The sequence below is a fragment of the Episyrphus balteatus genome, chromosome 2 (genome assembly GCF_945859705.1).
Source record: "Episyrphus balteatus chromosome 2, idEpiBalt1.1, whole genome shotgun sequence".
In the NCBI taxonomy this organism is placed as follows: Eukaryota; Metazoa; Arthropoda; class Insecta; order Diptera; family Syrphidae; genus Episyrphus; species Episyrphus balteatus.
Genome location: NC_079135.1, coordinates 50,596,689 through 50,811,201, shown reverse-complemented (window position 1 = coordinate 50,811,201; position 214,513 = coordinate 50,596,689). Strand labels below are relative to the sequence as shown.

General features: G+C 31.1%; 1 protein-coding gene, 1 long non-coding RNA gene and 1 other non-coding gene across 5 annotated transcripts; 1 reads left to right on the top strand and 2 right to left on the bottom strand.

Moving 5' to 3' along the window:
* The first annotated feature begins 27,866 nt into the window (after positions 1-27,866).
* Positions 27,867-198,116, top strand: LOC129911172 (ankyrin repeat domain-containing protein SOWAHB-like). 2 transcript variants are annotated; one of them, XM_055988881.1, is made up of 5 exons: positions 27,867-28,256; positions 28,393-29,057; positions 75,393-75,530; positions 184,100-184,111; positions 198,045-198,116. In XM_055988881.1, exons 1-5 carry the CDS (start codon positions 28,130-28,132, stop codon positions 198,099-198,101), a joined length of 999 nt encoding a protein of 332 aa, XP_055844856.1. In that variant the 5' UTR covers positions 27,867-28,129; the 3' UTR covers positions 198,102-198,116. The 2 variants fall into 2 exon arrangements, with proteins under 2 accessions (XP_055844856.1, XP_055844857.1); XM_055988882.1 differs by lacking the exons at positions 184,100-184,111; positions 198,045-198,116 and adding an exon at positions 136,062-136,455 and having other exon boundaries at positions 27,868-28,256.
* Positions 52,603-52,675, bottom strand: Trnaa-agc (transfer RNA alanine (anticodon AGC)). The gene has a single exon. It is a non-coding gene; the product is annotated as a tRNA-Ala (tRNA).
* Positions 198,117-211,589: 13,473 nt separating the features above from the next.
* LOC129911173 (uncharacterized) lies at positions 211,590-214,455 on the bottom strand. 2 transcript variants are annotated; one of them, XR_008771607.1, is made up of 4 exons: positions 214,367-214,455; positions 214,158-214,271; positions 212,941-213,078; positions 211,590-211,689 (listed from the first exon to the last, which is right to left on the bottom strand). It is a non-coding gene; the product is annotated as an uncharacterized LOC129911173 (long non-coding RNA). The 2 variants fall into 2 exon arrangements; XR_008771606.1 differs by lacking the exon at positions 211,590-211,689 and having other exon boundaries at positions 212,701-213,078.
* Between the last annotated feature and the right edge of the window lie 58 nt (positions 214,456-214,513).

Sequence of the window (214,513 nt, the reverse complement as noted above, 5' to 3'; positions counted from 1 at the left end):
ACAGTGGGTCGCTGAGTCTCTAGCTGTGTATTGGCCCACTTTCCTATTGTCACCACCGAACGACACCAGCAACAGCACAACCCTCTGCTAGAATGCTTTTAATGGATTTTTAATTGTCCTGTTGTTCTGATTGCAAGATTATGCCGAACACTCCCCCGCAGACTTCAACTCTCTCACAAAAAAAACGCGGCAAATTTGAACTTTCTGGCACCTTTCTTATCACCGCCGACATGAAATTAATTTTTTCTTTTGATAAAAAAAAAATTATTAGTTGGCCAGAAAAAAAAACACAAAAAACACAAATGTTAAATACACATTTAGGCACTTAAATTAATTGAAGCTAGACGGATTTTTTTGATGTGATGATTTTGTCCTGGGGCGAATGAATAGCTTAATAGTCGTTGTAAACTTTCACTGATGCCGAGTTCTTGTTCTGATTTAGGGAAGAAGATTCAACGAAGATGCACTAGACTCTGTGTGTGGCACAAATGCAGATCGTCAACAACTAACTGGCGTCAAAGTGAAGCTCGAAAAAGTCTGAAACCGCCGCGGTGGCCTGACTTTATGTGCGGATATCTCAGACCGAAATTGTGTACAAATTTTTTTTTTTCTTGCACAAAAAGAAACAAAAACACGATTAATATGTTATTTTGTCAGTGGCGCGGCGCCGGACGATTGTGTCCAATTGTTGGCTCTGCTTATGGGAATTTTAGTCTCGGATTAAGATATGAGTGACCATGAGATGTGTTTTCGTTTGGGAAACCAGTAGAATCAGCAGTTTGTCTGGTGGGAATGTGAAATGAGAAATCATATCGCACAACCGACAACGGAAAGAAATTCAAAGAGGATTTCAAATGTTGCTCTGAGTTAGACAAGATACTTTTTTTTGGCATCTTTTGAGTTTTGTTGTTTTTGGGGAGCACCTTTCATAATATCTACTGATGTGAAACAGGATGAATGTGGGAGGATACTCTCGTCCTCTTGTTCTTATTGTCATAGTAGTTGTGTATCGTTGGCAATCACACACAGGAATATCAACCAAACATGAAGTGGCATATCCTTAACGCGCATATCTCTTTTGTGTTTTACTCTCCAATTGTACTGGAAATAGAGTCACATCCACAAGACATTATGGATAGCAATACACTGTGATAATGGAAATGAAGAGTAAATGTATAAAGGCACTACATGTTGGTATGATAAGTTTTGTTTGCATCTTCATGATTTCATTGAGTAATTTTTGAATTAGAAATGTTTGTTTTGTTTTGTGGGATGGTTTTAAGGCACTTTTGTTTTTGTAGAAGATATGCGTTACGTTGTTTTTTTTTCTGAAGATGTTTTATGTGGATTTGAGATTTAGAGTTCCTTCTTAGTTATAGTTGCATACGTGGCTAGCTCCATTGAATACTATAAAGGAAACAATTGTTTTTCATTAATGAGGGTCTTTGGAGAGACTAAAGAAGACTGCAGAGTTTTCCCCAAATAAATTTTAATACAACCTAGGCGATGTTTTTTTTCCCCCGTAGTTTTTACTGTTCTCTGGCCTCTAAGATCCAAATACCATGAAAGCGAAGTTAGAGGTTTTCGTCATGCCATCGGCGCGTCAGTATGAAAAACGAGTTATGGCCTACACGACTGGACGGATTTTCTTAAAACTTTCCAATATTATTATTATAATACCTATTTCTTCTAGAAAGAATACCTTCATATTAAAATTTCGAGCTTTCCATTATAATTTGTCTATGCTTACATCACAAGTTTGCTATGAAGTACATAAGGAATAAAGATTATAAGGTACTAAATACTACTTTAAGACTAATAAAATAATGAATTAAGATTTTTAACACCGAAATTTAACTTTTTTTGTGCCACATGTATAACGATTGCATTTAAATTTATTTTTTTTTCTGTTATTTTTTCTAATTTTTTCTAATTTCAAATGCATTACTTTAATTGATATTTTTACAACACTAATTTGATCCGATTAATTTTTATGTGGAAATCAATATTGATGTATTTAGCAACTATTATGATAACTTCATAAAGAGAATTACAAAATCGTGTAAATTTAGCTTATAGTTTTAACCAGTCCGTGATATGGCGATCACAAAGTTTCATTTGAAAGCCTGAAGCTTCTGAAGATAACAAAGCAAGCCAAGAGTTCTTGAATTGCAATACATACGCTTTCTAATTTCTGCCTAGTAATTAAAAAGTGAATTTTCTCTTTATTTTTCTCTAACAAAACAATTTTAATCAGAAACTCAAGATTTATTTGTATTAGACAAGAAGCAAATGAAGTTGGGTTAGGATTATTTTCATGATTCTATTTGAACAAATATTGATATATTTTTCCAACAGTAGCAACATTCTTATCAGTTTTCAAAGTAATAAAACAAACGGTCACTGTGGCGTATACGTAACTTTTTTTTTATCAATTTCTTGTTAATAAAAAAAATTGTTTTCGGCATACAAATAATTTTTTGCTCTTTAGTAAATGTTACCACCGAATCATTATTTCAGCGGTACTGGCTTTTGGAATTAATTCAAAAAGCTTCCAAGAATATCGTTGTCATGAAAATGCATCTCCGTTCTTGCAAGCTAATAAAACGAACACAGGAATGGTTGAGTGTTGTATAATCATAGATGTATCAGATCGTTGTATTGCCTTAAAGTTTGGTTTAATAAATTATCAAAACTCTTTTAAAGGAATTGAAGTAAGGATAATATTGTTTATTTTAATAAAGACTTTTTGGATTTTTTTTTAAAGAAATTGTTGGAAACAATTTTTTGAATGGGAATCAACAATGAAATCCAAAATTGATATTGTTGAAAATCTAAATTCCTCATAATACATATTCGTTGAAATTGGTTTAACTTAAAGGACTAACGAGAAGAAAACGGTTCTTTGGCTGATGCCATTAAAACCGGTCTTATTTTCTAAAGCACATGGATTTTTTTTATCGAGGTTGTTAGTCATTTTTGAGAAAAACAAACCTACAAAAAAAAAACTCAATTTACTTCTAGGGAACTATCCAAAACTCTTCACTGCTAAGTTTGAAGCAAATAGAGACATACAGACAGAATTGCGAGAACTAATTTTTTAGCTATCATCATCTTAATGACGTCCTTCATTGTTATCTGGATTTCGATTTTTTACCAGTTCTAAACTTGCTCTATAGTAGGTACATACATACTTATATCCTTCTCATCAAAAGATAATTTAAAATGCAATTGCATTTTTTGTTAAAAAAAAATATTTATATAGGTATACATATATTTTACTATATGTATTCATTTTCTTCAAAAATACTAAAATTATATTTTTGACTTACCTACCTACCTGCTAATTAATATTTAAAAAAAAAAGTAATATTAATATTTTCAACCGAAATTGCACTAAATACTCAAAATTTTAACCCTTTATATGTCAAGAACGTATATTTTAAAATTAATAACATTAAAGCACTTGCCTTGAATTGTTATAAAACACGTATTTTATAAAAAAATAAATATTTTTATTTTTTAGTCATTTATTTCAACATTTAGAAATCAAAATAAAAAGTGTAAAATTCAAACAAAAAACAGTTAAATATTTACTTTAACTCACTTTCCGAATGTCCAGAAAGAAAACCTTGTACATAAGTTAAGAGAGAAAAAATATATTTTATGAATTTCTTCTTCCTGTAGGCATGGGTATATATTTTCAAGAAAACCAAAATTTCAAAATAAACTTTCAATAAAATACTTGAAAAGGAATTTCTGTGAAATTTGTTGTAGTATTTCGATAAAACGGTATTTAAAAATTAAATTCTTAAAGACAAAAGAAATTTACAAGCTTCGTATATTTTTTTTGTTGGATCTTTTTTGGTTTGTTACAGAAATGTCACATGGTAATATAAAGTGTTAGTTTTAAAAAGTTTTAAGAATGGTATGAATGATTTTTAAAACTATAATAAACTATTACGTTTATATAAAAATTGTTATTTGTTTCGATAACATTTTTCTCTTTAAACATAGCTAATTTTTATTTGATGCTGTACAAAAATTTCATTTGCTACATTTTTTTTAATTTCAATAATACATTATATTTTTAAAATTTATTTCCAATCAAATAACCAAGCACAATTATATCTCGTATTATGATTTTAAAAAATTTATAATGTATAGTCTCATTTTATTGATCCCAAAAAAGAAGCATTAAAATCGGAAGCTCCACATGAAACCTAATTAAACATAAAATCGAGATTACTATCGCCATGATTAATTTGCATTTTGACCCTCAATTTCATGCATTAACCTCCGGTTACATCAAACATAATCGCCAATTCATTGCAATAAACCACCAATAGATTAGAGGCAACACACCGCACACTGCCCCCATAATATGGGTGGGCAGCATCCACCATCCATATAAGTAGGTACATCTACGTAGCAGGAGGCAACACACGCACACACTACCTACATATATCTGTCCAACACCTACAGACACAAATAAAACAATAATTAATGGCATTAAGCCCCTTCATGATTGATATGTAATTAACCCTTAAGTGTCTCATTACAAATAAATTACCAAACCGATCTGACAATCCGTTGTTGGTTGTTGTAGTAGTTTTGTTTTCTACAACACACAAATACACACAGGATGCAACAATTCTGATGGCTAAAATAAGCATAATTTTTTTGTTTTTGGCATAGAGTAAAGTTATGTATGATTAAAAAAAAAATGTAACATACAACAAAATTAAATTAAAATCAAAGAGTGGGATCAACAAAAATCCATGTAAGACGATGTATATGACTTATTTTTTAATAGCACCCCCAGATTCACCTTCATCACCAAATTGGACAGATTCTTTGGGGTGTACACGGTCGTAAGTGACAATCTATCGGTAATTCATCAGAGATTCGGGTTTTGCTGCATCTTGAACATATGTCGCGATAATTAATAATTTCCTCTTGGGCCGGGGGCAGAGACAAATGCGCAACTTGCAATGAACACGCTCGTTGTCCTGCTCAAAACCACCCAACGCGTACATGAGGTAGCGTTTTCGATTTTATAAATTAAAATTAGATTTATTCCACGTAAATCATATTATGGGGAATGCGTGAATCGCCTCTTAGCTTTGCAAAGAATTTATACACAACATCAGCATCATTTTGCTGCTATAGGCTATAAAGGTTTGGGGTTCATCGAAACTTGTGCACATAGTCACAAATAAGGTGAATTAAGCCAGCTAAATAAGAATTTATTTGAATAAACATTATAAATTTGTGTGAAAGAAATTTAATTCAAAAATCAAATGTGGTAATTAAGGAGGAACAAACCATCATCAAATAAAGTTTTATATTTTATTCGATGTCAAACCATCGTTCATCACTAAGCTAATATCGTCGGTATGCTGCAAAAAGAGCTCAAGTTCATTTTTAAATTACTAGAACCCAAGTCTACTTGAGTCTTTTTTGCGAGAAACATTGGGCTGTTTTGGAGATGATAGAATGAATTGTATTAAATTGTAGACATAAAAGCTAATTTAAACAGACATAATATTTTGTTTGACATTTTTAGGTAGGTACATCATAAAGAGTCCTAAAATCAAAAAGTGGACTTGAGCTCTTTTTGCAGCATACCAACGATATGAACTAAGCGAAACACTCAAACAAAAGGCAACGAAATGAAACCTTTTTCAACTAGTAAAAAGACCTTTTTAGGGAGAATTCGCTTATTCTCGAAAAACACAGAAATCAAAATTGGCACCAACAACCGAAAACAATCAACCTACTAAAAACATTTCAGGAAGAAACATCGCTAATTTCCAATTGAAAACACTTCAAAAATTACAAAAATAAAAGAGCAACCAATCCAAGCTATATTCTCTAATAAGAATCGCAACAAATATATAGATCACACCATCAGTGATTTGCTAGCTTCATATATAATAAGCGAAAAAATCTTCTAACAAAAAGTTACAAAAGTTGGTTGTCGTAATAGATTAAAACCAACTCCTCTAATTTCGATTCGCATCAAATGCTATTCTAAGAACCTTCTTTTTCGCTATCTGCCTCTGAAATGAGCGGAACATCCTGAAAAGTGCAATAAATCAAAATCGTTACTAAAAATTACTTCTCAATATCCAACTAATAGAATTTCATTTCGTTTGATGTGCTTCAATTTGATAATTTATATAAATTGAGTAGTGTGAGAAGTGAGAAATGGCAAATAATGACGTCCCGTATTTAGGCGGAATCAAACAAAATTAATTTAAGTAATTTTAGCTAAATAAATGCAAATATGTTGAGCAAACCAAAATTTTTTCGAGTTGTTGAATTTTCCGCCAAAAAAAGCTGAAGTGAGCGGACAAAATTTGAAATGATTAAAAACAAAAGGTTTGGCTGACCTCCAAATTTGTAGCTTTTTAAATGCTTTTTTATGTGACAAACTTGTTTTTTATAGCCTCAACAGTTTTTTTTTTTTTGTTTTTCAAAATTCCGCTAAAATAAGACTTAAGTTAGCGGACGAAAATTAGAAAATCATAATTTTTTTAATCTCCTTAATTGTAGCTAATTAAATTTTATTTTATATAGCTCTATCCAGTAATTTTTTATCTTAATAATTTTTAGTTTAAAATGTGCACTTCCGGTTTGCTCAGGCTAGTGGATACATTTCGAAAGAATTTTTTAAAAATTGATTTTGATCTTGAACAGATACAACCCCCAATTTTGTAAATTTTTTAAAGTATTCAAGGTTTTGTTAATAAATATAAGCTCAAAAACGACCTTTAAAATGAAAATAATTTTTCAACTCACCTCATTCATTTTCTATTTCAATTTTAAATTTTCAAAGTGCTCCTAAGATTTTCCCTTTCACACAAACCAATTTCGGCTGGTGAAATTCAACTTATTCATAAATAATTTCTTTCGAAAAATGTCGTCAACAGAAATCAGTTTGTTTCAGAACGCCCAAATCGGAGGTGTCATGTTGTCTTGGCTGGGTTATGCTCTATCACTGTATATATTCTCGTAGACTCTAGCATCTCTATCTTATTGCCAGCTCTAGAAAGTTCAGCAACAGCAGCAATCATCCTGACTGCAACATTAGTTGACACAACTATTTACGCAGAAATTAATGCGCTACGGATATTAATATGCATTTTCACCATATAACTAATAATAATATCTCTCGGTGCTGGTGCCGGTGTCGCACGACGACAACGAACGACAACGCACGGTAGTGCGGCAAAGATTCACTCCCCGCTCTATAGCCCCGTGCTTGCCTGATGGGCCTGGCCCCTGGCATTCGAGTAGCATGTTAAATTAAACACTAATTCCGTTGCAATTAGCCGTGTCAGATAATTTATCATTTGGCTATAAATATCGCCACTTGCTGATGATGCTGTTGTTGTTGTTGTTGTATATACAGTAGAATAGGTATACCTAGATATTTGGCTGATGTGGAACGTCTTTTCTCCGGTTTGCCATTGAGACCTACCTCATACTTTACCTTCCACCACCACCCCCTAAAGTCGCAATTCTGTCGCTCTTGCGTTGTATTTTGTAACTAATATCACCTCCTAGATGCATTGTCCTTGTTTTCGATGCATCCGCACATACAAATTAAACTAAGTTGCAAATGGAATGAGCCTTCGATTGGGGCACATTGGGCGGTGTGTGGCATGATGATGATGATGGTGGTGGCACAGTAAGTAAATGGCTAACCGAACTAAAACCCACCGACCGAACGGACTTAGATTTACCCCCGGAATGTGGAGACTACTTAATTTAATGGGATTCATGGAGATTTGGATGAAAGACAGGTAGACCAAGGCATTGGATTCGGATACACTATATACTTTTGCTATGGCAAACCACAAACAGCTCGACTGCAAGAAGCTTCATCTTCTGGATACTCTCTATACTCTACCCAGGGACAGGCCAGGGCCTGCGCTGCTATCGTGGAACGTGGACTTATGAGACTCTTGCATTTATCATAAGACACGTTATTTGGTCCGTGAGATTTGTGCTTAATTTAATGCCTTGCTGCTGCTCATTATAGTGTGCGCAATAAATTATTTAGGCTCTGCATTTAATATGCCATGCGATAATGTGTTGTGCAGAACAGCGTAATTAGTTTAGAGGCTGGTATTAGGTTGAAATGTATATTATTTGATGCCACTTTGCTTCACCGCACCGATTGCCACTGTATCTATATAATATATATCTTTGCTCGTATGAACATCCACATTTTAACCAGCAGAATAGATAGAGGTGAATCATGTGTCAGGTGGGATTTAATTTCAGAATTAAATGAATATGAGAGATTTTCGGAGAGATTCAGTAAATTAAATATTTATGGTGCGAAAAGAGAAGGATAAGATACGTATCTGTCATAAAATAAATTTTAAATATCTTTGCTAACGTTTAGTGATGTTAGGTTTGACTTGTAATTGAATATAGGTACTTGGAGGAAATTTAGAGGAATATAAAATGAATTGACAAATTATAAATGAACATTGTAATAAGTAAGTGTTATATTTAAGCACTTTAAATAAATCCAATACCTACTAAAAAAAAAACAAAGTTTAAACATCGTTTTTCAATCCTAAATGGGGAACAATATATTTTGGAAAATTTATTTACCGTTGGAACTATTGGATCCTGGGTGAAATTTAGATAAACTGTAACTACCGCTTTGAATTAGGGTTATAAGAAACCAATTAAAAAAAATTGAAATTAAAAAAAAAGTAGGTACCCATTGCAACTGAAAAATATTTTCACTAAAAAAAAATATTTCTTGCAACTAAAAATGTTTTGCATTAAAAAAATGTTTTTGCAAACAAAAAAATTTCTGCATTGAAAAACACAAACATCCATGCAAAATGTGTGATTTAAATATTTTTTTTTAAATATTCATCGAATTTCTTACAATTTTGTGTATATTTGATCATACATTAGATAGTTCAACTTTATTATTTTACCTAATGTAGGGCAAAATAGTGGAAATTGTACGAACTCGACGAATATTAAAAACAAATGTATGCACTTGTTTTACATTGATTTTTTTTTTAGTGCAGAAAATTTTTACTTTTAATAATTATTTTTTTTTAAAGCAAAATTCTTTTAAGTTGTAGTAAACATTTTTTTTAATACAATTGTTAAGTTGCCAAAAAAAATTTTTTTTTTAATTCAAAGTTTTTTTTTTATTTGCAAAATAATTTTTTTTTTTTATTGTAATGGGAATCAAATGCAAAAAAAAAATAACACTGCTTTGAATTTACTTTCCATCAATTGTTTCAAAAAAATGTTCTGTGGTAACATTTTTTTTACATTTTGCATCGAAAATTTATAATTGTTAAGAACTTGTATGAAAAATGTAAAAAATTTTTATTTTAAATTTTAGATTACATTTTGTGTACAAAATTTCGATGGAATCAGACAAGGAGCTTGGTTTAAAGTCGGAAATAATAAAAACATTGGTGTTCTATAAAGTTGGTTTACGGAAGATAAGTGATAACTTCATGAGAAAACAGGCTGTGTGCTTTAGATACAAAATTATTTTAAAATTATTGTAAGCCAAAAAATAGTGTTGACCTGTCTTGTTGTTTGCTCTGGTCTGAAAGACAAATCGTTCAACGTTTTAAAGTTTTAACACCCTGAACACCCTGGGATTTCGAATGGTGCTCAAAAACAGCATTCTTCAACCAAATTAAACTTTTTTCCCACAGGAACCAGAATAAACTTTTCTGAAGGATTTTAGGCGCTTAACTCAAATCCGAGGTCAGAAAAATTCTATAAGCCTCCGTTTTTGGAAAATTAGCAAAACAAATTTTTTTTATAACGGTAATATTTGAAAAACAGATGCCAATAGAATATTTTTGACTTCGTTCCAGTGATTTAATTTTAGATTAAGTTGAGTAAGTCTTTGGCTTACTAACTTAAACTTAAAACATCTCGGACAGTACCTACCTAAACAAGATATCGAAAAGATTTAAATAGATTTTGGAAGAAGAAAACCAGTTCTTATAGGCACCGATACAATTTAGTTTGTAATAAATTACCTCACATAAAAGCATAACACCAAGACAAAATGAAGTTTCTTGGCGTTTTATAACGGTTATAATTTAAAAACGGAGGTCAATCAAATTTTTCTGACTGTGGATTGGAATCAAACATCCCAAGAACATTCGAAAATTATAAGGCAGGTATTTAATACCTTGCTCTATTTTTGATACTAGGGTTCCGATTTTATAGAGGAATTGGTTTTGCACAGAAAATTGGGAAGTGAACAACTTTTTATTGAAAATATAATTTTTTGTATTTTCTTGATGACTTGAATCAAGAAATAGAGAAATACAATTTTAACAAAGAAAAGTTAAAAAACGGTCTTTAAAATATCCATCACCCACCCTTGTGGACAGATACCTCTTTAAACAGAACAGACTTGCGGGACCCATTCTTTTACGATCTCTAGGTATCAACAAAATGTGATGTTCGATTGTTCTTTCAGCAGCAATAATCAGAAAATCTTAACAGAAAAGATACGCAACAATTTAAATGAATTTCAGAATTTGGTTTAACCAAACCATAGCATTACCCTTCAAGTTAATAGTTTTATGAAATACATAACTTCAAAATCGACTTTGGATTCTGTCAAGAAAAAGTGTTTAATAATTGAAAAGATTCAAGATCTATTATTACAGAGATATATTCTGTACCTTAACATAAAATACCTAATTAAACAATGCTATAGGTAGATTATTCTGTTTAAAAGTCTTTATTCTCTTAAAATGGATCTAAAATAATATAGAACCTATATGTTCTTTGGTCCATTCATAAATTAACATCGAACCAATTCGACTAAACAAACTAAATCATCTTGACTCTATTGAAATCCCCGAAACACGGCATGATTATTGTATCTCTAAAGCCCATCAAAAGGCTTAATTCAAATATATTTCCCATAAAGCATTCGTCCCCTCCTTTAAATATTATCCATACTTCCATGAATTCTATTCATTTTGGTTTTCGATAAATGTAATAATGTAAGCCCAAAGTAAAGGAAAATCAGCAAATTCAATATTATGTAGATATGTGTCGATGTCGAAATACAGCTATACCAAGAAAAGTCTGTGTATCGTCATCTCTCCTTTCAAATATTATAAAACCCATATACAAATACGTGTCCTAAGACAATATTCTGTATTATGCGAAGCACTAATGAAACATATCTCATCTATAAGGTCAAATTAAATGCAAAATTTTGGTTTCTCTTGGTTTCTCATAATATGGCCTGATGCCTGCCACCCGCCCACACAACATTTTGATATTGAGCTCTTCGAAGAAATTACACTAAATGAATTCCCAAATGCCAAAGAATCCACCCCCTAACTTATAACCCTTTTCCAAATTTATATATGCAAATCCAAAAGGGCAAATTCCAATTATCAATGAAATGTGTTACGAGAAGATGTGAAGCGAGTGCTATTCAAATATATGCTGCATGCATACATACATATATGTATCATCTAGAGCTGGAGCCATAGTATCCGAACATAATTACTTTACACATGGATCCCAAGTCACACTATTTCCAATATTCCCAACAGTTGAAGAAGGACAAAGACGATATAACGACATTCGAACAAGCTCTTCAACATCACCAGATGAATAAGAAGAAGAAGAACCCAGATGGAGACGGGATGTACTATATGTAGAATTGTATAGAGATACCTTCATAAATTGATTCACCATGACCTGGAGTTTGTGTCTTAATATGCAATACTGCCTGATGCAGGCTCCGACGACGACGAATCCTTCGGCCTGCGGTTGATGATGTTTCTGGCAGCTGAAAGCTCTATGTTGCACTTGACAAACGGCTACAAATTGTACAAATTTTAATGTCACAGCGTGTCCTGGTATTTCCTAAATTTTAAGTGTTAATCCCCCATACGAAGGTCCAAAGAATCCATTTATCATTCCTCTTGAGAGAATATATGCAATTTTATCTCAGGGTGTGAGGATATTAAAATAACGTCAACCATCAGCCAGAAAAGGAACCGGCAACCTGCAATTGCAAGTGCAACTGCACGTGCAACCAAGACAAATAATAATAATTCACAATTAAATGTATTTATTTTTGAATGGTTGAGTAAAGTTGGAGATGGTTAATGGATTTCAAAAGGACGCAAATGGGATACTTTGAGCCTTCAGGTAGAGCAAGATTATTTGAAAAGTGGTTTCACTGATTCCATTATCTCGTCAAATAATTTTGATTGGCTTCGTCTGTACTTTTCCAAGAGGATAATATTGTCAGTCTTGGGATTTTAGAGTGACCATTTGCGCTTATTTTTACAAATAGGTGGGTTACCATATAACACTCCTTTGACATTTGTAGACAATTCTCTAGAGCCAGTTTAACATATTATACAAATCCAGACTAAAAAAAAACAAGGACATGGATCAACAAAATTCAACTTGCAGATGGTCACCATAGATAACGCTCAAACTTAAAAGGCTTTCTTTGGTTATTTTAATTTAAGCTTCATTTTCGGTTTTGACATCGGCTGTCAGTTTGCGTTTCGCCACCACCAACACCACAACTATACTTATATTATAGAGAGGTGCGACGCTACGGACGCACGATCAGCAGCATCAAGTAGACAGAGAGGAAGTCTTGCAGCATACGACCATCAACATCAAACCAGCAATGGCATCCGACGGATCTGTCACTTTACGGAAAATTCAACATTTTGAATGATTACCCAAGGACTGCAAAGTGACATTTTACACAAACCAAAATGCTGGTTAGGTGTGGCTGCACAGAGTCCAAGTGCCCAAGTGGTCTGTTGTTATTGTCGTCATCGTCCAGCCGCTGACTATGGAACTCTTCTCGAAGAGCGTCGTCGTCGGTCGTGGCATATCTGATTTTGATAAATGCCATCATGAAATGACTAATGAGATTTTAAGTTAAGTCTCGAAAAGTGGCCATAATACTTATAATGCCACAGGCCAATTGTACCTGCAATCTGCTTGGTTATGCTTCCATAGGTATGGATAAGGGAAGGGGTATACAAATACGCGGGCTACGGTTAGCGTTCACGAAGAGACGTTTGATTTTGTTTCTTTTTGAAAATAAAATTTTATTTGTTTTATCACTTAGACGGCTGGTTGGGTTGAGGTCTAAGAAAAATTGGTCAAACGCACGTTTTTATTTTTTTTTTGTGCGACACAAGGAACGACCACCAGGTGAAGGCAAATCTGTTTCCAAATGGTTTCAGTTTGATGAATGATATGGGTATACCAATGAACTCAGGTAAAAATCAACTATATCCATTGGAAAACGTGATTGACCTCTTTCATCCGGAGGGTAAGATATATTAGAAATAATTCCCAAGCTTTCAAGTGACAAAACAGTTATGTAGCTTTGAAGTTAATAGCATTTTGTTCCGTTGTTACAATTTATGAATGGAATGTTAATGATAAAAAAATCTATCAAATTGATTTAGAAGAAATGTTATTTAAGTTGTATAACTATACCATATTTTAAAAGTGATTTTTGAATTTCTTTTGCAAATACATAGTACATTGAGTTATGAAAAGGAAAATATGTCAGTATTGGTGATATGCTGGATTTTTTTTAAGTCGGTTTGCCTCTTTGGTGCTTTTTTTTGGGCATTTTAGTCAAACTGAACCGATCAACTGGTAGAAAGAAGTTGAACGATTGGGCACTTGTTAGACGGAAATATTTTTTAAAGCCTTTTCATTTCACTGGAAACTATGTATGTTTGCTTAGGGCGTTCGCTATTTAAGGATTTTTCGAGAATCAAGTTCCTTAGTGGAAAAACTATTTCAAAATTATAAAAATATACATATCTGCTAATTTTGCAGATTTTTATTTTGACGCAGATGGTGCAACACGAGAGTTAAAGTTTTTTTTTTTCATTTTATTATTTTGAAATAGTTTTTCCACTTACCTACTTGATTCTTAAATAACGAATGCCATAATATACATAATTAATTTTACAAGTCACGTCAGACAACTTAAAGAGTGAACGGTAATTTCTGTAGTTTTCATAAATTTTGGTAGCAACTCCGACACATTCAGGTTATACGCTTCTAATGAGCTGTTAAAGCGTTATCTTCAGTAAAAAAACAAACTTTTCGATAGAATCATATAGTTTCCTTGTTCGCTTTAAGGATAAAAGATTTTTACAGTGGAAAAATCCAGAATGGACGAAAGAGGGCTAAAAGCTGAAGTGAACCAAATCACAAAAAGTCAGTTTGAAACTGAAACTTTACTTACCGTTACAGCTGTGACACCTCCATTTAATTACAACAAAAATTAAAAAAAGTTCAAATTTTTTTTCAAAATTTTGATTTTGTAAATTTATTTTTCAGGAACTATTTCATAAATCAGCATTACAAAAAAAAAAAAACAAAACAAAATAAAAGAGAAGGTGCTATTTGGATTTGCAAAAAGATGAAGCATCTTATTGTAGGTGTAGGTAACCGTTGATTTTAAATGTTTTTTTTTTTTCAAATTAAGTCCATCAGCCATGACTTTTTTTTCCACTTGTTAGAAATTAGAATGATGATTCCTTGAAGATCAGTGTTGTGTCGGTTTTTTACATCGAGTTTCTTCAAGGTTTTTTTACTCACTGATGTAAAAAATGATAAAAAAAATTAAATTTCTTGAAAGCCAGAACAAAAAATGAAATTATTGAATTATTATTTTTTTTTTTTTCAACTATTTGGAGAAAAAGAAAAACACTACTATTTTTGAACTATGGGTACTTAATTAATTTCATTAAATTTGGTCATCTTCGTTTGCTGTTTAACGGAAAATAAATGTAAATTAATATCCTCGACCTTTTAAATGTAAATGCGCCAAATTGAATTTTTTAGCAATTTGGGTTGATAAAAACATTGAATTTTTCAATTTAGAAAGATCACTTAGTTAGCTATTCTACAGAAAAACAAAAAAAAAATATCAAATTCAAAAATATTCAAAATTAAACGTCATTTTTATTTCGTTGTATTTTTATCAAAATTTCTTTCAAAACAGCTAAAGATTTAATATAACGTATTTTATTCTGATTACAAATTTTAAAATTTTCTCAGAAAAAAAAACAAAATTTGCTGTTTTTTCAAAACTTTGAATTGTGGTAGCGGCCCCTAGAACGTGTTTAAATTGGACCAAATTTTACCTAATTTATATTTAAGGGAAGAACAAAATGTCCCATTAAAATTTCAAAAATTGATTTTTATGAAGCACCCTACTACCTATAGGTACTCTGAAATAGAAATGTTTTAAAATTTAACTGCTTGCATTGAAAAGACTTCGTCTTATAAAAAACAGTCTTTATGTTATTAATATTTCTACCCAATAAATTAGATTTAAAGTCTTTATTGTGAGTAGTAGGTATACCTTCATTAAAAAGACTCAAGTTCGCACTCTCTAGAATCTAGAGCATCTACATTCTACAATCTACATGCATCCACCACCAATTAAATCTTTTAATCATTACTTGCGTTTTATCACGCTATCAACAATAAAATTGCTTCTTTTATACCAAAACCATTGATTCCCTCCATGTATAAGCAGAAGCTAATCCAAAATGAATATGCATGAGTTTATTGACCAAACGGATTCCCTCGATTTTCAAAATTGCTTTATTTACCAAATCGCAGCAAATAAAAGCCCAGTTTAATGGCATTTACTTCCTCGCAAAGACCATCATCCAGGCTAACAGGTTCACTATACCATGAGCAAGAAGATCTCTTCGTAGTCGTCGTCATGTCGGTCGTCGCCATCGTATATATAGGTACCTAGTCTCAGGACTTGCCATATTCTTTTTTTAAGTATCTCAAGAACAGACTAAAACCACCTCGAACTCATGCAGCAAACTTCAAGAATCGCAATAGTGCGCGCGCGATGACAACACTTTATGGGAAACACGAGTGGACCACCAAAGTGCAACATGAGCATTAAGGCTTTTATACACAATTATGCAAAAGTCACGTCTACTATAGGTATAGCAGACAGGCTGGCCGTATCTTAAGTCCTCGGCCTGAGAATGGAGCCTGAAGTACAATGTATATAGTATATTTATACATATATACGAGCGACATCGCTAGCACAGGTGAAACATTGCATCCGAATTGGAAAAAGTATACGAACGCGGTCGCTCTATACAGTACCTTTAAGAGATGTATTGGCACAGAACTTATAAGGTTGGCAGCGCAGACGACGAATTGGCGAGGTTCAACTTGCACTACTGACGCCATTAAAACCTACCAGCATCGCCACTGCATCCTGAGCAACAACAGCGCATATAACTTTGAATGAAAATCACTGGAATAAAATTTAACCAAAAACAAAACAAAAAAAATATAAAGGAACTATAAAAAATAAACGAAATTATAAAATAAGCATTTGCAAATTTCGCAAAAGGATCAGGATGAAGATAAATCCCTCGATGAAGCTCGATGAAGACCACAGATAACGCCGAGGATTTAAATCGGATCACTTCTTCATTATACCCGAGAGTGCATATCGTGTGGTGGTTTTCTCTTCGTTTTTTTTCTCAGGGCTAGACAAGGTACGGCCAGAGCCTTGATACATTAGGTATATGGCTTCCAGTAGTGTTGAAAAGTAAAACTCTCTAAAGTACAAAATGATTGAAAGCTATTTCTCTCAAAAAACTTTGTTCTGATGTTTATTCAAAATTCCGAGTCTTCTCTATCAATTCTGGGGCCCTTTTTTATACTTTCTTCCAAGTCCGCACTTGCTTTTTAGATTTACAATCTTCTTCTACGGCGATCAATTCGATCACAAAACCACTGCGCTTTCTAAACTGGGCTACTGGCTTTTGTATATAATATCGAATTGAATGCACGCAAGTGGACAATTCATGGTGGTGAAGGAAAAAGGAAAAACAGTGCACTTCTTTGGTTTTCGTGTGAATGTTCAAGGCTGCGGAAACTCATGGAAACTTTGTTTTTTCTTTATTTTTTTTTTTTTTTAATATTAACCTGTTAAATGCATTAGGTAATGCGGGTGCAGTTTGCTAGAGAGTCTATCGATGTCAACTTATAATAGAGTCTTATACACCTGTTGCATAATAGGCTTGACGTAGACCAAAAATCAAATTACGTTAATGGCCAGCAGATATTGCTAAACGCACTGATGAACGTTAAATTGAAAAGTTTTGTTTATAAATTTTGTATGAGGGTCATTTGTTTATTATGGGAACTTTTTTTCATATTTTTTTTTCATGAAATGTAGGTAAGAGCCCCCGCACACTACAAACTTTCTATCGGCCGATAGTTTATTTGGGTTGGGCTCCTAGTGTGCGCACAGGCACCCGACTAAACAGTCAGGTCGCTAGGAAATATTTTAGTTTGAAGGCAATTGTGTAGCAAAACTTTAGGTATCCTGTGCAGGTGCAGTTTGGAGCCCTTTAATATGGTGACTTTGTATATAGATACTTTTGAGAGTCAAGATGGCTAAATGACATATTGACTGTTAACAAGTAAACAATAAACATCACCGGGACACAACAAATAAAAAGTGGCATGTACGACGAAGTAGCCCCACCTATAGGATTATGTATTTTAATGTCCTGAATCCCAGGTTCGTTTAGCTGGTTTTCAAAACCAGTAAATTGCAAAATACCATGATAAAAATAAATAAAAAAATTTTCGTGTTTCTTGCACTTTTTTTTTTAAACTTAGGCCTATAATACTGGTATGTATTTAGCTGTGTAATCATATGGAAATAAAATTGGATTTTTTATGTTTTAATATTTCATTCGCGTTCGCAAAAATATTTGTTTATGGCTCAAAACTGTAATATTCAATGCATGCCTTGGGATTATTATCTTTAATACTTTAAATCATCAAAGGAAAGCAAAGTGGCAAAATCCTATACACACTAGACATTCAGCACATCATATGTAGAAATATTTCAGTCAAAACAACATTTTCAGAGACTGAGTTTTCATAATCAAATTATATATTTTGTAGATATTAAAGCTACTAATTTCATCTCCAAAGTCAACATTGAATGTTTTTTTTTATTGAACTTAGATGAGGATCAATTAAAATGTGTCATAATAATTTCGTGTGATTTGGGGAATTATCCCGCAAACAAAGAGGACAATTTAGTGATCACGCAAAGATCGAAACCACTAATCATCCCCACCTAAAATAATTGATGGAAAGCGAAACGAAAAAAAAATTCACCCCAAACGCAAAGCGGAACAAAATTCTTTTGGCGAATTCGAACTGTTTGATTTTATTTAAATGAAAGCGCGTCGTTGTTGGAAACTTCTTTTTTAACGTGATCATTCAAGTCTTTTAAAGTCTATTTTATTACAAATGTTTAATTTTGTATATTCTAGAGCTGTGTGACTTGTAAACGTCAGTGGTACCAGTTTACTTCAATTGAAGTAGATATCTGCTTCTTTTTTTTCAAAAAAAAAAAAAAATTTAAATCCAATCTTCCTACTTATTTTTTTTACCACGACCGATCTTACAACCGTAAATATGCAAATTCGTTCAGTGCTCACTTTATTTTGTCCAATACTTGTGTGACTACATAATTGCTTTGAAAAAACACGGAGAAAAACCACCTTAAATTAAGCGGATTTCTGCATGGTTTTTTTACCAAGATGATTTTCGTCTTAAATTAAACGGGAATCTACGTAATTTAAGATGAAAATCTTCTTATTTGTATGATAATAAAATGATTTTCACCTTAAATTAAGTGGATTCACGCTTGATTTAAGACTAAAGTCATTTTGGCAATACCAACATCTGCAATACCAACAATACCACTACCAATAACATGTTTTGAACTGTCCAAGAATGTTTTTAAAATCAAAATGTTAATTTGTACTTCGATTCGAAGTTTTCATTCCCTTGTCCAAAACATTTCAACATAATTATTTTAAACCTTCTTACTTCAATAACCTATACCAACCAACCAATTTTGACCCCAGATGATTCTTTTTTTTTTTTTTTTGATAGAATAAAAGATGCATCCTCCGCAATTCAGCGACCAAATTAATTGAAAAACTCACACTTCGTTTTCTAGATAAAATCATACTCCTTTCGGTATCGCCCATCGATACGAAATCTGCACACAGCACCAAGGGATGATACTAGCCACTTTGAAAATCGCTTGCATAAATTGTGGCCAAATGTTTAGGCTTAAACACCCACCGCACCATCATCATATTCCCGTCCACCACGATGCCACAACAAAAACAAAGAAATATAGTCCAAGTGTCATGTTCTAAGTGCCACTGAGAGTACAATATCACCGCCTCAACTGTGCGGCTATCTGCGCTTCGCTTAGTATAAAACCCATGTGACCGCCGCTTAAGGCACCCGCCGCTGCGCTGCACCATAATGCATCCACTCCCAGCCACAGTATCGTCAAAGGTATAAAACGCTAACCAAAAGAGCCGCTGCCTCATAAAATATTGCTACTTTATAATGCCAGCCTTTTACCCCGAATTGCTATAAACAGTTGTACCCCTCAAGTGGCCCTTAGCTGCCACCCGTATTCTCATCCCCATTTTGTTTGTACCGGTACATACATATACTCTTCGACCTAAAACGGTTTATGTCCTGCAAACAACGAAACTCGTTTATCTTTTATACGTTTTACCTTCCTAACTCTACCGAAAGAGTGCAGCAGTGTTCCAAATACTCTGCGGTGCCTCCATACGGTTCATAAAATTAGCACAAGAGGGTACAGAGAGCTCTATAGAGCGTACTGCTACTGCAAAGTGCACAGCACATTGCCTCTTCAACCTAGAGGATGACTATACTACAACTCCGCTTGTGGCACTCAACAACAATCCTTTTTATGTGCAAATGAGCTAAGGTGCACCATAAGGACTCAAGAGGAGGTGAATCCTCGTCGAGTCGACTTTTTTTCCGTCGTCGGTCGTCCGTTTCCTTTTCCGCACTCTGAATTTGTTAACAAAATAAAAAAGAGAGAGACAAAAAAAAAACGAATCGCACCGCCTTGCACAAAGTGAAAAATTAAAACATTAATTTGGTGTTTTGTCCTGGGAATACGAACCAAATTTTAAATTAACCCAAAACATGTTTAGGGGTTGCCACCGATATATCGGATAAATCTCCAAAAGAAGGACCGTATCCGCCGCCCGCCGCCAACGCCGCGTGTCTATGTACCTAAACCTATAGTTGCTGTATTGCTGGTTGCTGCGGGATATTTCACTTTATAGAAACTCTTTTTCCACCTCACCTCTTGTCCATACACAAGGTATGGCGCAATTGCCATTCATTCGGGATCAATTGAGTTACAATGCAATGCAAATGATAAGGGGGTGTGCTCAGGATCAGATTTTGCTCGATGGTGGCCTTTGAATGACTTTTGGTTAGAATTTTTAATGTAAGGATCCGTTTGTAGTTTTTTCCGTTAGTCTTGAAATAATTAGAAAACATCTCAATTTCGAGTAATTTACCTTCTTCGCGTAGAATTAAGTTGGTCTTCACTGCTAATCTGCACCAGAAAAATCACCAGCCGCATCAAGCCTTGATAAGAATAGTCTAAACATTTTGGGAAATCGGTCGCCAGTCAATATCTATAACGTGGTTTGGTAAGAGAAAGAAACATGTGAAAAGTTCCCTTAGAATGCTTTTATAAACAAGCAGATCCCGAGCTTTAAGCAGCAGCTTGAAAACTTGATTAGGTGCAGGAATAAATCTAGGAAAGATTTAATGGCGGAAAATTCCGCTTATTTTGTTTGCCCGAGTTACGCACAGCGTTTAATTTTGGTTACATAAAAAATTAAGTTGTTGAACATTGAATAGCGGAAAATTCTGCCCAAGATAAAAGTGTGTCAAATGTCTTGATAATTCGTTTCTAATAGATATGCAGCCACACATACCTTTTATACAGGAATAAATCTAAGGAAGATTTAATGGCTGAAAATTCCGCTAATTTTTTGTACCGAGTTACGCACAGCGTTCAATTTTGGTTAGATAAAAAAATGAATTTTTGGAATATTGAATAGCGGAAAATTCCGCCCAAGATAAAAGTGTGTCAAATGTCTTGAAAATTCGTTTCCAATATGCAGCCACACATACCTTTTTTTTTACTTCATGAATAATTCCACCACTGGGCTATACTGAAAATCGGGGGTATGGAATGAAAATGGAGCTTTGGCGATTTGAAAAGGATTGCACAAAATGCACAAGGACTCTCTATATATACACAAAGATACTAATTGAATATGCGGAATGGAAAAATTTAGAATTTGTATGCAGACAATTTGCATGCTTATGGCATTTAAGGGACGAGTTGCGGCTACATTGGCCAATTAAATTCGGACACGACACCAGAGAAACCAAATCTCCCACCAAAACAAACCAATTCCAGAGGGTTTCAGCGCGGCAATGCTACAACCCTTTGAATGGTTTCCCTCAAAAAGCAAACTAATGCACATAGACCAATATGCATCCTGTTGCAGTAAATTTTGGCCATTTTAGGAGCTTCCATCTATATCCATCCGCAACACTTACCCAAACGTACAGTTTGCCCCCCAACAAAATGGGTGGTGAAATAAGAAGGAGGCTGATGAGGATATCAATTACTTTATACCTAGAAAACCAGACTCAACTGCCAGCCAGTTGGTCGGTCGGTCGGGGAGTCGGATCGAGTCGTTCGTTCACGTTAACAAAACCACCAACGGTAATAAAATCGACAACAAACGCTATAATTCATTAGAGACACAAAAATTGTTCACGATTGCTTTCCAATTGGGGCACACTCCATTTATATATGCGCAACTCAATATACACCCGAGGATGAGGAGGAAGAAGTGCAGGAAAATTAATTTATTAACTTGCCAATGGTCAAAAGTATGGAGGGCTTTTTAAATTATTGCACTTTTTACTCAAAATAAAAATGTTGTGGTTTTTTACTCCCACCCATTACGGCGTGGGTCGTGGGAGCATCAAAAAACCACAAACGGGGGCAATAATGACGAAGAATAAATATTAAAAAAGCGAACTCTTGGAAATTTCAGACGGATGAGGAAAGGAAGTTTTCCAGCGAATGCGGCACTCGCTGTCCCATAATATCTAGCATGCCACTATACCACCGACCGCCTCGTAACTCCAGGCTTGTACGATATAAAAGCAAGTAGTTGTGAGCTATTTTTTAACAATTATCAACAGATGGCATTGCGCCGCACTGCTTTACCATACGAGTGGTGGTGTACTCGTCCTTTTTGTGGTATTTGCTGAACATGGTGTTGAACATAAATTCAATGGGAGCACTTTTTTCTGTTTCATATATAATATGATGTGGCAATGAAAAGCAATGCGGTAACGATCCGTGGGCGGTGGAATTTTGAATTACCAAATAAATCTGATATAAAATAAAATGAACTGGAAGAAGAGTTTAAGTTTTAGCTAAGAGATTCCTTATCAAATTATTTCCTCATTGATTTAGTAAAATTCGAGATTGTTATTTAAAATAAAATGAAAAAAAAAACATTTTAATTTAATAATTTAATTTTTAAAGAAATCCTCCGAAATCAAACCATCCACATTGGAAAAAGGGTCATTAGATTTAATTATTTAATCAGTTACGAGTACTTATTTTTTTAAAATCATACTTTCAGTTTAACGTAGGGACACCATGGTGTATGTGTAACTTTTTGTCTTTTTTTGTTTGTTGAATAGTAATAATAATTTTAACTGCATGCCTGAAAGACTTTCAAAGTACAGCGAATTGAGGAAAAGATGATTAGTATGTCACCACGGGCGGTGTCCAATGGAAGTTGGGGGAACCCACACTTAAAAATTGGAGAAAAAACGATAACGTAGTTTTTTTGAAAAAAATGATTATTTCATAGATTTGTACAACATTGGCAACAGAGTGACGCGAACACTATCAAAATACGTCTTTGATAACTAGGCCATGAGCGAATTTTGCTAAATATGTACATATTTAGCCAAAGATAAACTTTTGACACTATATAATATACAAATTGTTTTTTAGGCTTTCTGTAAAATTGATTTATTTATTAAGTATTTATGACTGAAATATAAGTCTATAATAAAAAAATGACCAAAAAATACAAAAAAAAAACACACATATGAACTGGATATTTCTGACATGTGAAAAGTGAAAACGATTTTTAAGTGTTATAATTAAAAGTATGCTCCTCTTTGGGATGACATAAGTTTGTTACCCCAATCGTTTCATCGAAAATAGTTTTACCTCTCCAAAGGAATAGTGCTTATATCTTCTTTAAACAAAATTAAATGTAAATATTTATCGTAATTACCTAACGTTTTCTTAAATAAAAAAAAAAAAAAAAACACTTTCAAAACAAAAATAATTCAATCATTACACTGGTCTACAAAATTTAATTTTTTTTTGGTGCCAAGACTATGATAAACTTTTCTATAAGTTTTTGATGTGCTGAACTCGAATCTGAAGTCAAAAATATCCTATCAGCTCCCGTTTTGGAAATATTACTGTTAGAAAATGCAAAAAAACGTTTTTTTTTTTTACCAATTTTGATGTTATGCCTTAATTTGAAGAATTTTTTTTAAATATAATTCATAACGGATTCTATAAGAACTACTTTTTTCTTTCAAGACCTGTTTAAATCTTTGCAAAATCTTTTTTACTGCCGGAGATATCTTAAAATGAAGTAAGTGTGGTTTTACATTACAATAACCCAAAAAACTGACGATATCTCGAACAATAAAAAAGATATCGAAAAGATTTAAAAAGATCTTGAAAGAAGGAATATAGTTCTTATAGAAACCGTTATAATTTATATTTAAAAAAAATGTCTTCACATAAAAGCATAACCTCAAAAGTATTTTTTTTTTTTTACATCTTCTAACGGTAATATTTCAAAAACGAAAGCTGATAGGATATTTCTGACTTCAGATTCGAATTCAGCACACCGAAAATCTATAGAAAAGTATATCATAGTTTCGGCACCAAAAACCTTGTAGATCTGTGTTATATACGTATTTTTATCATACGTAAAAAAATATATTAAAAATTATTTTTAAAATTATGTTAACACCTTTTCAAATCATTTTAACTTTAAAATGATGTACTGCATTTTTGATTTCTTATATTTTGAATTTTTGGACGTTTTTTTAAACATTGTTGGAGTCGATTTTTATAAAAATAATTTGTTCAAAATTTTTTTCTAAAAATTACCTTTTATACAAAAAATCAGATGACGTACTTCGTTTTTTTTATTAATGTCACTAAAGACGGTGTTTTATTAACTATAGTAACAGATTTTATATTGATCAAAAATGCTTTAAAAAATCAAATTAAAATTTTCCCTAAATTTTTTTTTTCATAAAAAGCTATAAGATAAGAACTACTTTTAACGTAAGAGCAAGTACGTGCGACCCAGTCGTGCATTTACTTTTTTTTTCTTTTGAAGAATTCATAAACTTTTACTAATCTCCAAAAACATCCTTTGCCTCCAAATTTATCCAAAGGAGCATTCCATGAAAAATTGTAACTTTTTATAATTGGGAAAAAGAGTAATAGATGGGATTTAATGCAATGAAAAACTTCTTTAGAGGCAGAAAACTCTTTATCAAGAGTTAACAAGTGTTTGCGAACTTAACTCCTAAATCGATATTCACCTAGCCAAACTTTTCATCAAGTTTTAAGTAAAAATAAACGCTCAAACGTTACGCAACATATATGTATCTAATTTGTGGTAACTATATTTGTTAAATTGCGACTTGTGGGCGCTTCATTACATAGAAGGGATAATATAAAATTATTTCTAAGTGTTCAAATCGATCTAAAAACTGTTACGGCACTTAAAATCTATTTCAAACACCAAAAAACATGCCAAAATTTCATATATGTACGTTACAATGGAAAGCTCCTAATTTCAATTTCACGATTTCACCTAAGTAATTGAATATAATATTAATACAGTAAAATAAGGTGAAAAAAGGGGTAAACCTAGGAATGAATGCTAATAGAATTTTTTTTGCTCAATACCTTCGTTTTGGCATTCCATAACATAACTCAAAAGTCTAGAAAAATCTCATGCCCGCAAGTCGCGATTTAAGGCTCAAACCGCGAAACTTAGATTTTCGAAATAAGCAATAAAAAACCATGGTATCATATGCACATATGATACATGATTTCGAGGTATTTTTTAATTCTGATTCCAAAAAATCTAAAATCAAGGCAATCTGACGTGGTATGAAACCAAATTTTGTATGAAGGTTTTCATATCCATTATCATTAAGAATCAAAACAACGCAATGAAAAAAACATTCATATCTATGAAAAAATGTTATTTTTTGAAAAAAGGGGAAATTTTGGGATATGTTTTAAAAAACATCCTTTTTTAACTTTTTTTTTATGCAAAGTATAGAAAAAAATATTTGTTTGCTAATTTGCTAATAACCAGTTTAAAAGATAATATAAGAAGTGGCTCACAATATTAACTGTAAATTAAATTGCATCTAACAAATATTGGATGTTTTTCGTAGCCCAATAAGATTGGGAATTGAACACAAATTCGAAAACATTGCAACATTTTTGATGAGGTTGCATTGGGCCAACAACGGGACCGAAAACCTCAATTTTTCTTAAAAACGAGATCAAGAAGAAGTCAAAACTCAAAACAAGCTGTCCCGATGTACAATTGTATGCCCATGCTTAAACCGAGCAAACAAAAAATTTTTTTTCTACTTTGCATTAAAAAAAAGTTAAATTATTTTTGTATAGCCATTGTTCAACGGTTATAACACTTTTTTAATAGTTATGTGTAAGAAGAATTATTGTAAAATATGACTGATTAAAAAAACTGATGGAATCCATGCATTTGTGACAGCAATGTGAAAAACTTAAGATTTTACAGTTAAAATAATTTATTAAATTAATAGGCTTTTTTTGCACTTTGATACCAATAACTTCCTAGTAACTCTAGATTTGATAAAAACTTTTACCATTCTGCAATCCTCTTTGGACGCGCATATTTTTTAAAAATTGGCCACCTACGTTCCTATGGATTATTTTTATACCACAGGCGTTTGAAAATTTTCATAAATTTTTTTTTCACATTTTGCATCGAAAAACAAATTTCAAAATTTTGTTAAAGAAAAGATGCAACAGTTATAAAAACTTTTAACTTCTTATGTAGTGAGCCAATTATTGTAGAAAATTATAAAAATAAGAAATTTATAAAATTCATTCATTCGTGGTTGTGGTTAAAGAAAACGTAAGATGATGAAATTTAATGTACACTGAACGAAAAAAAGCTAATATTTTCTAAACTGGTTGCGATAGAAACTTTTTCTATTCGGTTTCAGAACAGTCAAAAGTGCACCTATCAGCCATTTTAGGCTTATCCATTTTCTACCGGACACCCTGTATAAAAAGGAATTTTTAGACAATTTTTTTTGAAAATCGTTGGAGCCGTTTTTTTTTTTAAATAATATTTTGTAGATATATTTTTCAAAAAAAAAAATTAGTATGTCATTTTGAAAAAATAATTAAAAAACACACTAACCAAAATTTCGAAATATTTCACTACGCAGTTTTCAAACAAAAATTTTGAAAAGTTTTGCATCCAATTATCAAAAATTTCAATATTACGGACGGTTGTTTTAACGCTTTTGGGTAATTCAATGAAAAAGTGGACACGAATTTTGAACAAATTATGCAGTCTTTTTTACTTTTTTTATTAGCAAATTACTATTTACAAACGGCAACTCTTTATGCAAGTTGCAAGAAAAGATTCTTTGTTGTATTCCCTTATGGATAGACATAAAATTCAGGGAGTTTAATAATCTTAAAGCATTTTTATAGCATAAGCTTGCAAGAAGAATTTCACATGAAAATGACGGAAAAACAAGCAAACTGAAAATATGATAAGTCTAATAGTGACGATGACAATATCCCCCCGTGAGTGCTAAAATAAGTTAACATTTAAGCAAGCTTCGTTACACACTATTCGATTAAAAAAAAACTTGAGTGAAAATGCATCTTTTCTTTACTTTTGGAACCACAAATCGCAGGTAACATGAGTTACCAAAATAATGTAACGTGAGTTACCTAAATATTTTAAAATTTTTCCTCGAAATATTGAAAAAATGTTTGGTTTTGTCACTCATATTAAAAGCTTGTAATTTTGTATGTATGGAATCTCCATTGAAAACAAATTGAGATTCTTAATTTCACATGAAAACTTCATACTCTTAAAAATCGTGTCCGATTTTTGTAACGTGAGTTACCATCAAACTTTTATTTTTCCCAAGCAAATGTTAAAAATAAAGACAATTTTTTTAGTTAATTATGAAAGTAATAGTTATGCTCCATTAATTGATAGTAATTTCGTATCAATTTACATTAAAATTGAAAAAAAAAAAATTATTTATGTGTTGGAAATTTTTGTGAATGTAACGTGAGTTACCATGGAATTGCCCTTTTGCATAAACAAAAAACGGTTGGTTCTATGGCAGGTACTGTTAATAACGGTTCTAAAAATATATTTTTTTTTTCAAGAGATGCCCCGTTTCTTAGAATTTTGGATTGTATACTACACATATGAGCGCATTATTGGAAGATCTACCATGTGCTCTTTTCCTTTGGAAGTTGTAAAATACTACTAGTAGGAGTATTTTACTTACATGTTTAATTGAAAATAATAATCCACTAAACTGTGACTACTTTGGCAGATATAGATACTAAAAACTACTCATTCATTTTATTACTTTCCTTTTTTTCTACACTCAAAGTTAAAACACCTTTCCCACTAATTACTCACTTCTAATTTAATTAGTTAAAATTTATTTCATCATGTTTTCATTCAATTTATTTCAGAACAAAATTAAAACAATTCGAAATACATTTTCTCAACAAATCAGAAATTCAAATAAAAAGTACTCCCATCAAATTTTAGTACTTTTAGTACTCACATCCATATCAATGAATTTACTAAGTGCACATCGCTGACTTGCGCTTTGACGTTTCACCATGGCTTTTTGTTTGCAAACGGGTTCAACTGACAGCTGCTGCTGTCACACTGCATGAAAACGAAAAGTGTAAATAATAAAAAAAAAATCCACAATGGAGTCACCAAAAGAATTATCTCTCGTTGAAATCCGTAAATATATGCTTGCAAATGGTTGTAAAGTAACAAATCATGCTTTAGTTAAACACTTTAAGAAATTCCTAACAAATCCCGATACACAAAGTAAGTATAAACGTCCCAGATTTAATGTAAATTGCTTCAGCATTTTGACTCGCCTCACGAACATCGTGTGATTCATTCCCAATAGACAACTTGTTGCACTGATGTAATCGCCAATATTTGTTTAATTCCGTTTTAGGTGAAGCTCGTAAACAATTCAAAACCTACGTAAATATATTGTCCACAATTAAAAATGAAAATGACCAAAAGTATTTGATTCTACGAAAGAAATATCTCCACGAATGTCCAACCGAGGAAATGGCACTTCGCACTGAAGTTGTCCCCAGCAGCCCCGGGGCAATGTCACTCGTTTCCGAGGGTCTAGCCTCGCCATTTAGACAACCTCCACCTTACAAACCACCTCCAGAGGTGTCCTCGCCCTTGGCAGCCAAATTGCCAGTCTTGCAGCCCGAAAGTGCCGATAATTATCGCGATTGCATAAATGAGTTCGCGGCCGCTGTACGTTTGATTGACTCTGCTTCGCGTCCGCGTGAAGAGTCACCTCCTGCCGAAAAGGAGGAGACCGTCGATGATGATGTAAAGATGAAAATTGCTGAAAGTGAGAAAGTTCCGGCTGCAAAAGTTAGGCGCGAAAATTCAATCGAAAGTGAAAACAAAGAAAATGTTGTGCGTTCGTCGATTTCCTCGTCGGACACATTTTCGTCGTTGGAAAACAGTGAGAAGACATCGTCGGATGCTGAAAATCCAATAAGTGTTAAGGAAGCCACTCGTAAGTTCAATCGAATGGCTTCCGAAGAGGAGGCGAAGATTATTTCGCCACCAACCAAAAAGAAACCTGAAAAGGTAAGTTCATTTCATTGACTGAATATAAATTTTATAAAAGATGTATCATAAATGTGTAAATTGTGGGATTTGGACAAAGGATTGGAACATGTGCAAATGTCCTCGTAGAAAGTCCTTTAAAAAATTTAAGTTCCATTGACGGGTTCATTTTGTTTTCTTTATTTGTGTTATCATTGAACAGATGACTTGGTTAGTCACACTTCACACATTGAATCAGCAGCGTTGCCAGATACAAATTTGTATGTTGATGGCCAGCTTTAAATTTATTTTTCTTATTTGATTTTTCAATGAAGTGAATAAAGGTAAAAAGTCTTTAAAAAACACTGAACCAAAAAGGTACATAAAATTAATAAATTTGTACATTAAATTAATGTAAAAATTCATGGCAAATGAGCTAATGTACAAATTCATTAAATTTAAGAATCTTTTTATGAACAAATTCATAAGCGAATTAATCTTTCTTAAAATTTAAGAATAAGTTCTTAAATTTTAAGAATTCTGTTCATAAAGGAATTCGAAAATTTTTGAACATGATTCAAAATAAGTACAAGTGACCTCAACTCCAAAATGTATAAAGCGTTTCGCCCAGGTACGACATGTTTAAGAAAAGTTTCTTAGATTTTAAGAATAGTTTCTTTGATTTTAAGAAAAATTCATACAATTTAAGAATTATTTCTTAAATCTTTTTTTTTTTTGCTATAATTTAAGAATAAAGTTTAAGAAAAGTTTCTTACATTTTAAGATTATTTCTTAAATTTTATTTTAATTTTTTCATAAATTTCGTAAAAATTTAAATGAAATTTTGCTTATATTTTATGAAAAAAATCATAAAAACTATGAATTTTTCTTAAAGTTTTATGATTGCTTTCATAAAATATAATACACTTTTCATTAAAATTTATGCAGTTATTTATATAAATGCATATAATACATTACCATTCCAAGCCTTTAATTTGTTCCTAAAAAATTGTATTCTAAACAAACAAACAGCAAAAGAAAACAACACAAAATCTAAAACAAAAAAATGAAAATTGTTTTTAAAAATAAAAGAAATTATTAAGTGTTTAAACGTTATAAAAATGTTTTATTGATCACTATCACTATAAATTTCACTATAAATTGAATTTTTAATTTAATTTAACTTCTTTAATGGATGCATCATCTGGAAAGATAGAAAAAAGTTTGTATTAGTGAAATGAATATGTAGTATTTGGTTTAAAAAAATCGAAATAGCTAGAAGGTTAAATTATCTAATTCTTACCTTATTGTAATCGGCAGCATTAGACTCTGGAGCTGAAAAAAAAAAACAATACAAAATTGAATAAGTTGGGGAAAGATATACATAAATATAAAGAATTTAGGTACCTATGAGAAATGTTGATAATATTAAGTTAAAACAAAATTTAAATATTTAGAGAAATAAAATAAAATGCAACACTTACTAAATTCCATATTTTCTTTAGTTTCCAATGACAATTTCAATTGTACAGGATTTGTTGAGAATCGCCTTTAATATGGTTTTTATTTTGTGTTGATTTTTCCTCTTTTGCCGGTCCAAAGTTGAAGATTACGTACGTGCCTCCATATTTCACAAAAATATAAAATTACGATTTTCAATTTTAAAATATGTTCCTATAACAAAAAAAAAAATATATGTATTTAATTAAAAGAAAGCAATTTTTAACATTATATGTTTTTATACTTATCTGAGTATATGGGAAAGATGCAACAGGAACCAACAATATTTTACACTTTTGAAATGTACTTATACTCTTGAAAATTGTCTACGTGGTTAAAATGCTTAACACTATAAACAATATTGTCTTATATTCACAAACTTTTATAACTTGTTTCGGCAACGACCGTCCACTTTGAATATCAGATTTCAAATTAAATCCTCAAAGAAATCTTTCTAAGGCATATATTCAGAACAACAGTTATTATTTTCTAGATTGATGAAAAAGTACATAGACTTGAAGAAAATATACTTAAACAGTCAAAACGTAAGAATTTTTTCATTAATTATATGTATATTTTCATAATATTTAATGAATTAATTTTTAAATTTTGGATAAATATGAATTTCGAACATAAAAAGTATGAACAGATTCTTAAATTTTAAGAATAAGTTCTTAATACCGAATACAGGATAACGGTAAAATATTCCTTGTTTTTCGATTAATGAAAAAATACATTCATTTTAAGAAAAAATACATTCATTTTAAGAAAAAATACTTAAAAACACAAAATTTATGAACTTCTTACAAATGTAATTTTGAAAATAGAAGGGAAAAAGTCAATTTTAAAAATTATTTTAACTCAAAATACAGCTGAATGGAAAATAATAGTGAATTTCATTCATAAAAGTATGTCCAGATTCTATGATTCAGCAAAATATTCTTTCAAATTGGAGCTAGAAGTTTATGAATTTATTCATAAACTTTCGTATTCCTTCTTAAAAAAAATTCATAAAAATATTTTCCATAAGAAAATTTTTATGAAAAATGATTCTTAAATTTTATGAATCTTTCTTAAAACTAAACTTTTTTTTTAAGAATTTGTGCTTAAATTTAATGAATTTTTCTTAAAAATGTATGAATTTTGGTTTATGAACGAGATTCATAGTTTTTAAGAATAATACTTTTTTAAGTGTAAAAAATTTAGTTTACTTTTTCTGAATAGTATTTATTTTAGAAATTAAGAAGTCATTTGGAGAAATTGTAGGTACAGCTGTGTTCAAAATAATAGTAGTGCCTGCAACAAAATAACATTTTTTATATTTACGGTGCTTCTATGGTTAAAAATTTAATTTCTTTGATGTCAAAGTTTGTAACGGTCAATTACTAATAAATGTATCGTAATTTTAAAATGAAAAAGAAGGTGCCAAATAATTTTTCATTGATTTTTGGTTGTTCTTTCGAATTCGAAATGTTCAAAATAATAGTAGTTAAAGTTATTTTTTAAGAATTTAAAAGCGGTTTATAACTTAGAATATTTATTTTTGGTTTAAAAGTAAGTACTCATATAATTTGAATAATTTTTCAACAAAAAACGATTTGTTTCGGTTTTAATCTATTTAAAGTTCGAAGAGCAAAACACTGCAGTTCGGATAACGGAAACTTATACGAAAGCTGCTTGAAGAAGGGAAAACCTACTTGGAAATTCAAGTTTATATTAGGATGCTCCCCTACAATGGTAGCCAATGCAATAAAGTCAACGAAAAGACCGCCGTAGATGACAGGCGTATTGTCCAGATGAGCAAAGTTGAGCCTTCTGCATCGTTGTTTCACATCCAGAAGGCTTTAAGCCTGGATTGCAGTGCAGTGAACATTCGGAGGCGAATGTTAGACACTAATTTGTACGCTTGAAGCCCACAAAAAGTTCAGCGAAACATGTTAAAAAGCGTATCCAGTTTGTAAAAGACCACATAAACTGGCCAGCAAAGTAATGGCGTAACATATTGTTTACTGATGAGAGCATATTTGTCCCCTTTGGTGGTACTGGATCTCCACAATACGTCCGACGTCCACCCAATACGGAATATGTTCCAAAGTATACGACGGAAACAGTTAAACATAGAGGGTATTTAAGTATTTTAACATATTTCTTTGTTAACAGAACTTTTCGTGGGCTTCAAGCGTACAAATTAGTGTCTAACATTCGCCTCCGAATGTTCACTGCACTGCAATCCAGGCTTAAAGCCTTCTGGATGTGAAACAACGATGCAGAAGGCTCAACTTTGCTCATCTGGACAATACGCCTGTCATCTACGGCGGTCTTCTTTCTTTTTCTACCGCGCGTTTCGGGTCTTTCGTTGACTTTATTGCATTGGCTACCATTGTAGGGGAGCATCCTAATATAAACTTGAATTTCCAAGTAGGTTTTCCCTTCTTCAAGCAGCTTTCGTATAAGTTTCCGTTATCCGAACTGCAGTGTTTTGCTCTTCGAACTTTAAATAGATTAAAACCGAAACAAATCGTTTTTTGTTGAAAAATTATTCAAATTATATGAGTACTTACTTTTAAACCAAAAATAAATATTCTAAGTTATAAACCGCTTTTAAATTCTTAAAAAATAACTTTAACTACTATTATTTTGAACATTTCGAATTCGAAAGAACAACCAAAAATCAATGAAAAATTATTTGGCACCTTCTTTTTCATTTTAAAATTACGATACATTTATTAGTAATTGACCGTTACAAACTTTGACATCAAAGAAATTAAATTTTTAACCATAGAAGCACCGTAAATATAAAAAATGTTATTTTGTTGCAGGCACTACTATTATTTTGAACACAACTGTACCTGCTCTTAGAGTTGATACTTAAATTTTCAAAACTTTTTTATACAAATTTGGTAAATGAAAATCACAGATTCTTGAATAAATTTCAGTTCCAAAAAATGTAGGTACCTATGCAACTTGATTACTTTTATTGAGATGCAAATATAAAAATCGTTAGAGCCGTTTTTAATGAAAAACTCTTTTCTATAAATAATTTTTTGAAAACAAAATTAAAAATCTTAATTTAAAAAAATATATAATCTCCATTTTCGAAAATTAGACTGTTCAATCCACAAATTTTATATATTTGATTTATATCTATTAGAGCTAAATTTATTAATTTAAAAAAAGTACTTATAATTTTCGAAAAAAAAAATAAATGTTTCATCAAAAGATAGATCTTACAAACATTTAAATTTTTTCATAAAAATCTTTTAAGATGTTTTTGAAAAAATTAAACTTTTCCAAAATTGGTACGAGTATAATGGGCGGTACCGTTCTTTTCGCCATAAAAAAAAAATAGTTCCAAAAACTCTTCTGGAGAATCTCCAAGTGTGACAGTCACCAGCTTGGAGACTCTTCAGAAGTATAATGAAAATTAGAATGCATGAGGACGTATACATAGATACAGAAAAAAAAATCGCATAGGCGCATGGTAGTACAAACAAAGAATGGTTAGCATATCATTTTTAATATTCAATTTTTTTTTAGGTTCATAGTTTTTATTGATTTTTTTTAGAAACGTCTTGCGCTCTGTATCTTTCGAGGCCCCTAAATCCCGGGGGCCCTGTTAGCTACGCCCCTGCCAGTAATGTTATTGTAAGCGCAAAAACCCTCCAAAACAAAAACATACGGTGATAATAAGGCATATTCCACAGAATAATTTTCAAGATTATTTTACAGCTGAACTTCACCGCTTCGCTTTTTATTAATATAATATTAAAGTGGGCATGCCATTTTGTAGCAATTATATTGATCAACATCTAAAATCTATCTAAAAATTCAATGACCTATTATCTAAAATTTAACATTTCAAAAAAATGCTTTGTATTGAAAATTGAATAAGTCACTTGAGAGGAATTCAGAAATAAAATAATTAACCTTACTGCAAAACAAACATTTGAATTTTTTCATCAACATTTTAATGAGCCGTTTTTTGAGAAAAATAAACTTTTCCATTAGTGGTTTATGTGAGAAGGACATCTCCGTAAAGTTACAACTGTGACCTAAAATTTTTAACTTGTCTAATTCGTTTGTTCAACTTTTGTCCATCCAAAATTATTGTTTGTCCACCCTTCAAAAAAAAAAGTTTAGAGCAAATTTGTAATATGAAAAGGCAGAGCTTGATTCAAAACAAATCACTCTTGTTTGATATTTCGTTGAGCAAAGGTTGCCTAGCACTAACGTTCTCAAAAAAGTATCACACCAAGGGGAGTGGCTTTGATTGTAAGCCAACCTTGAATCGTTTAATTATTTTTTTTATTATTTCCGACGTTTTCTTCAAAGCGCCTAAATATTTTACAAAAAGTAGTTCAACGCAGTTTATGGTTGCCAACTCATTTATTTTAACGTAATTTAAATTTCTCAATTATTTTATTAACAAAATTGTTTATATTTATATTTGAAAATACAACAAAACGTCTTTTCATTCATCTTTGTTGGTGATTAAATTTTCTTTTGTTTAATACCTTTGTTCGTTTATCTGTTCAACGTTTACTGCGGTCTTCGGACAGTATAAACGCCTCAGAATAAATAAACAAAGCTGCGATTTCTAGATTTGTGACAGATAATTTGAGAACTGGTACTACACAATAGTGTGTAGTCACACCCACAAACATCAAGGACGAAAACAAGGACCTACAAAATTAATTTTCAGTATGCTCATTGCACACTGGTGTATGCTTAACTTTAGTTGTGAATTTTGAAAATTTGTATTTTGAATATCATAGGATGGATAAATGATGATTTTTGGTTTGTATTCGTTTCTCGAGGTGGACAAATGATGGCCGTTTAAACTTTTGAAAAAAAAAAAATTTTGGAAATTTTAGAGAAAAAAAATTTATAATTTGTATGAAAGTTGTTATAAAAAATTGTTTTTGAATATCTCGTAAATGGAGGGTGGACAAATGATGATTTTTGGTTCATGTAAAGAACTCAAGGTGGATTTGTAAATTTTAGGAGATTATAATATTTCACTGCAAAATTTGTTTTTTTTTTTAATTTCTCCAAAACGAAAAATGAAAAAACGATAATATTTCGTACATGTGTATAATGTATATAAACTCGAAGTGAACAAACGATTACAATTGGTTTTATACATCTATATCATAATTTCGCGTTTTAGACGATTTTTCATTTTTCAGACTTCCTATAAAAAAAGGACTTGGTAGTTCTGTTAACTACCTTTCTGAGATTTCTTAATTTTTCGCAAACGATTAAGCGCATTTCAACAAAATTTGTATACAGAAGCGTTTAAGTAACAGTAATAAAAAAATTTTACATAATTTTCATATTTTGTTTAAAAAATTAAATATTTTTTTTTTTTTTAATATTAGCGTAAGCGATACAGTTATTGACACCCATAAGGAATTTTTCAGTTTACACAGCTGGCAAATATAATTGGTATGGATATGTGAAACTCTTAGTACATTTTTAAATACCTTACTCAATTGTTTTTCATTATATTTGTATTAAAATCGTTTAAGAGATTCGTGATATTGTTAAATTTTGATTTTTTTAAAACTCTTCCAAAATATATAATTATTGACACTCTTGTACAGCTATTGACATCACTTATTTATACAATTATTGACATACTTGTACAACTATTGACACCACATATTTATACAATTATTGACATATCTTCAAACAGACAGTTGGAAATACAAATTACGATTTTTTTTGTTGAGGCTGATTTAAGTCATTTTCTTAAACCTTTACGTGGCACCCTTTGAAGGGTGTCGGCTCAAAAATGCCTTAAACTAGCCGTTCGCCTGTTTTGTGGCCCAAATGGATTTTCCTTTTTGTCTTCTTCAAGAAAACCCTTGACGGCATAAAGTACATCCTCTCCCAAATAACATTTCAGTTTTGATAAAGGTATTACCGAAGATACATTTCAGCTTTTGTTAAACTTTAGTTAGGTTGTTGGGCATGGAAAAGGGCAACGTTTTACAAGTTAGACCCTTTATAAGAATGAACTTATAAGGTCTAAAAGAATCTTAAACGAAGCTTAACCGAAGCTCTATCGAAGCTTTTAGATTTGAAAGATAGTTTATAAATTGACTAACCAAGCTTATCCGAAAAACAAGCTTTCTTCGGTTAAGGTTCTTTAGGAGTATTCAAACAACTTACTACAAGTTGTTAAACAAGTTCGAACTACTATAAGCAATTAAATTCTGAAGCAAGCTCAATACAAACTGTATCAAAAGTGGTACCTGCGAGATTTCAATTGTCAGAAGCTGTTGTGTTAGTTGAGTAGTTCGAGGAATATGAAAAAATTTGGCTGCAGCATTTTGGACATCTTTTGTATCAAGAGCGTTTTTCGAGGTCCGTTTTGGTGTATTTCCTAGTACATTAAGGCATTTTTCCAGCTTAGTATTCATTTAAAAGAGTGATCTAATTATTGACACTCTTTATTAGTACAACTATAGACACAGTGTCAACTTTTGTACTCCAATACAAGACAGTTATTGACACAGGGGTGTCAATTATAGAAAATGTTAAAATCTTAAGACAGTAGTTGACACCCCATTTTATTAAATATATAATAAGAGAAAAACAATAAAAATACATTAAATCGTTCTCCAGGACATTAAATTTCATATATTATAAACTTTTATGATCATACTTTTACTAAGTACAACATAATTATCGACTTACATGTTAAGACTCCTTAACGAAATAGACACTTTTTTACCAAAAAAACACACTCTCGTAACAGTGATGTTTACGTTTCAAAATTTAAAACAAAATTGAGTAGCTACCTCCCAACTAAAAACAAAGAGTGAGAGAATAAGAAAGAGCGAAGAAATTAAAAAAACGGTTTATATAAATCGTTGCGATTTTTTCCTATAAAACCTTCTTTACGAAGAGGGTGTCAATAACTATATTGAAATTTTGCAGTGTCAATAATTGTATCACTTACGCTATTTCTTTTTGAAAACGAATGATTTTTTTTTTAATTTGCTTTAAAGTGTTGGTTAATACATAATTTCTTAAAAATAGCACACTTGTTTTATATTTTGAAATATGTTAGACCCAATGTAATACATATTTGTATGTATACAAAATATTTAAACAAAAACGACTCAACTGATTTCAAACTTTTTTTTATAAAATTTCGGGTACATACCGATATCAAATTTTCTAATGTTTAGAAAACCAAAAAATGCTTTTAAAGAAAAATTATTTTTAACATAGTAAATCAAAATTTTCAAAATTTGTTGTTAAAAATAAAAATGAAATAAAAAAAAACGGATTTCTAGGGAGTCGCCCAAAGCCTTATTGTGCCAAGTTTGAAGAAAATGCATTGCCTCAGTTGTTTATGCTGTAGCTGCAAAAACATGCAGAGCCCACTTTGAATTGCAGAACCCACTTTTTCGAATTCTCTATCATCGTAATGGTATGCCTGATTTCTATGTCGAGTTGGATTTATTTACGAATTCTAAACTTGCCCTATCGCAAGTAAAAAAAATTATAGCAAATTTTTAACATTTTTTTTTACAAATTTGACCTACACTTAGGAGCAAAAAAATGGAATCAAACTTTTGCGTTTTTTTAAAACGTTAATTGGCCAGGATGTAATTGACATACATGAATGTTAATTGCACCATTAAAAAGCTTGAAACAAAGGCTTTAAATCAATGCTAGGAACTTTAAAACCCGTTCACTTTATAAGGATCCAATCAACATAAATGAAGCATGTAAGCAAAAAAAGACTGAAACTGAAACAGAGAGTATCTGGAAAATTTAACATTTTAAAAAAATTAAGTGCAATTTATTGACAGATAGCTATGATACTATCGTATGCATTTTGAAGTTTTTACCAACAATTAAAAGTAAAAAATTCAAGCTTTTAAATGAGACCATAAAACTTGAAGAAACATTATTTTATCCATTGCAATTTTTGTTTTAAATAAAAATTATCTTTTTTGATTCCGTTTTTTTGCTCTTAAGTGTATTACCTATATTAAAGAAAATGAAAGGCGAAATTGTTAAACTTGGAAGAAAATTGATTTCATTCAAAAAATGTTAGATTTGAATTTTTTGCAAGATAGAGAAGAAGTTATGTATGTAGTGTGGTCCAAAAACGAAAAAACCCTTCTATATTTAGTAGGGCTTTTTGAAACATTTTACCATTTAAGAAGAGCACAGTTTTTTCTAGATTCTAAGTTACACCTTTTCTTTTAAATTCTAGCATCGTCAATTTTGAACCGATTTGATGAGTACCTATTTTCATTCATTTAAACCCGTTCAGACTTTGGATCAGCAAGTTCTACTATGACTTACTAAATGTAATCAAATCTGACTGAAAGCACTCTTTCCATACTGTGAAGTTCTCTACGGAACTGTAGAAACTAGAGAACTTTATCGTGTGTTCAAAACATAAAATAAACCGCTAAAAACTATTCCAGAATTTTCTACTTCAAAGTAATATTTGACTCAACTATAAAAAAATCATTTTTTTTAAGCTTAAATTCAAATAATTCCAACATAAATGAATAGAATACATACCAACATACCTACATAGGTACAACTGTTGAAAAGTGCTGAATGTTTTTCTATCCTGCATACAATTAGATAAGAAACATTAAATACATTATTGCTTCTAGTCTAATTTTTGCTGCAGTGGTATTTTGGCCTAGATTTTGTAAAATCAATTAATCTTCTTCTTGAACTTTCCTTGTCATCGCATTTGTATGAGAAAGTAACAAGCCTTCTATTGTTTGAAGATAACATTGAAGATCATGGGACACATAACTTCTACTCTTATAACATGGTCTCAAATAAATTGAACTCCATTACAGATCCATCATCGCTAAACGACTAATTGTCTACTTTGTGTCAGCAAAAGCACTTGACATCATGAAAGTCTTGCAAATAGCTCTGTTTGTACCGTTTCAAGACAGCTTTACGTCAGAATGTGTACACCTCATTTACAAACCTAACATGATTGGCGCCAACTGAGATGATGCCTCAGGTATAGGATCGCCTGCTTTGTCTATATAACTGCAAATCTTTTCTCCCGTCTGCCACGCTAAGTTATGACAACCAAAGACCTTATCGTCATCTCATCTTAAATAAACTGGCAAAGAGACTGCAATTAAAAGCCCGTCAAATTCCAATTGCTGAAGGTAGACCGTTTTAATGTCAGGCACCCGCAAAATAATCTCTCAACGCTTCCCGCACTAAAAACGAAATATGCAAATTTTTCGCAAAAAAATGATTTATAGCATCGTTTAATTGAATTCTTGTCTAGCTTTTAGCTTCACTGAGTCGAAAAATCGCAACATCTCAGGCAGTTGTTGTTCCCCATGTGCACGGATTTCTTTCAATTATATCCACACACGATGCGACGACGACGATGACGGTGCTGAAGACGACAACAAGTCCAGCTACACTAGCAAACGACGATGACGCCGATGATGACGGCGCGAACGACTACGACTACTTCCATCCAATCCCAGATACTACTTAGATGGAGAAATTAAGATAACAATTCCCGAGGAACTATTTTAATTGCATTCACCAACTCGTTGCATGCCCGCGCACAAGACATCAACTTTTCCATTTTTCCAAGTGCGCATTGAAGTTTTAAACTAGGCCTCCAGCTAGAGAGCAAGAGCAAGCGTTGCCATTCAATTATACAGAATATAATTATTTCAAAATGAGCAATATAAATTTTCTTAAAATGTGATTTAATGCTTTGAAAAAATGCAAGTCACGTGTGGATGGACCGTTATACTACAAGTTGCTTCAAATTCTAAGCTTTTTGAAACTGCAAACACAAATTTATGTTTTTTTTCTTGCTCTATACCTTGGAGACTGACATCATTATCCCCCAAAGATATAAAACCTTTCAAAGAAAAGCCCAAAAAATCCATGATAAAAACTTATTCATACCCCTTCAGAAAATGTTGAGTATGGCTGCGTCTATAGCTGCGTATATAGCAAGTATTGGTTTCGTGTCAAAAATTTGTTTTGAGGTTTTAATCAAAATCAACATTACGATGATGGAGAAGCCTGAAACATGGGTCTCGTAATTCATTCCGTCCGTCTGTGCGTCCATCTGTAAACATTTCCACAGCCTAAACGGGTTGACAGATTTTCTTCAAATTTGCTACAGATAATTTTTTTGGAGTTCTGAAACTTGTTTTTTTTTTTTTTTTATATCTTGCTTAGATAAAATGTATAATTTTTTTTAAGTTTTTGCGATTTTTTCCAAAACGGCATTTTTGGTTTTTCTCAAAAAGTCAAATAACAAATAAAAAATGTTCATGAACAAAAATTTGTCCTCCATGTCGGCTCTTCTCGTATTAAAATTTCTTTAAAATTTATATGGAGACAGTTCCTAAAATCTGCAAGTTAACTAATATAAAAATGCTTTGAGCTGCAAGAGCAAGTACGTGCGACCCAGTCAAGCATATTATTTTTATTAAATCTTGGATGTCAGCCAAAAATTATAATTGATTAAAACAAAGGGACAATATTAAGTTTTGAATCCTAAAAATCGATAATTTTCGAGAAATAATTTAAATAGTTTAAAAAAATACGCAGAACCTCAAAAACAATCTACTAGAAAATAATCTGTTCTTGACAAACAAAAAATTCATTTAAATAAAAGTTTTAGGTATTGCAAATAGAAAAAATATATAGGTATTGTAAAAAAAATACACAAAAAAAAGATCACTTTTCGAATTTCTTACAAAGTTCATTACACATGAGCTATAAAATGATAAACACTGGTCTGCAAGGAAATAAAACTATATTTTTCTAAAGGATTTTTGTATGCTGACTCCGAATCCGAAGTCGGAATTGACCTAGCACGTCACGTTTTTTAGATATTCCCGTTAGAAAATCTCAAAAACCCATTTTTTTTGCTGTTTTCGAAGAAATATTTTGACATAATGGTTTTTGGTTTTTCTCAAAAAGTCAAATAACAAATAAAAAATGTTCATGAACAAAAATTTGTCCTCCATGTCGGCTCTTCTCGTATTAAAATTTCTTTAAAATTTATATGGAGACAGTTCTTAAAATCTGCAAGTTAACTAATATAAAAATGCTTTGAGCTGCAAGAGCAAGTACGTGCGACCCAGTCAAGCATATTATTTTTATTAAATCTTGGATGTCAGCCAAAAATTATAATTGATTAAAACAAAGGGACAATTTTAAGTTTTGAGTCCTAAAAATCGATCATTTTCGAGAAATAATTGGAAAACACCCGATCTATTCGAATAAATATAATAGTTTAAAAGAATACGCAGAACCTCAAAAACAATCTACTAGAAAATAATCTGTTCTTGACAAACAAAAAATTCATTTAAATAAAAGTTTTAGGTATTGCAAATAGAAAAAATATATAGGTATTGTAAAAAAAATACACAAAAAAAAGATCACTTTTCGAATTTCTTACAAAGTTCATTACACATGAGCTATAAAATGATAAACACTATTTGCAAGGAAATAAAACTATATTATTCTAAAGGATTTTTGTATGCTGACTCCGAATCCGAAGTCGGAATTGACCTAGCACGTCACGTTTTTTAGATATTCCCGTTAGAAAATTTAAAAAACCCATTTTTTTGCTGTTTTCGAAGAAATATTTTGACATAATGTAAACTTTTTCAATTAACATTGTTACGGTTTATGAAAGAATTTTTTTTTCAAATTCAGTTTCAATCTTCTCAATATCTCTTTTCTTCTCCGAGATATCTTAATTTAAGTAAGTTTAGTAGGTTTGGCATATCTTACCATAAAGAAACTAATCTCTAAAAATTAATATATCTTTCTCCTAGAACGAATATCTTAAAATCCTGACGTGATAGAATTTTTTTGACTTCGGATTCTAATGGTTTATTACAAATAAGATATTTCTAAATAGAAAAATAGTATATAAAATTACAAAACACGTAAAAATTTTGTTTAATGTATTTTACTATGGTTTTCTTTACATATTTGATTTTAAATATAATGGGCATTGATATTTTACATTCCCTATACAGGGTGATTCAGGAGTAATGTGCCAAAAAGCTAGAGCGTGTAGGTTAGGTCGAGACAAGAAAAAAATCGTATGGGAGGGGGGGTCTATTCCCCCTCGTTTAGCGGGTTATTTTGGAAAAAAAAAATATTAAAAATCAACGGTTATACATACAATGACGTGCTATACCTTTTTGTAAAGCCAAAACCCTAGTCTTTTACAAAAATTCTAAACAAAGCTATTTTATGACACAGTTTTTGAAAAATTTATTATAAAAAATTGGAAAAAAAATTTCAAACTAATTGTTTTCAAAATTGTATGTATGTAAATAAGTACTAATTTAGTTTTTAAAATTCGATGCTCTTATTTATTTTTAAACAAAAAAAGAAAACCAGAGTCAAAAAGATCTTGTCATTTTCGAGAAATTAACAAAAAAAAACCAAAACTACTTTTTTCTAAAAAACCTCTTTATTTTGTGTTTTTACGTGGCTGGACTTGTTGATAAATTAATTTATGAAACATTAACCATTCGTCAATTATAAACATTCAGACTTAAATAAGGATACAATAAAGTGGTAGTTTTTTAGAAACTACCAAAAATTTTTAAAAATAATTTTTACAAAAATTGTACCCGATAGAATTTTTCTGAAACCAGATTTAGATTCAGGAAAGTCTAATCTTTCATAATATCAAAAAATTATTTGAAGGAGAAAAAAAAGTTAAATTTTGCAGACCAGTGTAAATCAAAAAGCTTCTTTAAAGTCAAATAATCATCTAAATGTAATAATAAACACAATTTGCATTTAAATAATTTTTTCATGTCAAATACAAAAATCGAGGTTTAAATCAAAACCAATATTATGAGGAAAGAAAAGTAAAAAAAAACGCGTGCGCCATGCCCTCCCTCCGTCTGTGCGTGTTTAGGCCTTAGCTCTGCAAATCCAGCTAAGGCCTAAACGGATGAATGGTTTTTCTTGAAATTAGCTATAAAGTAGCAAAAATAAAGCAATTCCGTTTTTATTTCGGAAAAAAAAGTCGACTCTTCCCGTATAAGTTTTTTAAAAGGCCAAAATTTAATGTTTTTAATGGTTACTTATACATGCGACCCAGTCGTCTATTTTACTTAGGTTGTAAGAACATCAATTAAAAAATTGCATTTGGAACTAAAAAAATGCATGGCAAATAAAAAATAATTGCATTATAACCAATTGCATAACAAATACAAAATTTTTGCTATTTAAAAATATTGTATTGCAGCCGTAAAATATTTGCATTATTAAAAAAAAATAAAAAAAAAAATGTTTTCTGCGCTGAAAAAAAAAAAATAAATGCGAAATGTGTGAATTTTTGCACACTCGTCGAATTTTTTTCAATGTTGTTCAAATATTTGAGTTGAAATAGATTAAAAAAAAAAATAAATAAAAAGCTAATATTTTTCAAAACCGTTATATACAAATTTTTTGTTTTATTAAAATATTATGGATACTAAAACGCTTCATTAATGAGAATGTCGGAAATGATAAGTACCGTTTCATCATTTTTTTTATTTAAGAAATATGATCTTATTTGTAAAAGTAAAACAATTTTTCTAATAAAAATTGTTAAAGTCTGTCATGAGAATCGAGATAATAAGATTTGTATTTTGGTCGTTGTAGCCGTTAATTTGAGTGTTTATTTATTATTAAGCCCTTATTTTCACATTGTATATCATCCAAATGCCAGGTCTCATTGTTATTTCGAGTTCGATTTTCTTGTGCGAATCCTTAAAAAGTTCCTATTTTGTTATTATTTTATCATCAATTTGATGGGAAAATACGTCATGATAACATGACAAATAAAGCAAAAGGTCGTACGAACTTGCTCTAAGAGTTCAAGTTGCTTAAAAAAAATGTTGAAATAAAATTTAAAAAAATTAGTTCTTCATAGGAAAAAACAACGTCTTAAAAGAGTTTGAAATCCAAAACGTAATATAGGGGAAGGTGGCCTAAAATGCCCCCCCTAAGCACTGAACCAAAAAGGTACATAAAATTAATGAATTTGTACATTAAATTAATGTAAAAATTCATGGCAAATGAGCCAATGTACAAATTCATTAAATTTAAGAATCTTTTTATGAACAAATTCATAAGGGAATGAATCTTTCTTAAAAATTAAGAATAAGTTCTTAAATTTTAAGAATTCTGTTCATAAACGAATTAGAAATTTTTTGAACATGTTTAAGAAAAGTTTCTTAGATTTTAAGAAAAGTTTCTTACATTTTAAGAATATTTCTTAAACTTTATGATTTTTTTCGTAAAAATTTAAATGAAATGTTGCTTAAATTTTATGAAAAAAATCATAAAAACTATGAATTTTTCTTAAAGTTTTATGATTGTTTTCATAAAATATAATACACTTTTCATTAAAATTTATCCATTTATTTATATAAATGTATATAAAAATTAATTCCAAGCAAACAAACAGCAACAGAAAACAACCCAAAATCTAAAACAAAAAAATGAAAATTGTTTTTAAAAATAAAACAAATTATTAAGTTTTAACGTTATAAAAATGTTTTATTGCCCACTTTCACAATACATTTCACTATAAATTTAATTTTTACACTAATTTTTGTTTTTTAATGGATGCATCATCTGGAAAGATAGAAAAACGTTTGTATTAGAAAAATGACTATGTACTATTTGGTTTAAAAAATGAAATAGAAGTTAAAATTAACTTTACCTTGTTGTAATCGGCAGCATTAGGCTCTGGAGCTGAGAAAAAAAAAACAATACAAAATTGAATAAGTTGGGGAAAGATCAAAATATAAAGAATTTAGGTACCTATGTACATCATATAGAATAATTTGAGAAATGTTGATAATATTAAGTTAAACAAAAATTGTATATATTTAGAGAAATAAAACAAAATGCAACACTTACTAAATTATTTGTTTTGCGAACATGATGTGTTTGCTTTATTTTGCAATGAAAATTTCAAGTGTACAGGATTTGATGAGAATCGCCTTTAATATGGTTTTTATTTTGTGTTGATTTTTCCCCTTTAGCCGGTTCAATAAAATATCTAAATTACGATTTTCAATTTTTAAATATGTACCTATAAAAAAAAAATTTAATATATTTAATAAAAGAAAGAAATATTTAACAGTTATTATGTTTTTATACTTATCTGAGTATATGGGAAAGAGGCAACGGGAACCAATAATATTTTACACTGTTAAAATGTCTTATACTCTTCAAAATATTGTTTTTTATTCACAAACTTTTATAACTTGTTTTGGCAACGAGTGTCCACTTTGAATATCAGATTTTAAACTAAATCCTCAGAGAAATCTTTCTGAGGCATAGATTCAGAACAACAGTTATTATTTTCTAGATTGATGAAAAAATACATAGATTTTAAGAAAAAATACTTAAACACTCAAAACGTAAGAATTTTTTCATAAATTATGTGTATACTTTCATACAATTTAATGAATTAATTCATCAACTTTGGAAAAATATGAATTTCGAACTTAAAAAGTATGAACAGATTCTTAAATTTTAAGAATAAGTTCTTAATACCGAATACAGCATAACGGTAAAATATTCGTTATTTTTCGATTCATGAAAAAATACATTCATTTCAAGAAAAAATTCATTCATTTAAAGAAAAAATACTTAAAAACAACAAATTTATGAACTTTTTACAAATGTAATTTTGAAAATAGATTTTTTCAAATTTTAGAAGGGAAAAAAAATTAGTTATAAATATTTTAACTCAAAATACAACTGAATGGAAAATAATAGTGAATTTCGTTCATAAAAGTATGTCCAGATTCTAAGATTCAGCAAAGAATTCTTTCAAATTGCGGCTAGAAGTTTATGAATTTATTCATAAACCTTCGTATTTGTTCTTAAAAAAAATTCATACAAATATTTTCCATAGGAAATTTTTTATGAAAACTGATTCTTAAATTTTATGAATTGTTCTTAAAAAAACAAAATTTTTTTAAGAATTCGTGCTTAAATTTAATGAATATTTCTTAAAAATTAAAGAATTTCGGTTTATGAACGAGATTCATAGTTTTTAAGAATAATAATATTTTCAGTGAGGAAAATATCCTATATCTCGAAAAACAGTAGCATTCAAACTTAAATGCTATATACTTTTCAAAGTTTAATATATTACTCTCACATTTTTTTCATTTGCGAGTTGAAAAAGTTCCAAAAAGTATTTAATTTTTTTAATTTTCAAGACGTCTACAAATTTCACTGATCAAATTTACCCGGGTAAAATGGCACACTGTCCAAACATACGTGATTTTAAATGCAAAATTGAGTCAAACGGGCTTCTTTTTCATTTTCTTGGAACAAGTGGTGCTTAATCCCCCCAGATCTTTCATCGAGTCATTCAAAACCCAGTTCATGTTGGTTGCTCGTCTCGTTTTTGTAGTTTTTGCAACTTTGAGTGTTTTGGATGCTTTTTTCCAGGTTTTTGACAGAATCAAGGGCTTTCCTCAGTCCAGGACTTCCTCTCTGTGCATCGTTCATAAATAGCAACTATTTTCACTTTAAAAAAATGAAAATGTGAAAAAAAATTAAAATGACATGTGAAATAGGTATGCCATTTTACCCGAGCACTAAGTATGCCATTTTGCCAATTTTGAGTTTTTTCAATTTAATTTTTACACCAAAAAATTTAAAATCGTTTTAAACCAACTTATTTCAGTACATTATTAAGAAATACTTCATGCGTACACACAATAACTTCTTTTTCGAAAATACAATGTTTTTTATACTTTTCTTTTGCAAAAAAAATTTCACAAAATTTTAACGAGTGTACTTTTTGATGTGGATAGAGACTGTTTGGCCTGTCAAATTTCAAATAATGGCTTGAAGTTCCTGAAATTTCGTATATATGTTGGTTTTGCCAGATAAACTAAAGAATCGCATTCATAAAACTTTCTAATTATTTTCGATTCTACGATTTCTAGCAAGGGGGCCATTTTACCTTGGGGTGCCATTTTAGGCCACTTTCCCCTACAATTTGATTTCTTTTATTAAAAGCAAAAAAAAAATCTAAAAAGTTATTTTTTCAAAATTTTGTTTTAGATTTATATTAGCTTTGTAATATATGCATTTTATATAAATACATCACTGAGGGAAAAGCAACCATAAAACAACATAAAATCAATGAAAACCACATTGATTTAACTATTATTCGGAATGATTTTGTGTTGAAGATGAGAATTTTAAAATCAACGAGAGAAAAAGTTTAATTTTTGATGGTTTCCTATCTTTAAGTCACATAAATCAAAGTAGTTCATCTTTGAAATAAAGACGTTTCAACTTCAAATTATTTTTTCCCTCAGTGTATAGGTATCACAAGTAAGAAAACATATTTTGAGGACTAAGCTGATATATTAAAATTCACTTTCATTTGGGGTAGTTAAAATCATTGTTTTCCATAGAAATATAGAAATAAAAAAAGCCTTACGCCAAGCTGGAAAGGTTTTTTTTCACCTAGATGAAACTCCAATGTTATAAACGTATGTTGAAAACTTCAGAATTTTAAAAACTTTATTTCCAACTATAGGTACCCTAGAAAAATTCATAACTCTAAAAATTTGAACCGTTTTTGTATTTATGAAATTTTTTTAGGGTGGAAGTGGAAATATTAGTTTTCACTTCTCAGTTGACTATATAATAAATAAAATAAAATTAAAACAACTGCCATTACTGCATTCACTTTACTTCTATGAGAATGTATTTTTCATAAACTTGGTGCCAACACAGCTCGTCACTGTGTCGCAACTCTGGCGAAATTCATCTGTATGAATTTCTGTTCGGTGTCACTGTTAAAGTCATGTAGCAGCAGGCGCGGAACTAAATAAGTCCATTAATTTTATTATATGGATGATAAAACCGTCCTTGTTCTGGTGGTCCGAATCTCGTGTTAATAGTCAAAATAGTCCACTGATGGTCGCGATGTGCGAAGTGTTTTTTTTTTGTTTTTGTTTGTTTGTCGGGTGTGAGCTCAGTAACATAGCTCCATATGCATGACTCCATAGAGCCGGCACCCAGCAACACTCCTATAATAATCATCGGGGGACGAATAAAATAGACATTCACATTGGTGTATCTTTGTACTTTTTCTGTTTTACATGTTGTAGATACGTGTGTGCTGCTTCATGATGGGTCCGCTTCAGAGCGGTAACCCAAATTGAATTCAAAGCACTTTTACTCTCCAAATGGCCAAATGGCCAAGAGAGAGAGGTGGTCGGAGAAGGTCGTCGGATCTAGGATGGGTCTATACTTTACTCTAGCTGATGGCATAGCCATATTTTCCAGAGAGTTTGAGTACAAAAATTTATTTCGAGTGTGACTATTTGTGCCCTTGTTAAGTTTCGGCTAAAGATACATCAAACTCATGTTAGATCATAGTTGCAAACATGCTATTAAATGGGAGCGAACAAGGTTTGAACATTTATTTAGCACGGACGGACATGAGATTCTTGAGATGTTCTTTTTTGCTGCTGCTCCCTCTTCTTCCCTCCTCCTCCTCCTATTTCTTTTATTTTATTTTTGTCTCACTTTACATAGACAAATGTGTTTGAACACTTTGCGTCTAGTCCAAAAAGGGACGGAGTTCTTGTAGGTGAAATCCTTTTGAAAGTCCATTTGGGAGGTTAAATTCCCCTGACGACGACGCCCGCCACCGACGATGATGATGATGATGATGATGGCCAAAGTATACTAGCAAACAAATTGAACGATAAAAACAGAAAAAGAGTGAAGAGTAAAACATTGGTGGAATCTACTCGTCCATGACAACGAGATGTTGAATTGATGTTAAAATTGTTTGACACTTTGTTAAATTGCTGAGAAAACATGGAAGTCCATGTGTGTTGTTGTTCAGCACGTTGTAATCTTTCCCTTTTGCTTTATGATCAAGTCAACTACCTAAATCGGGATTACCTATACCCAGTAGCCCTGGTATAGGGTAGAGTATCATCAAAAAACAACAACAACTTCAACCAAAACAAAACAGACAATGTCTGATGTCTATGAATTTCCATATCATTTGGCAGCCTATAAAAAAAAAGGTGTCATGTTGAAATAGTTTTCATGCGTAACGAAAATCCATCAGGACAATGATATTGCTCTTTTACTTGCGATATAGGTACTATAGGGCAAGTTTAGGATTCGTAAAAAAAATCGAACTCGAGATAACAATTTTACATGACATTACGATGATGGAGAATGCCAAAAAAGTGGGTCCGGCAATTCTGTCTGTCTGTCTGTCTGTCTGTCTGTCTGTCCGTCTGTCTCTATCTGGAGCTGCAGCCTAAACGAGTGAAGTGATTTTCTTCAAACTTGGTAGTTAGCAGTTTTTGGTGATTCCCTAGAGGGGAAATTGAAATTTTTTTTTTATGACCAAAACTAACGGTACCTGCCATATAACGGAAATAGAAAAGTTAATTTTTTTCAAAAACGGCTCTAACGATTTTGATTAAAATTTTTGTGTGTAATACTACACATAAGGGCCAACTTTTTAAATAAAAAAAATATTTTTTGTACCGTTATTAACGGTACCTGTCATAGAACGGTTTTTTTCGTTTCTGAATATCTCGTACAAAATTAAACCGATTTAAATGAAAATTTTTATACAAAAGTGTGTAAGTAAAGATAATATTAAAATTTTAGAAAATTTTCAAAAAACGCATTTTTGGTTTTTTAAAAAATATTTCAAAATTTTTTTTTGAAAAATCAATTTTATGAAAACGGATCAATGAAAAATTTTGAAATTTAGTTTTTATGTGTAAATTAATAATTTCTTCAAAATGGCATACCAACTTTTTTTTTGAAAAATGTTAAAAAAATTTTATATACCTACAAAAAATTATTTTTTTAAAAAACGGCTCCTACAATTTTCAAAATTTTTTTTCTAAAAATACCTTTTTATACGAGAAATAAAATGGCATATTTGTTTTTTTTTTTAAGATATTTTAAAACGGAGTTTTATTAATTATGAAAACAGATTTAATTTTTTTTATACTACTTATGAAATTTCTTCAAAATATCGAATTTTAAATTTCTTGAATAAAAAGCTTTAACATTATAGTTACTTTAAGCATAAGAGCAAGTACGTGCGACCCCAGTCGTGCAATTTATTTTCTATTGCAACTGCAACCAGAACTGAAGCAACAACACTCTGAGCTGTCAATCATCGTCATCGAGTGTGCAAGTTGTGTCATTTCGAAAATAGAATGCATCACAGAAACAGATACAGGCACATGAATTAATATTCCAACAATAGGATTTACTTACCTACATACACTTTGATGAACACGAGTCATCAAAAGTCAAAACAAGAGTTCTGTCAGAGACAAATCAAAAAAATTGTTTTGCCGACAAAAGAATTAATTTTAATGTTAAATATAATTTTTTTTTTTTTGAAAATTCTCACGTTTTTCATGTTTTTGTTGTCGCAAGGATTATTACGAGTATAGCAAGTATAGGTACATACATTGTCCGCGTGCCACATTTTGAGTTGTTGCTTTTAGGGGATTTTAATATATTTACGTTCAACTTCAAAGGAACTGGTAAATATCTTAAATGAGTGGTTGGGGTAAATTTATGTAGTAACAGAGTGGATTAATGAAGTTATGAATACAAAATCAGTGTTTTTTTATTTTTGAACTTAAGTTTTTTTGGGAACATTTTAACATACGCCTTTTTTTAGCCACAGTTGTATGTTTTTGATGACAAATTGTCACCAAAAACAAGAAAAATACAAAAAATTTGTATGTTTTCTTGCATCTATGTAGGTCAGGTCAGTAGTAACCCATTAATGCACACATTTTGCATAGATATTTTTCAATTGAGAACATTTTCTAATTCTAATTTTTTACAATAAAATTTTAATTTCCATACAAATTTGTACTTGCTCTATAAGGTTTGTATTGGTTTTGTATCAATACTTTTTTTTTTTGTAATATCTTCTTTAGAAAGTGTACCTTCCATACAAAATTTTTCGAGTAATGGCAATTTTCTCGAAAACGGCTATATAAATATTTTGATAAAAGCCTGTACATTTAATGCTGTATGTAATTCTAACGAAACTGAGTTTTTTAGTTTTTCTGAAAAAATACGGATTGTAAAAATATGATATTTTAATTTTTTGTTAAATAAAATATCTCTTCTCCGCTCGGCTCTTCACCACATGAGTAATTAAATGAGAGCATACGCATACATACTTCTGTGTGTTTTCCCTCTTATTTAATAACCTATTCACTAAATTAAGCATTTTAGTATATTAACACATAGTATATTATTTTGCTTCATTGTTTCTAATATTAAGTATTCTAACTATTGTGGATGTTACGGGTGTGACTTTTTTTAAGAAAAAAATTCCAAAAAATTATCTTAAACCGTTTTGAGGAAAAAAATGCAAAAAACGAAAAATTATTTTCGTTCACTGACTTTTTATCTTAAATTGATTTGGTAAAAAGTTATAAGCATTCAAATATGCGTTCGCGCAAACCCCAATTTGAAAACTATGGTTAATCCAATATATTGTACCAAAATCTTGTTTTTCACTTTTACAGCCACTACTTTTGCGATTTCTCAAAATTGCAGTTAAAATAGTTTTTGACAACTTCGGATCCGTGGTCCCCCAAAAACATAAAAAACACCAATAATTGAATATTGTAATTCTTATGATTTCTGGCAAAAGTAACCAAAAGTAGATATGTACAATTAAAATCTTCGAAGAAAATAGTTCGATTTTAATATATGTGGTGCAAATCTTGCAAAGAAGAGTAGTACAAATATTAAACGTTTAATTAAAGTTCCTTTGATTAAAATTACATTTTTGCACTACGTTAAAGTTTCAATTAAATTTTCAAAAATTAAAAATTTGTTCGAGCTGTATTGGTTGAAAATAAAGCCATTTTTAAGAAAATTATGATTAAGTCTTATGAGTTGAAGCAAGCTAAAATAGAGTCATACTTAAATATTTTTTTTTTTAATTTTTTTTTACTATTATTGTTAACAAAATTAAAAAAAAAAAAACACACTTTGGAGATGCGGGGCATCGATCCCCGTACCTCTCACATGCTAAGCGAGCGCTCTACCATCTGAGCTACATCCCCGTTGAAAATTACCAGCAAATCAAAACTTAAAAATCAAAATAAATTGTCTTTACTTATTGCAAGTCTGCAAGTACTCGCAGGTAATTGGAACAACCGGTTTATATTTTGATCACGTTCACATCAAGAAATACAGTAGTTATACTCTACATAACAGGTAGATACTCTGAGAGAGTCAGGGTAAAAGAAGTGGTTATATTGTTTGGAAACATCAAATATAAATCACCGCTAATCACTTTCGATTTATGTGCATGTCAAAATGGGTCTTAAATGACAATGAAAAACTTATTGAAATATTGGCATGGATTTAATGAAAATGCATACAAATTAATTCCCTTAGGTACAACTTTTCTATTAAAAACTGAATATCAATTTTTTTTAACAAAATAAACATTCAATAATTTTTTGTGAAACATAAGTTTCATTGATAGTTTTTTTTATAGTTAATAAAGTGAGTAGAAATTGAGAGTTTCTGCATTTCCCTTCTTTTACAATTTTCGCTGCCACTGCTAAACCACTTTTTGGATTTTTTTTTTTTGTTGTCTTTTAAACTTATATCAATTCACATGCATCAACTCTTCATAACCACTGACACGTGAGTAAAATAACAATATAAACGCGAAACTGGTCTCCCAAATAATTTTGTATTTTATTTGATCTGAAAAATCAACTTTACCATTCTTTTACGAATAAAAATGGACAAATGATGGTAACTTTCAACGGGGATGTAGCTCAGATGGTAGAGCGCTCGCTTAGCATGTGAGAGGTACGGGGATCGATGTCCCGCATCTCCAGTTATTTATTTTTTTTTTTAATTTTCGACAAGTTTTTTGAAAAGTATTTCCGTTTATCCAATTTATGGTATTTAATTTGAGCCTTTTTTACAAAATAAGATCAACAAATTTAGTTCAAAAACTTTATAAAAAAAATAAAGAGGTTAATCAGACTTTCTTAAGAGATTCTCAATGATTTGAATAATGTTTCAAGAATAAGAAACTAAGCAATGATTAAAAAAAAAAAATATATTTTTCTAACAAAGGTGAATTATTGAATCATAATCATAATTCATAAGTAACTCAATGGTAGATTACTGAAATGATGCCTTGAAATGATGAAAAAAACAACCAATTTTCTTTTACTTTGTAGTAGTTTTGAACTTGGCATAAATAACTATTGAATTGATCTTCAAAAATCAAGCATTACACTTTTTGGACTCTTTGACATTAAAAGAAAAATATGTTACTCATTTTTAAAGACGAAAAGTTTTATAATATCCCAATGAATCTTCCTTAAATCGTTTCGAATGCAAGCAACAAAATATCAGCAATTCATCCTGTTGCAAAATATTTGTAAACATTAATCCGAACAATTTTATAGCTTCGTCGTCGGTCGTTCGGTCGTCGTATCGCTCAACAATTCCCTAATCGAATAAACACCATGTCAAGGAGTACCCAATGACAGCATACAGAAGCACATCATGTAAGCAATTTGTTCGACATTAGTTTCATATGAAATTTTAAATTTACACACAAAACAACAATAACAAAAAAAACAAAAACAACAAAAAAAGTTATTATTCTGATGATAACCAAAACAAATGACCTCATGGATGAAAAAACACGTTGATCGGGGGAAACAAATTTAATAACACGGACAAAAAAAGACGACGACTACGATGAGGAGATGCCAGTCGGTGAGACGTTGTTGACTTGGTGTCGGTCTTTTGTTGGCCATGCAATGGTAGTTGGAGGTTGTGGGAGAAAATGCGTTCAAAGCATCCTACCGACCGACAACGATGCAACGACGACGATCCGGACGTTATTACCTGTGCAAATCGTTAGGGCGGTTCGCAACACAACTTAAAAGATATAAAATGAGATATTTTTTTTTTATTTTGTTTGCTGTATTTTAGCTTCTATCACGATCCACACGAGCCGCACGGATCCCACAAAGCCATTGAAAAAAAAACGCATTTAAACAGTAGTGTGAACAAAAAATTTCACAAATACTGGTCCATTTGACAAAAAGGTTTTAGTCTTATAATCATACTGTCGGTGTTAAAATTTGGTTTAAAATTATATTCCTTTATTTGAACAATAAGCAATTCGATAGAAGAACTCCATCAATTCTAACTCTCGTTGTAATTGACATTTATTTTTAGAGATTTCAGTGTTATTTTCAAACTAATTCGAAACGTCAGATATAAGAATTTTACTTTATCTAACGACATTTTGTACTTAACATGACGCTAACTCGTCGCTGACTCACGTTGATTAATATGTATGAAGATAAAGTACTTATAAGACAAAAGTTCCTAGAAAACAAAGAGTTTTCCTAATTTTTGTCAATTTTGTTTAAAAATTTTATTTTAAAAATATATTTTTTTTTGTAACAAAATTTCACCTCTCTGTAGATATACTGTATATCTAGTAACATGTTCGTCCTGATAGTGCATTATCAACATTTAGTCGCATATGCTGCTGCTCCCTTTGACTGCCTTAATTGATGTAATCGCAGACGAGCCCCTTGAATATTCTCGTAGGTAGAGGGGTAAAGTAAAATCTGCAAAAAAAAACTCAAGCTTGTGGGATCTTACTTTGCCATGTGAATTTCAGGCAAGTCATGTGTGGGGTCATTAAATGGGCTATCAAAACTATTATGTTCTCATTATGGTTTTAATGGTAAACTTCCTTTTAACTTAAATAAATTTTTTTTACTTTTTGGGTTATAAATTGGTTGAAAAATTAAATAAAAATTTAAACTGTTCAGAAGCTGAATTTAATTTCGTGAAATCGTTGCAATTTAGAAAATGGGCAATTTTGATCTTTAAGTTTTTTTTATAGGTAAAGTATCTAAAAACTTAATAAATTGATCTTTTCTTAAGAGTTTAATCAAGTATGACCCGATTATACAATTCGTAGAAAATATCTAGAGTACAGATTTTTTTCATAAAAGACCCGGAAGTGATTGTTCAGACTTTAGAGAAAAAGAAAAGTCCGTCTAGTTTGCATCAGTATTTTTGAAACAACGATCCCCAAACTGAATTTTCTATAATAAAATTCAACAAAAGAAATTATTTTTTTTTTTTTTCAAAATGCTGGATTGTTATAATGCCGAAATAAAATGTCGCTCTCTTGTCCTATATGTTTTCAGAAAACCTTGAAAACCGTTTTTCTCTAATTTATCATTGTTTTGACACCAGTCCACCACAATTGTTCTATTTAAGTCGCATTGGCACCTTCCAATAGTTTTTAGGTAGATCTTTCGCTTTCTGAAGAAAGCCTGTATCTAGATGTGATCAAGCTTTTAATCGCCTTTTACGACAGGCGAAAGGTAAAAGATCTCAAGCTATGCTTGCAAATGTGGATAATAGCCCCTTCCACCTGATTGGAGGAAAACATTCCCGATTTTTTTTTTTTTAGGTAAATGATTTTATGAAAATTAAAACAAATTTTTTAGAATAACACTGGTCTGCAAGAGAATTCTCCTTTTAATAAAACTATACTTTTCTAAAGAATTCCGAATCCGAAGTCAGAATTGGAATAGCACATCACGTTTTTTTTTTAGATATTCCCGATAGAAAATCTCAAAAACCCATTTTTTTTGTTGCTGTTTTCGAAGTAGTATTTGGACATAATGTAATCTTTTTCAATTAAATTTGTTAGGTTTTATGAAAGAACTTATTTTCTTCTTCTCATCCGAGATATCTTAATTTAAGTAAGTTTAGTAGGTTTGGCATATCTTACCATAAAAAAACTGATCTCTAAAAATTCATATATCTTTCTCCCTAGAACAAAAGTATACTTTTGTAATGGATTTTAGTGTGCTGATTTTGAATCCGAACTCAAAAAATTTCGGTCAGCTCTGGTTTTTGAGATATAGTAGTTTTTTTTTTAGATTTCCTATAAAAAAACTTGATTTTATGATCCTTTAATGCGAATATCTAGAAATCCTGATGTGATAGATTTTTTTTTGACTTCGGATTCTAACTCAGCACATCAAAAACTAAAAAAGCATACTTGTGTTTCTAGGAGAAATAAATCTGCAGCTTTACAAGGCAGTTTATCGAATGGTTTATTACAAATAAGATACAGTACATTCTCGATTAACGCAACTAATTAAAACAAGGGTGGTTGCAATTACCGAGGTTGTTGCAATGACCGAGTAAATAATTTTTAGGCTCAATATGAGATGAAAAGCGAAAATATCAGAAAAGCAACACTAACAAATATATTTTATGCAACAAATTTCTGTCCAATAAAATATAATTGATATGAAACGAAACAAATGGAAGTTAATTCATTCATTCATTACGATAAGTACTTAATTACGAATGTTTAGTTCTTTATCCAAATTTAATTATTTTATTTCGAAAAAATGGGATATTTTTGTTTGGATTTTTTAGTTTGTTAGATTTCAAAAATTGACATGTCTAGCAATTTTTGAACAATCAACATTTTTTCAATAAGGGTTAAATTTTGGTCAGTTCATCGTATTTTTGTATTGAAAGTTGCACTTATCGAGTCAATTTTTGTACAAGAGTTGCAATTACTGCGTCAACAATGATAAAAATTGGGGTATTTCGAAAATCGAGGAGTTGCGTTAATCGAGAGTTGCGTTAATCGAGAACGCACTGTATTTCTAAATATAAAAGTAGTATATAAAATTACAAAACACGTAAAAATTTTGTTTAGGTAATGTATTGTATTATGGTTTATCTTTACGTATTTGACTTTTAAAATATAATGGGCATTGATATTTTACATTTCCCTTTATTAAGGTGTTTTTTTCATGTGGAATTTACTAAAAAACTGCAGAATTTCGATATTTTTGCTGTTTTTGTCAATTAGTATCTTAAAATGTGTTTGAACTTTTCTTAATAAAACGTTTGGTGTCATATGACAGATCATGTTATGAGAAATAAGTCCTCTAAATTTGAGCTTAATATGAATGATAGTTTTATTTTTGTACAAGGTCAACCGAATCTAAAAGGGTTATTTTCTACAATCTACTCATATTTATAAAAAATCATTTTAAACAAATGGTACGTGCTAGAATTTTTCTGAAACCAGATTTAGATTCAGGAAATTCAAATCTTTCATAATTTCAAAAAATTATTTGAAATTATGTATGTGTCTATTAGGGTGTGTCACTTTTGTATGGCTGAAAAAAAGTACCCTTATTTTGCAATGTAATAGTGGTCAAAAGTTTTATTAGGGTCTAAGGTTTAATAATATGTTAACAAAAATTATAATATCGTTCGTCTTTGCCGCTCAAATCGGTTGAAGTTGAAGGAAAAAAACGATTTTATATGAAAAAATGATTTTTTTCTTCGCATATTATTCCGCAGCTTCTTTACTAAGTGTTCAATTCCAACAATTATAAGCTTAAAAGTTTTTTCTTATAAAGATATATATTTAATATATTTGTTTTTGTATTCAAACGGCGCAATTAAAAGAAAACATATATTTAAAAAATTTCTAAAAATTCAAATTTCTTCGATTTCTTCCTATATTTTGAGCGAGCCAAAGATATTATTTAAAATCAAAATTGTAAGCGCAGGATTTATTTTTGATAACTAATGCAACTTTTAAAAGCTATTACATTTGAAAATTCCATACTTTAGCATTTTGACACACCCTAGTGTCTATATATCATTACAACACAAGAATATTTTAGAAACTAATTACTTTTTTTCAGGATAAAATTAATTCGTCATTAACTTGTGTGTAATACGTCACAATTGTGATGTTAAAAATTATATCTGACTTCTAATCCCATGGATTTTATTACACGCTAAAATATTATGCTTACCAGTGTAACCAAACTGTTTAAAATTTATTTGATACAAAATATAATGAACATTTGTTTATTTTTAAATTTTCATGATTTTTAATACTGTATTAATTAAATTAATTAATTTTTTTTATAATCATCTTGCTTAAAAATATTTTTTTTGTATTCTTACTTTTTAACTTAAACTGAATTTACTATCGTAAAATTGTAAATAGTACATAATTCTAGATACTCTAAAAGATTTATATCTTAATGTGTCTTTGTTAACTTTAAATTATATTGAAATAAATTGAATTAAATTGAAATTGAATTAAATACCTATATTTAATATTAATAAATTAATAAAATATAATAAAATATATAAAATATATAAAAATTCGTTTACTCAATCTTTAAATCTTTAATCATTTGGACTTTTTGTTAACAACAAAAAAAGTATACAACATTTTTAAGTAGTGTTTATAAAAAAAAAAACCTCAATAAATAAGTACCTACAACAGCGAATTACTATTAGCAAATGCCAAATTTACAAAACCCTATTTGCCCGACGCGACCCAACAAATATTACAATATTTAAGGTAAACGCCAGGAAAAAAAATATTATTAATGTAAATTAGTGTGTAATGACAACCATAATCTGTAATGTAGAGTTGATAATGAACTAAACCAAATATGATCTCCTTCTAATCGGAACTTGAACATGTTTTTTTCTTATAATCTCATTAGAAGAAGCACACTCCTCTTTAAAGTCTTAAGATAATCAAATCATTAATTTGATATAACCAACTCCCCGCTTAACCATTTTTCACCTCATCATACAGTAAAACGTATCAAATTAAAAACTTATAATTTAACCAACATGCAAGCCACAATGTTCCGTCGTTTCAGCATAAAAATCCACAAAACGCCAAACGAATAGACACGTCAATTTATACTCTGGTCCGTGAAATATGATGATAAATTGTTCTCAGAAATATCGGATTGCAAATGAAGATTTTATATATAAATTATTGCAACGGTGCCAGGTTGGAAACTCAGGACCGGGATCGGGAGACGGGAGTCGGTTCGGTATCGGTAGTCTTGGAACCGCGAGCACCTCTAATTGATGGTTTTGCTCCCGTAAGGGTTTTAAAATATAAATCTGCAATTCGCACGAAGGGTTTGATGTATTTTTATGAATGAATCTGTCAGTAATTATTGCATCTTCTTCGGTTAAACATCACGCGTCGTTTTTTTATCAGGAGTTTCATATAGTTTTTTTTTTTTAGTTTTCCTTTATTTCAGTAGTCTTGCAATATAAGGTTCGTCGGCCGATTGATTTATAAGTTTTGTTTGTCTTTGAAATTCAAGAGAATTTTGCTGACCAAAGGTATGAAGGGAGCGTGAAGAGAGGAGGGTTAGTACAAAGACACTGTAGCCATAGAAATAATAAAAAAGGATAACAATGAACATGATTCGCTGTGTAGTTTGTGGTTGATGTTATGGTTGCGGGGGTTGGCATTGTGTGTTTTAGCGTTCCTTCATTTCCTACAGGGAAAACTTTTATACTAAGTGCATGGTGCGGGTTCGTGTGTGTGAGTGTGTGTGTGTGTGTTGTACAAACCTTAACGTTCGGTTCAGATGGATACACTCGACTTCTACGAGTGCTCTAGCTTTCGTCACCCACTCATCCGGCCAAACCTCCCAATACCGATACCTAGCATTTGGGGGTAGCATAAGAAGGACCATAACACAATGGCTGTTTTGTTGGCAATATCCTCTTAATGAAAGCCATAGTCGTCGAAATGGGTGGATATATACCGATACGTAGGTATACATAGTCGGAGAAGTGCCCTGCAGCGGTTACATTTATAACAAGTCGAAAAACCATTCAATTTATATCAAAAGGTACACAATGTTTCCCGTTTAGCCGCCCGTTGATAGAGTCCACCCTCCCCGATCCGGTCGGCGGCGGCGGAGTTGCCTCCTTGGCCAGCCAACCTATTAACTTTCGTCAGAATTTGTTGTTATTTCGTTTTCGCATTGTACTGCTGCTATATTGAAAGCTGCCAGCCCTTCGGACTTCAAATATGGGTACAGAGTTGGTCTATAGGGATATACGATACCTGCCATTTTGCTTTGCCTAAATAGCTTTATTCCTAAGCGAGCGAGGGTCCTTTTGCAAAGTAACTCAGTTTATAGTTTAACTCTTGTCGTGGTATTATTTTTGTGAAGTGAATACATTGGTCACAGTTCTTTCAGCAGCATACAATAAAGCCATATGTATATTTTTTTTTATATACTATACATATTTACTTACACATTCAAAGTTACAAATTATTTTTTCTTTGAGTTACATAAAATATCCATGTCATTGTTGTTGTTCTGAGAACCTTTTGTTGTCGAACTCAAATATAATGAGATACAAATTTTTTCGGTCTTCTAATGTATAGATATTCAAATTTTTGTGTTGAAAACAAGAAAAAAAATCCTTACATTCATTCGTCTACCATTTTACACACAAACATACCTGGGCCAAAAGAACACAGCCCCAGGTGAAAAAATCTAATTAAAACTGAATTTTTGATGCATGTTTTTCGGTTTTGCACATTGATGTTTTCGAATTACGGGGGGTTCTTGTGTGGTATACTAGGTAAGTTCATGTTTGCAATTATTATTATTTTTTTTTAGAAAATAAGATTTGTAGGGAAATTGTTTTTTTTTTTCTTGATAAAAATAGGTCCTCATTTGTATAACATAAAAAAAAAATTAAACAAAATAAATCAATAACAACTAAATCTGTTTTATAATTATGTAAAGAGTTTTTACAATAGGTCCAACGTGCTCAAATTCAAAAACAATCATTCCATTTAATTTAAATAAATCATAAGACTTTTATAGGAAAAAAATTTATTTTTTGGCAAAAATATCGCGGTTTCTTTAGATCTTAGAAAAGGGTTAGGTAATGTATTAAATTAAATATTTTAAGTTATAGAAAATTTTGCATTTTTAGATACACGACGAAGTAAAAAAAAAAATAAAACACTTAAAAGCAAGCGGATTTCTGAATGATTTTTTGCCAAGATGACATTCACATAATCTAAGAATAAAAAATAAGTAGATTTTCATCTTAACCCTTTCGGACCCAACGTTACTCTCTTGTAACATTTTTTTAAAAATTCGTAAAAAATATTAAATTAAACAATTTTTTAGGTTTCCATAGCTTAATTGAAAGATAATAATGCCTAGTTACTGGATTATTACAAAAAGTTAGTCAAATATCATACCTTTAATTTTTTTTTTATCGAAAAAGGGACTGAAATTCACATTTTTTTTTTTTGCAAAAAAAAATTTTTTTTATATATGGTCATAATTTTGAAAAAAAGATATAAAAAATGTTAATGCAGAAAGTGTTTTGTTTTTTTGCTTAGAAGAAGTAGCATACATTATAGTTTCATAAAAAGTTATTTTCTCAGTTCTCCGACTTTTTTTTTGTCATAGGCAGTGCATATTACGTACATCTAACATGAGAATAACACATTAGTTTTGCTATTTATTATTTTGGAAAATAACTTTTTGCTATTCATATTTCTTAGTTCTGATATTTTTGACCCGATAAAACCGAAAAAACATTTTTTAATATTGATTTTCATAGCTTGGGTTCGAAAGGGTTAAAATTAGTAGATGTCCGTCGAATTATAAGAAAATCGACGAATATTAAAAACAAAAATATGTAATGCTCACATTTAGCATTGATCGTCGGTCTGCATAAGGAGCTACAGTGCTGTGCAAAACATATGCAACTGTTGCAACTTCCTATTTCCTATTAATTTTCTGCATGTTTCTGCTCATAAAAGAAGTATGCAATTTATGAGGGGGAACGCCCTAGGGATATACTTTGTATCTCTCAACCTTTTTATAAAAAGAAATAGTTCTTCAATGGGTTTTAAAAATAAAATAACAAAAAATCATTAAATTTTTCTGTGCAAAACATATGCAACTTTGTATGTCATGTTGGACCAACGGACAAAGTCGCACCTTTATAGGAAAATAACCGTTATTTAGTTCAAACGAAAGTCAAAAGTTATTAAAACTCAATAAGGATACAACCACAATTTGAAATCATGCATTTCACAATCATCTAAAAAAAAATTACAGGCCATACCACACCTCCTTCCATACAAAAACAGTTGAAAGAGTTGCATATGTTTTGCACAGCACTGTACATCCTAAACTGTTGAGCCGATCCACTTCAAACTTGGTATGTAGCAGTTTTTGGATTCTGTACACAGGGGTTTTTGGAATTAATTTTGTTTGTACCTAAAATAACGGTACCTGTCATATGTAGCGATTTTGGAAAAATTAATTTTCTCAAAAACGATTTTGATGAAAAAATTCAGGTACTAGTTTTGAGACAAGGTCTATCTCTCGATGAAAAAAGTTTTTTTTTTTTTTTCAAAAATCGTTATTAACGGTATCTCCCATGTAAACGTTTTTTTAATTTCTGACTATCTCAAGTTATTGGTTCAATTTTAATGAATTTTTTATGCAAAAATTTAACTTAGGTAATGTAAATCAAAAATAAAATTTTGAAAAAATAATTTTTGGATTTTTAAACTTTGCAATTTTTTTTTTGAAAAATCGTTTTTTCGAAAACGGGACATTGACTTTTTTTGGAATTTGAGTTTTCGATGTTGAATAATAAATTGCCACAAAATGGCATGCCAAATTAATTTTAAAACTTTTTTTTCAAAAAATTATTTAAAAAAAATTAGTTTTTTAAGAAACGATTTTGAAATTTTTTTTTCTAAAAATCCATCATTAAACTGCATATTTTTTTTCGAGCTCAATTTCATTTAACGAGTTGTTTTTTTTCATTTGAAGAATTTTGTGTTTTTTTTTAATTAGGTACAATGGTGAACAAAATTAAACTTCTTTTTGTTACAGAAATCAAGGTATACTTTTCTACAGGATTTTGGTGTGCTGAGCTCGAATCCGAAGTCAAAAAAATTCTATCACATCACGTTTTTGAGATAATTCCGTTAGAAAATCGAAAATGCCGCTTTTTACCAGTTTTCGAAGTCAAAAAAATGCCGCTTTTTAGCAGTTTTCGAGGTTATTTCTTAGCATTTCGTTATTTGTTACAGATAAATTCGTAACGGTTTCTAAAAGAACTTAATCTTGTCTTTCTAAATCCGTTTAAATCTTTTAAATATCTCTTTTCTTCGTTGAGAAATCAACGTGTTTGGTATACCTCATGTTTATTTGCTTTTAGGCCGTGTGTGAATTGCGTTAAATAGTTAACACCGTGTAAAATTTTTGACACTATTGAGGTGAATAAAAAATTTTCAGCTGTTAAAAATTTATTGGGCTCTGGGACCTGGTTAAATTCGAGTTAAAATTTTTTTGTAGATGGTTTTGTTTTTTTTTTATTAAAAAGGAGTTTCATGGCAGAAAAGAGGCAGAGAAAAATATTAAACAATAATCTATACAGCTGAAATTTTTTGTTCACTTCAATAGTGTCAAACATTTTACACGGTGTTAAATATTTAACGCAATTCACACACGGCCTTAATAGCAAATCTCGAAAAGTTCTTTGCCAATCGATTTTAAATTTTGACACAACGGCAACGTTTCTCGAAAACTGGTAAAAAGCGGCATTTTCAATTTTCTAACCTGATTATCTCAAAAACTTGATGTGATAGAATTGTTCTGACTTCGGATTCGAGCTCAGCACCCAAAAAACCTAAAGGTTATCTTGGTGTCTGTAACAAAAACCATGTTGACCAGTGTTATTTTATCTTCATACACGTTTACCAATTTTTTTAATAAAGGTCTTAGAAGTTAGTAATTTGTATTCTAAGAGCAAGTACGTGCGACACATTCATGCATTTTTTGTTTTTTTATGCAAATATTTTTCAGTTGCAAAAAATTTTTTTTAATGTGTCTTCTTAGGGCTTACACATTAGCAATTTATTTAAATTTGATTTCTTATAGAAGTTCAAATGTTTCTTAAGGTTTCTAATTGAAACATTAAAAGAATAAAACAATTATTCAATCGACTCTTATTTTATTTCATTTTTTTAAACTTTGATAACTTTAAAATACTAAAGAACTTTTAAAATAACTCGAAGATAAATGATGTAAAAACTTGAACTTTCCGATACACTTTGTACAACTTCGAATGGCACAAAGTGTCCTTTGCTTTGTGATTTATTGTTCCAAAAGGATCAAGAGTCTTGTGCCAAATAATTCCTCTCTGCGGCATCCTACCTGCCAAACGTAATTATATTTATGTGCATATTGCCATTTGTAGAACATAGGTACTCCAAATATGGGTCATATATCTTAACCCCCCGCTGATGCTACAATTTAATGCCATAATTAAAGAGCTAATTATGTGTATTCGTTTTAATGGTGCATTATCATCCCTTTACGAGCTTGAATCGAGATTTATAAAGGTACGACACTCAGTTCTTCGTCGTCGAATCGTATACAATACATGCTCCTTGGGATTCATCTGCAAATGTTCCCTGAGAACGTTTTTTTCTTTTTGTTTGTAAAAATCCATAAAGGAGTTAAACATGTGTGGTTATTATTTATGGGCATTTTTAGAACTAATTATCAAAGTTCCACCTCTATTACTGCGTTGGCTTGGCACACGTGAAAACTTTTCGTTGTTGTCGAGCATTCGCTAGGGTGTAGGTATGGATTTTTCTACGAGAAAATAAGTAACAGAGCGACTGCTGCTGTTACCGTTGCCAAAAGGCATTGGGAATTTTAACAGATTTTTTCTTTTTTGTTACTTATTTTTTTTTTTTTTCTTTTTATGCAGAACTGAAGTAGGTACTGAGGGACAAACAGAATTACCGCATTGTGAGAAAGTTGCTAACCTAATATGCCACGTGTGGAATATTTACGGTACTTGACTTTTTAAGCATCGTTTTTCCAAGTTGTATAGTACAGGAGATAATATCGTGCTAAACTAATTAGATGTTGTATGATGCCATAGAAAGTGTGTGCGTTCATTATTTAGCCGTTAAATATTGTGGGTAAATGTATGCCCTTAAGGGCTTATTATGGGAAGAGTAATCCATAATTTCACTATGAAGTTCAGATGAAGTAAAAAGAAATGGATGCTGGCAAAGTGGTACTTAAGTGTGTTTATTTTCTTAACAATAGCAAGTAATATTTTGAAAACATCGTACATATTGTTGAAGATGTTTTTTTTTCCGAAGGTTGATTTTTACTAGAATAATTGCAATGGTAAAATGAGGGTAGTTTATCGAAAGACCGTGCGACAAATTTTGTAGCTCTGAATTTTGGCACAGTTATTTATAGTTTTGACCCAATGAACATCCTAAGTTTTTCAAAACAGAGTGTCGAACCCAAAATTTTCAAAATTCAAAAAATTGAAAAAAAATAACCGAATTATTTGAGTCTTTGCTGTCTTTCTAAGCTTTTACAGACTAGTTTTTGGCAAAAACAATGCATAATTACATACATCAATGGAATGATTTTTGATTCCTTGTAGGGTCGCTCGTTGCTGTAGTATTTCTGCCGCTGTCCGTCAAAAAAAAAAAATCCTGTGAAGATCATCAGGATTTCTTCTTCGATCATGTGCAGTTCCTTCATGCCTGTCTTTAAGATGGTGTACCATACCGGAAAGGTGTAGGCTATAGTTGGCTTAATTTGTTCTTCTTTTTATCAGAAAGTCAAAGCGATGGAAGTCAAGGGTGTTTTTTTTTTTATGACCTTTCCTGAGTGTGGGTTGAAAAGAAATCCAAAACCACTTTAAGGTTCGTTTGGCTGCAATTCTATTTAGTTCCTTCTTGAAGTATCAATGTGACGGTTCTACAAATTCCAGCAGATCATTTGACTCGTCCTCCTACTCGTTCAAGGCACAAGAGTTCTCATTTTGATGAGTTGGTCTGCATTTCCCATTTATGCTTGTGAGTGAATCCTCAGCGTACAGCAGGGTCTCGCATTCGTTTGTAGTTTGAATGATAGGATGACGCAATATTGTAAGTTTTGATTTGATGCACTTGATTTGAAGGATTCTTTTGCACTAAAAAGTTCCTGAAAGAAAAAAAATATAATTTGGATTAGTTCCAAAGTAAAGCCTAATACCTAAATGTAATGTAGATATGGATAGGGCTTTAATTCATACGGTATTAAATGCTTTCTCGACATCCAGAATGCATGTTAAATCGTTTGTTATATAAGGTGAACCGATGTCTTGATGAGACTTTCGAACTGATGCAGTGTGAAATGTTTTTCCTGGAAACCAACTTAGATGTATGCGATGATATGATTATCGCTGCAAAACTTTTTGGGCTTTCGGAGTCTCAGCTCTTCCAGAAGCTTAGGTATTGAAGTTGTTGAGAAGATAGATCACAACAAAAACATAACTGTTAAAAAAGAGCCAAGTTCTAAAATTATGTTGTTACAAAAAGTACTGAGATATATGTAAAAGTTTACCAAGCTCCAAAGTTTGGTTTTAAATTTGTATCAATTTTATATCTCAGTATTTTTTGTAACAACATAATTTTGGAACTTGGCTCTTTTTTTAACAGTTATGTTTTTGTTGTGATTTCACTACTTTTTGCAAGATATTGCTGTAAAATTTAAAATCTATATTATTTGGTTATTGTAGCGTAGCGCCTTTCCCAAAAAGATCTCAAGCGTTCCATATTTGCTAAATCTTTTAAGACAGTTGTGTTCGAATATCTAAGGATGGGGACCACCCCCTCTAATTAGAGAATGTCTATTTTTTAAATGATTCTTTTGCATTAGATCCTTCCAAGCTATATTATATTCTATCAGAAGTGCTCTTAAATATTTGATGAAAATTCAGTGAAAATGGGCGGTTACCACGCCTAAATTCTAAAATTCTCAAATTTAAAAGTTTTCCTTTTGTATAAACCACCAGTTCTATTACTTTGCCGAGTTTCAAGATTCTACGATAATCAGAAGTGCTCTAAACTATTTGACAACTGAATTGAAAATCCTCCTTTGTTTGCACCTCAACCCCCTTAACAGTACCAAATTACAAGTTTCTACGATAACGGGAAGTTCTCCATAATTTTGATGATCTGTCAGTGAGTGAGTCAATCAGTCATTTACGGTTTTTGCGATTTTGCAGCCCTAAATCTCAGGAACTACTCATCCTAGGTAGCTGAAATTTCGTAAGGAGTTTCTTTTTGACTAGTTCAACAAATGGAGCGAGTTTGAAATATTCTGACATATTTGGTATAGAAGTTAGAGGGGGGCTCGAAAATGGCCTGAGTTGTTTGCTGTAAATAAGGGTGTAGTGCCAAAGTTGCTAGAGAACTTGGCTGGGCACTACGGTGCCCCTGGATTAGCATGTAGTTGAAGATAAATTTCTTATCTCAATGATTTTTTAAATTTTCCATTTCTACGGAAGTAGCTGTTACTGATACAGTTGTTGAGAATAAGGACTAGAAATATCATTACTGCCTGCGGGAGCCTTTTGAGCATAAATTTAGAAATTCCGTTCGGTACTGATTTCTTCGGCGTAGTGTAACTTATTATTTCGTTACACTCTTCTGGGATGCTCAGGGTAAACTTTCAACCGGATCTCTTGAAGGATTGGTAACGCTGAATGTAGTTGTATGATGGTAGGTAGCCGGGTTCTTTAGATAGACGATGCAACTTCGTATAAGAAGTCTTATACAATTATACATGGGTCTGCAGGGAGTCCGCTGTGAAATAACCTTCGAGAAGTTGGCGAGTGCTTCTACCTCACTGTCCTGTATAGTTGATGTTAAAAGTGTTCCACTCTCGTTGGTGAATATTATGAAGACGTTTTGTTAACTTTTGGCTATGATTGTACAAGTTTTGAACATACTCTGGGAAGTGTTGATATCTGTTCTTTGAAGTTTTTAGCTGTTTTTAATTCTCCAATCTGTAATTGAGACATTGAGAGTTACCAGGAATCAATAACTGCATTAATTTTGGTTTTCTTCAGGTTCCTGTTCCTTAGTGGTAGCGTGATAATTTCTTTAGATAGTCTTCTATAGTTACGGTGACCATATTTCTCGAAGCCAAACCCGGGACAGATACAAAATTCATTGGATCGTTTTGAAAACATTGATTTTTCAAAAAAAAATTCATTTTTTTTTAAATGAGTTTTCATAATTTTTCTTTATTTTTATATCAAGAACGATTTTTTGGGAGCGTTTTTGTTGAAATTATTTAAGTCATTTACGAAATCAGAAATCAAGAAAATGGTTTTATAATAATGTCTGTTAATAACTTCTAAAAAAATATTTTTTAATCAAAATCGGAAGAGCTGCTTTTTAACATTTTAATTTTATTTTAAATGATTTTGAAATTGTATGATCTTTAACACAACTTTTTACATGTCCTTGAAAGTCTTGAAACTTATCTGGGTTATTTACTCTTTCATATGTTGGTCTTTATTTGAATACATTTTTCCTGGTGTAGCAACCAGACAAACAGAAGCTGGAACTAAATAATTGACGTACATTTAAAAAAAACTATAGTCTAATCTAGAGCCAAACCGAAAATTTTCATACAAAACCAGCACAACGAAATCATAAACAAAAATTTTGCTTTTCGTTGCACAATACGCAGCTTAGGCAACGAAATTCTTACACTGAAGGAAAAACCACCATAAAACAACGTAAAATCAATGAAAACCACATTTTTAACTATTATTCGGAATGATTTTGCGTTAAGATGAACATTTTAAAATCAACGTGGAAACTAGGTTAATTTTTGAGGGTTTCGTATCTTAAAGTTACATAAATCAAAGTAGTTCATCTTTAAAACAAAGACGTTTCATCTTCAATTTATTTTTTCCCTCAGTGTATATGTGCTAGAATATATGGAAAGTTTTCAATCGTTTGTTACCTCCATTTATTTGTCCAGGCAAATTTTCTTGCAGCAAAAGTTTTTTGAATTTGGAGACTTCGAACATTTTTCGTTTTGCTTCAGAAGCGTACTAGGCTTAATGCTTTATCCGAAAAATTTTAATTTCCAACCACTGTTTTCTTGTTTTGCGTTCAAAGTATTTAAAATATTGAATACAAAAATCAGAGAATGTGCAAATACTGGACAATCACGGGACAAATTACAAAATACGGGACACTTATACGTCCCGGTTTTCTTAAATAAAAACCTGGGACAAGCTGTAGAAATACGGGACAGTCCCGGGTAAACCGGGACGGATGGTCAGGGTCACCGTATCTATAGTGTATGAAATGTTTGGCAGGCTCTGTCAATAGTTGTATGCGTTGATGGAGTTTAATATTTAGCTGCATAGCTTCATAACCCTTGTTTCTGGATACTGTATATATCTGAAAGCAAATATAGAAAATTACCAGATGTTGATAAAAAAAAAAAACAAATACTGATGGTGTTCTCATAAAGGTTAGTTTTGGTTGGGAAATGACAAAAAGAGAATGTTGGGTGCTGTAGATCACAATACAGCCTTGTCTTCTTCGTTCTTGATTGTTGTTTTCATCGATAGGTGATGTTCTCCAATTAAAATCAACGGCAATAAGTCCATTTCTTCTTCTCGCTAGAATGTTGTTAAAGACGTGTTGATCCCATTAAATGTTTGTTCTTTTGGAATGGCCTTGGAGTAGATGTAAATAATTTAATAAGTGTTTCCTCACGTTCTTGCTGAAAAGTAATGATGATAGTTTCGCTGATCATGAGATTTGCGATGATGGCTTCACTGATGCTGGCAAAGGTGTTTTTTTACAAAAATTGAAATTTTTAAAATTTTTATGCGATTTGACAGATTTCTCATTTTTATGGTGACTTAAGTGCTTTTATTTTTATATTGATAAATCTTAATTTATTTTTCTAGTTTAACTATACAATAAAGGTGTTTTTGTTGATTTGACGAAGTATTCATTGTACTTTCCTAAGTTCAATCACATTTGAAAACTCGTTTTTTTTTTAACTTTCATCAAATTTTGTGTTAATTTTTTTATAAGTTTAGATTGATAACATTGATAAACTAAAAGTACAATTTGTGTAGTTCCAGGAAAAAAAATCTTTTTTTTGACACCTCGTTTGTTAAAACTATTTGGATGCCAAAACTTCTTCCAAAATAAACATTTACTACTGAAATGATTAGGTAACATTTTCTGAAAAAAAAGCTTCTTTGTTCTTCCTTACTTATTGTATTTTTTCTACTTAATAACTTTTTATCTCATAAACAAAAGTTCGAAGTAGCCTTTTTCACTTAACACCTTGACCCATCGTATACTTGTTTATAATTAATCTTCAATAGAAACAAAAACCAGCGATGATTTATGATTTAAAACAAATTGTTAAACGAAAATCGCCGCACCCCACAGAAATTTTTTTTAAATCATGCAATTCAGATTCTGATACGAGCGTATAATGTATCTTCTCTGGTTGAAAAAAAAAAAAACACAACTCACGTTTCATACGTGCGTCGTCGGTCATCTCCGCTGCGCCGCATGAAAAAGAACCTTTTTTTTCGCCTACGTCAACGAATAAAGGTGCTACATCATCCCTGGCAGCGGTAATTGGATTTATTTTATTATTATTTTTCGTTTTAATCAAAAGACATTACACACACCGTGGAAAGTAATATAAAAACAAAACCAAAAACTCTCATTTATCAAATCATAATATAACGGAACTAGGCGCCACATACAACAAAAGATCCACAAAATAAATTGAAATTAACCCAATCGTCTGCTATGACTCGACAGAAAGTATCTCAAAAAACAATGCATAGCTAAGTACTCAAATATTGATTGATTGCCCCGTGGAATAGGTACGTTTATTATGCTTCCCGCCTAGAGAACATTTCATGGAAATCTATAAGACAACACTGTGTGTCTCTCTGGCAAAAGGCTTTTGGTACCGCTGCTGCTGCCGCGGTCTCTGAACAGAATTGTATGACTTGTACGAGATTGATGCACCTTTGTCGCATCGATATAGGTTCCTATTGCTATATGCACGCGATGATGCATTCCAATGTTGTAGTGTAGGTACTTGGGAAAACACCACGCTGCTGAGATGTATGAGCCTTTTTCCACAACCCTACCTTTCAGAATGCTGGGAAATGGTGGCTTAAATGATGCTGAGGAGTTATACAAGTTTGGTGTCAGTTCTAGGTCCCCCCAACGAACAATGTCGTTCATTTTAAGTGCACCGAACGCAAAGTGCGCAATTTGCAAAACTTCTAGAGCCTAGACCTATATCTACAATCTGATTGCACTTTTCTGTAGGTATAACTTTCCAAGGCACCACCACCACCGTGTACAAGCTTGCAACTCTATATGGAGATCGCTGGAAAATATCCGCAATACTGCATCACTCCAGTGGAGCAGAACAATTTAGCTAGCTGTGTTTCATTCATTTTGGATGGATATATCCTTGCAACCGGTATAGTTTGTGGTGGCAGCTATTCACATGGAATTGCATTTTATCGCTGCTCCATGTACCTAACTACTTTGGCATTGTCTTTGTGTATTTTACCTGTGATACCGAAAAACGTTAGGAATAGATGAGTTCCACGACGACGGACGACGAGAAACATCTCTACCACTACCCTTAGCCCAGTGACAGATTAAAACGCTATGCACACAAATGAATTTTACTTGATGCTATAGCGTGGATACGGTAGGAGCAGGGAGATAGGTATACTTTGGACGATCCTTGTCTCCAACATCAAGCACTACAAGGATATTGTTACGCAGAATGTCCCTATGGTGCAGTTGCTTGCAATTGTTTGCCAACTTGAATGTTTTTCGTTTTATTGCATTGAAACGCAGTACATGAGTTAGTACACATACATGCATGGACATAAGTATATTTTGTAAAAAGTCGATATGTACAAACTGACGAAAAATAAACTTTTTAAAATTTAACTTTGGTCAGCAGTGAAATTTGAAGAGACCAAATTTCAATAAAAATTAAAAGAAAAATAATTTACAACACAAAAAATTTTGTAGTGAACTAAATACAATTTTGAATTATTTCATAACTAAAGTTTGTAATGAAAACAATAAATCAAAAAAGCTAGAAAAAGCTATCAAACTACAATGTTTATATAATTTGCCATCAAAAAAAGATTCTGATGAACTTTGAAGCTTTCTATCTTCGCGAGTTTCGCTTGAAAAAGTGTCAACAAAAGTGCTGACCGAATTTTCGATTGGTCAATACCTCTTAAGTCTTAAGAAAATTTGTGTATCGGGCTACTCGTCGCACAATGGGGCAAATCGACCCAAAAGCTGGCAATAATTAATAAAACCAAATTGCAAATAAACTTAATATTTTAATATTTTCTAATAGAGTAATATCCATCCTTTAAAAAAATTATTTTAATTTTTTTTTAGTCCTTCCCGTTTTTTCACAACACAGTTTTGTTTAAGCTTAATTAGTAGTCAGCTGAGCCAGAAGTGAAATTGTCGATTTTTCATCGTGATCTTTGAGAACAGTTTTTCATTTTTTTTTGTTGATTCATTAAAAATTTAAGTATGCAGCCTTCAACTTCGGGTATGTAAGAGTTATTTAAACAATTTTTTTTTTGTTATATGTAAATATATATGTAAAATTGTAGTGAAGTTCCGTGATCAGTTTTTTCAAAGGGTTATTTTAGAGGTTCTGTGAAATCCATTGATTTTTAAATGTGTTCCGAGTGGGATCGAGTTGTGTTTTATGTGATTTTAAAATGTTTGTGATGTTTATTTTTCGATTCCGTCAAAAAAACGTTCTCGTTTTGCACCCTTTTTGTGATATGTGAATTTTCGTAACTTTTGAACCTTAACTTTTTTTTTTTTATTTTTTTCGTTGCTTTAGGAATCTCTTCAAATTCAATTTTTTTTACAAGAACGCAACTTGTAGAAATTATGAAAAGATGAGAGAGTGTTATGATTGAGGATCAGATGGATTTTTTAAAAAAATATCTTCTAAATATGACAAAAAGTACCGAAATTAGCCAAGTTAATGAATTCAATAGACTTTTTTCGCATTTTAAATCCGAGTTCAAAACGCGGTGGGTCAAAGCTTCTAGAATCAAACAAAGATTTAATGCAACAAACGAAAATTGGCTCAATACCTCAATTGTTTTTAAAAAGGCAGAAGAATCTGCAAAGAAACGTGCTCGTCCAAAAAAATTGCAGTCTTATCCCCCAGAAGCACCTGCGCTATTGAAACCCAAGCATTCCCGAAGCAAACATTTTTGTTGAAACTAACGTATCTGATGTCGAAAGTGATGAATAAACTTATTTTATAATTTTTTTTTAGTTTTTTTTTTTTAATTAAATTTAAAAAAGTCGATGAAAATAAAAACTTTAAATTAAAAAAAAAAAGATTTTTTTTTAAATCAGATTTTCTCTACAATAAGGGTAAAGTTGGATAAAAGCATGGATAAAAGTTATGTCAGATAAGAAATTAATATATTATTAAGTATCTTGAGCCTTAAAATAACCTTTCAATCTGAAAAATACTAACATTTTTATTAGATCCCAAATAAGTGGGCGTTTTAGTGGGCGTGGCAATTATAGCATTAGATATGGCCTAGTAAGGGTCTCAGAAGCATATATACAAAATTTCAGGTTCCTAGCGCTTACGGTTGATTTAATACCACATTTTAAGGCATTCTGCCCCACTGTGCGTCGGTGCTCCGATTCATCTTAACTTTATAGTACAGTGCATTTATGATGTTTATATATGGTTGACCCAGCAGTTCGTACCACCCCAACATTGTTTGGCTCTTTCGATAGAGAATTGGCCGAATATCATTACTCTGATTTTTCGCACTCTTGAAATTCAACTTTTGCGCACCATCTTGGTTTTAGTTTTTATTAAATATCTCGACTTCTATTCATCTTAGGTAAAAGTTGGTAATACAAAAACGTAGACAGTAACGTTTTTTTCGGTATTCTGAATATTAAAAAAGTTACAATCCAAAAAAGTAAAAAAATAGAAAAAAACAAAGAAATTTTTGAGCACTTTTAATCAAAATTAAAAAAAAAAAAACTTTTGAGAAAAAATTGTTCACCCTTCTATACAAATTTTTTCTGTATCGCTTAAAATACTAAATTTATTAAATACATTTTTGTTAGAAAATACCCTTTTTCGTCTTTGTTTTTATATTTCCTTTTACTTCAATTTTGCTTAAATTTGCTTAGTTAGTATTTTATAGCCTTGTGTCAAAAGAAAATTCAAGACGTGCTTTTTTTTTTATTTTTTATTTTTCAGTCTCTACATTATTGGTACAAAAGAGGTATTTCTGTATCTTTAATGATACAGAAGAAATCTGTACAGTAGAGTTGTAAAGAATTTTAAAGTGAACAAACTTTTCTCGATTTTTTTTTTTTTCAATAATTTAGATAAATAGTGCTTAAAACTTTAAAATTTTTCACAAAAATATTTGATGTGCAAGGTAACTGCTTATATCTTTCGTTTCTATGTTATATTTCTATTTAACTATGGCATCTACGATGGAGATTCTTTTAACAATTTATGTTGTTTTAAAGACAATTTTTTTTTTGCTCTATGTTTCGATATAATTTTTCCATGTCCGTACGGGAAAACAATTGACTTAAAAAAATATAGTTGTGAAATTATTTGTAGGGAAATTTCTTTAGTTTGCATTTAATATTTTATCATTAAATGAGACGAAAAAAATTTCCTTTAAAAGCCATTCTTTCAATAAGGTGGCAAAGGTGAAATTATTCTGTTCTTTCAGAACAGAAAACTATAATTCAAAACTCTTGGAAAGCTTTTCATCTAGTCCAATTTTTTTCAACAAAATTACTTTATCTACTATTACCTAGTATTAAAAGCCTATTTAAATTTTTTACAAACCAGTTTTATAATCTTATTAAATAAGTTTTCTTTTGAAATTACCCATATAATGATGATTAGAAATTAATAATAATTTTTTACTTTACTCCCTTAGGTGATCGAAGAAAAAATGACTCCCGAAGTCACACTATCCCATCCAAAAGGCAAAGAATGGGTAGTTTCATCAGCAAAGGCCAACTACCAGGAATTAGCAAAACTCGCATCAGAATATCCGGAACTAGTAAAATTGCAGGTATGTCCTCATAAATTTACTTAAAAAAAAAAAAACAGAAAAACAAACATGCTCGTCTCAATGTCAGAAAAAAAATAAATACATATAACAAAATGACCTATTGCACACTCGCCTTTCTGTAAGATGACACTATGTCTGCTCTAAGAAAACCTCCTTGGCGCCAATTATTTCCATATCCTTCACATATATGAGTGTTTGGGTACATGTGTGTAAAAAGGAATGTTCCAATATAAGTGTTTCCTTAAATTGATGTTCTCCATATTAGAACTCACTCTTATGTGAGTACAAAATTCAATATCCTTTATTTACAGTTCCTAGAATTGTGTGACCACTTGAGAAATAATCATTACAAGGACATTAATGGGCAACACGCAAACATTAGCATTTTAATCATGACACAGTCTGAGTATTTCTTTGGGATTATGGAATTTCCATTTCATTTTAGTTTTATTTTTAAACATTTTATTCGGTAGCAGGATATGCTCGGTAACAGATATTAGATACTGCTAGACAAGTAGTTTGATGAAACTATACCCAAAGGTTTAAAGCATCGAATTTAATAGTAAAAACAGTTTGACAGATCATAGAAAATGCTCCGAAGAGGCCCGAGTTCAATTCCAGAAAACTTTTCCTACCTACGGAAAAATGTTTTCTTCTACATCCATTTGCATCGAAATAGATTTCAATCGCTGTTTTTCTGGTTTTTCCCAAAAATAAACAAATTACTAGCGGGCGATACTAAATCAATTCACATGATACTCCCCAGAATAATGATATAAACCGTTAATCATTCGGCGAATAATAACAATATTTACCGGCAACAGCATTGTGCTCCTACACCTTGAACTAAACATGAAACATGATTCATCCAACCCTTCTAATGGGTGTCATTGAAAATTATGAACCCGAATATTTTATTCGGGAACATGTTTGTTGTCCCAACTAAGTGTTCTTAATTGTGGTTAATCGCACCCTAAACTCCAAATATCTGACTACTTCCATGCCTATGAAGACACTTCTTCGCGGCCAATTATACATCAGTCGACACCTAGAGACGTTCAAGATCCGTGAACTTAAATCTCAAAACTAGCATCACTAATGCAATAAACTGTAAAACTAATGTGACACCCGAAAAGTTATGGTATTGTTGCCACATCATGATAATTCAGTGAGGGAATGAATGTATGTATGTTCTGTTCAGCAGTGTTAACTTTTGTAGATATTCTGTTGTTGTTTTGTTTCTTTTTTTTTTTAATTTATTAATTAATTAGAAGAGGGTTTTGGAAAATCGTCGTAAATTCTCCTTATTGCCCCTTGATATGACTTTTGATCGTCGTAATCACAACTTTTCTTGGAATTTTAGATCTTGAAAATAGATATTATAGGTGTTGCTTCTGCAGAAGCTTTCATAGAAACTAATTAAGGTGCTAATTCTTTTGAATTTTCCTTATCCTCGATGGGCGATCTTGAAGGTGACGGTAGCCGTATGGAAATTATTATAGGAACTTAACAAAAAAGTGGGTATAGTTATCACGTAATATAATAATTGGAGGGTAATGGATCTTTTTTTTTTTAATTTTCTTCTCTTGGCTGTAACGCGCAATTAATTTTTGTTTAAAAATACACACGTAACAGATGTTTTTCATTTGAAATTTTAAAGAAGTGAATGGTACATATGGATTTGAAAGCCTCAATATACTAAATTTGTTATCTACATTGTTTTTAACCCTTTCGGACCCAGCGTTACTCTCATGTAACATATTTTTAAAAATTCGCAAAAAATATTCCATTAAATAATTTTTTAGGTTTCGATGGCTTAATTGAAAGATAATAATGCCTAGTTACTGGATTATTACAAAAATTTAGTCAAATGTCATACCTTAATTTTTTTTATCGAAAAAGGGACTGAAATTCACATTTTTTTTTTTATTTTTGAAAAAATTTAAAGTTTTAAGCACTATTTATCTAAATTATTGAAAAAAAAATTTTATGTGGCCATAATTTTGAAAAAAAGATATAAAAAATTTGTATCCACAAATTGTTTTGTTTTTTGGCTTAAAAGAAGAAGCATGCATTATTATTCCATGAAAAGTTATTTTCTCAGTTGTCCGACTCCTTCTAGTGTTCAAAGGCGGTCCATTTTACTTACATGTGAAATTAGAGTAGCACATTAGTTTTGCTATTTATTATTTTGGAAAATAACTTTTTGCTATTCATGTTTCTTAGTTGTGATGTTTTTGACACGATACTACTGAAAAAACATTTTTTAAGCCTGAACTACATCCAAACACAAAGTCAAAAAAGTATAAATAAGTAAACACGATGTTTTTTCTTCTTCCCCCTAGTAGCTTGTTTGTATATCTCTCTTTCATTTTAAAAAAGTATTCGATTCAAAAAGCTTGAGCAAAACCAAGCTTTCAATTTTCACAAAGTTTTAAAAACAAATGCACTCAAACAATATTTTATATCCTTTCCGTAAGGTAGCTCTTCGATCACATAGTTCCTGTCATTTTGCGACAAAAAAGCTCTTTTGACAAACAATTGAAATTTCAAATACAGTCGATTCCCTGTAAGTCGTATTTGCTTTAGGTCAAATTTTCCTCTAACTCAAATTTTTTTACCGTTTTTAATGAAACCGCCTGCAGCAAAAAGATTAAATAGATTCCTCTTAGTCGAATTTCCCTCTAACTCAAACCAATTTTCGTGTCCTGTGACAATTCGACTTAGATGGAGTTGACTGTAATTTGTTTACTTTTTCATTTTTTTTTTTATTTGAAATTTCAAAAACAAAAGAGCTTTTTTAGTTAATTTTTTCCAATAGATGTCAGGTAAATATACATGTGATTTTTATATTTTGAGCTTTGTTTACTTTTTCGTACTTTTTTGACTTTGCGTAGTTCAGGTTTTAATATAGATTTTCATAGCTTGGGTTCGAAAGGGTTAACATTAAAATAGATACTGGTGTTTGTAAATCTTAAAAACTAAAATTCTTATTTCTTGACTTACAAAAATAAGTATCTTTCGTCCATTTTTTGCATATTTTAGGGGAACTTTGATGAAGCTTTGAGGGTGTATTTGTCAAAGTATCCTCAACAAAATATAAAATTGTTCAGTAACCTTGTTGATACTGTATTCCTCTACAGTATCAACAAGGTCGTCCGTAAAATCTGTTAGTTCTGATTTTTCCCGGAGTTAAATTTTATATTAAGAGCACATTTTCGGACACCCGATTTTTCTAGGTTCTGTATATTTTACATCTTAAAAACTATTTTTTGGAAAAAATGGTGTTTCGCCGTCTCATCCTATTTCTTATAATTGAAGATTAAATCCATCTCTTTCGTAGTTTTTCTTGAATTGCTGTCCAAATTTTTACTTCGCACATCATTTTGCAACCAAATAAGTTTAAAGTTTTAACAAAACTCAGTTTATACTCGTAACTTTAATTTTACAGCAGCAGCCTGAAATTGTATATTAAGTGACACTAGTTTCTTTTTTAAAAAAAATTGCTACATTTGAGGCAAAACCAAAATTTCATTCAAATTAAATATTCAGATTTTAGGTACCTATACATTTTTAGTCTAAAAAAAATTTTTAATTTTTATTATCAGAAAAAAGGTATTTTTTCTGAACCAAAATAGTTTTATATGTATAGGTACTTCTTCAAGTATAATCCTAAATCCAGACGCACAAAAATGTATTACTTTTTTAAAATGGCTTCCATTTTTGTTTACGTTTAAAATATATGTAGTTTGATTAAAATTTGATTTTCTTGTATTAAAAAAAAGAAGACGAGTATTTAATTTCAATTCTTAACCAGATTTATAATTTAGGTGCTTCCTTTGCACCAGTTTTTAAATCAAATTTTATTATGTTTCAATACTTTTGATTACATTTAAATGTTTTGTATTTGAAACTAATACATTTTAATATTTTGTAGGTATTTAAAACTAATAAAAAAATTATTTAAAAGACTGTGTATTAAAATCGCAATATTAAAAAATAATAATTTTTTTTTTGAAAAAGGCCAAATTCCAAAGGTTGTATTTAAAAACTACTACAGAATTTTTAACCGTGAACTTTTCGAGTTTTGCTATTTAAAGCAAATGAATATGAAACATACTAAACACGTTGACTTCAATTTAAGATTTCTCGAAGAAAAAAAGAGATGTTAAAAGAATTTAAAATCATTTTTTATAGAAACCGTTACATATTTATTTAAAAAAAAAAGTAACCACTGAAGAAAGGCTCAAAATCTGTTAAAAGACGACTTTTTCGATTTTCTAATAGGGAGGTCTAAAAAACGTGATGTGATAGAATTTTTCTAACTACGTATTCAAGCTCAGGGCAGAAAAGTAAAATTTGGTCTCTGTGAAAAAAGTTTAATTTTGCTGACCAATGTTAATATATCTTCTATTTTTTTTTTCAACTATCCCACTTCAAATATGTTCATCCCATTTCTTCATAAGAAATACTACTTCTACTTCTATCGAAAACTCTTTAGAAATTAAAATAAACAAACCGATTTTAAAATAAGTGGTTTCAATTATAGATCTATTTCTTCAAACCAAAGAAATATGAGATATTTTTAAACATGAATATCCCATAAAATCCATATTGCTTTCATATACTAATGGGCGTGATCATGTCCATTTTTAAATGTGATACGTTTTCAAGCAAACCGCACATCTATTAACACATGCACTTCAAGTCTTAAGAATGTAACTACACATCTTTAAGTCACTTCATTTAAAATTTATGGTTATTTCTTACGAGGTATTTCGCATACGATATTGACGACAGTGAAAACTGTCAGACAACACTGCCACAGCCTAATTTTTTGTCTGTTTTCGCTGTCACATTTTTTTGTTTTCCAGATCACAGCATGTTCAATAAATCTTGTTGGTCGTTCTTCAGTTCCATCCGCCTACTTCATTTTAAATATTTTTTTTTTATTTTGAAAATTAATCGCTGACATTGTAGTCACATTTGCCTGAGCAAATCCCAGATAATGTGGACACGAACAGATATATTTTGTCATAACTTGTAGTAATTGCCACGAATTATTTTATTGTTTAATAAAAAGATATAAACAAAAAAAAGCTTAGAAAATATTAATAAGAAACGAATGATATATTGATAGCGAATGACGACATGATCCTCGTAACTCAGGGATTCCGCGAGTTTAAAAATTCTCAAAGAATATTGAACACATATGCTGCAGGTTGGAGTATTTGTTTTTTTGTGTGATAAATCATTTTTAATGGGACACGCATAAAACAAATTGATTTGGCAGCATTTTTATCCGTCGACCTAAATTTATAACCAAAAAATATGTTAACACTTTGTAAATGTGAGTTAGCAAAATTAAAAAAAAAAAAAAACAACTTGTTTTTTGTCAAAATAATAAATGATATACTTAGGTAAATGAGTGAGCGGTGAAATTCTATTTATATAAAGTTATCATCACATCACTTTCATATCAAGTGATCCTTAAGCCGTTTTGCAAGTTTGTTAGAACTCAGCAATTTTAAATATGACGTAAAGATTTGAATGTTTTTTTTTTTTTTTCCAAATGATCAAAATATTTTAGGTACTACTAAATGAGATCGTCGATTGTGAGAGTTGCTGCTTGCTGGCCTTTATAAGCTGTTGGAACTTTTTTCGGTTTGTCCCAATAGGAGCAACGGAAGCTTACATCTTTGACCCATAAATGATACAGCTGAAAAGAATTCAATTTCTTGCACTATTATGATTAATATTTTGTTAGATTTAGCCAAAGTTGGAAAAATCCAAAGTGGCGGATTTGCATTTGCATTGCATTTTTTATTGTAGTCAATACCTAAACTAGCTACTTGTACAAAAAATAGAACTACCTATTCTTCAACTTTTGTTGGCAATTATTTTCCTTTTACTGGATTTATTAGTAAAATATTGAAAACCGGTTGCTAAAATTTGTTCTTGATACTGAGAACTTCAAATAATTGTAATATAAACTTTAACAAATAACATAAAAGGAAACAAATCTAAATATTCTTAAAAGATTCTAGAAATAGTTGAAAATAAAATATAGCCTAATTATAAAAAGTTAAAATGCGTTTTATTGGATGATGGCGATGTTGTTATAATCCCAAATAATATTTCCCAAAGTTTAATTCAAACGAGAACTTCTTTGACGAATATATATAAATTACAATGAAAGTTTTTTAAATCGAATTTTTTAATAAAAAAAAATATTGAGCGTAGAGCCAGTGTGGCAAGAGATGGTTAACTTAATAGTATTTTGTTCACTGTCGCCCGAAACAGATTTTTCTTTAAAATGTCGGTATTGAAAAAAAGGCATTTTTTGATAAAAGTCCTTAAAGTCCAGTGCATTAATAAAATTTGACCACGCATTTTGTACCACCCCCAAAATTTTTTTTGCCTATTCTATACAGAATTGGGTGAACATAATAAAAAAGTATTAATAACCCTTGTATTTATAGCGATACAAAAAAAAAGTTGTCTAGCAGAGTTATAGAAAATTTTAAGGTGAACAATCTTTTCTCGTAAGGTTTTTTTATCAAAATTTTGATAAAAAATGCTCAAACTTAAAAATATTTTTTTTTTGTTTTTTTTAATTTTTTGGCTTGTAACTTTTTTTTATTCAGAATACTGAAAAGGTGTTCTTAACATAAAAGACGCGAAATTGAATAGTCTACAGTTTTTCTTTAACCAACTTTTATCTAGGATGAACAGAAGTCGAGATATTTAATAAAAACAAAAATCCAAGATGGCGACCAAAAGGTGAATTTAAATGTTATTAAGGGATTTATAGGAAAAAAAAAGGCTCCATGTAAAAAGTAGGTTTATATCCCCCGTTTCTCTTTAGATAGAAGAGAAATTTGGATTGGGGACAAAATCCCGAAAACCGAAATCCCGAAAACCCAAAATCCCGAAAACCCTAAATCCTGAAAACCCAAAATCCCGAAAACCCAAAATCCCGAAAACCCAGAATCCCGAAAACCCAAAATCCCGAAAACCCAGAATCCCGAAAATCCAAAATCCCGAATGGGATCCCGAAAAATTATATAAAATGAAAAATTTGCGCAAATTTTTCATTTTATATAATTTTTCGGGATTTCGGTTTCGAAAGCAATCCTAAGTGTAAAATTAAGGTGTTAACATGTAAAAAACAATAGAAGCGTATGATTCCGTCAATATCTCTATTAACATGATTTCAAGTTCTTATTGTGCTTTCAGCTTTTGTTGTGATTGAGTTAAGTTGGAAAAGTCGTTGAACTAAAATCAAAAGAATTATGAATTTTAATATTTAACTCATAATAATGTATTTTTAAATTGTTTTTTAATTGGTTTTAATTTTATGTTTCATTTAAAATTTCAGTAAAACACAATTTTGAAGGGTTTTTTATTTTTTCTCTTTTATTTTCGGGATTTTGGCCTTTCTGGATTTTGGGTTTTCGGGATTTTGGTTTTTCGGGATTCTGGGTTTTCGGGATTTTGGGTTTTCGGAGTTCTGGGTTTTCGGGATTTTGGGTTTTCTGGATTTGGGGTTTTCTGGATTTTGGTCTTTCTGTATTTTGGATTTCGGGATTCTGTCCGTCTCCCGAGAAATTTTCTTAAATGTTTACAGAAAAAAATCATTTGAACATAACGGATATAATTTAGTACCAAGATAACGGTTAGTTAAGACCAGAAAACCATTATTTTTGTACAAAAATTAACTTCCATCTCAGAATTTTGGAAATACAAATTAAAAAAAAAAACGAACTTGGTAACAAGCAAACCAAAAATGAATAGCATTTAAGTGCCTAGCCTATTACTTTAAATGAGTCAAATTTAGAAAAGAAGAAAGTTTTTGTGTATAAAAGTTTTTGAAACACTTAATACAAAAGACCTGATACATTTTTGAAGAGCATTTTATTATAAAATCAATATTATCCTTCTCAAAAAATTATGACACATACGACCATTTATTTTTTACTTGCTCTATAGGGCAAGTATTGGTTTCGTGTCGAAAAAAAAAATTGAGGCTTTAATCAAAACCAACATTACGATGATGGAGAATTCCGAAAAAGTGGGTCTCGCAATTCCGTCCGTCCGTCTGTGCGTCTCACAGTGTGGGAATTCGCGAATTTAGCGGAATAAAATTAATAACGCTTGCTTTTTAAATTTTGTTGTAGTTTTTTTTTGTGATTAGTTCATTGAATATGTGTATACAATCAAATGTAATTCACATTTTGGTGATATTTTATTTAAGTTTTTGTAAAATGAGCTTTGAAGTGACAGGTTATTTTCACCAAAAAGTACTTTTTTTTTGAAAATCATAATTTACAAAAAAAACTTTTGAGGAATGATTTTTGTTTAATTTTATGACAAATATGAATAAAATAAAGAAAAAAGTTAATTATTGTCAGAATTGACTAGGTTTTTTGCAAACCGATATGTCAATGACGTTGTTTATGAACTAAAGAAACTATTCTCTAAAAGGCTACTAAAACGTACAAGATACTATTTCAAAGGATGTTTTAAATTATGTAGCTTTATTTATGCACAATCAATGTTTTTTTTTAAATTGGTAAGTGTTCTGTCACGAAATTTTTCTGCCATACATCATCAAGGATACCAAAAATTAAAAGAACCGTTAACTTCCTGTCGAAAAAAATCAGTTTAACTGGAATAGACAATTTGTTTTTACCAATCGTGTTATTCTTGTAAAATAAAAAGCCAATTTGAATTTATTTAATTGTTTTTACTATGTTTTGTTTTTAAACAATTTCACCCTTACTAATTCCTTTTTCCACTTTTTCGCAAACTAATTTCATATGCAGTTGAAATTTCTTCAAAGCTAAATGAGTCTAAGAGGCCTTGTACTTTCTTCTCCTTAATTTTTTCACAGCACTCATTAAATGATTTTCTAGGTCTACCCACACTTGCAGAATTCGAAGGGGAAGGAATTTCGTAAAATATTTGCTGTGGTGTTACTAAATAGCCACTGAGCCAGGAAGCATTTTTGCATTCAAAGCTTTCACGGTTCCTGTTTTTTGACCATAACTGATCTAACTTAAAACAAGTTGTCCTCACAGACGCCTTTAATGATTTAACTGCTTCTTCAGAAAACGTTATGTTACCAAAAACATTTAAAACAAATGACATAACTGCCTCAAAGCGCTTAATTTTTATTTTTGAGACCCAAACATCAAATATTTCCTTCTTTGTTATTTGGAAAGACATTCTTTAAATTATATAATATCGAAATATTTTTTAATTTAAAAGGATAGTTTGCTAATTATTCAAATAACATACCACATTATAAAAAGACGAAAATTAAAACTTCACAGTACATATACACACAATAACAAAACACAGCACTTTTAGCAAGTAAAATTAATTTTAATACCAATTTTCAAAGTATCAAATATCAAATTTTGTGAAAAATACGCGTTAAAGGCACTATTGCTCGAAAAATAAACAATTGTTTTTTTTTAATTAATTTATTTGTATTATTATAATTGGAACACCCTTTATCAGATGTAATACTTTTTTTTTATTAATTGATAGTTTTCGTTTTAAATTTTTAAAATAACTTAATTCTTTTTTTTTTCTTACTGTTAACTTTGAATTTGAACACCCTGTATTTTTATTGGAACTATTTTAAAATCAAATTCACAAATTTTTTGAACACCCTGTGAAATAAAAAAAGTTTCTAATTCTATAACATTCTTCTAACAAAATACCAAAAAGTTATTCGATTTTTACGGTATGCCATCATTTTTTTTTTTTTTGATGGTCATTTAGAAAAAAAAAAAAAAATATCATAACAAAATTGGGGTGTCAAATTTTAGTGATTGTTAATAGATAATAAATCAAGCTTTGCATTCAATATTGTCTCTAAGCGGAATAACGCGGAATAACTAAAGTTTTGCTCTAACAAAGGTACAAAAATCGAAAAAAAATCACATTTTTTTAACTTCAATCACCAAAACAAAAATGTAAAACACCCTGTGAAATAAAAAATTACTTACATAATTATACCTTGATATTTAGAAAATATAAAAAAAATAAAACTTTTATTAAAACGCACACCAAACGAACGAGAAAAAATTAAGAGCGAAGTAATCTATTTCACCAAATAAACAGAAAAAAAATAGCCAACTGCAACTTCGAAGCTATTTTTTTTTTGTTTACATGATCCCCACCTATCAATGCTTTTGTTATCACTTTCTACAATCTATTAGCTTTAAAAAAAACCTGTTTTGGCATCAAACAAGACAAGTCATTTTTCGAATTAAATTCCGCTAAATTCGCGAAATCCCACACTGTGCGTCTGTGCGTCCATCTGTACACATTTCCACAGCCTAAACGGGTGAACGGAATTTCTTCAAATTTGGTACAGATGATTTTTATGGAATTCTGAAAGTTGGTTTTTTTTTGTTTTTTTTATATCTCGTTTAGATCGTATACCTCCCATACAAAAAAATACGATATTGCGAATTTCTCGAAAACGGCTCTAACGATTTTGATTAAACTTTGTATACGTAATATTTAAAGCAGTGGCAATAAAACTGTATTTTTATTTTTTCTCAAAAAAGTCAAATAACAAAAATTTTTTTTTCATTTAACAAAATTTTGCTCTAAATGTCGGCTCTTCCCCAATATCATTTTTTTTTTAATTTAGAGCCAGCTTTTAAAATCTACAAGTAGACTAACATAAAGGTGCTTTGAACTGCAAGAGCAAGTACGTGCGACCCCAGTCGTGCATTTTATTTTTTGCTGAACTTAAATTAAAAATCTCCCGGAAATAAAAAAGAAAAATTCGAAAAATGTTTTGAAATTTGACTTTGAAACTAAAACATGTGTGTATTTTTTTTAATTTGAAAATTGCCAGACTAGCCATTAAGTTTTGATAGATTTACTCTTATTTGATTTAAAAAAAAAAGTAGATATAACGCAATATTGTTAGTATTGCAAATGTGTTCCATTTTTAGTTTGAAGTCAACTTTTAAGAAAATTTACCTCCTATCTAAACTAACCTCTTCTGTGGTGTTTTGTTTTTTTTTAATCAATTAAAGAACGTAGATTTTAAATTACTAATAAATAAATAATAAATAAAAAATCAGCAAATAGGACGATACAGTTCGATATTATTTGCTTATAGTTGACTAAACTATAATCATTGACTAACTTTTTTTTTTAATTTTGAAATCGACTTAAAGAATTTCACATCTAATAGGTATATAAATATTTTTCTATTTCAAAACAAAAAACTATTCATGTACCTACTCCTAAATATTTGTAAATACGATCAAATTAAAACCAAAAAGTAAAAAAAAAACTTTGTTCTACAAGTCTATAACTATCAGCTTTTCTATTCCTAAACAGTACCGCCCTGTAAAAACTTCATTAAGGCGGGATTTATTAACAATAATCCATTTTTGTTCAACCATTTAAACCCAGTTAAATCGAAGAAAAGGACAGAAAACAGGCATCAAAATTAACCAAAGATACGAAAAATAAAAGATCTTGCATTAGTACGAGTATATCGAACGTCAACGGGCGCAATTCAACCCAGGTACTCGCGTATAACATTCAACAAAAAAAATAAAAAGGAAAAAATATAGTACCAGCCCACATTGCTGCAAAAGATTTAAACTGAATAAAAACACGGCCACATACGTGAAGCAGCAGCAGCAGCATCAACTATACAGAAAAAACCATTCATCCCCTCCTGCTATACATCTTTTATATAGCAATAGCCGTGTATCTTTTTATCTATACTGTCTGCCTGAGCCTACCTACTTACATCTCATAGGACAGGCAACACGATTTCAATCTTTGCGCGGATGGTATCAAGAAAACGCTAAGTGTCGCTGACAAATCACATTTATTGCAGCAATTCTGAGCTGTCACTTTGATGGACTTTGAAGGATTCCCAACAACTGCACATTTCAAATATACACAATTTTTAATCTCATTTTTGTTGTTTTCGTGTGATTATATGTACCTACTTGAGTTGCTCTGAGCTGTATAAACTTATGTTTCTTTGCGTAACCCAGTCTTTTTGCTTTTAGGTGACAAAAACAAAATATAATAATTTCTATAAACGAACATTTGATACACAACGTGAATCAGAATATGAATGCTTTACTTAAGTGCGCGGGCTCTCATCTGTTGTTTTGAAAAATTGGTCATTTATTGCCGGAATAAGAAAATGGAAGAAATGTGTGACACTTTGTAGATGATAGATCAATCACAAATAAATTCTGAGTGGGGTGTTGACAATCACAGAGGTTATTTTAAAATGTTCAAGTGTTTCAGTAAAATTTAGTACAAAATCGGTTATAGGTACACTTGGATAGCCTCACCCATAGTAAAATATGAAATCATTGATTTTCTTTTTGATAGATAACTAAGTAAGTGACGAGATGATATCTACTGCTGTATCTGAGATTTTGAGGAATTGTAGCCTTTGTTTTTAGTTAAATGTGTTGTTTTCGATGGCAATACATTTAGTGTTCTTTTTTTTTCGCAACACCAGGATACTTACACCATATTTATTATAGCTAAAACAAAGTTTACCTATGTGAAAAAAACAATTTTTGTTTGTTAAAGTTAACCAAGAAATGTAAGAGCTTTTGACGCCTGCTATTTTGAATTTTGTCAAAATACGATTTTTTTTAAAGTGTATATGGCTCGAAACCTTTTCCCAGGGGTTTTTGAAGCCATCATTTGATGTCTTTTTTTCGATTACTCCTTTCTTCCTTCAAAACTTAAATATGTTAGCAAATACTAGGTATATATTTTTAATGTTTACCTAGGTATATTTAATGCTGTAGCAGTAACCAGAGGCGTTTTTGATCTAGGGCTAAAAGGGCTACAGCCCGAAGAAGGCAAAGCTACTAATGGCAGCTTGTCCCAACAATTTGCCCATTTCTACTATTTTTGAAACGATTGAACTTTAAAAACATTCAAGCGGATGAACGCAAGTCGCCCTTTACGACCAATAGAACTCAAGATTAAAGCTTTTAATTCCAACATTTTCGAGGCCTTTTTTAAGATAAATGACTTCATACTTTGTACACCATGTCATAAATAGCCCCTTTACGACCTTAATTCTCATTTGCAAACGTTTAGAAGATATTAAGCCCTAACAAACAGCATCTTATTAGTAATATTTGCTAAAAATGTTTGACCTTGTGATACCACTTTTCAGAATCTCCAAATTTCTTAGTAAATATTTCTAACCATGATAGTTTTTTTTTTCGGAATTTGTTGTTCGGAAACTTCCCTTATCGAGTACCACACTAAATTTTTTTTTGTGAAGAACTTATAATAGCGATATAATTTCTTAAAACAAAATTATTTATTTTTTTTAATTTATTTTTAAAGAACTATCAATTGGAAGTCCTTTTTTAATTAAACAATAGACCAAGTTTTTAGCTTTTAAAAAGGTATCACATTTTTGCGATTTTTTAAATATTATTTTCTATTTTAAGTAATTTTTTTTAATTGCCACTTCTTGCCTAAACACACTCCTCAATAAACTGTTTTCTTGTCTGGAAGTCACTTTAAGTATCTATAAGCTTTATCATATTTTATGTTGATGAACATAAAGATGTCCAATCATGTTAAAGCAACCCTGTGACAAAAGTCATGAAATAACTTTACTCAGATAAAATTAATTGATATACATATTTAACTCTTGAAATGTATTCGTTTCGGTGAGAACGTTTTTGTACCCAAAAAAGCGTTCCCGGAACAGTTCCATAACCCGAGAACTCTCTTTTAAATGGCTGTCAAATTGACAACAGTCAATTATTTTTAGTTATTTTTTATCTTTGCACCAATTAGACACAATAATCTTCGTAAATGTTAAACAAAAATAAAAATAATATAATCATTAACATTTAAATAAAAGTTGTCCCAAGAAATACGAATGGTACCAAAATGTCTGAAAATTTCAATATTTTAATCACACAACGTACAAATGACGAAATGGTAACGGAGTTACGAATAACAGAGTTACGCGCGACAGAGTTACGGCCGTCAAAGTTACGCGAAACCGAAGTTACGAAAAACTAGAGTTAGAAATTCTAAAGTTATGTTAAGCTATGACATGTGATTTTTGGGTTGGCAACAATTGCGAGGAACGATATGGAATTATGGAAACATTAATAAGAGAATATCGATACGTAGGTGCAATTTTAGTTGGACAAATAAGAAGTTAATTTCAATTATGTCCCCCAAACTTACATAAGTATACTTATGTTTTTTTTTCTATTTCAACGTTTTTGCGATCTTCTTACAAAATCAAAACCATATATGTATATCTATTAGGGTGGGTCAAAAAAATCGAAATTTTTTTTTTGATTTGGTACTCCGAAAAATCGATTGCTAGACCCCTCTAGAAAATACACACCAAATATGAGCTCTTTATATTAATGGGAAGGTCCTCCGCTTTGCAATTTTCCATTTTTACATCAAGGTTCTACAAAAAAAAAATAATTTTTTTATTAATTGACTTTTTAGCAAATTTCTTTTCATATTCTTGTAGGAAATTGAACGCTGTACAAAAAAGACCTTATACACTTTTTTCGTTTATCTAACCGTTGAATAGATATTTGAGGTCCAAAAATCGAGAAAATCTTTAAAAATTCGTTTTTTGTTCTTAATTTTGTAACAAACTGAAAAATTATAATGATCAAACGCGCAAGACATATTCTTGTTGGAAATTGATTGTTCCACAAAAAAGGTCTTATTAACTTTTTTCATTAATCTAACCATTCTAAAGATATTCGAGGTCAAAGTTAAAAAAATATATAAAAACATTTTATATTTTTAAAAAATTTATAATTCACTGAAACTTCATTATTTTCAAATTAGCAAGATATATTCTTGTAGGGGCTTAAACGTTCTACAAAAAATTCCTTGGAATGAAATTGATTGCTTTAACCGTTTAGAAGATGTTAGTATCCAAACCAATGCTCACTGATTTCAATAGTTTTCTTATGACCCGTATGCATTGCGATTTGGATACGAATATCTTCTAAACGGTTAAAGCAATCAATTTCATTCCAAGGAATTTTTTGTAGAACGTTTAAGCCCCTACAAGAATATATCTTGCTAATTTGAAAATAATGAAGTTTCAGTGAATTATAAATTTTTTAAAAATATAAAATGTTTTTATATATTTTTTTAACTTTGACCTCGAATATCTTTAGAATGGTTAGATTAATGAAAAAAGTTAATAAGACCTTTTTTGTGGAACAATCAATTTCCAACAAGAATATGTCTTGCGCGTTTGATCATTATAATTTTTCAGTTTGTTACAAAATTAAGAACAAAAAACGAATTTTTAAAGATTTTCTCGATTTTTGGACCTCAAATATCTATTCAACGGTTAGATAAACGAAAAAAGTGTATAAGGTCTTTTTTGTACAGCGTTCAATTTCCTACAAGAATATGAAAAGAAATTTGCTAAAAAGTCAATTAATAAAAAAATTATTTTTTTTTTGTAGAACCTTGATGTAAAAATGGAAAATTGCAAAGCGGAGGACCTTCCCATTAATATAAAGAGCTCATATTTGGTGTGTATATTCTAGAGGGGTCTAGCAATCGATTTTTCGGAGTACCAAATCAAAAAAAAAATTTTCGATTTTTTTGACCCACCCTAATATCTATACCTATCCAATAAAAATTTTACAAGATTAAATAACACCCATTTTCGCTTTACTCATTTAGTTCTGACCAATGAGAAAAATGTTAATCTCTTGTTTGTATTTCCATAATTCCATATCGTTCCTCGCAATTGTTGCCAACCCAAAAATCACATGTCATATAACGAAAAATTACATATTTTCGTTGAGCCAACGAAAGTTTCGTTGGGCCAACGAAAATGTAGTGTATGAAACGATTTTCGTAATTTTACGAAATTTAATGTAAATGTAAATTAAGTTTAATAAAAAAAAAAAAAAGAGTGTGTGTACATATGTACACGCGACTGAAGTTATACTTCTCATTCAGTATATGTAAATGAATTTCATTTGATATTTTTAATTTCTATTATTAAGTAATTAATCCACACTTAGTTTTTTTTACATTTTTATCAAGTGAATAATAAATTAATTCTTTCATCCTCCTTGCGTCCATGTAGTTTTCAATTTATTCTGTGAAATTTAATCATGTTGTGCGGTTCAGAACGTACGGTATATGGTTAACGAAAGTAAATGAATTGCGCATAAAATGTGCGATATGGTAATTTTATGAGAATGGTGTGTGCTTCAGCACTAGTAGTAGCAATATGGAACTTGCATGGTTGCTACAAAGCTCAAAAGTTAGCTCAGCTCAGCTCACAGCTCAGCTCAAATTTTGAGCTAGCTCACTTTTGAGCTATGTACCATAGCTCAACTCATTTGAGCTGAGCTGAAAGTGAGCTGATGGTTGAGCTGAGCTGTTGGGTGAGCTAAGGTAAAGTGAGCTGAGCTGAGCTGTGATGGGTGAGAGGATACATTGATTTTTATTTGGAAAGTATAATGAAATATGAAGATATTTTAAACTTTTATAAAACACCATAGCTTAAGATGTTTGGTTCTAGTTATTAATGGAATTATTTTAAGACATGGATATTTTTATAAATAAGATAGATAATTTTTCGTGATCTTTTCTCTTGGTTTCTTTAAAAGTAAATATATTTCTATTTTTTTAGTAAAATAGCTTTTTCTTTTTTTATCATAAAAAAAAATTCCGGTACAATCCGGTTTTTCGACTTTTTTCAAAATTCCGAGAAAATTGCGTTTGAAAGTTGGGGTACATTTTTTTTTCGAAAAATCCCCGAATCTTTGAACGCTCCTATAAGCTAAACCGCTTGAGAGAAATTTTTGGGAGTGATGCCAAATGATAGCTTGTGTCATGGGCCTACGCTTTGCACATTGTCAGATTTTTAAAAAATCGCCTTCCATGTTAAACCGCCACATCATGCCTATTTTTTCAGAATCGTGCCAATTTTTTTTTTACTTTTAAGTTCTCCCTGTTGGAGAACGCGTGGACCTACAGGGATGAGAGTTGTACCCAAATGTAGGTTAAAATCCCCGCTACCTTTTGGCATCAAAACATTTTTTTTTCATTTTCTTCAAAATTTCGAGATATAGGCGTTGGAAGTTGGGGGCGCTAACTTTCAGCTCAGCTCAAATGAGCTGAGCTATGGTACCTAGCTCAAAAGTGAGCTAGAAATTTGAGCTGAGCTGTGAGCTGAGCTGAAATGTGAGCTTTTTGCAACCCTGGCAACTTGCCACATGGAAATTACCACATGCAACTTCTCACATGCAACTTCCCACATGCAACTTACCACACGCAACTTGACATGTAGAGCTTGCCACATGCAACTTGCCACATGCAACTTGCCACACTCAACTTGCCACATACAACTTGCCACATGCATCTTGCCACATGAAACATGTAACTTGCAACGTGTTGTGTGTTTTATGTTTGCCGTACTGCGGCGTACTGCATTTTTAAATACTAAAGTACTGCCTACTCTAAAGGTGAAACGACAGCCCTGCTACCCAGGGTGATCGCGTCATAATCCCTTTGACATTCTTGTCAAAAAGTAAATTTTCATACTCACCCTCCCATAAGAAGTATAACTTCAAAAATTAAACGAAACTTAAATAATTTAATTAGAACATAAATTCTTATTCCCTACTTTTTCCTCTGCTCAAACTGTCACAAAATGTTTTATATACCTAAAACTTGAATTCGTAAGTTTCGATTGAGCAAACGGCTCTTAGGAATAGATATTTCTGAAACGCATTAGAAGAATTTTGTTTTATACAAATTAGTCTTTGAATAACCAAATAAAGTCATAGCTCAGGGAAATTAGTCAAAAAAAAGGGCATCAAATCGCATTTTTCGCGTGACAAAATTTTTTTCATGGAATGTGTTTGGGTATTTTTTCCTCATCATAAAAGTGTTGGGATGATAGGTGGTCGGGAGCAGCCGCCATCTTGGAAAAGAGGTTGGTTCCGTTTTTATTTAATAGCTCCAATTTGACTCATTTTAACCGAAAATGACAAAGGACAGACTTATTGAAAATAAAATTATATAAAACATGGTATACAAACCAAAGCCGTAAGTTGATTACCTAAATAAAATTTTATAGTTAGTCAAAGTCCGAGTTTGTATCGCAAGGTTATGGCAAAATGACATTTTTTCGAATATCTGACGAAATTTTGGTTTGTTTCGGAAATTCTTCAAGAATTAATTTATAGAACTTTTAACTATCTGTAAAATGAGCCCTTAATCGTTATTGTTTCCCAAAATGAATGTTTTAATTATGAAAAGCCTAAGCATTTGTTCTACTTGTCAGTTAATTTTCATTCAGTTCCCACAAAACTTTTTAAACCTGTTGTTATGCAAATTTGATGTAATTGAGTGCTTGTGTCTCCAAAAACCAAGCCTATTCTTCACTTACCAATAAAAAAAAAAAAACAATTATTTTTGGTTGCAGATTTAAAAAGACAGAGCGGGCGGTCGTGAACTGCCAACGTGCAATTAATAATATCTCACAAGAATGAAATTCCTTGGAAATATGAGTTAATAATTACCCTACATCCCATTTGATTTATTAGCGTTTCCGTCTCGCTGCATTCACAATTCCACAGTCACACAGTTCAATGTGCGATGGGATGCGTCGTCGTCATGTCGTCTTGGTGCTGTTCCACACCACAGTGCGCCACCACTTTATTACCATCATTCATCCCCCAAGTACGTTTATTATAACAGAGATGTCCTGCCACTGCGCTGGGATGTGAGTTCGCCCTTCTCATTTGCTCCGTTTTTTATTTTTTTTTTTCTCCACATCCATACCAAGAATTGAAACCTTCTTATTTTAATTAACAGCCTCGTTATAAATTTTATTTATTAATCCAAAACCACATGCGCACTCGCACAGTTTATTCGCCACATTACTATCACACATGCAATGTGTTTGGGTCCATCGATATAATGCTGATGCTGATACTGATAATATCTTGCGAGCTTAATTTTCTTTTTTTTTTTATATTTCCTGCAATGACAGATTTGTTGCCCAATTAGTTGGATTCATTCAAATATACTTCTGAATTCTATTCTATGCTGAAGCCATTAAAAAAAAAACTGAGAAGACTGAGTGCCCACATAAATCACTTCTTCATGTGATAGATTTTGTGGCAGGCCAGGCAGGCAGCAAACAGGCAGGACAGAACGCTGAAATGAATGAGCGAAAATGAACGTCACCTATACGTTATTCGCCATTCAAAACTAAACCACCAGCAGAACTTTTCATTGAGCCGAAGAACAAATCGTAGAATTCAAATCAGGAACACGCGATTTTAGCGACGCACGTAGCAACTTGGATTTGGTGTCATCCCTTACGTCCCGTCATCAAGTCAAGGATGCCAGATTGGGATTTATGAGATTTCTTGAGAATGTGACTTAGTATTTGATGAAGGTTACTGACTTCCTGCACCTTCAACTCAACATTTTGTAGATAGGTCATTAAATGGACTGAGAATTAAAAAAGGATTTGTTGCCACCGGGGAACTGCCGCGATAAAGTTATTGCATAATATTTTTTATCAACTTATGATATTATAACTATTTATTTACAATAATTTAATTTCAAATTAATATTGCTCTAGGAAAAAAAGAGATATTGAAATGATTTAAACGGATTTTAAAAACCGCCACAAATTTAGTTATAACAAATTATTACGCAAAAGAACACAACCTTAAAAACTGTTAAAAAAGGTTATTTTTGATTTTCTAACGGTAATAACTTAAAAACGTGATGTGATATAATTTTTCTAACCTCAGATTCGAGTTCACCATACGAAATACCATTAGAAAAGTATACTCTGACTTCTTTCTATAAAAAAAAACTTTTTGATACCTAAGTGAAATCGAATAGGGCAGAAAAATATTAACGGACTTAGATTTGAATATCTGAAGATTTAAAAATGATATCAATTTAATTGTAACGCAGTTAAAAAAAGTCATATTTCTTCTAAAAATAAAGCCATCATTTAAGTTTATACCGTTATTATTAACAGAGTTATTAGCTCCAACATGAGTGAGATTGCGTAAAAATACGCTTTTTAAAAAGATTTTGAAAAAGCTTTTTTTTTTACTATTTAGACCCCAAGGAACATTTCTGTATCAATAAATTTGGAGTGCAAGAAACTTCGAGTAGTGTCGCGTTCGAACGACCCGTAATTAATTGTGATTTATTTCAATATAATAAGTTGAAGAAAAATAGTGTTTTATTCAGCTATTTCTTGAATAAACTCTTTTGGTTCTTCGTTATCATATAAACTCCAACACTATCACTAAATTTCAAAAGTGTTGCATTTTATTCACAGTATTTTTCGGTACTATTTGCAAATCTTCACATTTCCCTAAGATAATACGTTCTCACGTGAAAAATTAAAATATACTATATTGATTTTTTATTTCCATGACAAATAAAATCATAGTACCAAACGAAGTAGCTTAAACTTGTTACAAATTACTTCGAAATATATATATTACGAAAAACCAAATTCACATAACGCGTTATTCAAATTAACACACATATTTTTTAAAAGGTTCCTATAAGTTTTTATTTCACTCCACTTAATAAAATACTTTAAAACAATGTGTAATTTCTTAAGATTACATGAACATAAACATTTCTAGCTTGATCAACCGTCTTCTCTTTCATGCAGTTTAAACAAAAAATCCAATAAATAAATGCAAAAAAAAGCACGTATACGCCACAGTGTACAATGTGTACATCGTGCAAATATTGTGAATTACATCTTTGGCCTATAATAAATGCCAACACACCCGAATAAATATTAAATGATTGTAATAAAACGAAGGATGGTTGGTTGACACAGAAACTAGACTGCGCTATTCTGAATTTAAAAAAAAAGTACTTGAAAAAATTATAGTACAGGAAAGATAGACTTTTTCGTGGAACGAAATACAGGACGGCTGATTTTTTCAAATCTGAAAGAAGGGTATTAGAAAAGCTTAAGTCCTGGTTTTCGGGACGCCAACCCCCTGGCGAAATCCGCCATTTTGAAAAACGCGAATTGGTCTATATCTACTTAACTATTGGCTTGACCGAATAAGTTACTTGACCAAAGTTGTAGGTAATATAATTAACTTTTCTTGTGCATTCACTGTTTTTCATCGAGGACAACACTTTTGAGGTTATGTCGTTTTATTTTTTATTTTTTCGGTTTTTTTAATTTTTCTCAGTCACTATGATAGTTACATAATTTTTTATCATCCCAAAAGTTGTAGAGCATCAAATTTCCATTAATTTGGTATACTTTTGAAGATTATATGTCTTTTCGAACCAAAGATACAGAACCTTAAAGAGCAATCCCTCTCAAAATTTTCAAACAATATACTAATATTTTATTGCATAAAGTATGAAAAAAGGCTAACTCGTGTACGATATGCGAAAACAAGAAAAATTTGATATGAGAGGAGGTGTTTTTTTCATTATTTAGGTGTTCGGACAATTTCCTCTAAATATTAATTTAATATTAAAAAAACAAAAAATAATGGTAAAACTTACAATATTGTGGTATACATAATTATTTTGTTTTAAGTCAAACATCCACCTTTTATGATGTTAAACAATTATGTAACTATCATAAGGACTGAGAAAAATTAAAAAAACCGAAAAAATAAAAAATGAAACGACATAACCTCAAAAGTGTTGTTCTCGCTGAAAAATAGTGAGTGCACAAGAAAAGATGTTTATACCTATTACCTTTAACTTTGGTTAAGTAACTTATTAGGTCAAACCAATAGTTAAGTAGATATAGACCAATTCGCGTTTTTCAAAATGGTGGATTTCGCCAGGGGGTTGGCGTCCCGAAAACCAGGACTTAATCTTTTCTAATGTCCTTCTTTCAGATCTGAAAAAATCAGCCTTCCTATATTTCGTTCCACAAAATGCCTGTTTTTTTACTAACTTTCCCGTACTATTAATTTAGTTCAACTTTGTTGATCTGTAACTTTTTATTTATCAACAATATCGAAATATTTATATTATAATAACATATAGGAAATTGAATTCACTGCATTTATTATCATGCATTTTATTTTCTAAGATCAATATACTTAATTCGTGAACTTTGCAAGTGGAAAAAACAAAGGTATTAATTTTGGACTAATTTTGTAACGTATGAGAAAAAAATTTAGGGGTGATAGGAACTGCTCGGCCGCCCATCCATATACAATTTCATAAATAACGCACTGAACTATTTTCAAGATTATTGTAATCTAACAAAAATCATTTAAATGAAAATTCAATTCTAACGTTTATTTAGATATTAAGTTATCAAGTTCAACTCTATTTTTTTTTCAGTATTTTTTATCTAAAATACACTTCTTTTGTCCTTTCTTTGAAAGCTTACTTAAAAAACAACATCACTCCCATTTTCCTATAAAAAGACATGAAAAAAAAAAACAACTTGAATAGTAAAATTCAATATTCGATCATGTATCGCTTTGCAGTTGAATAACTTCATCTCTGAAACTTTATTCTCAAAGCGACGACAAAAAAATAAATGAGTTTACTAAAAATATTGTATAATCCTAGTTTTTAGTTTTTGTTGGTGTTAAACCAACAATGTTGTTTTTTGTTGAACTCGAGGTTTTGTATTCTTTTTGTTTTGAAGGCAATAAAAAGCATGTTTAATCCCCGGTGACACATTCATCTTTGAATGTCCGTATATAGCCGCATTTTTAACTATCATCATGAAAGTATTTTCTGTAAGCCTGATGAGCTGCAAACACTGCATTTCAGTTGATTAAGATTGAATTTCAATTTTTTGGCCAATAGTGGGTAGCCAAAATTAGATTTAGAAAAACCTGCAGAACATTTCCATAATTTTTGAACGAAAGTAGAAAATATTCCTTTTCGTGACAAACTTTGAAAGACTGTCTTAATTTTGTCTTCTTTCGAAATTTTGATAAGTTTCTTGTTCTGATTCTTTCTAAAAGTTACTGGATTTTCATCATCATTTATTTGCTGTCCTAGTTGCTTCCAAAGCTTCCTTACTTAATTTTTCAAAGCCGACAAAAAATTTTAAATACCGTCCCTAATCAAATAATTCGGATTGTAACAAGCAATAACAAAAAAATAAAGCAAGGGTGACAAAAACTTTTATAAATTCACTCTCTGTGTGTTGTTCACATAAAAAGTCATCAGCATGTTGTACTCGTTGATTAGTCGACCATACATATCCCCATTTGAGCATTAAGTTTTAGAAACAGAATCATCGGCAAGCAAAATATAAATAATAAAAAAAATAAAATGAAGGATAGGTGTATCCTTTATACCTGTGAGATAACAACAGGGAAAATGTGCTAGAAGTTGCAACTGGTCAACTGGTCCTGTGTAGTTTATACAGAGAGATCCCTTTTGCCATAATTCCTGATTTTGTACCTTGAAAGTTTTTATTTTTATTTATTTTTTTTTAATGTTGGATGTATCTGTAAATGTGCATATAGGTACGTTGAAAGGGTTTTAACTGGGCAGTTATACCCAAACACTATTTAGAATCAGAAAAAAAGATAATAACATGAATACGATGTAGGAGGAACATTATTTTCATCCCGTGTACATCCTTTGATTAGAATAACTAATACAAGCTGTGAAAAGTTTCTTATGTGTACCTTTATATCTCCCCATGGGAAAACGAAGGTTACTTTGGTTATTGCAAAAATGAGCTTTATTGTTGCCAGAAGTCATATAAAAAAATTAACTGAGTGTAATTTATTGCAATTAAGACCCTTTCGTTTTAAGACTTTAATACTAGTAAGGTCCAGTATGGTTATTTTTTTTAAGTTAATGAGATAAAACGGACAAAATTGCCAGGTGCAAATTAGTTATGCAAAGCTTTACATTTTATTATAAATCAGCCATTTAAAATTTTCCGTCGAAAAGAAAAAGCGATGTAACGTAAAATTGAGCTTCTTTAACGCGGAAGATGTAGAGATGTAAAAATTGTGCTAATTTAAATAAAGAAAAAATTCATAAAATATCGTTATAAGTGGTCAAAAAGTGTGCTTTACTAATTTGGCAGTTTTTGGACCTTGACTTCAAAATTTTTTGTCTTTTTTTTAAGTGAATATAAACTGTTACAACTAAATTCAATTCATCCAACACCTTTTTTGACATGAATTTTGCCAAATTTCTAGCTTATTTACTGTTTTGAAAAAGAAAACTCTGCTTAAACGCTTATTGTTTCCGTCATTTTATTCAAAAAAAGTTGGCATTTTTTTTTTAATTTTACATACCTACTAAGTGTACCAAATTTCATGAGTTTTCGTCAAGAAATAATGCTTTTCACGTATCCGAATTATGACCTATCATTGTGAGATGGTGAGAATATACCTTCAAAAGTTAGTTAAGCAGTACCAAAAGTTACAGCTGAATTAATGAACGCACAACTTTTGCTTCACAACTTTATATTATTTTGAATTTATTAAAAAATTTAGAAATATTTATTTTTTTAAATATATTATTTTTCAATAGGTTGTCTTCAAATGAAATTAGCTGTTTTTTACTCTAATGCTCAATTTATTCACTCTCCATTATATTTAAAGTCTCCATTAAAAATTAAAAAACTGTCAGATTGTATATTTTGAAATTTCCCTTTTGAAATGGCGATTTTAAATTTAATGGAGTTTGAATAAATTGGGCCTAAGCCGATAATATCTTGCTTGAGTTAAAAGATATTTTAAAATTTGTTTTTGTGATTCAAAAATTGATCGATTTTTTAAATATTTTTCTAAATAGTTACCTTTAACAAATTTGATGGTTCTCATACTTATTTACATACAAAATCTTCATTTGGCAACACTTTAATTTCACTTGTCCATCTGTATTGCCATATTATTTTTGTACAACATTCGACCATGAACTTCTCTTAACTGATGGCAAATAACATTATCCTCACAAATTGTGTAATGTCTGTTTTTCAACCTGTGTCCCTTCATCCAACTACCTTCACCCTTTCTTCAACTTGGTAACTAAGATATATAGGTATTATGTAAGTATATTTACCGTATATGTACGTATTGATTGTGTATAGTGTTTTCATTAATTAAAATAAATTTCAAAATTCTATGTTTTGTGGCTTAAGAATGGTCACATGTTCATTTGTTCATTATATCGGATCACCATTTGGTAGTGTGAATGAGACCTTAAAACCAAGAATTGTTCAATATTGAGGAGTCCTTTTTTGGAATCAACATCTGTTTGGTTGTTAGACGACTATATACACATACATAGGTATTAGAACAGGGCCAGTGTATAATCTTTTGGTCCGATTCAAAAGGGCCAGTCGTGGTTTTATGCATATTAATGTTCATCATAATCTTTTGGGTTTTATTAGAAGACTATAGAAATTCATTACGATACTTATGTGGGATTTTGTGGAATTTGTGGTTGGTTGGTATTTATATTACTTTGTGTCCGAGTGAAAAATAACTTTTGGGAAGATTTCATATTCGAGTATTTAAAAAGCACAGACAAGAAAATGAGTTAAATTACTTGGTCAAAGTAAAGTAAACCTACTTATCCCTATGCCTATGCTAATTTAGCCCAGTAAAAATAGATTTTTTCAGGGAAAAAACTATAATACTGTTATTTTAAAATATACAGGTGAGTGTTTAAGGGGTTTACAATCTGTGAAAAGTCCTGAATTATCCTCCGTTCGGTAGCCCTGTTATAGTGGCTCAAATTTCATAAAAACTTATATCTTAAAAACAATAGATTTTAGACAAAAAATAGGTTCCACAAACTTGTTGTAGGTTAATTTTACTTAAAATTGCCATTTAAAGTTTTCTTGTATAAAACAAAATGAAACAAATGTAAAATTTGTCGATTTTCGTTCTTCAGGAAAACTAAACTTAATAAATCTCAATGGCCCTGAAGTTATTCTAGCATTTGTGTAGCTCTTGTGTTCAGTAACTATTTCGTAGTTTATCACCAATACCTTCTGGATTCTTTAGATTAACTTAAGATATTTGTTTTTGTATTGGCTACAAAATTTAGCCGAACTAAAGTTTATTCAAAAATTTCAGCCACGTTGTAAATCTAATTCCAACTTAACATCACATTTTTGTGCCCAATTGTACAATTTTTACTCTAAAAAATTAGCACCAGGAATAAAAATGTAGCACTGACCGGACTACTTGTACTAAAAATAAAGAAAATTTTAAATTTTCGGTGAAAAAATTGGTTGCAGTCGACGTTACGCAACGGCTCCATGTAGACAATAATAATCTTAGAGGCTTCGTCAATTCCTCGCAAAATTAAAATTTAATTTTTGGATGTACAGGCTGGATTGGAACCCAGGATCTCTGGCTTGACAGTCTGTTGCACTAACAATTTAATGGTACAGGGGAAAAACAGCACAAGTCCATTCAAACTCATTCCGAGAAAAATGCAATTTATAATTTTGTCCTCCATACAAATTAGTATTAAAGGCACATCATTTATATATTTTTTTAGCAAGACTTAAATTTATTTTCTAAAATTAAGGATTCCATCATATAGTTCTCAGTAAATACAACAAGACCTCGTCATTTTTGTGTATTTTCGACTAAAAGTAGTAATGTGCCTTTTTCCCCCTGTACCCTTCAATTGCTTATAATGACTACCATTAAGACAGCTTACATTGGCAGCTGATAATAGGACGTTTTGAAGCATATGTTTCTCGACGAAAAAAAAAAAATAATTTTTGAGCGACTATAATCTATGATTCAACCGACATCCAAGCAACATATTAAAATATTGATTTAATTCAAATTAAACAAAATTCATCCAATTCATGATCTCGCTCAAAAAAAAAAAATTGAAAAATTGTTCCATTATAAAAAACAACCCAAAATCGACACAAATGATGGAAAAATATGCACAAATACTGCCATTAATACTACGAGTAATAAAAAAATATTATAAAACACCTGCACCAGTCTTGAAACTTTAAATTATTTTTTCTCTTAATGACTTTTTTGATAAATTAAACACATAATTAAATTAAATACTGAACCTACCTATTGAAGTATGTATGTACTTGGAATTTTATTTTAAGAAACCTGTTTACCATACCATTTTATTGCTTTTGCATTGTGACTTCTTTAATTATTTCCCATCGATCAATCATTTAATAATTTTTTTAAATTCATATTTTTTAATTTGACTGTCTAACCATCTATTTGATTTGCACCACTCCTCTGCAATTAAAAACCAATCGGCAATTCACCGCTGCTGCTGCAAAGACTTTCAGTTAAAGCAATTTCTTTAATTTCGGCAAAAAGAACATACCTCTGTACTCCATACAAAGCCATTAATTAAAACTACAACCATGTACACCCAGATATTTTCCTATTTAAACAAAAATACAAATAAAAAAACATACAAACAAAAAACAAAATAAAAAAAAAAAACGCCCGAAACAAATCCGACGAACAAAAAGTGCCAATAAAAATATTAATCACTTATCCTCAGAGCTCTCGCGAGCCCAGAACAACCCCGTAGAATATAAGCGATCGGAACAACCAACTCCACCATAAACTTGAACCCACAATGAACAACTCTCATAAATCTTATTCCAATGAACAAATTGAAAAAAAAAAAAAAAAATTATATATAAAATAAAATACGACATCGAATGTAGTATACTGAGGGGCAAAGAGAGCGGTACAACCAGCAACATCAGCCATCAAATGAGGTAGAAAAAAAGTCTCGTTTTTTACATCATTTTTTTTTCTTTTTCATTTCATTCAAACATACATATATAAATGCGTTTAAGCCAAATGTACTAAAATTTATCTGCTCTCAGATGAGTTGTGGGAGTGAATCAAAATCGTTTCGTTCGTTGGAATTGAAGCGCCACCGCCCGTTGTTGCCATCACCGAACACCGAACCGCACCGTCACCTTCGTTGCTACGCAACTTTATATTTCCACAAGTATAAACAAGAAGTCCCTGCTGCCGCTTCAAACCGTTTCATCGTCGCAACTTTCTCTACCTATATTTTATATGAATGCAGAGAATTCTGAAATGGAAATAAATATCATCCTGTGAATGGGAAGCGCCAAAATTTGCACACAGACCATTAAAATCAATTACCACAAAAACGAAACCATTTAATTTAAAAACATTAAAATTTATTTTATCCATACAATCACTTGACACGCGTTCTGAGTGTATGGTTTGTTTGTGTAGAAGAGAATGGTAGGGTTTCAGGTTGAAAAGAGCCCACGGTCATTTAATAGGGGAATCTGATACAAAAATGGTAAAGATGCAGTTAGATTAAACCATGGAAACCTTAATCGTTAAGATTATTGGTTCTCAACCAATATTCTCATAATCAAACTACTTGGGCAATTTAAAAACATCATTAACGACTATCATACATCATTAATATTTGTCATTAAACAATATCGTGTGAGTTATCAAACATTTTCATGCATCAGCCCGTCTCTTGTTCACTATCAAACATCATTATACATCATCATACATAATCAAAACATGTGAATATACACATTAGGAATCAGAAAACATCATCAAACACTGTCATACATCATTAATCCTCACCATTAGACAATATCATTTAAGTTGCCAAACTTTTTCATACATCTTCATGCATCAGCCCGTCTCTTGTTCACTATCAAACATCGTTATACATCATCATACATAATCAAAACATGAAAATATACCACATTTGAAATCAGAAAACATCATCAAACACTGTCATACACCATTAATCCTCATCATTAGACAATATCATTTAAGTTGTTAAACTGTTTCATACATCTTCTTCTTCATGCATCAGCCCGTCTCTTGTTCACTATCAAACATCATTATATATCATCATACATAATCAAAACATGTGAATATACACATCAGGAATCAGAAAACATCATCAAACACTGTCATACATCATTAATCCTCACCATTAGACAATATCATTTAGGTTGCCAAACTTTTTCATACATCTTCATGCATCAGCCCGTCTCTTGTTCACTATCAAACATCGTTATACATCATCATACATAATCAAAACATGAAAATATACCACATTTGAAATCAGAAAACATCATCAAACACTGTCATAAACCATTAATCCTCATCATTAGACAATATCATTTAAGTTGCCAAACTGTTTCATACAACTTCTTCTTCATGCATCAGCCCGTCTCTTGTTCACTATCAAACATCATTATATATCATCATACATAATCAAAACATGTGAATATACACATTAGGAATCAGAAAACATCATCAAACACTGTCATACATCATTAATCCTCACCATTAGACAATATCATTTAGGTTGCCAAACTTTTTCATACATCTTCATGCATCAGCCCGTCTCTTGTTCACTATCAAACATCGTTATACATCATCATACATAATCAAAACATGAAAATATACCACATTTGAAATCAGAAAACATCATCAAACACTGTCATAAACCATTAATCCTCATCATTAGACAATATCATTTAAGTTGCCAAACTGTTTCATACATCTTCTTCTTCATGCATCAGCCCGTCTCTTGTTCACTATCAAACATCATTATATATCATCATACATAATCAAAACATGTGAATATACACATCAGGAATCAGAAAACATCATCAAACACTGTCATACATCATTAATCCTCACCATTAGACAATATCATTTAGGTTGCCAAACTTTTTCATACATCTTCATGCATCAGCCCGTCTCTTGTTCACTATCAAACATCGTTATACATCATCATACATAATCAAAACATGAAAATATACCACATTTGAAATCAGAAAACATCATCAAACACTGTCATAAACCATTAATCCTCATCATTAGACAATATCATTTAAGTTGCCAAACTGTTTCATACAACTTCTTCTTCATGCATCAGCCCGTCTCTTGTTCACTATCAAACATCATTATATATCATCATACATAATCAAAACATGTGAATATACACATTAGGAATCAGAAAACATCATCAAACACTGTCATACATCATTAATCCTCACCATTAGACAATATCATTTAGGTTGCCAAACTTTTTCATACATCTTCATGCATCAGCCCGTCTCTTGTTCACTATCAAACATCGTTATACATCATCATACATAATCAAAACATGAAAATATACCACATTTGAAATCAGAAAACATCATCAAACACTGTCATACACCATTAATCCTCATCATTAGACAATATCATTTAAGTTGCCAAACTGTTTCATACATCTTCTTCTTCATGCATCAGCCCGTCTCTTGTTCACTATCAAACATCATTATACAGGGTGTCCCAAAAGTAATGGATCAAACGAAACATGCAGATAGGCCAACTTTAGGGCTCTCAGAATTTGGTAACTTGTTCATCCCAAATCCTTACGGTTTTCGATTTAATGCAGTTTTTGTGAAATTTCGAAAAATCCCGACTTTGCAACAGTTTTTTGCTTCCTCCGCTCATAATTGATTTTTGTTTTTTACAATTCTTTCACTAAAACAATGTCTAATAATGAGAATTAAGTAATAAATCAAAAAAAATTTAATTCATACGCCATTTTGCTGCAAATTAATTAACAGTTCCATGTTTTATAAAAACTCAATTTCTTACTTTTATTTCAGAACAACACCCTGAAAAAAATTTGTATGGTGTGACACTGGTTTAATATTTTGAAAACTTGCCGCGTTATTGCAGTTTTCAAAAATGTATTAAAGTTTCCAAAGTTAAGACTAGGACGAAAGATATTACAATTTGAATGCAAAAAATCAGGGCTTTTAAGATCAAAATAACAAACAAAAATCGAGCCTTTTATTCAAAAAGAAATAAACAAACAACAGTCGAGAAAATTTGTGTATTTTTCTTTGTTATTTTTCTCTGAAAAGCCCTGTTTTTTTGCATTCAAATTGTAATATCTTTCGTCCTAATCTTAACTTTGGAAACTTTAATACATTTTTGAAAACTGCAATAACGCGGCAAGTTTTCAAAATATTAAACCAGTGTCACACCATACAAATTTTTTTCAGGGTGTTGTTCTGAAATAAAAGTAAGAAATTGAGTTTTTATAAAACATGGAACTGTTAATTAATTTGCAGCAAAATGGCGTATGAATTAAATTTTTTTTTTGATTAATTACTTAATTCTCATTATTAGACATTGTTTTAGTGAAAGAATTGTAAAAAACAAAAATCAATTATGAGCGGAGGACGCAAAAAACTGTCGCAAAGTCGGGATTTTTCGAAATTTCACAAAAACTGCATTAAATCGAAAACCGTAAGGATTTGGGATGAACAAGTTACCAAATTCTGAGAGCCCTAAAGTTGGCCTATCTGCATGTTTCGTTTGATCCATTACTTTTGGGACACCCTGTATATCATCATACATAATCAAAAAATGTGAATATACACATTTGAAATCAGAAAACATCATCAAACACTGTCATAAACCATTAATCCTCATCATTAGACAATATCATTTAAGTTGCCAACAGTTTCATACATCTTCTTCTTCATGCATCAGCCCGTCTCTTGTTCACTATCAAACATCATTATATATCATCATACATAATCAAAACATGTGAATATACACATTAGGAATCAGAAAACATCATCAAACACTGTCATACATCATTAATCCTCACCATTAGACAATATCATTTAAGTTGCCAAACTTTTTCATACATCTTCATGCATCAGCCCGTCTCTTGTTCACTATCAAACATCGTTATACATCATCATACATAATCAAAACATGAAAATATACCACATTTGAAATCAGAAAACATCATCAAACACTGTCATACACCATTAATCCTCATCATTAGACAATATCATTTAAGTTGCCAAACTGTTTCATACATCTTCTTCTTCATGCATCAGCCCGTCTCTTGTTCACTATCAAACATCATTATATATCATCATACATAATCAAAACATGTGAATATACACATTAGGAATCAGAAAACATCATCAAACACTGTCATACATCATTAATCCTCACCATTAGACAATATCATTTAAGTTGCCAAACTTTTTCATACATCTTCATGCATCAGCCCGTCTCTTGTTCACTATCAAACATCGTTATACATCATCATACATAATCAAAACATGAAAATATACCACATTTGAAATCAGAAAACATCATCAAACACTGTCATACACCATTAATCCTCATCATTAGACAATATCATTTAAGTTGCCAAACTGTTTCATACATCTTCTTCTTCATGCATCAGCCCGTCTCTTGTTCACTATCAAACATCATTATATATCATCATACATAATCAAAACATGTGAATATACACATTAGGAATCAGAAAACATCATCAAACACTGTCATACATCATTAATCCTCACCATTAGACAATATCATTTAAGTTGCCAAACTTTTTCATACATCTTCATGCATCAGCCCGTCTCTTGTTCACTATCAAACATCGTTATACATCATCATACATAATCAAAACATGAAAATATACCACATTTGAAATCAGAAAACATCATCAAACACTGTCATACACCATTAATCCTCATCATTAGACAATATCATTTAAGTTGCCAAACTGTTTCATACATCTTCTTCTTCATGCATCAGCCCGCGTCTTGTTCACTATCAAACATCATTATATATCATCATACATAATCAAAACATGTGAATATACACATTAGGAATCAGAAAACATCATCAAACACTGTCATACATCATTAATCCTCATCACTAGACAATATCACATGAGTGGCATACTTCTTCATACATCTTCAAGCATTAACATGCCTCTTGTTCATACTCAAACATCATCAGACATCACTAGGAATCAGAAAACATCATCAAACATCATAAAACATTGCCATACATCATTTATTCTTATCAGTGACAATAACGTTTGAGTTGTCATACATCATCATTCACTTTGAAGCATCAACATGCTTTGAACCATCGAACAAAATCATACATCACCAGGAATCCGAAAACATCTTCCAGCATCATTCAACATAATAAAACATTGTCACACATAATCACTTAACAATATCATATCAGTTATCATACATGTTCGAACATTTTTATACCCGTCAATTTCCATCATACATCAAATATCATCATACCTTATTAAACATCGACCGTATGAAACAATTAAATAAGCTTCACGTAGCGACCGGTCGCTGGGAATGAGTTAAAATGGTCTTAGCTTACTCCTTTACACCCTTTTCCCCTATTAAGTACATACTTGCACCCCTCTGCCTCCACCTGCATTTCTAGCCCTGTTTGGCCATAACAAGAGAAAATTAATTATAAAAAGCGAATTTTTCTTTTGGCCTTTCATTATTAACATGGCTGCTGCTGCTGGTTCGGTTCACTTCACTTCACTTCGCTTCGTTTCCATTCTCGCCCTAACCAGGCAGGCCCTTTACTATTATGGGCCGAATATCGGACTGGGCCATGTGCATTTCCGCGCGGATTTCCACCTCTGGCAGTTGGAGGCGGTCAAGTGGGTGGTGGTAAATTCAATACAGGAAATAATTATATATTGAATTTATGGCCCAGAACAGTATCTGCGTGGTAATATCGACGCGTTCCTATATATCGATATACGCATAGCTTGGTCATGGTCGTGCGGGTCGTTTGGTGGCCCCAAAGAATTGAGTACACAAAACTGTTCGTTTCGTTCGCATTCACTTGCGCTCAATTGGGAATGCCATTTAAACGCCAGGATAAACAAAACGATTCACACCGGCCGACAGCGATATCCATCCTCACTGGAGCGCAATTAATTTCGATTTTATTTCATTTTAAAATCCACAACAATGGCAACACCCACTGTTCGTGCTGTGTGGCTAGCTGGCTGGATGGTTGGGTTTTTGGCCTGCTTCATCATCAGAACCCAGATGATTTATTTTTATTAATTTATATTTGCACTCCTGCTCCACCAAAACGACTCTGAGGGTCTTTCAATCGTCTTGGCTGGGTGGTGGATTCCTTTAAACAAGCATGACAAATTGCAAATCTGCCCTTAAGCCACCACCATTTCGACAAGGAGTGCGTCCGACCGAGCAAACGGTCAACAATCCGCTACAACACAAAAAAAAAATATAACAAACCAGAACAAACAGACAAAGAAACGGTGGCGGCAGCGGCAGTGACCATTCATAAACCATGAAGATGATGAAGTTCTGGAACTGACGCCGGCCATTCGGGCAAAGCAACTTTCGGTAGCTGCAACCGGTGGCAGGTTTAACAAGGAAATTGATTTTTTAAGGCACGGTTCCATTTTGAGGCTGGGGGAACAAATCATGTCATAAGTAAATTAAGCCAAATGGCTTTTGGACATCAGAGAACGAGACGGGTCTTGCGCGCGCGATATTGAAGAATCGAGTTTTGGCCAGTGCGAACTCGCATAAGGCGAGGCGAGGTGACCATCGGTCGTCGTCCGAATCCTATCAAGCAGCGTAATCAGAGAAGCACGAAAAAATTGCTGGACAATATCTCGAGGCGAAATGTTGTTAGCAAAGCAGAAGCATTTACAACTCCAATGACTATGCGCATGGAGACGACGCGACGGCCGAGGAAGAAGCGTGTGTAACGGCGCATTCGAAACCATTCGCAAAAGATGAATCTTTTGACTATACGGTTACCAGGACAAATCTGCATAATATTGCCTGGGCTTTCCAGCAGATTAACTCGCTGGATAACCGATTTGTGCTGTTCCGGGAAGGTAATCTACATCGAGGAGAGCTGCTGCAGCCAAACCTCTAATCGACTTCTGCTGCTGCTGTTTCTGCGTAAGATCTCTTCTGCAACAGGATCCCATCCATGTGTGGTGGCTAACAAACAAATTTATTGACTTGTCGACAAGTGATATGATTTATGATTATTTAGCACGATGATGCAGCAACAGCAAGCAGCAGCAGCAACAAAAACAGCAACAAGACGATAGCCGCAAGTTTCTCTTTCATGGCCATGATCAACACCATAAGGCTGTGACTTGTTGCTTGCTTGTGCTTGATCTCCCTATTGTCCTCGATTCTCATCGACTTCTATAAGATTCTTCGTCCATCATCATTGCTAGCTATAATACTAAGCCTTAAAGTCTTGGAAATTTTATTAATCGACTTTCGACCTGGGAGGAACAAGCTCCACACATAAATTACTAGACGATTTAGTAGCAAATAAAATTGTGTTTTAAGTAATTTTCACATGATCGGCTTCGTGGCGAAATAAATGGTCGTCGTTCAGTCGCACAGTGGGACATAAAAGCTGGAAACTTGAAGTTAAATTAAACATGTTTATTCTTTGGTTTGGAAAATTTATCATCTATTTGTTTTGATAAAATCGAAGAAAATTGTGGGTTTCCGAAATCCGTACAAGTGTTTACAAGTAATCACATTTTTTTTTATTTTAAAAATTGTTTCTTAATAATAATGCCTGAATCTGTAAGTTTTATTTTAAAATAGTTTGATGTTAGTTTAGGGTAAATAGGGCATTTTATTCATTTGACTTGTAGAATCTACTCAATTGATGAAATAGAAAAACGCTTAAAAAAAGAGGTAGGGTATTATGTCTTAAGGGGGGAAAACCCTCTGGAATTTTTTTGTTTTTGCATTATTAATTGTTTGCCTAAAAAAATCATTTATCAACCGAAGAAACTATTTTAGTGATCTTAGCCTTAAATAAAGCCCCAAAAGTCCCCAGATAGTCCTGAAACCCATGCGTTCGGAGCCTACCACAGTACAAAAATGAAAACTTTAAACGAATTTTCCTCGAAACACGTTTTTTTCCACGCCGTGCAACGTAACTCAAAAACTAATGAAGCTATCGATTTGAAATAAAGTGTCAATTACTCGTTAACTCATTGGTCATTGCATGAACCTAAAAGTTCAATATAATTTTCAAAATAAATATTTTTTTTAACAATTTGTTTATAAAAAAACATTGTCTTTTTTCGTTTTTTTGGTCTCCAATTTTTATTGTATACACTTTTTTTTGCTAAATTTAGGTTCATGCAATGCGTATAAATATATTTTAATGGAAAAAAATGTCTCTTTTGATTATAAATAATTAACTGGACTTGGGCATTGCACGGCGTAAACGCGAGGCATCAACTTTAAACGGCTGTAGAGCCGCCATTTTGTTTTTTTATTACTTCAAAAAAATTGTGTTAGCACTTCATGATGTCAATAATATCATGTATTTTTCCAAATTTTAATTAATGCTTTCGTTTTCCAATAAAAATTCGTGAAAAACCCGTCGTCCAGAGGGATTTCCCCCCTTAAAGTCATCCCAATAGTTTATAAAAGTCGAGAAAATCATTTTTCTTAATGCATTTGTTTTCCATTACAAATTTTAAAAAATTAAATATTTATTGCAAAAAAATGTTTGCATTGAAAAAAAAAATACTGCAACTGAAAAAAATGTGCATTAAAAAAATTTTTGTATTGCAACTGAAAAATTTTTGATTTAAAAAAAAAAATATTTGTTACAAATAAAAAAAATGTTATTGCAACTGAAAAATATTTGCATTAAAAATAAAATATTTTGTATTAAAAAAATTTGTTTTAATTAAAAAAATGTTCTGCATTGAAAAATTCAATGCAAAATGTGTGCATTAAATTTTTTTAATATTTATCGAATTTCTTACAATATTGGCTTTTTGACCATAGATAAGCAATTTCAAATAAAATATCGACCCTAATGTGAAGGCCAAACAGTCAAAATTGTAAGAAATTCGACGAATATAAATTAAAAAACTCCGCATTGATTTTTTTTTTCAATGCAGAACATTTTTTATTTGCAATACAAATTTATTTTGAATGCAAAATGTTTTTATTTGCAATAAAAATTTTATTTTCAATGCAAATATTTTTCATTTGCAATACCAATCTTTAAAATTGATTGGACATGGTCGGAAACTGCTTAAGTAAGAGACTTGAAACTTGGGGAATATTTTTTTAAATTTATTTTCAACCAAATTAGCCGTTGGGAGCATACACATTCCATATTATTTAAATAATGACTACCCTCGATACCTACACACTACGAAATTTAATTTTTTGGAACCGATTTTGGAGATATCTTTAATTATGATCCTAGAAAATATACACAATTTTTTTTTCGAATTCTCCATGATCGGAAATTGGAATGCCAAGAATAATTGTCCTTCGGAAATTTTTATTTATTAACTTGTGAATCAAGCAATTTTTCAATTTATTTTTATCCATTGAAAAATTGTGCAATGCTCTGTAAAATGATCTGGAAATTCTCCGGTCCTGAATTCCATAAAACGTCTTTTGGAGCTTATTCTCTTTTGCACGTTATTTTTGTTTATCCAAATTAATTAATTCCTTAACTTTTTATAAGTCAATCCGTATCCACACGATAAGTGTAAGTAAATGAGACAAATAAAATTTAAGATATTTCGACAAAAACTTTAAAAATTCAGCAACATGAACCAAAACATATTTTTTTCACTTGGGCCTAATAATATATCAAGGTACTGTATTTTAACTTAAACTCAGAACTAATCTATAAGAATTTAGTATATAAGTTTAAAATATTTGTTATTCAATGGAGTGTTTTCGTTTTTAAAGGAACAGTTTTAAACAGGAAAATACAAAATAAATAGTCATACAATTTTTGAATCCCTTGATATTTTTTTCCTGACATGCAACACCAATCTTTCCTGCTGTATTTTTGTCGGTTAGAATAAAAGAGCAAGTTTTTAATCATTTTTCCGTCGCCCAAGTGTATTCCGCCTTTATTTACCAAAAGAGGCCGGTAGTTATAATGAAAAACTATCAAAATGACAGTCACCACAAACCAAGTATTTAAAGGTACTAATACTTACCATACATCTGACTTTCGTTAAATCTTCTAATGTTCCAGAAAAAAGATTTTGAAAAAAATGCAAGTAGGGGAGAGTGGGGCCAAATGTAACACTTTTTTCTAAAATCGATGGTTCTCCTACAAATTTGAAAGTGGGTCAACCAGACCTTTTTTAAATTAAAGACCCATGTTTTAGCTCCAAGATCCATCATAAAAATTTAGCAAAACATAGCGGTAATGTTGAAAAATAAAGCTTCCAAAAAAAAAATCGTGTTGTTTCAACTTACCCCACATACGGGGCAAAGTGTAACACATACCGGGGTAGGTTGTACCAAGAACTAAAAATAAGAGAAAAATACCTTTATTTGTTTATATTTATTTATTTTTAATTAATAACAATAAAAACAAACCTCAGTCATGAAATTTTGGTGCAAATTTGTAAAAAGTGGAGCAAATCCAAGATTTCCAGAGAAAATTTGACAGTAGTCTTAAATAAAAGTTATTCGAATTCATAAATTGTTTTATAAGCTTTATGAATTCAAGTGGTGGTTCAAAAATGTGTTTCCAATTTCAAAATAAATACAAATTCAATTACAAGCATTCATATTCAGGGTTGTTAATTATATTAGGTAAACAATTTTTCAGTATAGGTAGGTTTTTACATGGTACAACTTGCCCCGGAAAAATGTTACAACTAGCCCCAGCATGAAATTTGGCACATAAAATCAATTTAAAAAAAAAAGCGAAACTGATATAGACATAACATATACACGCAATTTGAGCCAAAACACAGTTGCATATAACAAAAAAACACTTAGCACTCTATCTTTTTCGGGTAAAGAGGTAGACCAAAAATAAAATTAAAAAAAAAAGTTACAAACATGCATTTTTTGGGCACCACTAGTGTAACTTCTTACCCTGTCGTCTAATCTTCATCTGAAGAAAATGTGCCGGTAGATATGCAAAAATTGAGCATTTTTCTCCTTTACGCGTTTCTTAATATTGAAAGGAACATCGCTTTTTTTAGCTGTTAATTCTTACCCCTGTTACATTTAGCCCCACTCTCCCCTACATAATGGATGTACTTCTATAAATTGTATTTTAAGATTAAATTTTGGGTGTGAATTTCTATTCGCAAATATGAAACTAGTTGTATTTTTTTCCGAAGAATGTTCGGTTCGATTCTTGATTTTGCCTTTATAATCAGGTATCTTTGACTTACTTTTAAGCTTAAACAACCAATTTAAATATTTCATCTTATTTTTATATACATGTTGTATCAACCCACCATGTATCAAGAATATTCATAAAACAAATAATTAATTTGTTTAACAACAAACATAACTCATATTGAAAATGACCAATTCAAAAATATTTTTAACTATAACAAACTATTTAGCTGTAAATGTCATTTGAATTGATGACCGACTAATTTTAGACATAGGTTTTGACATTTCAATTCATTTCATGTCCCATACAACATTTAAAAATCTTCAAAGTAAAATAAAAAAAAAAGAAATTTTTATTAATTGTTCCTTTTTATATTTTTAAAGAAAATAAATGAATCCGTTTCATCCACACCTACACTTCACATTCACACGCAACAGTTGTTTTCTGATCGAAAAGTGTCGTTTCAATTTGTATACGCTTCCATCTGAAATCCAATATTAATGGAACACTCATCGCAAGTAGTTGAAACATTTTGCCTTTGATTAAATGGAAACACCATGGACAACAAGATAGAACTAAGTGTCTGTCACACTCGTTATAGATATATATTTCTGTTCTCCGAAATGCGGCAAGTTTTATAATTTTGCTTCTTTGTTTGGACAAAAATTATTTTTTTTTTCTAATAAATTGAATGATTTTGTTGGTGGTTTGAAATTGATTTTCTCGCTTGTCAAATGGGTTCCACAAAAAATCAACCAAACGGATGATAGGATTTTCAATTAACACGAATTCGTTATACGTACGTGTTTTGAGAGAACTTCAACTTCAAGTTAACTGATGGACGAGACACAAACTATGACGACCGATGATGACGGACTTGTAAGGTGGCATGATGGTTTGAAATGTAAAATAGAATATTTCCCCAATCATAATCCACATTTTCATTTAGATTGAGTTGGAAAAGGGTTTGTTTACCTGGAAACTCATCCGCATAACTTTAAGGATTACAAAAGTAATTTGAAATGAACATGCAAATTCCTGAAATTGAATTTATTATCTTATAGGTGTATGAATAGTGTTTAGAATAAAAATACGAGTTCTATCGGAAGTTGGGTGGCTTTTTATTAATTAGAAAGGTATTCGATGATTTTACTGCCCAAAATGCGTTTATGATCGCCCAAGCGTTTAGAATTTTTGCACTAGTGACTTAGGTTTGAACTCGAGAAATACCTATTTTATTATTTCATACCTGCTCCAATACTTGGTAGGGGACAAAAATACTTGGTAGGGGCAAAACCGACATATACGAAATTTTAGCAATTTCAAGCCATTATATGAAATTTGACAGGTCAAACTGTCACTAACCACCTCAAAAAATATACTCGTTAAAATTTTGTGAATTTTTTTTTTTGCAAAAAAAAAAGTATGAAAAATATTGAATTTTGGAAAATGAAGTTAATGTATGTATGCATGAAGTATTTCTTATTAATTTAATGAAATAAGTTGGCTAAGAACGATTTTAGATTTTTCGGTATAAATGGCCTACTTAGTACTCGGGTAAAATGGCATACTTACTTTCACATGGCATTTTATACTGACTTTCACATTTTCATTTTTTTTATAGTGAAAATGGTTGCTAAATATAAACGATCTACAGAGAGGAAGTCCTGGACTAATGAAAGTCCTTGATTCCGTCCAAAATCTGGAAAAAAGCATCCAAAACATTCAAAGTTGCAAAACTACAGTAAGGAGACGAGCAACCAACATGAACAGGGTTTTGAATGACTCGTAGAAAGATCTGGGGGAGATTAAGCAACACTTGTTCCAAGAAAATGGAAAAATAGCCATTTGACTAGATTTTTCATTTCAAATTACGTATATGTTTGGACACTGGACAGTGTGCCATTTTACCCGGGTAAATTTGATCAGTGAAATTTGTAGACGTCTTAAAAATTAAAAAAATTAAATACTTTTTGGATTTTTTTTAACTCGCAAAGGAAAAAAATTTGAGAGTAATATACTTAACCTTGAAAAGTATATCGTCGGCTTAGAGTGTAAACCTATAAACTCCATTAAAGTAAATTTATTACAGGAGAGAGAAAAAACTTCTCAAAATGGTTTTTATCAATTTATAAGAAAAATCCAAAATGCCATTTTGTGTGTTGAGTAGTGCTCTTCATTTCTATACGAAAGCAGATTCAAAAAAAGTAGTAGTTTCGTATCTTTTTAGTATTTTTGTGAGTTAGCAGGTTTTCTTCTGTTAGTAATGCAAAAAATATTGGATTTGGCCGGTTTTCCTACAAAAATAAAAACAATGTTATGAATTGTTTATACCAATAGATTTTTTTATTTTCTTGTAAAACCAGGTTAATTTAAAAGGAATGTGCCAAGAAAATATTCATAGAGGAATGGACAGGACGGCCAATTTTCTAATAAATTGACTTAATTTGGAAAAATAAATTCAAACAAACAAATCAGCTGTTACACCTACTATAAAGTGGTGTACCTTTTTGTTATCCAAAAACCTCGTCTATTTTCTTGTTTAAAGCTGTTTTATGTAATAGTTTTTGAAAAATTAATTTTCAAAATCAAAATTTGGAAACATTTTTTTTTTTAAATTAATGCAAAACGTTAATTCCCTTCGAGGAAAGAACAAAATATTTCCGGGTGGAAAGTTGTTCATGTACATACCTAAAACCCAAAATAGGGCTGACACCAAGAAGAGTATAAAATAATAATGTGTAGTTCATAACACGTATCAGTGTCAAATACAGAATGGAACTGGGTACATAATGCGGTTCTTATTCAGACGGACTTTTTTGGATTACATTTTTTTTATCATCTCTCTCAGCCTCATGTTAACTTTAGGTGATTTGAATGCCAACCATGTAATCAAGAATGCAGTTGTTCTTACATATTATGAGAATAGGTACTCTTATTTCTTATTTATTAATGAGATAACTGTTGATTTAAGAAGTTTTGATGGAGTTAGCAGGAATTCTTTTTGAATAATGGAGTTAGCTGTTTTACTCATCACGCAATTTGGCTGACTTATAAGTGGAATTGAACGAAAATTTTTAAGTCAGACGATGCGCCATCCTAAGACCTTTCAAACTGCATACCTAACTCAATTTTTCCCAAAATTGGAGTTAGCAGGATTACACTCTAAGCTGACGATATAGCATTTAAGTTTGAATTTTACTTTTTTTCGAGATATTTGACATTTTCCTTAGGGGGGCCATTTTAGGCCACCTTCCCCTTTTTACGAGCTTAAAAATTTGCTTGTTTTAATTAATTTCGATCAGCAGTTTTGAGTCGAATTTTAGGAGGTATTGCTTCAAGAAATTAAAAAAAAAAGAAGTGATTTGGCGTCTTTCGAAAATATGACTTTGGGTTATTTTAATACAATTCAAAACTTTTGAATGAAAAAATGATTGAAAACAAATTGTTAAAAAAAATAAATATTTATGTTCTGTTTATTTTTTTTTTTTATTTTTTGCGTATAAGATAACATAACAGCAATTATAGTTAACATGAAAGCTGATCTACAAGAAGTTATCACGCAACATAATATATAGATACGTCTACTTATTTAATTTACTTCTTCGTTTCGTACTTACTTCAAAGCAATTAAGTTAAATTAATAAATAAAAAAAAGCTATAAATATTCAAGTACGAATTAGCGAGCAATTACATTCTAACAGCATCTGGATTATACTTTTTTATTTTTAAACACTCTAGGGATGCACCTACTTATACAAGCATACATGCATATTTATGTAACTTGAGGTATTTAATTTTATATGATTAAGAAGTTGGAGGGTTCATGAACAAGTATTTTAGTTTAGATTTAGATTTCTGAGCGTATATTTAAGTGATTGTGCTATCTTTCATAAATAATTAAAATGTTACGGATTAAAAGTTAAAATAACCTAGTTTACTTTAACATGCAGCTTTTGTTACAGCAATCAAAGTCAATAAAAACTCGTATTTGTTTTTCAAGTTCGTTTTAAAGAAATTTTTCAGTCTTAAAGTTCTTGATTACTTTAGCAGATTTTGTTTGCAATTTTTGTTTTTAGCTTTCACTATCTTGGTTACGGTTCGGTAATAGATTTTCTTCTTCATACTAATACCCTGAAATGGGGTGGGGAGGGTGTATTGGGATAAGAAGGCAATAATTTTATGCAGGAAAGTATAAGTAAACTTGATTTTTAAGTTCAAAAAACGACAATTATTAAATAAGCTTTAAATCAACTTGAAATAAATATAGTAGGTATTCAATAAAAAAAAAAAAATTTTTTGTCTAAAAAAGTTCTTTTGTTTATTATATGGTTTTTGTTTGAAGTAATGTAACTTTTATGTATATGAAATAAAAGGTTAATAATTGAAGATTGCATTGGTGTAAAAAAAAGTATATGTCATAGCTTATTTTTTCAAGATATCAGTCGTAGAAATCAGTCTTAAGAAATTTTTTTTCAAAAAAAAGTCTAAAAACCATGAAAAAATACTGAGCGTAGAAAAAAGATATTAGTACCAGTCGATAGGTACTACTTTAACCTTTCATTTGGTACCAAAACTTCTTTTCTAGGTTCTATAATTCGGGTGCTATGAAGAATTGTTTCGAAAATATCCGATTTTTCTGATTTTTCCGTCCCCAACTTCAGACTGAAATATCTTGAAATCCCCAAAACCAATTTTGAAAATATTTGCCTCACTTATAGAGCTCAATATAAGCTTTCATTTGATACTTGTCTCGTCAGTGTACACCCTGGGCCCAGGGTATAGGGTCATCTCATTTATGATGGAATCAGATGTTCCCTAATTTTATGTAGTAGTAGCTGAGCTCAGTAGCCATTTTTAAATAATTATACTGTCATCTACGCAACTACACTCCTTAAGAATAACAAAACTAAGACTTTCCTCTCAGAGAGACAGAAAGAAGTATGTACCTATTTAAGTGTGGCCACATCCAAAGTTTTTGGGGGCACTATTTCCAAATCTGTTTTAAAGCCTCATCTGTTTTAAGATATCAACTACTTAGAGTTCTTGATAACTAGCGTTGGCCAGATTTATTTTTTCACCTAGAAAGTGATTATTTAAATTCATTTTATGCCTGAGCCTTTAAAAGCATCTTGCTTTAGCAAAGTATACCTACTAATAAAAAATTTTCGTTAACAAGCTTAACTTTTTTGTAAACCCGAAAAATCATGGTAAGCAGTAAAATATTATTATTCTCCGAAAATACATACTCTTGATATTAGTAACATAACTTGTTGCCAACATAATGACAATTGAAGATGTAAATAACTCTACTTGAAGTGGTAGTTCTTAGTTCCTATACTGTCATTTATCATACTTATTTAACATTCATCACCCATCTATCAACACTAAAAACGTTCATATTTGATCTTGAAAAGTCAGAAATATTCTATAGACAAAGCCTCTTAATTATCATCTCAATTATCCTTAAGTATCTGTTTTGTGATTGTTCAGTTAAACTTCAATTTAGACGCAACACATTCAGTCGACCATGCACCCATCCATCGCGCCTTGAAGAATCAATGTTGACACTTGAATAGATTTCGTCACTTATGAAAACACTGAAGTACAAATGCCCCAACAGCTGCATGCAGCAGTCTTATTTTGGCACATAGACGACACAACATGTCATTGATGTTGAAGGAGTACCCTTTTCAATATTTTGAATTTTGTCTCCAATACACTCAAATGGAAACACACACATTTCTAAATTAAAAGTATAATTTTTTCCACAAACCGAATATACGCAGACTTTAAACGATCTCTTATGAATCTTCTGATCATCACAGTTGCCGGAGATAATAACCCAAAGTCTGGAGGAGGAGGGTGCCATATACCATACATACAAAATCCCAGAAGTATCTTCTGCTTCTGGTCGAGGTCGACGCGCAACAAGAATTACGATGGGAATACTGCATTTAGACATCCCATAAATATAATCGGCGGGTAAGGAAAATTCCTTTGGGGGAAGTCGCATCTATGAATGTCAAACGCTGTCAGATAAATGAGATCTTTTAAGACAATAAAGTTCAACAAACATAGAATTTTTCTTTCGTTAATTTATTGTGTTGTTGGGTTGTGGGTTTACGAGCGTGTGAGTCGAATTTGTTGTAAGCGATTTGGTTTTTGAGTGTGTTTTCAAGATGATTTTTTTTTGGGTTTGTTCATGTTTTCAACCAATTCTTAGTTCTATTTTGGTTGATTGTTAAAATTAATATCAGATTATGATTGACATGGAAGGTAATTTAAAACATGGAAAATTAAAACAGGATGCTATCATTTTACACTTTTTTTTTTTCAAAGGTGAGAAACTCGGTAGAGTATCACACTCATTTGGCCATTTTTTGAGTGATGTTTGAGATGTTCAAAATCTTGATTCTAAAATCTAAACATGATGCCAGTAGTCGAAAGAGATGATGATTAATTTTCTCAACTTATTGCATTAGGTTTTTAAACATTATGATTAAATATCATATTTATTCATAACCACTCATCATCCATCAGTATAACTTGTTACTGAAATCAGTTGCTGAGTTACTGAGTACCAACAACTTTTTCTTATATTTTTATCCTTTTGAATTAATAATAATGAAATTGCAAGATACATATCTTTGTGGGGATATATTTATGACAAGAAGCATTCTCATAATAAATATTAATACTTTTGTATCCTGTTCGTTGTGTTTTTTTTTTTTTTTGTTTCAATATGTTTGTCAACGATTTTACAAAAATACAATTATTATTGTGATTGAATGGAAGAGAGTTACTTCAAGATGTTTTTTTTTTAAGATTGCCAGTTACAACAGAAAGCCATTGATGAGGCGGCTTTGATGATGCTTTACAAGATCATGTTTGATGATTAATTTGTTTGATATGCTATACACGTTGTCAACATATTCAACAAGAAATCACAAATGGTTGCAGTTCTTACCATCGTAGTCATTAAAAAAAAATAAAAACTTTTTTTTTTTAATTTATTTTGTCTTGAGCAAAGGTAAAGCTTTTTTAAAGCTACACAGTAAGAAATAATCGGTAGAAGTTGATTAAGTGTCACTAAAAAAATATTATTACTCATGGCCGGTATCTGCAATAGCTAATTTTTTCTGTGTGCAGTCATTAATTCTATATAAAAATCAGTTTTAGGAACAAAATGCTGATTAAAAATAGGGGTGCGCTAAAGAGCGATTTTTAAAGAGCAGTGATAGCAGCATATTAAAAAAGCAGCAATTTACAGCTCCTATTTAATCTTTTTAAATAGCAATAGTTGCAAATTACTTTTTAAATTCTTGATTTGAACTATGTTTGACCATTAATTGTGAATTGAATTGTTCAATAACTCCTTGAATGCCTGCACTAAAACAATGGTAATTAAAATAGAACTTCTCTGTTTTGTCATAATCATGTTTAACTTTTCTTTACATATTTGCGAACATTATTATTGTTTTTCCTGTGTTTATAATTGTAAATATAAGAACAAAAATATGATTCGTTTGGATGTTTGTAAGTTTTGGACTGAGCAGTGAGCAGCTATATTAAAGAGCAATCACAACTGTTCACTGCAGATCTATACTGTGGAATAGCAGATCGATTGAAGGCAGCTTTCGCAATAGCAGGCTCAGCTCTAATTAAAAATGCTACAAAATTCAAAGGAATTGCTTTATTAAATGAAAAATTCTACCTCAGCAATTTTAATTTTTTTTTCTATACCAAAATTTGGCCAGGAATAACAAATCCCTCTCACGGGGCTTTTTTTTCCATAAATTAAAAATTTTAATATTAAATTTGTCAGAACAGAAATTAAACAGAAAATTGATTACCTACTTCTGTTTTATGGGAGACATCAAAACGGATTAAATTGTATTGTGCTAGTTTTCATTAGTACAAAAAATGTAAGTCTTTCATTTCCGCGATTGATTTTTCAATAACGATCTAAAAAAAAAATACAGTTTTACTTTAAATTTAATTTTTGTAATTATCAAGAAAAGAATGGGCTTTCAGAAAAAAGGGTGTTATAATTTGGGTAGCCATTTTTATTTTTATAATCTATTAAAAGCCAAATTCTTAATACCTCTACTAATTTCTGGTAAGTATTTTAAAAATAGATGCAAGGTTCAAAGTCTAAGTCACTAGGTATCCGTTCTAAAAGCTTGTTGCGACACAAATTGTTTTTTTTTTTTAAGAGAGATAAAACCTTACAGCAGTTATTAGGTAAACTCAAAAGTAGGTACTGATTGAAAATTAATATTTAAGGTTTCAATTGATTACACAAGCAGCTGCCCTGCAAGTATGAAAGCTATACACAAACCTCTTCTAATACTGATTGAAAATAACCAAAGTTCAAAATTCGACAAACTTCAATTCTGTCCGTTCTCAACTCTTCCAAACCGCCATAAATGAGATGTATAGATAAATCATCATTTAAAACAAAACAAAAACAACAAAAACCCTTACATTAAAAAATAACACTCGTCTTTTTGTTTATTTATCTACTAATATAAATGTAGTAGGTATCCTTATGAAATATGTTTGTATAAATAGTTCACCCACCCCAACCATCATAAATCTTACTTCTGATGATGCACCTAAAATATTTATTTCACACAAAATAGAAGAAAAAAAAAAGATTGAAATATGAACATTGATAGATGTATCATAGGTATTGAAATTTAAATCTATGAAAAGAAGAGAGTCGTACTATAAGGTGGCGCCATCCGGCCGGTGTGCGAGGATTTTTTTTTATTTACCCAACAATCATATAAAATGTGGACATTTATTGCCTAATTAGGGATTCTTCCCCTAACAATTCTGTGGCATGATTTTTTTTTAATCTGTGATTTATAGCTTGAAAACTTTTTTGTTTTTTTTGTTAAGTGGTAACACTCACATTTCTTAGACTTTTTTATAGTTTAATTGCTTGCGTATGTCAAGTTTTATATAGTTTTTCCTGCGCTAAGGAAATTTTCTAGTTCCGTTTCTTTCATTTATGCAGATGACCACCCAGCCTTGTTAACATTTATTATAATATGTAGCTTCACTCAGCACACTGCATAGTCCTCTTTTTTGTAATTTATGTCGAGTATTGGATTCGTGCAAAATAGAAATAGTTTTCAAACAATACACAATAGAACTATACTTTTTAAGAAATTTTGCATCTCCAAAATTTTCCAGAAGAGATTCCTTGGTTACTATCCTCTGAAACTCTGAAGGGTTACAAAGTACTTCATCTTAGATATCCCTTATCATTCTTCGAAGAAATGTTAAACTGTAAGAAAGATAAGAATTATTACCTGTTGACATAAAACTAGAGCCAATGTGTACGACTGCATCTAGCATTTAAACAGCATTTAATTTTTATAGATCCTTATAAAAGTTTTAATACGCATTTTATTTCCCAAGACCGTGTATAATTGCCGACTTTGAATAGCGTCCTGCACCTATTTCTGGCACATGCAATTCCTCACAATGACTTTATTACGATATGACATCAAAGGAAACTGTGAGAAAGAGTTCCTTTCTTAATTGCTGCTTGCTGATGAAGTACCGCATTTTAGATTAAAACCTCTTGAATCTTGAGAGAGTATATAATTTTATCATTGCTGCCACCACCTTCTCGGTGATTTTAAAAAGGATTCTTTTTTTTTTTCTTCTTTTTGTGTAATTTTAAATTTTCGGTGGATCGGCTTTTGTTGATTGAAATGTTTGTGGAAAAAGTCACAACCTTTTAAGAAGCAACACTCACCGACAATGATAATGATCCATGATGCCGAAAGACACCCATCTTGATATTTTAATTACTCGACGAAAGATTTGTGGTAATGACTATGTGAAGAGTGCTCCTGGCTACACACGCTGCCGTTGCCGTCCGTCGTCATCATCATCTTCATCGTCGCGGTCACATCATCGTTTTTTTTTTTCGTTCGAATTTTCTTTTGGAAGTATAAATCAGCAGGGGCAGAGGTTGTATGCAAGGCGGCTGGCATTGACGGGGGCTAGGCATGATGAGACTGAATATATGTTTAGTTCGGTTAAAGCTGATATGAATTTGATTTAATGGCAACTGCATCAAATAAACAAAAATGATAAATGGCATAATTTTTCGGTTTGTTGCCGCTCTCTTGATATGCATGGTTGCGGTATGTGAGTTGGACCTCAAAGGGTGCATCAATGAAATATTATGATGGAAGAAACGTTTAATTAAATAAATAATTGAATAATTAATGGGATTTTTTTTTTCGGTTGTTTGATATCTGTTTTTGGTTTGGTTGTGATATGAGATTTGACAGTTTGAATATTTTGATATATTGCTTATATCGGTTATCTGAATCGGTGATTTTCAACAAAGTTCTTTGAAGATTCAATGATGTTCTAATCAATAAAATGTCAAAAATTTCAAATCGCATTTCTGATTGATAAATAATCCTTAAGTGGAACTCTGCCACGAATCTCGAAAATACGACAACCTATCGCAGGCATTATTTTATTGGTATGAGAAATCGATTTTGTCGACATTGTTTTTAGAGTTGCGATGTTGATTGAGTTAATCAAGGATTTTTGAATTCTTATAATATGTTTTAATTCACTCGGAAATTTAGGTTTTCACCCGCAAAAAAATATATACAGTTTTTTTTATCGTTGGAAATTGTTGGCAGCAATAGGTACCCATACTTACATACACAAAGTCTAAACGAATCCGCATTGGCGTTTGGCCACCATCGTCAATAATGCAGTTTTCGGTTGAGCTATATCTTTTAAACTAATTGTTCTTGAGAGATCATTTAATGGCCAAAATAAGCTTATTTGTATGCTGAATCTAACAAAATTAAAACCAAATTTATTCGACTACTCCAAGTGACTATAAAATGTAGTGACTATTTTCAGTGCAACAGGTTGGTAGGTACACATTTATAGAAATACACTTTCCTTGATAGTGTGTAGGGATACAATTCGGCATGAACGTTTTATTTGCAATTAGTGATGGGAACTATCGAATGATTTGAACTATCGATATAAACTATCGAATAAAAACTATTGTATAAAAAAACTATTTGAATGAAAAAACTATCGTTTAAGAAAACTATTCGAATGAAAAAACTATCGTATTCAAAAAAAACTATCTGATTGAAAAAACTATCGAATACAAAAACTATTCAAATGAAAAAACTATCGTATAAAAAAACTATTCGAATGAAAAAACTATTTGAATGAAAAAAACTATCGTTTAAGAAAACTACTCGAAAACTATTGTATAAAAAAAAAACTTTTTGAATGAAAAAAACTATCGTTTAAGAAAACTATTCGAATGAAAAAACTATCGTTTAAGAAAACTATTTGAATGAAAAAACTATCGAATAAAAAAACTATTCAAATGAAAAAACTATCGTATAAAAAAACTATTCGAATGAAAAAACTATTTGAATGAAAAAAACTATCGTTTAAGAAAACTACTCGAAAACTATTGTATAAAAAAAAACTATTTGAATGAAAAAAAACTATCGTTTAAGAAAACTATTCGAATGAAAAAATTATCGAATAAAAAACTATCGAATGAAAAAACTATTCGAATGAAAAAAGTAACTAAATGAATGAATGAGTGAATGATTTAAAACTACCAAGTGAATGAATATTCGATAGTTCCCATCACTATTTGCAATGAGAACCAAATCAAAAGAGTACATCTTAATATTTTAGTTGAAAGGGTGTTTTTTTAGGGAGAAAAAACGTTGTGCAACAGGTGCCAAAACACTTCTGTTAAAATAATACTAGATTTAAAAAATTGGTAAAAATATTTCAAAGGTCATTGGCATACAAAATAAAAAAAAAACCATAAGCATATGTTTGGTGAAAAAGTATTTTTTTTTTTTATTAAACTTAATTTACATTGAATTTTTACGTTGATAGCTATTAGTATCCTGAAAGCCAATTATCCTTTAAGACCTCTCAGTAAATGTGTGAAAAGTTGATTTTTGTTATAGTTTTAAGTTTAATACCAATAATGTATAATATTTTAATAACGAAGAAAAAATAACAAAAATAATAATATTTTAAGTTAAACACCAACTTTTTCAGTTTTTACCTTATTACTTTTCAAAGGTGCATCCTTTTGAATAAGTCACTCACCTGTAATAAAGACAGAATTTATTTTAATTTAAGCTCTGACAATTTTTAACAAAAATTTGGAAATTTTAATTTTAGTCGTTTTTCTAATAAAAAAAAAAAATAATATACCTTATAATGATGCCAATAAGGTATTGAACATTAGAAAAACTCAAAAACATGCTTATACATTTTGGTATCATCTACTTTTCATGACTTTTCGGTCTCTTTTTTGTTTTCATTTACCTTCAACCTGTAGATAATAAAAACGAACTAATAAATTCACTATAATTTCAAAGAATTCACAAAAAAATGTAAATATATGTGTTGAATTTGTAAATTAATTCCCCCACGACTTTCTCAGATCATCATCAGAGCATTCGAATCCAGCATTAATCTTCATTCTAGCTTAATTTCAAAGATGCTCTAACTAGCCGACATTTTACATAATTCAAGCATACGTATTCAAAAAAAATTAACCCTTTTCTTTTTTTTTTTGTGGTTAAGAAGATGATCCCACGGTACGACGCGCATCTCTCCAAAAGGTTTCAATTTAAAGAAAAAAATCACCTGGCCGACATTTTATATGCTTGCGGTCTAATAATCCCAATGCAAGATATTTATCCCGCAGATGTCACAAGATGCATCTCTACCCTCATTTAGAAACCCATAAAAACAATAGATGAACCCGCGCGCGGGCTATATGGAGACACTTTTTTCGTATATTTATGCAGTTTAGTTTCCAAAATCGGGATAGTTTTTTAAATTAGTGCACAACAATCCAGCGTCGTCAAAGAGTCTGGGATGATTTTTTTAATTTAATTCAAAGTTTTCTTCTATTTTTTGTCTGACTTTTTTTGTTTCTGATAACCGCTAAGGACCTATCACGACGGACAATTAATGTCGTTGAATTCTGGGCCTGCCATAAAACCCACAATTAATCGAATCGAGAAACAATAAATAAATTTCCATTTCAATGGACATCAGACACTCTTGGAATTGTTGGGACTCACAGAATCAGAATCTTTGGGCTCTCGATCGGTTTGGCTTAGACTTTGAGGAGCCCATTTTTCGTCGCTGTCCATTTCTCAACAAAAGGTGGGTTGAAATATTTGTTGTTCAATTTTGTTGTTGTTGTTGGTATATGTTTGTCTCGTCGATCTTGGCTAAAGTGTGGTCTGCCGAAGGTTGAATTTTTTTTTTTATTTCCAAGGAAAGACAAACTCCCAAATACCCACTTTCTTATCAGCATCGAAAATTAATAGATGCTCGTTCTCCAACAGGTTTGCTTTGATAAGGAACCCATCAACGCGAGACTGGCGTAAGTGTTTTCGAGCACCGAAACGTCCGAGAAAGAATTAAAAAAAAAAAAAACATCATAAAGAAATCGGGAAACAAAGCAGCGGTGATTTTACACTCTGAGTCACTTGATTGAGGCTTACATTTTTTATTGACCTTTCTTAAATCCCAATATTAAAAATAAATGTCAAAAATATTGAAACCGATTCGTGATCATGTCGTGCAACAAATTTTGTTCTTAATCGTTTGAGTTCCATGAACGTTTTCGAGTATGTGATTCGATTGGGTTCACAAAATTTTTGAAAACCAAATACTGAACTTTTTTGACCTTCAAATTAAATTCTTAAGGTCCAAAGTGGGACTCCCTTCGATTTTGAACTTGGTATCTCGAAAATGTTCCTTAAAAATATTCGATCTCAATCAAGTGATGCGGAGTGTATTTTATTCATTTTATGCGTTGTGGTGTACCTGACTGGACCATAGTCGTGTCGGCACAGAATCTTCATATTGAACCAACCAAGCCAAACTAACCATTGGATCGGTCCAGGTGGTAAGCCCACTTAAATATATGTGTTCACCTTCGGACAGCTCTGAAAGAGACGAATCACTCTTATCAAGAGTCGTAATTTTTCATAAGATATCACAAGATAAGGTGTCATGGGGTATGAAGAAAATTCTAGGCGACCGAAGACGACGACCGACGACTTGGTTGAAGGTGCCTCTCCTCGTTTTCAATGATTAACCATCTGCATTTACAATGACAAATTTTGGGAAAGCAGCGACCGAGAAGACTCTCGTTAGTTTCGGGGCACACATACACAGTATCGAGAAAAACAAACGACAAAATGGATTATGACGGAGTGCGAGAATAGCACAGAACGAATTTAATGGTAGCGTTTAGTATTATCTTTGAGACCTTAATTGTTAAACATTAGACATGGACATTGTTTGGTTGTTTGTTTAATTTTTAATTTTTTATTTTATTTTTGTAAAGCTTGAAAGAGGTTTTCAACCAATAAACTGGCGTGTAATTTGTTGCTATCTTAAGAATTGCTCTTGAAAAGATGACTTTTTTAAAGTTGAAAGATATTGATGAATTTAAACGGTAGGAAGAGGTCTTTCATTAGAGTGCATATCTCCTTTTGAGTTCAACTGATTGCTACATCTTTTTCTTCCTCTAAACGACGATTATCATTATCTTTCTTGGATTACAGCTCTTTCACTTAACTGCGTCATATTAGCGCGCCTTTTGTGGGGTTCACCGGGTCGACCTCAGATAACTTTGGCAAGCCTCTCTGTTTTGAATCGTTCCATGGCAGAGACTGAGTCTCTTCTTCGCGATTACGCTGGAACTGGGTTCTCACTGCTATTTCTTGGTACATGATAAAATCAGCTTAATTCGTTGTTCAAGACAGCATTTTTTTTTACCTAACTTCTGCGGAATATCTTACGATCCAAATCTAATGGTTGTCTATCGAATGTCTTTTCTAAATCAACAATCATATTATTCAAATCTTTTAAGAAATCTCGATGAATCAGATTCATATATTCCGTATTGCATCTGTGGTTGTATTATTCTTCGCAGACGTTGCGTAGTTCAAATATTTGCTCAACGATCCTTATAGTGTGTGGGATCAGCTTAATCAAACAGTAGTTATCGCAGTTTCGTTTCCGCTTGTAGATTGGGTAAAACTGAACTTTCTTGACCCGAGGTAGGTTAGTAGAAATTGCGGTCTTTAGAGCACATTTTGAGCTTGTTTGCACCATTTTGATACCTACCACAAGTCTTGTGATCTTAATTGTTTGTGAAATGGTTAAGTGTGGTTTTGACCGAGGAAAAAATGTGATCACTGAATGTTTCGGTCATGAGACACTGTTGGTCTGAACCTACCGTAGTCAGATATTTGCGTGAGCTTTATAGTGTGATGGTCTGTTTAGTGGCAGGATTGATCCTAAATGTTTGCCTTTGCCCAGTACAACAGTCTTCAGGACCGCAAAACCCAAACCCGAACCAGAAAACCCAGAGAGGAATTGCTTAAAAGATTTGATCAAAAAAAATGCTTAAAAAAATTGCTCTCTGGGGCCTTTGTTAGGGGAACTCGGCTTTGGGTTTTGCGTTACTGACGACAGTTGTACAGCTTTTTATATGACAGGCTGTTGTCCTGAGCTATGGCTTCTATTAAGCTCCATAGACATGTTTGTCCAGCATTTTGGACCAATTGCTTTTTCTTTCTTGGAGTTTTTCACACCAAACTAATTTCTGTGACTGTGAGATTGATTACTTCTTTGAAATTAAGTTCGGCTGTTGGATATATGGTATCCTGGAAAACTGCTCATTTAAAAGTCCCTCGCAATACTGTCTCTACATGTTAAGAACTTTGTCGTCACTTGGCCTTGAGAATTGATTATCTATTTCGTCAGCGAAACAGATTCGAAAAAGAGTATTCTTTCTTCCTTGAGCGGCAATTTTGAACCCTTATTCTTGTATGCTTTTGTATAGATGTTGAGAAACAGACTCATTGAATTGCATCACTAAAAAAATATTTTATTATGATTAAGACAAATATTTGATTTAAATACAATTTCATCATTTCACTAAACATCGAAATTTAACAATAATAAGTGAAATGAACAGTATTTTAACAGCTGAACGCTACAAAGTATCGAGTAGCAAGTTTTTATTTATTTTAGTTTCTTTGTAGCGATTTTTTTCCAAAAACTGTTAAAAAAAATACTCGAATCATCAAAATGATATTTTTTTATTCTCTTTACTCCGATATCAAGGTAAAAAAAAAAAACTTTTTCGAGATTTGTCGAAGCAAAAATAGAAATTTAAGAGGGGAAATCCCTCCAGACGATACCTTTTTCACTATTTTTTTATGAAAAACTGAAAGCATTTATTGAAATTTGGAAAAAGACAAGATATTACTGACATTATCAAGAATTGAAAAAAAAAAAAAATTTGAAATGAAAAAATAACAAAATGGCGGCTCTGGAGCCTTTCAAAGTTGACGCCTCTAGTTTGCGCCGTGCAATGTACAGGTCCAGGAAATCTTGTTAAATCAAAAAGGATTAGATGATATTAGTTCGCATTGCATGAACCTAAATTTATTTTTTTTTAAATGAAAAATAAAAATTAGAAATCAAAAAAAACGAAAAAAACATGTTTTTTTTTACAAAGAAGTAGTTAAAAAAAATATTTACTGTACAAATTTTATTCAAATTTTAGGTTCATGTTGTGGCAAATGATTTAAGGAGTAATTTGCTTCAAATTTCAAGTCGATAGCTTCATTAGTTTTTGAGTTACATTGCACGGCGCAAACTAGAGGCGTCAACTTTGAAAGGTTCCAGAGCCGCCATTTTGTTATTTTTTCATTTCAAAATTTTTTTTTAATTCTTGATAATGTCAGTAATATCTTGTCTTTTTCCAAATTTCAATAAGTGCTTTCAGTTTTTCATAAAAAAATAGTGAAAAAGGTGTCGTCTGGAGGGATTTCCCCCCTTAATAGAAAAGTATTTAGGTCATTTCTCTCACTTGATTGAAGTTTCGTTATAACGGTAAATAAAAATTTAAAAAATAATTGTTTCGGGTTTTTCAAAGAGATCGCCGTTTTTTTGACGAATTTTTTACTGTTTTGGCTTAGCTTAACCCATTCTCTCCCATTGTACTTTTTAAAGTACAGCGAAATGCATTGACATTTTTTGCATGCAAAAGCAGTTGGGGTCATAAAATATTCGTTTAAAGATGCTTTTTAGATTTAACTGAGTGTTTTTGATTTTTCCAAATACATATATTTTTAAGAAATTGAATTAGGGTGTACCAAATTGTATTTTTGCGCAAAGCATTTTAAATTATTTTTCTTTTTGCTTCGGTCGAAAATGTTTGTATATAAAAAAAAATTTAATTTACCAAATGTTTTGCTTATTTCTGCAATAATAATCAATTGGAAATAAACCCAAAATTAAGAAAATAATAAATTTTATCATATTTGTGTACATAAATACGGAGATAAGCAAAGCTAAAGTTAAATGTACTTTTAAAAGTACAATGGGATCATACATACATTTTTCTTTCAAGTACTTTGAATGGATTTTATAACTATCCCCAATATAAACTTGTATGGAATTTTTTTCCAAAACTTTGGTGCTGCTGTAGAACAAGTTGATAACAATTCGGAAGTAGTCAACGATTATATAGTTGGCTCAGAGAAATAAGGCTCAGGGACATTATGCCCACTTTTATGGGGCTTATGACTCACTCAAGTGGAACATTAGTCCCAAATAAAATTTCGATTTTGATACTTATGTCCCACCATATTGGGACATCAGTCTAGGTATACCAGAATTTTATGGAGCTATACCCCACCTGGCAAATTTGTTTTCAAAAGGTATCCAACAAAAGGATTCTTTAAATCCAGATTCCTTAAATGCAACTTCGCACCTACCCCATATCCAATAGTGTGTCCAAGCAGGGGGTTGCGGGGAAGCAGTATGCCCTCCTTCCCCTCCTAAACATATTTCACTAATACTGAGTGCAAGCACTGTATAATATGTAAGCAATAATGGTGTGTAAACAATCGTGGACACACTATAGGATTTGTGGACGTGCGAGGTTATGTCCCTAGGCCTTATATCCCTAATTTCTTGACCATTGGACAGTATGACAGATAAAGAAGACACCGATATTGACAACATAAAATAATAGAGCTACCATAATGTTCGACTTAAAATTACAAAAGCACTAACACTCCAATATCTCAAAAATCGCATTACCTATAGAGAGCGCTAGACAACAGTTTCTTAAAAAAAAAACTGCCTAATCAACTAAAGTGTCGCAAATGTCATTTATGGTAAAAATGTTGCTGTGAAATGTGTAATGTTACACTATGCATTGCGAAAGAGTGTTTTGAAAATTCTCATTAAATTAAAAATAATATGGTATCCATGATCCCATTGTACTAAAAAAAGTACACCCCCATAACTCTGTACTAACAATTTTTAAAAATAATTTTTCTTTCTATATATTTTAGCTTTTATCTAAATAAACAGAAAATATCATAAATATATATTATTTTTCATTTTTACTATACTTTAGTGCTAATGGGTTAAACTTCCCTACAACACACGGTTAGTAAAAAACTAAAACTAGCATACAGAGATTTCGCCGAGATGAAACTTTCGCCAATTTTTTTCTAAGATATATTTTTACGTTGCGGCCGATAGCTGTCCAAAGTTCAGCAGTAGTATTTTCTGCAAAGTTAATTTTGTTTTACGAGATGTGATGTCTCCTTTAAACGCTTCTTTGTTAATCTGATTCCTGAAACAAATTTAAAATATTCTTGAACATTTCTTAAAATCACTTTTTGGGTCCCAAATTTTGCACCTTCCGATCTGAATTAATTGAGAAGAACTTCTCAATTACTCTTGAAAGTTTTAACCCAATTAAAAGTCTGTGTTCTGTTTTAAGGAAAAAAAAATAAATCCTATGTCCTAATATTCATTAAAAAATTTCACAGGTTTTGTCCATGTTGAATTCAAGCCATCACGAAGCTCAAAACTATCTACCGAAAAAAAAAAAAAAACAGAAAAACATAAACATGACCACATCCATTGGCTGTGCAGAATTTAACTTTTTCATGATGGCTTATGTCGTTGGTAGCTCCCGAGCGAGACATTCGTGAGGTCAAATGCTATACCACAGCACCAGAATTAAAAAAAAAAATTTCTTCTTGATTAAAAATAAGATACTCAAAGCGCGACACCACCCCCCGCGTCTGTCGCAACATCGCGCGCCGAAATGTGATGCACATCACAGATGGAATTGAAAAGATATGCCGTGTCTCATGGATGAGGCTCCTATAGCAACACTTTTCGGGTGGCGCTATTGGCGCCAACAGGTTGCACGTTCCACGATTTTATAGTTCTCCCGTGACTACATCAACCACACCGGAATTTCCGACAGTCATTATTCTTGACATTTATTTAAACGTGCGCAAATTGCGTAGCACAAAATCCATTCAACCATTCAACGATTCGGAACGTCGCGTTCACCACAGCTCCCGAACTGATGATATGAAGAAGAAGAAGAAACTCGTTAAATGCTTTATCGACCGAAAAGACAGTTTCGCGAGTTTCTGCATTTCAAATAGGCTCCTCTGACTGACTGTCGAACGACGACAATCAAAACATGTATCCTCCAGTGGCTGCGGATGCAGCAGTACTTTTGTAGGCAAAAGGACGACTCCTCTTAACCTAAACCCTGTTTTGAACCATCAACTCTTCGTACTACCACCATACGCACTTCATCAAGTTTCAGATACCTACCTACCCTAAGGCAGAGGAGGGGCTCAGCGAGGATTCGGTGTCTCATCTTCGTCACTCGGCCGAAAGCAAGGAGGAGGTCAAGTGATTTATTCACATGTCCGATTGAATTGTTTGGCGCGCCCAAAAGGAATTCCCAGCGCTGTGTGTTTTCTGCTCCAGCTCTGGCGCAAACCTTTCACGATGAGTCGTCCTCACATATTTGACGATCGCTTGATTGATGTCCCATGACCGAAATTGACGTCGACTTCTGCGCCGAAACGAAGGCGCCATGTAGGAACGATGGGCATCATCGTCGATCTTGTCATCGAATCATTCAACTCGTTGCACTGCAACTGGCCATCATGGCAGCTCCACCGGGAAGTTGATTGCCATGATGGTGATGGAGTTGGAGTTGAGGAAAAGGATGTGGATTGGCACAACGGATTGAAGAGCTTGATCTACTTTAAGATTCGCATCAAAGTCATGAGAGTGCCGATCGATCGATGGTGGTGGTGGTAGCTGATGATGATGGTGAACAATTGAAATCAAATACGCTTGACATGGTTTTTGTGCACAGATGTTGAAACCGGGCACTGAGCAGTGAGGCAGGCAAGCATGCAGACTGCTCCTGCTTTGGGTACATCTTCCAAAGTGACAAGTTTTTGTTGCCTTAATTCAATCGGCTACTGATGATGACGATGATGATGATGATGATTGTTCGTCTGGGGATCGTTGGTATATGAAGCTGCTTTATATTTATGGAGGAATTGTTGCGGCGCAAACGAGAGAAAAGGAATTTTGCTTTGATGTATGCCACAATGGAAAAGATCCGTACATGCCTCACGATCATCATTTTGAAGACGAAGGAAAAAAAACGACGAATTTCTTTTCGAATCTTTGTCTGTCATTTGGTCTCTTTTTTTGTTGTTGAATTTTTTACCTTCTGCAATGGAATATTGTGTTGCGGTATCTCGCCAGAATTGAATTGGGAAATTCATTCAGCGCAGCTCACTATAATGGGATGAACGTTCACATTCGTCTCACAAGAATCGATAACAAGCGCAAGAGTTTCGACAAATTAATGCAATTGAGATTGATGAATGATATCGGTCGGTGGCGGTCGGTTAGCTATACTATGCGGTTGATGTTTTTCCTGTCGATATAGTGATTTTAAGAAACTAAGAAGAAAAAAATAACCTCTCATCGACATTGTTACTTTCTTTTCAGTCGCAATTTTGTTTTTTTTTTTTTTCAAAATGTAACCAAAGGTCAATGATCGGTTCAGGCTCTTTCATTTTGCATTTATTTCTCGAAAAATATGTTTTATTTAATTATTTTTAATGTGGAATATGCACCGAACGGATTGGCCATTAGGCGTTTTTTTAGCGAATTAATGGTATGTCTTGTCTCAACAAAATCCGTGGTGTTTCAAAAGCAATGAAATCCGTTCAAAATAATTGGAAACATTTTGAATCAAAATCATTAGTAAATAATGAATATAAATGATTTTACATTGTTTTTTATAAGTGTGTTTATATTCCTCAAAGGACCCTTACTTTTTTTTCCATATCGTAAATTTAGTTAGGCACCTAACCTAAATTGATCTATTTTTTTTTTTTTTGAATAGTAGCCACCTTTAAATATTAGGTTTACGACAATATTAAAGTCAAAAATAATATTAAAGTAATACAATATTTTTTATTAAACCTCGTGATATATTTAATGCTTTTTTTTTTCTTTTCAGGTATAAAATTTGTGCTAACACAATATGATGGTGATGTTTCTTTGAACTATTTTCATTATCTAAATATTAGATGGTAAGAATTAGAAATAATTTGATATTTGTCTTCACCTATGTATATTTGAGCATATCTCACAATTAACTGTTTCGTATTGACAATGTGTCTCATGATAAGTCAACTGATGAGGCCACTTGAGCTGCAAGGGGAAGAAACGCCAAATTTTTGTATGGACTTAAGACCGTAAAAAGCTACATATATTAAATCGATTAACTGTCTCGCATTTTCATCATTACCTATCACCAATCCATATACTTACACCACATATCCAGCGAATGCTTTGTTATTCCCTATTTCATTACACTGCCAGACTATGTTCAGCTTTTTAAAATTTTACAGAAAAATGTATAGCAAAAATTTAATATATTTGGGTTAGGTATGAATTAAAAACTTTTGTATAATTTAATAAAGGTGTTAGAAATAAACTAGTTTTGTTTTTGGAATCAGCACTCTTCATTTAGTCGGAAATACACTAGCCCAAAAAATTAAGGGAACAAAAAAAATCGTGATTTTTTTAGTGATTTTCGATGGGCTGTATCTCAGTAAAAAATGATCGCGACAAAATAAAAAGCATGTAAAAGCTCTATTCTTCTAGTTTTAGGATTAAATATTAAAATATTTTTTTTCTAACGGTAACATTTTATTTTTTTTTTTTTTTTTTTACGGGATGAAATCTTCAAAAGACACTTGGGAGTATTCGACACCAAGTAGTGTGGGACTCTTAACCACTAAAACCACCTCTTTATCAGGACCAATCTTGGGAGATCGACATCAGATTTTTCTTTCTTAACTTTGTAAAATCACTTTGGGGGAAGTTTAAACTTTTAATACTTTCCCATGTTTTTTTAGACCATAAGCTCATGAGGCTTGGTTCTTCTTAATCTCCGAACATGGTTTCTTGTATTCAAGACGGACACCATTTCAGAATTGGTATGACTTTGCAGTCTCTGATTATGCGATACAGCGTATTTTTTAACAACTTTTGTAACCGTTTCTATTTGTAGGTCACGATGTAGATCGCTATTTCTTATGTACCAAGGTGCATTAACTATTCCACGAAGGACTTTGTTTTGGAATTTTTGGATGATTTCGGTATTTGTTTTCTTTGTACAGCCCCATAATTGGATACCATAGGTCCAAACAGGCTTTAGTACTTGATTATACAGCATTATTTTGTTTTGGGTTGATAAATCAGAGTTGTTACCAAGTAACCAGTACATTTTTCTATATTTCAAGTTTAGTTCTTCTCTTTTCTTTTTGATGTGCTCTTTCCACTTTAGCTTTGCATCCAAAGTCATTCCAAGGTATTTGGCCGTATTGGCGTAAGGTACAGCTTGATTATTAATGAATATTGGAATATTGTTTATCTTTTTATTTGTAAAGTTTATATGTGAAGATTTTGTTTCATTGAGTTTGATACGCCATTTTTCGGTCCAATCTCTGACTGTGTCGACGGCATATTGCAGCTTTACTGCTCCCCTAGAGACACATTTGTCGGGTACCAAAATTGCGGTATCATCTGCAAAAGTAGCCATTATGGTGTGATTCCCAACTGGGATATCCCTTGTGTATAGTAATACAGGGTAGGACCTAGGACACTTCCTTGTGGTACACCGGCTTCTATTTTCTTCAATTCCGAATATTCTTGATCGTACCTTACTCTAAACAATCGGTCTGAGATGTACGATTTTAATATTTCATAGTACTGTCTGGGAAGATCCCTTTGCAGTTTGTACTCAAGTCCCTCATGCCAAACCTTGTGAAAGGCTTGAGCAACATCTAAGAAAATAGCTGAACATACTTGTTTTTCTTCTAATGCTTTTTCTATTACATCCGTTATTCTATGAACTTGGTCTATCGTGGAATGTTTATTTCTAAAGCCAAACTGATGATTTGGGATTAACCTTCTTTCTTCTATAATTTTGCTAAGTCTCTTCAGAAGCAGTTTTTCAAAAACTTTTGCCATAATTTGTATAAGGGATATTGGTCTGTAAGACGTCACTTCTGTAGGTGGCTTACCTTGCTTGGGTATGACAATAACTTCAGCAATTTTCCAATGGTGTGGGACATACCGTTGCTTAAGGCATGCATTTATTATATATTGGAGTTTTATGAAGGCTTTCAAAGGCATTTCTTTCATAACCTGAGCAGTAATTAGATCGTAACCTGGTGATTTTTTATTTGATAGTTGATGTAAACACATACTTTTTATTTCTTTTAATCTTACAATTGGTATTTCACTTTCATCTATCTTATCAACTAACTGTAAGCTATTTTCAGCCGCGTTTGTTGGGTATGGCTTAAAAACATTCGCAAGATGCTCCGCGAAAAGGTTAGCTTTTTCTTTTGGGTTACCGATCCATTTCCCATCTTGAGATTTCAAGGGAGAGTTTAGTAACTGCGGTCTTTTCAGGCGCTTGGCTGCTTTCCATAGCGAAAAATCGGTTGAAGCATCAGTCGTTAAATTCTTTGAAACAAAATGAATCTTAAAGCCAAATAAATAGCCTTTCTAAAAATAATAATCATTTTATTAGAAAAAATCTTCCCACTTTCTTAAGAGAAAATTAAAAACAAAAAAAATTGGAAAGAAAAGAATAGAGCTTTTACATGCTTTTTATTTTGTCATGATCATTTTTTACTGAAATACAGCCTATCGAAAATCAATAAGAAAAATCACGATTTTTTGTTGTTCCCTTAATTTTTTGGGCTAGTGTAATTAACAACGGTCTGTAAAATTTGTGTGTTGGCCAATATTAGGTGTTATTGCAACCCTTTACTTTTTAGAAAAAATAATTTTGTTTGTTTACATACCTATCTACATTATATAAAAATTTTCTAACATTTAAAAAAAGGTTGGTATGGTATTTATAATAAAATATTAATCAATCAGCTTTTCATTTAAAAAAAAAAAAACAAAAAATTTATTTTAAAAATCCTAAAATGTGTTTTGTGAACATTTTGTAAGGTTTTATTATTACGATTATTTTAACGCTTTCTGTTGGTATAAATCATTGAATTCTGCTGAGCCAAAGAGAAAAATTACAAAATAAAAAAAAACGCTTAATTACGACTAAATTACTACTAAACAAATTTAATTACGACTAAAAAAAATATTTTTTTTTTCACAAAAGTAGTTAAAATGCAGTATCACACACATTTTAATCGAAATCGTTAAAATTGCTAAGCAAAATTTTTTTGATGAACATCGTAATGTCATGTCTGATTGTTTTCTACTATTCGACGAATCCATAACTTGCTCTCTATAGATAGTACCTACATATATGTATGTATATCGCAAGTACAAATTTGGGTGAAAGGATCTTTTTTAAGCGCGAAAGAGCGATGATTTTGAAAAGTGATTAACACACACAAAAACTCTCAAATCTTATCAATTCTTTAACTTTTAGTCTATTGAGTCTCAAGAAAGAATAACTTCATATCGTTTATAGGATTTATTACAAAAAAAAATTATTTACACTTATTCAGTCCGACAATATCGAAATATTAAAATCAAAAGTATTCTAGAGTTTTGTAAAAGTTATGTTCAGTTTTGTACAACCAAAACCGAGGAAAACGATTCCCATCGAAAATTTGTTAATGCCCGATTTTGGTTTTGCAACAATTATAATTGGGTTAGCTCTAAAAAAGCGAGATTTTCTTATTTGAGATTATGATAATGCAATTGCGTTGTTTTGCATGTGAAATAACGTGACTAAAATTGAACCAGGAGTTTTTGGAATTGATTGTACATAATCAGTAAAAAATGTTGAACAACAAATCTAAAATTAGAGAAAATCAGATCATGAAAACACCTCGGCAAACTATATATTTGAAATAAAAGAATAAGTCTAAGAATACACATACCTACACATGCGATTTTGTTCGAGTGACTTTTCAATCGCAAAATAGATCACAATAATTTCAATAACTGTGAGGACAATTTAATTTAATTTGAAGAATCGAAAAAATCTTCTTACGGAATAAGCAGTAAAATTGAATTGAATTTTGTATAGAATTTTATTTTAGTACATGAATTTAAAGGTTTATAGGAAAGGGTGCCTCATCAAATTTTCGAAAAATTTTGATTTTAAGACGCACTTAAATATAAAGCATAAACAATTGATATAAAACCTTGAATACAAACCATATCAAAACCCTTAAAAAATTATCGACTTTTTGGTTCAATGTTAAATTTAATATTTAATTTAGTTGAACATTTTGTGTTGTACATATTTGATTTTGTATGCATACCTTAATGCTTCAATTCAATGTAATTTTGAAGGTGTTTACTCCTTTATTTACAAGACATTTTCACTGTCGGATCAAGGGCATTTTATAGTATCCGATATTGGACACTTAAGTGACACTTCCCATGTAAAAATATAAATTTAGTTTTCATTCGTATAATTTGTATTTAGAAATCAAACTACCTACTTTCCCATGAAAGATTTTTTAAATATTTCCCTCATACTTTTGAATTTATTAAAAAAATAATAAGGCTGCTATCTAACTATAAGTATATAATTGAGTAGATACCAGAACTTTTCATAAATAAACGCTGACATAAACATTTTAAGTCTACACCATTTTGTCTTGATAATTTGACTTATTTAAATGAACATTCCCATTAAAAAAAGCCTTTAATCATTGTTATCGCAACAAACAGATAAAACAACACCTTTTTCTGATAAATTATTATTGCTATTACTACTATTTTAACACCTCTTCAAATTAAAATCATTTTTTCCCAATGAAAACGAAAAAATTTAAAAACCTAATTATAAATAAACCTTTTGAATTCAATAAATCGATAACGACACACTCTCAAATCGTTTCCCATAGTCTCACTGATAAAAGAAAATCAACGACCTAAACGAAGTATTTAAAAAAAACACCTTATAATGTTAAGCACGCCACACATTCAGTCGACTATAAAGAGTGTCGAAATATATAGCTTCTACTTATCGGTCTAAATTGAATACGAATCGATACCAACCATAGCTCTAGCTTTACCTAGCTAGCTGCTGGACCTATCACATAAATTCAAAAAATATCAATTGGAAACACTTACACTGGCTGATAGCCAAATGGGCACACCTATCGCCTCCCTAATCGCAAAACAAAACAAATACCCATGTCTACGTCTATTCCAGCGATAAAGCCAAACTCCTCCTATTACCAGACTGACAGGTAGAACCACCTTTCGGATTTAATCGTTCGACACACACAGCAGTCTTCTGAAGTATTAAATTGCTGCGATGCGATGCAGCGAGCTCTGGCTGCGACTCTGAAGCCATGCCCCTCGCCAACTGGCTTGGCCCATTCAAAAGTTGTTTGTTGTAATCGTAATCTTTATACTACGTCCTCCTGGTACCAAACCGAGTCGCGTTTGGCTTTTTTTTTTTTGTTCGTTTCGGTTTTCGTTCGGTATCATCGTTGTCGTTGCAACTTGCGAGAGAGCATAGCAATTCCCAGGTCAAATTCTATATTGTGCGGCGCGCCGAACCAAACCGTTTAACTTCTAGGATTTCATGTTTGCGTGACTTCATGGCTTCTGGAAAATCGCACAAGACATTATTTGCTAGCTGACTAGGCTCTATATAAATGTTGCAATTCAACTATTGCGCAAAAGTATGAGTGCGCGCGCCCGCCATCGGCATATCGGTGGGTCGACAACAAAAATGGAATTTGCAGGAATCCATCATAGACCAGGTGAATTCATGATGAGGCGGAATAGCTATAGCTCCTCGATTATTGAGCGAATGGGATCATAATAGACATCTTAAAGGTATATCCTGATCAGCGCTGTCGAAATAGCATTTTCGTATTGTTTTCAATTCTTCATGCTGAGGAGTTTTCTGAATCGGTTATTTCTATCTCTTTTATCTTTCAATCCTTTAATAGTTCCACCAGTTCCTACCACCAAATCCTATCCTCTTAAAACAATACGATTTCCGCTTAAAATTAGTGGAATCCGCTTAAAATCTGTTAACTTCATTTTTATTTCATTATAATGTGTATGTTCATCTTAAAAAAAACTGAAAAAAAACTGGCTGACAGTTTTTTCAAAATGTTTCCACAAAAAAATCGGATGATTTTCCGCTTAAATTAAGTGGATTTCTTTTAAATTTGCGAATTCAAGAAACTAAGAAGATTTGTTCGTCTAAATTAAAAGGGAAGTTGTCTTGACAAAAAACCGCCCAAGTCCGCTTAGTTTAATGTGGAACCCGCTTGTTTTTAGGTAGTCTTTTTTCTCTGGGTAGCTATTGAGCATTCCATTGTCACTCTGTTCCATGTATTGAGTACAAAATGTCTATGAACCTTTTTACTATTCGTGAAATTTTGTCAAGAAATTACCAATTAAAATGTCAAAGAATTGTCAGAATATATAAAGGAGACAAAACATGAACCTTCCCGTATGAGTTATGACGTTATCAGACAGTCCTTCATAAATCCTTAGGGCTTCAGAAAAGTTTTAGGGAGCTGGAGTATGTTTAGTATCTCAATCCGTTCTTACTCTATACGAGTATATACCACTTTTGTCATCTATTCTAGACAAAAGCTATTCCAAAGCCTTTGATAAACCACAATGTTCGTAGAAATATTTTTCAAAATACCTACATTCTATCGAAAAAGTACGAAATTTGTATGTTGTAAAATCCACAGCACTGTTTTGAACGAACAATGCCACATGAAAATATTATATCAACAGCTCCTTGGTTGAGTCTTTCTTTGCTCATCTAGATCATCTTTATGTCGTGTGGAAAAATGAAGTCGAAAAAAAATATGCTCTCGCGGCTGATGAGAGCTTCTGCTAAGGCCGCGGAAGGTACATAGGTATATTCTTTTTTTTGGGAAAGATGGACCGATTCCGCAGCGAAATATACGAATTTTCATCTATATAATGGCGGACTCAAAATCTTTTTTATATTTGCATCACGATTTTGTAATGTATTTTGCCGAGTTTACAATTCAGTTCGATTGTCTTTATTTATTTCATTGCCGGTATAAGTTTTGCAAATCATGACGCGCCGGCTTGAGTTTTGTGGAGCACGGCAGCGTCGGCGGCGCGGTGGTATAGATATATTTGCGCAGGCCGCGGCAGCAGCAGCGAGCGGTGGCGACGACGACGCTGCTCGCCTGCAACCGTAACAAATAAACCACTGTTTTTTCAGTCCGCCAACCGCCAGACACGACTCAGACAGACAGATTTGTAACCAATAGAACCAAAAGTCTGTTCCCAATTTGTATGTGAACTCTGTAATTCATTCAAATTTTTCACTGCTGTGGGTTTTTTTGTTTGTTTTTTTTTTTTTTTCATTCTGGCCGCTTATGGGCTTTCTGAGCGTTTGAATTGCTTTAATTTTTTATAACCAAAAAGTTAAAAAAAAAATAAAATAAAATAAAATAAAAGAATTAAAGTCGACGACTGTCGTGATATATAAAAAACAAAAAAAGAAAACTTGGACAAAGATGGTATGGAGGTACCACAACCTGCATACCTGCTTCCCTGCTCACTGTAATCGCTGGTGAATTTGTCGTGATTTAATTGAAATACAATTGCAATTGCGCTCTGCCTTCGATGAAAGGCAATGAATAAATTATTTTTTTTCTTCGGTTAAGCATTGTTTATGGAGCTCTACAATCATCTGCATTTTATTGTATTTTTTTTTATGGAAGTCATATAGACAAATTGGATATTAATTTTAAATAGTTGTGAAACAATAAACTATTCTACATTAAATAGTAAAAAAAAAAGTACGGTTCATATAAAGACGTATGTATTTAATATCCTGCGCTGTTCTTTTTTTTTACTTTTAGTCCTGTCAAAATTTCTTCATTCAAATAAAAAAAGGGGTCTCTTTCACATAAATAATAAAAATAGATATCTTTGAAAAGTTGTACTTTTTGGCATAATAGTTAGTTGGAGAGATATTTTTATTAGAAAAAACTTTAAATATCGAGAATATTTTTTTGTGTGCATTACTCATAAGTTATAAACCTTAGGTGCTATAGTTTTGACTTAAATTCAGGATTGTGTTGTTTTCTATAAATTAAATTAAAGTTTGGCCCAAAAAGTCAAAAAATTCAAATTTTCAGACTTTATTCTCATTTTCAATATGGTTTAAAAATTAAAATTGTAGAAGTACTACAGCTAACCGTTTCCACTTCAACCCACATACCACAGCCGCTATATAAAACTTAGAAGTTAAGGCTGGGCGTACACATGCGATTTTAGTCGCGCGATTATTCAGTCTCAAAAATGGATCACAAGGATTTCAATGCCTGTGCACACACATGCTTCCCCCGATTAAAAATTTGAAAATTGTGTCTACAGTCATTAAAATTGTTGTCATCTAATTTGCGACTGAATAATCGCGCGATCAAAATCGCATGTGTGCGCCTAGCCTTAAAAGCTTTGAACTGGGCTCTTGAAAGGAAAGTTTTGGAAATTATAGCGTATGATAGTGTCTGGATTGTAAGAACAAGAAAAAAGAAAAAAATTAATTTTTCAAACAAAGGAGCTGACGTTAAAACTCTATTTAAGATTTTATGACTCATTATCATTCGTTATTATTTAATTTAAAATTGATATGAAGAAATAACCGAACATTTTTAACCAATTCAAGTCCTAAGAAATAATTCAAATATTTACCTACATTCAATTTGAAATGTGTATTGTATAATGTTCAGTTGTCCAAATCGACTAGTGATCCCAAAACTAAAAGTGTGCATTCCAAAACCACTGCCACTATATACCATGTATCCCGTCTTTGCATAAATCATGTAATCTTCATCAAAACAAAATCTGCAGGAGCTCATAATTACCTGTGCAGGTATTATGCACACGAAACTTAAAAAATAAGCAGAAGAAAACAAAAAAACAAACAAATCTGCATAGTGGATATGTCTGCGCAACGATTAAAACTCCAGAAACCATCTAAATCTATACAGAACGATGGTTAGCCTTAACTCATTTCTCAAGAAAATAAGCCGCTAGTATCTTTAACTCTCCAGCCATGGTTAACATCAACCACGCGGTAATAATTTACTTATCCGCAACTCAGCATCTATTCGTGGATGTATTTTTGTTTGTTTTTGGGTTTTCTTAGTCTTAGCCAACATCATCACACAGCCTGAGTCTGATTTTAAGAAGCGAGCAAACAAAAAAAAACTGAATGAAGAGGCTTGAACTACGCCAGATAACCAATGCAAGACATAAACGGCCATAGTCAGAGCCATATAATAACAACAACAACTAATATCAACAAAATTATAAATTAATAAAATTTATGCACAATAAAATTGAGGGGGAATTATTAATGTTGGCGTTCACGCTTTATAATCGCCATAAATCAATGGAATTATTGATATGGCACCGAATCACGGCATTTTGTGCAGTGAGTGGGGAAAGTCGACGCCACTCGGAAACGTGCGTTTTTCAACAACTACTCATCGAGAGCTTCATGAGTGGGGACAGGAGAGTGATGTAAAAATGTTTCTCTTTTTGTTGTGTTTTAACTGACAACATTCAGTTAGTATTTGTTAAAGTTGTTGCGGTTGTTCTCTCATTGGCTCCTTTCGAGATGTGTGCTTTGGTTGCACGCACATTTTCATTTATGGAAAACGACATTTCATGAATTATATTACAAAAAATCTAACTCATTCAAAAGTCTTCCAAAAACATTTTTCTCTTTTAAGGTATTTTTAATGAATGAATGCTGTTTACCTACATTTCTTTTGATTTTTTATATAACCCAGACAATAAACATATTTCAAAAATTTTAATTTAACAACTTTGCTAAAAAATATAATATCATTGTCATTGTTTATAATTTCCCAATAGCCTGCTTCGACTTAAAACAAATTAGAAAATTTTCCATAAAAATACTCAATTTGAATGAAATGAGCTAGGTAATAAAGTCACACTTCTTGATGTTGATGCATAGTTTTCTACATTGTGAATAGAAATGTGGGCAAGACAAAACAGCAAAACAGGTACAAAATGAAAAAAATCATAGCTATCTGATTTAAGCTTTAGTCGAAACGATAGTAATTTTTAATAATTGGTTAACAATTGTTGTTTTAATTGTTTTATACGCTTGATCACTTCCAATTCTTTTTATGTGTCTTCTGCTCCGAATGTTAGTTTTTTAATTTTTTATTGCAGATTGTTTGATGTTTGTGTCACTCGAGTTAGACCTCAACTTTATTATTCAGTAGGTAATAACTTAAATCTAAAAATAGAGTTCTGAAATCAGCTCTTTTGTTTCAGATACGGGATATCTTTGTTTCTCTTTCTAACAATTTTTACAACCTTGAGTCCTTAAAAAATCAATAAAATCTTACGAAACGTGATATATCTCCTCTTATAGTTTAAATATTATTCAACAGTCCAAATCGGTCCAAAAAACACGTTTTTTTTTTGTTACTACAATACAATACAAGCACCATCTTAAGATCAGATTTTCAATTCAAAATGCGGTTTCGAAATGATCAAAACTCCATTTTTCCCGCAAATAAGGTCATAAAAATAATATCGTAAAAAACCGAGAAATTAATATTATTTTTAATATAAGTGCACATTTTCATAGTTTTTTTTTTTTTTTATTGACAGTCTGAAATTTAAACTACCGCCACGAATCTTTTTTTACTCGTAAACCATTCAACCGATTTTAACTCAATTTTTGTACACAAAAACATTTTAGTAACCGGAAAATTAAAAATACCTAAATACATTTTCGAAAACATTTTTGTTTGCATGTTTTTTTCTATAACTTTAGTTTTAGGTGCTGATTGATTATGGCATACCAATTTAATTTTGGAAAACGTTTCAAAATTTGTAAAAAGTTATTTAAACAAAAATTACTCCATTTAAAACGACTCATGAAGACATTATTTTAAATGGTTTTTAAAGAGATTTTTTACAATTTAAAGTCATTTAAATTGTCATTCGCTTTGCAAGCTAAAAAAATTTTGAGATACTAATTGAACCTTGCATTACGATAGGTAATAGGAAAGCAAACAAAAAGAATTGTCGATTAAAATTATTAATGTTATGGAAATAGCCTTCAAAATTTGTAAATTTTAATTAATTTCTTAAAAGGTGAAATCCATCTGGATTTTTTTTTTGCCTAAAAAATTTATTTATTCTCTTAAGAAACTGTTTTCAATGGTCTTAGAATTATGTATATGAAGCCTCAAAAGTCTCTAGATCTAGATAGTACCCAAACTTATGCGCTCCGAAACCTACCGCAGTACGAAAACTTTTCCCGCTCCGCTGCTGCCGTGCAACGTAACTCAAACACTAATGAAGCTATCGAATTGAAATGGAAATTACTCGTTAACCCCTTGTAGCCCCATGTGACATTTCTGTAACAAACCGAAAAAGATCGCCCAAAAGCTGTAAAAAACATATTTTTATTCTTTTAAAGCTTTATCGAAATAGTGCGCCATATTTCTAATAAATAGCACCAATAGTTTTTAATTGGCAGTTAATGTTGAAAGTTCGGCTTTTTTGGAAAACAAGCAAATTTATATAAAAACTACGAAATTCAGAAAAAATATTTTTCGTGCATAAACTAACGGGGTTTTATTTTTGGATTTTAGGAATGCGCTTAAAAATAAATATTAGATAGCTTTTTGTTTGAATTTTTGCATTTATATACAAAAATAAATTATTTAAACTTTTTTTTTACTGCGTAAATTTCGAAATAACTAAGCAAATAATAAATTTATTGAATTTTAAAAAAATACGTGTTTTATTATAGCTAAAGCCCTTTCGATTGACATTATTAATTTTAAAATTTACGATGTTGGGTTACAAGGGGTTAACTCATTGACCATTGCATGAACCTAAAAGTTTAATACAATTTTTACAATAAATAGTGTTTTTAACAATTTTGTTATTATAAAAAAACATTGTGTTTTTTCAGTTTTCCATCCAAAAAATATTGAAAAAGCTGTCGTTCAGAAGGTCTTCCCCCTTATTATATTTTTGGATTAAGTTTAAATTCCTCTGCCTTCCATGTACAAAACTCTTAAAAGCTTTCTTTTATCAAACAACTTAGGTATACGATTTTGATTTAAACAAAATCTGTGCATTCATTCGTGCCCACAATGGTCAATGTCCCATACTTTTGACGTTAGAAGTATGTCAAAACCCTTTCAATAAATTTATCACCAAACTAAACTCATTGACCAATATATTCGTTTCGTACATACAAGCACTTAATTCAAAAACAGCCATATAATGTATACGCCTCTATCAAAAATAATAATAATAATTAACTTTGAAGTAGGTTTATGCTTTTATAAAAAAAGGTATGGCTTCAGCTAATCCCCATCTTCATGTGAGTGGTGGTTGGCTTTCTAGCACGCTGTGAAAACAACTTCTCGGAATTAATTTCACGTTATCAGTTTACACGAAGCTATACGCACTCACAAGAGAGGATATAGGTAGCACTTATCACGTACTTCTAGTAGTAACTGACAGTGGCAATTAATATCCAGCAATCATCCCATTAGGAAACACCAACCAAACGTCTAAACGTCCAAAGGGTCAAACGCAGCGATACCTTTCCAAATAAACTATTCTCGCGCTCGCGACCGCATCATTCCTAGGAAGTTAACTTTTATACTATACATTCAGCTGAGTTTCATAAATACCTGTTGGGAGTGAATAAAATATTCTAAGCGGAGACAAATAATAACGTGGCAGCTCCACGCCGCGCCGGTCCACATTATTAATGATAATCTGTTGCATTACAAACGCTGTGTGTGGTCCGAGTCTTGGCTCCACGGGAAGCTTGAAAAATATTAACAGTGTGTCAATGGTAATGAGTAATACGTGGCAATGTATTATCCGGACCATAGCAAGACGATGTGGTGCGGCCAGCGGTATTTAAAGCCTGGTCCAGCAACAGGAGCTAATCTGATAATGAGCTCTTCAAAGAAACTATACGGGGACAGATTTTAATCGCACACAAAAACATGACACATCTCCCAGGGAGCAGCAGTAGCCCTCGCTTGCTCTTGACTATATTGTTGCCTTTTTTTTTTAATTGATCCATACTAATAGGAGGCGAATCGAAGAGATTACAATCTCCGCATCTCGATCCGATGGGAAATTTTCGATCTGGGTAATCGGTTAACACCCATAAGTCTAACAATGGAAGCAAACCGATTCATTCAATCCCATCCATCGTGCTCGGAAATGTTCCTCCAGTATGACATCATGGGTTGTCAGCACGAATATTGTCGTCGCCATGGCGTGCGAAATTGCCATACTTGGCCGCTTCGCCGCTAGCCTCTTGACAATCATAATGCTCGCAAATGGGCATCTCCCCCACACCGAAATTTGCGAATATTTATCCTCAAATGCCGCTACCAACTTAGATTAACAACGGTCGATTGTCGATTACCTGCCGCATTTCCCTCGCCGCGGATGATCTTGTCTGCTCATGGTAATCATGCATCCGAAATGATCTCCTCTTCTTCGGGGAGCCCGGGAGTCAAATTAGATTCGATGAAGCCGACGCGAAGCGACGCTGATGCAGTTGCAGAATGGACGAGTCAAGAATCGAGGAATTACTTACCAGTTCCAGGATCACACAAAAAAAGTCTGTGATTCCTTTAACTACCAACGACCAACGACATCTTTGCTGAAAGAAGTCTCTCTGGTGGCGAGTTGAAACTGTTTGTATGCAGCGTGCGCGATATCTGCAAGCGCATGTTTTAAATTTCCCTCTGCAATAATTAAGAATCACTGATGAGATTGCTATTTTTCTTTTTTTTTTGTGTTTTTGTTTTTTTTTTTATATAAATTCATTGATTTAAGTTTAAGTAAGAGCATTCGAAATTGCACCTTTTTTTGTGGAATTTTTGTTTTAGTTGATTTTTGTCGCGTTTAGCTCGTTATTTGCATGCGTGATACTGTGAAGAAAGAGTGTATGTTTGCTTGGGTATTAAAATGCATGGTAGACGCTTGTTAAATTGCTAATTAATTATTTTGTTTTCGATAACGACAAGTGAATAATTGTTTCGGCGAAGGAATTTGTTTAATTTTATTGGAAACAATATTGTAATTCAAAAACTTGAACGGAATTGGAACACATTTATTTCGTAATTTATTTTCCTGGTGGAACTAGATGGTTTTTGATAGAATTTTAGAAATTATTATAAAAACTTGAAAAAATAATTCAATTTTTATAATTATTAAATTTTGTAAAGGATAAGTCGGGCGAATATGCCAGCACAGATAATAAATTATACAGATGTCTTATTCATATGGAGAGAAATGATATATGAAACTGAAATTGACCAAAAAAGAGCTTTTCGAAAAGCTTTAAAATATTCAGTAAATACACACAAAATCATCTCGCTCATCTTTTTTCTTGAAAAAAAACCTCTTTTTTCCTATGAGAGTGAGTGAGAAAAAAATGTCCAATTGAAAAAGAGCTTTTTCAGCTTTATTTTTGAAAGCTCCTTGTCTGGTAAGGCTTGTCTGGTAAGGAAAAAAAAATATTTATATTTTTCTGAGCAGACAAGATATCTGTTTATTATATTATCTGTGATGCCAGTTTGGGTAATATGCCACATTTCAATATTTTATACTACAGAGCTCATATTGGCAATTCTGACAATGCAGTTCGCTCAGTAATGCTTAGTTCACCTGAAACATGGACGCTCAAGTCAGTTGTTTATTTATTCTTGAAAATATTCAGGAAAATATAAATCCCATAGTCTTTTAATTAAACTTAGTTCACTTAAAAACGTTATTTTTTTGGATTTTTCAATTAAATATATAATGTTTATGTTATTAGAGAGCACAAACAAAATAACTTGACACGTATCTGCCAAATTTTTGATTTGACTTAGTTTTTGGCTCCTGTGTATTTTAGAAGAATTACACCGAAACAGTGAATTGAATTGTAAAAATCTGTAATTCTTCTAAAATACACAGGAGCCAAAAACTAAGTCAAATCAAAAATTTGGCAGATACGTGTCAAGTTATTTTGTTTGTGCTCTCTAATAACATAAACATTATTTCAAATACCTTTCGTGCTGATTTTTGGTGAATTATTTCTCAAACATTGAATTTCGCGGTTTTGACATTTATACGTCTATATCTCGAGAAGCAGATTTTTTACATTTTTGGTTTGTATGTGTGACTTATATAATTTAACAATATCTATCGATTCCAGTATTAATCTTTTTTCTACCACTCTTTGTTAAGGATATAGCTTTTCGACCTTTCTTTAAATTTACCTCAGTTTCCCCTTCTTAAATGTCAAATTTCTAAAAATCCTGAATATTCAAATTTTTAAATTTAATTTTCTCTGACATAAATTTTTTTTACACCTCTAACACTTACCATATAAGCAGGGTGGCGTTGTCAAAAAAACTCAAAATATGAACTTTAAAGCGTGGCAACCCTATGCCTTGACAGGATGTCGCCAGGCAACCCATGTGCAAACTGTTTCTTTAGACACTACTTTTAGGAAAATATAGCTTTCAACTGGTATAATGAGGTGGATAGGTCGTCCCATGACGGGATTTTTTCCTTTAATATGTTGAAATATGAAAATAAGCACCTTTTCAAAAAATCCCCTCGCAAAAACGGTAAGTTAAATTAAAAATTTGACAGACACGTGTCAAGTTATTTTATTTTTCCTAACTTATCACATACAAATTATTTAAAAAATCTTTCATTCTGATTTTTGGTGAATTATTTCTCAAATATCGAATTGGAGTATCATGACTCTAAAAAGACTATATCTCTAGTAGTAGATTTTTTACATTTTTTATTTGTATGTGTGGCTTTCATATTTTTATAATATCTGTCGATGCCAATTTCAATTTTATTTCTATCACGTCTTGTTTAAAAAATAAATTTTTGCCCATTTTCTAAATTCACCTTTGTTTACCCTACTCAAACTTGAAATTTTAAAAAATCCTGAAAATTAAAATTTTCAAATTAAATTTCCTATGTCAAATTATTTTTTTAAGAACTCTTATTCTTACCATATAAGCAGGGACGCGTATTTAAAAATACGCAAAAATAAACTTTAAGGCTTGGGAACCCTAAGCCTTGACAGGATATCGCGAGGCAACCCATGTGCAATTTATTCCCTAAGACACTACCTTTCAGAAAATATAACTCTCAACTGGTATAACGATGAGGGTAGGTCGTCCTATGGCGGGATCTTAGACTAATATGAAAGTTACTTAAAAAAAGGTAAGATTTTATATGTAAACCTAACGTGTGTTCCTGTCTAGACATGATATTTGGCGTTAATTTTTGTCCAGTGATGCTTTCATATTTTTGTACGTTTTCGGGTAAAATGCCACATATGTTACACACCAACAAAAAAAAGCAGAATTAACAGTACAAAAATTAAAACGAAAGTGAAAATGACACTTCCGAGGAAGCATCACTGCCAGCAACTTTTGTCCCATTTGTGACCTGTGCTTCTACGGCAAATTCAGAGCAAGATGTGACTGTATTTAGCGCTCTAAATAATGACAGAGATCGATGCACAATGACCCGATGTTTCACGCGATTAAACTTAAAAAAGGACATATTGCCTAAATGTCTGCCGGCATATCCACCCGTCAGAAGTTGCATTGTCCCCTCACATGTAGGTAAAATACTACTTTTTGAAGTTTTTTTTTAAACGTTATTTAAAATGAGTTAAACGAATTAAAGTTATGTTTCTATTGGTTTTTCTATTAAATAAAATGACAATCTAATAAAAAAAAAAATCTTGAACTAAACTTGCTTTTACTAATATGATTGTTTTACTGTTAAGTCTGGCATATTACCCCGACTTACCCTATAGTTAGTTTTTTAACTAATTAAAGCATTCAAATTAAATTGCCATTGATAAAAAACCATATTTTTAGAATGTGTTTATTATTTTGAATTGTGTAATAGTCTATTTAATAGACCGGAGCTCCAGAACAAAAATAGAACAAATTCGTTCAAGAGTTTTTATTGCTGAATATGATTCCTTGGCATAAAAGTATACTTCAGCCAAAAATGCTACTAAATCCATTGGTGCATTTCTGAGAAAACGGCAACACTGCTCGGTTTTCGGTTTTTTTTTTATTTAACTCGAAAACCGAGCCTTATAATTTTCAAATGATACAAGGAAACTTTTCATAGCAAATTAAATTTTCTATCAAGTTAAGCTAGAACAGGGTTCGGAATTTACTTCGATCGAACTAGATTTACTTCGATTTTGGGAAAAAAAAAATAAAATCAACTTCCCTACTTCACTTTCTTTATTGAAAAATATTTTTCAAATAATAAATTAAGAGAAAGGGATTTAACTTAAATTTTAAATCTGGTCGAGGCATTGAGAAATAAAGCTCAACTGAAATCCCAAAAGATGAATGGGGATCAATTATTCTTCGAATTCAAGATATAAATAAAGTTTATCAAAGTAATTTTGACTGATTTTGAAGAATTCCTGATCAAAAATTTGTTAGATTATGCTGAACTAAACGTTTTACCCCAAAGCACCGTTACAAGTTGTAAATTGTAACTTACAACCACTAGATGAGAAGAAAGAAAAATAATTTTGTTGAAAATTAATTTTTTAGAATAAATTTTTGTAAATAAATGTTTAGCCCAGGGAAATTAGTAATTTAAATCGCATTTTTCGCGGGACAAAATTTTTTTCATGGAATGTGTTCGGGTGGTTGCCCTTATCATAAAAGTCAATTTGTTGGGAAAATTGGAGGTTGGGAACAGAGCCGCCATCTTGGAAAAGAGATTGGTATCGTTTTTATTGAATAGCTCCATTGTTATTCATTTTAAAAAAAACTGACAAAGGTAAGACTTATCAACAATAAAATTATCTAAAAAATGATATACAAAACAATTCCGTGAGTTGATTAAATAAAATTTTACAGTTGGTCAAAGTGCGGGTTTATATCGCAAGGTTGGGACAAAATGACATTTGTTCATATATCTGACGAACTTTTGATTTGTTTGGATAATTCTTCAAGAATGAATTATAGTACTTATAATTACCTATAAAATGAGCCCACAATCGTTATTGTAACCATCGTATTGTAGAAGTAATCCAACTCCGAAACTCTCCATGTACTAGTCAAAAGTGAGAAAAAAGCTAGTTTTTTGCTAGTAGGCCGAGAAAATTTTGGGAGTAGAGGTTTAACCAAAATACAAGTACGCAGTTTTGCAGCCATACGCGTGTTAATGTCGATTTCAAAGGTCTGACAACTCTAATTTTGTGCTTTATACGGTTTTTGGGGGGTTAAATAACGTAAGTTTTCCAATTAACGAGAATGGGCTAAATTTATACTATTTGAAATTATAAATATACAAGCTGATGCTCTTTTGTTTTTCCTAAATCTAGACACCCCAATCTTGAGGATGTGACCAATAGAACTCAAGATATAAGCCGTTTATACGATTATGTTTAGAGGCTTTTTTGTTTCGATTTTTGTTTGTTTATTTGAATTGAAAAGCCTGATATGGTTAGTTAAAAAAGCTTATATCGTGAGTTAAATTAACCCCATAGCAAAGATTGGGGTGTCTAGATTTAGGAAAAACAAAAGAGCATCAGCTTGTATATTTATAATTTCAAATAGTATAAATTTAGCCCATTCTCGTTAATTGGAAAACTTACGTTATTTAACCCCCCAAAAACCGTATAAAGCACAAAATTAGAGTTGTCAGACCTTTGAAATCGACATTAACACGCGTATGGCTGCAAAACTGCGTACTTGTATTTTGGTTAAACCTCTACTCCCAAAATTTTCTCGGCCTACTAGCAAAAAACTAGCTTTTTTCTCACTTTTGACTAGTACATGGAGAGTTTCGGAGTTGGATTACTTCTACAATACGATGGTTACAATAACGATTGTGGGCTCATTTTATAGGTAATTATAAGTACTATAATTCATTCTTGAAGAATTATCCAAACAAATCAAAAGTTCGTCAGATATATGAACAAATGTCATTTTGTCCCAACCTTGCGATATAAACCCGCACTTTGACCAACTGTAAAATTTTATTTAATCAACTCACGGAATTGTTTTGTATATCATTTTTTAGATAATTTTATTGTTGATAAGTCTTACCTTTGTCAGTTTTTGTTAAAATGAATAACAATGGAGCTATTCAATAAAAACGATACCAATCTCTTTTCCAAGATGGCGGCTCTGTTCCCAACCTCCAATTTTCCCAACAAATTGACTTTTATGATAAGGGCAACCACCCGAACACATTCCATGAAAAAAATTTTGTCCCGCGAAAAATGCGATTTCATGCCCATATTTTGACTAATTTCCCTGAGCTAGTTCTGAAAGTTTAATTTTGAAATCTACTTCCGAAATTTGGGATCTACTTCACTTTTTTTTTTAAATTTGCTTCGAAATTTTGAAACTGAAGTCCGAACCCTGAGCTAGAACTACATCGAAACACAAAGTCAAAAAAAGTATAAAAAGTAAACAAAAGCACAAAATAACAAAAACAATTTTATTGATGTGACATTTAAAAATTAAAATTATTTGTAAAAATAGAGACTTTTTTGTACTTTTTTCACTTTGTGTTTTTATGTAGTTCAGGCTTTAAGGTAGTTAACAAATTTTAAAAATTAGTTTTGACTAAAATTCTAACCTTAAATAAATGAAAAAAAGTTAAAAAATTGAGGATTTTATTTTTTTTTTTACTAAATCAATCGGCATTTGGTGTATGAACCCGGTGAGTCCAAACTTTGTCCTAATAAAATAAAGTAGAGGTAAAATCCTTTCAAAATACTTATCTTATTTATTCAATCCCTCGGGGTCTGTTTACTTTAAAAGTCTAAAACTAACCAATCATTATCTTTTTATAGAATTTTTAAATTTGGCTTTCAACAAAAAAAGTGTTTAATTTTTGTAAAGGTACTCTTATGCCAAGGAATCATTGATAAAAATGATTATTGAATACTCAAAATTTAAAATGTGCGTTTAGATTCACAAATCAAAATTATTTAGAAATTAAATAGCTTTGAAATTTAGAGCCAATTTTTCAATCTTCTAATAAACAGTCAGTTATCTGTTCGACGAATAAAGTTATTAGGCTCATAAACAATCAGATAAAAACATTGAGTTTTTCAATCAAGAATAATTTATTCTCCAGAATAACAAAAAAAAAATTGTCAAATTCAAAAATATTTAAAATTAAACGTCATTTTTATTCATGTTTGTTTTTGTTTTCTTGTGTTCCACTGTATTTTTTTCAAAATTCTTTCAAAACAGCTTTGACAACTGACACAATATTTTTGTTGAGATTATTCCTTAGAATAATTTTTATTCGTCTCTGAAAGGAGCAGATAGTTTTATTCTTAGGAATAAGCTATATCTGCTTGTTGAAAAATTGATTTTTTCTCTATCCTTAGGAATAAGTACTAACTGACTGTTTAACTGACTATTGAAAAATTGGCCCTTAGAAAAATATAAAAAATAATAATTTAGTGACATTGAATTAAAACGTTTATAAAAATAAAATACCTATAAAAATAAAAAGCAAAGGCAAAGGCGGTACTGTATTCTAACAACAATAAAGTGTTATTATAAGTATGTATGTATTAATCATTTATTTATTTTATTTTAATTTATTTTATTTTATTTTATTTTATTTTATTTTATTTTATTTTATTTTATTTTATTTTATTTTATTTTATTTTATTTTATTTAAATTCGTTTACATTAGCATTTGTTTACTCATAGAAATTTTGTTCACCATTTTTCAAAAGTTAATTGACATTTCCAAGGATTTTTTGACGCATTTATTTGAAAGTTTATGTATTTAAAAATTTTCGCTATAAAATACATAGATTCCTATGCGGATGTTGTGTCACTTTATATCATCTTTAAAATTACTAATCCTCTTGCTTGCAACAGCTTAAAAGTTAAAAATACCTAAATAAGGAGTAGGTAATATGCAAATATGTCAACAATTGATTAGAAACTTCCAAACAACAGGTGTACCTACACAACAGAATTGTTAATAAGCATCCCACCTCTGCCAACACTATATCTTTCTATACACTTTTTGGGAATTAGAATATTCATCCTGGAAAAACAGGAATTTACATCAAAACTTCCGCAAAAACCAGCTTATAGTTACTCCAACCAACAACAACTGTGTTGTTACCTACTACCTCTCTGGCATCCGGAAATACTTACCAGTAAGCAGCGTGAAAACTAGACAATGCCTGAACCACAGCTGCTGCTGCGGTCCTTCGATATATTATACATTTGGTATAGATGGGAGCATGATGATACCTTAAAATAACAAAAACAAAAATTAATAAGAAAGAACCAAACAGAACAAAAAAAATTGTTTCTAAATTTTGCAAAGCCTTTCGAACAACTTTGAATTTAAATTAGGGGCTAAAAATATATATATTCGACAGAAAATAAAAGCAGAGATGAGATTCAACAACAACAACAAGTTGGAGAACACAAATAAATTAAAAGCCGTAGTGAACCAAAACCTTGTCCGGTGCCCGATGTGGTTCCTCTTGAGTGCATTTGCTTGTAAGGTGGACCTTCGTCACAGGGAACACCATCACCACCACCACTACCATCGTACCGTTCCGTTTCATATGGATGCAACTGAAGCATCCGAGACATAATAGAGATCCAACAAATTCTTCTGCTTCAGCGGCGGAAACATTTGTTGTGTTACTTCTCTCGTCATAAGCCATAGGTGCATTCCACACTTAGAGCAGAGTGTCGATTCCAAATGCAGGTAATGGCTTGCTTGCGGAATGGTTGTGCAGTGTTTTGTGTGTGCATCTGCCAATATATACACTTTTAGTCTGCTTTGCATGTTTTATTTCATTCTTCATCAGCCGAAGCCGCTATACAAGTCGCGTAGAAGTAAATTTATGCTTTTCGTGGTAGATTGTTTTAAGCAGGCCAAGGCTTACCAGGCAAAGGGCTTGAGTAATAATTGAAATTTACCCTAACATGCCAAACCATTTTAAGATGTAACCTATTGAACTCAATTGCAAAAAAAGGATATACAGAAGAATTTATATACGCACAATGTCTTGGCCATAGGTATACAATACACCGATTGATATTGACAGCACTTAGGTCACTGGATCAATAAGTTCAGAATGGCAATAATTTGAGAAGATTTGTTAGAAAGTAATGTTTCATGTAGAAGCAGATGTTTGATGTGAAATTTGGATCCAAAATGCGTGTTTTGGTTAAAAAAAATTTCATCAAGTCTACTTTACAAGATTAATGAACCAGATCAAATTTGTTCAATATCAAAAACTATGAACATTGATCTACATAGAACTATGGCCTTGATAACTTGCAAAGTCTCGATAACAGCATTTTCGAGTGTTTTCTTTTTCCTACTTTTACTTGCGATATATGTAGGTACAGGTACATAAGTGTGTCCCAAAATTGATGGTCCAGTTTTTTGTGAAACTTCTAAAAACCCTTATTATAAACTAGTGTTTTGCTGCCCCTGTCTATACATAATTGATTTTTTTTTTTTTTTTACAATTCTTTTGTTTAAACATTAATTTTAATGGTTGGTAAAATTTTTTGAATGAAAACGTTCTCATTTTGTTACAAATATTTAACGATTCGAAGTTTTGGTAAAACTCAATTTTCATTTTTTATTTTAGAACAGCACTCTGAAAAAAAAATTTATGGTTGTACCCTGGTTTATTATTAAAGAAACTTTCCCTGTTAATTGTAATTTTCAAGTTTAATTTAGATCGAAAAATATTACAATTCGAGCCCAACGAAATATGATCAGGGCAAAAAACGATCAAATTAAACACATTTAATCGAATATTAGATATTTTGTTGTTTGTGTATTAATATTTCTTTTTTAATAACATCCCATTTTTTTTTTTTTTTTTTTTTTTTTTTTTTGAAAGAAAAGTAACATTTTTGAAATAAAAGTTCTAAGATTTGTTTTAAAGGAGAATATGCAATTTTGACGTTCGGCGGCCATTAATGATATTGGTATTAAATGAAAGAACTATAACTTAGGAATAACTTTTACTATGGACGTTTTGCTGCAAAGCATTACGAATGTAGGATATTGCAATATTCGTAGTGTTAATGCATGGTGCAATTTGAAAAGGACAAAGTGAATAATATATTGATTTTGAATATAAAATATGATGCTCTGTCATTTTCCCTGAACCTAAAGACATTAATCTTGAATATCCGACCAATAGAACTATTAATTTAAGTTTTTTAAACCGACACATTTTTGAGAGTTTTCATGTGATTCAAACTAACAAAATATTGAACAAAAAACTCTAAAAAAAAACTCAAAAGTGTTGTTTTAAAAAATATTATGTTTTGGTCTCTATTTGTCGGATATTCAAGGTTAGGGTCTTCAGGCTCAGGAAAAATGATGACAGAGCATCAGCATGTTGGATTTACACTTTAAAGTTGTAGGTAATATTAAGAAAATCCATAAAAAGTGTTTAATGCAAAAATGCATTTAATCCTTTTGTTAGGCACGTCACAGGGAAAAAACTTTTGCAAAATGCTTTTATGACTTAACTACATCAATAAAGACAAAATCATTTTTGGCCGCGCAACGCCCGCCGTGTTCCATACAAATTTGCCCATTCTACTTTGTATCAATTATTTTTTATTTTTATTTTTGAAGTTGTTGTTGGGTTATATCGTAATAAAAAATATTGAAATAAATCAGGGTTGAAAAAATATCAATTGAAATAAAAAAAAAAATAATTAATGCAAATAAAAAATAAATTTGCATTGAAAAATAATTATTTGTTGCAACTGAAAAATATTTGCATTAAAAAAATATTTATTGCAAATAAAAAAAAATTGCATTAAAAAAAATGTTATTGCAACTAAAAATATTTGCATTGAAAGTAAAATTTTTATTGCAAATAAAAAATTTTGCATTAAAAAAAAATTTTATTGCAAATAAATAATTTTCTTCAGGGAAAAAAGTGAAAAAAAAATTCAATGCAAAATGTGTGCATTAAATATTGTTTTTTAATATTTGTCGAATTTCTTCCAATCTTAGCTATTTCTATTTCACAGGTTCAATATCTATTATAGGTAGTTAAAACAGCTTATACATATGTTTATGTTGTCAAATAGCCAATGCAAATATTTTTCAGTTGCAATACTATTTTTTTTTAATGCAAAATTTTTGTTTTGCTACAAATTTTGTTTTTTTTTTTAATGCAAATTTTTTTCAGTTGCAACAAATATTTTTTTTTAATGCAAAATTTTTTTATTTGCACTAATTTTTTTTTTTTATTTGTAATGGAAAACAAATGCATTCAAAAATAAAAAGTCATGTGTGCAATTCACACGTGGTAGAAGTGAAACCTTAAAAAAAAAATCTACCTACTTTTTATTATATCTCCTTTAAATACATGTTTTTTATATGACAACCTATATTAGTTTTATATCATCTAAAAGCTAATTGTTTCAGCTCAAAATATTTATATCGTCCATGTCGATACAACATCTACAAAAAAAACTTACTTTTTTCAAACCAAATCACTTTTCATCAAAAAAGCAAAAAAATCAATCTTTTTTCTCTTTTAACACCATTAAGTATATTTTTTTAAATGACAACCTATTGTAAATTTTATATCATCTGAAAGGTTATTTCACCTTTTATATGACGTATGAATCATATTTCTACCATGCCTAGAAAAAAAATAAGAATTTTTTAAAGCCAACTATATCGAAATTTCAAGCTGGTCATCGTCAACAGATCTCCACAAGTGTTTTGAGGTATTTTTCAAGTTTTTCAATTTAAGAATGTGTAGCTTTGTAGAGCACGTATACCGTTATGTGTGATATATCAAATAAAAGGTTATGTTAATTTTGAATATGAAATTAATTGAAATTTTGTACAATTATAATTTATTTAATTACCTATCTACAGTACAAATTTCATTCATCTACCTATTAAAACGAAAAAGTTATAACAAGTTGAAGTCGTGTCGCGTTTTCGTTTCATCTTGTTTCAAATCACTACGATACTAAAGAAGTTTTTACTTCAAAAATTATTTTTTACAATCCTGAAATAAATACACTTTTCGGCACTCTAATTCTGAAATTATATGAAACTATACCACAAAAAGAGAAACATTAAAAAAAAGTCATAGTAAATTTTATGAGCGACAAGTGACTCTTGAGATATAAAGAGCTACGAGTGTTTCTACATAATTGACGGACGCTCAGAATAAACCCCCTTCCAAAACATCATTCAAACTTTAAACTTTAGAATGTACTACTAAAATAAATTTAACACAAAATCAGGACACAGGGTAGTATAAATAGCAAAATGGACACTACATGAGTATAGTACTATTAAAGAAATAAAACAACAAAATCGTAGAAATACCAAATAAAGAAGTACATATTTAAAAATGTTTTAAGGAGAAGTGAACATGACAACCTAAGTAACCGTAAAATATACCGAAATTATAGTTTTTTGTGCTATATAGATGCTATATACATGTGTGGATAGAGCTGTTTTTTTTTTTTTAACGGGCTTCGAAATTAAATTAAAAATTTTTGTCTTAACTTTTTTTTAAGGACAAAAAAAATATTGTACAGAATTGATCAAAAAGTCCACTTGAGGCGAATGCGCTTTCGTAAAATTTAAAATTAATTTCATTTAAATAATAAATACCTACTGGTTAATTCAACTTTAAAATTGTTTCCAAATTACTTAATATGATTGTATTTTTACACTATCCCGTAAAGTAAGTACATCTATGTTGTAACTCAGCTAACTAGTTAATGAAGGTATTTGTGTTTCTTTCTAAAAGATAAATTGAGTAACTGGTATAAACGTGAAATTAAGGACATGAAACGCCATCCCAATGTAATTTTATCTCGAATTTAGTTTTTTGTTTTAGTACTGAAATAGTTTTCTTTTTTTTAATTAGATCACATTTTCAAATCATCTTACTAAGGTTTATAGACCAAATAATATAGACCTCAACGCCTTTCTTGACTGAGATTCCTTGCTCGCAAAGCAAAAAAATAGAGTTCCAGACAGACAGATAAAAAAAAAAAAAAGTTATATTATTCATTGTACTTGTCTCTCTATTTCTCAATTAGCAGTGACACTCTTTAAGTACAAAATAACTCGTGCAAACAACACAAAGCGACATAAAACAATTAATTACTACATCAATCCAAACGCAGCCATAAAATATCCAATCTATTGGCAAGTTTGTATTATAAGTACCTTAACCAACCAAGTCCGATTTCAGAAAATATAGCTATTTACAGCTCAAGACTTTTAATTACCCCTCCCAGAGCTCCTTGTTTAATTTTTTACACATGCTTTGGACATGTTAAGACATTTGTCCTTCACGGTGTCCGTACTCATACTCACACGCCTACTGTCACATTGTCTTATAAGGTTCTACATACTATATAATGACAAACCTATAGGCTTGCTATCTTAAACGGGTCTTATAATGCAATTCATTAAATGCACTCATTTTGCAAGTAAACATTATAAAACAAGACCATAAACCAGCAAAAACAACAACAACATTGCAAAAAAAAATATATACATATATAAAAAAAAAATACCATCGTTCAAAAACACAACTCGCTCTTTGGATTGTCAAGCCCCGCATAGCCCGTTTGTTTCCATTCATTATAGACGATCCCAGATAAAGAACAAAATCGCTTTTGCAATGTTGTATGCGAAAAACACAATGTCCGACATGTTTTAATTATTTTTATAGAAATTTAAATTATTTTCTCATAAAATGTGCATTCGCTCACCCCTCTGGGTTTGTTTGTGAATGCACGAGGCGCGGGGAGGCGAAATGTGGAGTTATTTTATTCGAAGGTGAAGGCAGTCAAGGAAACACAAAAAACACTCGTGTCTATTGCGCTTAGCTGCTGCTGCTGCTGTACAAAAAAGGAAGACCCTCTTTTGCATGCACATCATCGCAGGGTTGCATCAAAGGGTTAGTTTTGCATTCAGCAATTAAAACAAAACAAAAAAGAGATAGAAGTTGCTTTTCTCCCTGAAGTCTTTTGTTGCTAATGCATCCATTGTTGGTTGGAGTTAGTGTTGCCGTTGTTTAATAATAAAAAATAAAATTTAATTTGTGCTTTCAGCAATTCTGCTGCTTAAAAGTTTATAAATAAGAGAGGTCTGAAAGTCTTTTTCTTTTTGAAGAACTTTGCTTAGGTATTGAATTATTTCACTTAGATGTCAAATCTAGCAATTTTTAGGTATTCGGTGATTCATAGACAAAGGATTATTTTGATTTGAGAAATACTGTTGTTTTTTTTTTTTTTTGCTTTTTCAAATTAAATTTAAACAAGTTTAATAAAATATTATTTTTTTCGTAATCCTGTATGTTTCCAATGTTTTTTTTTATTTTAACTCAGACAATAAAAAAAAATTACAACGGCAACACTTTTTTAGCGTGCAGTGGCATCAATTTGTGGCATTAAATGAAATTTCATAATTTTAATGGTTAATGACTCTGATGTGCTGTAATTCGCCGTAAACACCACTGTACAATGATATAAGGTGCGTTGTACGTGTAAGTACAAAATAACTCGAGCCCGATGGTGCTAATGGTGAATTAAGTTGTTCCGGGTGTTGAATAAATTGTACTGTAAACTGCGATTTTCTAATGAAACGTCCCCAACAACTGTGCTGCGAAGTTATTTTGTTTTATAATTTATTATGAAAAAATAAGAGGTTTAATGCAATTCGCTGTTTGGAGTAACATCATCCTGAAACGAATGAAAAAAAGTAATTATCATCATATGGAGATTCAAATTAAATAAAATAGGATGCATAGTAAGTTGTTCTTTAGCATGTGTTGAAATTAAATAAAATGGATTACTAAGTTATTATTTTTACTTTTTTTGGGAAATTAATTTTACAAACTTTACTAATTTTACCACTGATATTCTAGATTCTAGATTACTGAAAAATGAATAGATGAATGAAAGAGTTCCAAAAAGCAGTTATTAATAAAGGTTTAGTAGAAGGAAGAATTATGAGGTATTTTGTATGGTTAAAATATCAATTGATACATTATTCTGAATTATAATAGCCGTAGTTTATTGGTAACTCAGTACTTACCTCAGCAAACATTTAACACTGTAAACAAAAACAAAAAGGTTGATTATCCTTCGTTTATGAAAAATTTTGTCTGTTTGTTGTTTTTAAACGTGAACAAATTTTTCTGAACTTCGTACTGAGTTACCATTAAAACACGGCTAAAATTTGGGAACAAAACAAAATTAATATTTTAATTTATTAAATAAACAAAATAAATTAAATGAAATTGATTAAAATGTTTGCATAATTATGGGTATCTCCTCAAAGAGTTTCACGAAAAAATATTTAAAAAAAATACGGCGATGGAAAACTATTCGATCGTTTTTCAGGCAAAAGTAGTTACTGCGGCGGCGGGCGCCTCTCATAACTTGCTGCTGGAATCATGTGAAATCAAAAAATAAAAAATTCATTCACTAAATAATAGTTTTTCTCAGGTTACATTGCGAGGGTTATTTTTAATTTAAATTTTTCACTTTTTTGGAACATTTTGATAGGAAAAAAGCGATTTTTAGCAAAAATACAGCTTATTTCTTATTGTGAAATAAAAATTATTAACAAACTAAAAAACAAACCTCCAGCGTGACCTAGTAAATAACGAAAAATTCGTAAAATGCGATGTGATGACCTTTGCTTTGTCTTTAAAAAAATATTACATCAAACAAGTTTATTAAGATGAAGTTTAAAACATCTTTGAAAAACATTTAAATTTTTATGAGACTTTTGCTTGTCAGATAATAACTTTTTTTTGGTTTTGATATTTTTTGAGGATATTTCAAAAACCTGACGTGATACGGCAAAAGACTTCGGATTCGATTCAAGCGACCCAAGAAACATACGACTAACATATTTGCACCCCCAGTAAGAACTGTTGTTTTGTTTTGGTTTTGACATTTTTTTGAGAATATCTCGGAAACCTGACGTGATAGGGCAAAATTGCCTTCGAATCTGGATTCACCGACCTAAAAACTATATGATTAACATATTCGCACATCCAGATCAGAGAAAAAGTTTTTTGAGGTTATCTCGAAAACGACGTGACGACGACGTGATGGAGCAAAACGGACTTCGGTTTCAGCGACCCAAAAACTTTATGAAAAACATAGTCGTAACCCCATGTCTGTGTAATCTTTTACACAAAAGCAAGTGTGCCATTTGATTTCTAGTATAAAAAAAAATTTAGAAAAAAAAATTTTGAAAATCGTGGAGCCGTTTTAAAAAAAAAATTGTATACATACAAATTTTCTTACATTCCTCAAAAAATAAATTGCTTTGCCATTTTTAAGAAAATATTATTCAACACATAAAAACGAAATTTCGATAAAATTCATCAACGCGTTTTTTTAAGTTGATTTTTCAAAAAAAAAAAAAAAATTAATATAATCCAGTCAAATAAGGGTTTAACCTCGGAATGAATGTTAGTAGAAATTTTTTTTGCTCAATATCTTCCTTTTGCCATTCTATAACATATCTCAAAAGTCTAGAAAAATCTCATGTCCGCTTGTCGCGATTTCAAGGTCAAATCGCGAAATGGAGATTTTCAAAATTAGCAAAAATAGGCTATGCTATTATATACACATATGATACATGATTTCAAGGTATTTTTTAATGCTGATTCCAAAATATCTAAAATCAAGACAATCTGACGTCTCTGAAAAAAGTTTTACCCGTTTTTCATCTTTCAACCCATATTATTATAACAGTTGCTAACTTACTACCGAAAAACCCTTAAAAGTAATGGTAGCGGAGTCATATTTTGCATGAGGGTTTTCATATCCATTATCATTAAGAATCAAAACAAGGCAATACAAAAAAAAAACATTTATATCTATGACAAAATGGTATTTTTTGAGAAAAGGGGAAATTTTGGGATGTGCACTAAAAAACATCCTGGTACAATCTTGGAATTAGTGCTAATAGGCTAATTTTTTGTTTCTATCTTTGTTTGGATATTCTATAACTTATGTCAAAAATCTAAAAAAATCTTATGTCCGGAAGTTCTAATTTTCCAGGTTAAACTAAGTAAGGTGCAGATTTAAAAATAATAATAAGAAAACTTTAGATTCTTATATGTATACCAACATAACCCATATCATTTCAATATATTTTTTAACGCTGATTCCAACAAAACCCACAAACAAATCAATATGACCATCCCTGAAAAGTAATGTACCTTATTCATGTTGATCTGACACAAATATCTGAAGAGTAGTTTTTCAATTTTTTCAAATCTGCACCTTATCTTCAAACCAAAAAAATTAGGACCTGCGGACATGAGATTTTTTTAGATTTTTGAGGGTAGTTAAAGAATATCCAAACAAAGATTAAAATGAAAAATTTAGCATATTTGCACTTATTCCTAAGATGAACAAGAATCTTCTTTAGTGCATATCCTAAAATTTGCCCCTCCATCAAAAAATACCATTATTTCGTAGGTATATATATTTTTTGTAATGGATTGTTTTGATTTTTAATAATGATGGATTCTAAAATCTTCATGCAAAATTTGGTTCATCTACCATAACTTTTAAGAGTTTTTCGGCAGTAAGTTTGCAACTGTTATAATAATATGAGTTGACAGATGAAAAACAGGTATAACTTTTTCCAGAGACGTCAGATTGTCTTGATTTTAGATTTTTTGAAATCAGCATTAAAAAATACCTTGAAATCATGTATCATATGTGTATATAATAGCATAGCCTATTTTTGCTAATTTTGAAAATCTCCATTTCGCGATTTGACCTTGAAATCGCGACAAGCGGACATGAGATTTTTCTAGACTTTTGAGATATGTTATAGAATGGCAAAAGGAAGATATTGAGCAAAAAAAATTTCTACTAACATTCATTCCGAGATTTACCCCTTTTTTCTCCTTATTTTACTGTATTAATATGTATTTTTTTAAAATCCAAAAATACCTATGTTTTTTGAAAAATTTGTAAAATTTTTGTAAACCGATTACCTTAACGCTTCTGTACACTTGAAATCGGCTTTGTGGTTGACGAGAAATTCGACCTACATACCTATATCGCAACGTATCATAAAATGTTGTAACTGTCTTAACAATTTTTGATTTCTCTTATAAAAACTTTATCGACAGCTTCTTTAACAATACAAAATTTGAAGAAAATTTAAGAGAGATTTTCAGATAATCACTAATACTACGTTTTCACCTACCCTAAATCCGAGATTCAGCGAAGCAGATTTAGAATAAATTTCGACATTTATTCGAAATCTACTTAGCTAAATCTATTATAAGAGCCATTTAAGGTCCTTCAAAATATGACCACGTTGCGCAAGTGTTGCATATGGTAAATTAAAAATTTGAGCGGGAAATAAAACTGTTCCATTATGTCCATTATGTCATATTGAAATAAAAGTCTAGATTTAGAGATATCTTGCTATCAAAAATATCATCCCATACAAGTAAGCTAAATGCGTAACTATTACTACCTATTTAAAATGGCTGAATTCAATCGAAATACTTTCATGTAGAATAAAACAATTTCAAGACTAGACACATTCGTCACACATTCGTCACAACTCCCATATGAATATGAGTCAATATAAAAATGTGAAAGCCATTCCTAGCGTATGCAATAAACGATGAAAACAAAATGTTATGTCCACTACTTCACTTGTTTGTCCATAACACGAAGTTTTGCGAAATATGCGATTAAAAAAGAAAATTATTGCGAAAATAAACACAAACGTGACAATCATTTTAATTCCCTTATAAGTAGGCGGTGCAGATGCCTATACCAAAAACAACAACAAAAAAACAACAATATCTTATAGTATACTAGAGCAAGTGAGTAATTTTGTTTAATTAATTTAATTTCCTCATGCAGTTTTAAGGGATTCAAAGAGTGTTCCTTTACAAATTAAATGCCGTCATCGAGTTTCCAGAAAAGCAAATAATCTTGCACACGCCTCTTCCAATTTGGGAATTTCTCATCACTATTCCCCCGCCTCTGCTCCATAGTCTCTGTGCCTCTAGTCCCGGATGATGTGAAAATAATAAATTCTCCCAATTCCTAGTTCCGTCTTCCTGCTTTGATGATACGATGGGCTGGTTCCATACACTTAGTTGTGTTCCACTGAACCAGAAGTGGGACGAGCTCTACGTTATAGCTCTGAGTGTATAGCTGGTAGATGCTGATGATTGTGATGCTGCTGCTGATGTGGAGGTTGAGTGCATTCGAAGCAGTTGAAATCGTATAAATTACTTAGTTGTCATGTACCGAAAATCCTTGTGTCAGCTGAAATGCCTAAGAATGGCAGAGACACATTGTCTCTATCCTTAACAAGGCAACAGCTCTCCGATATCACTTTATGGCAAACGCAGCAAGCAGAAGACGCTCGATAAGAAAATGTGAGAAACACCGAGCAGTGCGCCACAAGACCGACCGACCCGATGAAACCCATCCGTATAGGTTGGGTATATATGAACACAACAGGAGCAAGAGCAGGAGCAGTATAGGAATGAAACAGGGCCACATCTAGATACATTTAACTACAACAATTAATACCAAAAGATACGTACACAATGATAACATGTCAAATGGATATAAGCGATGAGCTTGAGCAGTCCCACTGTCTTCTCCAGCAAGCATGGAGCAACAATTCACAGCCAAGGAGCATGAAACCGACACTACTACTATACCAATACTATACTATTGCCACTGCCACTTGCTACTTCTTGCTTCTTGCCACTTGCTACGATACCCACATCTCCCTTTCTACCAGTTAGAGTCGAGACTTCGAGAGTCGATGACGACAACGACAACGACGACAGTCATGTGAGAATTTCTTATTTGCAATCAAGGATGTATCCTTAAGTGAGTAATTTATATTGGGGAAGCGAAAGACAATCTATCCAACCAGAATAAGAAGGCTCCCGAGTAAACTGGCAGGAACAAGAATTTGCGAACATCACTGCAAATTGTGTCTCAATCTGCAGTCCTTTTTCGTTTAGCTTGGTTGGATCTTGGTGGTTCTCCTGCTTCAATAAACTCCTGTTTCTGCTCCTGCCACAATACAATGTCTTCTTCTTCATTTATACTCATAGTTGTTGTTGTTTTTGTTGTTATTTCAAAGTAGTGCAAGTGACAGTGTAACTACTGCAAAATGCACTGCATCCCTCCTCGCAAAAGAAATGTACAAACTACAAAGTTTCATTCAATTGCTATGCGTATATGCTGCAGGAGCAAATCAAAAGGATAAGTTAATTAAAAACGGAACAGCTAATTAGAAACTGCGCTCCTTTGATCAGTGTGACTGTTTCTTGTTTTTTTTTTTTTTTTTTTTTTTGTCTTTGTTTGCTGAAGAATAACAAAGCTCTGTAACAAGCCTTGTGATGGAGAAAAAAAAGGAATTTCTAGGATTAATTATTGTCGTGTGTCCTCGAGCATAGTGGGCGGCAGAAGAAATACCTCTATGTCAATGCGAAAAAAATGAGGCAATTAGTCAGACAGCAAAAAGCCTCCAAGGACTAATTAAATAGAAAGAAATTTTTCCCTGAAGAATAAAACAAACAAATTAAGGAACGGTCAAAATTAGGAAGTTTTGATATTGAGGTTAGAGCTTTTTTAACAATAATTTTGATTAATAAATAATGTCAGTTAATTCATTAATAGCCTTAAATCTGTGGCCACGACCAATAACCGCTTAAGTGAGTTAAGATAAAATTTTTTGAGAGGTCTTATGATGCTACCTTATGCTAAATCTACATCTTTTTAATTTTTTAACTATTAAAAACGATAGATTAAACTATCTAGATCGAGTTAAGAAAAGATTGAGTTGTTTTTGAGGCAAATTAAAAAATGCGGAGCATTATTGTAAAACTAAATTTTGTTTTTTTTTTCGACTTAAGCGGTTATTGATTGAGGCCACAGAAATATTTTCAATACACAATTTTTTCTATATGAGAAAATATTTTTGATACTTATAAAAGAGAGTTTGGATCGCGGATAATATTATGCGAATTCAATTTTTTTTTGTTTAGTTTTTTTTTTCAATTACAACGTCGCACAGTGTGGGAATTCGCTCATTTAGCGGAATTAAATTAATAGCGCTTACAAGTTTAACTTTTTGAGAATTCTTTTTTTGCAAAATTAATTATAAATGTATCAATAATGAAAAATATAACAACAATTATTTAAATATCTCGTCAAATTTTGTATGTACAGAGCTCTGAAAGTACAAGTTTTTTGCCTTTCGGTGGACTTATTTTTAAAAGTACTGTAGGTACGGTCACAAAAAAAAAATGACCCTTTCTTTTTTATAATATTATTAAAAAATAAGTACAATAATGAGTAGAAGTACGATTCATCATATTTACACACATTTTTGATTTACAGAGCTCTAAAAGTACACGTTTTTGGCACTTTGATGACGCTCTGAAAAAATTAATTATGCACAGAAAAAAAACTTTTTATTCCTTTTTTTGGTAATATTTATAACTATTACATACGAAAATGAAATATAACTAATTTTGTATGCATAATTAGCCAATTTTTTGATAAACGGAGTTCTGAAATTACATAAAGGTTAACTGGAAACATTGGGTTTTTTGCTTTTTTTGCAGGACTCATCAAATTCTTTTTTGTTTTATCTTATGATGGTCTGCTTTCATAATATGAGAAAGTTATTTCATCTAAGACTATTTACAGTAGTCTTAAATTCTTAATGAGTCGGGAAAAGTATGTGAATTTCAAGCTTCCACAGTTTCGACCGATTTTAGCGCACATTTCACTGAATCTTTAAGAAATCTTTATTATTACTGAAACACCCTTTATCCGATATAATATTTGTTTATTCCTTGGTAGTTTTCTTTTTTAATTTTGCAAATTACTTAGTTCTCTTTTTCTCTTACTCCAAATTTTGGATTTGAACACCCTGTATTTCTGTTATAACTATTTTTAAATTAATTTCACTAGCTTTTGCTTTTTAAACACCCTGTGAAATAAAAAAAATTCTTAAATTTATAACATAGCTAACCAAATGCTAAGAAATTATTTAATTTTGACGGTAGGTCATCTTTTTTTTGTTGAATAGTCACTTAGAAAAACCGAAAAAAAATATATTATAACATATTTAGTGATAGATAGGTAATAAATCAAGCTTTGCATTGAATATTGTCTCTTAGCGGAATAACGCGGAATAACTAAAGTTTTGCTCTAACAAAGGTACACAAATCGGAAAAAACACATTTTTTTAACTTCAATCACCAAAACAAAAATGTGAAACACCCTGTGAAATAAGAAATTATTTACATAATTACCTATACCTTGATATTTAGGAAATACAAAAAAAAAAAAACTTTTATTAAAACACACACCAAACGCACGAGAAAAAAATTAAGAGCTAAGTAATCTCTTCCGCCAAATAAACAATAAAAATCGCGAACTGCAACTTCAAAGCTGTTTTTTTTTTTTTACATGATCCCCACCTAACAATGCTTTTGTTATAATTTTCTTCAATCTATTAGCTTAAAGAAAAATCGTTTTTGGCATCAAACAAGACAAGTCATTTTTCGAATTAAATTCCGCTAAATTCGCGAAGTCCCACTGTGCGTCATTACTATTGAAACGACTGCTGTCGTGTGCTGATGATGGCCGATACATCGCACTGTTGTCCAAAATGACTTATCTCGTTGCAAAAATCATAACTTTTGAACGGATTGAGGTAGCGGTACAGTTTTTTTTTTTATTTGAAGGAAATTTCCAGGGCTGTTACACCAATGAATTTCAAGAAAATTGTTTTACAGGGTGTTTAGGAATCATCGGCCGAAAACCGATTTTCTTAAAAAAAAAAATATTTAAATTAAAATTGGTATGCCATTTTGTAGAAATCACTAATTCACATCTAAAAAAAGTTCAGATTACACTTTTCCATGATATTACGATTATAGAGAATGCCAAAAAAGTTGGTCCCGGAAGTCCGTCTGTCTGTCTGTCTGTATAAGGATCTACAGCCTAAACGGATGGACCGATTGACTTCAAATTTGGTATGTAGCATTTTTTGGAGACCCTTCAGAGGGGTTTTTGGAATTAATTTTTTGGGCCAAAAATAACGGTACTTGTCATACACCAATTTCAGTAAAGCTGTAATTGCTCAAAAACGGCTCCAACGATTTTGTTTAAAAAATTCAAATGTAAGTTTGAAAACAAGGTCTATCTTCTAATGAAAAAAATTTTTTTGGAAAATCATTATTAACGGTACCTGCCATAGAACGGTTTTTTTTAAATCCGATATTCTCCGAAACGGCTTATTCGATTTCAACGAAACTTTTTTTGAAGAAGCACTTATATAACTCAAATATAGGCCAAAAATAAAATTTCAAAGAAAATAATTTTTGGATTTTTAAAAAAATTTTGAAATTTTTTTTTGAAAAATAAAATTTTCGAAAACGGGACATTGTATTTTTTTGAAATTTTGTTTTTAGATGTGGATTAGTGATTTCTACAAAATGGCATACCAATTTTAATTTAAACATTTTTTAAAAGAAAATCTGTTCCTTCTGTCTTCATTTTTTTTCAAAGTACAAAATCTCGGCAGTGCGCAAGCATGCGCAGCTAAATATTTTTATTTTGGATCAACAATTGATTGGTACACATACCCTATTCGGCTTAATGCATGGAACCGAATGGATTTTTTACGGTACCTGCCATAAAACCGTTTTTTTTTTTCAAATCCGATATTCTCCGAAACGGCTTATTCGATTTCAACGAAACTTTTTGTGAAGAAGCACTTATATAACTCAAATATAGGTAAGCCAAAAATAAAATTTAAAAAAAAATAAATTTTGGATTTTTAAAAAAATTTTGAAATTTTTTTTTGAAAAATAAAATTTTCGAAAACGGGACATTGTATTTTTTGAAATTTTGTTTTTAAATGTGGATTAGTGATTTCTACAAAATGGCATACCAATTTTAATTTAAACTTTTTTTTTAAAGAAAATCTGTTTTTGGCCGATGATTCCGAAACACCCTGTGAAATAATTTTATTGAAATTCATTGGTATAACAGCCCTAGAAATGTCCTTCAAATAAAAAAAAATTGTACCGCTAACACAATCCGTTCAAAAGTTATGATTTTTGCAACGAGATAAGTCATTTTGGACAACCGTGCATCGGTCGAAATGCATACAAATAAATAAATTTAGTTGACTCAAATTAAATGGTGTTTTTTATTTTTAATTTATTAAAATTAAATCAACATACATTTATAAAAACAAAACTTTCTAAAAATACTTTTTTGAATTAAAAAACAAATCTGATTTTTTTTTATCAATATTTTTGTAAATGGAACATTGTTGTTTTATTTTGGAGTTTTTGGTAAAAGTTGCTGAATTATAATTTCTACATATACATGGAGAAAAAGACTAAAGCTATGATTACACGGTCAACGAAATCGGTCAACGCGTTGACTCTCTGACGTAAAAATGACGTCACAGTCTGTCCCAAGAGTGTCAATTCATGTGATCGTCAACGAAAACTGCTGTCATTGCGTTGACCAGTACGATGACACTCAAGTTGATACACATTTTTAGGTCAACGCATTGACTATTTTCGATGACCGTGTAATCTCTCTGTCAATTCAATTGGGACGCGTTGACAGGGTTTTAGGACTGGGTGTCATCGCAATGACCCTGTCCCAGCGTTGACGGGGCAGAATTTAATACGGTGTCATCGTTTCAGATTGACACTGTTTTTTGTATAGAAATGTGATGAAAGTTGGATTGGGAACATTTTTTGTAGGGCGATTATTTTAATGGTGTACCGTTTTGGAGGGACGGGGGTTCTCATTTCACCTTTTTGTTGTTTTTTTTTTACAAAAAAAAACTTTTCGGTATGGCCATGGCATCCATGTTGGATACAAAATTTTTTTTTACAAAAATCCAAAAACCATTTGTATATTTGTATACTTTTAGATATTGATAAGGCTTTTGACTCAGTATGGCATAAAGGAATAATTTATAAAATGATTAAATTTAAAGTTCCATTATATCTTTGCAAAATTGTTCAAAGTTTTCTTTCCGATCGATGTTTTAGTGTTCATGTCAACAGTGGTATTTCGTCCTTATTTACGTTCAATGTTGGTGTCCCCCAAGGCTCTGTTTTGGGCCCTCTGTTATATAATTTATATACTTCAGACATCCCAACCATTCCACTCTGTGAATTTGCCATTTTTGCAGACGACACAGCAATATATTCTTCAGATGAACTTGCTCTCAACATTGAGAGTAATTTAGTTCAAGCTGTTGAAATATTAAGCAATTATTATAACAAATGGAAAATTAAGTTAAATGCTGATAAATTTCAAGCTATCTTTTTCTCAAGGAAAAGAAAGTCTTGTTATCTCCCCAGCAACCAATTTATTCAGATAAATGGAATAGACATAGCTTGGGAAAATTCTGTTAAATATCTAGGTATACATCTTGACACCAAACTTACATTCAACCACCATATTAATTGTACTATAAAGAAAGTAAATATAGCTATCAAATTGCTTTACCCTTTTATAAATCGAAGATCTGCTCTAACAATTGAGAATAAAGTGATCATAATGAAAGTGATATTTCAGTCAATTTTATTATATGGAAGTCCTGTTTGGGGAGGGGCTGCACTATGTCACATTAAAAAACTCCAAGTTTCACAAAATAAATTATTAAAAATGATGCTTAATCTACCATTCCGTTACTCCACTTGTGACCTTCATCAAGAAACGAATGTTGAATTGATCTCTGAACGAATTCAAAAGCTAGAAGCAAACTTTGCGTTTAGATGTAGTTCATCTGATAACCCTCTTATAAACCAAATCAATCTGTGATAAATATTTGTTCAGTTACCTATCTATTTATATTTTTTTTTTTTGTTTTTTTTTTTTTTATCACTGTACATATAAATTCTTATTTATTAATCTCTCCTTTTGTTTCTCTATTTTTTCTCTTGTTTTGTTAATTTATTAATTTTTTGTATTTATTTATCTACCTATTTATTTATTCATTAATTTATGTTCTTGTTTATTTATCTATTTATATTTACTTTTTTATCTATTTACATTAATTTATTTATTTATTATTTATTTACATATTTATTTATTTATTTATTAATTATTTATTTATTTATTTATTTATTTATTTATTTATTTATTTATTTATTTATTTATTTATTTATTTATAAATTTATTAATTTATTGATTTATTAATTTACTAATTTATTGATTAATTAATTTATTTATTTATTTTCTTTTTATTTATTTAATCATTAATTTGTTTTTATTTATTTATACATTTGTATATTCACTTTTGTGTTAAATATATATATATATTTGTTAACTAATTTATGCATAATATTTATTTATATTATACTTTTTTATCCAAGAATTCAATTCTATTTAAAAATGTTTGTTAAACACAACTGAATCAAATTCTAGTCATTTTTTCTTTTTTTATAATTTAAATTGAAGGTTTTTCTTTGCTTTTCCTTCAAGTATTTCGTTGCCCAAATATTTTTTGTTTAAACTATTAAATAATATTTCAGATGTAAGACATAATTGTCAAATCACTGTATTGTAAAATGTGCGGTTACAACACCTATTATACTGATTTATGCAAAATAAAAATACTACATTTGTATATTCTAAGCTAAATTTTAAGACCATAACCATTAACATTGGGTGCGGCGTTCTTATGCTATAAGCGTTTGAAGGTGGCCATATTGATTTTTTTTTGATTTTTTTAAAATCAAAAGTCGAAACTTTTTTATTTTTTTTCTAATTTTTCGGCAAAACTGTAGTAATTTTACATTTATATTTGTTCAACAACCTTATCAGAATTCATTTAAGACTTTTAAAAGTCCATTGCGTAAATCTCGAAATATTTACATTTCAATGCGACCATGTCAAACAAATTTTCGTTTAATTTTTCTATGAGAGCTTTTTTCAAATCTCATTTTCTCCGCTTTTTTTTTACAAAATATCTTTGGAAAATTTAAATTTTTGCTTTGTGTCAAACAGTGTGATCAACAAAGTTTTGCGAGTCAACGCGTTGACATTGCTAAGTAAACGTCACGTTGGCACACCTGCGCATCAACGTAATTTAGGACAACATTGACGCAATAGTGTCAATCGTGTGATAGTCAATGTTTTGTGCATTGACGCTGTGAACGTTGACGGTGAGATGACAGAGAGAATATGAATTTTTTCTTGACGTTAGAGAGTCAACGCGTTGACCAATTTCGTTGACCGTGTAATCATAGCTTAACTAAAATTAAGAGGATTTCTGCATGTTTTTTTGCCAGATCACTTTCGTCTTAAATTAAGCGGAAATCCATTTAATTTAAGAAAAACTTCTTATTATCATAAAAGTAAGAATGTTTTCATCTTTAATTAAGTGAATTTCCGTTTAATGAAAAGACAGAAGTCATGCAGAATTCCACTAAATTTTAGGTGGTAGACATAGGCAGATACCATAGATGCCCCAGACATAGTAAAAAGGTCAGTTTTCAAGCGATATCAATGAAAAATATGCAATACTGTGTCACTTTATTGTAACCTCATACATGAATGAATAGAAGAAAGATTAATGCTTCATAATTTAATTTACCAACAATAGTCTATTGAATAGACCCTTTTGAATGAAACAAATTCGTTCAAAAGTTTTTATTGATTTCTTGGCATAAAAGAATACTCTAGCCAAAAGTGCTAATAAACCCATTGGTGCATTTCTGAGAAAACGGAAACACTGGTTGATTTTCAGTTTTTTTTTTTTTTTTTATTTACCTCGAAAACCAAGCCTTACTTTGAAATGGTTCAAAGACATTTTTCATAGAAAATTAAATTTTCTAACAAGCTAAGATGGTAAATAAATTTTTAAAATTATTTGTGACTAAAATTCTAACCTAAAATCAATGAAAAAAATGTTAAAATTTTTTAATTTTTTTCTACTAAATCAAGGGGCATTTTCGTGTAGGAAGCCGGTACATCCAAACTTTGTACTAATAAAAATAAGTAGAGGTAAAATTACGATTTTTTTGTCAAGAAACGACTGAAATGTACCTTTTAAAAAATCTAGCATTTTTTCTACCTATATTTTTGACTTTTTAGTCCAAAAATATCTTTTCATTTTCGAGAAATTAACAAAAAAACCGAAACTCCTTTTTTCTAAGAAACCTCTTTTTTTGTTTTGTTTTATGTGACTTGTTGCTAAATTAATTTATGAAATATTGTGGCGGGCACCCCAGACATAGTTAGAAAAATACTCAGGTGAGTTTTCAGGTGTTATCAATGAAAAAAGTTGATCAGTTCACGGTTAATCCAATACTGTGTCACTTTGTTGTATTCTCATCTCATTTAAGTCTAAATGTTAAAAAAATAATACACGATAACCATTCGTGTTTCATAAATTAATTTATCAAATCCACATAAAAACAAAAAATAGAGAGTTTTTTTTTTAGAAAAAAGTAGTTTTGGTTTTTTGTTAATTTCTCGAAAATGACAAGATAGTTTTGGAACCGGTTTTCTATCTTTCTTAAAAAAGCATCAAATTTTGAAAAATAAATTAGTAGGTACTTAATTACATAAATATTTGAAAAATTAGTTTGAAAGTTTTTTTTTCAAATTTTTGTTTCAAAATTTTGATTTTGAAAATTAATTTTTCAAAAACTGTACCATAAAATGGCTTTACTCAAATTTTTTTATAAAAAAACGAGGTTTTTAGCTTTACAAAAAGCTATAGCACGTGTAACCGTTGATTTTAAATAATTTTTTTCCCAAATTAAGTCAATTTTTTTTTAATTTATCCTCCCTGCTAAACGAGTGGGAATAGACTCCCCCTCCCATATGACTTTTTTTCTTGTCTTGACCCAACCTACACGCTCTTGCTTCTTGGCACAATACTGCTGAATCACCCTGTATAATATTTTTTTGTTGAACAAATGATTTTCTTTAAAATGATAATTTTTTAATGTTTTTTCTTTTTTACATCGTTGGTGCATGTGTTTGTTTAAGTTTTATCTTTATGGAGTCTTAATTGCATGTTAATTTATACAGCCATTTGAATAGTCATTAAAAGTTAATAAATAAATTATAAAATATTGAAAACAACTTTAAAGCATTAATAAATAATGTTGTATAAGGTCCTGCAGTGTGCCAAGAAATTAAAAAAAAAACTATAATCCCCGAAATAAAAACCATTTCAATTATAAACACCATCTGACTACTACTTGAATGGTAAAGCATGACTCCATGCCAAAAAAAAACCCTCAATCTTGTGCAATTTGTATTTCCATTTCCATCGCATGGATGGATAATGGGGTGGTCTTCAAACGCGTACGTGCCGAATGACCATCCACTTAAACTTAAATTAAATCGCCCATCAGACAAATTATATGGAATGTAATGTCCGAGATATTAAATTTTTGTTCTGTCTTCATAAACATAATCTCCCTTTTTAAATGAATTTAAAATTGCAATAAACTCGTGTAAAGGAAGCTGCACAACATTAAAGCTAATTTGTAACTTCATTTAATTTTTTTCCCCAAAAATCAAACAGTAATTTTGAACATGTTTTTTTTTTGTTGAAAGTCGCATAAAACTGTGAGAAAATATGTGTTGAGGGACACCAACTAACATTCACTTTCTTCTAAAGACCTTAAAAACTAGATGAAAATAAAGCATTGAAGTGATTTCGGAGAATTGCTTCCCTTTTGAATACCTCAAGTACCTACCTGAGGCATTAATCAGACCTAAATGAATTAATCAAGACGAACGATTCCCATGGGTGAAGCTTCCTTAATAGGTAAGACTCGCAAATTACTCCAAAACCATACCGTCTCAGCACTAATCAGAATAACTTGCTGGCCAACCTTGAAAGCTGAGGAATCCGATGTTGTTGCGTGTCACTTAAATGCTACCTCAAGTTTGGCTTCCCTGATTCAATAGTTGAAGATGGAGATGGACGACGGAGGTTCAGCGACGACGACGCTTGCAGCTCACTATCGCACATGCCAGCCAGGCCAGATACTGTCGCGTCGTCGTTGGTCGTTTAGTTTAGTTGGTCGTCTGGCTGCCCCACCATGACCACGAAGATGAATGGGAACTGAGGCTCTGCTGGTCTCATCATTAAGCCAAGAAGCAGCAGCATCAGCAACTACAACTGACTAAACGATCTTCCTTAATTAATTAATTGCCAGGATTCAGGTTGCAGATAGCACTCGGACCTTTTTTAAATTGGGGACGCGGCGTTATATAATTCCGAGCAGATAGAGTGACTGAGGCACAATCTTGGCGCTCCTGGTTTTGTCTTTAGTGCGCTTGGCCTATTTTCGCAGCGGCCCACGAAGATGATGATGATGATCGCTGGGGTTTTCTCTGGTCAATGAATTACCAACTCATTTAGCGAATCCGTCGTTTTTTTTCCTGCTTCTTGAATTTTTCTTTTTTTTAAGTTTTTTTTTCGTATGTGCTTCTCAGGTACTCAAGTTTTATCAACCTGGGATGCTGTCTGTGTGTCCTCGGGTTATAATGACAAACAATCGGGGACTTCTTGTGAGGTTTGCCTCCCTAATTAATTCCAAAGTTTTTCGTATACTGTCCCGATCTGTGCGGTGGTGCCCAGACGGTGCTGCTGGTTGTTGTTGTGTTTTGGTTTTTGTTTTTACTTGTTTTTACTTTTTTTCTTAAATATTCCCATCTCGTGCATTTTATGTTAAATAGTTTGAAGCTGAATTTGCACGAAAATCCTCCCAAATACGAGACTCATTTTCTCGAACAAATATCAGGGAACGATACTTACTCGCTGGGAGGTGGCATATATACCATACAACCATAGCTCAGCAGCACAGGGAATTAAAATTCAGTAAAAAGTTGGAAATCTCTCAATTAGTTAAGCAATTAAGTTGGACTTATTTAGAGACATCTTGCTTTGGTTTTTGTTGTTGTTGTTATTGTTTTGTTGAGTTGATTGGATTTGGTGGTTTTAAAATTCAATTCGTGATCGATGTCATGTGAAACCACCCGCAGGAGGAAACCACCCTGCTGGGTATAAACATCTCTGTGAGTGAAACTTTGATTTATGTTTTGGTTGTCAGTTGTTCTTGCCACCATCAAAGCCTTGAAATAATTAATTCGAAGATTGGCATTGAATAAATAAATACGAGAGTCATGATTTTTTCAGTATATCTTCTTTTATTTAATTTAGATAAAAAAAAAAACTGAAAAAGTTGATTGTTGATGAATGATGGTAGATTGAGGCATTGAGCAAAAAGTATTCATAAAAAGTTTACTTTGTATAAAATAAATTTGGCCAACATTGTTATGAATAAGAAATTACTTAGTATTGAAAACATTTATTTAATTTGTAAAACCTTTATTTGTGTTTTTAAACCTTACCGTAAATCTTTTTAACTTTATTTTTTTAATTTTCATTGCCTTTCAAAAATTCCATAAATTCTATTCTTCAGTCGAAAAAACTCCTGTGCCTTGAACATTAAAAGCACTTTGTTCAGTGTATTTTTTTTTTTTTTCAAACAAATTGACCCGATAATTTATTTTTTTGTTTGCAATATTTAAATACATAATTAAGAAACAGGAACCTACATATTTGGTTGTTTTTGAGAATGTTTTATTAAAAAAAAAAATCATAAACGACAAAGTTACTGGAAATTTTCTTGTGTTTTTTTTTTAAGAATGCCTCAAGTTTTACATTTGAAATAAACTTTAAAATTAGACTCGATTTAAAAAAGGTTAAAATTAAAAAAAAAAAGAATTAATATTTGTAATCTGTAATATTTCAAAAGTATGATAATGTTTATGTTTTCTTAGCAAAGAAGGTCCAATTTTTGAAACATAAAAATATTTCTTGGACCATTATTAACGATACCCTTCATAGAACAGTTTTCTTAATTTCTAACTTTTTCGTAATAACTTAATAGATTTAAACAAAAGTATTTATACAAATGCGTCTAAATGTCTTTTTTTAAAATTTTACAACTTTATATTTTTTGAAAAATCAATTTTTTGAAACCGGGCTTATACATTTTTATGAAAAATTGTGTGGATTAATAATTTTTTTGAGAAAAGCAAACCAAATTTTGAATTTTTATTTGAAACAGTTTTGAAGCTATTTAAAAAAAATAACGTTCGTAAAATTTTCGAAAAAATTAACTCTAAAAACCAGCTGTTCTGACACTGAGCATGTTTTTGGATTGATGGACAAGAGTTCAAAAGTTATAAATTATAAAATTATAAAATGAAACAAATTACTTCTTATCCTCGTACAATTGTACCTACAGAAATTCCAACTATAATTCTGTACGAATTAATAAATAATTTATAATAGTTCAAAAGTTCCTGATAAATTTTAAAAATAGTTCTCCAAAATTAAAAAAGCTTATAGGCCAATATTTTATGTAGGTAGAAGAAGTTCTAATTGAATCGTTTATTTTAAAAGGGGGGTAAGTTCACTTATTGGCCAAATTGAGTTGTCAACGGTTTTATGTTGGTCTATGGGTTTTCCGTATCTCTGCTTAGCAACAACAACAATCCTGCAAACTACTCCCTTTAAAACTGATAATCACATTTATTAAAAAAAAAAAAAAATTGTGCCTGGACTTACCTATGCCCTTTTCAAAATACATTTACAGTATGTAGGTATATGACATACACATACACAGTTTTAAACAGGGAACAAGTGATTTATTTTGACAACATAAGGGCTTTGTCTATATTTCTAGTATATATTAAAACTTATAATCAACTTCTGACGTAATAATGTCTTATAAATCGATGAACGCCGCACATTGGGGAAAAGGCGGAAATCCCCCATTTTTTCATATTTTACGTGTTTCTAACAATCAGTGAATTTCAAAAAAAAAAAAAAAAATTTAGACCTGGAAATTTTTGATCAAAATTGAAATAGGGTAAAAAGTGATAAAAATATGGGTAGTTTTTGAACGATGGATTTGAACTAAAATTTTAAGTTTTGAAACTTTTTTTGTTTTCATAAATAAGCTTAAATTAAAAAGAGCGAAAAAAAGAATCGTTTATATATTTTTTGATGAAAAAACACTAAATTTTAGTGTTTTTTTTTCAGGTCACGTAAGGCTTTCACAACTTCCTCTGTTTGCCTCTCTACGCAGCATTCTTAGCAAAAGTTAAAAAAAAACTCATCCGAAGACGACACTTAAAAACGTTTTTAAAGTTTTTCCAAAAATTTGTGGCTATTTGAGCAAAATAGATTTCAAATTTAGCACAATACATTTAGAAAGATCAGACCGATAAAAATAACTATATTATACATTATTATATATGTATGTATGTTTCCGGGATGAGCTTTAGTCCTGAGCAAAATAGTAGGCTTTCCTCCAAGTTAAAAAAAGACATTTCAATAGGTTTCTTATGCCTTTATTTGAACTCCAATAACTTGATTCATCAAGAACAAAGTTTCTCACATCATAATTGCATTGTACCGACAACAAAACAATAAAAGCTATAAACTCAAACAGCTAACCTCATATAATCATGTCGAACATGAAATTATAAACCAATTTAAGGAAGTCCCGCATTCTTTGGCTAAATATTACTCAGCCATCCCTCTAACGTCCTCAATATTAATCTTATTTTTGTAAAAACCAAACGTTCCATTGCTTCGTTTTTTCTTTTATTATTTGAATACCTGCTCCTTGGTTGATGCATCGCGGTCTAAGTTGACTAATTGGATTTTATTTTATGGCGATTTTGTATTTGGTCTGAACGTAAAGTTCCTTGTTTACTCTGCTAAATGGCCCCCCAAAAAGTTGAACCTTCCTTTATTCTTCGTTTATAGCCAATTCGGCTTATTAATTCTTCTATAAGGATAACTTTTATGGTGTATTTAAATGCGCGAGCGCACACAACAACAGAACGAAGGATTACGACTCTTGGGCGGTTGATGATGTTGATGGCTCCCTGTGCATCCGTTCGTATAGGTAACTTCTTGCTGCATCGCTTTTTTTAGGCGGTCTCTCAAGTGCCAGCTGATTAAACCTGCATTTAATGGCGCTTGGACATTCGTTTCAGTCGCCCCAGAATTCGATTGTGAGTCCCCATAGAACTTTTCGAAGGAAGCACAAGACTAAGTGATGTTCCTTCACCTACATAAACAGTGACCCTCCCCGACCATTTCGTGTTGTGGCATCTCCAGAGCAAAAGGAACAAATATTTAAAATGATTAATTTATTTTTTATTATTATTTCGGTTGGTTTATTGATTTATTGTTGAGACTCGGTTAGGGAATGTTTATGGCAATTTATGGTCATCTTAAGTGGTGATTAAGAGAACCTTGTCTGAATCATAGAGACTGCATAGTATCTTTAGGAAACACCACTTGTTGGTGGCTGGTGTCTGATGTGGTGAAGTGAAATTATGCCCAACCCACAATATAGAGAGATGAGTTGGATCCTGGATTCATTAATGAAATTGTCTTATGGTCGGGACTTGTGAGGTTTACAGCCGTCAACAGACGTCATTTGGCTCATTCTTTTTATTCATTGATTTGAATCGTAAATAATCCGGTGACGTTGGGGCCGAAGATGAATTGATGGGGGACGATCTCTGGCCAAGCAGGAGGTAGGCGACAAAGCGAAATTAAATCGACAGTTTTTTTTGATTTAGAACCTTAAAGATACTTTATTGTTTGTTGGTTTATTTATCTTTGATTTATCTTCTGATTATTCACTTCATAAAAATAAAACAAAATAATTTAGAGAGGAAGGGAATTTGTATTATTTATACTTTTTTAATTCGTTTTGTATTTTGTAAATAAATCAATTAAACCAATGGCAAATTTAATTAATTCGTTATTTTGTTCTTTTTCTTTCAGGATCCTACTACGGTAAGTTGAGGAATGATTGGATTGAGTCGTAATGATCAAGTATTTGGAAATTAAATTACCTAAGTATAAATTTATGATTTTAAATAAATATTCAATTACTTTTTTTTCAGGAATTATTTTAAATTAGAGTTTTTAATCGGGATGTGGATTTGAGTTATACATTTTTTGTAACCTCTTTTATACTTACAGTTGGAAGTGAGTGAAAAATTCGTATTCAGCCTGTTTTTAACCTGATTTATGTGAAAACTACATTCTTCGTCTGTTTACTCGAAACCGTTTTTAGAGATAGAACTTCTTTGGTATAGGTTACGGTCAAATTTTTTCACCTCCCTCCCAGCGAGGTGTTTCCTTAAAAGTAAATATTTTTGTCTTTCCTTTCCAAACTTCATTCTCAGAGTTTAGTTTTGTTTTACATCGAGTTCAGAATTTTAAGACATTTGGTACAAATCCATAATAATGTATTACCAAAAGTGACAGTCAACGAAAAACCTCCAAACAATTTGTATCAAAATATTTGATTAAATGAACTTTTTTATCTGGAGAAACTTCAGTTTTCATAGACTATAAACAATTAGCAAAACCAAATGTACAAAATTTATACAAACAGTCTTTTAAAGGTTAAAATTCTCAAGTTAATGGACTATGTAGGTACTTTAACTAAAAAATAAAATTGTAAAAAATATTCGTATCGACGAAGTTGAAGGTATTAAAGATCTTTGGCACCTTTGGACCAACAGAAATGATTTTGGACTTCATTTATTTTAAACTGCATGAACTTCGATGCTGTGATACATACATTTCGGAAATTTTTTTTTTTGACATTTAATGCATTTTTGACAAGGCTCAAAACTACTGAATTCGACACAATGTTACTGTACTATATCGTAATCCACTGTTTTCCCTCACTTTGAAATAAAACACCTTACGGCAATATTTTTAGGTAATGCGTACGATACACTGGTTTACAGCCAAAATGGACACTCAATCTCATTTTTTTTTTCTTACGTACTTTTACCTCAGGAACTCGGAAATCACTTTAAAAAAAAATACGATGGATACGTTTTCGAGATATGATTTTTCAAAGTTTTTTGTCGTTTTTTTTTCCAGCATACTTAGTATAACTTTTTCTCAAGTGTTTTGATACAATGCACTTTAACTTTTGAAGTGAAACAAAAAAAATTTTGCCAGTGTTTGTTGCTTATTTGATCAGCTTTCAGGAACCGGTTTTTCTGTTCAGATTAGTTGTATATTACTCAAGATATAGCCCGAATACTAAGTATGCTGGAAAAAAAAACGACAAAAAACTTTGAAAAATCATATCTCGAAAACCTATATATAAATATTTTTTTAGATAAGATTTTCGAGTTTTCTGGGCTCAAATCTATACGAAAAGTATAACGGCACTTGGTGTCCAAATTTTTATTTTTTTGTAAACTAGTGATATTTAACGTAATGGATAATAGACTAAGAGAAAATTTTAGGAGTGGAAGCAGTGTTGCCAGAGCCGGCTATTTATCGCCAAACAGGCTCCTTGAACATTTGACTCGCTCCTTAAAACTTTGATTTACGATTTATCGTAATTTGGCTCTTATAATTTTGAACATGGCGATTTAAGTCTCCTTTAAAATCAAAGGATTTTACAACAAAAATCCACCAAAGATGTGAACAGCGACAACCAATTTGCATACATTTTTCATTTTTATGCATTACGAATTTAATTTAACACCCGTTAATAAGCATAAAAATCAGAACATATCAACAAAATGAAAATCAAATAAATTATAGGTACTTGAAGTCTGATAAGCAAAATTTATCTGAAAATTTAGAAAAAAAACCAAAAATCTCATACCACAAAAAATTGATTTACGTTTTTTTTTACTATTTTTGAAAGAGGCTATTTTTGGCTCCAAGATTTTTCAAAATCGAATCTTTGTCTCTAAAATATTCTGGCAACGCTGAGTGGAAGTGTAAACAAATTCTAAGACCGCATGAATTTATTTATGAATTGACTTCTTGTGTTGTCCATCTATAAGTATCACTTCTTCTGCCCTTATTCCCTCGACTTGGACTTTAAAATGTTTGATTGAAGATCTTAGAGTAAATGCAATGCTGGGTGAGCCTATTGATCATTATTTAAAGAAAAATGAACAACGAAGACAAAAATATGAAATCAAAAATATGGTGATACCTGGCAAGTTATTCTATTTTTTCTATAAATTTTTTTCTAGGAGATTTTTGGTAAATTTGACGAATTTTTGAAAAATTTGTCGAAAAATTAATTCAATATTAGACTGTGAACTTTTACAAGATGATTTGAAAAGATTCTGGTAATGGTGCAATAATAATCGTCTATTTTTAAATGTTGAGAAGTGCAGGTCAATGTGTTTTACGCGTAAGAATAACTGGTTTGTCTTTAAATATAACTTAAATTTCGTTTCGTTTGTAAGAATAGTTACAATTCTGTTTTATCATAGCAATAATAACACTGTGATAGTTTTTAGAACTTTTTTTTGCAACAGAGCGGAGACAAATCGATTCTAGTTAATTTGAGTATGCTGAATTCAGTGGTGGCAACCGTTTTGAAAGTTTGGCTCAGGTTTTCGAGATATTTGGAAAATAAAATCTTAGGTCGGGACTATTAAAATACTGATAATTTCGAATAATTAAGTTTTTTTAAGCAGTTTTTAGTTTAGAGAAAAGCTATTCCTGTATATAGCTATATGTTTAACACTATTCCAACCTAGATTGTTATGTTTCGGTCCCTTACAAAGCATTTTATAAACAAAAACTTCACTTTTTCAAGTTTTTTTTTTTATTTTGTTGACTTTCAAAGCCTTTAATATGGATGCAATTTGAGTTTAACATTGATTCGGGATATTTTATATTATTTACATAGCATATAATTCTAAAAATGAATAAAATACTTCAAACCTGAAAAAGTTCACTAGTGAAAATCAGTCTATTAAGCTAAGGAAATGTATTAAATAACACTGGTAAGCAAAATTAAACTTTTTTGTTTGCCACAAGAACCAAAATATACTTTTCTGAAGTTGAAAGGGGTGCTGAAGCCATAAATATTTATTTGACTTCCTTTTTTTTATATTACAGTTATAAAAGGCAAACAACCTTATTTTGACTGCTTTTATCCCGGCATGATGTAAGTATATAAGAACGTTTTTTGTTCTTCCAAAAACTGTTTAATTCATTTATTATCTGACATATCTTAAGCTTAAGCTGAAAATCCAAAAACTATCTTAACTTAATCTTAAGTTCAGGTTTTGATACATTTCCGTAGCTTAGTAGGCTGATTTTCACTAGTGAACTTTTTCAGGTTTGCAGTATTTTATTCATTTTTGGAATTATATGCTATGTAAATAATATAAAATATCCCGAATCAATGTTAAACTCAAATTGTATCCATATTAAAGGCTTTGAAAGTCAACAAAATAAAAAAAAACTTGAAAAAATGAAGTTTTTTTTTATAAAATGCTTTGTAAGGGACCGAAACATAACAATCTAGGTTGGAATAGTGTTAAACATATAGCTATATACAGGAATAGCTTTTCTCTAAACTAAAAACTGCTTAAAAAAACTTAATTATTCGAAATTATCAGTATTTTAATAGTCCCGACCTAAGATTTTATTTTCGAAATATCTCGAAAACCTGAGCCAAACTTTCAAAACGGTTGCCACCACTGAATTCAGCATACTCGAATTAACTAGAATCGATGTGTCTCGCTTGTCGCTTCTGTTGCAAAATCGAACTATCACAGTGTAAATAATGGTTCGATTTAAACACCATCACCATCAGTCCTTTCCGGATTATAAGTTTTAATGTAAGTCGTTATGGTGCAAGGAGACAAATTTCACTTTGTAACATCTGCAGTAGATCAAACTATGAGACTTATAGTCCTCTCAATCTATTAGTTAATGTGTTTAATAAAAACAATGTTCTTATTAATACCTACTAATAATGATAATGTTTTTCAATCAATATCGTTAAAATTTTATTTTGTATCCTATGTCTATGTTAAATTTAAATTTGTACGGTTAGTATTAATTTAACGAAATAAATAAATAAATATTTTCTGAGAAAATATTAGCTACTGCTTTAATTTTTGTTTTATTTCAAAAAAGGGACTCAGGTTTTTTTTTTTTTTTTTAAGTTCACGTTCGTCACCTTAAAAAAAGCAATATCAAATAACATTTTCGTTCTGTAACAATTCGAATGCAATTTTCCCCAACCTACCCTTCCAAAAAAGTTCTCATAACAAATGCATCCATTGATCAACTCCCAGTCACACAATCAAGTTTTTGCATTAAAATACGTTTATAAAATGTTCAAAAAATGACACTCACTCATTAGTCATTAAAAACATGGAAGATTATACAGCAAAAAGACGACACAGCAATCCGTCAGATTATCAGAAAATTGGCCATTGCCACCTTGTTATGGGATTACTGGAGTGGATATAAAAAAAAAATAATAATAAAACAAGTTCCTTCAGACAGGAGTGCTGTGGAGTGATGCTTTTCTCGTTAATAACTTAATAATAATAATAATAATCCATCTGAATCACCTGTTTGGTTGAGCTCATATCAATATTACCTCTCACAATAATATGCAACCCTCGTCAAGTCGTCCACGCTTAAAGAAACATACACCTGTCGAAATGTGTATCATCCTATCAATGGATGTTTTGAAAGGACTCTGACATAAATGCCAACACATCGTGCGTCGTCGGTCGGTAGAAAAAAAGGAAAGTTTTTTTATTTTTGTTTGGCTGTAAAGGGAAAACATGAGGATAACAAGGAGAGCGCACAAGTTGAGTTATTGCCGTGCAATTTTTCAGAGCTCATTCATTAGGTCTCTGTTTGGATAGTAATTGGAAGTTGCAAGTTTACAAGACTGTGGACACTGTCCGTCTTATCCCTGTGAATTTTTGTTGACATAGGTACTGAAGAAAAAAAAGTTGTATATAGAAGCTTAGTATCTTCGTTATTTAGGAAATGATAGATTGGGTCCGAAAAAAATTAATAAACAAGAGGAAATAATGCGAATTTGCAAAACGTTTTCAAAATTGGCACCCGGTCAAAAGCCCGCTCTAGCAATGAGCTTGTTTTATGAAAAAGGCATTAACTTGGTTCCACTGCTGACAAATTCTATTTTTCCCTAAAACGCAATGAGGTGTTTTTTTTAATGCAAACCAAAAAGGTTTTAACTGGCCCAATTTTTATAAAAATAGTATAATCGGCAATTTGCAACGAGGAAATTATTTTTTTGAAAAGTAAAACAAAAATTCCTTTTTTTTGCAAATTTTGTTGCACCGACCACAAATTTGCAAAGCACAAAGTACTTTTCTGAAAAGCGCAAAGTTTTGCCAAATTTGCAAAAAATTCTTCGATTTCGTTGCACCAAATAAAAACTTTGCACTTTACATTTCAAATTCTGCAAAGTTTTGCAATAATATGCAAATAAAAAATTTCATTTACAGACGGCCATTTTGTCGTGTTAAGTTCGCGTATATTAAATGATAATTTAAAATGAATCGCTTTAAACGACTTTTTGAAGATGAAGAGTATAGTAATAGTTACGTGAGTGATGTAAAATTAAGAATTTGTTGTGTTCATTTTACAAATCATTCAGGAACAATTTGTTATTAGATAATGTTAAACTTTCAAACGACCTATTTTTTTTTTTTTTTTAATAATGCCAATTAATCCAGTCAAATAAGGGTTTCACCTCGGAATGAATGCTAATAGAAATTTTTTTTGGTCAATATCTTCGTTTTATTGCATTTTTTTGATTCCTAATAATAATGGATAGGTATGAAAACCTTCATGCAAAATTTGGTTCCTCTACCATAACTTTTAAGGGTTTTTCGGTAGTAAGTTTGCAACTGTTATAATAATATGGGTTGACAGATGAAAAACAGGTATAACTTTTTTCAGAGACATCAGATTGTCTTGATTTTAGTTTTTTTGTCATCAGCATTAAAAAATAACCTCGAAAACATGTATCATATGTGTATATAATATCATTGTCTATTATTGCTAATTTTGAAAATCTCTTTTCGCGCTTTGACTTTGAAAATCGCTACTCGCGGACATTAGATTTTTCTAGACTTTTGAGGTATGTTATATAGAATGCCAAAACGAAGATATTGAGCAAAAAACAATTTTATTAGCATTCATTCCGAGATTTACCCCTTTTTTCACCTTATTTTACTGTATTAAATTCCATTATTTTGTATAACCGGAAATCATGTTTTTATTCAAAATAAATTTTCTCCCATCATAAAATTTCAAAAATTCCATTTTAATATAATTTTTCCGTTGAAAACCAAGCATCTTATTTCACTGATCAACAAACTAAACTCATATCATGGAAGTGAGTTGGAAATGTTTACGAATCGTGACTATTTGACACTTCAAAAGGAGTTTAGGAACGATGTTAAGCTGTCAATCAGTTACAAATTGTAACTAAATAAATGACCATAGCTCAATATTATAAACTTAAGCAAACTATGGTAAAATAAAGAACGCATCTCTGCCCTCTGCTTCATGGCTACACATAGCCTCCTCTAGAGTTTCCAACCACCTTACTCAAAATAATGCGTTATTCAAAAAATTATTGCAATTTAAAGTTGAAATAATGATAATATTGATATTAAAAATTCTATTATTTTCTTCTTTAGCAAATTGCAGCAAAGCCACACTCTAAATAACTATAACCAAAAAAATAACAATTGATAAAGTAAAGTATACAACAAAATTTCAAAAGATATCGTTGTTTAAGTAAAAAAAAATATTCAACCTTATTTAACAACGAAAAGAAGTTAAAACTATTTAGTGCTTTAGTATGTAAATTTTCAAATTACGCAAAGTTCCATTTTTAGTTGGCGCAACGTCCGCACTTTTTGCTTTGCAAAAGAAACAGCAAAAATTGCAAAGTGCAAAGTGGTGAACTTTTAATTTTTGGTGAAACACTTTGCACTTTTACTTTGCAGACAAGTATTACTTTGCAAAGTTGCAAAACTCAAAATGCAAAGTGGTTGGTGCAATACGGGCCTGCTCTCAAAAAACCACAACCATAACCTATGTAACTTCCTGCACTATTTCCACCAATATGTCTCCTTGTCGCTGTGATAACTGTCCAGAATTCATGTACCAACGTTGATATTTATTTAAATTCGTTCCCGCATATTTTTTCTTCGATATCCTTACAATCCGCACCTTATAGACAACAATATCCAATTCAAAATCACCCAAAGGCAATTAAAGTATCCTTCCTTGTCGGAAAAAAAAATAAAAGTTCTATAGGTATATTTTCGTACACAACCTTGTTATCCTATGTAATTACAATAAATGGGAGTAACTGGCACATTTCCACCTGCTTACTTTTCCATCATTATTATTTGTCGCCCATCGAAAAGTCAACAAGCAGAGCTCGAAATGCCAAACAAAACCGAAGAAGAAAAAAAAACTCAAAAAAAAAAGGAATAAAATTCCCTCAAAACAAACAATGTCATTGTTTTTCTTCAACGTCATCGTTTAAGTGTTCATTGCGAGGGGTGGGTGCAAACCCTTAACGGGCCACTTAAATTAATAATCCGCGTAATTTGGGGTTTCAACAGTTCTTCGAGTTCCGAGATACTATATTATAACCCAAAGGCAATTTGGTGCAGCTCAACGCGGCTCCTGTATATTTATGTATATGTATTTATGTCATTAAGATTGTTTGCGTTTGATAAACAGTTTGAATGTGAGAGACCCTTCTTTTGAGAACGATTGTTTACGGAGGATAAAAAGGCGATTCTATTGTGTGTGATGTGGTTCAAAGTGGGCACTAGACACACACAATAAACATCAAATGACAATCAGTGTGTTTCTTTTTTGAGTATTTTTCTCTTTTCTAATTCATTGTAATTATTTTGATAACATATCCTGACAATGGCATCAAAATATACCTATACACAAACGCGTCAATTAGGATATGATAGCAATACAGGAGTGGATTTACATCATAGACAAAGCAAGCAAAAAAATACATAGGATTCTTAATAATGTATAATTTTGATATTTATATTGATATTTCTTAAAAAAGTATTTGTCGCGTAACGCATTTTAGGCTAGAAGTAAGATGACCAGACGTTTTCTTTAAAAAGAATAAGTTCACTTTTTGTCTTATTTCAAAACTATACTTGCATTCTTTCAAAGATCGCCAGTATCGCTATCCTCTTTCTCATACTTGTGATCTAAATCAACTTAATTCCAATGCTCGGCTGTAGAAAAACGGAAAAGTCGTGGCAAAAATACAAAATTCGATGTTTTATATTAGCCCAGGGAAATTAGTAATTTAAATCGCATTTTTCGCGGGACAAAATTTTTTTCATGGAATGTGTTCGGGTGGTTGCCCTTATCATAAAAGTCAATTTGTTGGGAAAATTGGAGGTTGGGAACAGCCGCCATCTTGGAAAAGAGATTGGTATCGTTTTTATTGAATAGCTCCATTGTTATTCATTTTAACAAAAACTGACAAAGGTAAGACTTATCAACAATAAAATTATCTAAAAAATGATATACAAAACAATTCCGTGAGTTGATTAAATAAAATTTTACAGTTGGTCAAAGTGCGGGTTTATATCGCAAGGTTGGGACAAAATGACATTTGTTCATATATCTGACGAACTTTTGATTTGTTTGGATAATTCTTCAAGAATGAATTATAGTACTTATAATTACCTATAAAATGAGCCCACAATCGTTATTGTAACCATCGTATTGTAGAAGTAATCCAACTCCGACACTCTCCATGTACTAGTCAAAAGTGAGAAAAAAGCTAGTTTTTTGCTAGTAGGCCGAGAAAATTTTGGGAGTAGAGGTTTAACCAAAATACAAGTACGCAGTTTTGCAGCCATACGCGTGTTAATGTCGATTTCAAAGGTCTGACAACTCTAATTTTGTGCTTTATACGGTTTTTGGGGGGTTAAATAACGTAAGTTTTCCAATTAACGTGAATGGGCTAAATTTATACTATTTGAAATTATAAATATACAAGCTGATGCTCTTTTGTTTTTCCTAAATCTAGACACCCCAATATTTGCTATGGGGTTAATTTAACTCACGATATAAGCTTTTTTAACTAACCATATCAGGCTTTTCAATTCAAATAAACAAACAAAAATCGAAACAAAAAAGCCTCTAAACATAATCGTATAAACGGCTTATATCTTGAGTTCTATTGGTCACATCCTCAAGATTTGGGTGTCTAGATTTAGGAAAAACAAAAGAGCATCAGCTTGTATATTTATAATTTCAAATAGTATAAATTTAGCCCATTCACGTTAATTGGAAAACTTACGTTATTTAACCCCCCAAAAACCGTATAAAGCACAAAATTAGAGTTGTCAGACCTTTGAAATCGACATTAACACGCGTATGGCTGCAAAACTGCGTACTTGTATTTTGGTTAAACCTCTACTCCCAAAATTTTCTCGGCCTACTAGCAAAAAACTAGCTTTTTTCTCACTTTTGACTAGTACATGGAGAGTGTCGGAGTTGGATTACTTCTACAATACGATGGTTACAATAACGATTGTGGGCTCATTTTATAGGTAATTATAAGTACTATAATTCATTCTTGAAGAATTATCCAAACAAATCAAAAGTTCGTCAGATATATGAACAAATGTCATTTTGTCCCAACCTTGCGATATAAACCCGCACTTTGACCAACTGTAAAATTTTATTTAATCAACTTACGGAATTGTTTTGTATATCATTTTTTAGATAATTTTATTGTTGATAAGTCTTACCTTTGTCAGTTTTTGTTAAAATGAATAACAATGGAGCTATTCAATAAAAACGATACCAATCTCTTTTCCAAGATGGTGGCTGTTCCCAACCTCCAATTTTCCCAACAAATTGACTTTTATGATAAAGACAACCACCCGAACACATTCCATGAAAAAAATTTTGTCCCGCGAAAAATGCGATTTCATGCCCATATTTTGACTAATTTCCCTGAGCTATATTTATTGGTTTGTTTTTTATTTCTAATAGAAACAAAACAAAGCTTCAAAAACAGCAAACAAAATTATTTTCTGATAACTATGTAGTTCGATTTTAAGAGCTTTTCAAAGTTGGTGAATTTTTTTACAGAAAAAATAAAACAAAAAAAAAAGAAATTCTTAAATTTCTCTTATGCAACTATGGCATATTTAACAGCAGGGGCTTCAAATCGAAAATATTATTTCTTCCGAAACACCCTGTTAAACAATTGAAAATTATCAGCTCTGAAAGTTTCCTTCAAATAAAAAAATTGCACCGTTATCTTCATGCGTTTAAAGAAAAATGGTTCAAAATGACCAAAAACCGTAGATTTTGAAAGTCCAAATTTTATCCAATTTTAGCTGTATTCAATTTCTGTGACCATTAGGTCACAGTCCTATCCCTTTACATGTTCAATATCTATAAATGCTCAAAAGAAAAATATAGACCATTTAGTAAAAACATCAAAAATTTCGTTTTTTTTTCTCTCTTTTGAATAGTTTTTCTTAAGTTTTTTACAATATTTCAATTTAAAATTGATAGGAAATAATATTATCTACAAAAAAATTACTTAATAAAAATTTACAAATTCGGCTTGCTTTTCAAGTTATGGACAAAAACTCAAAAAGTAACAGAAAATATTGATCGTTACAAAAATGGTCATATCTTTATAATTCATCCATAGCTTTTGAAGAAAATTATGTTTTTAGAAAGTGTTCTATACATGAAAAATTTAAATCTATGAGGATTCGAAGGATTTTGATTTTTTCTTTCAGTAATAAAGTTTTTTTTTTGTAAAATTTCCTTTAAAAAATTGATTTTTTAAAAATGTTTTAGTACATTGCACTTAAACATCTGAAGTGACCCAGAAAAGTTGTTTTAGTGTTTCTTGCTTATTTACTCAGCTTTCAGAAGCCGCCTTTGTGTTCAGATTAGCCGTTTTTTAGTCAAGATATAGCCCAAATACTAAGTAGGCTGGAAAAAACAACAACAAAAAACTTTGAAAAATCATACCTCGTAATTTTTTTTAAGTGATTTCCGAGTCCTTAAGGTCAAAGTACGTAAGAAAAAAATAGAGGGATTGCGTGTCCATTTTGGCTGTAAACCAGTGTAATCGATATCAAGAAACTATTTTTAGGAGTGACCTCACCAAGGAAGTATTAATCCTGCAGTATTAAAAAGCTTGGAGAATGTAGAGCATCTTTCGGAATCCAAACTACATATCGGAATTAAAAATTATGTTACATATGTTTTAATTGGCGAAAGTTTGTCGGAGTAAAAGTTCTTGCAATATTTTGTAGAAAATAGAACGTGTCTAATAAAAACGGTGCGATGTTCCTTTAGGGTCAATGAAAGGTTATCTTTTTTTCTTGTCTATAGTACCTAAGAGCCTGATCTCATTTTACTGGAGTTAAGCTTCTTCAGCGGTAACCCTAGCTGTTATAACTTATCTTTTTAAGACATGTGTATTAGGGTGGGTCAAAAAAATGGAAATTCGTTTTTTTGATTTGGTACTTCGAAAACTCGATTGCTAGAAACCTCTAGAATATACTCACCAAATATGAGCTCTTTATCTTAATGGGAAGGTCCTCCGCTTTTCAATTTTCCATTTTTACATCAAGCTTCTACTAAAAAAAATATTTTTTTTATTAATTGAATTTTTAGCCATTTTTTTTACATATTCTTGTAGAAAATTGAACGCTCTACAAAAAAGGTTAAATACAGTTTTTTGAATTATTTAACCGTTTAGTATATATTTGAGGTCCAAAAATCGAGAAAATCTTTAAAAATTGGTTTTTTGTTCTTAATTTTGTAACAAATTGAAAAATTATAATAATCAAACGTGCATGACATATTCTTGTAGGAAACAAATTGCTCCACAAAAAAGGTCTTATTAACTTTTTTTATTAATCTAACCATTTGAAAGATATTCGAGGTCAAAGTTAAACAAAAATATAAAAACTTTTTTACTTTTAAAAATTTTCTAATTCACTGAAAAGTCATTATTATTGATTACTTCGTTTTTTTATTATTTCGTTTTGGAATTAAGTCGCCTTTAGTTCACTTGGACTTTAATTATTTCGCCACCATTTGTTTCGGCTATTAACATCCACAAAAAAATGGCGAAACAAATGGTGGCAAATAATTCGCGTCATTTTGAGTGCCTGTTAATTTTAAAGATGCCCCAAAAAAAAAAAAAAAAACGAATTCGTTACAATTTAAGGTAACAGATCTCTTATATAACAAGGATTTGCTTATCTATAATCCAAAAGTCTTCAAAACCCAAAACAATCCACAAAACTGAAGACGGAATAACCAGATGCCAAAATAAACTAAAAACGAAATGAACCTTGACGAAACAACTCATTGGACTTGTAATGAAAATGCGAAATAAATAAAAATCAAGAAGACACAAGGCGAAGTTATAGTTGGGCGAAGTGATCGAAATACGAAGTAAACGAAAACCCAAATAAAGGATGACGAACTAATCAAAAAGAATTGTGTCAAAAACGAAATAACAGAAATCGAAGTAAAAAAGGCTAAACAATAGGCACCCATTCTAGAGGTGTCTAGCAATCGAGTTTTCGAGGTACCAAATCAAAAAAACGAATTTCGATTTTTTTTGACCCACCCTAATGTGTATGTGACTGACTCGATCAGAGTTTTTGACTGTCCATTTGGCTAGGGTAACCATATTTGAAATATATTTGTAATGACTTTTACTTCATGTAGATCCTATACAAACACGCAAAGTCTAACGTAACGTAGCTTCTTAACCAATTTCCTGGCAAGAGCCACGTGGCCAAATACTTTGTTGTTGTATTTTCTTCTCAAACCATCTTCAAGTGATGAAATGGTAAAGCCTACATTAACATTCGAGATTGACAAAAGTTTGTTTAACCTGCTATTAGACACTAGCCTTTTAGTTCAGGAATGTTCTTCTCCTTATTTTTTCTCGCGGACAACATAAAAGTCCTGTCCTGTCTTACTCGTCCAGTGTGGAAGATTTCGTTTGAAACTACTTTAACTTCGACACCCACTTGAAATAATTTCTTTGCAGCGCCTTAGTTCTACTCACTCATTAATCCATCCCTGCTCAAATACGTCAATTAGACTATCTCTTTCACGAATAACCTCTATGGTAGTTTGGGGGCGATTATCTAGGATCTTTTAATTGATTTCGAATCCATTCTTTAACCTGCACTGTGAACAGAGACAGTTGTTGTCAATTCTTATGTGGGTTTTTGTCCCACTGTCCTATATCCTATAGTGTATTTGTATAATTATCATATTTCCCAAAAAACTAATCACACGTTTTCATTTCTATCTCTTTTCATGCACACCTCTGGCTGGGCCTTCTGGACTCTCTCTGCAACCAAAAAATACCTGTCACTCACGGCATCGCTCACGAATATATGCCAATTATTGAATTCCATCGTGTGGTCGGTCAAACTGCACTCTGCCACACTCGTTGCTTCCCATAATTGCAACACCATCATCGTTCGTCCATCATTAATAACGACGCCACCACCACGCACCGTGTCTTCCACCTTATTTCTTCTATACACTGGACGGTCGGTGTGTGCTCTTTGCGTTGACTGACAACTGCTGCTGCTTATCATCGTGGTGCTGTGGCCGTCACCGACACCGTCAACACATCCTCACTCATCATAATCGTGGCCAATGACAAATGGTAACCGGCTGCATCTTCTTCGAATTGAACTGGAAATTAAATTACTCCCTCCTCGTCTTCCGTTCTCCCAATGATGGAAACATTTAATTAAAACGGGAATGAAAACCAAAAACCAAAATAAAAAAAAAAAAAATGTGATAATGGGTTGCGACACACAACACGATCCTGCGGCAACTATTACAACAGGGTGTAAGTATATATCTTAGAGTGCACTTGTTTAAATGGGTGGGTGTTACATCGTAACATTTATCTAGGAACTGTCATTGTGATCATTAGCAAAACCAACAATGGCGGCTAGTGGCAAACTGATGTGTCATAGCCCAGTGATTGATGAGATCGCCTTCGCTCTGGTGGTGATAATTAGACCTTACGAGAGACGACTTGCCATCATAGATCTTCATCTATGCAGCCGACCATTTCATTGTTGTCGAATGAGTCCGAGTTCTTATTTAAGGGCATAAATTCGGGCCAACTAATTTGAGGCTAATATCAGTTTGACAATGAGTTGGGGACTGGAGAGACGCTGGGTTGTGATCATTAAAGTGAATCTGAGAATGCGGTGATGGTACACCTTTCCAATCTGCGGATGATGATCAGTGATAGGTAGATATAGAAGATGAAGCTGAAGCTAAAAAGGGTTCTTGGTTCTCGCGCAGCAGCAGCAACAAAGTCGTGCCCTGCGGGTATTGTACGAACGAACGAAGAGCTCTTGTCCGATGGGCCTTCGAGATTAAGTCTGGAAATTGGGTATTCTCATTTGTTTCAAATATGGCGACAAATAAATTGCCCTTCAATCGATTACTGCGCTTCTTCTTCTTTATCGTTCGTCCGTCCGTCCTGCTTCTTCGTTGTCGGTCCTGGTCGTCCGTCGTCGCATTGGTTTTGTTGTATATCTGTTGTCGTTATTTTCATCGTGGTTTTGGTCAATGGACGATGCGAAACGATAGCTTGGGATGCCAATTTCATCTTAACTCTTTTCGCTGATGCTGATATTGTTGCTGCAGGCTCTGTTCAGTTCAGTTCAGGTGGCGAAGCCAAATTCTCCATGGGATGCTATTGTTTGGCTTTTGGTAATCAGTTAAATCAGTTAGGGTTAATTTAGGACGGAATTGAGATGTCTCTGTTGGTTAAGTTATGGTAGGTAGTTCGCGCAGTTGTTGCTGGACGATCCAAAACGGATTCTATATATGATATGGTGAAAGGAATTTTAAATAGGAGTCAGTACAGATGGTAATGACTAAATATGGCAGGATAATTTGTGGGTAAACAAATATCCCAGAGAAGCTGATTAAAAATGTGTGCTCGAACACAAAGCTGGTTTTTTTTTTTTTTAATATAAGAAGAAATACAAACTATACACGACGGACTAGTAAAACTTTTAAGAACTTAAATCTGAAATCAACTCATTGCTTAATAATTTCCAAATATTGCTTTTAAAAAATCGTCAATGTGGTCGAAACACGATATATTTTTTTATATTATTTTTTGAATACAAAAAATTCCGCCCTTTAAAAGTCGAAATCGTTCGCACTTGTACATCAAATAACAACACGATACCAGTCTATTTAACGATCAAACAAAGTTGTGGTAAAGTTTTAAGAGCATAAAAAATATGTATGTAAAAAATCTTAATAGAAAAAATTATCTAGGTAATAAAACTTTTTTATTAATATGAAATATGATTTCCAGGTATTTTTTAACGCCTGATCTAGCAATACTAAAATCAAAAATAAAAATGTATACGGTTCTTTATTAATTCCTGACTTAAAGAGCAGGAGACAGAATATCACCATTAAAATATTTTGGGTTTAAGGGTGTTTTTTTTTAACCCTATCGAACCCAAGCTACGAAAACCTATATTAAAAAATGTTTTTTTTTTCAGTATTATCGTGTCAAACCCATCACAACTAAGATTTTTTTTTCTACACTTTTTTTAGTTTTTAAAGTTTTTTCTTTATTTAATACTTCATTTTTATTTTTTTCTATATAGTAGAATGTGGCACCGCAAGTGCCATCATACTCGGTGTAAATGGACCCCAGGGCTCGCGGTATCTGGGGGGGGGGGGGGGGGGGAAGAGGCGTGGGATAATTTAATTTAACACTTTGGTAATGGTACTATGTACCACATGAAAAAAGTATGGTTTTTTTTTTAACTGAATAAAAATGTTATTTATACTATAAAAATATAAATAAATACAAAAAAATTATATTTGCCAATTTTTTTATGACAAACTTAGAGTTTGTTTATATTTTTCATTGAATTTTCATACAAAGTAGGTATGAAAAATAATTGTGCAATTTGTGATAATGAAATCAAATTAATAGAATTGTTAGTACAAAATATAACCATCATTTTAAGACATTGGGTCACATTAAGACATGAAAATATTGTTGGTATTTGCTTTAACCCTTTCGGTACCAGCGTTACTTTCATGTAACATATCTTAAAAAATTCGTAAAAAATATTCCATTAAATAATTTTTTAGGTTTCTGACTGAAATCCAATTTTTTTTTATTTTGCAAAAAAAAAAGATATAAAAAATGTTAATTTAGAAAGTGTTTTGTTTTTTGGCTTAGAAGAAGTAGCATACGATATTGTTGCATAAAAAGTTATTTTATAGGCAGTGCATGTTACTTACATGTAACATGAGAGTAACACATTAATTTTGCTATTTATTATTTTGGAAATTAACTTTGCTATTCATATTTTTTAGTTGTGATGTTTTTGACACGATAATACTGAAAAAACATTTTTTAATATTGATTTTCATAGCTTGGATTCGAAAGGGTTAAAAAAATTAACTGTTTCGCCATTAAAATATGTTTGAGTCCATTTGAACATTTTATAAATATGCAACACCAGAAACTTTTCTTAAAAATTGGACGCAAACTTTGTGCATTTGATGCATTTTTACCATTTTCTATGCAAATTCAACATCAAAAACAGTCTTGATCATTCTAGATTGGTGTCGTAATCTGCTGAAGATTCGTTATTCCAAATTTTTTTGTTTACATTTTTTATTAATGCAAAATTTTTTTATTTGTAAATTAAATTTCACTAGCAATGCAAATATTTTTCAGTTGCAATAACATTATTTTTTAATGCAAATTTCTTTTTATTTGCAATCAATATTTTGTATTAATTTGTAATGCAAAACAAATGCATTTAAAAAAAAAAAAAAACATTTATTATTTACACCCATGGTTTGAAGAGATCGGAAAATCTCTAGAAAAATAAAATTCTCTCATTTTTCGCATGTTCACTATCCAGTGTATAGTATATTACTTTGATCCAGTTATATAATATTGTATTTCGATATTTGTGTGTAAATGATGTGCAAAGGAAATACTCTAAAAGTTAAAACCGCAAAGTGTTTGAATCTATAAGTTTTGAATTGCATTATGAAAATAATTTCTTATTTCTTGTAATTCAAAGCAAAGGTAAATAATAATAAGAAGGAAGTGAATTAAGAATTTGAAACGAAAATTCCGTAGAATAATATGATTGATAAAGAATATTCTAAAACGTTAATTGGGAGGTGTGTCGATGCATGCAACTCACATGAATGCACTTAGAATTAGATTTACCTTCTTAACTCAAGGTAATTACGCATATTTTAATATTCATCCATTTAAGCATTTGCATGTGCCAATCTCCATCATACACTTAGAGAAAAAGTGAACAAAAATCATTTTGATTTGTTTAATTTAAAAAAATTGATTAGAAAGTCTTTTTGTTAGTTAGATTTTTGCGGAAATGCAATTTGACAAGATTACTGTTTTAGGAAGATAAATTCCTTCACCGTTTTAAAAGTAATAAACATCAATGCACCCCAAAAACCTCACATTCCTCCTTTATTGATTTCGGAATTTTTAATAGAGTTTAATTTGATGCATTACAGTCTTGAAAATTCGAAGCAAAGCTGGTATTACAGTCTGCTCATCAGTAAAAAAAAAAAAACTTACTTCCTGTTTTAATTTAAATCAATCAGTTTCTCTGAGTGTATACGAAAGTAATAAAACTTCAAACGAACATTAAAAAAAAATTTAAATAAAATCTCACATTCAAACATAGTTCCTTGATTACACCTCTCAAGCATTCCATAGCGTAAATCTGCCTAATCATGGCCATGAAACACGCGCCTCTTTCTTCATTGAATGTTGTGTGGCGTCCCGGTTCCCGTCCCGACTCCTGGATTCTTTCTCCTCTGCATTCATTTCATCCAAGATCCATCGCGATGAATTGAATATAAAAGAAAAGAAAACCAAACACCACTCATACACGTAATATTATTTTCAACACCTAATTCGCATTCGTGAGCACTTGAATTAGTGCTCCGAAGGGGTTTCCATTGAAATCCCAAAGAGAATACGTTTTTATTGAAATAAATCGGTAAAATTAATTTGACTTATACGAAGTCATAATCGTGGCGGGGTTCCATTTTGGAGCCACCATGGGGCGCGTTGGCACGATAGTACCCCGTCATGACTGACTGCAACTTGCCGGAGAATCTGCATGTGCGTGCGTTGGTATGTGTGTGTGTATATGCGTCTGTTGTGTAACTGCAGAACAAAATCATGCAAATCTCTGAAGTCAATCGCAGGCAGATCCAAAGTCAGACTGGCTGGTTGCAGCCAGAGATCCTTGTGGTCATTTGTGGAACATTTATTCGGTCCTGTGTTCGGCCAGTCAAATGTGAGCGCTCATCGTTGAGGCATGCCAGGCGCACCAGCGGTGGCCATGATAAGGCTGCCCCGGTGCAGACGAGGCAAAAACAAATGACAAGTCCATTTGATTTAAATTTTTAATTATGGCGTACAGCTCTATACGCCCACCTCTGCACATTAGGATTTATAGATTTTAAATGGCTGGGGCTTGTCTTGCGGGCATGTGGATATCGCTGCTGCTGCTGTTGGTTGAGGAGGTGGTGGCTGGTGGTTAGGTATTCCTTGCGCGTAGCAGTAGTACACGTCTTTGTAAGCCATATAGCTTGCCATAGGTATCTACCAACCAATATGCCTAACTCGTCGGTCGTGAAACGTAGAGGAAGGATGAAATCACTGATCTGACTTTCTCAGATTCATGGTGACGAAGAAGAAGCGTCTTCTTCAAGCTGAGCATCCTGAGGGCTGTGTTTTTTGTGTGCGCCATAGCCAGTGGTGGTGTCTATAGGTTATGATATGCGTTTGGGCGAATGAAACTCTGGAAGTGAATTAATGCTCGCATCCTGTGCATAATGAACCCTTCCCTTTGGCTGGTGGCGTGGAGGTTTGAGCAGCAGCAACGTGCGGCTGGGAATAGCAGGACGTGTGTAGTATATGCCCCATACTTGCAGGTCATCCGGGCTGTCTCGCTTGGTGTTTTGCGTATGACTTGTCTGATTATGCGATTATTAATGATGCGTTCGATTCATAAAGGACTTAAAGAAGTTCATGTTGCGGTGTCTCGCGATGGAAATTTATGATTAAGATGATTGAAGTTGAGATTTCTTAACACGTTTATATTTTATACAAACAGTTTACCTTTTAGATGGTTGAGTCGCTGTGAGATTTGTATGTTTTTTTTTTTTTTGTAAATTATTTTTTAAGCGGAAATGTTAAAATTTTGTCGAAAACTGTGGGAACAAATTTCAAGATTAAAATAAAGATAGTTGATATGAAACAAATATCACGAGACTTGTAAATTTTGTTCTTTTTTAATAATTAATTGGTATGGAATACCTATACTGTTCACGAACTCTCAATAAAATACTTTGGGTTTTTGTATATACCTAGTTCAAGATATAACATAGTGATTAACTATGACAACTTATACTCGAAAATAATGTTCTATTAAATAAACCTAACTTTTTTTATGGAAAAAAATTGTATGCTGCAATCAGTGGCGTATCCAGAAAAAAATTTGGGGGGGGGCTGAAAAATTTTTCAAAAATTTTTGATAAGGTAAATGTACTACAAATTTGTCTCTTTTTTTATTCATCTTTGATCGAGAGAAAAGCGCTGTGCTGCGGTACTGAAAGTCGTATAGTAGCATTTTACTGCTCCCGACAACTTCGTACTATTGTCTCCTTTCACATTCAAAGTAGCTATTTTTCCAAGTTCTTGTATCCCAAACATTTTACACAAACAGCAAGGTGTAATCTTTAAAAAAAAAAACACTTTTTCGTTCGAACTGTTTCATGTGCTGAATTCAAAACTGTTTACAGATTTACTCCTATCACGTCTAGTTTTTGAGCTATACTCATTAAGGTGGAGTGATTTTATTTTTGTTTTTTATTTTCGATTCGGGATAGTAATAAAAATTTGCGCCATTTATAAACGAACAAAACTGTATATTTAAAATTTTTAAATAATTTCATTTTGAGGTGCCCTAAGCCCTCTGAATGCTTAAAAAGGCAACTTTTTGACCTTTAAATTAAATGGGAAAAAATAAAGTTCAGTATAGATTTTCTCAAAATGAAATTATTTAAAAATTTTAAGTAGGTATACAGTTTTGTTCGTTTATAAATGGCGCAACTTTTTATTACTATGCCAATTCGAAAATAAAAAATTAAAATAAAATCGCTCCACCTTAATACTCATCACTTTTTTCGGTATAAATGCCCATATTTCCGCAATTCGACCGAAAGTGAACTGGCATCACTTTTCAATTTCACGTGAAATTGATCTTCGATCGATTTCGAAAACTTCGAAAATGCTTCGAACTGTCAAAACTGAAGGATCATCCATTTTTATTTTGTTTCTAAAGTTAAATTACTGCTACTTTGAACATGGATGCAATTTTACTGGCAACTTTATTGAAAAAAAGCAGAATTTAAAAGAAAAAATAAGAAGTCACATTTTGCGGGACTTGTAGGTAAGTGAAATGCAGAACATGGGCGATATTATTGCAAATTTTCAAAGAAAAATGAATTCGATAAAGTGTAAAGCGAATGAGGTTGCCAACACAGAGGCATGATATTTCATGCCTTATGTGTTTTATGTATTTTGTAATAAATTAACAACAAATAAACATTACAAAACAATAAAAATATAAGTTTTGATAACACTGGTTAACCAAATTAAACCTTTTTTTGCTGCCGGAACAAAAATATACTTTTCTGAAGGTTTTCGGTGTGCTGAACTCGAATCTGAAGTCAAAAAAAATTAATCAGCTCCCGTTTTTGAAATATTACCGTTAGAAAATACAGTACTTCGGACCTTATTCTTTTATATAAGGAACATTTTTTGAGCAAATTTAGTAACGGTTTTCATAAGTAATATTTACCACCTTTTTAAATCTGTTTAAATCTTTCCGATATCTTTTTTACTGCCCGAGATATCCTAAGTTGTTTGGTATTTTTATAAATTTTATAACGTCATTATCTTCTTTATGATATATGAAGCCAAACCAACTTACTTCAGTTTGAGATATCTCGGGCAATATAAAAGATATTGAAAAGATTTAAACAGGTGTCGATACACTCAAAAAAAAAACTGGTACCGGTGACCAGATTTCCCGCTTAATTTATCCAGAAAAAGTGGTTTTTAGATTCCTACCAGGCGTCTTGGTAAAATTTACCAGAAAAGCCTGGTAAATTATACCAGGAGATTTTTCGAAGAATTCCTGGTCATATACACCAGATTTCTGGTAGAATATACCAGGAAAGTTTTTTTTCCTGGTAAAAATTATACCGGGAAGAATCCCAGTATTCTGGTAGAATATACCAGGAATATTTTTTTTTCCTGGTAGAATTTTCCCCAGTATTCCTGGTAAAAATGGACCAGAATTCTGGTAGAATATACCAGGAATATTTTTTTTTCTCCTGGTAAAAAGGAACCAGAATTCTGGTAGAATATACCAGGAATATTTTTTTTTCTCCTGGTAAAATTTTACCAGAATTCTGGTAGAATATACCAGGAATATTTTTTTTTCTCCTGGTAAAAAGGAACCAGAATTCTGGTAGAATATACCAGGAATATTTTTTTTCCTGCTAAAATTTTACCAGAATTCTTGTAGAATATACCAGGAATATTTTTTTTTCCTGGTAAAAATTTACCAGAATTCTGGTAGAATATACCAGGAATATTTTTTTTCCTGGTAAAATTTTACCAGAATTCTGGTAAAATATACCAGGAATATTTTTTTTTCTTTGTAAAAATTTACCAGAATTCTGGTAGAATATACCAGGAATATTTTTTTTTCCTGGTAAAATTTTACCAGAATTCTGGTAGAATATACCAGGAATATTTTTTTTTCCTGGTAAAATTTTACCAGAATTCTGGTAGAATATACCAGGAATATTTTTTTCCTGGTAAAATTTTACCAGAATTCTGGTAGAATATACCAGGAATATTTTTTTTTCCTGGTAAAATTTTACCAGAATTCTGGTAGAATATACCAGGAATATTTTTTTCCTGGTAAAATTTTACCAGAATTCTGGTAGAATATACCAGGAATATTTTTTTTTCCTGGTGAAATTTTACCAGAATTCTGGAAGAATATACCAGGAATATTTTTTTCCTGGTAAAATTTTACCAGAATTCTGGTAGAATATACCAGAAATATTTTTTTTCCTGGTAAAATTTTACCAGAATTCTGGTAGAATATATCAGGAATATTTTTTTTCCTGGTAAAATTTTACCAGAATTCTGGTAGAATATACCAGGAATATTTTTTTTCCTGGTAAAATTTTACCAGAATTCTGGTAGAATATACCAGGAATATTTTTTTTCCTGGTAAAAATGTGCCAGAGTTCTGGTAGAATATACCAGGAATATTTTTTTTCCTGGTAAAATTTTACCAGAATTCTGGTAGAATATACCAGGAATATTTTTTTTTTCCTGGTAAAAATGTGCCAGAATTCTGGTAGAATATACCAGGAATATTTTTTTTTCCTGGTAAAAGTTTACCAAAATTCTGGTAGCATATACCAGGAAATTATTTTTTTCCTGGTAGAATCGACCAGAACTTTGGTAGAATATACCAGGAATATTTTCTTGGTAAAATCCACCAAAACTTTGGTACTTCCTAGGGGGAGAATGGTTATTTATTTAGAATTTTTCTGTTTTGCTTACCATTTGATTCAAGAAACTCTGAAAAAACTATTACAAAAATGTCCATAAAATCGCAATCTAAAAATCCAAAAACCAATCCATAAAATTAAAGAAAACATAAGCCTTTTTATAATTTAAATAAACAATAACTTATTTTATTCAAATAAATTAAATAACATAAAAAAGATAACTTAAACTAAATAACATAAGATAGTTAACTTAAATTAAATAAGTTAAATAGTTAGCTTAAATTAAATAACATAAAATATGTTAGCTTAGATACAATATTTACAAAATAATAGAAGTTATAGAATAATAAAAGTTATCTCACTCTGACATCTTACGAATTTTGACATTCAGTTGAGTTGAGGAATCGCAAAAGGCTGCGTGCTTTGGCATTTGTGGCTGATTTTTCGATTTGGTAGAAATAAATATCTATGAATTGCCAAAAGTTTTCACATGGCTTCGGATACGCCATGTTAAAGGTGAAAAATGTTTTCAGGCAAATATCAATGGCACGTTCAATAGTTAACATCTTAAAATGTGTGTTGTCGAAATCTACGTGAACTTCTTCGATTTTCGTCAATGAACCAATAATTGATATTACCGGTGGCTGTGAATTTGAACTGTTTGCAGCTATAGCATTTTGATATTCCTTGTAATCTTGAGGGAGCGCAAACAATCTTATCGACGCTTCTTGACTATCTTTCACGGTGTAGCGCTCATTGTTATCATGTGCAGTTGGTGGCAGTAGATAGTGCAAGTGCATGAACACCATCGCAATCATAGTATCTGTTAAAGAATTGAGAATTTTGTTATTAGAAAATAGGTCATTTTGATTTATGTTTTATGCTGCATGAAATGAAAAATTGTCAAATTTATGAAAAGAATAATAATTTTTCAAAGTAGCTAATAATAATGTTTTAATCAAAATTATGACCAGTTAAATTGTTTTTTTTTTTTTAGATAGATTTTTTTTGTTTTCCTTTTCTGTTTAAAAGGTCCTCAAGATGTTAACTGAAACATAAACAGAAATTGTAAAAGACAGCTTCAAATTTCAATGAAGTAAATCAAGCATTCAATTTGTGTGCTTGGTTCATTCAATCATAAAGACACAGCTCAAGAATTAGAAGATGATCCCTCAAAGGCAAAGGACGAAGCTCAAAAGACCTAGAATAAACAACCTTGTTAACTGCTTACATATTTCCTTTAATATTTGAAAAAAAAAAGAAAATAAAATTTTAAGCAAATAGAAAAATTAATTATTTCTTACAGTGTTATTTATAATTTTAGATTAAATTAAACATTTGAACAAAATACAAAAATATAAAATATGAATATAATTTTAGATTAAATTAAATAATTTACAATAATAAAAAAATAAGAATATTTTATTTATATCTGGGCCTTAATGCCATCACCTTCACCATGTAATCGTAAGTGGAAAAATAATAACATTGCTGCAAAAAAAATTAAAAAAAGAAAATAATTTGGCGATAAGGGCTCCGTATGTAATATATGGCTAAAGTTTATTATAATTACTCTTAACAATATTCGAGGATGAGGAAAATAGTGTCAATCCATCCTTAACGTGTGTTTTACAGTGACGCGAAAAATTTGAAAAAGTGGAAGTAAATGACGTACAGTTATTAAAAGTACACCGGTAAACACCTACTCCATCTAATCGGTGAACCACTTTGAAGTGAGTCGATATACTTTTCAAAGTATCAAATCGTTGATTACAGATAAAACAATCCATTTCTTGTATAATCTAAAAAGAGAGTTCGTAATAGTTGTTGTTGTTGGTTATCTTTAACTAGATTTCGTAAAAGCTGGTGTAAGTTATCTTATAGCAGGATTTTATAAGAAATTATTTTTTAATTAATTTAGACCACAGCCAAAAAGAATGTATTTTATGTTACAAGTTTTGATCAAGTAGTATCTATCTGTATGTTTAAAAAATTAAAATAAGCTCTAAAAATATACAAGATCTAATTTCTAATAAAAGGATGCTACTTCTTTTTATAAAATTAAGTTTTGGCTGATTCTAGTAGTATGAAGTTTATTTTCGTTAAAAAGAATGCAACTTCTTTTTATAAAATTAAGTTTTGGTTGGTTTTACTAGTATAAAGTTTATTTTTTTTTCTATTAAAAAGGTGTTACTTACTTTTCTTGTCTGTTTAAAATATAATTTAGTTTGGTCTGGCTGATGATTGAAGTAGCTGGTAGGTTTTCAGATGTCTAACCGATGATTGTTGTAGCTGGCCGGTTTTATTTCAAAATTTTGTTGTTTTCTTGGAATCTGTTGGGAAGGAAAATAAGTGTTAATTTAATTTTTCATCTCAAAATTAATTTAAATTAAAATAAGCTATACAAAGTCAGACCTATAACTTTGAATTTTGCTTTAAAACGATAGAAGAATCAATCAATGGATGGTTCTTCCTTTTATAAAATATACTAAGTAAGTGAGTATAAAAAAGGAAGCTACTTTAGCAAAGCTTTACATACACAGAAAAGATTTTTTAATTAATTTAGACCGAAGCCAACAAGAATGTTAGAAGTTAAGCCCAACTATATGCTTTTAAAAGATTATTTTTTAATTATTTTTGATTAAGTTAACAAGAATGTGTTATAGGTATGTTATAAGTTTTGCTCAAGGAGCACTCAGTTACATTACCAAAGTTAAAAGTTAATATTTAAAATTTTGCTTTAAAACGATACAGAAACGAAATTCTAATAAAAGGATTCTTCTTCCATTTGTGAAATTAAATTTTGACTAGTTATAGTAATCTTTTATAGGATCTGGTGTTAATTGGTGCACCTTGAGTATTTGAAATGTACAAAATCGAAAAAGAAAACTACTTTAGCAAAATTTTAGATAGACTTAAATGATTTTTTAATTAATCAAGACCGAATCCAACAAGTATGTTAGAAGTTAAGCTCAACTATATGCTTTAAAAGTATAATTTTTAAGCTAATTAAGATGAAGTCACCAAGAATGTGTTATGTGTTACAAGTTTTGCTCAAGTAGCATTCAGTTTCATTAACAAAATAAAAAATTACTTATTCTAAGTCAAAGTTAACGTTTAGAATTTTGTTTTTATACGATACAAAAACGAAATTCTACCAAACGGATGTTACTTTTTTTTATGAATTTAAGTTTTGGCTAGTTCTAGTAATATACTTTCTAGTAATATACTTTATATAAAGATTATTTTCGTAACTTTTAAAAAGGTGTTACTTACTATTTCTATCTGTAATATAATATAGTCTGGTCTGGCTGATGATTGTAGTATAGCTGGTAGTATGAGATGTTGCGATGATTGTAGTAGCTGGTAGTGTTCAGATGTCTAGCCGATGATTGTCAAAATCTTATTATTTTCTTGGAACCTGTTGATTAGGGGAATAAATGTTAGCTTAATTTTGCAGCTCAAAACTAATGAAAATTAAAATATGCTATACAAATAAGACCTTATGTTTAGAATTTTGCAAAACTTTAGATAGATAAAAATGATTTTTTAATTAATCAAGACCGAATCCAACAAGAAGTTAAGCTCAACTTTATGCTTTTAAATGATTATTTTTTAATTAATTAAGGTTAAGTCGACAAGAATGTGTTATGTGCAACAAGTTTTGCTCAAGTAGCATTCAGTTTCATTAACAAAATAAAAAGTTACTTATTCCAAGTCAAGAATAAAGTTTAGAATGTTGCTTTAAAACGATACCAGAACGAATTTCAAATAAAAGGATACTATTTCTTGTTATAAATTTAAGTTTTGGCTAGTTCTAGTAATCTTGTTTTGAACTCTAGTGTTAATTGGTGCATTTGAATTTTGTTTTGTTATCAAAAATGTACCTATATTGAGTTTTTGAAATGTACAAAATCGAAAAAGAAAGCTACTTTAGCAAAACTCTAGATAGACTGAAATGATTTTTTAGTTAATTAAGACCGAATCCAACAAGAATGTTAGAAGTTAAGCTTAACTATATGCTTTAAAACGATAATTTTTTAGTTAATTAATATTAAGTCGACAAGAATGTGTTATGTGCAACAAGTTTTGCTCAAGTAGCATTCAGTTTCATTAACAAAATAAAAAGTTACTTATTCCAAGTCAAGAATAAAGTTTAGAATGTTGCTTTAAAACGATACCAGAACGAATTTCAAATAAAAGGATACTATTTCTTGTTATAAATTTAAGTTTTGGCTAGTTCTAGTAATCTTTTTTTTGAGATCTGGTGTTAATTGGTGCATTTGAATTTTGTTTTGTTATCAAAAATGTATATTGAGTATTTGAAATGTACAAAATCGAAAAAGAAAGCTACTTTAGCAAAACTTTAGATAGACAGAAATGAATTTTTAATTAATCAAGACCGAATCCAACAAGAATGTTAGAAGTTAAGCTTAACTATATGCTTTAAAACGATAATTTTTTAGTTAATTAAGATTAAGTCGACAAGAATGTGTTATGTGCAACAAGTTTTGCTCAAGAAGCATTCAGTTTCATTAACAAAATAAAAAGTTACTTATTCTTAGTCAAAGTTAATGTTTAGAATTTTGTTTTTAAACATTACAAAAACGAAATTCTAACAAACGGATGTTACTCTTTTTTATAAATTTAAGTTTTGGCTAGTTCTTGTAATATATAGTTTATTTTAGTATATGTTTTAAAAAGGTGTTACTCACTATTTTCATCTGTTTAAAATATAATAAAGTTTGGTCTGGCTGATGATTGTATTAGCTGGTAGGTTTTCAGATGTAGCCGATGATTGTCAAAATTTTACTATTTCTTGGAACCTGTTGATTAGGGGAATAAATGTTAGCTTAATTTTTTAGCTCAAAATTATTGAAAATTAAAAAATGCTATACATATTAGATCTTACTTTAGAATTTTGATGTTAAACGATACTTTAGCAAAACTTTAGATAATAGAAAAGATTTTTTTATTAATTAAGAGCGAATCCAAAAGGAATGTTAAAAGTTAGGCTCAACTATATGCTTTTAAATGATTATTTTTTATTAAAATTAAGATTAATGTGTTATGTGTTACAAGTTTTGCTCAAGTAGCAATCAGTTTCATTATCAAAATAAAAAGTTAACTATTTTAAGTCAAAGTTAATGTTTAGAATTTTGCTTTAAAAACAAAATTCTAACAAGCGGATGCTACTTCTTTTTATTAAATCAGTTTTGGCTAGTTCGAGTAGTACGAAGTTTATTTTCGTATCTTTTAGAAGGGTGTTACTTACTATTTTTATCTGTTTTAAAAATAATTTGTTTTTCTGGCTGATGATTGTAGTAGCTGGTAGTTTTTCAGATGTCTAACCGATGATTGTTAAATTTTTGTAATTTTCTTAGAATCTGCTGGGTAGGAGATTTAATTTAAGTTTGATTTTCCATCTCAAAATTAATGAAAATCAAAAAAGCTATACAAAGACAGATCTATCACTTTGAATTTTAAGTATTTAAAATGTACAAATCGAAAAAAGAAAGCTACTTTAGCAAAATGAATTTTAAATTAATCAAGACCGAATTCAACAAGAAGTTAAGCTCAACTTTATGCTTTTAAATAATTTTTTTTTAATTAATTAAGGTTAAATCGACAAGAATGTGTTATGTGCAACAAGTTTTGCTCAAGTAGCTCAGTTTCATTACCAAAATGAAAAGTTACTTATTCAAAGTCAAAGTTAATGTTTAGAATTTTGCTTTTAAACGATACAAAAACAAAATTCTAACAAACGGATGTTTCTTCGTGCCTTCATCTGTTGGAAATTATTAAGCCTGATGTGGCTAATGATTGTTGTAGTTGGTGTTTTTTTTTCAAATGATTTAAATATTTTGGAATCTTTTAGGTAGAAGAATTAATGTTAGTTTGATTACCTGTATCTTTTAAAATTAAAATAAGCTATACAGATCTATCACTTTAAATTTTACTTTAAAACGATACCAGAAAGAATTTCGAATAAAAGGATTATTTTCATAAAATTAAATTTTGGCTAGATCTAGTAATATAAAGTTTATTTTCGTATCTATCAAAAAGGTGTTACTTACAGTTTTTATCTGCTTAAAATATAAATTAGTTTGGTTTGGCTGATGATTGTAGAAGCTGGTTTTCAGATGTCTAGCCGATGATTGTTTAAATTTGTAGTTTTCCAAATGTTAAGCCGATTTTTGTAATTTTCTTGGAATCTGTTGGGTGGGAGAATTTATATTAGTTTTGTTTTCCATCTCAAACTTAATTAATATAAAATAAGCTTTACAAATGAGAGATGAAAGTTAATTTGATTGCTCATCTCAAGATTAATGAAAATAAAATAAGCTATACAAATGAAATATTACGTTTAGAATTTTGCTGTTAAACGATACAACAACGAAATTCTAACAAAATGGATGTAGCTCCCTGTTGAACGTGTCTGGTCTAAATCACCAGCAGGTTTTTGTTTTAAGATGATTTAATTATCTTGGAATGACTTGGGGTGGAGAAATAAAACTAATATTTAATCATCTAAAACAGTGACATTTTGTTGACAAGCACGCTCCATAAGAAAAGCGCATCTTTTTTTTTGCAATTAGGTAGGTAATATGAAAATGTTAATTTAAAATTGGGATTGGAGATAAAATTCAATGATGTACACACATATGTACCAACGTGGTTAATGCAAATGCCCGCGTTTTTTTTTATTTGCAATTGGAACGTGCTCGCCACTGTTGTAGATAATTAAACAAATATGTTTCAAAATGGGAATTGAAAAAAATATTCTGTAGATGTGTACCAACCTGGTTAATCCAGACGCCCGATGAAGTAGACGAAAATCATGTGCCTCTTTGGAGTTGGGCAAAATAAAAATGTAAGTTTCAAAATGGGGGTTGAAAAAAAAAACAATTCCGTAGGCATGTATGTATGTACCAACATGATCTACATAATAAAACGCGTGCAATGTTTGCAATTGGAAAATATTACTTTAGAATTAAAAATGCGGATGGAAATAAACAATTTGTAGATACATACATATTACCAACAAGTTTAATGCAAAATTACGTTAGGCTTTGCAAAAAAAAAAACGCGCTCTTTTTTTTTATGTTGCCAACAGATATTATTTGAGTTTTTTTTTTTATATTTAGATTAATATTGCGAACGTGAATTAATATTAGTTTGATTATGCATACATATATTTCAAACTGAACGAAAATTAAAATCTACACGAAGTCAGATTGATTTAATTTAAAACCATATAAGAAAAAAAATCTAATAAAAGTGTATTACTTACTTTTAATTATGCCTGGTCTTGCTGATGTAAATTTATGTATATGTAGCAGTTATTGCTGGTAAACGCCCGACAAAGTAGAATATTATCTTGGTTTTCACACAATTAGATTTGTAGCTTGTTCATTGTTGAAGATAATTAAAATATGAAAATAGTTATAAATGTTTTAAAATGGGTATTGAAAAAAAAATATTCTGTAGAAATGTACTAACCTGGTGAATGCAGACGCCAAACGAAGAAGATGAAATGAAAAGCGCGTGCCTTCTTGTGAGTTTCAAAATGGGGGTTGATAAAAAAAAAAACAATTCTACACGAAGAAAATATTACAATATTACTTTGTTTTTATAAAGTACCTTATA

Excerpts from the sequence above, each read along its gene's own strand:
- LOC129911172 (XM_055988881.1), top strand. The coding sequence starts at position 28,130 with ATGGAGTCACCAAAAGAATTATCTCTCGTTGAAATCCGTAAATATATG. Across the intron at positions 28,257-28,392 it reads AACAAATCCCGATACACAAA|GTGAAGCTCGTAAACAATTC; the intron begins GTAAGTATAAAC and ends ATTCCGTTTTAG. Across the intron at positions 29,058-75,392 it reads CCAAAAAGAAACCTGAAAAG|GTGATCGAAGAAAAAATGAC; the intron begins GTAAGTTCATTT and ends TTACTCCCTTAG.